This window comes from Anas platyrhynchos, chromosome 1 (genome assembly GCF_047663525.1).
Source record: "Anas platyrhynchos isolate ZD024472 breed Pekin duck chromosome 1, IASCAAS_PekinDuck_T2T, whole genome shotgun sequence".
NCBI classification, from domain to species: Eukaryota; Metazoa; Chordata; class Aves; order Anseriformes; family Anatidae; genus Anas; species Anas platyrhynchos.
The window spans coordinates 75,468,763-75,746,164 of record NC_092587.1 but is presented as its reverse complement, the minus strand read 5'-3'; the positions used below and the strand labels follow the sequence as shown (position 1 = coordinate 75,746,164).

At 42.0% G+C, this 277,402-nt stretch overlaps 1 protein-coding gene and 2 long non-coding RNA genes across 11 annotated transcripts; 2 read left to right on the top strand and 1 right to left on the bottom strand.

Moving 5' to 3' along the window:
- Positions 1-38,727: 38,727 nt before the first annotated feature.
- Positions 38,728-43,361, top strand: LOC140003150 (uncharacterized). Of its 3 annotated transcripts, none has more exons than XR_011811194.1 (2): positions 38,728-42,275; positions 43,105-43,361. It is a non-coding gene; the product is annotated as an uncharacterized lncRNA (long non-coding RNA). The 3 variants fall into 3 exon arrangements; XR_011811192.1 differs by having other exon boundaries at positions 42,997-43,361; XR_011811193.1 differs by having other exon boundaries at positions 42,978-43,361.
- Positions 43,362-46,062: 2,701 nt separating this feature from the next.
- Positions 46,063-263,778, bottom strand: LMNTD1 (lamin tail domain containing 1). 5 transcript variants are annotated; one of them, XM_021274794.4, is made up of 12 exons: positions 263,642-263,778; positions 244,000-244,098; positions 214,186-214,311; positions 103,313-103,425; positions 99,583-99,788; positions 95,211-95,421; positions 89,227-89,413; positions 86,385-86,504; positions 84,949-85,166; positions 83,743-83,915; positions 77,260-77,354; positions 46,063-48,142 (listed from the first exon to the last, which is right to left on the bottom strand). In XM_021274794.4, exons 3-12 carry the CDS (start codon positions 214,294-214,296, stop codon positions 48,026-48,028), a joined length of 1,551 nt encoding a protein of 516 aa, XP_021130469.1. In that variant the 5' UTR covers positions 214,297-214,311; positions 244,000-244,098; positions 263,642-263,778; the 3' UTR covers positions 46,063-48,025. The 5 variants fall into 5 exon arrangements, with proteins under 5 accessions (XP_021130469.1, XP_071898144.1, XP_071898125.1 ...); XM_072042025.1 differs by lacking the exon at positions 46,063-48,142 and adding an exon at positions 59,040-59,266; XM_072042043.1 differs by lacking the exon at positions 86,385-86,504.
- On the top strand, positions 66,849-84,141 carry LOC140003149 (uncharacterized). 3 transcript variants are annotated; one of them, XR_011811191.1, is made up of 4 exons: positions 66,849-68,079; positions 73,613-73,680; positions 74,988-75,062; positions 77,568-81,165. It is a non-coding gene; the product is annotated as an uncharacterized lncRNA (long non-coding RNA). The 3 variants fall into 3 exon arrangements; XR_011811189.1 differs by having other exon boundaries at positions 66,897-68,079; positions 79,850-84,141; XR_011811190.1 differs by lacking the exon at positions 66,849-68,079 and adding an exon at positions 69,177-71,825 and having other exon boundaries at positions 79,850-84,141.
- Positions 263,779-277,402: the final 13,624 nt, after the last annotated feature.

The following is a 277,402-nucleotide window of genomic DNA, read 5'->3' as shown; positions in this document are numbered from 1 at the left end:
GCTTGGGAGGCGGCTGAGTCAGGGACATGAACTAGCCCAGGAGACCAAGTAGCTGGAGAAGCCAGAAAACTTGCACACAGCTGGAGGTCCTGCGGGCCCCTATGGTCTGTGTGTGCAGTTCTGGGATGGGATGGAAGATCTCACTGCTCCACACACCTCTCAGGCAGCAGAAGAGCTCAGAGCCTGAAAAGCCAGGGCACCCAGGCAGGTTTGGAGTCCAAGATGACAGACAGGCAAGGGACAGAAGGTCAGAAAGCTTCACTTGAAATCAGTAGTTCCTCACAGACGGTTCTGGCTGGCAAATCCCTGATTCTCAGTAAGGGCTGCTGTCTGGTTACAGCTGCTTGCCAGCTGAAGCTGGGTCAGCACTGGGCTGGGTCAGCTCCCGCTGGGACATCCCAAATGCAGATGGCAAGGAGCGTGCTGGCCTTGTCTTACACAGCCTCTCCCTGGGAAGAGCCGGTGCTGCCCCTTTGATGAAGAAACATGTGTGTGTTGCTTCATGACATGTCAGTGATTTTCATTCACTGCTGTCCTGACAGGGATATGGTGTGAGAGGGGTGACAGCCAGGTGCCCTGTCACTGCAAGCTCTTCCTCAGCACCGCAGCCAGCTCGAATAAATTATGTATATGTATTGCACAGACACCTGCAAAACAGTTCTTCGATCCCAGTGTAGGCCTTTGGTTGTTATTACAATACAAGCAATATTGCATAAATAAACACAGGGACAAGTAATATGTATCTGCAGCAGCTTGGGTATCTACATGCCCACACTCCAGTGCTAGGACTGTGTTTCCAGGAAAGGTCACCGTCCTGAAGATCACAGGTCCTGCTTTGCTGTACTGTAACTGAGTGTTCACTCCATTTCATTTCAGGAGATTCCACTGTACATTTCTCAGCTCATAGACTCAGAACTGGTTGGGAACAGCTACATTTACTCCAGGCTTGAACTGGAATAAGCAAAATTTGTCTGATGACAGTTAGTGGAGCCCAAAAGCAGTGTACCTAGGAAACCTAGTGTACCTAGGCACAGCAGTGTGCCTAGGAAAGGCACCTATAACCACCACAAGAATGTGAACACGTGCTGAAGGATAGCACATATACTCAGAGATGGCTCTAAAAATAAAGAAAACTTATGTTTAATCACGACTGTGTGATTTTTAGGATCACTTGCTCTTGCAGAGGCAGTTAAATAGATCCTGACATAGAGTACCAAGGAAGGAAATGTACGTGTTTATTTTGGAGTGTTTGGGTCACTGGATAGAAAGCTTATAGGAAAATGGAAAACATGCAGTAGTAATTTATTTCTAAAGGGAAGGGGGAGAAAAGTCAAGGAAATTCCCTTGCAGTCTGTTTGGAGCCAGGTTTTCAGCTGGTGTAAATCTGCATGCTAGGTTAAAATTATTGGAACCATTTCACGTCCTGTATCAAGAGAAAGCAACACCACAGTGCTGAGTTCCATTAGCTGGTGATGTGAGGCCCTAAGGAGGGCCAACATTACCAGCCCTCCACTACAGGCCAGTGTCCTGTGTCAAGAGTAAGACCATGGCATCACCCTAGGGTCGGATCCAGGTCAGATCTGTGGTAGGGCTGTGCAGCCTCCATCACTTGTTACGTGCCAGTGTGAGCCTCATCTTCTCTTCCCACCATTCTGGTAAGTCCCTCCCTGACTGCATTAAAATAAAATTTTAGCTTTTGCTTGGCCTTAAATCCAAACTCTCAACAGCTTTGCAGACAGAAAGTGTATTCTTCATGACCTCCCCAATATGTTTGCATTATCAGCTGTTGAATTTTTTATTACATGTCATAGAATTTGATGCATCAAGACTTTTATGCAGCTTGCTCCTACTCTCTAGGAATTTCACAAATAAATCACTGGCATGCACTGCAAATTGTCAGTCCCAGACACACTACTCAGTAGAAAGGCACTGGATAACCTTTTCCACTAGAATGCTATTTTTAAGTGCTTTAATAAAGAACACTATTGTTTTTTGAAAATATATTGCTATGGTGAAAGGAGTTAATGGCTTGCACACGATGTATCACACCCATGATAAAATTCTTAACAGAAAAGTTAAAAATCCCAAGCAGTAACCACGCACACAAAATTGTTAAGGGTACTCTGTGGGTTGAAGTCTCAGCTTTGTCTGAGCATTTAGACCCTTCTGAGCTTCCTTTGTGTAACGGAGCAGAAGTATAAAAGCCGGGCTTAATGATCCAGGCACTTTTCCACACCACAGGGTCAGAGCCTTGGGCAAAGGCTTTCCCCAGGCAAAGCCAGCGATGGAGGTGAGAAAGGAGTGCTGAATGTGTCTAAATGGTTGCCTCTGGATTTTGTGAGCACCCTGAAAAGAAAGGATACCAAAGCATCTGATATTTGGGGCAAGGCCATGGTGTTTCTACAAAGGGGAATTGACTGTGTGCTGTTTATAACCACTCTTGTGGTAATCAGCAAGTGTCTGTATGTGCTTTAAATAGACACATTACCCTAAGGAAATACCCAAGTCAGCACCTCTGTATCCTGCTCTCGGAGAGGAAACCTGACCTACAAGGCACCAAAATTTGCTGCTGCGTGATGAAGGGGCCAAAATATCTCACACAAGACTTCTGCTTGCTTTTCTTGGAGAGGTAGCTCCATCACGCTTTGTTCAGCTTTTACGTACATCAGTTTTACAGTGGGGTGACTCCAGTTACTTAGAGGAGTTGCTCCACAATTACACGAGTGGTGATGAGAGAAGAACCAAACCTTACAAAACTGCATCCTAAGCAAAGCATGAATGAAGGTTATGATCGAGTAATTGATTAGCAAATACATTCCTCATTTTATCTAATTTCTGTTAAACATTGGAATATATATTTCCAAATATTTATCTAATGAAATTACTGCTCTTTTATCTGATACTTAATTCTTATCATATGAATCATTTAGAACTAGACAAGGCAAACCACCAGAGACCGTGTTAAGCAAAATGAAGATAAAGTTGCAGCTGATCAGAAAACCAGACAAGATAGTCTTTCCCCTTTCTCACTGCCTGCAGAGGACAGTTTTGTGCTGGAGGTTTTAAACTGTAATGGTGTTTGGGACAGTAATTCTAAAAAGAACTTCAGCGAAATACTTCTCTATAAAGAGTTCTTCATAACCAGGTGACACATGAAAATATGTGACTTCCACAATAGTATGTAAGTATACATTTAGAAGAAAGAAAAAAAGTTAAAAGACATTGTGAACTGTAGCATTAGATGCATCTATTAAAATGGAGTCGCTATCTCAGTGCAATCAGAAACTTCACAATTATGATCTGCTGTTTGCAGACAACTTAGAATGCTAGATTTTTCACTATGTATTTTACATCAGAATCTGGTTGTATAAACAAAATTAAGGAGATTGAAATGAATGAAACTACTCAGGAATGACTATTTTAAGTGAGATCAGAACAAAGTGTAAAAATACACTGTTAAAATTTAATTAACACCAGAATAAGTGGAGGAATTGTTTTGTGTTTTTTGTTTTGTTTTGTTTTGTTTTTTTAAATACATTTCCCTTATTACTTGTCAGATTTTGTTCAGATTTCCCTGGAAAAAAAATCTGCCATTTATAGAAATACATATTGTGGAGGAAATGCAATGAATATGCCAATTTAATTTTCCAGGTACACAAATACACTTAGAGTTTTCATAAGACTTAGTCCAGGGGAATTAACTTTACAAATATACACTTCAGCCTGTCAAATGTTAATGTAACAATTTCTTACATTGCTCTCCTGCCATAAGGCCCACCGCTATCCCAAGTCCCCCCTTTGAACTGTTAATTCACATTTTCACTTTTCAAAGGTGTCTTAACTAACTCCTTGTGAACAGCTAACATCTCACTTCATTCATGTAGCCCCATATGAGAGACAACATGCATCGCTGGAGCAGTTCCTTGTCATTGGACCTTCCACGAGTAGGTCCACCATGTATGGTGGTTAAGGAAGAACCGTGAATCACTGCATTTGTCACCCTGTCAACTCTTAAATTGCTGCATTCACACTCATATGTAGCATGAGACTGAGCATGACAAAGCTGTGGCCAAGCCGTCCTTCTGGCCTTGTTTTATGTCTGTCCAGATGGCAGGCATCCCTGCTCCTCACAGAGGCAAGATCTTGCTTCAGTGACAGGCCAGGGCTTCTGACTCATGCAGCTCCCGCTGAGCTCTGAGCACAGCCACAGCCAGGAGGAGTTGCCAGGCACAGAGATGGGAGCATGTGCCAGGGACAGGGGCAGGGACAATGCCTGATAAAGTGACATACCTGTAGTCTGCACCTTGCTTTGCAGGAAGTGTGCACCAAGACCTTACAAGAAGCGGGGAGCAGCAAGGCACCTACCCTCGGGCCACCACTGGCCCTGAGGGAGCTTAGCAGCAGAAGATTGATGCTGTGCACCCCAAGTCCTGACTGTGTCCACAGGCAAGGGCTCAGGGCTGCTGGTGGAGAGATAGGCTGGCTTAGTGAACACCATCACACACAACGTGGGGCTTCCTTCCATGCAGGGGCAGGCAGGGACTGAACTGGAGAACCAAAACACTGTGTAGACGTATCATATGTTTCTGACATGGATTTCACTGTGCAAGCTTCTGCTTTGCTTGGTCTGACTGGAAGATGTAGTCTAGGGCTGCCGATGTTACCTGATGTTTAAGGAGCAGAGACTGCACAATTTTATGGAGGACATAGCTAAAGAGTTAAATCCTCAAAATGTTTTCTTTTGCTTAGTGGAACCACTCCACTCTCAATTGGGATGAGCTTTCTCCTGCTTATTGCAGGCACTGTGTATGTGTTGGAAAGCCTTGTTCACAACAGCTGAGAAGTCACACAGGATGAGTGCTCCTAAGCACACTGTCAGCATGGGACTCTGAGGCTCCCTACAGCCTTATTTCCTTATCTGTTTAAAGAAGAAAGGCAATTTCAGCTGTGCTCTACACATGTGAATTTTGGTGGACAGGGAGCAGCCACTTACATTCAGAGATCAGCCCAAAAGGGATGATCAGGATTCATTTACGCTCTCTGTTCCCGGTAGGTCGTGTGTAGGGGTTAGCAGCCCTCTATAATCAGTAATCCCATAAGCCGTTGATAGGCACAAGCAACATGACCACCACGGCGGGGACTCTGCATTTGCAGCGGGAGGCCAGCCTGACCCCTCGCACAGCGCTGAACAAAGCTTGGCCAGGCATTTCTGCAGTGAGCCCAGAGTTCATCTGGGAAGTTTTACACGCCTGTAAAGCCATCACCCACAAGTGCTACTAAATCTTTCTTTGTGCCATGTACTGACCTAAGCTTTGCGGTGTAAAAGGGTAAATCTGCTGAGGCAAATACATCTCTGTAGCTGATGTTATTTCTTCCATTCTTCCCCCAGCACGCTTGCCAGCGAGGGTGCACCCACCACCACTGCTGCCAATGTGAAGGGCAAGAGGAGAATGATCAGCTTTACCAGGGCACATAGATGGGGCAAGGGGAAGAGAGAAAGTCTGATGAAATGAAAGGCAAGGACAGCAAGGGATCGGTGGAAGCATATGAGCTGACAGGTATATTTTCTATCAGGAAGACAAACACAGAAGCACAGCTTTGCTTTTTGTCAAGAACAGTTCTTCACAAACAAGGAATGTCACTTAATGACTTTTAAAGAATTCCTCTGCAATGCCTATAGAGCATCACTACTGGTAAAGCTTATAAATCTGCATGAGACCCAGGAATGAAAGATGATATAGGACTGCAAAATGTCATTGTTCAAATGGTGTAGTTCACCAAAAATAAGACCTTGGAGACTGTTACTCCTGTTCTTACCCTACAATTATGGGGAGGGAGTGACTGTGGAGCACGGCATTTAGGACACCATGGAATATATTTGGCCTCCAGGCAGTTCTCAGAGCACCTTGACATACATAATTAGTGAGGATGCTGATGTTTATTTAGGGCTTGTGGTTGTGAAAAATACAACAAAGAGATTTTTGGGGGGTGGGCAATAATCAAGGCAGTAAAATCATTTCTTTCCTCTCTTTTGCTTTTTCTTTTATATTTTCTATCTTAGAAACAAATCAAACCCCACCCCTATTCCAGTTAGTTCACTTAACTAACACTCTTGACAGCTAAAACATGTAATGCAAGATTTCTTATATTCCTTTTTGCCATCTACCCTTCCATTCCTTTCTTGCTGTATCATCTTAAAGCTAGAAGATCTTACCATTTCAAACAGCCTCTGAGAGCCTACAGTCAGACTGACAGAAGGCAGCAGGGAATGAGCTTAGCTTGCTATTTTTCTCAATAGCCCTTTTTGAGATGAAAATTCTCCCTTGCCACATAGAGACCTAAATGAAAGAGTAATTTCTGACTTGCTTTCATGAGTCTTTTGATTTTCTTCTTCTTCAGTCTGCATGTATCCTGATATTTTTCCAACTCTTGCTCCTTACAGACCAGCATCATCTTACATCACTCTTACAATTTCATCAAAGCTTTCCTTGTAACAGAGACATGCTCCTTAGAAAAAGCTCATATCTAAATTACCTTGAGCTTTGAGAGTGAAATCAGTCTGAAATTTCATTTTTTTCTGATGCTAAAAGAATTGTTTTTCTGGGACTTTGTTTTGTTTTGTTTTGTTTGTTTGTTAGTTTGTTTTTAGAAAATGTGGTTGTGTTAACATTACTTTTTGAAAATATGCACTCATATTAACAACTGAACTTTGTAGCTTATGCCCATCCATTGCTTTAAACTTTCATTAGGAAAATACCCATTGAAAGAATTCATATCATAGTACAACCAGAAATAGAGGTTGTTTTTATATATATACGATCTAACACTATAGGTAGAGTGCATTACAGAAATCTAACTCAGCTGACTTTATGTGAGTCTTTTCTGTTCTACAGTTTCTTTGTTTTAAGGATCAACAAGATAAAGGCTGACTAGGTGAATAATAAACTTGTATCACATACATTAACATGCAATAATTAGATAGTAAAATCTTATTGAAAAGCCCTATTGTGCAAGACGCTGTACAAAGACAAATATAATTCCTGTGTGGCCACACTTAAATGAAAAAGGGAGGAAAAATCAATTTTTACAGAGGTAAACCTTAACATAAAGCACAGCAAAGTCCGTGCTGCTCTTTCCATCGACTTCCCTTGATTTCAGATCCTATCTGTCCATATACACGTGTGTGCACACACACACAAAAACTTGTTCCACCTATGTTTAGAGATACACATATTTTGCTGAGATGCTGGTCTTGGAGTGATGGTGTATGTCCCCAGCAGTGTACGCCATCATGCTGAAATAAGAATTCAGGCTTTACTTGACAATGAAATCAATTCCTGCTTTTTTTAATTGCTGCCACTCTCCTCCAGTGTGTGTGTAACAGTTGTAGTATGACAGAAGCAGGTATTGAGGGAAGATGTGTCTTGATCAGAAGGAGAGGATTAGATTGTAGAAGTAAAGCATTTTTATAGAGTATAGCAAACATATTTTCATTCAAACAAGTTGCTGTATGAAAAGGAGAAGGAATTTTTGTCACTTGTATTTTCTATACTTAAGTGTAGCTGAGGTACAAAAATCAGACGCTGACTGCGAGCTACAAAGGTTAAACCTAGCAAAGCAGCATGTTAGCAATGTGGGGGCAGGGTAAGAATGTATCTTTTCTTTAGCAGCATTTCAAGAACTATGTCTCACAAATTTTTGACATATTTTGTGTGGCATTTAATGAAGTCACATCACAACTCCCTCCTCAGCCCTTAACAGATGCTATTGTCTTTTTCAAATCTTCTTTGTCAAAGCATACTTCTTCACTGGTGAACTTGTTGTGATGAAAACAAGCATGAAAGACAGCGAAAACTTTAGATTAATTGAACATTCAATTTGTGTAGCAAACATGTCGCTCAAAATCTTTCTGGAAGAAACCAATGTTGCAAAGTCTGGAGGACAGTTTTCAAAATTATGTTCAACAAAGTTTTGGGCCATATTCCCCTACACAAAGGTTGACCAAAAACACTGTGAAATGCTTGTGTCAATGAACTTCCAGGTGCCAAATTTGATGCTTAAATTTAGCTCTCACTTGTGAGTGGTTACTCCCTGTTTGTCCTCTAGCCTGTTACAAGGGAGGCTGGCTCCTACAAAAAAATCGTTGCACCTTTTACCTAAATCCGATTGCCTAGCCTATTCAGAGCCTTTCCTAGCCTAACAGGAGTAGTGTTAATCTCAAAATCCTGCCCAAACATCTGCTAACAAATGCACTCTGCCTACTTAGCTTTCCTAGTTAATTTAAATTATTAAAAAATAAAAGCAAGCACAACTCCACAACAGTTTCTACATTGCAGTATTTTACAGTCTGTAAAACAAAAATGTATAGAGTCTGTTAAAATGTGCTCTACTTCATACACAGCCACAAAAGGGAGTAAAAATTTACTTAGTTCATAGTGTACATTGATGATATTGAAATCCCTTCATGTGAAGAGATTTCTATAAATAACTTCTAAAACTGCTTTTTGTTCATTTTTTCTTTTCATTTACTGTCTTAGCCTAATGTAGGTGGTTATGCCACTATTGTTCATTTACAAATTGGGCTATGAATAAATAACAATTAGTGTGTTTATGCTTTCATTTTCAATTTTTATGTTCTACTTGCACTGAGAAAGTAAAACTTGAAGGTTGAATCCACAACAGAGGAATCACTATAAAGGAAGGATGCACATGGCTAACTGGTCCTGGTCTCAAAACATCTTACTTGCAGATATTTCCTTTTGCAAACTCTAATGGGAGATGAGGCTTGATCCATATTTCAGTTTATCTGAACTACCAAAGTTTACAAAGAAGGAAAAGAGTGGGTGGGAAGAGAGGAAAAGGGAGGGGTGGCTGGGGGAAAAAAAACATTTCAGCTGTTGTCTATCTATGTTCTAAATACAGGATTCTCTGATCTACTGATATGTAATTCATACCAACAATTTGATACCTTGAAAATATTTTTAACAGACCTGATGATGTTACGCTTATTTTTTCTCTACATCCTTTAATAAACAGTGCCATCAGTTGATTTTCCTTTCTTAGCCTGAGTCATTTCCTCTTCCGTTGCTTCAAGCTCTTTTAGCCTACAAGTGACAGTAACCACCTCTCTACCATAGGACTCCTTCAAGTCTCTGTCCTCAGCTGCAGTAAGCTTGCAACAATTACACGTCACTGTTTGGGGAAGCTATTGTGACACTTGCCAGGGTGTGAATTTAGTTACTGTGGTCTAAGTGCCCACGTGGACACTCTTACTCTGTACTAAAAGGGCCTTTCTGTGGTTAAGTTGATCCATTTCCAAAGTGGCCTATGCTAAAACCACATGGACATATCTACATGGAAAAATAGTTTGGAATAGCTGTTCCTTACTACCTGTGTGGAGATAGTTATTCCAGCCCTACACTCTTGAATAAAATCTTGGGTAGTTTTACATCAAAAAAATATTTTCTATTATCTCTTCTATGCTATGAAATGCCAGCAACTTTTTTTTTCACCTAAATAATATGATCTTTAATTTTTAAAACAAGCATTTTAAGCATTTTTAATCTGATTTTTAAACAAGCATTTTAAAACATCTTCTATGAGTGATATCTTATAGACTTTACTGTAATACCACAGATAAAGCACCGCTTTTAAGCAAAATTAATGCTGACAAGATGTTGCTATGGAAATGCTCAAAATATAAACAGCTTTAATCTGCAGTCATTGTGATGGGGGAAGAATTGACAAATACTGTTTTTGCAGCTCCCATAAGCTGCTCCCAACCAACAAACAAGGCTGTTGAAGAGAGCTACCACAGACCCAGTTTTTCCTCTGATGTGTTCTGTTCTTCCAGAGTCCCATCTGGGCACACTTGTAGGAAGTGCAAGCTGAGCCAAGTTTTCTGTAGTTCCCACAAGAGCAGGACTGTGGTTTCTGCATTTATGGCTGGCAGACAGCAGTATGAGAGCAGCAGGTAGGAGGCAAGGAGAACCAATGCATAAGGCAACAGTGTTTCATCAGGCAGAGCTGGAGGAGTCAAACAGGCAGAGGTAGTGCATAGTCAGGGAGAGGAGGGAGCTTCTGGGGTGTACCCAGAGGATGGGGGTTTGAGCTGTGGCAGAAATGGAGCATGTTGGTGGGAAATGAGCTTTGGAGGAAGGACAATCCTGGCAGGAGGGTGGGGGAAGTTGGCACTGTAAGGGCTGAAGGGCTCTGCAGTGGTACAGTGAGGACAGACCTTGCTGTGACAGGCAGCAGTAGCCATACTGAAATAGAAGTGTTGGTGGATGGGAGCTCTGGTTGGGAAGTGCAAAGAGCTCTGAGACAAGATGGACAGATAGCTGGAATGCCTGGGGGTCAGGCAAAGTTGGATTTTCCTGGGATGAACTCACTTCCAGGCGTTCCCAGTTAGGCCTGGGCTCTAGTGGGCGGGCTGCCCATGGTTACTTAATGCTACCACCCCGGCATCTACCTTCAGCTTCTCATCCTCATTTTTAGAGTTAGAAGTATGGTAGCTCAGTTCAGAGCTCTGTGCTTACTGCTGGTGGAGCCTCTCTGAACTCCGGGGAGCTCACCAGTTTCAAAGGAGAAGCAAGCAGCAGGATGCAGGGAGTGGCTGCAGTGGTGCTGGGGCTCCCCAAGCAACAGCCACCAACCCTGCACAAGGCAACTCGCTGACTTCACTGGCCTTTGAATTGAGAGCTGAACAAGAGCTAGGCTGGAACATGAAGGATATGAGGTATGGGAAGGATAGCTTTATGTACTGGCAAACCACCATCATCCAAGGGGGTTCAGACTGTGGCCAGGACCCACCCGAGGAGCACGTTGAGGGCGTGACGTTGATGTTCCTGCCAGGAGTCCCACAGACCTAGAGAGTGAAATCTTGGTCTCTTGGGACTGGAATTTTATTTGCAGTAACTAAAAAGTAACTAAATGGGCTCCTGAACAAGTTAAATGCTGCTTCTGCTGCTATTGCTCAGGAGTCCACTTATTCACTGCTGTATTTGGCAATGTCATGACTTAGTTTTCATTATTTTGTTTAAATCATTGAAGACCTTTGGAGAAAATAACTGAATGATAAGTTGTTTTGAGTTGTTTTTATGTTGTAGAGCTTTATCTTTTAACAACTTGAGTTATGACCTATTTTTAAAAAGCATTTGTTTCTATACCTGGCTTTTATAGACAGCATTTACAAGAGCTGGGAGGGAGAAGGAAAAACAACAGACATTTTATCCTAAAGTATAAAGGAATCATGTGGATCTTGGCTTAGGGATGTTCAAGTTAATTTCTACTTAGATGATAAATCTATTTTTCGTGGATTTGTAACTTGGCTATAAAAGCATGCTTGAAGACTTGAATCTTGGCAGCCAAAGCTTTCAGGTCAGAAGAATATTTTTAGCAATATTTTATTTAAGAAAAAAAAAAAAAAAAAAAAAAAAAAAAGGAAGGAAGAACATAGAAGGTTGTTTTTAAGTTTAGAAAGAGAGAGTTTTTAAAAGCATGGGTTGGGTCATATTTTGTCACCCATGTATTTTTTTTTCCTTCAAAGAAAAACAACAAAATCCCCGTCCAACCTGCTTCCAGTCTGACAGATAATGACAGATATTTCAGATTTATCTTTTCCAATTTGCCCACATCCCTGTTTTGTATTCAAGAGTAAATAATCTATCTCAGCTAATAATCATTAAATACCGAAGACAGAACACTGTTGTTAATATTAATGGTTATGCTTAATGAGCAGATACTCAGCTCATAAAGAAGTCATCGTAAATCCAGGGATGGCAATAGAGCTACACCAATTAGCACTTGCTGACGATGTGGACAGTAACCATACACTACACTATCTCCCTTAAAACACATGACTAATTCAGTAAAACTGAGGCAGTAAAGTAATTAAAATATTTAATACATTAGAAGTGAAGAACCAATGACAGGACACCAATAGGCTCAGCATGCCACGTACAAAAAGCATTAGGACAATTTTGGTCAAGCATACCAGGGCAAGCACTTCACCACAAAATCTTTGGTTTTACAGTTTTGTTCAACCTCAAAATTACAGAGAGGCTGAATCAATCCTGCCAGGATTTGAATTAGTGGTTCCAAGGAGACTAGGAGCTAAGCCTCAGGTATAGCTAAGGACAGGGGCCAGAAAAGGTGTGGAGCAGGCAGAGCAAACAGGACAGTACATTTTTGGTCTTTAACTTACACCCTCTTGTTCGCTTCTGCTGCACAATCTCCTTTCTGTGATTTAGATTCCCTATAACATAGTGGGCCAAAGTCAGTTCTGTCTCCTAGTGCTAACTTCTTTGTGTTGTACCAGCAAGGCAAAGACCTGTCCTAAAACTGTAGTTAGTGTTTTCTTGAAAAGAGAAATCCAGTTGTGGCGTAAAGATGGTTCACACCACCTGCTCTCAATGCAGACCAGGAAACTTTATAGAGCACTGCCTGGTCCAGGCCTGAGGCACCCCTGCAACTGAACCACCTGTACAAGAATATTTTAAAGCAGCTTTTGGATTAACATACCCTGGAGCCAAATTAATCCCAGCCCTGCAAGGTTTTAATGGAAAGGACATACTGATTTTGAAAGATGTACCTCTCACTGCAGGTTCTGCATTCAGTTCATCTCCTTTGTGCCTGAAGACCTAGCCCTACTAAGGTGAGGAAATCAGCAGTTAAATGCAACACTCATCCTCTTGGGCACCTCAGAGGATGACTTTGAGTTTATTTTCATGCATTTAACAGCCAGCAGTGACTTTTGTAGGCCCAATTGTTGCCACTAAATTAAATCTGTCATCACTGAATCATTTATTATCATTGACTAAATTTCACTTACACATTAGCTCTGTAGTAGCTCTGTAGTGTATCTCTTTTCTTCATTCCAATAAGCCCACCAAATACTTGGATCAGATTACTAAAGTCTGTGGAGAGTACTATTTCACATCAAGGCTGCACCAAACCAACAGCCCACAGAGGGAAGTCTTAACTCCTGTCCCTCCTCCCCTGCTCCTTCTACCGTCACCCTTTCTTGCTCTCCCCTTCCTGGCTTTTTCCTCCCATGGCTGTGTTTCCCCCTCTGTGCTGTACACACCCTACTAAATGATTTCTACACATCAAACCTTCCAAGCACACATCCTTCCCACGACGTGTCCCATAACACACCGCCCGTTCTGAACAACAGGCCTTTTCTTTTAGCTTCTTTACAATGAAACATCTTAGTCCCTACACCTAGCCACAGCCCAAAATAGAGTACAGAGAGGAACGACTGGGCAAGGTTTGGGCAATGTTTTAATACACTGGGTTTCATGCACAACAAAGCTGTGGGAGAGCAGTTAGGATATTTGTAGCCTGCTAGAAATTCACAGGGTAGCTATGCTCAAGAAGGTTGATATGTGCGTTCAATTTAAAGCAGAAGGTATGGTTCTGCTAACATCATTTAGACTGACAATTTCACCACTCAGCTATTTCAGTGAGCGTTGCTGTTGGAGTTCCTTCAGACTGAGCCTAGGTATTATATAGTCCCCCTAGCTGTAGTATTGGAGCACCTCCCAAGTATTTAAAAATAGAAGTCACAGTAACAATCTCCCTTTCTTACTTGGCAGCCAGGAGAATAAATAGTTGGCGTAACTTATACATTTGTCTGCATATTTGTGGGTGGGATCAAGTTGTTTGTTGATGTGTATATGGGAAGAATTAAGTTTGCCTCAGTAAATTAAAATTATTTTAGCACAAAAAATGATGACTTCAGTTTTACACGTATGCATTCTGCATCTTAATGAACTGCCTTGTGTCCCTTGGATTCCCTAGGCTTTGCCTAGAGGGCTAAGGTGTGGTCAAGGCCACAACTTGGAGCACGTCATTCTAGTTAATTAGCTGCTGGGATCTCCACAACATGAAGAACTTTCTGTCATCTCATTTCTGCTTCTGGGCAAAGCACACCACTGCTTCTGAAATGCTTCAATCCACTGGAAAGCCTTTTAAAACACTCAAGCAGCCCACCCATGTGGCACAAACACCAACTGTTTATTTGTAGAAGTCTCTGTCTCATAGGAAGATGGGCTTCTTCCCCCCACACCCTTTGTCACCCAGAGTGGCTGACTGCCACAGGGTATAGTGTCCGTCAGGAGCTGGTGCATGGATCCCAGATGTGTGTGCATGAAGTATGGTCTGCAGGTCACACATCTATACATTCAGGGAGGACACACTTCAGACTGAGGTCAGCACATCACTGAGGAGGCAGAGAGCATTTTAAATTTTCATGGGTTACCAATTTATCAGGGATTGAGCCCAGAAGGTGACTAAGCCTGGCTAATCAGTGGGAAATGATTAAATTGCTCTCTGGATAAAATAAAGATCAATATTTAATGGAGATGAGAAGAATAGAGAACAGAAATGGAAGACTTCAATCCTGCCTCCAAATATAAATTGGAGGTAAATATAGGGTACATAAATAAATGTGGGGATAAATATGAAAGCCAGAATACCTTCCCAAACTGAGATTTTCTGATTTTCCTGTCCGAACATAATCTGAAGACATAGGACATACACTAAGACTGAATGTCCAAATGTATTTATTATGAAGTTTTTATGGCTTGTCAGCTAGATGCAGGGAGGGCAGAAAGAGCAAGGGGCTTTTGTTCTCTGGGTGTGCTGTTAAAGAAAGCAGATAACCTTAGATGTATTTCTTTTTTGTTCCCTATTCAAGGAAAAAAATGTTTCTCGCTGTTCTCTTGTTATTAGCTAAGTTCTTTGCATAGCTACAACATTTAACATATACTTCCACTATACTTGCATGTTTTTACTTCTCGAAGCTCCAGATTTTCTGGTGAAGTGTCCCTGGAACAGCACAAAACTTTGGCAAAAGGAGCTTCTCTAAGTGATATTCATTATGGACTCAAAGGGCTGAAAACAGCCAGAGTTGCTCTTTTTTGCCCTGGGAAAGTAATGCAGGTAACATGGAGCCTTGCAGAGCCTTTTGAAAGATGCAAGTTATCACCCTGACAGTTATCACCCTTATAATACAGTCATGTATCTGTCCCCTATGGACAGATGATGCAACAGGTGAGCTGCTGATGATGAGATGCTGGATGCTAATTTGCTTCTGTTGCAACGTGTCCTACTCTGTCTGGCTCCTTGTCCCTGCTCCCACAGTTCCACTCATCTCAAAGCTCTTGTCTGAGGATTCTTGGTGAGTGTCTGCTCTTCTCACCCCTGGTTTAGAATAGTTTAAGCCTCCCATTTTGCCTACTTTGATTCCAGTCCCTTCTGCCACACAACCTGCCAGGTAAGCTAAAGCTGCTTTTGTCTATCCCAAATTGTGGCTGACCAACCAGGAACAAACGTGACCCAACAGTATGGTCATGTGCAATTAGCAACATACTGAGTTAACTCTGGGTTTTCCTCACATCATCCACACCTCTTTAAATGGCTTTGTAAAATTTTTGGAGTCTCATTCATTGACTCCACTCATGTTCCAGCAGGGTACATCATGATTTGTCTAGTTGTGAATCATTTCTCTTTTCACTATCCTCCAGTAGCATTTCCTGGACAAAATCACAGAATACTTATGGTTGGAAAGCCCCTCTGGAATTCATCCACACTCCTGCTCTCAAAGGAGGGTCATCTAGACCAGGTCACTCAGGTCCATTCCAGGTTGGGTTTTGAATATCTCCAACTTCTCTAGTGCAATCTGTTCCAGTGTTTGATCACCCTTAAAGTGAAAAAGCTTTTTCTTTTTTAAGGTGGAAAGTTTGGGCCCATTGCCTCTTGTCCTGTCACTGGGCACTACAGGGAAAAGCCTGCCTCTGTTTTCCTTATATCCTTTTGTCAGATATTTATACACATTGATAAAATCCACTGAGCCTCCTCAGCCCAGCTCAGTCTCTCCTTTTATGACAGGTGTTCTAATTCTTTAATCATCCATCATCCTAGTGGCTTTTTGCTGCACTCACTGTGCTATTTCCATGTGTTGTCTATGCTGAGGATTCCAGTACCTGACCCAGCACTCCAGATGTGTCTCAACAGTGCTGAACAAAAAGGATGGATCAATTTTACCTTCATCCTGCTGGTAATACTCTTCCTAATGCAGTCATGGAGGTTCTTTCCTTCTTTATTTCAAGGATATATTGCAGGCAGATAGTCAGCTTTACTTGCCTAGTTGATAGTCAGTAAAGCTGCAGGTCCTTTTTTTGCAAAGCTACTTTCCAGCTGGTTGGCCCCCAACCTGCAGTGGTGCATAGGGTCATTCCTCCCCAGTTAAAATAGCTTTCATGACACATGGGAGATGCAAGATGATATCTTCTGTTCCTTGAAAAACCAAAACAAACACATCCTAGGATAAGCAGAAGCATACACTCTTTGTTACCTTCCTCTGCAACTGTGCCCTATCTCCCTGGAAGAATGCTGCTTCTTGAAATGTTGTTTTATGCTAGCAAATGTGTATACCCAAATTACACAGGAAAAACAAAACACCTGTAATGTTCCCCGACTGTCGTCAAAATACTACTGCTATCACTGGATTTATCGGGAATAGAATGTGATTCATGCTAACTGTCAAACAAACACATGTCTTACTCAATTCTACCACAATCATAAAATTCTTTCCACAGCTCCGGGCTTCTGGCATTGTTCTGACTATCATGATTAATGCCAGCCACCAGAAAACACTTTTACATGGACTCCTGAATAATGAGATATAAGCAGACCTATGTGGATCACTGGAGATAAGTTGGAGAGCTCTTGGATATCCTGCAGAATGGTTTTGAGCTGTTGGGCACAGTGACAGTATTTTAGTGTCCTGATTTTAAGACTGCCGCTCATGTAAGTAAGGAATATGTTGATGTTAGACCGTTACCTTGCAATTGTCATTAACATAGCAAGGTAAAAGCAAGTAAGAGCATTTATGTAAACCATACAAAATGTGCTGTAAAGGTTTATAAAGGTAGAAGTGTCAAAAGAAGACAGAAAGAGAACCATTTATCCCGAGATCAAATCCTTAAATCTTCCTTCCCTTACCCCCATAAACTGATAAACTGCAGATCCACTCTTAACCCACATGGTTAGGACTCCATCCCTCTGTGCACACCAGCTCTTTAGCTTTGCCTTTGTTTAGGGTTTGTCTGGGGCCAGCTCAGGTTAATGTTTTGCGTTTCTCCCCGTCTTGGTCCTGTTTACAGTCATTACTGATCTCATCTTAAAGAACTGGTCTCAAACTTCACCTCCTCAGACTGTAAAGTTTTTGGAAATGCTAATACACGTGCTTGGCCTGTTGTGTCACAAATGTCCCTGAAAAGGTGTAAAATGCCTTTTCACACCTGACAGGACCAAGTGCAACATTCAGTGAGAAACATTTCCCTACACTTAAATAGACTCGGACTGAGCTGTCATACAACACTAATGACTTACTTCAGGCAATAATACACAGTGGAAAGCTGAGCCACCAAATCTGTGTTTGGTGGGGTATTATTTTCAGGTGTACATCATAAATTTACTAGGGTAAATCAGAGCTAGCTTTATGTACATACATTTAAAGCTTGGTACCTCCTTGTTGACAATTGTAAAGTGATGCCTTGATTCTCCTCCCCTCCACATACCTGCGGTTGTATGGCTCGAAAACATGCAGAACATTTTGCTCACTTGAGTATTTTTTTCCCTTGAGAATAATAGCAATATCAAACACTTAAGTAGCACTTTTCATCCACAAGGTGCCTCACTAGTGTTAATACTAATAGCTAACTTAATTCTCCCTCCTCCTTCCCCTGAAAGTGCATAAAACAGGCAAAAAGATGCCAAAGGAAGTGCTAGAATCACTGGCACCCAGTCTGAATGCCGCTCCCTCTATGAAGCAAGTGATACGAGACATCCCCCACTAAGTTCCATTATTGCAGCTGCAATTTTGTAAGCACCTTTTTATAACAGCTTTTGTTCTTTATCATCCAACGCACTGAGCAAATAGCTTCTGGGAAGGAACACACTCATGTTTACCTTTGCTCTAGGTGCCACCATCAGCGCTATCCGAAACCCAGACAGACATGAAACAGGTGCCAGAGTTGCATATTTGAGTCACCATCAGTAAAGACTGACTCATAATTACAGTGAACACATAGTCTGTTTTCAGGTCTTTGGGTAGAGATGTAAAAACCAAATGTCACATTAAAGAGAGGCTGTCAGCCCTTCAGGTCCCTAAGGAAGCAAGGTTTGGCAGTAAAATGGGTAATGATATTATTTCTGGAACATTCTTGTATTTATTTATTTATTTATTTATTTGTGGGGGGGGGGGGTGTTATGACTCCTAGACTTTACACAAATCAATTAAGCTTCTCTCTGCACCCCCTACATCTGGAAAAAGCAGATTTATGGAGGTGGTCTCACAGTTGTCTCCAGAAAAATAAATAAATAAATAAAATCCATTTATGCAAGAGGAAGTTAAAGTGGAACAAAGACCAACCATGTCAGACTAGACTGAAGAAAGAGATGATCCAAGGCTATATCAGGCATAGGTGGGTCTTCAGTCCAGGAAAGCTGGTTCACATTCAGGCACTTCAGTGCAGTTCAGTTCATTACAGAGGGTGGTCTCTCTCTTTTCCAGGATACCTGCATGTTTAGAAAGGGCTCTTCCTTCCCTTGGGAACAAGGAGGAAAATGAAGTACAGTGGGCTTCTCGGGAGGCAAATGAGCACAGAGCCCTTTAATTTCTCCAGTGCAGATTCTTCCCCACCTTTGGACTAGCACCACTTCTCCCCACCCCCTTCCCTTCTTCATGCAGCTGGCAGCTGGGACCAGCAGCTGGGCTCCAGCTGCAAAGGTCATTCTCACATTAACCCCTGCAGGTCTGCCTTCCTACTCTGCACACCATGAGGATCCCGGACTGGGGAGATCTGACTGCACCCCTGTGAATGACTTGGCCAAAAATGCAGTGGAGTTTATGTCCTGTCACAAGGGAGCACACAAAGTACTTCAAACAGTAATAGCACATTGCCCAAGGACTACTGCTCATTATTTCTGAATAAAGGAAATGCTATTATCCCCATTGTATAGAAATGTAAGGCACAGGAAGCTGTATGTCAATTTCTTAAATGGACATAGAAATCAGTAGCTGAGCTGGAAACAAAATCCAGGTCACCTGCTCTGACCTGCTGTTGCCTCTACAGTCCCTGCTTATCTCTGCTGGGTGTATTACATCAGACATTTCAAAGGTTAGATTTTGTAGAAGTTGCAGGAGAAAGCCCTGATTACTCAAAAGACAGGAGCAAAAATATAGACATGGATGCCATCTTCATTTGTTCATTCCCTCATCAGAAACATAGTTGAAGTGTAATACCTACTCAACACCCAGTTACCTACAAGCTAACTTCCATTCACTTAACCCTTGAATGCTGATCAAAAAGTCCTGCCACTGAGCAGAGCTTCAGCAGAACAATATTGTTTCAGTGAAGCAAGAACCACTTCCATTCACTACAATTATTATACAATCTTATCAAGTGATCGGCTTGATCAAAGAGGTTTCCATTAATGTTCTATATGGTCCTGTCCAGCAAGAATAGGATATTGCCAGCCAACTTCTGGCATGTTTGAAACATTGAGAAATAACAGATTCCAAGAGTAGCAATTCAGAAGAATTTTTGGCAGCTAAGGCACAGATCTTGCAGTCAAAAAGTAAGCAAGTAAACTCCTACACCTACAAGCCATCAGCGACTGAAGATTTGTAGTGACCATAGTTCTAGCCCATGTGTTCTTAGTTGTATGGTGGAGCTGAAGACTGCTCCTCCTAGCCAGGTGCAGGCTAGGAGGAAGCAGAAAGGCTACAGAGGCAGTGCTCACACCATGCACAGGCACTCCAGCTGCATTGCAGTCCCACCTAAGTCTTGTCTGGAAACAGGCCAGCTCTTGGCAGAACAGAAGGCAGATTTCTCATACTTCCTGATAATATCTTCCTCAAGAATGACTCTTCCCTCTTCCTTTTCTTTACTTTCCAAAGTTTTGTGCATTTATCTAATTGTCTCACTGAAACCCCTTGTTGCTAGCTTTCATACAGTCTCCTGCTGCATCTACTGCTTCCAATTCAGAGGCTATCCAAAGACCAAATCAGTCTCCTGCTGTATATCAACATCCTCACCTTCATTAGTACTGCACCAAATAACACCATTAGTACTACACCAAATAACAGTATTTCTCCTGTCATGGAATATCACACAGACACAGAATCCAGTATTTCATCACCTAGGTTTAAACTTATTGTCCTGTTTTGTTCTCTACTTTTTGCCATTGATGGAGATGGGCCGACACCATTGATCACATTAATGCACATTAATCTGAACTCAAAAAAAATGGGGAAGTTTAAATCTAGAACTCCAGCTGAGCTTCTTGCTAACAGGCAACAACAACAGCAAGATCTAGAAAGCAACTAGACTTAATATACATATCCAACAATGTCAACATCCAAAGAACTGGCAGGAGTTTGTCTCAAAGTCAAGGCTACAAAGCTTACCCATTTCACCATTAGTGTTGTCCAAATCTCTGCAGCTTTAGCAGCTACTTTCTAGGACAGGAGAGTCAATGCAGTACGGAGCATCCACTGCAGCTGCACCAGGCTATCTTGCAAACATCAGCAGCTTCAGGTGTTAACCTCTGAGGACTCGGGCACATCCTGTTGAAGTCTCAGTGAAGAGGCTCAGACTCTCATTCCAAAAGAGGAGGAGGGAGAAAATTTACCTTCTGGCACGTCTTTTAAAAAGCATATGCTTATTTACTTTCTTATCCTATACGTGCAATTACACAGGCAATTACCTATGTAAATTGGGCATCAAATAGAACTTTATGGGAGTAAAAGTCATTCTGCACATCATATCTATTTACACTGCTAATTGTGAAAGTGCTAAGTCTTTGCTCTGGTCTGCAATTAAAAATGAAGCCAGTATAGTTACAAGAGAGCAGGAGTTCCACTGTATCCACAGTTCCCATGTGGATACATGGGAATAAATCTCCCATTTCTTTCCAGCACAGCTCTCCCAGAAAAGGCACTTTCAGCTACATCGCCAAAAGGAGAGTCTATCAGTTGTTACAAATGACATAATATATGCTCTCAAAAATATTTCTGTGACCACAAATTGGTTCTGCATTAACTGGGAAACCTAGCTGTACAATATATCTATCCTGACAAGCCTCTTTGGACGGGCAAGTGTCTTTATGTTCTGTGTGGCAGTGGAAACACACACGGTACTCAGTTCTAATGATCCTATGATCATTTTGGTGGAGTAATGTGGTGTAAGTCAAGTTCAGTACTCCCTGAATCAATTTTCCATGGTCTACAATATTTGCTGCAAACAGCCTGCTCTGTAACTAAGAAAGCAGAAAGGGTTTTAATGCCATCAGTTTCACCCTTAATACCTTCATGTTAAGCTCAAAGAGGTGAAAGGATTTCATATGATTTGTTCCAGGCTCGTATCAGACTTCATCAAGGCACCTCCCTTTTTGTAGACCAGAACGGTGCCCTCTAATGTTTGTCTCTTCACTGGACTGGCCCAGTGTTCAGCATAAATTAAAAGAGCAGGAGGATTAAATCCAAAAGAGTAGGCAAACACTCTCCACGTAACCTTTGCCCTGTTCATCTGCTCCATGTTTGGCAGGTTCCCATGTTGGGAGCAAGGCAGAAGGTCTGCAGGCAGCTGGTGACTGCTTTGCTTCTCTCTTGCAACATGGGACTCCAAAGAAAACCATTTCTACCGTGTGATGTCCCCTTTGAACAGCATTGCAGACATAAAGGGGGTCACAGTGCTGGGGAGGGGTGAACTGGTTTCTTTGTTCCTCATTTTTACCCTGGAGTCAAACATTCATTACCTTTTTAGTGATCAAAACTGTAAAAGTCTCCAAAGGCATTTTCCCAATGTTCTCCCCCAAATAAACCACACTCAGGAATGCCACAGGGTGCTAGAAAGACTTTGAAGTCCCTGTGAGAGAACTTTTCTGTGATGCTCTTTCCCTTATCATGTCTAAATTATTCTTTTAAAATTACAACAAAAGTAAGATAGGCCATTACCCTCTATTTATTACTGTCTCCATTTAAAACTGGAACACATGAAAAGCTGCAGATAAGATCTGCAATAAATAAAAGCATAGACTACGCTATCTATATAATGACAAGATAATATGATAAGTAAAAGTATTTAATAAAAGAAAACCATCCCTGCAATAGTCCAAAACCTCAGTGATTCAGTAGGTTTCACCCAACTGAGTTAAAACAGTGGTGTTTTCAGTATCCTAGGAGAACACTCTGAAACAATGACTGCATAAGTAACAATAATTAATCAAAAGCTCCTTCTACTGGTATTTCCCAAAGCCAGGGTGGTAATGTGTCCTGGTGCAGGCCATGTCAAAGCATGTTGTATGACCTCCAGTACATCCACACCAAGCAGACACTGACCACTAACAGCCCAGCAGAAGACGGTTGTGCTGAGTGTCAGAGGAGATTTTGTGACAGAATGGGTCCGCCATTTTTTCATTTCTGTAGAAATTTGGTTTGGAAGGACGTTTGGAAGAAAGAGATTAAGTAAATGGACACTAAAACTACTGAAAAAGAGTTAGACAACAAAAGATGAAAGGCTGAAGAACAGAGAGAGAAACATTCAAAAACAATCTCACTTTTTGACATTTCATATGGTTTTGCTTTATTTTTTAAGACTGCAGTACCAATGTTTGGATTTCAGAAGTCCTCATAAGCATTCAGTGTTTGGATCTCAGGTTCTGGTTTGAATTAACTCTTATTTTCAGACTCTGTTTAGGCATAAGTACATTTTTACTTTATAATGTCTCACAACGATTAGTATGCCTTTTTTGATATTTGTATTTATTGTCTGTATGGATATGAAAAAAAAATCTTTTTCAATTTAGATAAAACAAACTCAAAAAAAACCCTCAGATGGACAGCCTTTTGCTTCCAGAGTCCTAAATCTTGCTATTATGTTATTTCAGTAGTTCCCAAAACAAATAAACAAAAAACAAGTTATTCTTTTTATTGTTTATTATTCAGTTAACTTCACAATTAACTGAAATGGAAAAGAAGGGAAGGGAAGGGAAGGGAAGGGAAAGGAAGGGAAGGGAAGGGAAGGGAAGGGAAGGGAAGGGAAGGGAAGGGAAGGGAAGGGAAGGGAAGGGAAGGGAAGGGAAGGGAAGGGAAGGGAAGGGAAGGGAAGGGAAGGGAAGGGAAGGGAAGGGAAGGGAAGGGAAGGGAAGGGAAGGGAAGGGAAGGGAAGGGAAGGGAAGGGAAGGGAAGGGAAGGGAAGGGAAGGGAAGGGAAGGGAAGGGAAGGGAAAATCTCCACTTATCCTGTGACACAAAGTGAATCAAGAAGACACAACAGAAGTACACAGTGTGCTTTATGCTACAGATGTGCGAGCCTGTGTGCTAATGAACTAGCTGTTAACAGGCATGACTGTACTGATAATGTGGTAGCAGACACGTTTTTGGCAACAACTCGCATGCAACATTCTGTGTTTTACAGAGAATGCCCGGGACCTCGAGCTCACGTCCTGGTACTAAGAAACAAGACTTCTTGTTCATTACAATCTTTTATGTGCAACCTGAAAATAACATTTTGCAATCTTCTAGATGGGCTATTTCAACCAAAACCCTCAATTTGCTTTTGCAAGCTTCTTTCCAAGACCAAATCACCCTTGTGTGGTAGGCGTTGCCTCCATTTTGCAGCAGGGGAAACTGAGGCACCACAGGTTCAAATCACTTGCCCAAGATGACACAGTAAATCTGCAACAGCACAGCAATAAAGCCCAAGAGAGTTACGAGATAATGATAGGAACTGTCAGCATATCATTTTCTCATTACTTCATAGTTTGATGAGGGATAACACATTACAGAACAGCAGCTGTCCATGTGAAATTGCTAGCCTTAACTTCTTGTATGTGTGAACTGTTTACTGAAGCAGACAGTAACTGACTTTGCTCAGTCTTGTGCTTTTGTTTCTGTATTTCTTGTCTGCTCATTTGTCATCCAAGTGCCAGCTACAAGGTATTGTTATAGTAGGGGTTGAGTGCAAAATACAAATACTGTAATATATTCAGTCTTTATGGCTTTTTTTTTTTTTTTTTTTTCAGATTTCTGCAAGCACTTGAGATGCCTGGGTAAAAATATTCAGGCAGTGCACTTCCTCTGCTGTACATTGGCAGAAAATGAATTTCAGATTTGACCGTGCAATAATTCATGCTCAAAGGGTGCACACACAGCCCAGACAGGCAAGTAAAGAGTACCCTATGTATTCAGTCTTGCAAATTAGACACTATTTTAGAAATAACACTTTCTTGCTCTCTAAAAGGTGTTCTTTTTTCTCAGTGTGCCATTCCATGCAGGTAGCTTAATGTGGCTTTTGTCTGCTCTGCAAAAGTACCTTTCCCCTGCCTATTGACAGAAGCTCTCCATACTAATCTAAGGGTTTTTACTGGTGGCATTTTGCTGTCGGTTGTGAGGTTTACTGAGAATACTTGGCCAAATTAATTCCTGGCAAAACTCTGACTTGCTTTGCAATTGAGCAATTACTAAAATAAATAAATAAATAAATAAATAAAAATTAACATTAGTAGCAGTTGTGATACCAGTTTAAGGAATCATGTGTTTGATCATTAATATCCAAAATCAACCCTGTGGCTCCATTTTGGGGTTCTCTGGGAACCACAGGCCACTAATATATTCAGGGCTGTACCAAGGGTGGGGCAGAAAGTCAGCCAGCCCTGGATGTTCCTCCAACAGAGGCACAAAATGGGGAAATGAACAAAACACAGCAGCGCCTTTTGAGTTTGGAGACCATTAGGAGCCCCAGCAGGCAGCCCCCATGGAGCTGGAGGGAGATGGGGCAGCCGCATTACTTTCCTGCTCCAGAAAGGAGCGTGCCTTGCTGCAGTAGCCTGAAAACAGCAGACTGAAATTTCTTGCTTACCTGATCAATAGGAAAATGACGTTAACCTTATCTGATGAAGCAGGAACCTGACTGCATAACACTACAAGCAAGCTATCAGGCTCAGGCTTCAGAGTTGCTGGTTTCCTCTGAGCAACAGTGATTCACCTTTAAGACATCAAATGAAAACGTGCAGAGGTGGGTCCAATGAAAGCCTCAGATACCTCGTCTTCAGGGGCCTGTTTCCTAGAATGGGCTAACAACTGCAATCCGGACAGCTGAGCTACCTACCTGGCTGCAAAAAGGGAACACTGGAAAACCTTTGGAGTAGAAACAAACAAGCCATCAAACTCACCAAAACATTTGAGGGCCTTCAAAATAGGAGGAAATGAGGGCTCTTACTCAGAATACCTGGTATGGTGGTGACATTCCTGGGAAGAGGAGATGTATGGTTTTGAGCCTCCTTTGGCTGAGGGGACTTCAGACCTCCTCACGTCTCCTCTCTGCGCAGCACCCTAAACACTGGGTATGACCTCTGTCCTGCAGAGCTGAAGGAGGTGACTGAGCCACGACCCTCTCACCACATGCTGGCTGGGAGCTGAGGTTGCCTCCCAGCGCAGCCCAGGTGCACTCCAGGTGACAGACATTCTTGTGCCATCACCATGCTCAGCTCTGCCCCCCAAGGGGTCACCCCAGGAATCTATCCTCTGGTTCTCACTCTCAGCCCTTAGCGTAACTCCAAGCCTCCAGCACAAAAGCCCATCAGGGTAACTCAGCACCACCCTCTTCATGCAGGGGGTACAAGCAGGGCGTCCCTTGACGCCGGAGAAAAAGAATAGCTTTGACCCAGACATCTGATAATGCAGTTTTGTACTAATCTATGAGATTCATCAAGCTGAAGAAATTAAAAACTTCTGCCCTCTTGCAGATAACATGCTTGCAGGTAAATGCTGATGCCACTGGCAAAGGAGTGTAAATTACTGCAGTTTGAAGTGTGGTAACCTACACCCTAACTTACCTAACAGGTTTTATTTAACTGTAAAATAAATGAGTCCTAGCTTTAAAAACATATTAAACAACAACACTGCTGTTCATTTACTTGAGAAAGCTTTTGTTTACTGATGGTGAAAGCACGCACAGAAAACTTATTACAACTGCTGAGTAAATGCCACACCACAATCACAGCAAAAAGCTCTCTCTAAATACCATGACTAGTGCTTGCTGCCTATGCTGATCCATATTCTGCTGCTCCAGTGCATGCTTAGAGGTCCTTCAGCCTTTGGAGTTAAAAAAAAAAACTCACCGAAATATTCACGGGCCTTGAACAAAATCTGTGAGCTTTCCCCAGAGTCACGTTAACATCAGATCCCCAATAAGCTACTTAGTCTTAGAAGGAACAAAGAAGAAAGGACAAACAAAGCTGTTTGTAAATAGCACACGTCAATGGGCCGGAATATGTTTACAAATTTCTCACCAGATTTCATGCAAATTTCATCCCAATAAGTATGATCAACTTTATCAATGTGGGATCTCTCACTAAGGGTGTATAAACCCAGCTGTACCACTAATGCAGGAGAGGGCAGAGAATGAGTGCCTTTGAACCATATGCTTGGTTCTGCTGCAGGTTAACTGGGTAATTTTGGGACAGCTCTCAAAAGTGATCTGTAACTCCAACGGCTGCAATTTTGGGGAAACCTGTGTGTTATAACAGCTGCTTTCCTTGCTTAGTGCTGAAAAATGTGAACCACTAGCTTGAGGCCACTTTCAGCCAAACTTCTCAGCTTTCCCATCTATAAAACAGGCACAGAACTACCCTGCATTGGGTTTTATCCTGCAGTCCTTTTTTTAGGGGAAGAAATTAAAATATGCCAGGAGAACTATTTTGAGTCTACGCGAAGGAGAAACGGTTTGCAGAACACGGTTGTGAGATTACTGCATAGCACATGCTATAGACGGAGACGCAATGTTGGAGAAAACTAAATATGAGCTCTTTAATCCCAGGACATTATTTACACAAATGTGTTCTATTTCAAAACTGCCTCTAAATTATTTCAAGAAAGCAGAGAATGCTCATTCCCCAAAGTGTTAAATTATGCACAGGAATTGCAATTCAGTTCCAGTAAAATACTTGTTCTGATGCTAGATTTATTTGTCCCCTCTGATTAATTGCATGTGCTGAAAAGACCACAAAGTCCACAGTAACCTGAGGCCATTTTACTGAATGCTGCAGGGGTCATTTAGGAATGCACCATAATGGATAAGCAAGGCATTTCTTGCATTATAACGTGCCACAAGGCCTGGATGACACACCTTCTGTACATTCTGCTGCCTGGGTTTCTTTCCAGAGCAGAGTGTTTTATGAAGGAGCAATTTCAGTCCACAGACTAATAATGCAAGACAAGTTGCCCAGGTTGGAAACATGGGAGGAGTCACTCAGAAGAATGTTGCTCTCAACACACTGGATTAATAATTAACAACACAGAAAGAAGAAAAGTCTGTACAGAGATACACATTTAGGGCTACCTCCAGAAGACCAATATCCATGTTTTCAATGCTCCTTTGGAGTATACTTTATTCAGATTAAAACAAACAAACAACTGTTTGACTTTCCATTGTAAGTGAAAAATACAACCACCTTCCTCAACCACGCCACTGAGTTTATCTTTCCTCTGGGTCCTTTCTCCTTCACTTCCTTTAGCCTGTTGGGCAGATGGCAAGCCAAACTCACAATTCAAAGTCCTTTTTCTGCACTCTGACTCCTTTTCACAAGCTCAAATGCCCTGACCCATGACTGATAGACATGACTCAAGTTGGTGTAAGGACTGAAACACTGGTGCAACTTAAAGGCTGAAAAAAGTACATTAAAGTAGTCCAAGTGCTACCCGAAAGAAGGCTTAAATACTCCTTTTTGTAAGGGTATGATGTATTTTGGATCTAGAGATGATTTTTTTTGGCTGTGAACACACGTCATCTTCTGAGTCTGGCTGTGCTGGTAAAATCTGTTACCACCCCGAGCCCCTCTGCTGGTTGTTGGCCTCATCTAACTGCCTGTGGAGCAGTTCCAGCGAGCGCTCCTCCTTTCACTTCAGACAAGCTCAGGCCAGTTATTGCTACCATGCAGACCAGCCTGCCTGATTTCTGCCTGGCAAGGAATTAGGACGTGCTCCCACAGACTAAGCAGCTCGATGGGAACAGCAGTCTTCCTCCAGGAGACAATTACAAATGTCCAAAAAGCTGCATGTGGAACGTGACATCTTTCTACAGCCTTACTGAAATAACTACACTGAGACAGCAAATGCAGCAATTCCAGTAGCAAAAATGTCTTAGCTGCACCATCCCACCTCATCCTGCACCCACCTAGCAGCTCGTGGCCTCCAAAAGAGGCACTGCTTCCAGTTCTCCCTCCCTGGGCTGCCCTGCATGGCCCCTTGAGCTCTCTATTGCTCATCGAAACACAAAGGAAATAATTCAGCCCATTCATCTAGGAGAGAACTTGCCACTTTTCTCAATCATTACCACTGGTACTAGTCTTCTGCTGTGTCAGTGAATTGGGCCAGCTTCAAGCAGGAGACAGCAAGAGTCAGGGCCGGAGCAAGGTCCCCCACCATCATGACTGGTAGCAAAGGGCAGCAATGGGTCGGATCCCTCCTGGCGCCAAAAAGCCATTGCAGCCACAGTCCCTGCCACATAGCCACCAACTGCAAAGAGTTGGGTTTATTTTGTGTTGATCTATGAAAGTAACTATGAATAGGAAACACCGGCGTAACAGTAACTGTGCCACAGGCTCCGCACTGCTTTAATCCTGCCAACGAAGCCCAAGACAGACCATTTCCACACTGAGAGAATCCCTAACTCAGGCCTTTGAGAAACATTTGCAAGGAAACAAAACACAAGTAGTTACGAATGCTGTAATTACTTCATTCATGTTCAGTATCTCCATCAAAGAGGTTCATTGGCACAAGTGCCAGTGTGGACACAATTATGGTAACCGGCTGTATTCTGTTCGCAAAGCTCGGGGGGGATTTTGTACCCATGGGGCTGTTGCACGCCTGGTGACAGGACGCTGATAGCCCGAGGCTACATTGATGATACTCAGCTTTCAGGGGTAGTGATAAAAAAAAATTCAAAAAAAATCCCCCAAATTGAATCAGAGCTGATAACTAGATTGAGTCTTCAGTATAACAACAGGCAGACAAATAAACACAGGTAAGTAGGCGTAAGAGAGAGGGATTTCAGCACTGCACCCCAGCTCAGGCTGCTAAGTGACAAGCGTGAGCCCCTGACAGCACACGCTGGGGGTTGCTGGATTGAAATGTACGAACCTTCCAGCAAGGCAGGAACTCTTCACAGGCTACACGGTACAGATGGGGCTTGTTTTCCTCTCCTCTGCCAGCTCACGCCCTGCCTCTCCACCTGATCCTGCCCCTCAGGATGAGCCTTCTGCTCAGTAGCCACAGGGGACTGCTAAGCGCGGCTGTCCCTGCTCCCCAGCCCCATCACGTGAAAGCTTCTGTGCTCACAAAAGCCTCCATCCTCCCACCCACCTCCGGTATCTGATCATTTTAAATCTGGAAGTGGTTTGTTTCTTTGTACGTACAGAGTCGAGGGGTGGGGGCTGAGAATCCTTTGTATTAGTGACCAAGACGTTGACTGCTAGGCAGATGGTGCTTGCCAGTGACACTCCACAAGTTTAACTTTTTGGATCTGGCTGGTTTGCGCTTTCATTTATTGTGAAATGCAATTCAGAGCAGGAAGAAGCCACAGCACTACTGGCTGAGGCAATGTCATACACTGAAACGGTCAAGAAGTTCACTACATAAATTTCTGTAAATTCACTTAAACTGCAGAGTGTATTAAAACCCACAGCTTTAAAACTGAATGTAGACATCACAGTCATTTTCAAGTGGATGCCAACAACAGTGCAAGTAGCAGGGTTAGAATAAACAGAAAAAAGCCACAACCCAAGTGAAACTGCTCGCTTGAAGCACATTCCATCTATGAAATATGTTTCGTCTTCTCTCCCACTGTGGCAGTGATGAGATCCTTAACAAAAAAGGAAATTGGCAGCCTGAGCATTTCAAAAAGCCTTGTAAGACGTACTTACCCACCACAGCATTTTAGCATACAGGTTCTGCAAGGGCCTGACCCAAAGACTGCTAAAATCAGCAAGTCTTTGTGCTGATTGAATGGATTGAATGATTTACTTTTAAGAGCACAAGAATGAGAAATCTGTTGCTCTTTTTACTGATTTACTCACAGCGTCTTTCCCTTTCCCAGATCCACTTACGCTTTATCCTGGAAACTACTGCCATGCGCTGATAAACAGGGGTCAAGTCAATCTGCACACTCACAGTACCATTGAGGTAAATTGTTTGTTGGGAACTAGCAGCACAAATTTCAGGCTATTGGGAGTCCTGCAGTCAGTCAGCTCTACACAGAGGTAGGTTCGGTGTGTGTGTGTGTGTGCTATTTACTTATTTATTTTAATGCTTTTTTGTTTGTTTGTTTGTTTTGTTTCCTTCTTTCTTTCCTGGTTGCTAATAAAAGCCAGAGGGAAACCTATCCGCCTGCCTCTGGTGGGAAGTGTGCCTAACCTTAAGAACTAAAGCATCTCCTCTCAAACCCACTAGCAGTGAGCGTGCTGCCTTGCCAAAAGGCATGTTGCTGAGGCTTTTTTTAAAGCACAAAAAGAGACATTTGCAATTCTTATTACAGTCAGTGCTCAACGGTATCGTGAGGCAAGCAGCCATGTGCGGTGGGTCTGCATGAAGACACGCACAGCTACAGAGGGCTGGGTCTCTGAGCAAAGGGGTAAACGCTACTGATTTCAACAGCGCTGGATGCTGTGAATCCAACACTGCACAAGGGGGAAATTGTACTGGAAAGAGCAGCAACTCGGTGACTCTCAGCAAGCCTGTGCATTCTGACAGGGGACTCCTCGGGTCCCATTTCCTCAGAGAGGACTCGTGTAAGGGCAGGCTTGCGAGACGGGCTCGGAGTCACCGCCGCCTTACCTCACCGCTTATGTCAGCGCGAGGCGGTTACAAAACCCTGCCGCTTCGTTACCGCCTGGAGCAGACGCACGCACCAGCCCCGGGACCTCAGGCACTCCTAAGGCGCCACACCTGGGCGCAAAGTCCCAATAAAACAACAACGAAAAATAGAACGGAAAAGCAACCCGGACCCACAAGCCAGCCCTGACAGAAGCGACTTTATTTTTTGAACTGAGAGCGCCCGGACTGTTTCAGCCTCGGCACCTCGCGCTGCGGGGCGGCCGGGCGCACCTCAACGGCTGTAACGGCCGTAACGGCTCCAACGGCTCGCGGGCAGCCCCCCCGCCCCCTCCCGATCGCACGTGCCCCGCCGCCACCGCCGCCGCCGCCGCCCAGCGCTGTGCGGCACCTCCCAGGGGCTCTTTAAATAGCGTCTATAAATACAACGGCACCAGCCGCCTCCCCATTGGCCGTCGCCGCCCGGCTGATTTGCATATGCAGGAGGCGGGGCCTCCGGGTCACGTGGGGGCGGGGCGCGAGTTGTGCAAGCGCGCCGTGACCCATTTCCCGCCGGGGCGGCGGCGCCTGGCGCTTGGCTCGCTGCACGGCGCGGCACGGCACGGCACTGCACGGCACTGCACTGCACTGCACTGCATCACATTGCATTCTATTGTGCTGCACTGCACTGCCTTGCCGTGCCTTGCTTTGCCCAGCACTGCTCTGTGCAGCTTCATGTTGCATTGTGCTGCCCTGCATGGCTCATTGCATTTTATCGCTTTTGCACGTTACCAGCAAATGCTCAAGCTGTGTCAGTGTGTCTGAGGCTGCTTGAGTCCCTGGCTCCGCGTGGGGTGTGCAGCTGGCCGCGAGAGGAGGCCAGAAAGCACCACCCTGCCTCCTCCAGCAAACAGCGTGCAGAGGGTTCAGAGCCGGGCTGAAAGGAGCACATTTCGCGCTCCCGCTGGCATATTTCTGGAATTAGGTGGGGTGGGAAAGACAAACAAGGCCCTTGAAACTGTGGACGTCAGTAGTGTGTCATGCTAGGGTCAGTGGCTGACAACGAGGGGAGGGAGCGTGGAGCTGGAAGTGCCGGAGGCAGCGGGGCGAGAGGGGGAAGCCCAGGACATCCGTGCAGGATGCTGCCAGCACCCGCTTCCCGCAGCACAGAGCTGCTTCATGTAGCACTGGGTGCTGGGCCTTCACCGGGGCAGCCCCATCACCCCTGACAAAGAAGCCCCACTCTGGAAGCAGTAGCTGTGTGAAAGATCATGAGGGTGCTTTGCAGGAGCAAAATGCGGCCCCTGTGTGAGGAGCGCTGCTCCTGTGAGAAATAATGTGAGAAAACGCTGAGATTCCTTTGCGCAAAGGTCTGGAATCTCGACAACTCCCAGAATTTCCACCGCTGCCCCTGTTTCTCTGCTGGGCACAGGCCCTCCCTCCGTCACCCACTGAAGGAGCACTCCCTGTGCTGCTGAATTCCTCAGGCCAAAGTAGGCGGGGGTGCAGGTGCTTGCCTTTTATTTTCATCTTCTTAGCACTTAGCAAAGTGACTGGGAATTGTCAGAATGTGGGAATTCATCACAGGGCTCAGATATCCAGTGTTTTCCTCAGACTTATGGCACCTACCTCGTGTGCTTGTAAGAGCATCTTGGCTTTCCCTGAAGGTAAGGGGGACACTTCTGGATCTTGTGTCCAGGCAGGAAGACAAACGAGGGCAGCTAAAAGGGAAGAGGGGCAGGGAGAAAACAATAAAATTCTGGTGCAAAACATGCCAGAACGTTGCTGCACAAACAGTGGAGCTCAGGATTTCTGCACTCTCGGTGTCGACAGCATTGCCGCACCAAAGGAGTCAGCACGCTCCCCACCTGCGTGCTGCACTTCCTGGCAATTTCACTCCAGCTGTGCTGACCCAGATCTGCCTGAGGAGCTGATGTGGTTTTGAGCATGATCTTAAATTCACTTTTAATTTTTGAGCAGCTGTAATTAAACACAGCTTTATTTAAACACATCCAGACATGCGCAGCACCGTGCAGCAGCTGAGCGGCTGCTGCCGCCACAACCTGGACACACCGCAGCCAAGCTGGATGGGCCATCGGAGGGCTTGTTCAGTGAGAGAAGGAAGGAAGCAGAGTGAAAAGAAAAAGGAAAGAAAAAGAGAATTGACAACTGCAGGCCACAAGTCGGAGTTGTACTGCTGACTGACATGGTATGGCTCTGAAAAAAGGCAGAAAATGGGTGCACCACTGTGTATGTGCAACTTCTGGCAGCAGCTCGTGTCTTCTGCCTGCACTTTTTTCCCTGCCCTGGCTTTGCCATTTCGGCTGGCAGGGAGAGAAGCCCATACACTGTAGTTCTTGTCTGCCAAAGCAAGCCATTGCTGCATCCTAAAGAAGCAGTTTTGATTCGCAAGAGGCCATCAATGACGGAGGTGACGGTGCATGCAGCACTCAGGGAAGGGCTGTAGCTCCCACCTTGCCCTGCTCTGCCAATGTGCGACAGCCCCAGCAAGGCTGCAGCGTGCCACCGGGGCTGTTTGCAGCACTGCAGCATCGGCTTGGTGGTGTGGCGAGGTGTGTTTGCACAAGTAGTGCAGTCATCACATCTCCAGTTTTCCTCCAGAAGGCAAATATAGCTGGAGCCCGACATTGAGAAAACACAGAACACTAAGGCAGGAAGATTTTGCTGTGATAGTAGATTTAAAGGAACGACAGATAGCATGGCTCTACAGTAATTTATTCTGGTGTAAATTTGCTGCAAATTACTTCTAAATCTGCCTGCTAACACTTAGACCTGTTTTATACTATAATAAATAACTGCACAGGATGCAGATCCATAAAGGTCCAGGCTTGTGATCTGGGAGCAGTCACACCATGAAGCCAGCCAAGTCCTATCAAACCCTATATTACTTCTGGCATTTCTGTACTGCTCTGTGCTCTTGCGGGTGCCAGGTTATCCCGAACTTTATTAAACACCACTTTGCACATTACTTTGAAACAAATCCTGCTGAGACAATAAATAACCAGTCCTACCCAGGTGCACCTCTGGCAAATGAAAACTGCACCAATGCAGAAAACGAGCTGGAGCAGCGGGACGGACAGACAGGCCAGCCAAACACCGAAGCTGGCAGTGGGAAGGACGGGGCTGCCTAAGCAGGGATGCCTGATGCTATTTTGGGCAGGCGTGTGGATCCCTCTCAGCCCTTCCCTGCCAGTCCAGAAGGGCGTGGGTCTCTCATGGGTTGCGTGTCAGACATGCCTGTCTCGTATGGATGTTTTGGGTATTCTAGGATGGGTAAAGCAGCCATTCAGGGGCTGGGCAGGGTAAACTAAGGTGCTTAAAATAGCGCTGCATGACTGCATTTAGGCAAATGAGCATGGCCGTGGCATGTCTGAAACCATGCCCAGTTGTGTCATTTTGATACCTGGCTCACTGCAGAAGGTAGACTTGGATGGCAGAACTACAGATTACTTAAGATGCAGTGCTTAGAAAAAAAATAAGGTCAAAAATTAGTGTTGCTGCCTCTGGAGGTAGGTGGAAACAGAAAGTGTCTTTTCTGGGGGGCTGAGGGTCACAATCTTCAGAGTTCTGGTTCCCTCTCGGTCAAGCCTCAGACAGCTCACACATGAGCAGACCTTGTCCTCAGCCTGACTCCTGCAGCCAAGACTCTGCCTTGTACACTTGGTGCAGACTGAGAGCGCAAACAAGTGCATCAGGCATGCGTGGCTCACTGCTTACTCCGTGGATTGCAAATTGTCTGACTGCATCCTGCAAAGAAAAGGAGAAGTGAGGCTCTTCAGAGGAAGAGCTTGCTGGAGGAACTCGTTGTGAGGCTTCTCCCTGCTCAGTGTCCGCAGCAGCCAGGGAGGGGAAAAGAATTGTCTTTGTATACGGTCTTTATGGACACACAGGATACAACAAGCTTGCATCTGACTCACACCTTTCTTTGTCACCCAAGTGAGGCAGCTCTGTGTGGCCTGCACGCCGTCTGGCTGCGCAGCCGGTAGGATGGCACTGGGACGCAGCTCCACAGGAGGAGCCAGATCCAGACACGCCACGCAGCAAAAACCCTTGTGTCAGTGCAAGCTCATCCCTAAACAGCACTGAACTGTAAGGTTGCCACATTTCATGGGCTTGGAGAGCAGAGCCATGGCCTGTTTGCCACTGTGTGCGTGGTGCACAAAGAAACAGCGAGGTTGGCCCCGGGGGACGTGAGCTGGGCTGTGGGTGCTTGGCCTCAGGGCCTGAGAATGGGCCCAGGGCAATGTGTTTGCTCATACATGTGTTAATCACCGTCAGTGACCTCTTGGACTGTTTTGCTGGGAAGGACGTAAGCGCAAGAATTAATTGTCTGGTGCCACTGTTTTGGCTGCTGATGTGATCTTAGGGGCTGTCACTCAGTTTGGAGGCTTTCTACAGAAAAAAAAAAAAAAAAAAAAAAGAAAGAAACCTCGACCCCTGCCTTGGCAGATGATGTTTGGTGCGGAAACTTCAGTGGAGTACCACCCTGTCCTTCTGAGGTCCTCCTTGCACTATGCTTGCACGTCGGGTTGCTTCTGAGGGTGAGTTACACAGCCAGAAATACCCAGATGATGGAGACAGCTGGTATCCATTGTTTGGCACTGCATGGTCCAGTCCTCTCCTATATCTCACACAACATTTGGGCTCCACTTTTGTCCTCCTCAAGTCCTATTTTAAGGCCCAGGCATGAGTTTCTGTGGGCTGGGAACTTTCCTGCCCCAAACAGTCACCTTTGGAGGTGGGACATGCGGCTCTGACTCCATCTGAGAGGTGTTTACTGCCCCCAGCTGCTCACTGCCAGCGAGCGTCCGTCTGCAGCCCGAGAGCAGGATTCCGCGGCCGCCTGCAACCCGAGCGATCTTGTGTCTCATCCCATTGCAAGCTTGCTTTTTCGCTGGCACTACGGACCTGTGCTTCAGGCCATTTTAAGGCTTTTGGAAGACGCAGACACACAACTACCACGGCTGTGAAAGATCACAGGATGAGTTTGCAAAGAGTTACGCTTGCAGCCGTGAAACAAAAGCAGCAGCCTAAACAGCTATTCAGGGCTCAAGAAGCTACTTGGTATTCAGAAGTCTGCTTCTATCAATGTCACCACCTCCTGTGGAGCCTCATGTCGGTGCTCATGTTCTATGTTGTCATTTTTTCTCCAGCGCAACCCCTGCTTATCAGTGGGGATGTCACAAAATGCTTTCTGGAGGCTGGCAAGAAAGCGAAGAAGGGTGGGGAGCCGGGGAAAGTCACCTGTGACATGTCAACAGCCACCTCCCAGAGCCTTATCATGAGCCTCCCGTGCCCTCAAAGGGTTCTCAAAGCGTCCAGGTGAAAATGAACCCAGCCACACACCTGAGGAGCCAGCATGAGATACAGGGCAAGTGGGAGGAGGGTGTCTGGAGGTCTCTGGGACACTGCACAAGTCTCATCTGTTTTCACCAGAATTCAGATCATTTGTAATGTGCTAGCAATTGTTTTGTGCCTCACCTAACAGGTGGTCTATTACAGTCTCTCAGCTGCAGTTGCAGGATTAACAGGCTTTACAAGCACCATTCGTCTTGGCTGGCAAGGTAATTTGTGTGTGTCTCAAATACTTAAAAATTAGAATGTTCCTCACTGGAACAAAACAGACTTCAGTAACACATGAATACAAAGTGTATTCTGAGGAGAGGAGAGGAGAGGAGAGGAGAGGAGAGGAGAGGAGAGGAGAGGAGAGGAGAGGAGAGGAGAGGAGAGGAGAGGAGAGGAGAGGAGAGGAGAGGAGAGGAGAGGAGAGGAGAGGAGAGGAGAGGAGAGGAGAGGAGAGGAGAGGAGAGGAGAGGAGAGGAGAGGAGAGGAGAGGAGAGGAAAAAAAAAAGAGAGAAGAGAAGAGAAAAGAGAAGAGAAGAGAAGAGAAGAGAAGAGAAGAGAAGAGAAGAGAAGAGAAGAGAAGAGAAGAGAAGAGAAGAGAAGAGAAGAGAAGAGAAGAGAAGAGAAGAGAAGAGAAGAGAAGAGAAGAGAAGAGAAGAGAAGAGAAGAGAAGAGAAGAGAAGAGAAGAGAAGAGAAGAGAAGAGAAGAGAAGAGAAGAGAAGAGAAGAGAAGAAGGAAAAATTGTTTTTCTGCCTCTCCTCACTGTTACTCCGTGTTCCCAGACTGGGAAGTGGGGCCCTGGTCTGCATGCAGGTCGCAGAGCTGCCCCTCCCGGGGAACTGGGAAGTTCAGAGAAAACCAAAGCATTCAGCAGGGAAAGGAGTTCTGTAACATTGGTTTCCCTAATCTGGATGCACTCGCTCGTGCTGCTGCCTCTCCAATAGGTACTCCACCCAGCCCTCAGATAATAATCACAAGCTATTTCGCCGTCTCTGTTTCCTTCCACATTTTTGTTGTTAACTCCATTAGCTGAACCGATAGCATTTGGCTTGGGAGCGTGCGCCTCAGAACAGCTTGGTATTTCACAAAGCAAAAAGCAAACAACAACAACCCTGTGATTTGGGCTCCAGGCTATGAAAATATTGACCCTTGCCTTGCAAAATACACAAGCACATGCTCAACTTTTTTTTCAAGGAGGCTGTGTGTAAGCGTGAAGTTGAGTGCGAGTCTTGAGGAATGAGGGACAAAAATGCACACGGTGCATTGCCAGGGTGAGCCCATCTGACAAATGGATGTGGACATTCGTGGCGTCACGTTCTTAGCAAAATCACTGCCGTACCCTACCGTAGTCCAGGCACTCCCTGGGGGAGGAACAGCTTTGCTGTCAGAAGGCCCAGTACTCCTGTTTTCACTCAGACAAAAATTCCACTGAGAGCACGAGCTGATATGGCCGAGTGGAAATTACAAAACTGGATTCAGATTGGCACACAGAAGACAGTCAGAAATACTCAGTGATAAAGCTTTTTTTTTTTTTTTTTTTTTTTTTAAAGCATATATCAGTTTCTGAAACAGATTTTATTTTTTAGACGTGTTATTTCCTCCCTCAGTTGCTCATAGTTTCCTTCTTACACAGAATTATTTTAGCAGCCCAAAATACATATCTCCCTATGTAAACTTCAGCAGCACATTAAAGAGACGCTGCCCAAAACATTTAAGTCCTCATGAAGTGAAATGCATAGTGCCTGATATGGAAAGTTTGTCTTAGTTTAAGCCTGAATAATTCAATCCTTCTGTCGTGGAGACCTTATAACGTTCCTTTTGCTGGACTGTTTTTCTCTAAGGCTTCCCTTCCTCTGAGTGGGTCCCCAGGATGCCTCTTTGTGGCTTCCCTGCCACATTTGCAGTGTACAAGCAGCATTTGTAGGCAGGACATGGCACTTCCTAGCAAAGCAACCTTCGTAAAACCCATGATGCTTTTCTTCCCCCACCTAGTCATACAATGTGGCTTCAGACCATCATTTCTGGGAGCACCCTGGCACACAACCCTCCTTTTCAGGGACATGTGGAGCTGAAATGAAGAGATGCACTCATTTTTCTAAGGGATAAAAAATTATTCAGCCAGAAAGAAAACAGCTCCAAGAGAATAATAGTGCAGATATACTTGCACAAGCATCTTCCCGCTGTGATGAGGGCTTCTCTCAAAGTCCAGGAATGAGCTTGGTGCCCACCATCACTTGCAATATTTTCTTTGGGGTTGCAGTTGCCCAGGCAGGGCAAAAATGTGCCATGCCCTGGTATAAGTATCCTGCCCAGCTGGCCAACCTGGCTCTGCAGTAGAGACTCTTCCTTTTAAAAGCACCAGTGGCCTTCACTGGCTGGTCCAAATTCTCCATTCATTGATGGCTTTGTCCCTTCCCCAGTGCTCAGTACTGAGGAAAATAATTCAGCCTGGGCAGCAGACATCTCCTCATCCGAGGGCCCTCCAGCTGGATGGAAAGTCATCCACACTTGAGAGCTTTCCATCGGTGTCCCTGTGCCAAGTGCAGGAATTTTCCCCCTCTTCTCTGGAGAGCTGCAGCTCAATGCGGCAGGGAAGGAGGGATGAGGAGGTGAACCAGCCCTCGAGATGAAGCTGTTGTTCTGCCAGAAGCGTGCTGAGAGAGGCCCCAAGACCAAACTGGCTTCAAGGGGGCAAGCTTGCCTATGCAGCCGAAATCTTCACATCAATACCCAGCAAATTAATGCTCATTATGGGCACGATTCAACTCTTCAAAAGCATGTGCTTAATTCGGCATAATTGGAGCAGCATTTCAATACAGCCTTTATATAGACTCTTTAAACCTACAAACTATATTTTAGTAGCGTAAATGTATTCCAGGTGCAAAGAGGAGGAGGAGGCTGACCCTCAGCAGAGTGCAATCGGGGGTGGCAGAACATCTGCCTGCTTGCATTGCTTGGTTAGTCCAGTGCTTTCCAAAAGCTACCCTCAAGACCAGGGTTTCCCAATGGAAAAACCCTGGTTACAATAAAATCAGCAGCATTTTTGCCATTAGTTTCATGGCAGTAGGATTTGACTAGAGTAAATCTATAGAAGTCAGTGAGCATTGTGATTCCGTGAAGAGCACGCAACTGGAAAAACAAAATAAAACAAAACAACAACAAAAAACTTTACTCAAGAAAAATGTATATAAACAAAGGAAGCTTAAAATGTGAAGCCTGAACTAACAGAGAACAGCCCACGTCTGCCACTCTGATTTGTAGGCATGGAGCTCCAAGACAACTGTTGTCTGGACAAGAACCAGAAGTTTGGTCTTCATTTATGAGCTAGATAATCAATATGGGCTGAGGCCAAAACCCGCAATTTTTATAAGGCTGGGCTATTTCTTGCTTCATATTATTAGGCACAAGAGACAGAGCTGACTTAGATTTACAAAATCTTGGCTTGGATGCAAAAAGCTTCAGCATGACTACTGAGGATGAGTGCATTCTCAGTTTAGGGCCCCTCCAAGAATTGGGACATTTTACTGAGCTTTTAAAGCTCAGCTCCAGTGCAGATGCAGGATTAATTTCTAAGACAGCATCACTTGTGTGTTATGTGAAGCAGTATAATATTACAGACAGGGCATTTCTGGGTTTTAGCCTTTTCCTTTTATTCAAACCTAGAGAACAGTGCAATGCAGACAAATCCTGGAACCACTGGCATGCTTTTTCTCAAGTCAGACTTTCAGTCATTGGGAGTTATGTACACAAGCCATAGCGGCTTTCGTCAGGCACCCAAGTTTCTTTGAAAAGTCTCATTCAAAGTGTTTTTCTCTGTGATACACCACTGAAAAGCAGTTGACTGAAGTGGGACAGCACTGTTGGATGCTGTACAGACACGCTGCAGGGCAATTCTGAGTTTGAAGGAAAGAATAATTTTCCTGGCAAAAACTTCAAGGGTAATTGAGACAGAGATTTTGGTGAGAGCAAGAAGAAACATCCTTTTTAATCTGTGAGGTTTGCCCTGTGAGTTTTTCGATGGCATCAGGAAGTCAGCACAGTTTTCCACCTTATCCAAAAGATGGCACTATTAACATTGCAGACGCGCTGCATCCTGCTGCGACACTCCCGCAGCTCTGAAGGCCTTGTGCTGGAACATCCAGCAAGCTCAGCCCTGCTCAGCTCCTGATGCCTCATCTCCCAGCCCACCCAGGTACGGCAGCAGTCATCAAAGGCAAAAGTGAAGCATCTCAGAAGCTCCACTGAAGTCCAGTTTCAAATGTTCTGGAAGAGTTTTGTGTGTTTGAGAGACAGATAGAGGGGAGATGCAGGGGTGAGGGGAAGAGGGGATGAGAAGTTGTGATAAGACAAGGAGCAGATGAGGGGGCTGGGGTAGGAAGCAGGACATGCAGCAGTGGGAAAGGAAAGGAAAAAGGAGCGAGAGAAGAGCAAAGAGATTCACGACCCAAGAAGAAGGAGCAGGGCTAAGATGCTAGGATGGAAAATGCTAAACTTGCTTTGCTCACTTTGCTCATATTTCTCCTCACCCATCCTGCCCAGAACATGCAACTAGTCTGCAGTTCTGAGGAAATGAGAGAAATTTCTAGCAGTACTTTTGAGCAGTGAGAGTCGTGGCCCAGCTGTAGACACTCATTGTAAATAACAAAATGCCTTATCCTGGGCCTTGTGACCACTCTGTGCTGAGTCCCAGGATGCTTTGTGGACCAGAGCCTGTTGTGGAGGGGTGTCACAGAGTAGCGAGGCTTTGCACAGCTGCGGCATGATGGTGGCTAGCAGGGCCCCCCAGCAGCTTGGTGCAGTCCCATTTGGGAAGCAGGGACAGGACATGGAGTACCCTGGTGTGCTCCATGGGACATTCCCATGAGACAGCTCTGAAACAGAGAGGTCTACCTGCAACCTAGAGCAGGAGAGGGACTCTCACTTGGTGAGTCCAGCCTTGTACTCATTATGTTGAAGCCCAGCTAGAGAATACCTTTGTGGATAGAGATGGAAAATATATCAGTTTTTCAGGGGAGCACGGGAACTTTACACAGGAGTGTAGTATAGGCAGTGAGAAATTCCATGTTAGCTTTAAGTTTAATTATACTTCCATCCCTTTCAATCCAATTTTTACTTTAAAGAAGACCCAGGAGGTTGGCAGTTGAGGTTTAATTGACCTATTTGCAATTGAGCCAGCTCATTCCTATGTCTGGGGACTTATTTTCCTAGATTTCAATTCATTGATTCAAGATTTTAAGGCCAAAAGGGACCATTAGATCATTTAGCCTAGTCTCTTGTGTGAAAGACACTTTTCACCTGGACACTTTTCTCCTGAGCTCCACAACATGTACCTGGAGAAAGGCTGTGTCCCACCAAGGTGCTCAGCTTGAAGCTGGTGCTTCCCAGAGGTGGGCAATGAATGCCCTGTTTCCCTTGATTGCTGGCTGCAGCAGATCATCAGTCATCCAGAGATCAAAATGTAAGCATAATCACGATGGTGGTGATCCTGAATACTGCCTGATCCAAAAACATTTAATGAACAGTGCCTGACAGATAGACTGTTAATTTTTTAGATAAAATGCTTAAAATATAAATTGGATTATAAAGTACTTATGAAATGTTAATTTTGCCAAGGGGGCTGATGAGCTCCAGATACAGATAGAGCAGACAAAACAGTGAGAGTCATCATTTGTTCTCTCAACTTTAACTTACATTTTTGTTAAAACTCAAGCCATTTTGGGCGATGGCTTACGTTTGACAGAACTCAGTTTTTAGTTACCCTTTGGAAGCTATGACCGGGAAATGCCCCCATAAGACATTGCAGATGGCTCTTTCCATGTACTGCTTGGCAGATGTGCAGGAAAATTACACTGGAAAGTTGGCTCTCATGTGGGCTTTGTACTGAGGCGCTAATGCATGTGTTGTAATGCTTTGTAACTACATGATTTTTTGGTGCTTCTTTTTTTTTTTTTTTCTTTTTTGAGTTTCTGTGCCAAATTAGAAATCCAGTTGCAAGTGGAAGCGTGAAATCTCACATCTTCACAAGAAGGTAAGCAATGACCTGAATATCTGCAGCCCATCCTGGAGCACCGTACTGCCTGCTGGTGAGGGCCTGGGTGCCAGAGCAATGCTGGAGGCCTCTAGGGACAGGGATGGGGCAGGAACTGGGCACCAGGCTGTCACCTCCCCGCTAGCAGCGCTGCCCAGAGGCCCTCAGCATCACAGGCTCCCTTGCCTTTTCTTTATCAGGTTCTTCCTGTCCATTTATTTCCTCTCCTGCTTTCTGCCCACTTTGCCCTGCCTCACTCTTTTTCCCACTCCTTTCCCCCTTATTTTGTCACCAGAGCTTTAGTGTTGAACAGGGTTGCCTTGCTGGCTCCTGGCTCTTTCTTTCCTTCTCCCATTGTCCTCTTCCCCAGTCCCTTCATGCTCCCTTTATCCTCATGTCTCGTGGTTGCCTTCCCCTGGCCTCCATTCCCCTCCACCTGTCTCCAGACACCTTTGCCTCTCCTGCATTGCCTTTCTCTGCAGCTCAGTGGGACAGCCCCTTCCGTCCTGTAATACACAATAAATGTTTGTTCATTGTCTTTTGTATTATAAAAACAAGGAGTTCTGTTTGAGGAGCGGGAGTTGCAAAAGCTCCCTGCTGAAGTAAGGAGCTGTATAATGCTTGGCTAGACACTATGAAAATTCTTTTGCTTAATGTAACAAAAAAGAGAACCCCCTCCCCTTCTCTCCTTCTGCATCTCAGTTGCCTCTTTTGTTCAAAGACCCTGCTGCAAAGCTCGTGTACCCATCTCCTGATAAGTTGCTAAACTAGTGTATCAACATCCTACCTTCCTGTCTCACGCTGGGCCAACATGACCAAATAAAAAAAGAAGTTGAACCACAACGCTGAGGAAGACTACGGCCTTCATCTTCACGACCACCAGAGGGACAGAGATGACCTCCTAGCAACAGTGCGCACAGTCGTAGAATATACCAGGATGTGCTGCGTAATCCCGGAATTACCAAGATATAAAAAGGGACCCTGGCGGGGGTGAGGTGCGCGCCGTTGGCGGAGCCGAGACTCCCCGGCCGCCCAGCGCTGTTTTGTTTGCTGTTGCTTACTCAATAAATTCCTTTCTATTATTAATGCAATGCTCTCTGAAAATTAATTAAGGGGGCAATTTATAACACCTCCCACCCACTGGCTGAGGAGATGAGTCTTTTTTTCCTCACTAACGCCAGTCCTGGTACCCAACTGTCTGGGGACTAAATAATGTGAAATAACTTTTGATAAGGAAAAGCACCCACCTGTTGATCAGAGTGATGGTGATAGCTGCAGAGGCTCACCAGGGCCAGACATTGGGCTTCCTTCTTCCCTTTGTGGTCCAATTCCCTGCAACAGTATTGCCACCTTCATGTAAAATGTTCTGAGGGCCCAAAGGTTGCCCTGAGAACCGAGGAACTCTCCCTTTCCCAAAACTGAAGCCTGGAGTGAGGTGCTGCCTGCTTCTGGGTTATAGGTCCTGCAGAACCTGCTGCCATGGATGACACCAAGCTAAAACAGCTCTGCAGGAGTCTGAGGCAACTCTGAAGCCTGTCCTGTCCTGCTTTTGTGCTTGAGGAGGATTATTTCCACCCCAGTCCCATTGCTCAGCCCCATGCACAGTAGTTGGCCAGGAAGCCAGGCATGGGGATGTCAGGACAATGCCTGTGCTTAAGGCCTTCACCCTGCAGCCAGCTCAATAAGTTTTGTGTGGTCCCCGCCTCCTCACACCGCATGGGCAGGGTGTAGTGAAGGCCACAGCTGGCCAGGCAAGCCTCTGCTTCGCAGCATATCCTTGGCTCCAGGAGACAAATTTTGAGTTTCTACCTCCCTTGTGTGTCTCACCTGCTCCAGGAGCAGCGCTCCTTGCCCCTGCATCTCCTCGCCCCAGCACCCAGCGGGAATGTCCTGTTCCTGGGGTGGAGATGTGGTACCTGCTCTGTTACCCCCAGAAACACGCTCAAGGGGTACTTGGCAGAGCATTGCAAGGACACGTTGGTGAGAAGCAAGCTTTGTTTTCACTGCAGTTTGTCTGAGCCTCGAAGCCACCATCAACACTTCTCCACAGGCAAGAGGATTCATTTTCATCCTGCTTCTACTCCCCTCCCAGCACTGCAGTGTGCTGCTGCTTTCCAGGGATTTGGGCAATGTGGTGAGCGTTACCTAATGTTTAATGTTATTGATTCTTACTACAGTCGTTTAAAGTACAGGAGTGAGAAACTGGGATCAGAGAAAAATCCGAGGCAAGGCATATCATGCCTGCTGGCAAGAAGACACCAAAATCCTATGAACCCTGATGTGCTGGTCTCAGGGAAATGTAAGGGCTCAACTCTTTGGAGCAGGAATAAGGAACTCCATGACAAAAGCAACTGCAAAGGGAATTTTAAATTAAGTAGGGATTTTAAATTTTAATAGCATTTAAATTTTAAATAGTCTATCTCTCTGTAAAATGAAAGCAATATTTCTGTTCCAATACAAAATGGACCAGATCCTATGCAGCTGTAAGTTGGTGGCCCTCTGTACTGGAATTGAGGGAACTTAATTGATTTGTAGCAGCTGACAATCTGCCAGTTTATGCTCTCTCCTGGAAATACACTCCTCCAATCATCTGTCTGGTAGTGCAGCCTTGATGTTTCATTAATTTGCAAGAAAGCTGCTGCCAGGATTGACACACGCTCTGGCAATGCGGCTGAACAGAAAAAAAAAAAATTGCTCTAAAACTTGTTATCGTCTGTCATGTTATTGAAGCTAATTTAAAAAGCATTTCCCAGGCTCCCAATCTCAAAGGATCACTTAGGGATGTTGTTTTTCTTTCTGTGTGTATGTTAGGAAACCACTGCTAGCATTGTGTTTTCCAGGCTCTGTTTCTTTTAGAAGAGTGAGGGCAAGGAGTCATCGTGGAGGAATGGGAAAGACCCTTCATGCCCTGCCAACACATGACTATCCTCTACACTCAGAGCTTTGTCCTTCACAGTGTGAAATGACTCATTGATAAAGGTTTTCACTACTTCCTTTGGGAGATCATTAAACAGCCTTTCAGGCTTCAATGTTAGGATGTTTTTCTTGATAGTCAGCCTAGACATTGCTCTGCTGTTTCCTCCCATTGCCCCTAGTTACACTTCGTCCCACCCTAAACAACTCCCTTTCCCTCCTTGTGCTGATATGCATATTCTCAGCATATCAGAAAAGGCTGGGGAACCAACACGGAAATAACACATGAGCTGTCTTGTCTGCAGAAAAAACTTGCACTAGAGGTCCTGCCATGATGCTGTAACCAGGAGAGTGAGGAGAAAGGAAGGTATTTGCTGCTATGTTGGCTGTGCCTAACCCAGTGTGATGCCTATGAAAATTAATGGGTTCAAGGGTCCTTGGGAACTTCACAAAGCTCTCTGTTAGGCAACTGGACCTTACAAAGGTGTGCGCTCATGTCCAGCTCCCTTTCACCAAACAGTGCCCTCAACACAGCCAGTGTTTGAGGTAAGGGGATGCAGCAGGTTTAAACGACAAGGCTACTGTGGAATCCACCATCCTTCGGAAAAAGAATGAGCACAGGATTGTAAAATGGCATCAGGGGCTGTCTTGAGGGAGTTAACTGGATCATCTTCCACCACTAGCTTTCCCACTGGAACCTCACAGATCTTGTTTGTCATAGTGATAATGTGGGTTACTGCAAAAATACCAAGTCCAACAGAAGCAAAAAGATCCCTCTGGATGAATCGCTAATATGAAAAAAACAAACAAACAAACAAACAAATAAACCATAATAATTAATGGCAACATTTTGTCATGATCACAAAATGAAAAGTACTTGAAATTTGTGTTTATTGACTTCTACGCAGCAGTAAACAGCCTAGCAAAACAAAAGGGAAGAAAAGCTGACAAATGTGAGGCTACAAATGCAGTGTAAAGGAGAGCACAGAGCAAACAGGCATGGCTTTAGTGGTCAGAGATGCTCTTTGTCTCCCTGTCTTAGTGGGAATTTTGCAGCTCCCTCTCCGCTATTAAGTGCAACAGAAGTCTTTTTGGCTTTGACTGTCTTCCAAATCTGTGCTTTAAATATCTACCTCAGTTTTGGGAAAAAGTTCACTGCTGCCAGATCTTTTCTTTTTCTCAGCTACGCACATATATTAGACGTATGATTTAAAGGCATTTCTCAACATCCAGACAAAAATGTTGACTTTTGTTTTTGTAAATAAACAGCAATGAGATGTTTAGCTCAAAACTGCTGCACTACAATATTAACTGTAGGAAGCATTGTCTCTGCAGAGCTGGAATTAATAGATGTTTGGCAATGAAGAGGGAGCTCATGTAGTGCCTTGGTGTGATCCACACAAGCAGATTCTGGAGGAAAAACTCCAGTATTTTCTACTCACACTTATTTCTCCACATTATGCCTTAAAGAATCAGAGCAGGACACCTGAACAGCACTGCAGGGGTTAATGTTGCAGAAAGATTCAAATGCAAGTGGCCAACAAAACCCCTTAACTTCAGAGACAGGAAATGGGAATTATTTTGCCTCCTCCTATATGACTTCAGCTGACTTTTTCCTCACCTTTTTGGGGTCATCAGTTGAAAGCTTTGAGCTTCTTTGGCTTTGTTGCTGCTATAAGGGTCATTAACTCGAATGTAAAAATCAGTGAGGTCAACAATATGTCTCTAGGGATGCAGACTGGAAGCCCACAAAAACTGTCTTTGTCCTTCACCAGAAGCACAAGCATTTCTGCGGCTGGCAGGAGAAACACACCTCTGTAGTCTCCTGTGGAGTGTTTGCTCGCTGTCATTCAGGTAAGGGGACAATTTCAAAATCCAGAAAAGATGCTCAAAGCTTAGAGACTAGTTTAATAAAGCCTGTGAAAAAACTTCTGTGAAGATCTGCAGAAAGAACAGGAGGGCACTGTTTTTCTTGCTGACAGCAGGACTGAGGCTGAACTGCAGCTTTCCATGTCTGGAAGACGATTAGGAAATTGAGGCTCAGATTTCATAACCTTCTCATAATGAGGAAAATCAAAAGGGCCTTTGGGATATCAACACTCACAGGTTTAAAGGGAAAATGGGACCTAAAAAAATTGCTTCGAAAGCCAAGCTCTAGACAGGACAAACACATTCCTGGGGACCAATCTGATTAGGAGAGTTCCTTTGAAGGGCAGCCATGATATATAGAGCTTTGTTTGGCTGTTATGACTCAACTAATCTGATCATTGCCTCCTCCTGGCCTCCAGGACACCCCGTCTGACCAGCTCTCTGCCTACCCGTTTGAATATATGAGCAGCTTCCACTCCAGCTGATGGTTTGCCAGTAGCTCATAAGGCTAGAGCAGAAAGCAAACAATGACTGCATAAGAAATAGCACACTGCAAACTCTTTTCAACATCCATTTCTTCTTCAGGCAAGAGAAAGTAAAAACATTTATCTATATAGCATGTTTTCTATGTATATGTTTTCTCTTAAACATTATGTACATGCATGTATACATACGAAGTTTATAAACTATACACAGCACACTATGCATCAGTAAGAACATGGAATTACTGTGAAATGCTAATGATAATGATCTTTAAAGTGAATTTTATGGGACATGCCAGGCTGTACAGATAAAGCTGATGATCTCTGGTGTCACCACAAAGCCAGATCTCATTTCTTGAAGCAACAAGAAGCACAATTTTAAATCCTGCAAAGGATTTAAAAATAAATAAATAAACGATAAAATAAAAGATAAAATAAAAAGCTCAGACAATCTCTTCCTGTTGTTGATGGAATTAGTGATGGATGCTAGAGCAAGTGACGTGTTCGTAGCATATAGCTGTAAGATGGAGTGACAAAGTACTTCTGGAGAGCAGTGCCAGCCAGGGGGAGAGACTCTACATATATCACTCCACCAAAATTAGGCTGCAAGAAAGAAACAAGATTTCTCATAAATACTGGCAGTGCAAATAGCATTATATCAATACTTTTAACGATAACCGTGCTGATTTAGTTTAGCTTTTCTTTTCTCCTAGTAATCTTAATGCTCACGAGTGTTTCTGATTATTCATTCAGCAGGTCATGTGACAACAGAAATATTTCTTGTGCCAGTTCTGCTGCCTCAGCCCTGGCACCAAGGGTCCAACAAATATACACTCTGTGTTGGGATCCAGCTCCTGAGACTCCTATGGGGAGGCTATTTGGTGTCAAGGAAGACCATGGTGTTTTTTCCATTTGCATTCTTTCATTACAAGTTGGACTGCAAATGATTTTATATTTAACCCTTCTCTCAGCTGTACATTGATGGTTATTAGTACATCACATTGAAAAAAAGTCCTGTTGAGACCCCAGTAGTACAAAATCCAAGTCTTTCTCACCTCTCTAGCCTATGTTTGCTGTACCTGGCTCCTTTCTTTTGGAGTAGCAGTAAGGAAAAAAAAGAAAAAAGAAAAAAAAAAAAGACAAAAAAAAAAGAGGAATTTCATCCAAGAATATCAAGCAAAAGAAAAATTGAGATTTTCAATTTACTGACCATGGACCATGCAGATGGCATTATACTATTTTAACATGGCCTGGTTCTCAGTAAGTGATAAACTTTCACTTTTGGAAAAATCAATGGTTACTCATGGTGATCACCTAAATACCAAAGTATTGCAGATCGCTGATCTCTTTCCAAACAGAAAGGATCTGAATTGTTGAAAACAATGACACTCAGACAATTTTCTGAACCTCATTAGTCTACGTTTCCACTTTGCAGCAGGAAAAAGGTGTGTCCGAAGTTTAGCCACTGCACCAAGAACTTGTGTCAACAAGTTGATAATTTCATTGCTTTGCAATCTTTAACTATGTTCCTAAGGTCTGGTCAGTCTGCAAACAGCTGAGGAGAACAAGAGGCATTTATAGATGGCTGCATTAAGAAGTACCATGGAAATGAAAAACATAACTCTTGAACCACTGAAATGAGTATGTAATCATTTTAGTGATACTATTACTGCTGTAGCACCCACAAATTGAAGAATTAAAATGTAGAGTTCATCAAGTCCAACAGGAATCTTCCATTGGCTTCTATGGGCTTTGGTACCTTAGCAATAGCTTGTTAAACTATACAGTACTTCTTGAAACTGAAAATGCTGTGTTCTCTTCCTATGTCAGTGGGGTTTCTGTAAGGCTGTTTGTAAGGTTCAGGATGATGTGAAGTCAGTGCCAGTCCCAGCTCTCTCTTCTGTGCTACATTCAGCCCCACTGGAATTGTCCATTTACTTAGAAAATGAAGTGTGAAACACAGGTGAGTTGACACTTTTGTCAAAAAATCCCAGTCACGAGTCACATGCAGAGACTGCAAGATGATTTTTGATGCTTGTTATGACTGCAGTGCCATGACTGGAAATTCACAGAGGAGCAAGCAAGAGATTTTACTGTGGAAGGATGTGGTCTGGTGGCTAAAGAAGCAGTGTAGTTTTCAAGAGAAACTTTGCGAATCATCTCTGCCAGAACTAGCTATTCACACTGTGACCTTCAAAAGGTTATACTAGGTACCATTCTAATAACATCTAGGACACAAGGGTAGTTCAGGGGCTTAACTAATCACAGTCTCAAAGTTTCAAATTCACAGACCTTCTGTGAAGTTAAAAACAGTATCATAATAATTTGAGCCCTCTAGCTGGTTATGTTCAGGATCCTGGAGTGATTTAAGATAAATGCGTTGGCAGGTACCGCCCCTGCAGTTAGTCTCGTACAATTCCCTGTGGAGTGGCAGTATTTTTAGCTGCAAGTGAACCTGCAGTACAAAACAATGTAGCACAAGTATTTCCCAATGTAAGGTATGGGGGGCTTATACTGAATTTAGGAATATTGCAGTAGCAATCCCAGAGTGATTCGTTTAGTTCAATGCCTGGCCTTTGAGAGTGGACACTGTCAAAAGTTCCCAAAGAGGAAGCGAAGGCAAAAGTGGGAACTTAGTGAGTAGCCTCCCCACGGGATGAGTCCTCGGCTCAATTATCCCTTGTAGCAAGATCTTGTCATTAACTGTACACTGTGGAGGAGAGTCCCCTTTGATCTGCTTTAAATGCTCAGTTTAATTAAATTCATTTTATTCATTCTGAGGAGAAAGGATAAGCTGAAGTAAAACAGCTACCCTCTCTCTACTTTTCCTTTTATTCATCTCCAAATGACAGTTCCAATCTTTACAGTTTCTCTCCATGTGAACACTTTTATCCAGTAATTTCAATATCCCATTTGTGACCCTTACTTTTTCTGAAAAAATAATTTTGAGAAAAAAAATCAAGAATTAATATAGTATTTCAGATATACTGATTAGCTTGGTTTATAAAGCAGTGTTAAACTATTTGCAGGGTCTGTTTTCCATCCAGGGCTGTACAGTACTCACACAATTCTCACACAATTTCTTTATCATACCTCTACATTTTAAGTAAAGGTTTTCACTGTCACCAATTATGATCCACTTTTTTTTTTTTTTTTTCCTGAGTAGAGTTAATTTTCAGTTTTTAACAATAGTTGACATTTGTGTTTGTTTTTCTTTTCTTTCCCAAATCTGATTACTTTGTATTTATTCAGAACAGAAAATTCTGCTTGCTCTCACATTTCTATCTTTCCTTGCTTTCATTGACTCTTTTGAAGTTTTTCACAGTCATCCCCAGTGGCCTTCACCCACCTTGTGTCATGTGCAAAATTTCCAACCTCAGTGCTCGCTCTGTTTTCCAGATCATTAAAAAAAAAAGCAAAAAATACACTTGACAGTATGGATTACAACACCTGCTGCTAATCTTTTGCCAATGTGAAAATGTATCATTTATTTCAAATTTTACTTTCTCCATCCCATCGAATCTAATGCTGAGCAGCAATTTAACTGTTGCTTAAGATATTTACAGGTATTGTCAATGTGAGATTAAATAAAAGACACTTTGAATAAGAACTGCCATGTGAAAAGTTGTCCCTGTTTGATGACTCTCATCTTATGTTAATTTTGTCTATTCCCCTTACACTCCTAATGTTAAATTGCATTCGTCCTTAAAATGACAATATCAGGGGAAATATAAAGTCAGACTGCTGGTATTTTAGGATTGCTCTGTGGCAATGCCATGTGGTCATCAGAACTGTTCAGATCTTTTCTCTTGTTAAAATATCAGCCTTAAATACATATCCAGGAAGAATAAATGTTCTTTGATGGAAAACAAATTCCATTATGTGCAACAGGGTAAAGCATGATTACCTTTACCTGTTAAGTCAGGAGATCTATTCTAGGAATTAGTCTGCTGGGACCAATATTTGCAACAGATCAGTCTTATACATACATGAAACCATAATTAAAAAGTGTCTGAAAAAGAAATAAATCTGCTATAGGCTGAGTAAGAGTAAGAGTATAGATTCAAGAGGTTTTGACTATATTGAATCTTTTCCAAATGATCTGAGTAATCATTTCCAAGTGTTGACTTTCCTGGATGAAAGCAGAACTAAACTAATACACACAAGAGGTATGCTCACAAGCTGAAGAAAGAGGGCAGCAAAAGGATACCTCATTCTCATCCACAGGCACCAAGTGAATTTCATCTCAGCGTTATCTGTAATCAGCATAGACTTTTATGATGCAAAGCCTTTCTGTATGGGATACTGACCAAAATAAATCTGTGCTGACATTGCATTCTGGATAAGAGACTGCTTTTGCCCTGTAGTAAGGGATGCATTTCTAAAGTCCAGGTGCTTCCTTTGGGATAAAGTTACCATTTTCAGAGAATTGCATTTTCTTGGGGAAGAAGTCTGATATGGCTAGTAATTAAAACAAAAATGTAGAAATTCTGACCCAACCTTGCATCCCATCTGTGGGTCCCTATCTCTGAGGGGAAAATGGATCCTAGCCCAGGAGCTGGCAGGCTCATTGAGAGGGCATTAAACTAGGTAAGAAGGGGGATGGGGCTGAAACAAGGCTTGTTAGAGCTGTGCCAGGGGGAACAATGGCAAGGCCAGGGGATAAGGCAATGGCCCAGCTGAAGTGCATCTACACTAATGCACGCAGCATGGGTAACAAACAGGAGGAGCTGGAAGCCATCGTGCAGCAGGCAGGCTACGACTTGGTTGCCATCACGGAGACGTGGTGGGACCAGTCTTACGACTGGAGTGCTGCAATGACTGGCTATAGGCTCTTCATAAAGAACAGGCAGAACAGAAGGGGTGGTGGTATGGCTCTCTATATTAGAGAATCTTTTGATGTTGTGGAACTCGAGGCTGGGAATGATAAGGTTGAGTCCCTGTGGGTTAGGATTGGCGGGAAGGCCAACAAGGCTAGCATCCTGGTCAGAGTCTGTTATAGACCGCTGAACCAGGATGAGGAGACGGATGAGGAGTTCTACAGGCAGCTGACAGAAGTTGCAAAATCGTCAGCGCTTGTTCTCGTGGGGGACTTCAACTTCCCAGACATATCCTGGAAACACAACACAGCCCAGAGAAAGCAATCTAAGAGGTTTCTGGAGAGCGTGGAAGATAGCTTCTTGACGCAGCTGGTTAGTGAGCCTACCAGGGGTAGTGCCCCACTAGACCTTCTCTTCACAAACAGAGAAGGACTGGTGGGAGATGTGGTGGTCGGAAGCTGTCTTGGGCAGAGTGACCACGAAATGGTAGAGTTCTCTATTCTTGGCAAGGCCAGGAAGGGGACCAGTAAAACTGCTATATTGGACTTCCGGAGGGCTGACATTGAGCTGCTCAGGACACTGGTCGGCTGAGTCCCTTGGGAGGTGGTTCTGAAGGGCAGAGGAGTCCTGGAAGGCTGGGCACTCTTCAAGAAGGAAATCTTAATGGCACAGGAGCAGTCCATCCCCACGTGCCCAAAGACAAGCCAGCGTGGAAGAAGACTGGCCTGGCTCAACAGAGAATTGTGGCTTGAGCTTAGGAGAAAAAAGAGGGTTTATAATCTTTGGAAAAAAGGGTGGGCCACTGAGGAGGACTATAAGGATGTTGTGAGGCTGTGCAGGGACAAAATTAAAAAGGCCAAAGCTCATCTGGAGCTCAGTCTGGCTACTGCTGTTAAAGACAACAAAAAATCTTTTTACAAATACATCAATGCAAAACGGAGGACTAGGGAGAATCTCCATCCTTTACTGGATGTGGGGGGAAACCTAGTTACAAAAGATGAGGAAAAGGCCGAGGTGGTTAATGCCTTCTTTGCCTCAGTCTTTAGCGGCAAAACCGGTTGTTCTCTGGATACCCAGTACCCTGAGCTGGTGGAAGGGGATGGGAAGCAGAATGTGGCCCTCAGTATCCATGAGGAAATGGTTGGTGACCTGCTACAGCATTTGGATGTGCGTAAGTCGATGGGGCTGGGTGGGATCCACCCAAGGATACTGAGAGAACTGGCAGAGGAGCTGGCCAAGCCGCTTACCATCATTTATCAGCAGTCCTGACTATTGGGGGAGGTCCCAGTTGACTGGTGGCTAGCAAACGTGACCCCCATCTACAAGAAGGGCTGGAGGGCAGACCCGGGGAACTATAGGCCTGTCAGTTTGACCTCAGTGCCAGGGAAGCTCACAGAGCAGATTATCTTGAGTGTCATCACGTGGCACTTGCAGGGCAAGCAGGCAAGCAGGCCCAGTCAGAATGGGTTTATGAAAGGCAGGTCCTGCTTGATGAACCTGATCTCCTTCTATGACAAAGTGACATGCTGGGTGCATGAGGGAAAGGCTGTGGATGTGGTCTACCTTGACTTCTGTAAGGCTTTTGACACTGTTTCCCACAACATTCTCCTCAAGAAACTGGCTGCTTGTGGCTTGGACTGGTGTACGCTTCATTGGGTTAGAAACTGGCTGGATAGCCGGGCACAAAGAGTTGTGGTGAATGGAGTCAAATCCAGTTGGAGGCTGATCACTAGTGGTGTCCCTCAGGGCTCGGTACTGGGGCCAGTCCTCTTTAATATCTTTATCGATGATCTGGATGAGGGGATCGAGTGCACCCTCAGTAAGTTTGCAGATGACACCAAGTTAGATGTCATCGATCTGCTCGAGGGTAGGAAGGCTCTGCAGGAGGATCTGGATAGGCTGCACCGATGGGCTGAGGCCAACTGCATGAAGTTCAACAAGGCCAAGTGCCGGGTCCTGCACCTGGGGCGCAACAACCCCAAGCAGAGCTACAGGCTGGGAGATGAGTGGTTGGAGAGCTGCCAGGCAGAGAAGGACCTGGGAGTACTGGTTGATAGTCGGCTGAATATGAGCCAGCAGTGTGCTCAGGTGGCCAAGAAGGCCAACAGCATCCTGGCTTGTATAAGAAGCAGGGTGGCCAGCAGGGCTAGGGAAGTGATTGTCCCCCTGTACTCAGCTCTGGTGAGGCCACACCTCAAGTACTGTGTTCAGTTTTGGGCTCCTCGCTACCAGAAGGACATGGAGGTGCTCGAGCAAGTCCAGAGAAGGGTGACAACAAAGCTGGTGAGGGGTCTGGAGAACAAGTCCTATGAGGAGTGGCTGAGGGAGCTGGGCTTGTTCAGCCTGGAGGAGAGGAGGCTCAGGGGTGACCTTATCGCTCTCTATAGGTACCTTAAAGGAAGCTGTAGCGAGGTGGGGATTGGTCTGTTCTCCCATGTGCCTGGTGACGGGACAAGGGGGAATGGGCTTAAGTTGCTCCAGGGGAGTTTTAGGTTGGATATTAGGAAGAACTTCTTTACCGAAAGGGTTGTTAAGCATTGGAACGGGCCACCCAGGGAAATGGTTGAGTCACCAACCCTTGAGGTCTTTTTAAGACATTTAGATGTAGAGCTTAGTGATATGGTTTAGTGGAGGACTTGTTAGTGTTAGGTCAGAGGTTGGACTCAATGATCTTGAGGTCTCTTCCAACCTAGATGATTCTGTGGTTCTGTGAAAATGCATCAGACTGTCAATACACTGAGCTCTGCCACTGTTACCTACTGACTGTGGGGATGAGTATCTCCTGCACACTGCTTCACTCCAGCAGCAGCAGCTGCAGCTGACTGTGCTGTTGCAGGCAGGCTCACAGAGCTGCTGAAAAGGAGCTCTGTGAGCAAAACTTTATAAAAAAAAGTATATTTACAACTGAATGTGGAAGACAAAACTTTACAGTTATAATTTGCTTCTCATCTCAGAAGATCCAGTGGGAAACCACATCTTCCAGAGACAAGATCCAAAGTCATGCTACATGGCAGCTCAGATCTCACGAGTACCTTGTGACCAGCACCTTGGGAGCAGAGATGTCCATCCAAGCTAAGGCACTCTTGCTCCCTTCATCCACACATGCATCATCACTCAGCACATGCTTCGTTGTAAGGCCACACCTTTTAGAAGGGGTCTTTTATAAGAGAAAGTTGCATGCCACATTGTGGAAAGAAGTGAATACATATAGGTACATTACACAAACTGCATCTAACTGCCCTGAAGAACAGGCTATGAACACTGCACAACTAGATTTTATCCTTACCTTTCCCATTGCTTATTTTGACCACTCACAATGTAGCTGGTCCCAGGTAGTCTCAGTTCTGCAATTTATAATAGGTGTTTTTTTTTGTTTGTTTGTTTTTTGACACATCACAGAAATCGTATAGTTCAGTTTCATTTTTTGTGAAACACACTCATATTTGTCAAAGGAGAGAGAAATTATACTGTAGTTCATACAGATATCTGTCTTTTCAATTATGCTACAACCTCTTTATAGCTCTAGGTGGGTCCGAAGCCATGAGTGTAATACAGAAGCAGCAAAGAAGGACAGTAAGCAAGTGTTTTTCACTTCATTTCCTTTCTCACAGATCCATCATAAAGGCAGGTATCCTGTCCAAGCTAGTTATGTAGGTTTCCTCTCTAGTCTGTGGATATAGGAAGATACCTCCAGTGGGAAAGTGATCCTGTCAGTCTTAGACACCTATTTTTGGATAGAGTGAATCATCTTCTAGAAGCACGTCTCTAATTGCTGACTACCGATGGAGCCCAGACTGAGACTAGACATCTAATTTTTTGATGTCAAAGGTTAAATGAAGGAAGTCCTACTCTAAATCACAGCATCATTATGTTTCAATCCAAACAATTTGTTGCAGTATCTTCATGGTGTAAAGCCGACACTCTGTCACACAAAGACAATTAGAGATAATGATAATGATTCTGAGAATAAAATGTAAAGCACTATTTATTCTAGAAATGCCAATTTTAAAATAGGACTGATCAAGCTTAGGGAGATCTCAGGAAAACTAGGTGGCAATCTTAAACCTTGGCAAAGAAAACCAGATGCTACCAAGTCATGCTGTGCTTTCACTCTATCCTTGAAAATACAGTAAAAGCTCTGGGTATACTTCATACATTTCTTTGCTATTCCTCGTGCTTGGTGCCCAACACAGTAAATAAAAATTATCTATATATATAAAATTTAAAGCTCTTAACATGCTGCATTTATATAATTTTTTTAGTGCCCCTTCAGTATATTGAGAAGACAAATCAGCCTTAAGAACTGTGTCCCCTCTGAATTGCTTTCTTATGCAAAAAAATATGGTTAACATTGAATTTGAGTGCATCCCAAATGTGTGTACACAGTGAAGTTGACACATGCTGCTTTTATAACAGACCACATCACCAGACAGGAAGCTCTCTGCTTCATGGAAATTAAAGCCAGGAGGACAGATATCATCTGTGTGTATGGGCACAGAGGGTGAGAAAAAAGAAACAGTGTATGAAGATCTAACAGTCTAGGAGTCTAAGAAACTTCCAAAACTGCTACATGCCTCTTGGCAGGAGCCTGCCTTCACATAGCCACTATGCACCTTTTGCCTTGTGGGTGGAGGCTGGTTTTCTGTCTGCAGCATCTGCTGACTCTCCCCACCTCCGCTCCAAAGTGGCTGCTTGAGCTGCCTTAATCTTTGCATCACTTCACAATAATAGTGGTGCCAATGATTAGAAAAACAAAAAAACAAAAGCACATTAATGAAACAAAACATTCGTTTTACAGCCTCCTTCCCCTTCTGTCAGCCAGCTAAAGGCAACTTCAGCGTAGAAGTGTTTTCCTTTCCTCTCAATAAGGTCTTTTCCTGCTGGAGTTCCAGCCAACTCCACCGTTTTTTTCCCCGTCTACCTGAGCTCAAACTAATTAGAAAACAGTCTTTGCAAATGATCTCTGGGGGATCACCAAACTTGAAGTGAGTTTTCAAGAGAAGGAATACAGTCCCAAAATGTATGACTTATATTCCAGTAGCAAATTCTCATGACTTTGGGTCAGATCCTTTGATGGAGTAGTCTGGCAAGGTTCACTTCTGACAGCAGAGGTACGCTGGTTTATACCAGCTCAAAGTTTCATCTTGCCTTTGTTTACCAAATGAATGCTGAACCTCCAAAAAACAGTGAGGTTAACAAGTCATGCAGCTGCAGTCTTCCGTTACTGATAGAGAGGCATAAGGGATGTCAATCTCACTTTCTTCCCTTCCCAGCAGTCCCCTGTCCCACTGGCTGTACATAGATGGGGTTCTTTGGAGAGCCTTCTGCTCTCATTAGCTTCTCCACTGCTGGGGAGTCATTAGATTTAAAGCAAAAATGGGTAGATCTTGTTCACTCAGCAATAATTACAGAAAAATAGAGACCGATAAATTCCTGGAAGATAATTGCTGGTGGTAACAATTGAAACACGAAGTCTGCTGCTCTGAAAAACCACTGTGTGCAAGCTTGTTTCTAGCTAAGAATTTCTTTTTACCAGGATATTCTTGGAATAGGAAGATTTATGTGCTTCACATCTCTTTGTGCAGCCCTACATAGAGGGAGAGAACCTCAGTGTGTGCACACGTGCCTGTGTGTACATGCAATATCTCAGAGGATGCCTTTTCAGAACAACCAAATATATGCTGCAGCATTAGTATAGAGCATATCTTGTTATTCTCGTCACAAATTACGATGGGGACACAGAGCTACTCCAGCTGGGTGTAGCCATTAGTTTACTACCTACTTGGCAGGAGATATATACAGGACTATCTATATGGCACAAGTGGACTATGCACCACGGTGCTCAATTCAGCCATAAAAGTGCTCTAATTTATTGAAATAGTGCGGTTGGATGACACAAAAACTAATCAGGCTAGTGATTCCACTACTATCTGGAACCTGCTTCACCATATCTCTATCTAGCACATTCCTCCATCATTTAGAAACAACCTCAGTGCTATTGAAATGTGCTAGATAAATGGCATTTGAAACTGAAGTTCTCTGTGCTTCCATGGAAAAGACCTAACTAAAAAGTGTCAATGTATTTTCAACCTTGCAATGAGACTTTGTGTTATTCCTGCCAACAGAAACAACATTACAGTTGACTTTCCCTTTCCTCCATACAGCCTATCTGGCACAGACAGGTCATGCCATCAATCTGGAGAAATCCAAGCGGTTTCTGGTTCATTGCAGAGCACAACCTTCATGAATAAAGCTATGCTGAATGAAGTTATACTGCTTCCTCTAGCAGAAACATATGTGTGCCAAGACCTAGCTGATCTGCTAAATCCCAACAAACCTAAGCTGGCTTCACTCGGTCTTGGTGCTGGTGTGGGTGGCTCTATACCATGCACCTGGCTGAAGAGGACAGGGTGCAGATATTGGCATGACTCAGGAAAAAGTGCACCTGAGACCAGCAGAGCTCATGTGCCAATGCCCAGCATCACTCTGGACAGCCTGAGCTAGCTCCCTGCTGCACCACTCAGACATCTTTCCACAACGCTGCCCACCATAACCTACCGTCTGTGTATAACCTTGATTATTTGATCACTTAGATTTTCCTAGACCTTCACTACCACAGATAATGAAGAACCAACTGTCTTTACAAAGTACTGCAATCTAAAAGATTGTCAGTGTTATTTTATAAGGGTGTTCAAGTGCTAGGAAATTCTGGCCATACCCACTGAAAACATGACTTGAAAGTTCTTTTTCCAGCTGCTTGAGCATATGCAACACCCAAAAGGGATGGAAAAACTGGTCAAGGGAAGGCTGTTAGCTCTTGGTGGAGGTGGAGAGGAGTGGAGCAGTGAAGTATCAGCCAGTCTTGCTGTGATCCAATGGCATTCTTCCTCTTGTCTTCCAGAAGAGCCTATAAGAGGGACAGGGTATTTTGATCCCTGGAGCTCTTCAGTCCTATTCCATCCAAATGGTGCCAGCTGTGAGGATGTTTCCTGGCCTTTGCCTCTCCCTGACAACTCATTTCACAGGGTGTTATCTTTATTGCATGCTTCAGCTGTACCAATAAAGGTGGAATAATAGGTAAGGCAACTACTAGGCCTCATTCATTATTAACCACAAGCACATCTAAATCAACTAGCTGGAAGTGCTAGCTGGTTCATGACCTCCACCAAAGCATGTGGCATTTTGGTTTTGGGTACCCAGGAATCCAATGCTACCACTTTGGAGGGCAGGACAGAGTTGCTTAAGTTGCATTTGCAAGGAGGTTTACATTAGACAGAAGCTTTATAGGCATGTGTGTTTAAATGAGTTTGAAAACGAGAGTTTGTAGAAATGTTCTATGGTGTATCCCGTTTAGCATTTCCTTTTGGAGAAACTGGCAGAAAAGCCAAAGGATATGGTTTCGACAAAACCAATGAAATCATGGAAACAATGTCAATTCACTGTGGTTTGTGGTTGTAGTGAGCGATGCCATCATACAATCACAGCAAACCATGGAGCATGTAATTTAGTGAAATGTGGCGTAGTTATATGGCAAAAATATTTGTCACGCAATAGAAATGGTTGAAACAATCAGATGCCTTTTTGTGTGCTGAGGCTTCTTTGCAGCACAGTGCTCTGCTCGCTGAATTAATTAACTCTGTGTCTGCAGGTTCCTGCGGTAAAACCTCGCTTTACAGGATGAACATGACTAGGTGCACCTCAGCCCTGCACATTACTTTTCCATTTGCAGGGTGTTTTTACGGGCCCAGACTTTGCCGAAGACACAGTGTTCTGGCCCCAAAGGACATGTCTTCAAAATACATTTCAAGTGAGACTGCATCTGCTCTTTTGGAGAGACACAAGTCTAATAGGCAATCTGCTTGATTTATGTACCATGAAGTATGATTAGAGTATGGATAAGATCCTCGTTCATTACCTAATTTCTTTGAAATGATGAACCTGGTGTGTTTGTTATGAGATACTAAACCAAGAGTAAAAGGACGTTTTCAAGGCTGGCTCTAAGCCTGTATTTAGCAAATCCTTTCTTGTTTTTGTTCATTGGATCTCTGAGAATGCTGCAGAATGATTTTTCCCCCTTTCTAAACAAATAATATATATATATATATATATGTTAACATTACATAATCACTTTTGCTTCAGGTACTTTAAAATCATGCATCATTTAAACTTCACAAAGGCATTACACCCTGAATTCAAATGAATTCAAATGAATTCAAACTGAGGTAAATGGGAAGCTAAGCAATTTCCTTGAGAGGCTGAGCTGAATGTACAAGTCCAGAGCTTCCATTGTGTTAACTAGCACACTGCAGATCCTTAAGCATTCTCAGTTTTTCTGGAGTGAAAAATCAATGCCATCATCAAAATGCACTATAAGGGAATACAGTATGTTGTTGACAAAGATAAATTGTCCAGAGACTTCAGTTTTATGAAGTTGCACTGAAGAAAGGAAAAGCAATATTTTAAGAGCACAGAGACATAGCTCTCTGACTGGGGAGAACCTTTATGGAAGAGATCTTTAGGAGCTGATCCAAAATCTACTAAAATTTCACACTGGCTTAAATAAAGCTTGAATCAGGACCCAAACTGCTGTATTATGCAGATATTTCTCAAGTTTAGGAAGTGACAGATCATTCTGTGCATATCTTAAATGAAAGAATAGGAGCAGCAAAGGGAAATAATATCTGTAAAAACAGAGCAAGGAAATGGTGGAAGATCATTCATTTGTCACTTTCTCTTTTAAAAGAAGACAGAGGGGAATGAGAAAACAGTAACTGGGAAATGAGGTGCACTCCAGATCTGAAAAGGCAGTGTCCATAAAAAAAGAGAAGTCTAACAGAATATTCATGGAGAATTAATCTCTCTCCCTCTCTCCCCTTCCAGTTCCTCTCTAGGTATATGTAAATCTTTATCTAACGTTAAATATATGTACCTTTAAGCTATTAGAAATCTTAAAGAAAAGTTTGATGGTTTCCATGTGATTTCTATTTGTGTTACTTAAGCTATTTATTAAAAATCTTTTGAATACACTCTACTAGTCTTTATGCCTACTCCTCCACTAAGGCAAAACAGCATTTATCCCCTGAAATCATACCAACATCACAGATTTACAAGAGGGCAAGACCTCAGGATGTTGGGTGTATAATGACTGCCATTTTGCAGTATTCAGAGGTGCTGTAGAGCACAGCACCAGTGCACCACTGTCTGAAATGGGGAGGGACTGCAGCAACTGGAAAACATCACACAGCAAAGGAAAACAGCGTGCTGTAAATCTGTGTTGCCATTGTGGCAATTGCTTGGGACTAGGAGAAGGTGGTAGCAGACTTTCTTAGCTGCATGAAAATTTTGAGCCTCTGCTGCTAAGTTTTACCTAAACTTTTCCCAAAGTTTCAGTAATAAAGCCTAAGATTTTTTTCTTAGAGGCGGTGTGGTTGATAGAAGCATGCCTCAATAAATGATATTGCACACCATGGGGAGTTCTTGTCTCTCCTTTAGCTGATGCTGTGGTCAAGGTCACTGTTTGGTTAGTTGGAGGTTGTTTTTTATATATATTGAATATAACGTAAAATTCACAGAGGACAGAAGCAGCAGCTTTTTACAGATCTGGGCTGGAGCTGCCAAATTCAGAGCCAGACTCTCAGCTGGCATACAACATACACTGAAGTCAGTCAATTTTCAGCCAAGAAACACAGACTTGGGTTTTTGCATCCTTCAGGAAAGAAGAGGGGAGATGATCCAGGTCTTGTTTTTTTTGCTACTACAAACTATTAGTTGTTGAGACTGAATTTAAACTATCCATAGGCTGCATGGTTTTATATGAATTATTAGTGTTAGTTACTCTCTGCTGAGCACTGATACTTACTCAGGGAGACATGGAGGACTATGCTGCCCTAGAAAACAGAATTCCACTCTTTCCCTAGGCTTTGCAGAAAAATCACAGAATTGGTATCAACAGACCTGAGCTCTAGCAAAGGTGATGCTGCACACCTTGTCGGAAGTGTTGCTCCTGCTGTGTTTAACAGAACATTGCCCATTCACCTCAGAGAGTGTGTGAAGAAATTGTTCATGAATGTAGAACACGCCTGGGTTTTTGTATATGATGTGATATATCTGCTGCTGGCTGATTAGCTGGCCTGCTGCAGCCAACTTCAAATATGAGAAGCCAGACCTTGCCTGAACGAGATTTAAGTTAGATGATTTCTGTTGCCTTGTATTATGGCTTTGCTCTGGGTTTCTCTTTATCCTGTTTTGGCAACTCTATCCTCACACTGCAGATGTGGAGAGGGACTCACCACACGTGAATACCCTCAGAAGTGAGGACTTGGAGGAGGTGTGCTGGAGGTACCCCCTTGAGCTCCTCACCACCCTTCAGACCAGAGCTCAGATCGTACCCACCTCACCACCTCTTTTTCCCCAGTCCCCTGCATCAGTCTACAACTTCCTCGTAAGGGGGTGTCGAGAGGCAGGAGACCTTTTCTCCATTAACACCAGCGACAGGACCCGCGGGAACGGGGTTAAGCTGAGGCAGGGGAAATTTAGGCTTGACATCAGGAGGAAGTTCTTCACAGAGAGGGTGGTTGCACACTGGAACAGGCTCCCCAGGGAAGTGGTCACTGCACCGAGCCTGACTGAATTTAAGAAGAGATTGGACTGTGCACTTAGTCACATGGTCTGAACTTTTGGGTAGACCTGTGCGGTGTCAAGAGTTGGACTTGATGATCCTTAAGGGTCCCTTCCAACTCGGGATATTCTATGATTCTATGATTCTATGATTTTATACGGTCACTCCTAGACCGCTGTAACACCTCAATTCAGCACTTCTCAGGGGACTGGAGAGGCCCCAGCCATTATTTACATGGGACTGGGACAAGATGGGGTCAGGGAGCCTGTTTAAATTACCCCAACCTCAAATGTCTGCCCTACAGACTGCAGTATTGTCTAGGCTCCCCAAAGCATAGCGAGCTTCATTGTTGCTCACCACTTTTTATTAAAGGTTCAATCACACCTTGAAACTCATATGAACCATCCGACTCCCTGGAGGATAAAAAATAAAAGGAGAAAGCTCACAGACAATCTATAAATCGTAGCTGGTAATGTACCGGTACATTTGTACCACATGCATTTGTAATATCCTCTTGATAGCATACATTGCAAATTCATCTGTGTAACTGACATATTGGTGAAAATGAGGACTTGTTCTGAAATCACTCAAGGCCAAAGTTTATTGGATAATTCACTCACAACAAATAACTCACTCAGTGTTATGAACATGTGATGTAATGTGCTTATTTGGTGACCTCTGTGAATGATTAGTTGCCCTTAACCCCACTCTTACTGCAGTGTTGTTTACCCTCAATAAAATTACCACACAGCTGGCATTATTTGTTATTGCTTTTGACACTCTCAGTGGAGGCATTTACAAATGAAGCGGTACAGAGACTACAGTATCATGAAGGCTTTTCAGCACTCTAACAAGACAATGAGAGGAAACTTGTCCTGCCATTTCTTGTGCTCCATCTGTTTTGTGGATAAAAGTTATCCACGGCTTGGACCAGCTTGGAAACTCCAAGGAGCCCTGGGTTTTGCACGTACTGAAGCTTAATGAATTTTGCAAACTAGAAAGGAAAATACCACAATTAAAATATTTGATGATGCACCACCAAAATGATGTAGTTCACTCATTTTGAATTGGAAGTTTAGGCTTGTGTATTTGTAATAACACTTCACAGATAGATGGCTATTACATGTTCTGTAGTTGTGCATTGTGAAAACAATGAAGTAAGAGAAGATCTGATGCCTTTCTGGATAGAAATTATTGGGTTTGTAGAATAGCTAGCTGAGAATGATCAAGATTTATTGGGTTTGCAGAATAGCTAACTGAGGACGATCAAGATTTTGCCATGGCCTTTAGCTTTGTTTAGATTGCAAGACTCAGTGTGTGTAAACAATAAAAATAAATAAACAGAGGTGAGAAAATCAAAGAGTATGGAAGAGAAGTGATGACAATAAAAACAAACAAACAACAAAAAAACAAACAAACAAAAAACACATTCTCTTCAAACACAGGTCTCAGGCATGTGCACAGAGCACAATGTATGTCTTTAATGCCTCATGTCGTGAGAGGCTCTCTCCAGTTTGCTGCCTGCACCTCTACCTTTTGTTCCTGCAATTTCACAGACTGAAGAAACAGCTGCTCCCAATTTATTTAATCATCATTAGCCAGCATAATCACCTACCCATGTTCACTGGGCCAGCAATGCAATGTTATGGGCTTATAAAGCACCTTCTGCACCACGTGTCATTTTGAATGTGCACACATGTACTGTTTCCGTACAACTCTGCAAGAACTGGTTCCAAAGCTGAGATAGATGGGACTGACCTTTCCAAAATGTAATTCATAATTAAAGAAAAGAGAGAAGCTACCCTCTGTCTAGTTTCTAGCTTGCAGCTATTTGTTATGCTTATGTTCGACCTACCCTGTGAAATGGTCCAGCACATGGTACAACAGCTGCAAGGAAGGTAAATGACAATAGAGACCCCCTAAAACTAATGTCAGCTAATGAAATAAAGCTATTTACAGAATTTAGTTACCTCCCAGCTGTTTAACAGGCTGCAGTTCAGGTTACTTTGGGATAAATGGAAACCAAAAATAAGGTTATGTTACGATGGAAGAAGACACCAGTGTCATTCTATTGTAAATGACATCTGCTTGAGTGAGAGAAAAGGCTGTATAAAAAGAACAGGAAAACACAAGTCCTATGCTTTGAAAGTCAAAAGAGGCATGTAAAATAATACACCTCCTGTTGCTTAAGTCATACTGATCCCTTTGAAGAAAGTATGGAAAATAAACTCACAAAGCTTTCAGTAATTAACTTATCAAATCATTGTATGTATGGAGTGGATCTATGATTTTGGTGGATTTCCATGTCATTAGCACTAGCCAGCAGTGATCTTGCAGCAGCTGCCAGGCTGGCAATTCAATTTGCATCCTCGCTTCTGTGGGACCACAAAGGATTTGCAACATGCACACAGGCAGTGGCCCTGCACAGCTCTGCAAAAACTGTTGTCAAAGCCAATACCAAAGAGAAATGGGATGTAAAGCAAAACATTTTGAAGGTAGAAAACTACAACAAATAGTTGGAAGAGACTGAAATCCACACACTTAAGGAAGAGACAGTAACTGCCTACAGGAGGGTAGATGGATGAAGTAGCTAGATAATGAAGTGGGAAGAAACAAGGAAGGGGAGCTAACGAGGGAATCTAGGACAGGAGCCAGTCAGTAAAGATAGGAAGTGTCTGGTCAGAAATATCTGAAAACATACCTGGAGGACACCGAGCCTTGCTAGCAGAATTGCCATGCAATGCATTGAGAGAACAAGATGGGATGAAGGTAAAGCTGTAATTCCTCAGGGACGTAAACTGAGGTTGCACAGGAGAGTCTAATTCTGGCATTTCCAGACCTCTGTGCACACAGTTCCTTATTTCTCGTCTTAGTTACATTCCACTTAGCACTGACAGAGACACTTCAAAATGGGCCTTCAGCAGATCAGATAAAGTTGGTACAGCAAAGTGATGATATACTGAGTAACAGAATATATGTACAGACTACTATATAGTCATCCTTTAAGTGTTTATGGCTTGAGATTTGAAACCGTAAAGATGTATCCAATGACAAATTTATTTTGGCTTTAAGTTTTGCTATGAAAGTTTTGCTCAGCATGGTGGGGAAGGAAAGATCTGTCAAAAGTATAGTCCTTCTGTAAGGTTCTGGGAATGCTTTTTCTTTTGGCAAGGTTACAAAGTGGGCTTCTGCAGTGTGCCGAGATTCACCAGAACCTTTCCTGTCTTTCTAAGCTCTGTTATATCTACTACATTGCCAATAACTGTGACATAAATAGCATGGGATTTTACTTTGCTTTTAGAGCTCTATCTAAAGGAAATGTGCAGTGATACGCGGACTTGTACCAACTCTCTGGGTTTATGCTCAGTAATATCAACCTACAGATTGGGCAATACATTTTTAAAGTGCTCTCAAGTCTGTGAGGGAGTTCACTGTGTGTTTTAGAGTCTCCTGAATGGAACATGCAGCAAAACTGAGATTCACCAAGTATTTTGTTTAACAGAAAAAGAATCAGACTAAAAGAAAACAGGGCACTCTATCCACAGTGTATTTCCTGTACAGTCCTGTGATTGTGCAGTTATTGCTGAATCGAGTCAGATTTCCACTTCTATTGTTTGGCACTTGCACCTGAATACTCCCACTGTCAGTCATCACTGTGAAGTGTTTAGGGCCTAAACCCATGAGTGAACAGGGTTGGTGCATGTGATGTAAGATTAGATATAAGAACTGGTACCTGGATGCTGGCAAGGCTCCACATGTGTCTTCTGTTCACACACGTTTCCATGCAAGAATACAATATCACTTAATAAGCGTATTTGCTAGAGATTTTTTAATACGCTCATATTTCAAGCTGTGAGGAATGTTTTAACAATTCGTGTCCATAAAGAACAGTCCTGTCTGCCTCTGGGCCCTGCACTGGCAATTTAATTCTTGAACCACAGATGCAGTGTATCCCAGTCTACCCCTCATTCTAGTCAATTTATCAAGTCCTCAGAAAATACTCCTCAAATTTATGAACCTGTTTGCTTTTGTTATTCCGGACTTCTATTTCTAACAGTTACAGCCTTTTTTTTGTCTTCTTCGAGATTAATTTAACACGGCTATAGGTGTGACTGTCCCTGTGAATGGCTGGTGAAGAATGTTTTAATTACTGGTAAAGTGTCAATAAGAAAGCTATTTGTGTTTGTATGAAGTCTTTGATGTCTGGGGGTTTCAGAACAACTGATAACAACTAGTGACAGTTATGGGATACTATGCAAGCCTCTGATATCTGGCCAGGTGGCCAAGAGATTAAGAAGAAGAAAAAAAGAAGCTGAAGGACGGCTGGGAGACAAGACCTGCAGGGGATGTTCTATAAACTTGATACGGTGCCAAAGGAGTACAAAGGGGAAGGACGAGAAAAAAACTTGGAGAGGAAGACTACAAGCCTTCAGCATGAAAGACCCCTAGAGACCCCCAGAGGGACCACCAGAGATTGATACGCATGCTCCAGTAGGAGGGACTGGACCCCGAAAGCTAATTATAATAACCTGTTTTTTTTTAGAAGTAGTAATGAATATGTATTAGTCTAGGAGCATAAAAATCAGCTACTTGATGTAACTGGTGTGCGTCCTGGTGGAGCGGAGACTCCTGGTGCACCCAGCGCTGTTTGCTTACCTCTATTCTTTTAATAAATCCTATTTTTTTATTTAATCCTATTCTGAAGAATGAGCCATTTCTAACAATTTGGGGGCTTGTCTGGAATGGCTATGGTTCCTGAATTCTGATTTGATCTAGGAGAGGAGCCCCACCATTTGGTGGCTCCTGTTTGAGTCGGATCGGGACTAATGCCATCCTGAACCTGAATAAAGGTAAGCAAAGAATTTGATTTTTTTTTGAGCTCCCTTGCCGGCTGTTTTTTTTTCCCGTAATTCTGTGCGCAAAGATCCGGATGAAGACGACAGGGTCGTTTGGATACCGTTCGGTTGGATGCCGGTGTCCGGGATCGAACCGGACAAAGACAACAGTTGTTTGTGGATACCGTCCGGTTTGATCCCAGACAAAGACAGCAGAGACGCTTGTGGATACTGTCTGGTTGGATCCTGGACGAAGACGACTGAATCGTAAGTGGATACAGTCCGGTTGGGTAAAGGTGCGGTTGCCAGTTTTTATGTGTGTGAGAGCGTAACTGAGACTTCTAAAGTCAGCGTGGAGGTCTTTTTGTTTTCTCACCGGTTCTAATCTCCTGTGAGGGGGTTTGGCCGGTGAAGGGAGTGATTCTATAGAAGTGGTTCCTATAGAATTTGGGGATACGTGGGTGGGTGACAGGTCCTAAACCCCCTGCAAGACACTCTCACTGGGGGCAACCAAGGGCTGTGGGAATTGCCACAAGTAAAATTCCCAGATGGGTCAGATAAAATCGAAGACCAAGGACCAGGAAGAAGGGAGCAAAAAGTCCATTATGAATAATGACTAGAAATTGGAACAATAGGGGCCCCAGAAAATTAAAGAGTAAATTAAAAATGATCCAGTATTATATGATAGAATGACCAAAAGAACCCTTAAGACCCCATGTATTCTGATCCACGGAGGACGGGGTCTGTCAGGCTTTGAACATTAATAGTGGAATACCTGTGGATCCGGAAAAGAGCAAGCTGAAACATTGGAATTAGAAATTAGAGAGCAATTGATTAAGAATGAATATGTGCTACATTTGTGCCTGTGCTGCACTTATACCTCCAGATAACAGGAGCCTCTCGGACCCCGAGAACCAGATCAAAAACAACCTCATGGTTCGGACTTTAATCAAGGGGTCTGAGATAAGGAGGACTGTTCACAAAGGGACAGGTTATGCATATGTATAGGAATGTTCGTGTATATGTAACTCTTTACTAAAGCAAGTTGCCATGTTAGGTGTGCACAAGTTTGGTAGGACTACCCGCCCCATGCTGCATGGCGTGCACAACTTTGGTGGGACTACCCGCCCCGTGCTGCATGGAACTGAGTAAACATACCTACTTTACAATCTTACTGATTGTGGAGTCAGCTTTCTGTGAGACATTTTGGTGAGCCAGGCAGGAGACACTCTGCTCGGCTGCAGGATCGGCTGCAGCGCCGACGCCCCTAGGTGCACCCTGAGTGTTTTGCTCGGCAGGGACTCCACTCGCAGCTGCTCACCGCAGGAGCAAAGATCTCCTGAAACTGCAGACAAATGGTATGTTTTCAGCTGCTGGAGGGATACTAACTGGAGTGTTAATAATTGTATGTGTTTTTATGTATGTATTTTGTGTTGACAGTATTTGTGTAAATGTAAAGGTTTGAAACAAAGTGTTCCAAGTCACTTCACAAAGAACACAGTCAGAGACAATACTTATTTGGTTGGTTATCATTGTAAATTATATTCCTGTAGTATGAATGAGATGTGGTAGAGGCCTCTGTGTGCGATTGTGCTGTGTGAGTGAGATGCAAAGTGAGTGCAGAGTTCCGATCCGTGGGTCTGTACTCTCTGCAAGGGGAGTGGGCAGAGATGAATGAAGTGCGTGACAGACTGAAAAGAAGTGCTGTTTTATCCAAGTTTTGAGTGGTGGTGCCTAATATATGGGCCTAGCGATGTATCTTGTGATTCTATTTTTGCTCTTAAATGCTTTGAGTGTGACAAGAAAAAGGCAGGAGCATGAGCTGACTCTACTGGCGCTTTCGGCCATGCTTCCTGCAACATATGAGACCCGAACAGGCTGAGGCCCGCACAGGCTGAGACCCGGACTCGCTGAGACCTGAATAGGTCGGGAGCCCGGAGCGGCGCCGAGAGATCGAGTTGCTACGGGAGACCAAAGGCGTCAGTGGACACTGGTAGCTGATCCTCACCGTGAGGCGAGTCGGCACAGAACAGAGGGGCGGACATCAGGACCCTGCAGCCTGTCTGACGTGACCAGGGAGGCAGCGGCAGCTGTGCTGAGCTGTGCTGCTTCACTCTAGCATTCTTTTTAGAAGAGGTTTATCTTGCAATGCAAAAAAGACTATTAGTCCCCAGATCGGTGTTATAACTATTACTAATGACGACTTAGCTTTATTGCGGGGCAGGAGTGCAGAGACGCAGATTACACTGCCAAATGACCACCGGCAGGCTTTTTCACAAACCTCTTCTAAGGTTGCAGCTGGCAATGCCTGCAGCTGTATAGCAGACGTTACACTCTCTTTCCTAACTAGTAATCATGTGTCTCATCCATTTGTGGTGAATGGTCAGTGACAAAAAGAAAAGGGGGAGAGTAAGGGGCGACAAAGACAGAAACGGTACCAGGAGGATGCCACTGACACTAACAGCATGGGTAATAGGAGTAGTATAAGTGACACAAGTGACGGTGTGGGGCGGCGGCGGGCACTGCTGCGCTGCAGGGCGCTCTGCCTGCTGCTCGCCCTCACCTGACTGTGCACTGCTGCCGACGGTGCTAGAGCAAAATGAAGACTGCTCAGATGGCAGTGATGAGAGTGCTTGTGTGAAGAAGATGTGTACTGAATCTGACTTTGTGTGCAACAGTGGTCAGTGTGTGCCAAACAGATAGCAGTGTGATGGGGATCCAGACTGTGAAGATGGGTCTGACAAGAGTGCTGAGCTGTGTTATATGAGAACATGTCAGGTAAATGAAATCAGCTGTGGTCCTCAGTCAACCCAGTGTATCCCAGTGTCCTGGAAATGTGATGGTAAAAAAGACTGTGACAGTAGAGAAGATGAAGAGAATTGTGGCAATGTGACTTATAGTGCAGCAGAGTTCACATGCAGTAGTGGGCAATGTATTTCCAAAAGCTTTGTCTGCAGTGGTCAAGGTGACTGCTCCAACCACTCAGATGAATCTTTGGAGCAGTGTGGCCGCCAGCCTGCACCTCCGGTGAAGTGTTCTGTGAGTGAGGTGCAGTGCGGCTCAGGTGAATGTATCTACAAGAAGTGGCGATGTGACAGAGATCCTTATTGCAAGGATGGAAGTGATGAAATTAACTGCCCTTCTTGGACCTGCAGGCCAGACCAATTCAGATGTGAAGATGGGAACTGTGTCCATAGGAGTAGGCAGTGCAGTGGTGTGAGAGACTGTCTGGATGGCACTGATGAAGCAAACTGTAACAATGTTATTCAGTGCTCTGGACCTGGAAAATTTAAGTGCAGAAGTGGAGAATGCATAGATATCAATTAAGTGTGTAACCAGCAGAGAGACTGCAAGGACTGGGGTGATGAGCCCCTGAAGGAATGCAAGATAAATGAATGTGACTGTCGAGAAGAGAAACTGTGGAGATATTGATGAATGCCAAAACCCTGTAGTCAAATCTGTATCAACCTGAAAGGTGGCTACAAATGTGAATGTAGCCATGGCTATCAGATGAATCCTGCTACAGGAACCTGGAAAGGGCCATACAGCAAAGCAAATTACATAACCGTTGCTTAACTTGTCAGAAGATAAAAAAGAAAGTGTTTCAACAAGCAGCTACGGGAGGGAAGAATCACTGAACCCCCGATGTGAGGGACTGTACCTTGTTTTACTGACTACTTTTACTGACAGCTGTGAGAACCGCAGAAACGGACATTTCTAACAAAGCTACTAAAATCCTGTAATGAACAACAGCTTTCTCCTGTCCTACATCTAAACACTCTAATTAGAGCCTGGAATTCACCTTCAGAGGGAATAACTGTATTCTTTTAGCAACTCTTACAAACCACTGAAAAACCACTAGGCTCACCTTCTCCTTATTTCTGTGAAGTCCTGTACACAAGCCAAGGGACCTGTTTACAACTTCTCTGACCTCTCCTGAAGCCAGAGTGCAGTTAGTGCACAAATATCACCTGGGACACCATCAGTTCTGTGCTGCTGTTTCTAACCATCATGTAAGTAGGCTGATGAGTAGCTATGTCATAACTGGTTTGGCTGCACTGCCTATAGATGCAGCTTATACCTAAACATAAGCCTAAGACCAAAATCCAGCCATCCCCGTGCCATCAGCTTGTTTTTCAGAACTACCTTTCTTCTTCTATAACAGTTAAGCTTTTTCTGGAACAGTCTCTTTCATTAAAGAGTACGACAAAATACAGAGTGGTCTTTCCCAACATTACTTAAATAGGATAAAACTGGATAGAGAATTTCCATGCCATGTAAAACATAGTAAATACGTAGGATCAGAAATAAGGTGCAGACTTAATATCCTGGTTTTGGAATACCTTTATTTATCCTACAGTTGGGATTTATCCTATCCCATCCTGTCCTGTCCTGTCCTATCCTGACCTTTAAAACAAGCCTGAGGAGGGGTGTGAAGAACTGAATTGGATAGCATTACACTAAGCCTGTCCTCAGAGATCTTTAGAAATGCCTGGTTTTATTTCGGGGTGCTTGACACTCAGTTCATACAAGAAGCATTACTGCTAGCCTTCGAGACAAAAGTTCTTAAATTCATAAATGTACAATGCAAGGTATGTAGTTGAAAAGAGTACTTTTATGCTACCCATCTAAATTTTCTTAACAGTGTCCCATTTGCGTCCCTTCAAGTGCCCATACAATCAATTCTTTGCTCTTGGGATTGCTACTAACACCCCACAAAGTGGTGTGTTCTCTGCTAGGGACTAAACTGAGACCTATGAACAAGTCCCACATGGGTTGCAGTCTGCTCATGATAACTTGATCGTAACAATCCATGCTGCTGACACACAAGTGAGAGAGCCTTGACAATTAAATCCCAGTCATTAGCATCACCATGGCTGTAGCCACTTAGTCTCAGCACTGGGCATGACTGCAAAGGTATTTGCAGCGTAGTGGAAGTAAATAAATAATAAAAAAAAAGGTACTGTCTGCTCCATCATCTCTCTAACAGTAATCTGGAGTGTCACTTGTTCCCGAACTATTCCAGACAACCTGAAATGCACTGAGGAGGATAACAAGAGTAATTCTGCATGAGTATTGTGATAACGGACTGTGTGCCTGTGCCCAGCTTATTTGGATTGTTTCCATTACATTGCCTCAGAACATAACAATAGGTACTGCAGAAGAACCAAACAGAAAACAGGAGGATTGCTTATGAACCACAGGACCTTGCTGACTTGAACTCTAGATTTAAAATATATATGCACCAGTTCACTAGGACTCCTCATGAGAAAGAATTGTGGGGACTGCAACAGTGGAGAAAGGGCTCCTTCTCCCCCACTCCTGCAAGCACACAGGCTTGCAGATAAGCTAGTCCCTTCTCCCGTCCTCTGGTTTCTGGTAGCTGTCATCTCTACTCTGTTTTTTTTTTACCCACAAAGCAGACAGCTGCACAGGGATGGACAGCTACACTTCTCATCTGGCCCCATCAAGTAATCAAAGGTCACTTCTCAAATATCCTAAGTTTTCCCCATACTTATTGAAATGGAAATAATTACTTGTCTGTTCAGAAAAAAGGCACGTCTTGCCTATTTAGTTCCAAGGGTAAATCCTCTTGATTACTGGAATTGGGATTTCCTTACATGCACTACTGTGAAAAGTCCAATTCAAGAGCAGCAGAAATTACTCAGGAAGTGCTTAGCAGCAAAGGTAAAGGAGAAAGGAACAAGTGTTTTTAAGGATTGTAATGAGTACCAAGCAGCAGACTGATTTCATTTCTCTCTCTCTCTCTTTTTTTTTTTTTTTTTCTTTTTCTGCTTAGGAAACACCTGAACCAGATTGATGCCTCTGCTCCTGTTTCAAGAAGCTGAATGTTTGAGGTCCAGCAAGGTATTCTTTTTTTGAGCCAACAAAATGCCTTACAAGTTGCTGTATCTCCTCTCTCCTAACAGCTGATGGCTGGATACCACACCTCAGAATTCTACTGTTCATTAGGCATGCATTTCCTCCTCCTAGAGAAAAGTAAAAATGTAGCACATATTAAGATGTGAACATCTCTCTGAGATAGGCTGAACTGGGGAGGCAGATGGCATCCTTACAAGTGCAATGTTTTAAGTGAAGTTTTAAAGAGTAGGGTCATTGCAAGCTTCCTCACTCTATCCCAATACAGTACTGCCATCTTGCCTCAAAAGTGCCTCCTCCTGCAGCCAGAGGGACCAGATAGTAGCCCTTTCCCACTTTGATTCCTTTTTTTTTTTTTTCAGGTTGTCTACTATGGTAACAAACCAAGAAAACTCCTTTACTAAGCTGGCAACTATTGTCTATTGAGAACTGGGAGGAGGCTCACAGTTCCCCTCAATATCAGATTTCAGGGGGGAAAACAGAAGTTTCATGTCATTCTTAAGTCTGAGTTCGGTTCACACTCACAGGCATTCCCATACGTTGACTAGATGTCAAAAGACATGTTGTCTATAGGATAGTTTATGAAGGTCTTTATTAAGGTGGTCTGTGTGGAAGAACTTCCTAGTATAGCTGTATGACTGAAGTTATAGTGATTTAGCTACTTCTATAGATATTCACTTCAAAATAAAGATGATTATTTTCTTGTTTAGGTTATGCCATATTGAAAGTGACACAGACAAAAAAAGGACACTCTTGTTGTGAATAAGACTACTCATATAGTAGGCATCCAGTGATTTAATTTTACCTGTTCCCATTTCCAATGTAAAAACTACCTTTTCATGGGATCAAACCTTCTATGTTTCTGAGTCAGTGGTCTCTGGGGTCTTGGAATTTCCTGTCTACTGTATGATTTCATGATTGAGAAGTTAGGACTATATGGGCATTATGATTGTTTCCATAAGAACATAAGACCACAGTAAGTCAAAAGACTTTCCACTCGTATGTCTTAATAATAATTTTTTACAGCACCACAATACATAGTAACATTTGGAAAAAAAAAACAAACAAACAACTGTCTATAACAATCACTAGCAGTACAATATATAAAGTCACTGTTATTCTTTGAGGTAATTAGAACATGGATTTGCATGTGCATGTGAAGCCACACTGCAAAGCTACACTTGAGTCACTGTGTCTTCACAGGTGCTGTATGCACCTCACTTTCAGAAGCACATCCCACAGTCCTGTATGCTGTAGCAAACTTAACTCTTCTGCTATTCTTTCTCCCATGCAAGAGCTTATAGATCTGGAGCTTACAGACCTACTTATCTCTATCTCTACTGGTTCAGATAACTCATCCACGCAAAATGGTAAGTGACCAGCCCAAATGAGAGCTTCCCTTGGGGTTTAAGCTAGTGCTTTTGACAGTCTGGCCTGATTGAAAGCATAACTCTATCATGTAAAAAGATTTTGCATGTGGGTGAATAAGTTTTGATAGGGATACCTGAAGGAAAGCTTGACTCAGCCATGAAGCAAGGGCTTCAAACCAGGGTTTGATGAGCTGCTACAAGTCAGCTAAGCTAGTGACAAGCCAAAATTTTAACATACTGTAATCTGAAGTATTCTCTTCAATCTGTTCAGTTTTGTTTGCTGAAACTAAAGCAAGTGTGTCCTTCATCTTATTTTCATTTGCTCTGACAGAACTGTGTGTGCACAGTCAGTCACTGCTGATAATATTACACGTCCCAAGATGTTTTCTGAGCTGTGAAGCTCTTACAGTGCAAATCAGCATCAAGCCCATAGTACTAAAGGCTTCCTCCTCATAAAGCTCTAAAATGCCACTTAGTTGTCTTTGGCAATTCTAATATTTCCACTAAACCCTGACTATCATGTAGCAAATGTAGAGATCAGAAAGCAAGTTACTTGGTCATAGTTTTCTTGGGTGGTCAACTCACTTTACTTTAGAGAGTTTCTCAGGAACTGTGTTAGTCTTAATCAAAAAGCATTTAATCTAGTGTCACTGAGAAAAACATTAATTCACTGTACTTCTAAAGTACCTCTCATATCAAGATAGAAAAGCCTTTTCACAAGCACTGCTGACTCACAGTGCCCCTAGGAGATATCATAGAATCACAGAATCATAGAATCATAGAATATCCTGAGTTGGAAGGGACCCTCAAGGATCATCAAGTCCAACCCTTGACACTGCACAGGTCCACCCAAAAGTTCAGACCATGTGACTAAGCACACAGTCCAATCTCTTCTTAAATTCAGTCAGGCTCGGTGCAGTGACCACTTCCCTGGGGAGCCTGTTCCAGTGTGCAACCACTCTCTCTGTGAAGAACTTCCTCCTTATGTCAAGCCTAAACTTCCCCTGCTTCAGCTTAACCCCGTTCCCGCGGGTCCTGTCGCTGGTGTTAATGGAGAAAAGGTCTCCTGCCTCTCGACACCCCCTTATGAGGAAGTTGTAGACTGCGATGAGGTCTCCCCTCAGCCTCCTCTTCTCCAGGCTGAACGGGCCCAGTGCCCTCAGCCGTTCCTCATACGTCTTCCCCTCCAGGCCTTTCACCATCTTCGTAGCCCTCCTCTGGACACTCTCCAACAGTTTCATGTCCTTTTTATACTGTGGTGCCCAGAACTGCACACAGTACTCGAGGTGAGGCCGCACCAGCGCAGAGTAGAGCGGGACAATCACCTCCCTCAACCTACTAGCGATGCCGTGCTTATGTGTTATTGCAGTCATTTTACACTTTATGTATACAGTGAGCAGAGAGGCACAAGCAGTAATCATACAGTTTCTTTTCTTCTTTCTACCCGATGTATATAGGCTGGCTATTCTTACTATTATTAATTATACACCATTCTAAATGTAAATAGCACTTTGGAGAACATTAACCATTTTGAGTAATATCAATACATAAAGTATAAATCAGTTATTATGGCCATAATAATAAGTGCATAGCTTAATGGGGAAAAAAATGCACCAATTATTGCAGCTTAAGTAACAGAACCTGAGAAGTAGAGATAGGTAATGTGAATACTTAACATTTCACGAGACATTTCCAACATCTGCATATTTATGGATATTTTGTACAAATAAAAATCCAGAGATAAAAGCAAAACAGCTGACTTCAGGAGATGAGTCTAGAAATCAAGAAGTTTGAGAGAGAAATTCACAACAACTCAAACTAGAGGGTCTACACATTTACAGGTGAGGGCTTCAGAACAGACACTCCAGGCCTTTAGGTAGGGTAGTGCCTTCTGTTTTCTAGATAGAATAGCGTAACTAAATTACAACTTTAAGCAAAAGTAAGATGCAAACATAAACTTCTCTAGACTTCCATGTGTGTAGCTGTGATCAAGTTATATTACCCAAACCCAGATACTTTATATTTGTAGTTCTGGTATAGGTCTTACTCACCAAAAGAAAATTAAAATTATCTCCAACAAAATAGATCAACTCTTCTATTTGGAATTATAGTTTGTTTGTTGGTTTAAAAACTCTACAGTTCTTTTCTTGTTGCTGTTTGTTTCTATTGAAAACTGAGTCGTAGAAACTTTACTCACCCCTGCTGACCAAGTAGGCCTTGTTCTGCATTCCCCCCTCTCACAGCTGGGAACTGAAGGATCTTTCCTCCAGCTACTTCCTGCATACAGAGTGCCTGTAGATGACAACAGTCATTATTTCCACACATTTACTTTAAAAAGAAATTCAGTTCAGGAAACAAGCATGCTAATAACAAAAACCCTGTTTCCTCTGACTTTATGGAACTTTTTAAATAAAAGCCACTCTGGGAAAAATACACAATAACATGCAAGGTCACTAGCTGTCTCTAAGATACCTTTACTTTAAAGGATCAATCTCTCTCTTGCAGGATTTTCAGTTGAACTGGATTTCAGTAAGCATTGGTTAGCCAAAATCACAGTTGGATTGGCTGTCCATGAACAAGAAGTACTTCGCAAAAGCTTTAACAGCCTCTGAACAGAGATCACGTCATTTTTTCTCCTCACTGTCATTTTCCCTCCAGTTGATGCTCTCAGACTATCTATCTTATACCATCTCTGCAAGTCTCACTGGAAAAATCGTCATGTCTTTGGCTCGCTGCTGTCGCTGTCTGCAGTTCTCCATAAATTCCTGGCAGGCAGGGAATAAGAATTTTTACTCCTTGACCCTGAGTTTCTGTCAGTTCCTTGAGCTGTGTTCAAACCTAATTTCAGCCCTGGACATACTTTTACCATAGAATCAGCTTTTAAATGGATCCATGTTTCCCCTGTCATGAACACTACCTTTAAGCAAGTTCACTTGGAGATTTCATAAACACTGGGTATTGTTATTATATCAGAGCAATTTCCAGAAGTGGATCTCTGGACTCTATCACTCCCTTGTATGACTTGGTCACAGACTGAATGCTGTAATGGATGACAAGAAGATAAAGGGCCATCCTTAGTCATGACTTCTTGAAGGTCAGGTTGTTCTGCCAAAATTATCCGGGAGAGAATTGCTTTTACACAAGCCAACTTGCAAACACAGTTTTCCCATAGTGATCAGCTTGCAATAGAAGCAAAGGACAATAAATGTACCTTTCATTCAGACAGATCTGCTGATATTTCCAGGGGACATGTGTGCTTAGAAGTGCTCACATCTCAAAAGCATTGAAGCTCTCCAGATTTTTCTCTCAGTGGCAGCCAGAGTTTGCAAGTGCCAAATGTGTTAGCGCTTCTCAGTGCAGTGACGACATTTGGGCTGCAAAGTGATGCTAATATACATGAAGCAGGTCAGTGTTGCTGACTTTCTGAGGCTGTAGACAGTATACCTGCTACACAACCTATCACCTCTGGACACCTACATCAACAGTGGCAGGGGTATTTTGGTTTCTCACAGTCTTAAGAAAGTCTCTCACCAACCTTTATCTCTCCTCCTTCTCAACAAAACCATGTATAAATCCTTGATTTTCTTTCAGTGTCACTGGAGTACTCATAATGTAGCTCATACTGAAACAGTGAGTTGAAAGAACATTGCTTGCTTATGTTATTCAAAGACATTGTACATAATGTAATTTATTTCATGTTTTCTATATTTGATAACAAAGAATTATTAATCTCTTTGATTTGTCCAAGTTTTTCCCTCCCACAAAATTTTAAGTCAGAATAACTTTTTTTTTTTTTTTTTTTTTTACCCTGGAGCACCAGAGATACACAAATGCACATTACATCAGTGGTTTTTAAGCAGTAAACAACAAATAGATAAGGAAATAATTCAGACAGACTGGCATTCTGCCTGTCGGGTAGGGAAGCATACTGTCAAGTCATAAGATATCATGGCTGAGAAAGCAGCAAAAAAGAAACCAGAATTCCTACGGTTATGACAAAATGATGGTAGAGCATTTGGTACCTAATAAATGATGTCAGGATACTTTCATAGCTTTCTGCTAACAGAATTGTTTTCTTTACTGGATCATCCTCTTCCATAGCTACACTGACCCTTTGAATTCTAGATTAAGTTTCTAACCCAGTGAGAAATTGAAAAGTTTTTTTAAGGTTTTGAAGGCTACAGAAGAACTTAAGCTGGCAGAGGGCACATAAACACACAGGTGCAGACTAGTGGAGCACATGGCTGTCAGCCAGGGTGAATGACATTGTACTGAGCAAGCTGAGATGCTTTCCTTTATGTCTTAGCAATGATAAGCACAATTCATAAATCCGCACTGGTTAGCTGATCTACTGGAGAAAGTAGCTGACTTAATTTCGTACCATAGGATATTGCTGTAATATTGTTTGACCTCTTGGTACTCAAAAAGTGCATCTGCATGTTTGTACATCATTTACACTGGCCAATGTTATTGCTCGGCCTTGTCTGTAATATGTCAGAATCCTGAGAGAAAACAGAGAAATCTGTAAACGTTTCTCATTGTTTACTGGAAATTACATGGGTGGTCCCACAATGTACAAAAGTCCTTGGGCAAGTAAAGAGAATGAATGCTTCATGATATGAGTGCATCTTGTCTCATTTGACTCTTCTTTTCTGAGCAAAAAGCATGAGAACTGCTGAGGAAAAAAAGAATACTAACAGGCTAGCTCCATTTGCTAGAGAAGAAAGTTGTAGGAATTGGCTCATTTTCACTGAAAAATGTATGCTAAATACTTTTCTTGTCTGCAGGTTCAATTTGCCACTGAAAGCTTAATTAACGTTCCCCAGCAACAGGGAAACATTCAGATTCACAAAATACGTTAGTCTTGGCTGAGGCTTCAAAGTGTTCTCTTTACAATATGCTCCATGGCTATTTTTAAACTCCTTGCAAAGTTCACAGCTGAGCATTTTGATTCAGAGTGAAATTCATCAACAACAACAACAAAAATATCATCACAACAATGTGTTTCTGAGGAAAATGGGATGAACCTGAAATGATGAGCCTGAAATGCAAGAAGCTTGGCTTAAACACTGTGACTTATGGCAGGAGCAACTTTTCCCTTTCTATCAGTCTAAGAAAAAGAGGATAATTGGAAACCAAAGAGATAGTTCAAAGAGTTCGGGAGTGTTTTTTTTGTTGTTGTCAGCACCAAAGAAAACTGTGCACAGCCTCAGGAGGGACTCAGAAGCCAAAGTGGAGGAACCATAATGTGCCAGCTGAAATTTCATATTGGTGGATAGATGCTGAGAGGAACAGGCACTATATACCCTACCATCGTCTTATCAACTGCAAGGACTCAAAGTAAAGCTACAAGCGTAACTGGGACAGGATAATGCAACTCCTGTTCTGTAGCAGTTAGAAGGACAAATGCTGAGTTGCAAACGGAGAGGCAAGGCAGACTTCTTTAAACACCATCATGTCACCGAATGTACTTTGTTCTGTACAGATTGCAGATTGATGCAATTAACATACAAAAAAGAGGCCAAAAATATAATGTTTGGGATATGATTGTATACTTCTGGGATATGATCATATACTAAACTGATTTTGAAAAGCATAATTCAGTATCTGAGAGGAAAATGTAAAAATACTTTGAATCACTATTTTGATTCAATAGCATTGACCTAACATTGCTATATTATGGCATTAGGAAAATAAATATCCATACTTAATATTGATTAAAAGTATGTTTGCAGCAGAAAATAAATGTGAAGTTAACAATACTGATTTCTCTAAGTCTCTGATATTAGAAAGCATTTATGAACAAGTCTGAACAGGGAAGCTTTTGTGAATCAAGAACTAAGCAAGACTGTACTTATGCATACTACTGTGGATTGCAGTTGCTCATAGCATTTATAAGCCTGCTAGTTAAAAGTTTTGAAGCAATGAAAGTAAAATCAAAAGAAAAAATAATAAAAAGTAGTCATATATTCAAAAACATCATTCCATCATATATTTGAAAATCATCATTCTGCCACCATCACTAATAATGTCTAAGTACTCATATAAATCTGCCTGAAGATCTTGTAATTTTTGCTTTGTAATAAAATAAGAATGACGCCTACATCTCTCTATATATTTATTTATGGAAAAATCCTGCAGTAATATGTACTACGCATGAATATTTATCAGAGGAAAATAATGGTTGTACCCATATTTAATTTTTAATCTGATATCTTGGATATTATTAACTTTCCTGACAGTATTAAGAGGAATAATTTCATACTTCAGTAGTGAAAAGAACTGCAAATGAACCATAAGTAAATAGAACTGAATTATCTTTTGCAAAGATCTGGGAAAGAGAGACTAAGGGTATGCAAGTTGCATGAGATTACCTACAGAAAATCAGACACATTTAATGCATGGCAGACCACCATGCCTTGAGTTCTGCCTCCAGAGTTCCCACACTTTGGAGATAGGTCTGTGGGCAGGCCCTGTCTCTATGCCTGCAGACTGGGGACATGATTGCATTACACTCTCAAAGGTGTTTTGCTTTGGTTTCATGTTGCTTGCTTTACTGAGAAAAGTTTTAGCCTTAATGATTGCAAGGAAAAAAATAATCTTGAAAACTGAAACCAAATGTAGCCTGTGGCAAGAGCGCTGGCCTCCATCTGCAGGGATGTGAGAAGAGACAGGAATGCAGCAAAGAAGACTGTGTGCAGTTCACCCCAGCTGTGTCATCAAATTCCCTTTGGCTCCCAGGAGAAGCACTGGGGGACATCCTGTGTGTGCATGTTGTGCTCTGGGTCTGAAGAGGACTGTTCCTTTGCAGTGGAGTTGCCACTCTCCCTGCCCATGGCACTCAGGTTTACATCATGGAGCAGTATTGAGTGCATGAGCTGGATTCCTCTTGAATGAAACCAAGCCACAAGATGTTCTCCAAAGCAGCTGCACCTCAAGCACTCTGGCTGCAAATGGGTGTTCAGATGGAAACTACTTTGAGCAGTCCAGTGGTGAGCATGAGTGGGTGTCGCAGCAGCCTGGGAAATTCCATGCCCAAAAAGGACCTGCACTGTGCAGATGTAGGTGCCCCCTCATGGTCTGTTGGACCAGCCTAGAGCTGGGACAAACTAAATCACCCTTAAAATATGTATAGGGTGAAGGCCAGATCCTCAACACCAGGGGTTTTGCTCTACAGACTGTCTCCTCTTTGTCCACAGCATTTGTGTATTGGAACACAACCTGTGATGCTACCAGCAGCCCCAGCTTACAAGTGCTAACTTCTTCCCAGCTTTTCCCTGTCTGAGAAACAAGCAGAGGAGATATGGGAGACCCAGCTCTGCAGAAGATCAGAGCATCACAGAAAGAGCCAAATCAAGTTTTAAGAAATGGGAAAAATCTTTCAAACATATGATCCTACCATTACGACAGAGCAGGAAACAAACCATGAACTCACTCCATCAGGTCTTAATCTGCCTTGCCTGGATTTGGCATTTGAGAAGGATGTTCCTGCATGGTTATTATTCAGATAAAGCTAAGCATAAACACTTTCCTAGCTCAAGCTGAAAGGCTTTTCATAGGCTGGCACTCCTAGAAAAGGGGAAAAATTCCTGAGAACTACATGGTCACTTATCCACACCAGTCACAGACTGACCTCGTTAATACATTCAAAGAATTTGACTGGCCTAGTTCTAAACACTCACTAAATAAAGAACTGTTGCAAAGCTGTCCTCAGGAGCTGGATACCCAGTTCCTTTAAAATTAATTGGAACTGAGCACTTGAAATTTGTAAGTGGTTTAAAATACTAAATGGAGCAATGAGCACAACAGGAAAACTACACTACAGATCATTAAATCTATGTTTTACATACATATGCAACCTAAGCCTCCCTGCTTTTCACTTGTTTCTATTCCCTTCAGCTCTATATTTTGGATTGAAGAGTTTTCCTTCTTGCAGAGGAGATTGGGGTCCCTCTGTATGATGATCACCTTGCTTGTCAAACACACATCTAGGTCTTTTTAATCTTAATGAATCAATCTCCTCAGACACTTATTCACTTTGTCATCCTCCCCTGAACTATTTCCAGTATGTCAACAGCTTTCTGGGTTTGAAGCACCCAAATTAAACACTAGCTTTCTCACCACTGCCTAATTAGCAATTCACTGCCAATGTAAGAGTGTCTTTCTTTTGTTGATTCCTAATATTCTGTCTCACTTTATAAAAGCATTAATATTAGTAGCAATTTCCTCCCTCCATCTTCCCAACATATGCAGTTCTACAGAGCAGTGGTCTTCCAGGGGGTGTGCAAGACAATCCATTGGGGTATGGAAAGAAAATGTTTTTGTACTATTAATAAGTAAAAGAAAATATTTAAAGTATTTAAAATTTTGTTCATCTTTATCTCATCCTTTTTTAATTTCTATTTTTATGTAGTTTTTACAATGTACATATTATTACAGTAGTAAATGTATATAATTTATAAATAAATAAAAATGAATATACTGGGGATGTGTGTTCTATGTTTTTTGACAGGTAGGAGTGTTCAATTAAAACAGTTTGGAGAGCACTGCAGTAGAGTGTGGAGGTACATCCAGGTAGTAAGATATATGCATTTTAAGTACTCAACAGTTCGTGTCAGGAACTCCACCGTATCACCACTGTTCCATCTGCAGCCCATACTGTGTCAGCTCCTGAACTCACCTGGCACAGGGTCAGGCCTTGACGACTGACACCGAGACTGCCTGCACAAGCTGCTGCCGTCATTCCCCAGGGTTAGTGGTCTAACCAGAGAAAAGTGAGGATGGGTGGGAGAGTCTGGACTTTGGCACCAGGCACTCTGATTAGGAAACAGGCATGCAAAGGTCTTTTTTTCCCTGTAAAGAGAAATTCAATTAACTTTACTGTGTATATTTCTCACATTTTGCACATGCATGTATGTGTACAGGATATAAAAAATGCATCCATATTGTATTTATTACTGCATTATTTATTGTATTGCATTATCATATTTATGATTGCATTTTGCATAGATTTACTGTGTTTACTGCACATGTACATCAAATTTATGCTATTTATTTAATAAACAGCACAAATATTTGACATGTTCTGCATTTACTTGTAGGTGGAATAACTGCAACTTCTATATTGTTTGACATATCACATTATAATTTACCATTTGCCATTGCTTATAATTCTGCCAGACTTGAACTCTTTGCACTGAATTCTTACATAATTTCTCCCTGCCTCTGAGTTAGTTTCTTTGGAGAGATTGAGCAAAAGTGATTTAGCCATTTTTAAGAACACAGCTTGTAAAGAACAGCCAGTCCAATTGATGGTGAAAACTGTTCATCTTTCTGAACATCTACAGAAAGAATCTAAAGAAATGTAGAGAAAAGCAATTACTTCAAACATGAGAAGAGACACCAACCTTCTTTTTTTTTTTTTTTTTAAATATATCCAGATCGGCTAATCCTTTATTTTTAGACTACATGTATATCAACTCCTTTGCACATGCTTTTCTGTTGTGGACCTGGCTTTAAAGTTCCTGGTACAAACATTTTGGAGGGGACTTATAAAGAAAATAAAATCTAATATTGTGTTCCTTATTTAAAATAGTCAATGACTCTGCTCAGGGGTGCGTGACTGAGACTCGGATGCTCAACTACATTGTTAAAAATTTAAGCAGAATTTTACTTGAATTTTACTTTTCACTTAGTCTTGACTGACTCCTATCAGGAATTTGGGGCTGGCTGGATACCTGTTTGGAGATTAAGGTTAATTCTTATTTTCAAAATTCCAAACCTTTTAAAAATTGCTTACCAAGATGCTCACTTAAAAGCATCCACTTACAACACTAGTCTGGCACAATACTGTAGTTACAAAGTACACTCAATGAATGTCAGACACCTTTTAATGAAGCTTTGTCCTTTTTTTCTTGTTTGTTCTAAGTCAGCCTTCTTCCACTTTCTATCAGTTACTGTAAATTCCTGTTTCTCTTCCCATTCTTCTTTTTGCTTTGCTGTTGAGAAAGTTGGTACAACAATGTTCTCAAAGTCTTCACTTTCCTCTTTCGCCAGCCATCCTTGTTTTCCGTTCCAGTAGAGAGGAGAGTACCAAGACACAGCCTGAAAAAACATATCACTTCTTATTTGTATTCTTCATTTCTTCATCAAGTTAAGTGTTTATTGTAGATAAACCAGGAAGGGATAGGCACTCCAATATATTTCTAAAATGTCTATAAATAGTAATGGCAAGCATCAAATTCCAGATTTTTTTCTTTGGTCTTTGAAATCAATTTCTAGTCTTTAAATATATCTAGGGTAGAACCATCATGTAAGAGGCTTGAAATTCCACTGCTCCAATTAAGTGAATCAGACAAAGAAGAAGACAGAAGACATGACACCTTGGCAAGTTTGTCAAAGGCTGATAAGAAATCTCTTCTCCATGGCCACAGTGGATAGGACAGGAATGGACTAAAACCAAGACAGAAGATGTTCGGTTTGGGCTCTAAGAAAGGTTTTCTAACCATATGGAGAGCAAGGCACTAAAACAGATTGTCTATTACGGAAGGTCTTCCAGAATTACTTCAACAAACCCCAGCTAGGAACAATCCTGGCAGAGGTGATCATGTATCCCTTTCAGCCTCTGATTTCCTGGCTGTATGGACAATGTAATAGCAAGTATGGACAAACTGAGCTTAAAGAGAAGTAAATATGAAATGGTGATACTAGAAGTCAACATACACTTCCTAGTTTGTAAGATGTAATTTATGCTGCCTTGGGGAAGCCGTACAACTTACACTGTTTATGAAAACCACAGGTCTTTTCCTTCTGGTCACCTCTTCAAGTTTGTATAGATAAAAATGACCAAAATCATAGTTGCTACTGGATAGCTATCAGGTAAAAAAATGGTCTTGGGCTCTTTCTCATTCCCAAGTAAATAGAAGTTTGGCTAAAAAAATTCAACCTAGTTGACAAGCCAATGGCATGGGCAGCCATTGGATGAATAGCCATCGGCACAACTGGATCTTTCATGGCTGAAGTACAGTGGCAGAGGATAGGCTGGCAAATTGCATATTTGTAGCCTTGCCTTTAACTGTTGTAAGGATTTTAGCCCTTCATTCAACAAGTGTGTCATCAATCTACTGCTTTCTTCAGTCCTTCAGATCCTATTATCATCCATACTGAAGAGAAGTTAACAGAAATCACAGCTTTTCTATACTTGGATTGCTTGGACTTGATTCTACCAGGAGTTAAACAAAATCACCCTAAACTTCTGGAAGGAAGTCCAGCAAGAGAGTTGTCTGGATATGGGAACATGGTGGCTTTGCTCGGGGCACTCACTTGACCATTGGGGTCACAGAGAATGGTAGTACAGTTGAGGCTTGTCCCAGATGTCTCCAGGCCATTCCAAAGAAAATCTGAGGGAGGTCTGTGAAGCACTTTAGCATCTGCTGCCCAAACCTGCAAAGATCAAGCAGTCAGCACTTTAAAGTCAAAATGGCTCCTGGATATTTATATAATGCTGGGACTCAGTAAAAACATCAGGTTTTCCTTTTCCTTTTTGATTTCTGTAATGCTGGTCACCATTTGATCTGTGAAATCAAAGCTGAAAGAACTGTATTGCAAGACTTGCAGCTTAGTTATAGCGATTATTTTAAAGTACCTCTCCTGTGGATTAACAGAGATTAGCAAAGGCAGTTTTCAAGGTGTGATAGTAAATCCAGGACTTTTTGGTCTGGCTTGCTGAGGGTAAGATTAAAAATAGGCAGTTTCTTTTATTTGCTAAATTACCAGGGGCATTTGAAGAGATCTGTGATATCAGCTTTAAAATTCCAGTCTCTGCTTGATTCTGGTTTCCCTCTGTTCAGGGAGAAGCAGCCTCAGCTGGGGACTAGAAGTTTTTTGTACTTTTATCCTCATACAAAAGGTTTAATAATGCTGTGCTTTATAAATTGAACACAATTATCTGTGACCTTTATCACAAGCACAGCAGCAAAAGGACCTGTTACGAAAATACTTCTCTTATATAAGACAACCACAACATGCTTTTGCAAGTGTTATTCCTAAAGGATTTGTCATTTGCCATCTGTGAGAAAATGGCTCCAATCTCTTCCTGGGAGCCAAAACAATTCTCGTTCAATTCTAAAGGAAAAATACCTTGGGAAAAAAAAAAAAAAATCTCTTCCAAAAGTGCTCATCATACAGCACTTTGCCAAAGTATATTTGTGGCTTTTTCAGACATACACCAGAAGACAGCAGTGACTGTGGCTCTTCTGAGCTCCTGCCAGCTTGCATTTCCAGCTTTCTTATAGGAGGGCTCATGCAGGGCTGTCCTGAACTTGGTGGTGAACATGGACTTCTCATTGTATTCTGCGAGGTCTTGATTTTCATGTCAAAAAAAGAAAATAAGCACTGGTGGTAAAAGAGGCTTTGGGCTATACTTCAACCATCTACTCTGGCGTCTAATTTGAACATTTTGCCTTGGTTCATCTGTTGCTCTCACAGAGAGCTGGGGCCTGGAAGTCCTGCATAGCTGGCTCTCTGACACAGATGCTATTGTAAATGAATTTTAGATGCAAGAGTTGGCAACTTGAATAGAACCCTTTGAAATTAAAAAACCAGCAGAAAACTTCTGCTTCCATTTGCTGAAACAGCAACTGTGGTGAACCTTCTACCTCAGGCAGTTGTCCACCCAAAAGCCATTTAGTGATGAAGGGAACAGTAACCATGTAAATGACCTTAGTACTGATCACAGCATTTCAGAAAGGACCACTTCTTTTTTGATGGTTGGTGCTTCAAAGCCAGTTAGCTGAAATTTCTGGAGAGCTCTTCAAAGTGTCTTGCAGCCAGACAGGCAGTCAGTTCTAGAAAGACTGTGTCTGCTCTGAGTGTGGGTACAGTACTTGGTATTTTCATCCCTGAGGTTACAGGAGGCTGGCTGCAGATACTGGCAGATACTCCTTAGCTACAGCTACAACTGAGTTTTGGTCAGTTCCAAAACCACCTTTGGTTTTATTCATGTCTGACCCTTTTTCATTACCATGGATCACAGAATTATAGAACTGTAGAATCATCTGAATATTTACTGATTTTTTTAACACATCGTTCTGGCTTGACATCAAAGGAAAGTCACACCATTAGCTTCCTTTTAAAGACCATCTGGTTCCAGCCCCCCTGCCATGGGCAGGGACAGCTCCCAACAGACCAGTTTGCCCAAAGCCCCATCCAGCCTGGCCTTGTACACCTCCAGGGATGGGGCATCCACAGCTTCTCTGGGCAGCCTGCTCCAGTGCCCCACCACACTCATTGTGAAATATTTCTTCCTTGTATCTAATCTAAATCTACCCTCTTTTAGTTTAAAACAATAACCCCTATCACTAAAGACCCTAGTAAAAAGCCTCTCCCCATCTGTCTTATAGATAATCCCCTTTAAGTATTGAAAGGCTGCAAAACAGTCTCAACAGAGCCTTCTCTCCTCCTGGTTGAACAACCCCAACTATTTGACTCTTGGCATCTTAGGTCCTACCTACCTCTCTATCTCTTATTCAGGCTGACAAAAAGCTACATCTAACTCTCGGAGGAGAAGTCTATTTTGAAAAGCAGCAGCCCATGCACTGAATTTTTAACATATAGCTCTGGCATGACATCAAAGGAAAGAACATCATTTTATAGAGTGGCAAACTAAGGCACAGAGTTTCATTGTTTTGCCTGAAGTCACACAAGGCATAGTCAGGAACAAATGCTTTATGGTTTTCTCTGCTGGAAAACAGCTGTCCTCAGATGGTGGGCACAGACTAAAAAGTAATATCACTTCTTTAAAAATTCTCAGTTGAAATCCTACTACAGCAACATCTCAGAGTATGCACAAAACCATAGTAATAGAAACATTACTATGTTCCCGGAAACAGGAACTTATCAAACAAGAACTTTTCAGGATAGCTTTCCATTGCTTGGCGATATAAAATGATGGATACATGATGAAAATGCCAGGCTTGTATTGGTGGTGGACACTAACTGTTCCTTCTGAATTCATCATTATTTATGAGTGTTAGCCCTTCTGAAAATACAAATTTTGTATTTGATTGATTTGATTAAAAGTTTGATTCTGTACTGCTAGACTAAGAGAGAACCCTAGTCTGCAAGGCAGAGACTGAAGAATGACACGCAGGTTCCCCCCACTCACTGTTACAGTGGAGTTGGCTTCCATCCTGGTCTCAGGGGGAAAGCAAAACTCAGCCACTGGTTGACCTTGGATGTCCTGCTTTAAGACATAATTCCCAATGTTTTCCTCTTTTTCAGGGGAAGAGTTCAGGATCTTTATAAAATGACCATCTGGATCAACTTCAGAAATTTTCACATTTCCAATAGCACTGAAAGAAAAGAAATAGATTTGAAAGTGTAAAAGCCATTGCTTAGTTGAAAAAATACATGTTTCCAACAACTAGGCTAGATGTCAGTAATTAATGGTAAGTAAACATACCACAGGCAGAATACTTACAGTACTGCTATCTTATCTTTTATGTCATGCTTTTCAACTGATTAAAAAAAAAAAAGGCACTGAAATTAGCAGCATATTCTATTTATCTTTCACTCTTAGGTAGCATCTGTTACCAACACAAACTAAAAGATTCTCTGGGGGGCAAAAAAGTTATCAGTGTACCATTTGCTTCTTTTATTATTATTTTTTTTTTTTGGTCTAAATCTATGTAGACTACAAGCTCTAAGGCTGTCTTGTGTACTTAGACTATTACGATTACAGGGAGTTGTGTAGCCCTTTGTAAGTTTAGAAAATTCCTCCTGTTCATCAGTATACCTTACTCCTCCTGCCTCTCATTGTTTTTACCTTCCTGGAGAAAGACAGACCTCCATTATTAACTTGTTATTGTAAACTCAGGGAGGCTCTGTGCTACAAGACTGAGATTCCGTCCACCCGTTGTTTCAGAACTGCGGGATCTGTTTTGCATCTCCAGTAAGACTGGGGACTTCTTGCATGAGCAGGGGAACACTCAATCTCCCTTAAGCACTGGAAAACATATTTATTACTTGACTGTTCCTTTTAGTAGTGCACATGTCAAGAAAGTACATTTAAACACTCAGTCCCAGTCTGTAATACTCATCATAGGTCTCATTAGACAGGTTGTGAATGAAGTCTAAGAATTGTTCAGCTTTTCATGCAGCATCCACTGCAATTAATTTGATTACTTAGCATTGGTGCAGTGTCTTTTCTCTGTCTTCTATGTGTGTAATGCTTTTTCCCTTGCCGTATTTGTCTTCTTCCAGTAAGTTTAAGTCACAGATGTCTGTGTGTAGAGTAAAGGTTGACCCAACACCCCAGACAGCTTATGTGCTTGCTTAACATAGCAAAATCCTCACTGACAGTGTGACAAATTCTGCCCACCCACCCCAAATAATTCAGCTGTGCACTGCAGCATTGAGTCACACTTGCTCATGACAGCCAGGCTGCCTCCAGGTTGCTGCTGGCATTGATAGATTTGAGAGTGGAGTCTGATGGGTACCTGCCCCGTCTATGGCTAGAGAGGACACACACAGAGAGCAAAACACTTTGCTGCCTCTTCTCTCCCTGCAAACTTGGGGAACTCCAGAGTGCTCCTCTTCCCACTCAGTCCTGGACTATTAGTGCTTCATGTCAGCAAGGAAAGGCTTGAAGACAGCTTCCCAGAGACACAGAGCCTCAGAGGGGTTTTGGAAGCAAAACCAGGCAGAGGAACTGCTCACATTCAGACCGCACCTGATCCCCCCTCACTTTTATGGCTGCTTGTTTTCATCTGGCCACCAGTTTGGCACACTTCTCCTTTCTCCCTCCTCCTGGAACCACACTCTAAACTGGATCACTGAAATAACCCAGCATAAAAGGTTTTGGGAGACATTATTTTATTCAGAGACTTTTTGGCAGTCTCTGCAAGCCATCGTGTCAGTGCGGCTGAAGAGATGGCCAGCTGTACTCAATAACATTGCTAACTGCTGGTGCAGAGACTGATCCTTCATGATCTGGTTGTAAGTCATCATTTACACATGCACAAAGCAGATGTAAAATGCTATGACTTAAATCCACAGTTGATCCCTACATCATTATAGTCCTAGAACTCCAACAGTGCCTCAGGACAATGTCTATGATGGGCACAGGATAGGAAGGCACCTTTAGAATTTCATTTTTGCACTCTCTCTGTGTGTACCTGTGGCTCTTAGTCCCATGCAAAAGCCCTATATGTAACAAGAAGGAGAGAGACAGTGAGGAAACTGAGATGTTAAGGATTTCTCTAAGGACTTGTACAGCCAGCTATTCCCTGGATGGTAACAGACTTTTGTTAGTTTTACTGAAGGAATTACATCTCTAAGGAGATGTTCACTGAAGACTTTAAAGCTTTTTTTTTAGCAAGCTAGTTTACCTTTCAAAATACTGGACCAACTCCTTGGGGACTGGAGCTAAAATGCTAAAGTGCATGGAGGAGATGTCAGCGTGCATTGATGCTGTACTTACCTCTGCAGTGTGGTAATGTGGTCTGTTGGAACAGAATCCAAAATTTTCTATAATATACACAATGCTGCACATTGCGAAAGGGAAGAAAAAATGTCAGTGCTCTTGGTAGCACAGTGTGCATCAGCCATACACCTGTGACCTGCCATTAGGATGCCAGTTGCACTGGTCCTCTCTTATGTGGTAGAGGCAGCAACAGGACATTTTAAGCCTTGAAATATGCCAAGAATTAAAGTCTTTCTAAGTTCCGAAGTCTTCAAGAAAGTTACAGATTGATCTAATTAGTATGTTGGGAAAAGCTTATCTCCAGAAGTGCAAATACGTTTGTTTGTATGCCAATAGATTTTATACTAGAAGGATATGACTGGAAAAGTCCTGTAAGAAGGCTCAGATCTTTCTTTGCTGCAGGCTGGGAAATGTTGCATACATACTAGCTGTAGGCCTGGAATGCCAGGGCTCAGCTGAGATCCAGAATGCTGTACAGGTGTTCACTGAGCACATCCTCAGTATATAGCACATTCACTTAGTGCAACAGATTGATCATTTTCAATAGCCATGCACAAAATTTCAAGTATCAGCATCCACCTCTATTATTTTCTGCAAAACGGTCAACACCAAAATATACTGGCTTTAACACTGCTCAGGTACGAAGGTCAGGGAGAGGTTAGGGCAACACTGAACAACACACAGTGGCTGTCTCCAAGAATCAGTGCCAAGACCTGTGTGAGAATACTGTCAGTCTCCCTGCACACTGCTGATAGCAGCAAATTTGATGCAGCAAATCCTGATGCAGCTGAAAATCCTGGTTTCTCAGCAACCTTACATTTCTCAGTAAGATATTAGTTAACAATCTAATTAAACATATAATCTTCAAGGTGCTTTCAGCATTTTCAAATAATCTGAAAAGCAAATGAATATAAATTAAACTTGATCGTAAACACTAACACCAAAATATCCTTGTTGGCCCAAACCACATATTTCCACTGAGTTTGTGTATGCTCATACTGTGACTTCATAACAAATCAGATCTAGACATACTATTCATCAACTCTTTATAGAAGTATTACTAAATTATGTATTCACACTGTGTTCATGCTAACAGAAAAGATGTTGCATAATGCAATACCAAATTAAAAGACTGTGTATTGCATGCTACCATGTAATTGTATTTATTGAATGTGTTTTCCAGGAAAAGGTATACTCTAAATACAAAGTGAGCAGAGTTTAAAAAGTGCTAGTGTGCTGGCATGGAGGAATAACGAATCAAATGAGAATTAAAAGAATTGTTTAATTTGTGCATTTAACAAGTTTAACCACACACAAAGTGAACTGTCATTGCTTTTTTACCCTAAACAATTAGCAGAGCTAATGACTTCTCTTGCTTTTTGTATGAGACAAGATGTGATTCAGTCCCCACTGGAAAACAGTTCATGCAATACAAGGAAATGCATAAACAGGAAAGCAATCTCTTTTATCTCTTAATATCTATTTAGAGTTATTCTCCACAAGCACAGTCAAATAGTATGGTATAACTTGGTATTTGGAAACAGCTTTAGAGCTCTGATCACAACTGTGGCTTTCTTTCTGTCTTTCAAAGGTATCTTTTCATGGCTCTCCCTATGTCTTAAGAATTACACAGATCTCTTTATGGAAACATGCATGGAGTAGGTTTACAAAGACTAAGTCAATGAGGAAAATGAATACAACGTCCAGAGAATTTCAAAATGGGTGAGAGCAGGGAGAGCAGCAGGCATCAAAGAGCTGGGACTCAGGAAAGCATTCGATAAAGTGTCTCTCAAATATTATCTCCCACTGGTTTAGATATAAATACTGTCACAGGAACCATCTGAAAGACTGCAAACAAGGAATAATAATAGACAAGCGGGTTGTGTCTCATATGTTCCCTATAGGGATGACAGGTAGTTCTCATTTCATGGAGCATCTCCACTTGTGATGTGGAAGGGGGAATAAAACAGCTGGTTAATAAAATATGTAGATAACATTAAGTTGAGAGGAGAGGGTAGGGGAACACAAATGAGGACAAAAGAAATAATACAAAGAGCCCTGGAGGGCTTAGAAATATGGTTAGGAAATAAGTGAGATGCAGCTCTTGGAAAATGGTGAACTAATTCAGCAGAGAGGAAATAACATTCACCAAGACAGAGACGTATAGAGAGCAATAATGCTGAAGAAAGCTACGAGGAAGCCAATGACGCATTTGTAATCTGACAGAAGAAAAAACGCTATTACAATTTGATGGCACTGTCCATGCAGAGTAGGAAGCACAAAATGGAAGATTCGTTTTGTGCAGCTGTGGAGGAGGCAAAGTAGAAATACTGGTCCTTATGTTCACATGCACCAGTGCAGCTTCATTGACTACAAGAAAATTCCTCCTAACTGCTTCTATCTCGTGTCAGGAGTAAATGCAGGTAGACAGAGTTATCCCACTTCTAAGACAGGCAACACAGAGTTCATCCACCCCTCGTGTCTTGGCCTGAGGCACCATATTTGCAAACTCACCAATGATGCTTTGACTCGTTTTTGAGCATTACTGTGCTAGAATGTTTAGATTTAGGCTGGAATAAGACTGAAATAATATGCATTTGGTTCATTTTAGAACTTCTCATGACCAAAAAAATGTTAATTAAGAAGGAATCATAGAACAGTATAATGGTGAGGGATACTGGGGGTAACTTCAGAAAAGAGCTAAAATGCTTGTATGCAACAGATAATCATGGGGTCATGTGATAAGAATGGGTATGGCATATGGGTGGAAAATACCAAAAAGGCAAAGGCTTTATGTGGCTGAACTATCACCTATGAAATAACATTAGAAAAGGAGAAATATGTGTTGACTATTGTGAAAGCAATCTTAGCAATAAGCAAGTGCAGGCCTATCCACTGAACAATGTGGCAGGAAACATTCTGCAGGAGACAGTGTCTAAATAGGAATTAGCCTTAAAACTGGAGTTGTTAGTTATTGCCACTTCTCTCAGGGAGACGGATCTAAGATAACTGAAACCAGCTGAGAATCTGTTTTATAGGTCTTTCCCAACCCGTAGTATATGTGAAGCCAAGTTAGAGATGGCAAATGCCTTTTTGGGGTAACTATCTTCTCTGGAGACAATACTTTATTTTTAGTGGTTTTTCTAGGTTGATGTAAACTATGTACAGCCCAGTTCATTTCTCTGGCTGCCTGTCACTGCCTCATAGAACTCCACGCAGACCCTCTAAAAACCCCTGCAATATTGGTTCTACTCTTGGATTCAAAACTGGGTGGGATCAGTTGAAGACAAGGCCAAACCACCTATGAGATACAGTATTTCTGCTCCTTTTCTGGGCTGCATTCACAAAGTGTCTTTGCAACCCTAGGCAGAATAAATTAGCAAACATTGAAAGGGATATAGTTAACGATGTGTGATTAATCCTTTTCCGAGGATTAAGTCCAATTTGGGGGCAGTTGTGCCTAAAGCAGTAAGCATGATCCTTACAGTTCAAAGCCTCTGAGGTTTGCCAGTACCCTTCTGGATAATAACTCTTGTTAAAGGGTACTCAGCCTCTTGTCGAGGGTTTGCTTGAGTTTCACAGTCATTCTAAATGAGATACTGCACAAAACACCATCTCTTACCTACAGAAATAAACCAAAGGAAAGGCCTCAACTGTGCCTGTACCTGGATGCAGAGTTCTGGTAGTAGTCCTCATAAGCAGAACAGGTCCTTCCATAAGTCTTTATGCATCTGAGGCTCTGGGCAATCTTCCCTGAGTCAATAAGCAAAGGGCTGAAATAATTCTGGTGCTGTCGTGACACTGTCAATGGAAGGCTAAGGTTTCTTGGTGGAGCAGGCTCCCAGTCTGGTATTTCAGTACCATCTCTGAGCTGAGCTGATGAGCAAGCAAAAGACAAAGATACAGTGTTATGCAATATTAACAAAAAGACAAATTATGAGACTGAATTCTTTTCTTTTTTTTTTTTTTTTTTTTTGGTAACAAGTATGGCACATTTTATTTCCCCTTTGCCTCTAATTGCAAAGTGGTGCTTAGCAAACACTCTTTTCAAATCCTTAAACCTATGGCTATAAAATAGAGCACAGCTGGTAAACTGAGTATTTTGTTACTGACATGTAGATTTATTACCTCATTGGAATTACCTTGAGTAACAAAAACAACAACAACAACAAAAAACACAATTAATTTTGCCATCAGCGATATAATTGTCATCCTTCAATTTCAGTGCTGCAGGATGGCAAAGCATCAGCTGTGAGCGGATAATGAATATTTAGAGGCTCCCTTCAAATTACAAAATGAAAGTGATAACATCCCTTAATCCCCTTTATGTTCCTCTTTTCAAATATAAGTGTCCAAGAGGGACTATGAGGGACTCCCCACCCTGGCAAAGGCAGGGAGAACCAGAGAGGGAGTATGCACAGCAAACCTTTACCAAGAGAATTCCTCTCACATCCCACACCAGTGTCTCCCCAACAAACTAAATGTTTTTCAGTGCCTGTTTCTCTGACTTTGCATTTGAGATTTCTTTCAAGGTTTTATCTTACTGTATCAGAGTCCATCAGGCAACCTAGCTAACAAAATATGGTGGGACAGTGATAGCATTGATTGTCGGGGGAAGAGCAGTCCCTGAGCTCATCTTAGCTCTGAAATGACTGGGGCACAAACCAAGATTGTGGGGCCAAGTGTCTGGGTAAAACAGCATCCCCACAATGCAGATCAGCTTCACCAGCTCACTGTGAGTGTTGTCTCTAACTACACAGACATCATTACTTTTTCCATATGAGTTTTTCTCTATGTTACAAAAAAACAAGGTGTTCGAAATGCTGTAGTCCCTTCTCCCTCTGCATTTCACCATGGTGTGGCAGTGGCACAGCATCGGACACTCTTCCAGTGCCATTTGTAATCCCTTCCTTTGGGACACTCAGGGGAGCACAGCTCCAGCCCTGGGACAGTGGTGCTGGTTGACCTACCTGTGGCAAATGAGCAGTTAGTGGCAGCCAAGCATAACAGCACTGGAGTAATAAGGAGGTGAAATGCTACAGCATTAGCAGTCTAAAGAGAAAGCTACAGCTCGCATACAGTTTAACAGAGTGTGACTTTGGTTGAGGATGAACCGAACTAGGAAACATTAAAGTATAGCATTGGGGCATGTAGTGGCAGGGAAATAGCACACAGGGCAATGAGCTCTTGAAGCTGGGAACTAGAAATGCTGGGCTTTGTTATTTTGGGCTGCAGTCTTTGCTAAATCAAACATTCAGAGTGGTAGCTGAACTGGCAGCCACAAGGGGAGCAGACTGTGTTGAAGCTGCTTTTCACTGATGTGTCAACAAGCCAGTCTGTTCCTGAGATCAGACTGACAGTTGCTTTTGCTGTTGCTAGGATGTGGCACCCTTAAAAGGGGGCTTTTGGGGAGCTGGGGGCAGGGCTGAAACCTTTGAAATTCAGTAGGATCAGTTGACTAAGTGGCTTATGCTCTTTTGGAGACTTCTGTCTAAACTGTGGTAGCAATCAGCACTCAGCAGTGAAAAACATGCTGTAGTGGAAGGTTCCAGGAGAGCCTCTCTTGGGCAAAGTTTGCTCTCCTGTGGCACCTTGAACTTCAGGAAACCCCAGCTCCATCAGTCTTCGAGCTGCCCAAAGTAGCTCACCCTGGGGCACCACCAGCTCTGCCCTGCAGACTAGTGAAGTCCTGACCTCTTCCTCCCTTCCTCCTTTTTTTTTTTTTTTTTTTTTTTTTGTGCCATTGTGCTGTGTCATGCCTGCATTGCTGAGCAGGGGACATCCATGTCCCAGAATTTGCAATGGAGTGGTTAGAAAGGTCTCCTAAGAGAGAGGAGACTCTTAATTCAAACACATTCTATCCAAATCAGGGTAAGGATTTTAACCCCAGTTTTCCACTTAGGGGGTTGAATTAACTTCCTGGCAACAGTGTGGAGGGAGAAGGGGTCTGTCAGCAAACCCCACTGCCTAACATGCATCACTGCTCACTGATACACGAGAATAGGAAGGAAGGATCTGAACCTGGTGGCTAGCTCATGCTGCAAAGGGAGGAACAGCAGAAGCCACCACTTTCCACATACGTACCCTATATTGTCTGTATAAGAGCTTCAGCGAGGGGGACCGAGGGGATGCTTGTTTGAAGTAGATCAGTAAGTTAAGATATAGCTGGGAGGACAGACAAATGCTCACACGCAGGCACACATGGATGGAGGTCACACTAGCCTCTATTCCCTAGAAGACCAGGCTAATAAAACATTTTCGCATCTTTTTTTTTTTTTTCTCCTCTTCTCCCCCCCCATACAGCTGCTTATGGCAGGAGACATACACTCCTTTCAGACAGCAGGCAGGACTCAAACTGGGATCTGTCACTGTATGCTAATATTTGGGGTGAAATCCATCATAATTCATCAATACTTCGGAGACAATCAACATTGCACCTTTTGAAAAGGAATGCCACCTTCTCCCAACCACAGAGCTGACAAGTGCAGTCAGAATGAGCTGCAGCTGCTCCCTCCCAAGCTCTTCATTACAGTGTTTCACCAAAGCTAAGTGTTTTGATTTGGTTCAATAGGCAGGAATGAAACATTTCAACTGAAGAATGTCCAAGCATTTTGTTTAGGTCAAATGAAACATCTCGACCTTTCCGAACATGCTGTTCCCTGAGCAGCTGAATTAATGAAGCCTGGTTTCTAATGACTTTTTCTCTTCATTCGCCTTCCCCATCCCCCTGCCCTGGCATCATGTGGGTTCTCTGATGGCTAATAAATGGGAAGGAGAGGACATCTCAACCTTTTCTTCAGTCTCATGCCTGACTGTCAATTTTAAGAAAACCTACAAGACCTCATCCTTGAGCAGGATTCCCATGCCAACCTGGGAGGGAGAAATTGGTAGCATATATTCCAAAGTTATTAATGTTGTTAGAAAAATGTGTGCATACACACACATACCAGTAACCAGGTATCACAATAATCAAAAATCCTTTTGGTTTTCCTCAAAATGTTTGTTTCTATGTTTATCACTAAAACAAATGCCAAAATATCAGAATTGCCCACTGACTAGAAATGCTAGTCAAAACTGTGTTTAACGAGCTGTGTTACATCCCCCTTTTTGCAGGATGTTGACCAACTCCCCTACTATGACTGGCATCATTGTTCTGGTCTGTGTCAAAGTAACTAGAGAGCATTTTAAAATCTCTGGGGATAAATATGCTCTGCTTTACCACAGACATATGTAACAGAGGTTTTTCCCCCTTCTCTCATGAATGTCCCTTGCACAGAGCAGCACTCACACATATTCCCACCCAGCTGCACAGTTTCTTGTCTGTCTTGCCATGACTTTCTATGAGAGCCAAAAAGAGTCTGCGGCCAGATGCAAAGTCAGGGCCTTTGCCCCATCAACAGCACCTTGCTGCAAGACAGCCTGTGTCACTTAGCTCCCCTCTGTCCCACACGTCAGTGTTGTGGGGAAAATGACATGGAGGGGAAGGCAGAGGGCACAGAACCTCTGCTGGCATCAGGGCTGCTCTCAGCCCTGGTTGTGATTTGGAAACAATCACAACCCCTTTAACAGATTAGAGCTGGATGCTCACTGTTCAGTAGCTTATTCTGGGCCAATCACTGCTCCAAGAACATGTACACACATCTTTCCACAAACTTCTAGGCATCAACAAACTGCTTGGAGCACAGTTACAGATTTTTCTGCAGAAGAAAGCTAAGCCTACTGCAATATAAGGTGAAAACATAAGGTTCTTTTTAAATGTGGGGTCCTTATTGAAGCCATAAACATTGTGAAACACAAGCTCAGATAAAACTGGAATACTCTCTACTGCCTGAGTGCCCTCCTCCCACTTGCATATTTGGAAATATGATCAGTCCCAGCTAGAGGGTGGGATATGAAGTAGGATGTTGGCTGCTCTCTTCCATAAACTGAAGTATCATCAAAGCCTCCTCTCAAGCTAAAGGGTTATATTTCCATAACTGTGTGCATATAATGGACTCTCTTCGCCTGTACATGGCAGACAAACCTTCCAATGCTTACCTATGGTTCTGCTTTGCAAAGTGTGGGCTAGGCCATGAGATTGTGCTGAACTGGATGACTCTATGGTCCCTGTGACAGAGGCAGAATGAGACCAATCCACAAAGGACATGTCTGAAGAATACGTTGACACATCCACTGTTGAGCATGGAGTGATTGAGCTTGTAACTAATACATCAGAGGACAGTTGGAAGGCTGTTGTCTCAGTTCTGTAAGAAAAAAATGACCCTTTAGTAATCTTTCGAGTATATATTGACTTATTTGTCTATTAAATAAATACATAAATGACAGCATGATCTTATATGGGGACAAGTCATATCATTGCCAGAGCAATAACCTCCCAACCTATTCCTCATTTTAAATTAGATACAGTCCTGGGTGAGCAGTACTACATCACGATAGAGCCAACACAGTTATCTTCATCTCTGAGCAATAGGCTTATGCTGTCTAATGTGTTTGCATGTTGAGTTGTCTACATGTATTTGTCACATCCTGCCACCTGGGCAAATCTCTATCAGTGATGAGATCTTTACATACCTTTAGGCTACCAAAGCTGCCAGGCTGTGGCAGCTTTTGGCTGAAATCTATAATTCTAATTCTTTCCTGTATGTCACCACCGACAGGAACAGACAAGAGCTGGGCATGTAGTGCCTGCTCCTTGGGTCAGATGAACCTAAGCCAGTTCCCACCTGGAAGCAACCTTGCCAAGTCAGCACAGCACCATGTCCTAACCAATAAATTTGCTTATCATAACCACAGCTCTGAAGGTTTTGGATCAAAGTTGGCTTATGATCATCCTGCTGGGAGCACAAACAGAAGGATTTGGATTTGTCTGCACTTTTTTGTTGTTGTTGTTTCAATGTGCTGCCTGTGTGTGCTGTTCCTTTAGAAGGATGACCAGACTGGTTTCAGAGGCTCCTGATAATTTGCCAGCATAGTTAGGCCACAGAGCCACACAGTTTGTAAACATCTTCCATCACAATACAATAGGAAATTCTGAGTTCCCCATATTAAGTCCTTCAGTTGAAAGTCTTTGTGCTTCCCTTTAAGTTAAATAATTATGTGGCTCATTACGTAATTGAGAGGATATGGCAGAACTCCTTACTGTGGCACTGAGAGGTGCTGCTGCAGTCAGAACAGTTCAGGGAAGGGAGGAGATGAAGTGTGTTGTTGTCCCTGATCTAGTCTAGGCTTGTGGGACAGGATGTGGGGACTTTTCCAAGAGCCTAAGAAGGGTGTGAACTGCATGTCTTGTGAGGACAGCATGCTGCCCAAGCAAAAGTTACTCTTCTCTGAAGCATAATTTCATAATTTCAATTGCATGCCTGTAAATGCACAGGCAGCCTCTGCACACACAGCAACTGACACTCTCAAGGCTTCACCAGAAGCTTCAACTACGAAACAAGATACCAGGAAAAATGTCACAGTTCATATGACATTGACACATGTGGGGCTTTTTAAATTAGAAAATTCAAAGCTTAGCAGCATCTGTTGTAAACTTCCAAGGAAGAAAAAGTGTGTGTGTGTGTATTCATCCCTGTAAATACTCCCGAAAACACTATTTTTGGTCATGGCAACACAGCTGAGGCTGACCATACAAAAACTTTCTTTCAGGCCACATTGGCAGGAAAAGGGTTTCCTTCCCAAGCATCTGGCTTTCATCTGGGCGGATATGCTTGGTCAGGCCGTTTATTTTATGAACTCCACCTGCATTTACATACATATGCTTCTGTCTGTGAGGGCTGGTAGGGCAGAGAGTTTGCAGTACATTGAAGAATTTCAAAACGAACTTAACTACCCCCTTCTTCCAGCTACGGTGGCACAATTCTAGAGCAACTCCAATAATTTCAGTGAGATGACTCGTAGACTTACACAGGTGTGAGAGCACAGCTGCACACAGATCAAGGCTCTTGTAAGTGCCAGCTCATAGAAAGCATGCACAGAAACTGGCAATCCCTGAGTCTAATAAACCTTTGTTTTGCAATGGGTGCTATCCACAAGCATTAGACATAAAAATATATCATGAAATCTAAAATACAGGTAAATTTGTTGTGCTCTTTGTCCTGGATAGAACAAGAGGATGATAAAATGTCCACCCCACCCTGCTGTTGCTTAGAGTACAAAGCTCAATGCCTGTACTCTGTGTTGCGATTAAACAGAGGAGTGGACTGCAGTCTCCCTGCATTAGAGGAGACAGCTAATGACAGCAGTTGTACTATGGATGACACATCACAATCAAAACCACTTCAATTTGTTTTGCCTGCAATACTCTGCAGTTACCAGTCAGAAAAACAGATGATAAGCCTGTGTTGATTAAAATGTCAGGGGAGCTCTTAAGTTTATCTGCTAGTCAGTGGTTCCAGCAGACATAAAAGAATAATCTTTATATACTACATAAATTATATATTTATAATATGTTCTGTTTTATGTTATGTTATGCTATGTATTTTATGAAATTATCAGTGTGCATATACAGATACCTACATATATAATGTTTGTGAAAAAGTGAGTTCTTAGCAAGATTCAGCAGGCCAGGCATTGCTGCCTGAAATCAGCAAGTTATATCAGGATAAAAAGTGTCATTTGTGAGAGGGGGATTGAATCAGTGAGGCAAGCTTGATTTGAAAACTTGTTCCTTGCTCCTCTAGCCTTTCTAACCAAAAGAGTACAGACAGGATATGATTACTGATCTATGTGCAGCCCCAACATTTTCCTTCAAGTAATCTCTTCCTTTTAGCAATGACTGAAACACGACCTTTAATTTTGTGGAGTTTGGCACCACAGCGAACCCCCTCCCCTCCACTCTAGTGTGCAGATCTCATGCATGTGCAGTTTCAAACTACAGGGAGCAGTAAAAAGAGTGCCACACCAGTGAAACTCATGCCTGCTCCAGTTCTGCTACTGACTGTTAGCTGGAACTGGAGTGCAAAGAAGTCTTGTTAAGTGGATACAGTAAGCAGAAAGCAAATTGGCATGGTAATTTCAGTAATTTCTCTCACCACTGCTTTTCCTCTGCGTTTTCCAGGCACAGCCCTTCCAGCAGGTGCTTGTGGCCTGTCTTACTTTGCTCTAATAAAAGGAAGCAGTTCTCTTTAACATTAAATGTTCAGAGAACAAAATAAAGTGATGTGGAGCTGGGTTAGGAGGCTGGGTATAAACTTCAGCAGTTTCTGGTGAAGGATTTCTGGTAATTCAGCATGCAGAGGAACACAAGCTGGCTTGGAAGAAAACAAAGAGGCTAAAAAGGGCTGGTTTGGGCCTTTTCTCAAAGCCTGAGAAAAATGGGGATCCATTGCAAGCTCTACCATGTAGGCTCATGGGTACTTCTGAAATAAGCACGGACAAAAGATTCAACAGCATGTGAACACAAAGCTGTGCTCTGTGAAGTTAGATGGGGTAGTAACAACAGGTCTCTCCAGAAAGGGAGAACTGGTAGGAACTTGGGAGGCGAAAGTGCATCTTTTGTGGCTTTTCTGTGGCTTTTTGACCAACGTGGCAATGCAACACTCTGTCATCTTATTTAAAAAGAGCCTTTACAAACCTGATATTCTTTTTCCTGAGGTAGAGGACTAATTAGCTGTGAGGGGTGGTGGCAGAGACCTTTCTTTGCCTACTTTAAAACTCAAAAAATCTGGGCCTGACATCTGCATATTCAAACAGTGTTAAAACAGATGTGCAACAAATCAGGAAAAAAGGTGAACAGACACTAATTTTTTTCAGTTAGCTCTCTCACCTGTTTTCTTCTCCAGGCACATTTCTGGGTAACTCAATTTCACTTTCCAGGAAGACAGGCTCCTCTTGAGTCTCCTTCTGTGCTTTCTTCTTGGCAAGAGGATCTCGTGCATCCTAAGAAAGCAATCACAAGAAATCAGGGGGAGAAAGGATTTGAAGCTTGTGATTGTGTCACACCATTTATCCGAACACAGATTTCAGATCTGAAAAAAAAGAAAAGTTCGTTCATATTTTGATTATTGATCAAATGTTTTACAAGTTTGGCTACATATAGCACTGAATTTATGAATGAGATAGGAAGGTGGCCCTATGAACTGTAGTCTTTCAGAAGCTGTCCTCCATTCATTAAATCTTAAAAGTCAGCCATTTGCCATCAGTTCCTTAGGTAAGTATGTACCTTTATATGTCATTTAAGTAATGGTGAGATCATTTATAATCAATAGTCACTATAGTTAATCACAGTGCAGGAAAGATAAACAGAGCTAATGTTTCAGTGCATCACTTGATGTAGAGGGAATGGAAGTTGTCTTGTACCTACATACATAAAGGAAGTTCCTAAAATAACCATACAATAGTGTGTACTTTAAGGAGAAAACAGTAAAATCCCAAATTTGACCAAACTAAACTAACCTCACAGCTCTCAGCCAGGAAAAAGCTGAGAGAAGCGGTGTTTCCTCATACTCAAGGGTTACACTGGTCTGTTGGGAGATGGTCATCACAGGACAGCATGAGCCAGGTAAGCTATGTCATACACACAACAGAACAATTTGCTCATTGACCATCTTGACCTTCTTTAGTTTCTGTATGAAGGTAGTATTCTTGTACTCTGCAAGTGAATTGAGCTACTTCTTAGCTCAAGTAGGACAGGTCACTGCCCCAGTGATGAGCATCACATTTCCAGTGTCACTATTTTTCTTTTACCAAGAGAAACACCTTCAGAATTTTATCACAGTAGCATCTCAAATAATTTGTGAAATCAGTAACATAAACTATGGTTTCAAAGATTAAGAGATTCCATATTAATTACGTACACACAATACATGGCAGTTTAAACATAACTGGAAAACAAATCTTAAATCAGACTTGTTTGTAACAGCCCCTGGAGGTCTCATCCTCCTCCACAATAAATGAGTAGGTCTGCTGACATCTACATGGTCCGATAACTGCCCAATCAGTGTACAGGAGAAGTGAACTTGTGACTGCTACACTACACTAAAGTTGGTAGCATGAGCTTTACAATGTAAATATTTTGAAAAGAAGAGAACAACCAACTCAATGCTAAAATAATATAACTTGTCATGGTCAAGAAACTAACAAAGGAAACTTTGCAACATAAAACCCAACAGTGCCACAATACGCTTATAAACAGAACTAGTTATTCTGCGTTAAAGGACACATCCTAAATGCCAAACACATCATTCTTAACATATAAACAAGGACAAGAAATAAACTTAGGAGTCACGATTTCCACCTCAGGGAAAGACGATTTATCTAGCTAATGTAAAGAAAGTTTTGCCTTTACTCTGATTGGAGTGATGCCATTTATGACCTCATTTAAAAATAAATCTAGGCTATTGTTCATACATTTCTGAATCACAGAAACAGACCAAGCGAAGCTAACTGAGGTAGCCTTTAGGAGAGCCAAACCTGAGCACATCTACAGTTTTTCCTTCCCCAGTTTCCTTTCCTGTTGTTCCTTCCGCAAAATAATGACAGCATGTCTGCAAAGGCCTGCCTGAGCTGCCACTGCCGCCGGCCAAGCTCCTCTCCCTGCTGGCAGAGCAGCTTGAGGCCAGGGCTGGCTGGCTGCTCATGTTCAGATGAGCAAGTCCTGCTGGCGGCCAGCTCTGCTGTGGGGCCCTGGAGGTGCTTCCAGCCCACCTACCCCACCGCCTGCCAACCCTCTGCTTGCACTGCTTACTTGCTTGTTTTACTGCTGATATACATTTCTGTTTTGATATACTCTTCTATTTGGGGTTAAAAGTGCCATAGGGAGGAAGTGTAGGAATTCATTTAAAAGAGTGTGCACTGCCCCATCCATGTGGCTGCTGTGTATTTTGGGAAAGCAATGGCAGAGCTGGAAATCTGGGTGCCCAGCTCCTGCCCCCAAGTGGTCAAAGAAAATGGCAGGTGATGGGTTATTACAGTGAGGGTCACCCTGGTTTTCACACTTACCGTTCAAAACACCTAGGGTATCCAGAGAGAACCCTCAATACCTTTCTCGGGAACGGTGAGATAATGTTGTTGCAGGCTTCTCTTCACAGCATTTATTCTATCAATACAAGAATTAACCTTTTCAGTCTGAATGAAGGGGAAGGTAGGGAACCTGCTGTCTCCATCCTCTGGCTGCAGCTGAATGCCAGAATGGAAATGGAAAGAGACATCTACATTAGCCCAAGCCCCTACCACAGCTTAGCAGAAGGGCTGGCAATATTGCAGCCCCCCCGAGCCATGCCACTCACACAAAAAGCTTCTGAGGATGTCAAGCCAACCACTCCTCCCTCCACAGAGAGATCAGAACCTTTGGCTGTCCCATCACTCCAGTGCCACCACCTGTGCAAGAACTGTCTACAGACTCTGGGGCTGGTGTGGCACCAATGGCTGGGCTGGGGGAGTAGGGAAATCCTGAAGCCCACATACCTTTTCCCTTCTCCTCCACACCTGGGGAGTTCAGGGTGACTGCCGCATTAACAAGAGGCAACTTCAGAATTAAACTCAGAGCTTTTGATTTCTTAGTTCTACATGGCAGACTAGCAAAGGGGACAATAATAATTAACCCTGCCTCCTAAATGTTAATTACAAAGGCATAGGTTTGATATCAGACAGCTCATTTCTAGTGAACTTTAATTAACCTGAAAGTCTAGCCTTATTTTATGCTAAGACTTATTATTAGATAAAAGAAAATATTCTGATGTTTAGATTTGAAACACATGTAATCTATGTTTGCAAGTTGAGGTAGAGGAATTGTTTGTTTGATACAAAAATATTTTTCTTGAATACACAGCTATTTCAGTTTTATTTTGAATTTATGAGTTATTACCATTATTTACTAATTTTGCTAATATTTTAGTATATAGAGCACAGCTTTTGGGAGGCTCATACATGATAAGACTATTGCATATATATTTAAATCTTATGTATATGCCTTCACCTAGGGGCAGCTCAGGTTAATCGAATGCTGATTGAGCATTCAGTTCACCTGAGCACTTCAGATGGGTCTACATTCATCACTTCCAGGGTGAAAATTCATCTTGCTCTCAGGAGTTGTTTCCTAATCAGCTGACAGTTCAATTCAGTTGGTTGTTCCCTCTGACCGTCCTATGGCTGACTGCATTCTTTGCCTCCCAGTCACACTAATTGACCTCTTAGTCAAAAATATGCCAGGTTTTGGTACTCTGCTCACAGCTAATTGCACCCTCATGGACAATTTTGGCTGAGCATTTTCCAGTATAGGCACTGAGAACAGTGTCTTAGGAGGCATTTTAATTAGAGTATAAGTAGAAATAATCTGTATGAAGGCAGTGCATGTTGTCACACAATCACACACTAGCAAGCTAGACAGGCACAGCAATTAACAAATGGGTCTGTGCAAGATTTTGGGGAGGGGATGCAATTTGCTCCTTATAAATAAACACAGTACTTTAAACACCATCTTATCAACCCATTTTTCTGCTGTCCAGTGCCAAACTAGTACCCCTCCAGAAAAAATTATTGACATATTTAGTCATCTCTGTCAGTTGTCATAGTTAGGTTTTGTTAGAAAAAGCCCACTGTGTTGCCTATGGCTGATGGAGAGAGATTCACTCCAGCACCTCAGCTGTCCACTGCTGTGTGACATTCACATGGGGACACACACTCGTCAGAGGTGCCATCCAAAATGAGAGTTATTAGGAACCAGTGAGATCTGGATTAGGCTATGATTTAAAATGAGGGTGTCAAGTAGTTGCCCAGCTGTCATTAAAAATTAAAATAATACTGCATGTCTAATTTGCACCAACAGCAGGGAACAATTTGAATAGCACTCAGAAACTTATCTTTGTCATGAAAAGTGTATGTTGCCAGAAGAGAGGAATTAATTTGGAAAAGTGCATTCTAGTCAAGACGTTGTTTCCATTATGTGTTACTCAGGTAAATTAAACGTTATATAAAATTTATCCAGGATTGTTAAAGGCTTGTTTGCTATCAAGAAATAATTTCTTAAGAATAGACCTGTCTGAAACATTGAGGAAATTCAGCATACAAAAAAAAGCAAGCAGCTTGCTTTCTGAAAATATGTATGGTCCTTTATATTTGGAGATTTATCTAGGTTTTTGTTATAGACCTAGCTTTAAAGGTATATACTTTTGCATATATGATCTTATTCCGGATGACTCTCCAGAAATGTGAAGCACATCAGACAACAAGCTTAGGAAGCACGAAAATTCAAAATCTGAAAAACATTCCTTCTGCCCAGCTTTCCCAAGAGATTTACTTGTACTCATCTGCACCCAGTACAAGCCCTCAAACCCCACCTGCATGCTCACAGGTGGAGCTACCTGAAACCCCTCCTGCAATATAATACCTTTCCTGGGGCAGGCAGCCATGCTGCCAGCCCCATCCAAGAAGACCCAACACCTGCCTGCAAACCTGGGGGACCTGAAAAGGATCTGTACTATGCATGCTTTGGCAAGTGCAAAGATTTAGGCCTTAGGATTTGGAAGATAAGCTTGATATAAACTTCAGAGTGGCTGTGAGGTTCTTTCATTGGTTACAAACAGGGCTCTGTACTTCCTGACAAGTGGGACTTTAAATCCTCAGCAAGGATCCTTTGTTTCTTGAAATGTAATTTTGCAGTAGCTCGAATTGCATTAAAAAAAATGAATCTTTTGATGATTCCTGTATTAGGGCTGAGGTAGAGCTTGGTGGGGCTGCCAGTTTGAAGGGAGATGTGACAGTAGTACTGCACCAGTGTGCATCATCCAGTGCATGCCCTTCTGGGAACCATTTGCAGAGAAAAGCAGAGTCTGATACCTTCATTCCAATTGAGCTATTAAACATCACAGTTCATCAATGAGATTGTTCACATTCTCTAATATCCAGAAATCAAGGTATAAACACAAAGTTGAGATTTGGTTCAGGCTGATTTCTAAAATAAAATAAAATAAATAAATAAATAAGACTACTACTTTGGTTCAGAATATTTCTTCTTTTTTAAAAAAACTTTCCTATAATTATTAAATTAATATCAGTAATAATAATACCAGTAATATTCTGATAACGTCTTTGCTTTGTAGAGTTTGAAGGGACAGCAGAGGGCATATGTGGTCTTACAACAAGAAAAAACCTATTTGAAAGAGAAAGTTTTTGGAAGTATAAACTTTGGTATCTTTTCCTGAGATATGAAGCACTGGGGGAAAAGGGTTATTCTTGTCCAGTTAATTAAATCTCGGCAACAAGAGTGAGGCTGCCTTTAAAGGTGCCATTAGAAACTGAGCAGACAAAACAGCTTTATAAACCACCTGCCAGCAGGAGAACAGAAGCAGTATGTCACTTTGAAGTCTCATCATTATGAGATAGTGTAAAACCCAGCTAACAGCCCTCAGTGACGCCTTGCCTTGTCTTGCTGGAGGCGCCTGCGCAGGCAGGGGGGCACCGTGCTCTGCCCCTGGATGCAGGGCACCTGCCTTGGGGAGCTGGGTGGCTGACGGCTGGTGAAGATTTTGCCTCCTGCAACAGAATTTGGTTCACAAAATGCCTACGTTTAAAGCTTGCCTCTGTTGCTGGTATGTCAGAGAGAAGCTGCAGCATCCCAACATTCCAGGTGTGCCTTGTCCCATTTCCAGACTACCTCTGTTTGGACCCATGAAGTGCTGTAGACTCAGACGTGTTGCTAAACTCAGGACTTGAGCACAAAGGAAAGGGACTGGCCAGACCTGTGTGGGGAAAAGCTTTTGAGGCTGAAAAAACATATGGTATTGTTGCTATCTTTCCCTCAGTCCAATTTTCTCTAAAGTCTCTCATTGGTGAAGTGCTGCTGGAGTATCTTCAGGATCCAGTGTATAGGTGGAAGTGGTGGCAGCTTGGAGAACATGTTTGTCATGCAGTCCTGGCCCATATCCAGCTTTTCTGGGTGGATGTGCAGGTTCTGCTGAGCAGGGTGTTGCTATGACTACTCCCTTAGCACTACCTGAGCCCGCTGTATGCAAAAAGCAGCCTGGCAGATGTTTAGGCAAAGCCCAGTCAGCACAACTAATGCAAGGCAGGCCTGCTCCGAGTCATGATCGGATGGACAGTGACTACAAACATACCACATGAAGGTTGTTACTGGGGACCTGCAGTTATACAGACACCGCCTGGGAGAAGAAGGCTGCAAGATTCAGCTGGTTTCTTCACCAGTTCTGTTTCAGGTGGCACAAAGAGCCAGCTCCTGGCTGCACGCAGCATACTGTGCTGAGGGAGACAATAATTAATGTACCAACAGGATCATTAACACTGCCCAGGGGTACTCCTGCTTCTGTGCATATTTTCTGCTCCTCACAGTCTTTTTTTAACTTGTGTTTTATATAGGTGGCTTAGTATCACCATGCACTGCCTGCCTTGTTTTGTTTTCAGCCATTCACAGGCATTCGAAAATTCAATCAAGAGCTTTAGGTCTCAAACCTAAGAAGCTCAAAGACAGACTGGAAACACCCTTTTCAGGTTGTGAAAGCACTGTTTTCAAGACTTGGGTTGGCAGGAAAAATTTGATCACATGCACGTATCTGAGTAGAAGATATTCACTCGAAATATCTTTGCGTGAAAATTTGGTTTTCTGTTTTTGAGTATTCCACAGCATGAAGGCAATACATAAAACTCAGAGGGCAAAGAAGGGACTTTCATCACAGCAGTAAAATGTGCCTCCAAACTTTAAAACCTCTTCCATGCACCGTTTCTGACTCCCTCGAGCAGAATCTCTCACTGCAACATATTGCAAAAACTTTCACGAAAAAGGGGTAAAAATGGGCTGGGCATCTTGGTGCTTACTTCATGATCCAAACCATTTTCATGCGCCATTTTGCCACAGTGGCAAAACTTTGTGTTGCTCCATGGCTATGAGCATACCATAGCCATGGGCAAGCAAGAACAGCCTCAGAACCTGCACCTTGCAGACTGGGACTGAAGCTGTGACAGTTGATCCTGTTCCAGTTTCCTGCCACAGCATCAGCACAAATTGCCTCATGGCTAAGCACACATCTCAAGAAAGACAGGGAAGTTATTTTTCAGAACAGAAAAACAATTTAAAAATATATTGTTGAAAGATGATGTGCAAATAAAGGCCATTATATAAAGTAGCCACATATATATGTATATATATACACACGTACAAATAAATAAATGGGCAAGTTACCAATTGTGTCATGATTCTGAGTTAGGTCACTGGAGATAGACAAGAAACGGCTCAAGCGCCAATTAAAATTAATATTTATTTATTTATTTTCCTTTGGAAACCAACAAGTGAAGAAATATTATCCTGACCAAAACCATTAACTGGAACTCCCAAACTAACCTTCAGAAACATCTGCTTTCTCCCAAGACCAGCAGGAACTCCTCCAGCAGGTATAACCACACGACAAAAACCCCTCCTTTCCAGAACAGAACAAGATGCCCGGCATTCTCCAAGTACATCCCTACCTCCCGTCCCTGCCTGACTCCCACAATAGTTTCCTTGGATGCGTGAAGATTTAAATGGGCTGCCCTCTCCTAAAATAAATTCTTCCGTGTTACGTTGTTTTTTATATTTTATTTGCTATTTCTCTGGTGGAATAAAAATTCAGATTATGGTGTTGTAGAAAGCTATTACAGTGATAACATCCTCATGCTGTGTTTTGTTACACTGCAGCAAGCATGTTTTAAAAGATGAGAAACTTTCAGAGCATTATTCCTCTGAAGACAGCTGTTATTATTATGTGTTGCATTTATTCCTAGAAGCCCTACTGAGATTGTACTAGGCAGCTTTGAAATCCACAATGAGACTCAGTGGTGCTCAGATGTTTTTGTCATTCTGACACATGGAGCTAACAAAGGCAGAGAGGCAACTTAGGCACAGAGACTCATGCAGCTTGCTCAAGGGTGGCTCCTGTAGGAATAAAAACACATGTCCTGACTCAGGTACAGTCCTCATTCAATAAACTTTGAATCATCTCTGCTTCTACTCTGTAGTTTGAATTACTTCTGATAGCTTGTACTGAGAAAACGTTTATCAGTCCTTTCGGGTTCAATCATACAGGGTACAGATGTGTACCACTGGAATATCATGCTTATGTAGCCTTCAAAGGCTGCAAAAGCTTTCAAAGAGGCTTCAGTTCAGTTGCTAGAGGGGAGATGAAGAGAAATACATGTGCATGAAATGAAGCTGCATGAGGAAGTCTTGTGGGTATTTGCAATTCCATGTGTTTCAGCACTACGTGGTTTGTTCCTCTTTCCAGGTGCAAATGATGTTCTCAGTATTAATGCAAAATGAGGTAGGCAAAGGTTCCCATGCCTGCCAAAAGGCTAGTTTCACAATTTGAACTAAGCCACTTCGGTAATATTCACGATGCAATATTCACCAAAACAGGAAGCTTATTTCAGGAGTAATTTAGGTTCACAGGATCCTAAACTGCTCTGGAAGTCTATGCTCATGATTCAGAGGAACATCAGTTCCTGAGGGACTCTCATGTCCTGTGTCCACATTCCTGCATCTGTAGAAGGACAGTAATGTTTTGTGCATTCTTATAAACCTAACAACCTATAGAAGTATTATCTAAATGCAAGCTCCATGCAGTTTTCAAGCTCACAAGCAGTTTTCAAATGAATGTTTCTATGTCTCTGGTGAGTGTGTGTGCATGTGCACAAGGGCACAAGATGTGTTTCAGCAACCATCTTGGTGCATTCTGATGGGTGGCAAAGGATACTTTCAACTGGCCTTCTATTAAACAGCAAATAATTACATTTGTAGGCATTTTTACTTTACTTATACATATATTTTTCACTTGGTGCATGTGTAAGTTTTATTATTAACCCTGTGGAAACCACTGAGCTGAAAGGAAAGAAAGGTTAGATTGAGAAGTTGATAGGACAGGAAAATGTTTTTCTTCAAAGATTAATCAGATTTTAAATTAGGCGATGAAAGTAAAAAGAGCATGTGGAAAGGATCAGAATTAGTACATTCTTTATCTTCAAAGAACCTCCAAAAAGTAATAAGCAAAGTTCCTGCTCTCCTGGAACTGGAACAAGCTCAAATGTGTATTACAGAAAGAATGGGATTTCCAGAAGTTTTCATGGGTGGCCTAAAGCCTCCTCCACTGAGCACTGACCAGAGCGAGACCAGATGGGGGCCATGTGAACACTGGAAGATCCCACAACAGGCTCTTGTGCTGAGGAGCAGCTGCTAACAGAGGATGGTGAGGGTCCCTGCAGAAGAGTTCCAGCCTAGAAGATCTGTCTGCAAAAATTTACTGCTCCTCAACTCTTTTCCCTGATGGACACATCTCCTTGCACTAGCTCCACAGGTCCTCCCCGCTTTCTGTAGCCAGCGGGGATGGAACAGGTGTACTGCAGAGAGACAGTGTCCTCCTCTGTTCTGCCAGGTTGTTTATCCCCATCCAGCACAGGGAAAATGACTCCCACTGTTATAGCAATCCCTTTCTGTTTAATATTTATAGCAATCTCTTTCTACTTAATTGTAAGTACAGACCCCAAGAACTATCTTTTCTCAAGTGCCTGCACAGCCAGAACCCTTGGGCAGGAATTTTCTCTGGGAGATGATCTCAACCAAAAATACATAAAAAGACACAATTTCTTGTGTGCTGAAAGAGGTCATTATTAGTCCTCTTCAGGAACCAGCACAGGAACTGCTTCTCAGGCTTTGTTCCTTACCCAGTGTATCAGTGCCTCTCTCCCCTCTCTGAAGGGCAATGTACACTACAATGACAAGTACTAAGGCTGAGCATACATTCTCACATGTCCATCACTTAGCACCAAGTGAAAAAAAGTGAAAAAGAAGTATTTATTAAAATTACTAGCACATTTGATGAAATATCTGTATCAATTAATTGCTGATAAGTAGTTCAAAGCTGACTCAGAAATGAATTAATAATTTAACACTAATAAATTATTCAATAAATTTAGCCCCATTTGTCTCTTTCTGAAACGACTTCCCAAGAGTTATCATCTTTTTGTGTCCAGGCAAGGATCTTCAAATCTGTCTTTGAAATTACTTCAGATCTTTCCCTCCCTTGAAATGTTATTACAAGACTGATCTAATACAATTTATTACAAGTATTTCATACTAAAAATTCAAGCACTGTTGAGAATTATGATGGGTGAAATGTATTGCTTTTACCATTCCCTCATTGACTGTCATTCTTTTCACTTTTAAAAATGTTTTAAGAACAACTCTCAAACTGTGTTCTTCAGGGACAGACATCAGGGAGGGCAGAGGGAACAGGTAACTGTCAATTGAAATTTGGGAATATATCACAGTTTTTCTTCTTTGGCTGCAAACAAATGTCTGAAACAGCATCGCACTGGAAAAAACACGTTACTGTGAGATCACTGCATTTGCAAAAAGATACGCATAGCATTTTAGATACCACTTTTTTTTTTTTTCTTTTCCCACTGCAGGAAAATAATGGCACAATCAAAAATACACAGAAATTAATGGAAGCCTTCAAGTCTTTTAGTTGACTTTAGAGGGCTATTTATGATATCTGAGATGCCAACACACAGAATTGTTTGGTAAATATTGACATTTTAAGGACATACTCCATAAATGTTGAGTACTATGTGAACCCAGCTTCACATTGAACAGGGTCACAAAAGAATTCAAAATGTCTTTCCTTCTTAAACTGGTCCTTAGTATTGAACAAGTAGAGCTTGAACAAGTTGAAAAATGGAAGGAGCAAAAGGGGAATTAACCAAAACAGTGATCTTTATGTAGTGTACCCAAAGGACTCCATGACAGATGATCCACGGGCTTTCAGAGAATGAGTCTGTGATCCATGTGGTTTCCATCCAGGCTGAAGTCTTAGTGTTAGCAAACACAGCCACAGGCTACAGACACTGCACTTGCTTCCAAATGAGAAGAAAATAAAATTAAGCAGCAGCCATCACTGCTGGTTCTTAATGCCTGTCTTGTATAAATTTCTCCCCCCTGAAAATGGTTGATCAGCACAATACGTTCTCTAGTTTGCTAGAGATTTAGGGTTTGTATAATACTGCTAGCTTGGGATGATAACTGTGTTTTGATGCTCACTTTGTTAATTATTTCAATGCAACTTGAAATAAAATTTTGCTCATTAAATATTTCTAGAGCTGAGCTTGAGGCATGGCATTTGGAGTTGGTTTTCTCTGAAATTCAGGAGACATTGCATCCAAGGCTTTAATGCCACTAGCTAGGATATAGGACTGAAGAGCAACTGCTAGTACTGCTACTGAACTGCAGTGCCTTAAGAAAATCAATTTATCTTTCTGTACTTTGTCCATTTGAAACTAAACTAGTGCTAGTACTAACTTCCCTTGTAATGCAGTTTGCATAGCTTGAGTTTGGCACCTGCAAATTATTAAATGTTTTTCTTTGGATTTGGCCAGTATTAACTTGCTTAGTTTTGAATGATTTACTCACAGTAAATATCCAGCTCTTCAGATATGTAAGATGCCAACCAACACCATCAAACCTACTGATACAGACCTACATGGAGCAACAATTATAAACTTCATACTGTATAAGTAACTAGCATTACTTCACAAGTAAGTAACTCACAAGCAATAGCACAATGCAAAAAAGGATGTTAACTTCTTTGCCTAAGTGTATTTCACTGCCCAGTTAACAAGAAATCCAAGAAAAATAAAAGAATTTTTCAAAAATTTAGTAGACCAGCATTTAATTATCTAGCTGCATACTAGAGTAAGAAGGAATTCCCTAGAGGCTTGCAGGGAGATGGAGTTAACTGCATTGCAGCTCTAGATCTCAAGCACTGCACAGTTCCTAACTGTCAGCGCAGAAAATACAGGCAAGGGAAGAGGCTGGACTCATGGCCAGTCAACTTTACCTGGGCATGCAGGGGGAAATACATCACCTCTTCCGAACTGCAATGACTAACTTCCATTCACCCTTCTATCCAAAGAGAAGTGGTAGCAGAGCAGTGCTTACAAGAATCTGAGCAGGTCTCCTCTGAGCAGTGCTTTCCCCCAGAGGCTCAGTCAAGCCCAGAACCACTAACAAAATATGATCAGATTATGCTGTGGAGTGATTTATGTTTCTATACATATTGTGGGTGGTTGCAGTCATATAAAAATCTGTTTGATGTCCATTAATCAAACACACCTGTGATGGATTATAAAACGTACTAGTGATTACAGCAACTCTGAAATGAAAGTTTTCAGCTCTTAAAAATGAGCTGAAGACTCACTGCAGTGAAGCAGCTGACTAATTATTTGTATGTCTTTACATAGGGTTTTTGTCAGCACATAAAGACCCAAATTCCCCAGTAACCACAGACTGACTCCAGTGCAAATTGGGCATCAGAATTTCTCTAACGTACCAGGGAACCTAATCTATACAGACAGCAAGCTGAGAAAGGAGTGAGTCAGTAGGCTTTATTATATTTTAATTCATTAATAAATGCCTTGAACAACATCCTGGAAGAAGTGGAGGTTTATATGTGCCTGGGTGGAATACTGTACACTATCCACAAAGCAAAAAAGGAAGGGCTTCTGGATAGGTTCAGAAGCACAAAGTGGCTCAGTGAGGAGGCAAGAATGTGCTCTGCATTGCTTTTGCTTCTGCTCCAGAGGAATCTCTTCCAATGCGGTTTATGAAATGACTGAGTGGGGATGGAGTGCAAAGCGACAGGCGGGAGCCGGTTCCAAAGAACGGTTTGGTCAAAGGACAGTCCTGAGGGCAGCAATTGTGGAAATGCTGCTGTGGTGAAGAGGGTTGGGCATTTCATGAGAGGAAATGGGGAAAAAGAAGACAAAGCAATTGTCTCTCTATTTTCTGGAGCACAAAGGGTTAAAAAAATAAAAAGAGAATAGATGAACTTTTTGAAAAGTCTAGTGGTTTGGATTCTGCTGAGGGCTTGGATCAATCCACTCCTGATGTGAAAAAACAGGACCATAGTGTCCACTTGGCGCAGCTGCAGACTTTATGGATTTTTATTACCAGCGACTGGAGTTCAAGATGAGTGAATTGTAAATAAGGAGAAATGAAACACAATAAAATAGTCTCCAGAGATTTACCTAGAAAACATCTGGAGTTTTGGCACTAATATATAGAAATCTACACCGATGGGAACACAACATATTACTGTGAAATGTAGTAAGAAATAGCACAGATAAATGAGAAGTTAAGGCTTCCTATATATCACAATAAGATATTTCAGCTCCTTTTGGTTGTGTGAGTTTCTACTGCTGTGAAGTCTTGCCAGATATTTCATTGTTACCTTATTAGATGTTCTTGGTTTACTACCTTTTGCTTTGTAAAGCACTGATTTAGTGTCACTTAATTTAATTTTTAAAAACATAACCAGATGTCCTGTTCATTTAGCATATGAGAAAACAATATCAGAAACACGTGTTTTTATGCATTCCAACACAGACACTAAGATTTCATTCTCTTGCTAAAACAATCTTGCTTCTGAAATAAGTTCCCCTTTTATCTTTGACATCAAATGCCACATTGGCACGCAACAGTATTTTTATCTCTATAAGTCTCTTTTAATGCTTGTATTTAGCCAAAAGGCTCTTAATTTGGGGGCCTGTCTCCCAGATTCCCACTGAGCTTTTCATTTCTTTTACAATACTGACACCATTGTTTGCATGTTGGACTGATCTGGCCCACTCAGTTTAATGGGAGAAGGTGGAGGGGGAAGCACTTGAAGCGAGGGGCCCTCCCACTGCTGGAGGTAACCAAGCGTAATGGTATGCTCCACAACCTACCAGCATTGTTTACGTAAAAAGACTTTAAACGCTGGCAGCACAATGACCTGGAGAGCAAAGGTTAAGGAACCTCCCAAATTCAATCTGGGTGGTGCTGGGCTCAGGAGGGACACACATCTCCTCCCAGTCAGTGCTCATCTGGCTCCATTCCTTTTTTGCCTGGGGTGCAATATCATCCTGTTTAAATTTAATAGTGGTGAATGAGCTATTCAGCACGCAATGCAGAGAAAGTGTAAATAAAATTATCTGCGCACTACTGGGACTTTGAAATCTTTGGCTTTCCAATGTGTTATCAAAGAGGACTAACACACATCTGTGATTAGCAACTATTTGGGAACGGCAATGAGCTCGTAGGGTTACTCTGACTTGGGAGTTGGTTTTGTTTGTGGTTATGATCTTTCCATGGCCAGCTGGGGGATTATTTAGATGGTTCACAGCCCTGCAATTTTATTACTTGCCAAAATAATAATTCTATGTTTGGCTAAACCTGTGAGTTTTCTTTTTTAATAACGTAGCCAAGAATGAGTAAGCCTAGATTCTGTCTATTGTGTCAGAAACACAGGCATAGATCAGTCTTTACCGAGAAGCATTGTTTTTGTGGATGATTTACAGTTGCCAGAAGCAAGCTGGGCTCACAAGATACCTTGGTCATGGTCAGACTGCCACCATGCCTAATGTTAGCACCGAGGCACCTTTAGGCCCCTCTCTTCTTTTAAAGCAGTCTTTCCCACTGTAGCCAAGGGTGATACTTAGGACAGCTCTCCTCAAACACCCCTCAAGCCTGAGGAAAAACCCAGAACCCCATATGCCCAGCATTCAGAACCTGGCTGCTTATCCCACAGCAGGGCTGACTGTTTCTGAGAATCTTGCCCTGACTGAAAACTTGAATGCTTTTGCAAAATTTGTCTGTGGTTGCTACAAAACCAAAAAACCCACCTGAGTCAATAGCCCAGACCTTCCCAGTCCCAGTCTCATGTGGGCAGAAATCCAAATCCAGTCCCCTGTGAGCTCAAGCCCTGCCCTCACAAAAGTGAGCTCAGCTAATTCCAGATGTTACTGAGCCAATCCAGAGAATCTTCTCTGCCTCTCTGGACAGCCCTGGAGCTCCTGGTAGCTTTAATTATCCCTCATAAAGTTATCTTACTTTGCCTCTTCTATCAGAATGTTTCTAGCAGTTCACTTTTATTTACTCCCAAGTTTCTCATAAATCACAGGCTGTTACAAGAAGGGCCACTGTATGTATAAACCTTGAAGTGATAGATTGGCACAGAAGAGTCAGTGAGGTTCAGCCACCTCTTTTGGATCAGCTTCCCATACAGGCTACACTTTAACACACAATGGACGTTGAACCTGAACCAATGTGTAGGATGAGTATTACTAGCATTTCTGAAGGCACAAAATTAGCGGTAACATTAATTATGCTATTGTCCTAATAGGCACAGTGGCAGGGTTAAAACTGCTGGCGATCCACCAAGGCCCAACAAGCTCGGTAAGATCACACAGCTTCTTGGCCACTCCTCTGTCCCTGTGGCCTTCTTCAGCTAAGCCCAGAAGCAGAAACTGGCTTCTGAACTGACTACCCATGTTCAACCTGCCAAAACAATCCTGGACTCCTCAGTTTTGGAATTACTGGACAGAGCCATCACTTTCCACCCATTTTCAAACTACCAATTAACTGGAAAATCTGATATGCATTGTAATAAAAAAACCTTTTTCTTTCCAATCATGAAAAAATGAGAGTGTAGACAATGTAATCACATTATAAATGGTGTTAAATTAATAGTTAGCTAAAAAATATTCAAATGATGATTCTGACTGAAAAACTAGCAAATGGTAAGTGGACCAATTAAGCAAATGGACAGGCTAGCAATTGCAAAGCAACAAAGTGAGTCCAATGACAATTCAATACATTAATAGAAAGCTTCTAGGTGGGCTGACACATAAGGAGTGGAGGAAATGGGGAGGTATGTATAACTGACTTGCAGCAATCAAAATACAGCTCTTATAAGACAAAGGAAGGACTTCAGGTGAGCAGAGCCTATGGAAATCAGACATTACCCTTTGACACTCATTGCAGAGCTCTATAGTGACATTTCAATCACTTCACTCTGACCTATGACAGCACCACTCCATCAAGTAGATACCCGCTTTAAATACATACAGAATGCTTTTGCTGTCTGTCATCCTGTTATGCAAAAAATACATATACTGAAACACGAATAAGAATAAAAGCTAGCTAGAGCAACTGACTGGAGTTAAAACTTTTAAGAGAACTCCTTTTAGACTATATGAGAAAATGATCATTTTGCTTTAAAACAAATGACACAGGATAGCAGGGGACTAACTGCATCGCTGAAACAATGTTGTAGTCTCAGTCACTATGCAGCACATTTGGTGCAGAAAGACATAAAGGACATTGTGTCCACGAGTGAGTCATAAAATGATGCCAACATGCTCTATCATGCCAACCTACATCAGTCTCGTAAAGGTTCATTCACGAATTCCACACAAGGTTATCACTCCCTATGTCCTCCCACCAAGAACCTTATCTTGGTGTTTGATCCCAGCCAGATTTTCTTTGTCACCTCTTAAGGAAACGATCTGATATTTCACCCCCAGGCCAAAGTTATAAGCACATGGAAATGGTTGACTGACAATATTCGTCTTGCCTGAAAAACACTTTTGTTAAGTGAGGCCTTGATCTACAAGGCAAACACATAGGTATTAAGGAACAACAACAATGAAAGTGCATTTGCCACAGGTTAACATCCCCCTCAAACACATTTCATTTTTTCCAGTTGTTCATCTTGACCAGAATTACAGCTGCTCTAATACAATTGCTCACCTAAGTGTTCCCCCTATTTAAAAGCATTATGTTATATGACACAGTAACTAAAAATACGCCTCTTTTGCTGCAATAAGATGACTTGAGCTGTTGGGGCAATCCTGCAGAGGGCTATAATACTCTTCAGGGAGAGTCAGGGGAGAGAGGTGACCTGCTCTGGGCTCCAGTATCAGTAACAGAAAGTTCATAGATGGCAGCACAGAACATTGAAACAAGCAAAAAACTCGCAAAACCAGCAAAACAAGAAAGTCAGTTCCTCATATACAGTGGTTTCTTCAGTCTTGCTATTACCTTGTAATATGAGAAATCCTGTTCATTTTGCTGGAGCAGAACAGGCTTTGCACTAAGTGGTCCTTGCAGTAATACAGAACATTTCAGCATTCTGTGGCTTGGAGAAATGGTTCCTTTACTTACAGATACACAGGTTCCTTACAGATTCACAACTCCCTGTCAGCAATTATCCCCAAACTGCAGTTTTCCAGGGCCATCACGCTACATTAAACATTTAGCCCTGCCTGAGGCATGTTAATATGTAAAAAAAAAAAAAAAAAAAAACAAAAAACAAAAAACAAAAACAGATATGCCTCAAAAAAAAAAAAAAAAAAAGGAGATTTTTTGCTTGCTCCCATGAATCCTGATGTCGTAGGTTTTTACAACAGATTTACCTTTCATGCTTCATTTCATTTCTAAGGACATTTTAAAAGGACTTTAAATACTTTGCAGAGGTCATTGCTTACTTAAAGACCACACAATTATTTTTAAGCAATTAGTTTCCAATAAAATTCAATCCTACAAAAACTTTACCATTATTTTTTATTTTTAAGACTAATATGCCAGTGACACTCATGAAGATTTGTATTGGCAAGTTAAAAACAACATCTGGGAGTCCACAACAGAATTTTAGTGCTGAGCGAGACATTCACCAGCTGCCTTAGGCATTCCAGAAACTCAGAATTTTTCCAGAAAAGCCTCTTACCCAGCAATTTCACCAGGCACAAAGAGTGGATCAGACCTCTGTGGGTACTGTTATGCTAAAAAATTGTCTGCTTCTTCAGCACTGCAGTGCCAAAAGCATAAACTTTGCCTCACTTCCTGCCATTTGCTTCATAACATATGCAATTTAAGGTAGCATCACCATAATTGCTTTTAAAGTTAAATGGATTTTCCAGGAGGGTTACGGTTATGATCTAAGACACAGAAATTCCAGGTCTGAGATAGATTTGTATAGTCCTGGGTTTGTTACCAGGGCTAAATTTTGTCCTCTTTTAAGCCAGGTTCTGAGCACTCAGATGTGAACTGGGGCCCCGCATGAGGAAGGAGATATGATTCAAATGCAAACTACTGCGATGGCAGGACAGGAGAAGTTTCAGGGCTCAGGACCATGACTATAAACCAGTTTCTTTTCCTATTAAAAACCACACAGCCACTTCAAAAAGAGGCCTTCTCACAACAGCTCAGCATCTCCTATTTTTACACGCATCTCAAACAAGCAAGTGATAGAGAAATCCCAAACAATGGAAAAAGGCTTAGCAGTGCAGCTCATTTCTAATAATTTCAACTGATAATGCAAAACAAGCCTGCAAAGCATCCTTCTCACTACTCTAGCCAAATGCACCCTACCCATACTTTGAGTATATATATATGACAATGCAGTGAGTATATGACAATGCAGTTTGCAACACAATCAAGAATGCCACCTACCCACTCGACACAGAAGTTTTTGCTGCCCACTCTGTTGAAAACTACAAAACATGTATCAGTCCTCAACAAACAGCGTAGAGCTTTGGGTTCAGTTTCCAATTTCTGGAAAAAGATCTGGAAGAAATTTGCTTTTAGCCTGAACCACCATGTCCTTCCAAAATCTGCCGCTTCTACAACCCCAGCTTTCTAACTTGGCCTACAGAAGTCACGTCAATTCAGCTCATCTCTGGTAAAAATACACTGCCAGTTCTCATGAATTCAAGACCACATAACCAGTTTTTGTGTAAAAGACCAATGATGTGATCTTGTTCTCAGGTATTACACAGATTCTGACCTTGTTGTGTCAAATCTTTTTCAGATGATCCCCTACCCACTACAGATAACTTCCAGGACAATGGTATGTTGTTCTGCTGCTTTATTCCTTGGGCCCTTCTCTTCCCAAACAGCAGCAGATGTTATGACAATCTCAGCTGTAGTTCCTTACCCTATATAACTGTAAAGTCCAAAGCTTGTTCGCTGCTTCTCAGCTCTGCTTCAATAACAGCCACTTCAGCTTCTTCTCCATAAAATATAACTTTGATTTTACACACTTATATTACATATAAAACATTATAGTCACCTCATTGACAGCAGGATCAGGACAGACCTTAGGCCACGTTTGTGCTGTTATGGACCTGGTTCAAGACTGTGATGAGCAGCTCAAGCCACCTACTTGCTGGTGATGAAAATAAGGTCCAGCTGATGTGAATAGGACCTGAGCACATATGTGACGCTAAGAACAGCACTCATGGGTTTACCCAACTGGAGAAGAACACAGTTTGTGTTGGTGGGGACATCTGTGCAATAGAGGAACGACAACATGAGAGCCATTCTCCTGGGCACGATGCCCATCTCCCAGACTGTGTGGCAACACACGGTGTCAGCTCTAACTGGGGCATCACACACCCCAGGATGACTGAGGGATGAGCATGCCACCAGGCATGCTTGTACAGGTACTGTGGGAGGCACTGGCAGAAGCTGGGGACCTGGCTAGGTCCATGACTGCCCTGGAGAGCACTTCTGCAAGCTGCTGTAAGGTACCTGAAACTGACTATAGCCAGAACAGAACTGAGCCTATGACAAATGCAATCAGAAACAGAAATCTTTCCATAGATGTTCTTCCTGCAGAAAAAATTAAATGCTCTGCTATCCCTCTGCCAAATGGAGAACGTGAAAAAATGAGCAAACTGAAACTGGCTCTTTAATACCATCTTCAGAGGTGCTGCTGGCTATGGCCTTCCATAACAAGGTTTTATATCAGTGCTACTGAACAGCCAGGCCTCCACCTCCACAGAACTTAATAAAATAGAATTCTTGCTTATCTCAAGAAGATATTATTGGAAAAGGAGTGGGAATACCTGGGAGCTATATTCAAATTATAGTTGCCAAAGAACCAAAACAGACCCAAATCCTTATTAAATGCAGATGTTTTATTTAACTTCTTCACAACCTGGTATATAAAAATATGCTTATGATGTGCAAGGCATAAAATGTTCAGAAATGTCTCCTTCATTTTTTCAAACTATATGGGGGAGGGGGAGTTATGTTTCTCAATTTAGGTATTATTTCTCAGTAATCAGAAGATGTGCTTGGAAGTTAGCCATCTGAGCTGAAAACTACCTAAATCTTTCCAAAAACACATTTCTAAATTCTGCTAGATAAAACACACGAAACGTATTTTAAGCCTTCATACCAGGACTGGTATTTGTCCTCTGCAGATCTGGATTTTCTGTATCAGATTTACTGTGGAACATGCAGATTAATTTACCAGCAATACCTGACTAGTGTTAAAACAAATAGATGGACTGGAATGTTTTCAGGAAGAGAAAGTAGCTTTTGTTCTCTCATTTCTGTACTTCATTTAAGGCATTCTTTCTTTCTTATCCTTTGCCCGTGAACAACACTGCCAAGATGATGTGTTTCCATGCTTGATGTCTTGTGCACGATGTGATCTCAAAGTGACATGCTGGAAACAGCAGTAATGGATCTATTGCAGTCCCCAAATTTCCATCAACATTCATTTCCTGAAATCCTACATTTAAGAGCAGAGATCACCCTCAGACATTTGGAAACACACAGCATATGATGAGGGAATATTATTACTTAAAGTGTTTCTAAAACGTGCTGGACACACATCTTTGTCCAATATTTCTCATTGTATCTGCTTTAAAAAGCAGTTCTGGGAACACCCTTCCTCATGGGCTGCAGAGCACACAGTTTCACCACCATTCTGCAAGCCAAGACCTGAGGAAATTGCAACAGATAGCACCAGGCCCCCACTGCTGCCATGCACCAGTGAAAACATCACTGGACACATGCAACAGAAACAAACAGGCATCAATCTCTTCTGTTACTCTTCCTTTAGGCACTTGTCCCCCTAATCCTGCCTGCGTGGAGCTGCCTGAGCACCAGCAGGGCTCCAAAGGGGTGTGAGAGCCTGCTTGATAGCATCCTTGATGTGATGACACCCCAGGCTTCCCACCCCATGAGCACACCCCGCCTCGTCACCTTAAAAGCGAATACCAGCAATACTGTCTGCTGGTACGAGTGGTCCTGAGGCCAGGGAGAGGAGGCTAGCCCTTACCAGCCCACCGTGCCAACGCAGCAAAACCTGCAAAAGCCGCTTGTTGCCTTCATATGGGGCTGTGAAAGAAGCATCCACACCATTATGATATGTTGATGCTATGTGTGACAACAGCAACACATATGGCACGTTTTCCACCAGCCCTAACGTAACAGGTCATCATGTTAAAAATAAAACAGCGCAGCGTGGCACCTGATGCCTTTCCAGAAGCTGCTGCGCTCAGGCCATGTCCCAGGCCAGAGTTCAGAATGGCAGTTTCTTTGTCAGTAGCCACAATGCAGACTTGAGGCATTAATTAGCATTTGGGGGAGCCTGTTGCCAGCCGGTTCTGCAACCACAGGCTGTTTTCCACAGGAATACACGTGGGTTGTAAATTGGCTGGCTGCACTCAGGGGACCACTGGAGTCCAGCACTGTAAGTGTTTAATTATTCTCAATGGTTTTAAGGCCTGGGGCAGGCTTGTGGCTAGCCAGGCTGGTGTAGGAGAGTCTGAAAATCTACAGGACACCGCATTTAAATAGAAGGAGCAGTCCTTCCTCTTTTTTTTTTTTTTTAATTTATTTTATTCTTTATTTTTATTTTTTAATTTTTGAGTGAGTATGTCTAATAAACCTTTTCACACATTTCAGACCACATGTTAATTATGGAGTGGTAACTCGTGTCGAGAAAATGGTTGATATTAATAAAGAAGGGGGAGATGTGGGAGTGTGGCCATGGGGGTCGGAAAGCCCCTTGGTTGATGATAACATCAGACTCTTAATGATGAGGCCATCAGGAATGTAAAAGAGTTTAGAGGGAACAAAGAAGGGTGATTCAGGAGACTCCATGCAGTCTCCAGTTTCTTGTTCTCCAGCCACTGAGGCATGGAAGTTTCTGGGTGTTTGCTGTTGCTGTTATTTGCAAAGTTGTTTGACCAATGAAAAGTTGTTTTGAAAAGAACTGCTGTGGGGACACACATATATACACACACACATATATATGCATGTATATGCACATCCCCCCCCTCTCTTTGTACCTCTCAGTAGAAACTTCCCTCTTCTCCTGTCCTCTGAATATGCAATTATATGCAATTAAACCTTTACCTAAATCTAGGAACAAATTTCACTGAGAGTTTCTCAGGAAGTTTAGGATATTATTCCCTAATTCTTCTCTACTGGGACAGTTTGCAAGGCATAAAGAAACAGAGAAACAAAAGAGACTAACTTGGCCAGCCAAGCAACTCCCTTTGCCAGACTGCAGCCGCTCTCTTTAACCTTTTCCTTTCCTTCATTAGCATCTCCCTTTCTTTCTGTAGGATCATCACAAGGTAAACTGTGTTGAGTACACACAGGTAAGTGCTTGAGATATAACTGGTTGAAGAAGTCTTCATGGATATCTGTGAAGGTGGTAATGCTGAAGGTAAATTTCTTCCTTTATTTATTTATTAATTGAAATGGGTTGAAATTGCTCAAAGAGTAAGTTATGTTTTCTCAGTTGAAAGAGTAGGAACATCTGAAACAGCTTGAACTGTACTGCAAGTACTTGTCTGACTGTGCCTGTAAATAAAGTACAGTATTACTACTGTAATTTTTCTTATGGACATAGCCTGTATCACCAGCCAGAGGAGGACGATGGCTCTGAGCAACAGCCTGAGTTTCTATCCATAGGTAGTGAGATGGCAGTGTTCACACCCTGTGGAAGCAAATTCTTTGTAAGAGACCAGATACCAAGAAAGCTCTCTCTCTGAATAAAAATCTCATACTTCAGGCTACATTTCTGCAGTCCTCTTGAGACGCAACAGGCAATGAAGATCCCCAGTAACCTGGGCCACATCCAAGGCCTTGGAAGAATAGTGGATCGTGGAGTTGGTATTCAAGGGTGAAAAAGCACCAAGAGAGAAGCACTGGAGTGCTGCCTGTGTTCAGACACCTCTGTGCGCAACAGCTTGTGCACTGAACCAGCCTGAAGCTGGCAGAGGCAGAAGCATCTCCTCCCTACCAAAGAGTCTGGACAAGACAGAACAGACCTCAGACATGGTTCCTGCAGCTGCAGCATCTCCTGTCCATCTGTGTGTCTGTCCACCAATGGTGTTTGCATCTTGGGAAAAGGTGTGTAACGTTATGTCAAAACTGTTTGTAGCAGCCTCTCAGCAGCTCCCAGCATGGAGAGGAATGAACCACTCGGCCCAGGTTGGTAGCGCAAAGGGGGTTCTTGCTTGATGACAGCTCTGTCAGATCAAACCCATGTCATGGAATAATGTGTCCTTTTCAAAAGGCAGCCTCTGTCAGCACTGCACAGCTGCCACCGCTGATGTGCAAACTGTGATGTGTTGTTTAAGTCCTTGCTTGCTGATACCATATCTGCAAGAGGCACCCTGGATGAGGACAGTTTTACTTATTTTTCTGTTTAAACAATAGCTTTGAAATTTTCACTGAAATATACCATATGGTCACAAGCAACTGCCCTAGCTCTGCTCGTGCCTCTTTATGTCCCCTTCTCTCCTCACTGCTTCCTTACGCACAGGCCTGGGAAACTGCAATCATCATGGTTTATTTTAAGCAGTATTAGAAACACTCAAATGTCATTAAATATCCTTAAGGAACATGTGGAAGACATGAGCAAAGAAAGGGCTGTGTCTCAATGGCTGCTGAGGAATGCATGTTCACTAAAAACACAAAGCCACTGCCCCATGACGGGAAGACTGATCCATATGCTAGCTGATGCAGTTAAATTAGCAAGGTTATTTCCTTGCCAGGGGATATTTTCTGTCATTTGTGGTCAAAAAAAAAAAAAAAAAAAAAAAAAAAAAAAAAAAAAAGATATAAAAAAGAAAGGAAAAAAAAGAGGAAAAAAAGAATAACCAGGATCCATAAATCATCTAAATTTATGTATATGCGTGCTGCCATCTATACATTCAGACACCAAAACCACATTGCACCTAATATGTGCACATACATGGACTGAATTAACTCGATGCAAAAAAAAAAAAACAAACACATATCTTCCCAGTAATCTGTCAATTTCTATAAAAAATTGAGTCCACTATAAATGATGACATTTGAATCCAACAATGGCCAACCTGCATAATTTTCAAGTTGTTTTTGACTGACTCTGTTACACATGTTAATGTCCCATTGTCTATGCTCAAGTCTATGCTCAACTGTCTTATGCACCCTGACAGCTCACCATATATTCTCTCAACAAATATTTTGCTTCAGGATGTTTTAAAGAGGAAGGTTTACTTTAACCTCCCTTCTTTTGTTAGAGAAGATGCAACAGTATGAATAATACCTTCCATGTGTGAAGGCTCACACAAAATTTCTTCACATCAGCAGAGCACTGCAGTCTGAACACTGCTGGCCAGATGTTTCCAGAGCAAATGCCATTTTTTCTAGCCATCTCCGTATGAGCAAGAACCAGGGTTCGGGGAAATAAAATAGCTTCCTGGCATAGCTGCAGATCAATACTCACACTGAAACACAATATTTTCTTCCTTTTCTTTTCCTTTTTCAAAGCCACAGTATGTTATAAAGGGCAAAACTAGGGTACTGAGGCATATCATTGAAGAGCTGTGCAAAGCAGTCCAAATGCAGTATTGAAGCTGAGCATCTTGAGTCCATGGTTGGTCTCTCTATTTCTAAGGTGCTGGTGTCCCCAACATGCCTCCCACACAGTGAGAGCAACAGCTTTGCATTACAGGCAAGTCCAGGCGTTTAAGCACCTAAATCTGGATTTGGAGTCTCAGTCCTCTCCTTAAGAATAGACAAGTATTCTCAGTATTTGTAGTAGAAGGAAAAGCAATTAGGATAAGGATAGGGATACGGCTTTCTAGCCAAAGCTCAGCATAAGACTTATAGGATGGGCAGGATGGAGAGAACAGCAGTGCTTGTAAGGTAAAGCAGAGAAAGGAAATTCAAAACATTCAGTGTTTTGTTGTGTTTGTTGTTGTTGTTGTTTGTTTTTATTACAATATTGTAATTTTGAATGGGGACAAATTAAATGACTGCGGCATGTTACACAGGCCTTTCATCTGTGTCAAAAAGCAGCCACCAGCTACCTTGGTTTCTCCGCTTGGTCTCAGAAACACCCCTTCTACCCTTTCTTCCTTACCTCCAGTCTGGCTTGCTCATACCTTAATATTTGGAAGTTGCATGTTTTCCAGCCCATACTTGTCCAAAGAGTCCATATGTATTTGTGCTGCTGGGGAAAGGCATTGATTTGCTGGCCGAGGTGTGATGGCTTCTCTGTTCTCTTCCAGGCCTGAGGTAAAGAACCAAAGGTCTGGGCATGAGCCCAAAGCCAGGAAGATCTGTCCTGTGGAGCAAAACACCACAGGAGAGCCAGCACCCCTACTAGAGGCTCCTTTTGATCTCTGCAGGACACAGAATTTAGGAGCATCAGGTACCTCCAACTGCTTATCATCCAACAAGGGCAGAACAGCTGGAGAGGTTTGTGCATGCATATTTAATAGATGAATAGTGACTTGTTTTATGGTCCTTATTCATAATTTATTGTTTTAGAGCTCCAAAAGTTGCCAATGTTCTTAATAGTTTTGCATTCAGTATGATTTTACAACATCACAGCAGACAGGAATGGACAAAGAGAGAGGAAAAAAGAAAAGAGGCCACTGATCTTTGGATGGGACAACTGGGGCAGAGGACTGCATCTCTGCTTGGCAAGCTCTGCTTTGGCACTGGACACACACAAGCATAAAGCACACTTCATTTTACAACCATAACTTCTCATTCTTCTTCTCTCTCTCACACCCCCCTCCCCCCCCCATTTATTTTTTTCCTTAAGATTCTTTCCAAGAATGCTGTAAGGACATGAACTGACTTTTCAATCACTTGTTTTGTGCTCTCCTCATTGAGGCAACAGGCTTGTGGAAAAGGCTGCTGACAAATGTTGCATTGTTGAGTCAAACCTATTTATGCCAAGATAGATTTTTTCTTTTTTTCTTCCCCTCCTTCTTGTCCCAATATTTTTCTCCCAGACTTTTAATAAGGCAGTAAGGGAGAAAAGCAATGATGCAAACAAGCAGAGTCTCAGTGTGACCATATGCACATCACCCCCAATTGCTGGATCCTGTCGTGCAGTTGTTAATTTTGTGTGTCATATTTTGTCACACTTATTAGCCTGAAGTGCAGTAATGCACGTTTCCATTCACAAGAGAGCCTATTCTGAATAACAAGGCCATGAATGGATAATAATAAAAGTATATTCCATGTGGCAGGGCCTGCGCTAATTAGGCAACTTGAAAATCTCTGTCAAATACTATAAAATGTTACAGTGCTTATATAAATGTTTAATAATGAAACTGATAGCAAACAGAATGGGGGTGGCTTGGGGAAAACAGTCACTTGAATAGTTTTCTGAGGATGAGGGATGATAAGGTTTCTGCAAAATAAACCATTAGCAAATGTGGCATCAGGTTGACGTGTATTTGATGAAATGTGACCTGTAGTCCATCACACTCCAGCAGGTGTGGCAGAAATAGGGCGAGCTTGGTCCCTTCCTTCTGGTTTTAGCCCCCATCACCCAGGAGGCAGTGGCACAGCAGTGCGCCTCTCCCTGTGCAGCAGAGTGGTTAGCAGCCACTGCCAAGCATCTGAGAATCACAGAATCACAGAATCATCTAGGTTGGAAGAGACCTCCAAGATCACTGAGTCCAACCTCTGACCTAACACTAACAAGTCCTCCACTAAACCATATCACTAAGCTCTACATCTAAACCTCTTTTAAAGACCTCAAGGGTTGGTGACTCAACCACTTCCCTGGGCGGCCCGTTCCAATGCCTAACAACCCTTTCGGTAAAGAAGTTCTTCCTAACATCCAACCTAAAACTCCCCTGGAGCAACTTCAGCCCATTCCCCCTTGTCCCGTCACCAGGCACATGGGAGAACAGACCAATCCCCACCTCACTACAGCCTCCTTTAAGGTACCTGTAGAGAGCGATAAGGTCACCCCTGAGCCTCCTCTTCTCCAGGCTGAACAACCCCAGCTCCCTCAGCCGCTCCTCATAAGACTTGTTCTCCAGACCCCTCACCAGCTTCCTTGCCCTTCTCTGGACTCCCTTGAGCACCTCCATGTCCTTCTTGTAGTGAGGGGCCACAGTACTCAAGGTGAGGCCTCACCAGAGCTGAGTACAGGGGGACAATCACTTCCCTAGCCCTGCTGGCCACCCTGCTTCTTATACAAGCCAGGATGCTGTTGGCCTTCTTGGCCACCTGAGCACACTGCTGGCTTATATTCAGCTGACTATCAACCACTACTCCCAGGTCCTTCTCTGCCAGGCAGCTTTCCAACCACTCATCTCCCAGCCTGTAGCTCTGCTTGGGGTTGTTGCGCCCCAGGTGCAGGACCCGGCACTTGGCCTTGTTGAACTTCATGCAGTTGACCTCAGCCCATCGGTGCAGCCTATCCAGATCCTCCTGCAGAGCCTTCCTACCCTCGAGCAGATCGACACACATCTAACTTGGTGGCGTCTGCAAACTTACTGAGGGTGCACTCGATCCCCTCATCCAGATCATTGATAAAGATATTAAAGAGAACTGGCCCCAGTACTGAGCCCTGAGGGACACCACTAGTGACCAGCCTCCAACTGGATTAAACTCGATTCACCATGACTCTTTGTGCCTGGCTAAACAGCCAGTTTCTAACCCAACGAAGCGTACACCAGTTCAAGCCACGAGCAGCCAGTTTCTTGAGGAGAATGCTGAGGTGTCAAAAGCCTTACAGAAGTCAAGGTAGACCACATCCACAGCCTTTCCCTCATCCACCCAGCATGTCACTTTGTCATAGAAGGAGATCAGGTTCGTCAAGTAGGACCTGCCTTCCATAAACCCATGCTTACTGCTTGCCCTGCAAGTGCTGTGTGATGACACTCAATCTGCTCTGTGAGCTTCCCTGGCACTGAGGTCAAATTAACAGTCCTATAGTTCCCCGGGTCAGCCCTACGGCCCTTCTTGTAGATGGGCGTCACATTTGCTAGCCGCCAGTCAGCTGGGACCTCCCCTGATAGCCAGGACTGCTGATAAATATTGGAAAGCAGCTTGGCCAGCTCCTCCACCAGTTCTCTCAGTATCCTTGGGTGGATCCCATCCGGCCCCAACGACTTGCGTACATCTAAGCTGGCACTTCTTTACGTCATTCCCTGAAGACCTGAATTCAGGCGTTGACATTTATTCCCCGATGCTGTGGGCTAGCTGCCAGCTCTAGGACACCTCTGCAGGGTGAGGTCATGTGACAATTTTCCACACCCTGCACACAGGAAGATTCAGTGCTGCAGCTACATAGCTGCTACATTCAGTCATCAAACTGAATGGGAAAAAAAATATATGCCTCTCACACAGACAATGGCACAGGCAGTCCCCCCTTACCTACAGCCTCAGCCTGCACCAAGCAAGGAGTCAGCAAGCAGCCAAAACTGACTGCAGAGCACATCCCTCCTCCCTGGGCACTGCTCTCAGGGATTAACGGAGAAATGATGAATGAAAATATTTTGATGACTAAAATTAAAACTTCATTCCAGATAAATTAATTGTGCTGCCTGTACATGAGATTAAATCGACAATAAGAATCAGTCATAGGAAACATACTGCTCCCCAGCTCCAAAGATGGTTTTCAGGAACACACAATTGCTTCACATTTTTCAAACAGCGCTTCTGTGGTGACCTCAGTAGCAGAGCTCCACTGACTTCAGTTCTGCTGAGCACCAGGTAGAAGTAATCTAGGCCTAGGCAGGGCTTTTTCATTACTGAAGAATGCTTATAATATTGAACATTTAAAACATTCCAAAATTCTTTTAAAAAACTCTCAAGTAAAAAAAAAAAAAAAGAAAAAGGTAAAAAAAAGTTAAAAAAGTTTGCACTAAACTAAAAATGATTACATTACTCTTATGTATAATTACATTATTATCACATGTAATGAATTCATAGATCCTTGGGCTGGGGGAGGCATAAGTTCTAAAGATAAATGAAAAACAGAAGGATCCCATCTGATACCAGCTGAGCTTGCAAAGTCCAAGATAATGTTAGCAACATCAGCATGGCAGAGAGCAAAGCACGTTCTAGCACCTGTGTTGTGAAAAACTTGCATACCAAATGTCTGCCTGGCAGTATAGCAGGTTGTCCTAATGTTGCTTTCCTGAAGAGTTAAAGAGCTGCCCCAGCTCAGGGGTGAGCTGGCTGTGAGTTTTACCCTGTGACATGTCCAAACTTCCTCTTAGAGCTGACTCCTTTCCTCACAGGCAACTTAAGGGGTAGATTCATGAGAAAACATATGTTCTTAGTTTGCTATTTTAAACACTGAGGCCATGCAGAATTTTCACACAAAATGCAGTTGGATCTGTCCATAGCAGAGTTGAGGCCTGAGAGCCTACCCCATCACCTTGTAGCCCAGGGGACAGACTCAGCACAGGGAACAGCTCAAGTACTGCACACCGTGAAGAGCAATAGGAAATTGTAAGTTACAGAGGCAAATGCCCCACTGCACATCCCAAATCCTGCTCGTTACCAAAATCTGTGAAAACAAGCAAGCTCCATCTTACTGTGGCATGGAAACACTGCTCTCTTGAGGGACACAAGATAAGTCAGGCTGGGGAATTAATGATCAGCCTCACACCCCTTCCCTCCGCTTTTTCACACTTGAATCCTGCACAGGTTTTACTCAGCTTTGGCACATGGCTTATGAATTGCAACCACTGCAGGAGGTGGTGCGGTAGCTAGCCAACCTGTTCACCTTTTGTTCTTCTGCCAGAAATGGAAATAAAATATAAATAGAAATATTTGAAGGACAGACTTTGGACACCCACCCCTCTAGCCCTCCGAGGGTAGGAAAGTAACATTCAGCTCTCCTGGAGTGCATATGTATGGGGCTATTAGGATCAGCTGAATCTGTGGACTAATGATATATTATGTCTGAGTTTTCTTGCAAATCAGGCTGCACTTGGAAAATGGCATTCTGAATCCTGACTGTCTCACTGAGATCATTTAAAGTGAGCTCTCTGGTGCAGAACTGATAGGAAACAGGGTATGAGCTGGAAGAAAATAATAAGAAGAACTGTCCTTCAACTTGGCCCCCTTCATGAGAATTGCAGGTTGCTTCATTTTGGTTCTTAGGCCAAATTTATCGTCCTGTTTGTAGCTTTTTATTTAGGCTTGGACGGGCTTAACATCTCTGAGTCATTACAAAGCCAAATGACCATAAATGTTGGTATTTTTCCTCACCATCTAAGATGTTCTGCAGTGTCCATGTCTCTGACTCAGTAGCTGATAATTTCAGCTAATCTGCAGCTTTTGTTCAAACATTTATTGTGAATTATTTGGGGAAAATATTATTTTTCTCTCTAACATAAGAAAAGAAACATTTAAAAATGAACAAATATTACCATAAAGCTCGAATATTTTTTCTTAGTTTGGTATTTGCTTCCTTGGGTCATCATTATATAACTTCTGTTAATTTCATTTAATATTTTTCCTTGATTTTTCTTGCTTTATTTCATGGTACTTTGAGAAAGATACTAACATGATGATTTTCATTCTCCACTTCCTTCCTTGAGCACAAAATTGTTGCATACAGATTTCTCAGCAGTTCAAAAGCATGCTTCACTTATTAATTCCTGGTTTGCACCAAAATAGTTCTTTAGTTTTATCCATAACAACTGTTTATTATTTCTACTGCCTCTGATACCACTGTACAGCGATGAAAAAGGGCTTACTCATTGTAGTAGTAATAAAAAGGGGCTCTTAAAGTGGTCCTGCAGCATAATAATCTCTGTTATGTAAGTTTAATAACTCCTTTTAAAGGCACATCTAAATTTTAATTTATAAATCACCTGTCAAGTTCTTTATAATATCCTAAGGATAGAGAGAAGATCTGAATGAATAAGCTTTAGGAGTCAGGATCTGTAAATCTGAAGGAGGAGAAGGAAAGAAAAAGATCCATCCTTAGCATTGTACAGTGAAGATATTCCATAGGGCTATCTAAAACCTGCATCAGAATTAATAATACTACTCATAGATGTACTTAACAAGCATTTTGAAAGTACTTTGAAGTATTCAGAGTGCAAATGAACTTAAACGAAAGACAGTAAATGAAGCAAAGCAAAATATTCCAAAAGTCAAACCATATATCATGATGAAAAGAACCAAAGAATAGCAGCCACTAAAAATACTGAGGAAAGTATCACAAAAAACAAATATGGATATGGATCTTTAGTCCAGACACAGTAACTTATACTGTCCAGATGCATTAGATCACAAAACCTCTTAAAAAAAGAGAATCTATTTTTACTTTCCTTCTACTTTCTTTTACCCATGTCTTAAGAACATGCCAGCAAACATAGCTGTGTACTCTGTGTTATCAAGATCTACTCCACTAGCAATTAAATCAGCCTATGCACCCTTCTTAAATGAAATCACTTGCAGGGTTACAGTGTGTGCTGGCAACACGAAGAAGGAGCAGTGCTAAAAGTCCAGTTGGATCCATGTCACCTCAAAGTACTCATTGAACGTGACAGAGCACGAACTGCCAGCTATGGACTTGTCCCAGAAGCGGCCAGGGCCTCCTGGTGGTACTGTAACGCAAATAATTAAATGACAGCAATACTAAAGGCCACATATTTTTCTCAAGTGGGACAGGACCTGCTTCATGGTCTCAGTCTGCTGCCTTTTGTGTTATGATGAACAGCCTGACCAGGCACGGAAATAACCTTCAGCTCCTCTTGTTTTCCCACACCCCCCATAAGGCAGTTTCTCAGATCCTCTTGCAGCTTCTATGGCCTCTGTTGTGCGTGTGGACAATGGACACATTGAGAGAGCTGGGCGGGCTCAGGCAAGGCTATGGGACTCACATGGTGACAGGGAGCATGGCTCAGTGTAGCTGCAGGTCCACCAAATTGTTCTGGGACATGGGCAGGACAAGAAATGATGTAGACAGAAAACAGCTTCAAAAACTGCTCCCTTTCTTCCCCTAAGGGGAAAGAAATGCCTTGTGCTGACAACAGGCCTGAAGCTTTCATCACGAAGGAGCACTAAATAAGAGGTTTTCTGATGCCAAGCTGTTTGCAGAGGTGATCACAAACCACAAAGCCGAAAGCCAAAAGTTGAAAACCATCTGTCTCCTGAGTCTAAGAGTGCCTGAACCTAGTATTTGCTCACTCCGGTCTCTATTTAAATGTCACAACAGCTTCTTTCTGCATCTTAACATTATTTTGCCATGAGCTGGAAAGAAACGCACTGGAAAGCTGATCATGGAGGCCTAGGGCAAAACTCAGCTTCTCCCTGGGAATGCAGAGGTACCAAGAGACATGTGGAAGATGCAAGAAAAAGGAAGGTCAGGGCAGACCAAGACAGGTCACAAGAAAGAATTCCCACCTTGTTGAAAGAGGACACGTGTTGTGACTGCAAAAGGCCACAACCTTCAAGAAAGAGGCTGTAATTAGCTCAGAAACTGACAACTATCATAGATAAGCATGAAAAGAAACTAGGAACATAAAGCACTTCGCTACTGAGAAAGGCTACACTCATAACTCACATGGTGTGCAGGTATTTGGGTCCTTGGCCAGAATTCAACCCATGAAGTTAACTTACTGCCAACCTCCCGTCAATCTCAATTGTGTCGCTGCCCCTTGAGGGGTGCCAGCTGGAACCTGAAACGTATTTTTGCAGATAATGTTGTTTGGTCGTCACCAAACTCCAGTTGCTATTATATACATTTACTCACTTTATTCAAGGTTAAACCAGTTAATTCCAGGCCAAAGCTTTGCACCAATTGCTTGCTGCATTTCAGACTGATAGCAGATAACTGGATGGATGAAAATGCAATCAGTCTTAATTTTAACATTACACTAGCAGATGACAGCCACAGCTGTTCTGGGCAGGACAGACTGCGCTGTGCACATAATGCAGCCCACTGCAGGAAAAGACAGACCCAAATGAGAGCTTCAGAGACTCTATTTTCTTCTTGCTTCCCTGTTTGGAGGGTGGGAGATCTTCAGTGAAAACCCAGATCTGCACCTGCAATTTGGATCAAGTTCAGTTAGATGGAAACAAATATTTTTAACAATATTTCAGTGTGGAAAGGGCAGGTAACGTCACGAGATCAATTTCTCTCTCAGCATCCTTTTTCTATTTTTAGCTGACCACATGAGTACAAATATATGAAGGTTCAGCAATATCATAACTGAATCTACTTCTTAATCCTGGCTCTGTGATGCAGATGAATTTTTAACATTATTTCCCCATCTAAACACCTTATCCAAGAGGCTACCCTCAGAAGCTTCACTCTTTTCTGAAGGCTACACCTACCCTGGGTACAGGTGGGGAACACGAATGGGGACAGAAAAATGGGAAAAAATTCTCATCATTTGAAGTTGGTCAATGAGTTAATTTTCATCTGGTTTATACTACTGAAAATCTGGAGTAGCTCCATTTCAATCAGTGGAAGAGTAACAGAACAAGCAGCAAGAAAGAGTGATCTGATGGAAGTTAAAATCAAGTGTCCTTAATGCAATGTCATCTCTGCTTTTTCTTTTAAGACAAACTCTCACTATTAAAATTCCATTAATTTCTAAATTGCTTAGATATGGGGATAGCAGGAAACCTTGAGCTGTCCTAGTGTGGCATTGGTGATGCACACAGAAATAGTGACTGATTTCTTTTAACAGATGGGAGCTAGTCTAACATGCTTTTCTGGTTGAACACTCCCCTGCTGAAACATCTGTCTAGGACATTCGCAGTCAGAAAGACCCTGCTTGTTGTGTACCTATTTCATCAAGCTGGAATCGCCAAGATTATTTTAAAGAGTTTCCTCACTGAATATGGAGGACCAGTTCGGTTTCCAGTGTTGCAGTGACCTCTCTAACTTGCTTTACATAACTCCTCTTTACTTTGGGAAAATAGTTGGTGAGAACAGCAGCAACATGATGAATAGTGGCCACGACAGACCATGGACTTACTTCAAGAAATAACACATCCATCTTGCTTGATATAGAAAAGCATGAATTGCTGCAGTATTTTCAATTATGAACTGGGAAATTTAATCAGTTTTCTTCCATAACAATTCTTTTTTGCCATGAAACATCACAAATAAGAAAGGGTACAGTGAAGTCAGTGTGCTGGATTAAGAAGGGAGGCCTTTTAGTGTGACAGTTTGGACTGTGGAGCAGCAAACCAAGCTGTCCCACAGCCAACCTTGGTTTAGAATAAACAAATGCTGAAGAACAATTTATTTTTTTTTCTTTAATGTACAACTCAAAGCAAATGTGTGGAAGAGATGGCATTAGGCTAGAAGTGAACGAAGGCTACTGTTTTGTGGGTGAATTACACTGAGAGAAAGTAAAAAGTAAAAAGAGAAAAGACAAGACTCAGGCTAAATTTTTAATAAAGAAGCATTCAGAAGCACCTAGTTTCTTCTGCAAAGCCAGTGAATCTTTAATGCAAAAATTGCTTCGAAAAGGCAATTATCCCCAAAAGAAATTGCTCTGCAGCAGGACAAAATTTAATAATTAAAGTGCACACTAAGAGATTTTACTGCTATTTTAAGTACTTTCTAGTGCAGCCTCATCTGTGAAGATTCAGCTGTTGCCTCTGTTACGTAAGACCAGTGAGCAGTTCAAGCTAAAATGCCAGCAAACCAGGCTGTTCTAGAAATGAGGTTGCCTTTAACAATCTCACACAAACACAGATTCTCCAGGAAGACCAGAGGTATTGTTCTGGGGGTGAGTAAAATGCAAAGACAGAACCTAAAAAAAAAAAAATTTTTTTAAATGAAGGCTTGAGCACAATGTACAGTTCAGTTACCCTGCATTTCCTGACTTCTTTTCAGGGCTTGACTTTTCATCTTTCAGGGGGAAGAAGGCCAGGCTACTAACACATCAAGCTTTTTCTGTGGTGATGTATTTTAATACTGCAGTATCTGGGAAGGGGCATGAGTTCATTTGCAATCTCCATGAACCAGCAATGAAGCAACCAAGCCTTCTCCACAGTAGAAACACAGAATCATTTAGTTTGGAAAAGACCTGTAAGATCATCAAGTCCAACTGTTAACCTAGCACTTCCCAGTCTACCACTAAACCATGTCCCTAAGCACCACATCCACACATCTTTTAAAGACCTCCAGGGATGGTGTCTCAGCCACTTTCCCAGGCAGCCTGTTCCAATGCCTCATAACCCTTTCGGTGAAGACATTTTTCCTAATATCCAACCTAAACCTCCCTTGGCACAACTTAAGGCCATTTCCTCTTGTCCAAACACTTGTTGCTTGGGAGAAGAGACCAACCAACAACCATCCTCTTTTGAGACAGCTGTAGAGAGTGATAAGGTCTCCCCTGAGCCCCCTTTTCTCCAGGCTGAACAATCCCAGCTCCCTCAGCTGCTCCTCGTAAGTCATGTTCTCTAGACACCTCACCAGCTTTGTAGTCCTTTTCTGCACACGCTCCAGCACCTCAATGACCTTCTTGTAGTGAGAGGCCCAAAACTGAACACAGTGTTAGAGGTGCAGTTTTGCCAGAGCCAAGTACGGGGAGATGATCTCTTCCCTAGTCCCACTGGCCATGCTGTTTCTGATACAATCCAGGATGCTGTTGGCCTTCTTGGCCACCTGAGCACACTGCTGGCTCATATTCAGCCAGCTATCCACCAATACCCCCAGGTCCCTTTCCACCAGGCAGCTTTCCAGCCATTCTTCCCTCAAAGTAATTTATCTTCACCCCAGGTAATTTCTTATTTCTTTTATCTCTCTCTCCTGAAGGGGTTAACAGACTATAAACATGCCCATTTTAGATCCCTTTCTTCTTCATTTTGTACAAACTTATTAAATTACCTGAGGTAGGATGCCATGGTAACATGCTAGAAAGGGAACTGACATTCATGCATGACAGAAGGATCCAGCACCAGCTTTCCTCAGCCAGGAGCAGTGTTATGCAGACAGGTGGTGCAAAACAAGCCACAACCAAACAAACGTAAGTCAGAAATCACAGGGCTTTCTCAACATGCCCTAATTTCTACTTGTCCCTCTGTGGAACAGACCAGGTGAAATGCTGCTTCAGCTCTCCATGCTCTGCCCTAAGGGATGAAAAACAAATCACATTGCAGCAAACGTTTCTGACAGGTGTGGAAAGCACAGAGTGCATTTCAGATGGGGCATTTTAAATGTAGCACGTCTGAAAATAGGAAAAACGAGGGGCACAGAGCACCTATATTCACTACTGCACATTGCTTCCAGGGCAGCAGCAGTTTCCAGGTTGTGCTGGGTAGTATCTGGACCCCCAGGATGTGGGTGAAGGAATTTGGATCCGTATGCTTCTGTACATGTAGACAGGGCCAGAATGACTTTGCAGACGAGGACAGGACAGGTCCTCTAAGGGCATGAGCTCAATAAATAATAATAATAATAATAATAATAATAATAATAATAATAATAATAATAATAATAATAATAATAATAATAATAATAATAATAATAATAATAATTTAAAAAAAAAAAAAACACTGACACAAGGTAAGTAACCTTTATTTTTCCTCCCTGACTTCTGCAAGATACGTTATGCTTCCAAAATTACAGTAAAATTACAGTAGAAATAACTTCAGTTATATGGTCCAAGCCTTGATTTTTAATGAAATAATGGAGAAAGTGGGATCTTGCAAATGTATACCCAGCTGACCAAACTGAGAACTACTGCTCACATGCGGGCACCTCTCCTCTCCCTCCTTCCTGTCTTCTCCCTCTCCCTTCCCTTCACTAATGTGCCCTACACAAATATCTATTCACAAATGCATGAAAAATCAGGGAGGTTTTTGACTTGATCAGGAAAGAGAATGTGCTTTTTCATTACTGTGTTCTGAAAGGATGTTTTTGTGGTGATCTATTTTATTTCTGATGTTTGTTTTTTCCATAGCTGTTCAGGAAATTCTTGATCTCTGTGTTTGTCAGTGGCTGACCATTAAAACATTGGACACCATGCTCAAGAGAGACTTAGCCAGCTGCAGTGATGATCTCTAACGTTTTTTCAAAAAATTTCATAAAGATCATTTGGAGGCTTCAAGCAGAATTCCATTGTTCTCTTTAGACCCCTTTATGAAACTTTGTTATCTTACAACTGTTTGAAACACAAGTCAGTGTTTTCAGAAACCAAGGTAGCTTTTCTATTCTGTAATCTTCTCAGCACAGTTCAGGTTGAGTGGAAAAGGCTGAGGAGGAAGGAAATATATTTATTTTTAGCTTCATGTGACTGAGATGGTACTGCAGCAGAAATCAGAAAGGCACAGCATGCAACAAGCAGAGGAGCGTATTAGAAAGTTGTATATCTTACACATGGTGATTAAACCTAAAAAAGCAGGCTTTTTTTCCACAAGAGGAGGTGTGGAAGAAGAAGAAGAAAATCAAGAAAGAGTAAGAAGGGGATGGATCAGAGCAATTTGAACAGTGGGAGGAAATTTTAAAACTGCCACTGAAGAATGGGAGGGAACTAAAAGGAGAGACAGACACCTGCAGCTTCAAAGAGACCACAGACAAAGAGGATGGAGCCTAAACAGAGAGGCTTTGCCCCTAAACATTCAAAGGGCCACAAGAGCATGCAAGCAGCACACACAGCCAGTGGGGTTATCTGCAGGAGTGGAGGCCTGGCAGAGTGGGAGCCCCAGTCAGAAAAGATTGCCTGAGCCTGGCTGGATTCTGAGGAAGAGGAGGGATCAGGGTTAGGATGGCTCCAGAGGAGGATCTGGGGTGATGTAGAGATTGCCAGTGCAAGAGTGACAGGGGAGGATGCTCCTAGGACACACAGCAGTTGCAGCATTGGAGGCACTTTTTTTCCCTGGCATTTGATTTTCAAATGAAAAGCATATGGTCTTCCATCAAAACTTTGGAAACAAATGCAGAATAGAGTGTTAACAGACAGGGAACTAAAAGCAAACACTGAAGTAAAGCTCTAGTTAGAAGAGGAAAAAATACTGAAGGGTGTAAGAGTTCAAGAGCATTAACAAAAGACAGAAGCTCTTTGCCCAGCAATCACATAGTTACGTACTATATTCTCACACACATCTCTTCAGGTAAATTGCATTTGGCTTTCCTTTGTTCTGTGTTTTGAATTTATTCCAATCTCCCAAAATATTTACATCTTATTTTTTGAATAAATCCACAACTCCAAACAATGGAGAAACTGAGCAGACCATTGGTTAAAACTCAAGGTGTGTACGTGGGACCAGAAGGTGCCCAAAGGCACAACTCAAGCAGAGGACAGTCTGTAGCAGGAGGCCAGGAAACACTGTGATTCAGTCACTCTGACTCACTGTGCCTCCCTGGCTCCCTCCTGTTCTCTAGAGCGAGGGGCTGGGGGCTGGAACTGGGGTTCAGGCTGTGCTTTTGCCAGTGGAAAATGACTGTCTGCACTGCAAGGAGCAAGCTGATCCATCTGGGCAGGGTAGAGAAAGCTTCTCCTGTCCCCATTCAGTTCCCCTGGAACTCCCATGATGCAGGAAAAGATATTCCTGGAGACAATACCTTCATTTCCACACGACTGAGCACCAACAGTCATCCACGGCATCAGGCACCTTCTTCTTCAGCCTTGCACAGAAACATGGGCTGAGTCACAGTTCAGCCATAAGCTGCCCACAGTTCATACACTGAAAAATCAGTTGGTCTAGGTTTCAGGTAGCATAAGCAGCATGGGCAGCTGAGAAGCAAGCTTAGATTGAAGCTATCTAGGCAAAGCAAGAGCAGAGGTCAGCTGACGTCATTTTGGATAATAGGTATAACACTAAGCGCTTTGAAGACAATGGCTCAACCTCCTGATGTTTACAGCAGGGTCAGGATTTCACAAGTTTTCCTGCCAGGAAGGGTCTGGGAGACACACAGCCATGGAAATAAATGCCTGCTGGTGGAGCTCTGGCAAGACCCACCCCAAACCATAACCCATCAGATGTAACTCAGGTGGTAGAAAAGCCTGGTAGCACTGGCTGAAAAGGATACCCAGCACCCAGATTTGAGTGCTGTCTCCGTCCCTGCTCTCTCCGGAAGCCAGATCAGCTACTGCAAGGCCAGAGGTGGAGTCAGGTGGAGCCGAGCCTTCAGGAGAGCCAAGGCAAGTTGAGGCTGGCCATCACACAGGGCTGACAGGCCCTGGGAGCTTACTCAGGGAGGAGAATGGGCCTGAGGTGGCCTTCAACCATGACAGCCAGGAAGCAGCATCAGGACTTGCCGCTGTTTGTCCTTCCAACCCGCACCTCAGAGCACCCCTGGCATGGGTCCTGCGGCACCTGCTGCACCCACAGCAGCTCCAGGCAGGTGCAGGGAGCCCTGCGGGGCTGGCCCTGGTGCAGGTCCTTCACAGATCCTGCTGGCCCCTGGGGAAGGGGTGGTGCCCCCATCCTCCTGGGGATGAGCCCACAAAGCAGGACTGATAAACGTGAGATGTTAAATTACTCCCAGAGCCAGGACTGCATTTTTTCCCTAGTGCTCTGGATATTGTTTGGCAGCCATGGGATAATTGAGCGCGAAGGCTAAGATAACATAATTAGCGTAACAACTAACAAAGCACATGACAATTATTTCTGAGTGTTTTATCTGTCCTCCCCACCTCACACGGTAAATGCGAATGCTTCCCCGTTACAGAAATCGCTAGGCACATAACAGCACACCAGAAGCGTATGCTTTTCATTTTGGATTCTCCTTCCCTCACTTAATGATCTCTTGACACAGCTCCCTTTCCTTCTGCTAGAACTGATCGCCAGCTGCACCTCCACACAGGGCCCATTTGCCCCTCTCCCACTTCCATTCAGCACCTGCCATATACCAGTCTGTGGGGCTGATATGGCAATTTTGCATAGGAGCTCCCTGCAGGAAAGGGAGAGGAGAAAGATCAAGAAAGGGGAGCTGCCGCTCTCACCTCATCCCCTGAGGGCTGACGGGAAGGGCACAGCTGGCTTGAGGATTTACAGAAGGGTAGAGAGCAACACAATCTGTTGCCCCGGGGATGAGGACGCTCATGGAAGCTCCAATCTCATGCCTTCATTACCAACCCTTCAGCTCCTGGGTTAAATATATCCTTTGTTGAAGCATCTGCACACTTCTGCAAAGATAGCAGTCCCTATCCTGAAAAGAAGCTGTGACTTATAGCTGCCCTCTTGAATTTTTCACCAAATTTAAATTGAGCTCCGTGTGATTAAATCCTTGCCCACAGAGATGTCTCAAAAGTATGCAACAAGATAGCAAGCAAGACATAGATATTTATTTATAATGGCTTCATATTTTCACCTGTGGATTTCTGGGCTGTCTGGCTAAATGAGAATTTCAATGGCTGGACAAAGGATTATCAGGAAGTTTAGTGTTTATATTTTTCAGTATAGAGACATCTGCCTGTTTTTAGCTGACCTGTTTAAGTCAGTCAAACGGCAGAAGGAAAATTTGAATATGGGAACCACCAGAATAGGACTCTAATCTCCTGCCTGACTAGAGGCAGAACCAGCAGCAGGTCATGTCCAACACCAAGGTAGTGTCGCCACCACAAATGCTGCTGTAAAACAGGAAGGGAAACCACTGTAGGCAGGGCTGAACTTGCCAAAAAGCTGGGAGACTTTGCAGGTACAATCACAGGAAAGGCACATAGAAGAACAGGTCAGTATATTTTTAAATAGCTTTTTTTTTTTTTTTTTTTTTTTCCTTGGGAAATTGGCCTATGGGCCAATTCAGCAGCACAACAAGTAATTAAATCCAGCTTGCTAAAGGCCCTGAGTAGTCCCTGGGACACACTTTCCCATAGTTTGGTGATGCTGAATTGGTGGAACCCATCTTTCCTCTGAAAGACAATTTTCTGCTACAGGCTTTAAAACCCCTTTACAAGTGTTTCCCCAGAACCAAGAGATAATGTGGTAGGTGGTTATATCTGAAGGCAAAGACTGAGAATAATACATGCTACAATAAGCAAGCAAGGTTAGGTTCATTTGTTCAGACACACACATGCACACACCCCCACAAACATACCAAAATCAGCTCCACGTTCTCCTCTAGAAATATTTGTATGAATGGAGAGAAAGCTGTGACTGGAAACTGTAAGCACAGCTTGATGCAGAACATTTTTTCATGCGGACTGCAAAATCAGCACACCACAAAAACTTTCACATATGGAAAAAGACTTATCTGTAAGATCAATGGAGGTGGCAGTCACACTTGTCCTGAGGAAGGGAGTTACCTTGGGTAGGTATCAGTTGGTTGGGAGACAGTTTGACCAAAAAAAAAAAATGAATCTGGAAAGCTAGGGATCAGAACAGAAAACTTCTGGTTTACAGAGAGTTTTCAGGTACTACTAGCTTATAGCACATTGCATAGTAATAAATCATGTCTTCCACATGCAGGTATTGAGTGTGATAAATGCTCTCAAGACCTCTAAAGCACCTGAACACATTGGTCTTGCTGAACTGTGCTGGAACAATCAGGGAAACCTTGTACCCATTACAGACTGACCCATTACCTCTGCAGTACATTTCAAAAACAAGCAAAAAAATGTAGTCCTTAAAAAGCACTGTATCTTAACACATTTACATTTTTTAATGTGAAACAAAATGCACCAATCTACAATTTTAAGACAGCTCAGGCCCTCAGAAGAAGCAATCTTCCTAGGCTTCCATTGCTGGTATTACCAGCATTTCCACCAGTCTTTCTGTCTCTCCATACACCCAGCTTCTGAAGATAAGTCCTAGTTACACATGGCGTGCAGCGCAGCAAGGATGTACATTTAAGAAGGTTCAAAGGAAAGTGAAAGTGCTCCCAACACCAAAGAGAAAGACTACACAATGGATAATAAATGTATAAAAAGCTGGTGAACTGCATAAGCTGATGAAAATGATAATGAAATGCATAAAAAGCTGATGCATAAAAAGCTGATGAGATCATTGGTTTCATTAAAAGATAAACATTCCTGTCCTGTAAAGACGTTACTGGTGATATTACTCCATCAATACCATCCAGTTTATCATAACCCCCTTATATGAGTGCAGAGTCATGTCCCACTTTCCAAAACAGTGCCTGCTTTACGCCTGCCTGGAAGAAAGATCAAAGGATCTTATTCCTGACCTGAGACTTCAGCCGTCAGCATGGCCTATAAGTGACAGACAGCTGCTCTCAAAGTTATCAGGAAAAAAGAAATGATAACAGGAAGAACAATAGGTATTATTCCCTCAAAGCCCTGCAAGAAAAACAAGACAGCACTAACAGATAGCATTTTGTTCCAAAGGAAACTGACCTTGTTATGATCTTAACTGACAGTCCCAATTGAAAATTCACAGCAAGCTTTCACTGCACCCTAGACTGACAGCTGCTGAGATGATGGGCAGGAGAGCACCAAGTCTTAATTTAAATGATGCAAAACCAGATAAATAAATAGATAATATAGATAAATAACTCATGCTAGAAAGTCAAGATTTGCTGCCATGTTTTGGGATGAATATGTTAGTGCAATGAGAATGTAATAAGAGCATGGCCACATTATCATCAAGTAATAACTTGATCAACACATGAGGTAATCTAAACCCTAACTTAGCTCTAGCCACAGTCTTATGCTGTATATCCTGTCTAAACATTGCAGTGTGTCCCCAGCTTCCGAATGATTATATTAGCACCAGCAATGGCATATTTGCAAAAATACCTTAGTTGATTTTCAGAAGCATCCCACAGCTCTGGTTCTTGCAGCAGTCCAGCACTTTGCTGCAAGATGACAGGAAATCTGGTGCATTCTAAGCCTTGTTGTTTTTGAAATGATCTGGATGTCCTGAGATTTGCACCAGTGCAGTCCTCATTGACCAAAAGCAGCTCCCGCAGCCCTCGTGGGTCTTTCCTGGCTGCTGCATAATTAAAACAACCCACCTGCTCCAAAGCCACTTCCTCAGCTGTGAGGCGGTACAGGCACAGATGTGATACCCTGCCATTATAGCCCCCTGTTCAGGGATGGCTTGGAGGCTGTCATGCTCACTGCAGTCATTCTGCCCGTAAAGTTCACTGAAAAACATTAGGCACCAAAACACTTCAGTGATTCTCTCCCTCAAGTTACAATAAACTTGTTTCTAATTTGGTGCCCGTCCATTGCTAATGTTACCATTTTACGCATGGTAATGACACACATGCTGGTCACATGAACTTACCCCTTTCCTCTGGGGTCTTATGAATATATATCATGCATAATTAAGGAATGCCTGTTTTGGCATACAAATTCATTAGTGTTTTAATATAAAAATGCACAAAAGGGGAATGAATGTTTCATGGCAACTCAAATAACCCTTACTGCTAGAAAAATGTGACCACACTGAAACTATCTATATATGTTTTTGTTTTCTAATGAAGTCAGCATTCAAAAATCTCTGGAGCATACTGCTAAAGACTGGCCAAGTATTTAGAAAATGGTAATGTACAGTTTTTAGCAGATTTCATTCAGATCTCATAATGTTTCCTAATGCTGTTTTATGACTGACATGAGTTTCTCCTATTAGAACAGAATTTCTCCCCCTCCAACAGCTTCCTATCGACATCTGAAATGGAACCTGCACCTTCAGTTTCAATTCCACATCAAACAAGCTGATGACACTATCATTTTTTATTTTTAAGGTATAATTCAAGTGCAGCCTTATATCACTGTAGTAAGGATCTCTTTCCACAGCATCTAAGAAATGAGATGTTGATTTGGGCTTCTCACATTTTTAGGAGGTAAAATAGGAAAGTGAGAAGTCTGGAAAGTTGTTATTTAAAGAGTAGATAGGGTCTATGCTTTTTAACCCTTTAATGCTTACGAGGATCTCTTTATGCTACATTAAAATATAGTACCCCATACTAGAGTATACACATGTCCAACAACAACACTGTTAGCATTCCAGCAACCTAGCACTCAGTAAACTTCATAACCATTTTGGATATGACAAATGCCAAAGCAATGGCTCAGAATGCCCAAAACTCAGCCTGACTCAAGACTGAAAATGACAATGATTCACATACTTTCTGTGAAAATCAAGGCTAAAATCTATTGCCTGCTTTGTCAGTATATTTTATTTTATTTTATTTTATTTTATTTTATTTTATTTTATTTTATTTTATTTTATTTTATTCTATTTTAATTTTTTGTACACTTGGAGTGGAACACCGATCTGCATCTTTTCCAGGCTTGACTTCTAGGTTTTTCACATTTTCATAGAAGCACAGAATTATTCAGACTGGAAAGTACCATGGGAGTCCAGGCTCTGCCCAAAGCATCTTCAACAGTGAATTAAGACCAAGTTGCTCTGTGTCTTCCATTTGGGACTGGGAGATCTTACAACATTCACAACATCTCTGGAAAACCTGTTCTTGTCTTCACAGTGTTTTTCCCCTTATCTTGTGACAGAACCTTCTCTCTTGTCAAGTTATGGTTATTGTTTCCTGTTCTCCTGCTAGACACTTCCATAAGAGCCTGGCTCCATCTTCTCCATAACCTCTCCTTGGGGCCGAGCAGGATGTTCCCTTTTAGTTCCCCCTGAAGCCATCTCTTCTCCAGGCTGAAGCATCCCAGGTCCCTCAGCCTTTCCAAACAGGGCAAGAGCTCCAGCTCCCAACCATCCTCGTGGTCCTCCACTGAACTCGCTCTGGCTTACCGATATCTTTCATTTTATTATTATTTTTTTCCTGCAACCATTAAGAAATAGTTTCTGAAGTATTAAAAAATGCAATTAAATTCTGTGGGCTTAAGCTCCTCAGTTCCCAAGAAGACTCTGGGTCAAGTGCTTTCTGAAGGACACCTCCAGATATCTGTCTCACAGGAGATTACTGTTCTCATTGATCCCCTCCTAGGGTGTTACATGATAAAGCAGCAAGCAATCAAAGCAGAATCTGCCCAGTCAGAAGCACAGGAGTTCGGAAAAATGTGAAGACGAAGCTGACTAAGCTGGTAATAATAATAACAATAACAATAATAATAATAATAATAATAATAATAAGGCTGTATATTTCCAGTGCCTTGTTTCTGTACCTTTGCCAGTTCCAATCAGCTATAAGGCTCCATACTGCTTCAGGACACTACTTTTGAAAGCTTAAATTTTTGTTGTTGTTGTTGTTTTTAATATAAGTTTATGAAGACATACACTATTTTAAAAGCTCTCATAATAGTTTATCTCAAAGTCTGAATGCCTTTTCACTCTGCAGTGAGAACATGAAATTTGAGAAGTTGTGTTAAAAGTGTGCAAGATATGTCCTTTGGTACCCCTGTAAAAAATACTACTGACTGCCTTCAAGCCTCACTCAACAAAAGGCTCAGCACCTGTGGGGCCGGCAGCTAGATGTTCCCTTGGCTCCCTGTGCATTGATCGTACTCAGCTCACAGGTGCAGAGACTGAGCAGGACTCACTCTCGTGCCCCCTTGTCTCTTGTGGCAGTGAAGAGAACTGCTAGATACAAGATCATCCCTCCCGTGCTGCTGTGCTATTTGTGTGGTGTAGGGGCTGGAAGAAGCAGGTTTCCTGGGAAGGATGAAAGACAAAACTTTGGAGGACGGAAGAAGTGGCAATAGAGGAAGGAATTTAGGACAGAGCCTAGGAACACTGTGCTTTCAGATGGCGATAAGAGGTATTTGGGTGTGGAGGTTGGAAGTGGGATCAAACAGTGGAAGAAAACAGCAGACAATAGAAACAGTGACTGATGTGTATTGACAGGATAGGAGCCAAGACAGGAATGCAGGACTTTTTTTTTTTTTTTCAGCCTTGTCCACATCCTCATGGTTGTTTAGTCTGAAAAGGTGTTTCTGCTCCATGTATTTCCACTTACCCAGACCACAGAACTCCCCAGATCCTGAGAAAGGCTGGGAACAAATGATCATGGATGTGAAGGTTCAGATGGGTAAAAACTGTAACTGGGTCACTATCAGAAAGGAGCTGCACTATCAGAAAAATAGGCTTGTACACGCAGATACTGTAGAGGCTGAGGAGATACAGCTTCCACTGAAGGCTCTTTTGTCTGGAATAGAAACCAGGATCCCAGAGCTGAAAAACGAACTAGCTAGCAGCACCTACCTCTGACGCTCAGTGCCAGCCTGTTCCTCTCCCAGCACCTGCTCACAATTTAGATGACAGTCTAATAATGCTGCTTCTTATTTACTTATCCAAGCAGTATAGTCCATACTGTGGATCCAAAGATTCAGCCCTGCTGCTAAGAGAGGTAATGCAATAGCATGCATAGATTTTTCCCCTGCTAATGTTTTTAAGAATGTTAAAAAATAAAAAGGTGAAAAGTTGAAGAATGCATGATGAAATGCCTATTTTGATGCAATTAGGGTGTTGAATAGGTGAAGTTATATCACTTTTTTTTTTTTTTTTTGGTTGAGAAAGGAGTAAATAAAAAGTACAAAACCTAAATGCATCAGTAGTAATATAAAGGAGTAGGAATTCTCTTAAAGGAGCCACTTTGCGTGACATCTACTTTGCCAAGCATGGATGAAAAGAGACACGGAGTGCTCTAAGCAAATTCATCACACATCTCCCAGTAGGAGAAATCCAGAAAAAACATTAGTGCTTCTGTCAGTAAACTTCTAATATCTGGAAGAAAAATTATGTATGTAACACTGTATGCAGTACACCAAGTTCCTCCCACCTTAACTTTAGTTAACTATACTAAAAGAAGCTGTTCAGATTTCCCTTCACGTGCAATGGAGAAAAATTTTGCCTAATCTCAATCCTTCTATTTAATAAATAAATAAATAAAATTATGAAATTAATCAGTCCTTAAATTGGCTCATTAATTGTAAGGGAAATGAGGATGAATAAATAAAATGTAGTGTCTAGACTAGGTGAGAAATATTTTACCACTAAACAGTTCTGGAACCACTCTAAATTTTCAGTTCTTCTGTTTTACTATGTGATTTCTCATCAAGATCACAACATGAAGCTTGAAAATGTACTTTAAAATGATTGCAGCATTTATTGTAAATCATGCATTCACCAGTGACTTGTAAGATAAGCTGTGAGCAGAAGAGATGGTAAGAATCCTGTTGGATATCTGTGAACCACAAAAATTAAGTTGAAAAACAGAAACAGCAGGAAGAAGTGGTTCATGCAGCAACATCAAAATGTTCAGAGAAAAATTCTGCAACTCATAGTAAGAACCAATATTATTTGAAAGTGCATGATGCCATCCCTTCATCAGATGGGCAGAGCATCTGTAAGGTAAAGAGGGGCTGTGAAAATAGAGATGCTCTTGTGAAAGTAAAATCCAGTGACATACATAACAAAACACACCAACCACTCTATGAAATAAATGCAGTAAGTGAAAAAAGAATTGTTATACGTCTTTATCAGAGTATTTTACTCCTCTGCAAGTTTTTGAATTTAACTCTGGCCTCTCAACAGGTGCAAAGGAAGACAAAAAGAGCAAGACAGAGTAAGGTATCCAGAGGAAGACAACTTCTAGATTCTTGCAGTGCTAATAATGGGAGTGAAAATCAGCTACCAAATAGGGTTTGTGTCACAGAGGATGTGAATCCAATATCAGAAATGTTTGTCCTTGGAAAGGAAATTGTGTTGATCCTATAAATGCAGAAACTGTTGATGAGCCTGAGCTGACGTTCATATAGCATATAGCAGCAGAAAGCCACAAATGCCAAAATGAGACCAGGGAAGCTGAATAAAAGAAAAATTCAAGGTCATCCAAGTAGCAAAGCAGAAACAGTGAGGCTAAAACTCCCTGTCCATTGACAATCACAGCCACATTGACAAGCTCAACCACAGGGTTTACTTAACTGATAAACACTTAAAAACTATGATATACACTTTAATGGACTGACTTGTGAGTTAATGAACCAGCACATTCCTCTAGATAGAATCAGAATAGCTTGGCTGAGATTCCTAAGCCATAATGCTTTTCCTCAACTCTTGTGCCAGATGCCTTTAACTTCCCACCAGGTATTCTTGCTGTTTCTCAACTTTTAAAAGTCCCTGGTCTTATGCACAGTGACAACTTGAAATTTCCAGGAATGGACTTTTTTTTTTTTTCTTTCTGATTTCTGATGTGCTCTTATGATAAAAAGTATACTTTCAGCTCTGCTTTGCCTCATTACCTTATGGCCTTGCTCTGCTCAGAGTTTTTTTCTCTAATAAAAATGCATCTTTTATTAAGAACATAGCCCTTGGTGCACTTACGTAGAGTGATATTTTACTGCAGTTTGTCTTTCAGACTGCAGTGCAATGTTTTTACAGGTTTCTCAGAAGGCCTTACCCCTTATGGATTTTAATTCAGCAACAAACTTCTGCTCAGAGTGACTTGACTGAAGAAACAACTTTTGGCGGACACAGATACACTGTGCTCAAATGTTGCTCAGAAGTAGGGCTCATCCTGTGAGCCTTGGGAAATAAAAGTTTCCTAAGTTTCCCAGCCTGTCCTCTGCATCTGGTGGCCTTTTTCACAGTACAGTTCCTAAGAGTCCTAAATGCTAGAATGATGATTATGGCAGCCTCAGCAACCTACCACTACTCTCAAGATTGTTTGGCTTCCTTTCCAACTTCCTCCAGAGTGTCCTGAATTTAAATGGGAATATACAGTCTTGCCCAGAATGCTCCAAGGAGGAGTGACAGCAATGTCCAGGCTGCATCCCCCAGTCACAGATGCAGCTTTGTGGAGACCTTCAGAGGCTCTCCCTATTCACACGAATACACACCTGCTACAGGCAGGAAGGACATCAAACAAATAGTAAAAAGGGGAAAGGCAAATGTCTTTCCATAACCTTAGAGATGTTACCCTTATTGCAACTTCAGTGTTCATGCAGGAACACCCAAATGCCAGCTTATTCCTGTACCAGATGTAGAAAGTCTCTCGGGCTTTCTCCTCAATTTGCAGAGTGCTAGCACCAGCCAGAAGACAGTGCCAGATGCAGAAAGTTTTAAAGCAAACTAATGGTGTTGGATACTCTCCTGCTCTAATCTCAATTTAAATTAGTAACTAGAGGCAACACACTGGGAGCTTTTCTAGTCTACTTCCTCAAGAAGTAAATCAAATCTCATATAAAATATTCAACATATGTCGGCTGAGCACAGAGTGCTACAAGTCTGAACACAGCCCTTAGTGTGCACTGAGGAAGCACTTTTCCTAAGATGCTAGAAATGCAGGCAGCTCAGTTTGACACTGCATCCAGTTTTATTTGTTTTAGAATATATGTTTCTCTGGAGGCATGCAAAATGATCCAGGGTGCTGTGGGGGATTTCACTGCTACCTCACTTTGCCCTTGTACTTCTCTTCTTTTTGATCTATTGCTCCCTACTGCCTAGGGCTTACTTCATATGCTCTGCAAGCCACTATCTGATCCATCCTCACCTTTCCTGTTGGCCACAGCCAGCCCATCCCACTACACCCAAACTGCCAACACATGACAGGCCCTAAATCAACACTTCCATGAGCCAGTAGCTTTTATCAGAAGGAGATAGGAACCCCAGCACTGGCAGCAGTGCCAGCCCTGGCCAACAAAGATGTTTTTAGAATTATATCCTTGGCACCTTGCAGCATCTTTAACAAAGCTGGCAGTGACAACTGAAAAGCTGCCAGGTAGATTTGCCCAGAAGGAAATGGGATGGGGTAGGGTGTGGTGGTGAAGAGAAAAAATTATTTCAGGACATATTTGCAATTTCTCACACATTTTTCTCACCCCTTCTTAACGTTTGAGAAGGGAGGGACATTACAGTGAGGGTCATGCCCCATTCAAACAAACATAGTGGTAATAGACCGGCATTGTAAAAAATATCACTCCCAGTCTGACCTGACAGATTAGTGTAATACACAAATCCTGCCTAAATAAGTACTCTGGTAAGCTCATAGGCAAGATCAAAATGAATAGTGTGCAAATTAAGGTTCAGACATAAGATTTGGGTTTCATATCAAGGTCTTTTATTCACCAGCTGCACAGCTTCTGATACATACTTGTAATGCTTTTGTGCAAGTAAAGCCTGAAGAATGCATACGTATGAAATTAAAGTCCTATTATACCTAAAAAACACACATTCAGCTCTAGTGACCAAAGACCCTCACACTGCAGCTACTTGCTGAAACTCTGAGATGCTCTGATAAAAATATATTTAGTCTTAAGGGGACGTATCCATAAAGCCAACAATTTCAGCTCCTGCTTTCCATAAAGTGTGGAGAACAATTGCTTTTCTCTCCTGAGTACTATGAAGTGTAGTGTTTTAACCTTTGTAAAGTACTTTGTGATCCTTATGCAGGAAGTTCCACAGAAGTCCAAAGGACTGCTTTAGGTGCTGTGTTATACTACCAGTCAAAATAGTAGGCTCTCTCTGACAGTGTGGTTAAACTTCTCAAGGGTAAGTGAAAACAATCATGTAAACTGACAGAGCCTTATTTCAAATGGGAAAACAAATACAACTTCATGAGAAAGATCAAAAACACTTTCTGAAAAAAAAAAAAAAAGGCAAACAAAAATTAAAACCCTCTTCCCACTTTAACATTCCCCTGCATTCCCTGGATGCACCTGATAGATTTACTGCAATATAAGACAAAACTGCTATTCCAGTGTTGTTGACTGGACAAGACAAAGGGAATAGGGGTGGAATCACAAAACAGCTTTTTTTTTATATATTCGCCATACCAAGAAGACATTCAAAGAGGTTTTCATCAAGAAAGCCATTCACATTCTTATATTGACATTTACCACCACAGGGAAACTGGAATTGGAATAGTTTTGACTATAGATTTAATTCCTGTAAATCCCATGAAGCCTGTAGAGTCTTGGAGTGAAAAACCAGGCTTCAGTTTTTTACTTTTCTTCCTTGTGTCTAGCGATGCCATCTCTCTTGCAGAAAAAAAAAAAAAAACAGCCCTGAACCAGTTACAACGTGCTTCTCCCTGACATTGATTCAGCAGAACTTTCTTCCATAAAGTAAAGGAAAACTAAACATTTTATGGTGTTGCTTTTGGAAAGCACTTCCTCATGTACCACTTACTTTTTAAGCCAAAGACAATAGCATGAACTGATGGCATGTTTGAGCACGTTTGTGTCTTCTACAAAGCACACCTGTTTTCTCTAGCCACTGGGGCCAGGACCAAAGGACACAGTTATTCACACAACAGCATCTTCTACTGCTTCTGGTAGACACAGTCACATTGGAGAAATGTTAAGGACCCCCTGACTTCTCATCCAAGATTTGGACACAATGAGCCTAGCACAGGCAAGGATCGCCACATTAGACATACTTTTTTTCTGTATTGGCTACTGTGAGAAAGGTACACAAGAGCAGAATTTGGTTATTCTGTTTCAGCAGACACTTTCACCTAACTGCATGTATCTTCATATGAAGACCTTCAAAAACCTCTGAGGGAGACTCCAGGATACAGAATAGAGCCCATAAAGGACAAACAAGATAACTTCATGGTCTCTGACTAAAAAGACACCTGCATTTCATCGTGGCAACAACAGTGTTGGCTGTAAACACTTTGTCTCTATGCCTGACTTGCACCTCATCATACATCACACAACAAATAGGTACATCCAAAGGCCCTCAACACCAGCTACTGCATTTTCAGGTAAGGCAACCAAACATTTTTGAATCGTTTATTTCACACGCATTGGTAAAACTCCTGGGAAGTATCCATGCGTGTCTGGGACAGAAACTACAGAGGGGTGACTGACCTCTTGCCCATCTGCCACATGCTGCCTTCACCTTGCTGGCTCTGGCTGCTGCCTCACAGGGTACGCACTGTGACTGGCCTCTGTCAAGAGGAGCTGAGCAAGGAAAAAGACTCTGTGAGAGGGAAAATACCCAACAAAAGAGGATGAAATGGAGTAATTAGCATCTTCCTATGTAATTTCCAGCACACTGCCAAACCTTCTTGCTGCAGCACTACAGGCAAACAATTACCTTTTTCAGCTGCAACTTGCTTCTCTGCCCAGGCCAGCAACTGCAGCTATCTCCTAGCTGCCTTTTAGGGACTTGCATGCATGTGCTGATCTATTTGGAGGCCAAGGGAAAAACAGATTTAGTACTTATCAGAAGTACAGATACAAAATACTCATTGTATTTGCTGGCGCTCAGCAAATGGTTAGCCTGATTTATTTCTGTTCAAACAGAAGCTAGTGTTTCTTCACGCTGAGTACTGCCATGGTAAAAATAAGGGGAAATCTGTGTCCTGGAGAGCTTAATTCAGCGATAAAGATGACATTTTATCCCTGTCCTTTTCTGTCATTTCTGGATGCAAGTATTTAAAAAAAAAAAGGAAGCCAAAGAACTGTATATTATAACTCACGTTTCATTTCCAAGGAACGAAGTGGTGAGTGTTACTTATGCAGCATTAAAATGAGAGCTGACTTGCAGTAACAGACTGTCCATTTTTGTGTTCACACTGCTCAGGAAAAAAACATTAGAAATGATTTGCCCAGCAGTGAGACATTTCTCCTGCAGGACGGCTGGAACATTATGTTTCTATTCAGTCCACATGCGTGTCTGTATTTCTCACAGTCATTCAGGGGAGCTATGGTTTTCAACTACATGCAGAGGCAGCAAGGGGAAATTACCATAAAATTAACATACCATGCTTCAGATTGTAATTCACATGAGGAGAACAACAAACCCACACTCTCTTTCCAGACCCTCATAGATTCCCCAAGCCCAACTTCTTTAACTGCAAGCAGGAATGCCATGAGAGAAGCAAGCCTGTGATGAGAGCCAAGGCATAGAGCTCCGGCCCCAGCCACAAGACCCAGTCACACTGGCAGTGAGCTGCGATAGCATCAGCTGCCTGTGTACACAGCTCAGGTGAGCAGACCTGCACCATCCCCAGGCCAGGCAATGGGGATGAGGCAGCCTTCTCCCAAGGCAACCTCCATCTTAGGGCTCCATTCCCTTGGGCACCCGCTGCAACAAACCTGCTGCAACAAACCTGCTGCCTCGAGTGGCCGCTGTATTAAAGTGACAGCTTTCACCTGGGTGGAAAGACTGCATGATAATTAATAGGGACATTGTTTGAAGCAGCACTTGCCAAGATATGGGCCAAATGATAAGGCATAGCTGCATGTACCCCTGTAGTTGAAAACCCACAACATTACTCTGCGTCCTGCCCCAAAGAGTCGCCACACAATGCAAAACTGTTGTATCATGCCCTTATGGAGATGGAGCTTTCCCAATATATACATGTCAATGCCTGAGACCAATTGGGATGTAAGGTTTTAGAGAAATAGTGGTTATTAATAACAATGGAATGATATGTAAAAGCCAGTGACTCATTCACAGGATGTGTCTCACAACACCAGTTAAGTTGCAAAATTTAAATGCAATTACATGCTAGCTGAATATATTTGCCTTATTTTGCAATGTAGTTTATATTAAACCTTCCCTTTCATGTTTGCATAATAAATTTGAATAGAGCTTTTTATTGCATTCACACTTGGATGATGGCTTTTAGTTATTTTATAGCACATGCTTTGTAGAGGGGGAGGGAGGAAATTTAAGCTTTTATTACAAAATTGTAAAACAAAATTTAATGACAATACTTGCCTGCTGTAGAAAGGTGATTAATGTACTTCATGTTAACTCACAGGTGGCACTTTTTATCACTGCCCTGTAACTGCTGATATTATTATTATTACTACTATTATTGTGTATTTTAGTACCAAAACATGAAACAAAGTAGGTATCCACAGTTTCATGCTTCTGGAGGTGCATATGCTATAGGGCTGCAGCCAGCCACCAGTGTCCCCCATGACAAGTCAAGAGAATTTGCGAAAGGAGATACTGAGGGTGAAGCTCTCCCATTGACAGAAGGACATCACGGAGCCTGAGCAGCACATCAGCCTCTCAGCAGTTTTACAAGAGAACATCACTGGAACTTACATGGACTTAATTGTGGTGGCGGCTTGCAGGAGGGTTGAATTCCCACCTTCTTATTTCTATTCCCAGATTTCCCAAGCTTTGAGATACAGTTCCAGATACAGCTGACTCAGCTGCCAAAATGCCACACAAACAGTGAACAAGAAAACTAAACCTGTCTTTGCGTTACCAAAGGCTTAATTTCTTCAGAAAGCCTTGAAACTACAGGTAGCTGAAAGCAAGGAATTTGTAACCAGGGAGGTAAATCTTTGTAATATACTCTGGGTTTATATTGTTTTTCTAATTAACTACCTCTGACACCGGGCTGGAGGGGTCCTTGGTCCTTGGCCTTTCCCAGCACTCCCAGATTTACATGGGAATAAGACTGTCTTTAATAAAGCACATATAAAAGAAGCATCACAGAGCTCATTATGAAATGAGCTAGTGGATTATAGCTAGGTCTTGCCATCTATTGTCCACGTTCCAATTTCCATGCACATATAAGTATTAGAGTACCAAGACAATTCACTTTGAATCTGTAAAATGTAGGCTCATCGCCATTCAGAAATGTACCTTTTGTTAGTTAGATACTATGTTATCTGACAAACATCATTTATTTGCTCATCAGCCCATTATGATTTATGCAAACCCAGTAGAAACTATCATGCCATTGTTTCCAAAATGGCCCTAATCTCAGTATGCAGTTCTTGGTTTTATACAGATGCTAATTATTATAACTGCAGGGCAAATCAGCACAACACGACCAAAGAAATAAATGTTGCTAGGTACATAAAAACCCCACACCCTGGTTGTTTTTCCAGAATCACAGTTGCACAACGTTAATACTGTACTCATGATCTTAATAGAAAATAATCCCTTGAAAATTAATTGCCACTAGACATTAATAAGCACTTTGTTAATTAAGCCAGTAAGCCAATTAGGCCCAAGGTGAACTTGAGGGCAATCAACTCCAAAAACAGTGCAAGCTAAATCTTAGAAGTACACTTTAAATTTCAAAAAGCCTGGTTTTGGAGACTGGATGGCTTGTGGGATTGTTCATTACAGAACAAAGCAACAGCCCAAATTGAGCCCAGGTCAGCAGCAGCCAAGAGCCATTATCAGCAGGCAGCTTATCTGTGTCTGCGGAGCAGCTGGTCAAGACCTCATTTGAGACCTTACCAACTTGTAATTAATAGCTAGCTTCTCTAAGTAAACTAAATCAGAAAAGCCAGCAAAAAGTAATTCAAAACTGCCTCCCAGCAAAGAGCCTTCTTAAGCTATAAACCAGAGCATGGTGTAGAAAAAGCAATTTACAGCTGACGCCCTTTTACTCCGGGTAAGCATCAGGCAGCTCACTATGCACCTTCCACCAGTCTTTTGCAGACCACAGGCAGAACTTGCAGGAGCAAACAGAAATGGCGCAAGCCTTTCTGATGAGATACAAATGATCAGCAGCTCTTTCATCTCCAAAGTCCATTGTGGTAGCCTTCCTTATTCACTAACCACAAATGGAGATGGCCAAAGTAGACATGCAGATATGCCAGAAACCACCATTTCTGCCTTTCCTTTGGCGCTGAAAGGAACAGAATCACAGAATTGTATGGGTTGGAAGGGACCTCAAGAGATCATCAAGTCCAACCCCCCTGCCAAAGCAAATTCCCTACAGCAGGTTGCCCAGGTAGGCATCCAGACGGGCCTTGAATATCTCCAGAGAAGGAGACTCAACAACCAACCTGGGCATCCTGTTCAGTGCTCTGTCACCTTCACCATGAAGAAGTTCTTTCACATGTTGGTGTGGAACTTCCTGTGCTCCATTTTGTAGCCATTGCCCCTTATCCTGTCCCCACAAACCACTGAAGAGAGGTTGGTCAAATCCCTCTATCTCCCACACTTCAGGTATTTGTAAACATTAATAAGATCTTCTCTGTCTTCTTTTCTCCAGGCTGAACAGACCCAGGTCTGTTCTTCATAGAGAAGATGCTCCAGGCCCCGTATCATCTTTGTGGCCCTCCACTGGACTTTTTCCAGGAGATCCCCATCTTTCTTGTACTGGGGAGCCCAGAACTGGACACAGTACTCCAGGTGAGGCCTGACCGGGGCAGAGTAGAGGGGGAAGATCACCTCCCTTGACCTGCTGGCCACGCTTCTTTTAATGCATGCCAGGATCCCGTTGGCCTTCTTGACCATCAGGGGACACTGCAACCTGTTGTCCACCATGACCCCCAGGTCCTTCTCCTCAGAGCTCTTCTCCAGCAGGTCATCCCCCAGCCTGTACTGATACATGAGGTTGTTCCTTCTCAGGTGCAGGACTCTACACTTGCTCTTGTTAAACCTCATTTGGTTTCTTCCTACCCTGCTCTCCAGCCTGTCCAGGTCTCGCTGAATGGCAGCACAGCCTTCTGGTGTGTTGTCCACTCCTTCCAGCTTTGTATCATTGGTGTACTTGCTGAGGGTGGACACTATTCCCTCATCAAGGTCATTGATGAAGATGTTGAACAAGACCAGACCCAGCAGTGACCCCTGGGGAATACCACTAGTCACAGGTCTCCAGCCGGACTCTGCGCCGCCCATCACCACCCTCTGAGCTCAGCCAGTCAGCCGAGTTCTCAACCCACCTTCCTGTCCACTCCTCTATCCCACACTTTCTCAGCTTTGCTAGCAGGATTTTGTGGGAGACAGTATCGAAAGCCTTGCTAAAGTCAAGGTAGATGACATCCACTGCTCTCCCCCCACCTACCCAGCTGGTGATGCCATCATAAAAGGCAACGAGGTTGGTCAAGCATGGTGAATCCATGCTGACTTCTCATAACCTTCCTCTCTTCTAGTTGCTTGGAGATGGCATCCAGAACAAGCTGTTCCAACACCTTTCCAGGGACAGAGGTGAGACCGACTGGCCTGTAGTTTCCCAAATCCTCCTTCTTACCCTTCTTGAAGACCGGAGTGACATTGGCTATCCTCCAGTCTTCAGGCACCTCTCCTGTTCTTCAGGACCTTTCAAAAATGAAAGAGTGCAGTTCGGCAAACACCTCTGCTAACTCCCTCAGCACACGTGCATGCATCTCATCAGGACACGTAGATTTGTGCACATTGATCCCACCCAGATATTCCTGAGCCACTCCCTCCTCAACCAGAGGGGAGACTTTAATTTCCCAGACTCTTTCTCCTCCCTCCAGGGTCCAGGAGTCCACGGGGAGGGGGGAGAGAGGGAGGGGAGTCTCTGAAGTAAAGAAGGCACTAGTACCTCCATCTTCTCAGTGTCCCCCATTACAAGGACACCCCCCTCATTCAGCAGGGGACCCACATTATTTCTAGTCTTCCTTTTACTGTATACATATTAAAATAACAAAACAAAACAAAAACCTTCTTATTATCCTTTATCTTCCTTGCAAGCTTCATCTCCAGGTGCGCTTTAGCCTTCCTCATCGCGTCCCTGCAGGCCCTGAAAAAACTCCTATACTCCTCCAAAGGGAACAGGCCCTTTTTCCATATTTCATAGACCTTCCTCTTCCTTTTGATCTTGTTGATGAGCTCCTTGCTCATCCACACAGGTCTCCTGCCCCCTTTCCCCGATTTCCTACTCTTAGGGATGCACCGATCCTGAGCTTGGAAGAAGTGCTGTTTAAATGTTGCTCTCACAAGCACCCTTTCCTTCTAGCAGCCAAGCCCATGAGATACCCCTAAGTAGGTCCCAGAAGAGGTCAAAGTTAGCTCTCTGAAAGTCCAGGGTAGCAATTCTACTTACTTCCACCAAGTTCTATCTTGAACTCCACCATCTCATGATTGCTGCATCCCAAGCTGCCCCCAACCTTCACATCCCTAACAAGCCCGTCCCTGTTGGTAAGAACAAGGTCCAGAAGCACCCCCTGCCTCGTCAGGTCCTCCACCACCTGCGTCAGAAAGTTGTCTTCAACTCATTGTAGGAACCATTTGGACTGCGCTTGCCTGGTTGAGTTGCTTACCCAACAGATGTCTGGATAACTAGAGCCCCCCATGAGAACCAGCACCCAGGATTGCGAGGCTACTTCCAGCTGCTTGTAGAAGGCCTCATTGACCTCCTCCTCCTGATTTGGTGACCTGTAGTATAACCCCACAACGTCACCCATACCAGCCTGCCCCTTAATTCTCACTTCTCACCCACAAGCTCTCCACTACTTCTTCACCCTCCCCATGGTGGAGTTGGGTATGTTTATATGCTCTCACAAAGAGGGTAACTCCTCCCCCTCACTTCCCCAGCCTGTCTTTCCTAAAGAGGACATAGCCCTCCATGACAGCATTTCAGTAATGCAACCTGTCCCACCACATCTCTGATCCATTCCTGGGTTTCCATCCTAGTGGGACACATTCTTTTCGAGAAACCTGGTCTTCACACATAGCAAACAGGAAGGAGATGCAGAGCACCCGGCTAAAATGGCTCCTCTGTGGGCATGGCTGAAGATTTTACTCCCCCTCAAACTTCTCCTATTGTGGTTTTATTTTATGGCTCTTGGCAGGTCTCAGCAAGCTCAAATACTTCAAGCCCAAAGCATCAAACTTTCCCTTTTTCTGAGCTGAGATGAAGGGGTTTTGTCCCTGCAGTTAATTTGGAATGGGTTTTCTGTAAATTTCTCCAACAGCATTTGAAAAGTACACAATTAATACTTGCAAGTTTGCTGACTGATAAATCGGACCAACGTTTTGAATGTGTGTCATGACTTACAGGCTGCAAACGCTCAGCTTCACCACCACATACTTTTTTGTTTCTTCCATCAGCGGTATGTTTCTGAGTTTGAATTATCACAGCACTCCTGACAGCAATGGGGTGATCCATTGGCTGTGTTTGGGTCCCTTTTACATTTGAATCAAAATGAAGAGGACTAGAGTTGTGGCTGTAGGATGCACAGTTTCACACATGGATGTTTCCAGGGGATTGGGTGCAGAATTTGGGAAGAACAATGAACTCCTTAAGTAGTTTATGTATGCCAGAGGAAAGGTCCCATGTCTTATGCTTTTCCTGGGGCTAACCACACCAGCATTACTGCACCTTTCCCATCAGAAGCATAAACCACAAAACAACGCATAAAAGAAAGTAATACCTATGTAGTTAAAAGACCTTGAACTTCACAGGATGTAAATGAACAGCCAATTATTCTGTGAATAATGATTAGCTGCTAAGTTGGAACATGTTCAGGGATGTGTGTAAGTCTCTCTAATCGTTTTTATTAATTTTGAAGAATGCCGGATCATCTTGTCTAAAGCCAAAAATGTTAATACTGACATTAATTAGTGTTCATAATACAGTATGTCTTTTGAGTTTTACTGCAGTCACTTGAATCTGTGCTTACAATGACTTTTGAAAAAAAAGATCACATTGATGAAGGTGTTTTAGGCTTGTTTTCAGCCTGGTGAAAAATATTTTTCTAGAAGTGTCATCTAATTTTGTCTTTTTTTTTTTTTTTGGTCTTTCTTTTCTGAGTGTATTTCTTTTTCTCTTTCTGCCTTAGCAGAAAATGGGAATAATGATGTAGGCTTGACTATGCATATAAATTGAATAATTTGCAATAATGCTCTAAAATGCCACTGGGATGGAATTCAAAGGGCTGTTTGCAAAAACAATTGCTTAAAAAAAAATCTGAAAAATAAATGCAGAAAGTGGCTAGATGGCTTAGGGGACTGAAAATGGCAGAGAGACTTTCATCTCCTGGTCACTGCTTCAGATCATATTTAGGTTGAAGGGCAACTGGAAACTATTACTGTGAGAACGATATTTTGGATCTCTGCAAGTTTTAACATAATAATCTGTGATGATGTTATGAATAAGGCTGGAGTTCACTGAGAAGAGTAACAAAGGTTCAATTTTACTACATGTTTTGGAAGGCTTTTTTTTTTTCCATTCCACTGATGAAATATAAATCTTTCTATCTTTGTTTTTAAATAGCAATCATTTAATCATGGGCACTGTGAAGCAAAACTGCATTCATATCCTTAACTGTAACAGCAGCTGACTACCCTTTCTCAGACCTATGTACATTTTTGCTGGTGTTACCAGTGCTGCTGATGTACTTGCATGAAAGTAATCGCATGTAGATCAAGCTGGTCCTGTAATAGGAGAAGCTAAAAGATATTTAAGCCACTTCAGAGTCACTTCAAAGCCACTTCAATTCAGAGTAGATGAAAAAGAAATTATGTTTTCAGGATGGATTCAATGATATTAAGAATTCAGTCAGTTTAAGATAAATGCACAATTAATGAACACTCATCTATTTGTAAAAAGATGTCAACACCCTTTCCCTACATAAGATTGCAATAATTGCAATATTTTGATACCTATTTCTGTCTGCTGATTTTTAGTTGTTGTGGTTTATGCCTGAGTTTGACAACAGAACCCTGTGCTGATTTCCAAAGCTTCCTTTGAACAAAAACATTTACAGAAGCATGCACAAACCTCACTAAGGTGCACAGTAAACAGCTTAAGAATGTGCTAATTCATTTCTGGTAATATCTACAACATCTTAAGAGATTTCTAAACAAAAAAGGAGAAACAAATTGCAACCTCAGCAACAGACTGAAGGCTTAAAGGATATGATGCTTGAGTGTTTAAGAGCAGCCAACAGCAGCTTTCTAGGAATGAAGACATGGTGAGTGGCTACAGTAATGCTGACACAGAAGATGGTCGTGTTGGTAATTTTGTTTTATGCTTGGATTTACCTGCTCTAAAATATCCTCCAAACTGTGAATATCTACTCATTTCATACAGAGATGACCCTGCAGAGATGTATCTTCAGGGCAGCAATGAGAAGGTAGCAGGATCACACACAAAGGGAGCATGAATGTCATCAACATGAAAACACAGGAAATGGGCTGGCTTCCTAGAAAGAGCTGAGATGGTTGGGTTGACCTTGAATTAAATGAGATCCAGATCTGAGCAGAGCCAGCATATTCCCAGACTTTGCTCTGCAGTTGCTGCTGGGGGAAAGAAGAGGAAGGGGAAAGCTGTTGTCACCTCTTTATAGGGAGAACGTGAGGCTCTGCTACTTCTGAAGAGGTGAGAGTCCTTTACATGAGTTTAATGAATGACTTGGAAAGCAAGCTCCTGAACCATGGCTCCTGGCTGCTGAGGACAACAGCTACTTCAGCTCTCACTGGAGCTGATCTTTTTCTGTGAGAACAGCAACAAGACATGAAGTGCTTCTGCATGGCCATGACTACTCTCTGACCTCCCCTGGGTAGAGCGATGCTCTCCTACAAAGGTGATGCAGCAAGCACAGAGGGAAACATAACCACTCAGACAGGTAGGAACAAAAAGCTCAGTTAACTTTCCTGAATGCCCTTCAAGATCAGGCAGTGAGACTGGCACTGCATGTTTAACCATGTTGAAGGATAATCAAGATCAGAGAACCAGGGAGGCAGCTCAACTAACTCCAGGCATGCTCTGTTAAATACTGTATGATGTAAAAATGGTTTATAGCCCATGCAGCATACTTGGATAATGTGAGAAACACTCCGTAGCCAATAACTTAGGCTCAGGTGAGGATCTCAGTGAAGTAGTAATTTATTCGCGATTGCAATGGCGGGCGCCCCACAAGCAGGAGAGAGTGCATCTACTAGTTCCAAAACACAGTTTATATACCTTTTGATGGCAGGACCCTCCCCTGTTTCCCCACTGAGTGGGTAATCCAGGTTCACAATCTATCTGATGCTTCACAAACAATGCATAGTCTTCAGTTGCCGGCCTGTTAAATTTCAAATTTCTTTTGACATTTTTACTGCTTGAAGTGGTAATGTTTCTTCACTTATCTGACTTGACTTGACACCGTGATTTTCACCTAATTGTCCTAAGGAGACTGGTTGTCTGCATTTTACTAGGTCGCCTGCTAAACTTTCTTATCACTGTAAGCATATCTCAGTACCACATTCCCTCCTTCTAAACAATGTAACTCTGCAAAAACAACATTTCTATTCCCACAATTCCCCCCTTTTCTTTTTTTATAAACTGTTGATTGTTGCAAAACCTTTCTCTAAGGTGCAATTTGATAGACTTCTTCTTCTTTGCTTTCTTTGCTTTCTCCTCATTATCTCCTTATCTGAGTAAGGTGGTAGCTCCATGGTCATTTGTTTCAATAGTGCGGTTTCAGTTAACCACTGTACTAGTCCTCTTACACAGAGGATAATGCAGCAACCAATGGCTGTCAAAACTCCTACAACTACGATCAATGTTGCAAATATGCCTATCTTTTTTTATTTTTTTCTGCCAATTCACTGGCAAGGGTGGTAAGCCCTTGCAATGCTCTTGTTACCGAGCCATCTGGGACACTATTGCTGGGTATAAGAGTGCAACAATGGTTGCTCAGTATTACACACACACACACCTCCTTCCTCTGCGAGCATCATATCTAATGCTATCCTGTTTTCCCAAGCCATTTTGCTGATGGCATCTAGTTGTTCAGCGATTCCTCTCATCGCATCCTTGGTATAATTGATGAATCTCTGCTGATTATAATAGAAATAATTAATCCAATCCACATTTTTATTGATTGTTACCCACCAGAACAGTGACTCAAACCCTGCAGCAATTTGATTTCTGGCTTTATGTTCATCTGGAACTCCTCTAGGTACCCCAATAGAATCTATATATACTCTATCATCAAATGATATTCCTAAGCCTCTTTTACTTCTTCTGGGTATTTGTGATGTTTCTCTTTCAAATGCCAGGGTGAAGGGTATAGCTAATTGAACAAGTGCACAAGTGCCTTCCCAATTAGATGGTAGGGTGGACCGTAAGATCTTCCCTCCACCGTACCACCAGAGATCTGCCCTGGGGATCTCTAGTCTTGAGCAGTTTCCCATCAAGTCCTTGGTAGCACAAGGCAAATTCTCCCAGATGCCAGGTAGCACTCACACCCTGCCGTGAGAGGCAAGCTGTATGGTTACCTATAGCTGTGGAGAATACAGGGGGAACCGTGATATTGTTATCATGCAAGAAACAGCAAAGAGAGACTTACAGGCCTCGTTTCCCCAGGCAGTCTTTTCTTGGTACAATGCAATCATATATCGCATCCCTTGGGAGTCTTTGGTCCACCACCATGGGAAGGGCACTATCTGGGCAATCAGTCATCCCGAGGCACAAGCATAGCAGTAGCTACGGTTGAGACTCTGGACAGTATATTTGACCCATTCTATCCAGGCATTCACATCCCCATACCCTGTTTGAATCTCAAATGTTTGAACTGCCACATTTCAGAGGGCCTCCTGTTTTCTCTCCTGTTTTCTCCTTGAGTTTCTCCCTTTCTCTGATGGCAATAGAGGATTGTTTCCATACAGCTATTCTCAATCTGGCTGTTGGGTCTCTCTCAGTTATTTGTTCTCTCTGCTCAATTGTCGTTGGGCATTTAAATCTCCACAAGCTAACACCTCACAAACATCAAACGTGACAGAATGTGGTACATAACCCTCTGTCACAGTCACCCATATTTTGACGGGGTATCCCGTTTTTGCTATTATCTGGTCATGCCTTTTCCAAGTTGCCAATTGACCGAGGCCTTCTCTGAGGCCTAGAATCACTAAAAACAAAATTAGTAATCGATTTTTCCCTGTCATTATTTTTAAACCTTAGGTTTCCAAATAATTATCGATACAAAAAAAAATAAGATGTACACTACTACTATAACAACCCCCCCTTGGGAGCACTGCAATTCGCTATAGGTCTGTTCTTTCTCTCAATCACAAGTCACAGTCGTTAGTTACCTGTGAAAATAAAAGGTTAGTTTACAATTGTAAGCTCTTATCCTGCTCAGAGTCCACTATGAGATTTTTCTCTTCAATTTCAACTTCCAACAAGTCTTTTGTAGGAACAGCATCCCAGGTACTAGCGTCGACGGATGCCTTCACTCGAGTATAGTGAGTCCAACCTTTTTCCGCAGTTCTTACGGCTGTTTCAGTGGTTAGTAATTGTCCTTCCCATTCAGGCCGGAGTTGACTCTTTCCAGGTCCAAATCAGGACCCGGTTTCCTGGGTGATGGTGGTGAATGGGAAATTCCAAAGGTGGGGTTTGAGCCCACAACCCACAGGTCCTGAGAAATGACAAAGAACAGAACAACCCCAGAATACAGTTCTTAAGAAAACTCTCTTGTTTTGAATTGTGGTATCTCATCCCTTCTGCCCAGATAGGGCAATCTGAACAGCATCTCATATGGTGAAATTCCTATATCCTTTCTTGGTGCTGTTTAAACCTGTAGGAGTAAGCATTTTACCCAAGGAAGCTGGGTTTCTAACACTAGTTTAGTTAATTGCTTCTTTAATGTCTGATTCATTCGCTCCACCTTCCCAGAAGAGGAGGGGTGCCAGGGGCTGTGAAAATCCCACTCAATCGCTAAGGCCTGCTTTAACCCTTGCAGTAAAGCTTTACACCCATCCAGTCATGTGGTCAATTAGGACAAACAAGTAACTCAGTAAAATCTACCCGTATACTTTGGAAAGGTCAAATCCCTGGCTCCCGTCCCCCTCTAGATGGGTTACAGAAGACCTTTTTATTTACCTTTTGACATATAGTACATCCTCTGCATATGTGCTTCGCTAAAGTGTATATTCCTATACAGACATACTTTTTTAGCACAACATCACACGTTGCTTGCACCTCCCAATGACTCTTTTGATGTAAAACAGTTAATATTTGCCTCATTATCACTTTATTCAGCATTTCTCTCCCATCAGGGAGTATCCATTTTCCTTCAGACTTCATGGCTCCTGATTCCTTAAAAAAAAATCTTTCTTTTAAAACTTTTTAGTTCTTTCTTAATTTTCAACAATTCCCTGAATCCTCTCTGCATTTATTCTTTGTTTTCCTTCAGACGTTAGATGCCTTAAATAACTGACTTCTCTTTCTCCATATTGTAATTTATTTATTTATTTTTTTTAATACTCCCAAGCCCTGCTTTCCCAGAAAGTTGAATAGCTTGTTAGTAGCTTTCTTCACAACTCTTTTCTCCTGTCCTGACAATAGAAAACGATCCACATATTTGTTAACATTAATGCCTCCTTGGGAGGTTGTAATTGCTCCAAAATCTTTTTTTTTTTTTTTTTTTAGAACTTACCCAAATAGATAGGTGGCCCTGTATAGCCCTGAGGTAAAATTGTCCACCTATATTGTTGCTTCCGCCCCCATTTCAGGGCCTTTCCAGTCAGAGGTGAATACACATGTATGTTTGCTCTCAGGGCCTGAGAGCACTCCATTAATAACACTGTTATTCCAGTCTAACAATTTACTATTTGAATGCCCAATTTAATCATCAAATCCCTTTTCAACAAGTTAGTCCCTGCCTTGGGTACATACAATAATTACCCAGTGATCATTTTATCCCCTGGTCTCAGCTTGGTATCCCCCAAAAGTGGCACTGTTATCCCAGTCCCTTCTGCCCCCATCACTTTTTAGGGTTTCATTAGTTAATTTAATCCCTGATACTTTACAAGTCAGTAATGACCTAGCTGTTCCCCAGTGTATTGGTTTTGATGGCAAGGTTCGGGGGGTGTGAGAGGTGTGGGGGTGGGAAACTGCAGTGGCAGCCCCCGTGAGAAAAACCCAGAAGCCTCCCCGTGGCAGGTAAGGGACAATTTCATCTGGCCCCTAAGGGGCCCACTGCTGCCCAGAGCCAAGCCATGAGCAATACAGTCCGTGCCTCTGTGAGAGCACATCCACGAAAACAAACAAACAAAGAAACAAACAAAAACCTGCTGCTCAACAGCAGTTGGGAGAGCGAGAAACCCCCCCCGCAGACACCTAAGTCAGTGCAGAAGGAGGGGGAGGAGGCGCTCCAGGCGCTGGAGCCGAAGCCCCCCTGTGGCCGCTGGAGAGGCCCCTGGTGGAGCAGGCTGTTCCCCCCTCCCCGATGCTTAGGAAACTGACCAAACACCACAGCAAATATGCAAATATACCAAAACTTCTAGACTGTTACTTAGATAATGCCTACATCCCCCTTCCTTGCTCATTCAACTTCAAACAGCTCTGTCAAATATTACATGCCACACCTTTAACCCCTTCAGCAACCCTTTTAACACTTCCTTTATCTTTCTCCAGCCTGTACTTTTCTAATACCAGCACCAAAGGCTCAGTCAGGGTCCAACTTAATTCCATACCTTTTCCCTCCAAGATAAACAACATATCAATATAGCATATTTCATCCCATTTTCCTTCTTTCCTCCTTCTTCCACTCCAGATATTCCTATTCGAAGTGGCCAGCCTGGCCACACTTAAAACATCTTATCAAAGCCTGTCCCTGATAGGACTCAGGCCACAACACAGGCAGCCTTCTTTGCCTGCCATTCCTTCATCTCTCTTCCTCTCCTTTTCATCCCGGCCCTGACTCCCTGACTCCCCCTGAAGATTTTCTTCCTCTTTCTCCAACCCTCTGCCTCACTACCCGCTGCACTGTCAATACCATTAGTTTCACTCTTTTTTTTTTTTTTTTTTTTTTTTTTTTTTCCTTCTTATCTCCCCTCCGGACACACACCTCCAGGGCCTTCCGCAGGAGGGTCCCCCAGTGACTGTTCACTACATCCCCCCACCTTCTGAAGCATTTTCTGCGTATTTTGCCAGGCTTTAATCACACAATGAACTTTCAAGAGCCCTTGGGATACTGGGTCCTCAGGTCTCATCCCTGAGTACTTTCTCATTCTGACCCCAAGTCTCTCATATGATTTCTGTGTTGCACACTATTATTATTCCAGCCAGGATTGGCAAGTGGGTATTTCTGCCCTGCTGGTATTACCCCTGGTCCTGGAGGATGAGCTCTTTCCCATTCTTGTATAGCAGCTCTCCTCCTGATCATTCCCATTTCTTTCCCTGTAAACAACATACTTACAGACATAATTCCCTCCCCCAAGAGTATAAATCAGGTCGTAGGAACTGGTCTAATTGTTCAACTAGGCTGTTGGGGTCCTCGAATAAAGACTTCCTCTCCTTCTTAAAAGTCCTAACCTCTCTGCTGGTAAGGAGGAGGGGGTAGTTCACCTAAGAGGATACACTGTTAGTGTTAGTACTGTTAGTATCAGGGAAGGCAAAATTCTCAATATCTCTTCTACCTTGTTCTAATTCTTGCCAGAGCCTAGAGTACGATCCTTCTTTAGGGACAGTGTTAATTACAGTCCCTGTCTCCCTTCCCGGAGTGACTGCTGCTGCCACCAGTTCAATATTAAGATTATAGGGAGCATAACTTGGCTCCTTCTCCAAAAAAAGGAATCTTCTTGTTTACACATAAATTTAAAGCCTGAATTTTCATCAGACCCGTATTTTGGCCAAAATAATGCTGTTTCCTTAATTGGTTCTTTTGTCCAGACTGATACACAATATTTAACCTTTTTAAAATTATTTTTCTTTTACAATCCCTCTAATTTTTGGGATTATGTTTCCAATTTCTTATCATTCTTCAGGAAGAACTATTAGTAGGCACTCCCCCAGGGATATCTCCCTGTCCCCTGGAACTCATATTTTCCCATTTTTCCTAACCCTCGCCAGTATGTGCTACAGAAATTTCCCTTCTGCAGTGTACCACACACCAACGTACTGAAAGATGGGGGTGTACCGCCAAGCACTTCCCCGTGCCAGCGTTACCGCACACCCGAGTTTACCAGATTCCCTGGTGTACTTCCAAGCACTTCCCCGTGCAAGGATTACCGTACACCAGATTCCCCTGGTGTAGTGCCAGCACTTCCCCGTGCAAGGGCTTACCATACACCAGATACCCGACCCCCAAGGCAATACTTAATATTTCTTACCTTGGTCTGTGCACAGAGTTACCGGATCGATTCTTAAAAACCCGGAGTGCCTACCTTCTTCCTTTCCCCACTACTTCACGGATCCTGCCTCTTTAACCAGTCTCGGGCCCTCTGTCAGCTTTCCGCAGAACCGCCACCGTTGATGCACAGGACCGCTGAAATCAGCGGGGCATGCCTTCCTGCTGCTGCGGCGGTGGGGCTCCCCAGTAGGTGACTGGATCCCGGACGAGCCCCCAAATTGTGAGAAACACTCCGTAGCCAATAACTTAGGCTCAGGCGAGGATCTCAGTGAAGTAGTAATTTATTCGCGATTACAATGGCGGGCGCCCCACAAGCAGGAGAGAGCGCATCTACTAGTTCCAAAACACAGTTTATATACCCTTTGATGGCAGGACCCTCCCCTGTTTCCCCACTGAGTGGGTAATCCAGGTTCACAATCTATCTGATGCTTCACAAACAATGCATAGTCTTCAGTTGCCGGCCTGTTAAATTTCAAATTTCTTTTGACATTTTTACTGCTTGAAGTGGTAATGTTTCTTCACTTATCTGACTTGACTTGACACCGTGATTTTCACCTAATTGTCCTAAGGAGACTGGTTGTCTGCATTTTACTAGGTCGCCTGCTAAACTTTCTTATCACTGTAAGCATATCTCAGTACCACATTCCCTCCTTCTAAACAATGTAACTCTGCAAAAACAACATTTCTATTCCCACAATAAGGACCATCACACACTGAAATTAAAAGTAATTAGTATCCCTTAAGGGTTTAGAGAGAATTGTTTTTATAAAGCATTTCCTTTAATCTTTGTGTTTAGCCAAAAAAATACAAAGGCATTTTTATGCAGAGTAGCATTTGTTTACATTTAGCACCTTAAGAGATTAGATTTGACTTTCAGAGCAGTTGTTAGGGCTACAAAAAAGTTGCTGTTAAACTCCCTAAATGATACTGGTGGTATTGATAGATCCACAATGCGTGAATGCAAAACACACTGCAGTCTGCTGGGCCCAGAGAGGTTTCAAATCAGAGGCTGGGGCTTGCACCAGAGACTCAACCTCTGCACCCACACAGTGAGCACACATAACCTTTCCCTCAGCAGCCCAATGCCATTCAGGCATGGGAGACAGCACAGCTGGATGACTGTGGGTTACGGCCTGCCTGTCCAGATCAGCAAGTGGGAAACATGGTGCCTACCCTGGTAGTTACCAGTGGCTGGAAAAACACAAGCCAAGCCTTCGTGCAACATGGAAGTGCTGCAGCCCTTGAGAGACATGAACCTTGGAGGAGGAAGGGAATACCCAATGGGATGTACCTGAGGGTTGGAAGGTGATGCTTTACACAAGCAAGAGCTGCCCCTTATTGCCCTCCTTCCACCTCTCCTTATCAGAGGCTGGAGCAGATGGAGGATTTCCCATACTTGCCCTCCAGGGATGGTGGAATTGCAGGGGAATTTCCAACCCCTTTCTCAAGATTACTCCAAATCACAGAAAGAAAAAAGCAAATATTAATGTCACCAACAATTTGAAGTGAGTTAAATTTCACTGCAGTTTCAAACCACTACACTACGTCCATATGTGCAGTGTTGTTGTGTTGTTTTGTTTTGTTTTTTAAATTGAAGCACTCAGGAATTTCATGTTGACTATTAACGAATTCTTTCCCCCAAAGAATTTGATTCAGCCACCTGAAACCAGTATTTCATCCCATGCTTTATCTGGTGACTAATCAGTAGAAATGATTTCTACACTACTGTTTACATGAGCAGCTTGATGCTGAGAGCACAATGGCCTACATTTTGCAAGTAAAAGAATGGTTGCTGTGCTTTATTTATGAGCTGTTAGTTTAGCCACTTATAAAAATATCCATCAAAAGCCAGAGGTTAACAACATTAAGAAATGAAGTGCAACTTAATAAAAACAAAAGCATTGATAGATTCCCACCCATCATTAAACCTCACATCACCCCTATAAACTGTGTCTTCAGAAAAAGATGAAGAGTTTGAAAAGGTACTGGAACTTCTTTGCCCTCTTTTGATGCTTTATTAGTTTAGATTCTACCACAAATTACAAGATTTAGAAACAAAGGCGCCAGTGCTTTCTAATAGCATGATGTTTTCCAATGCTTCACTCTCAGAGAAACAATTTTCTCATTGCCATGCAGTATATACTGCAACAGTGCTATGATGAATTGAGTTGGACCTCATCTTGCAAGGCTTTCCTACAATTGCAATAGCATTTATTGACCTTTAAAATCACTCAACACCCAAGATCTTCTCCAAGGTCAAACCCAAGGAGCTAGCCATTGAATAATAGGAGTTAGTGTTTCTATAAAAGGCATTAGATTTGCCAGCGTGGGAAATCATACCTAATCAGAAAATATCTCAAGGGCAACAGCAATGACGTTTGCTTCACAGTATTGCATAAACGTGCTTCAACTTCATCTGATAATTCAGCTTGCAAGCCTATTTGCTCCTTGAGCCTGCTATTGAGAAAGGCCGTATAGCTGCCAAATGTGATGAGGTTTTTGAAGAAAGAGACATGCAGCCATAACACTGGAAAGGAGTTTACATCCCTTGCCATTGCTCTCCAGGACATGACCAGCTGCACCTGAGCCGCTATCTCTGTGCCTGCCACATTGCCCCTTAACATGCACCCACAGTAGAGACTGTGGGTGCACGTTAAGTATCTCCCCTTGAACATCTGCTTAACAATGCATAACCATCATTACCATTTCAAATCTTTTCATCCAATGCCTAACTTTAATCTTCCTTTCTGCAATTTTAGTCTATTACCTCTTTGTCTTACCAACAGTCCACGTGGAGAAATAAATGGGGGTGTGTTTCTTTAGAATTACCTTTGGGCAGAAAGAGCAATCTCAGGGCTTTGAGAGTATAATAATATTTTACCTTCCAAACACTCTTACACTTCCCTCATGTTGTTATGATGGAGGAGAACCCATTAGCTGACCGTCCACATATGCATGCACACAGGGAGAAGGAAGAATTATATGCATGATACTCAACAGCATATGGTAAACCCATTTATGTCTGTCTTTCCATGGCAGGTCAGGCACTGAATAGGACTCATTTCCCAGAGTCATTCTTGGCAGTAAAGAGCCTTCATTGGTGGATAGCAGCTGAAATAGCAAGTGCTGTGTGACTAATTGCATATTTGATATTCATGAGATAAATTAATTAGCTGCTTATTCCCAGTGAATAGCCTGGATTCAAATAAAGCTGTCAGATGTGAGGTATGGTAGATGTACACATGTTAAAAATAGTTCCTAAGGTATATATATCAGACTGCTACTACTAAATTTAATTTAGCTTTGTCCTCAGCCAGGAGTTGCTTGGAGACTGGCTAAAGCAAATGAACTCAAGATATTTTTTTCTTAATTCCTTTTCTTTTTTTTTGAATAGGTATATATTATCCCCTCAGACACAATACAAAATAACTATAAAAGCTGTTTGGCATGGCCTTCACTTATGCAAAACCTAACCTAAATAATGGATAGCCAAAAAAAAAAAAAAAAAGTAATGCTGAGGCTATTACTTAAACTAGGAACAGGTTTAGTCCCACACTAAGTCCCACTGATGGGATTCAGGACAGGGACCAACACCCAGGTTGCTTTTTGCAGCAGTGTCCATCTGAAGCAGCTTCAACTGTCCAAGGCTCCAGGAATCCAGGCAGCTGCCCTCAGCCTGTCAAAAGCTTCTTCCTCTTATGCAGGTTAGTCACTGCCCCCATGGCAGGGGCAAGCTGCCACGCATAGCTCCCCAGCCAGGGGAAAGGAATGAGCACATTTGGTTTGCTGGGGTTTGCCTGTCAATCTGAAGCCCCACAGAGAAACAAGGTTTGTCCAGTCTCTCTCCCTGCAGGCTCGATCCCTTGTCCAGCAACTTTTAAGGCTTTTGCTCAGTTCCAGTGAAATCCGACAGAAAAGTCTCAAAGGTAGAATTAGGTTCCTACCATTTTCCCAAAAATAAGTGGCAAGGCAAAAGCTAGTAATCTTATTAATATTCTCACTCGTGGGAAAAAAAAAAAAAAAAAAAGTTGCATTAGCTTGTTCCTATATGGGAAAATACACATGGGAGATAGGTGGGTCAGTCCCTGACAACTGTACTGGGTCTGTCTGGGATGGACTTAACTTTCCCTGCAGCAGCCCATGCTGTGCTGTGCTCTGCACATGTAGCTAGAACAGCAATGGTATCACACCAGTGCTGTGTCTGCTGCTGAATGGTGCTGGCACAGCATCAGGACTCCCTCTAACAACCCCAGAGTCAGCAGGCTGGGGGTGGGCAAAAAGTGATGAAGGAACATCACCACGGCAGCGGACCTAAACCAATCAAAGGGATATTCCGTACCATGTGGTGTCACACTCAGCAATAAAAGGTGGGGAAGGGGAAGGAGAGGAAAGGGGTGGGCTCTCATTGCGAAAAAGTCTGTCCTCCCAAACACTGGCTACATGCATTGAGGCCCTTCTTCCAGGACATGGTCAAGTATTGCTCATTTGTGGGAAGAGCTGCAATTCTCCCGGGCTGAAGCATACACAGGGGTACATCGCCGTACACTTGCCCCATTCCACTTCAGGCCATGTTTTCTGTCCAATTAACAAGAAAAGTACCCCATCCACACAGCTCCTGGCCAACGAGGTTTAGATGTTTCTAATCTCATTGATGTTGTGCATGATGCAGCCAGTCTGGAAAAGGCCAAAAAAAATAAACTTCCGTCTTACTGTCGAGCATAATCAATGCATCAGTCTTGGCCATGTTGCCATCAAGTAGCATCAGAACAGCCTGCTCAGTCCAATGTTTGTTAGCCTTGGAATCAAAAAACATACTGCTGTTCTGCCTCCTTCACAGCCGGCAGCAAGAGGGAACAGGCTAATAGCGTGGAGACCAAGCTTGCTCCTGGGTATGCAAACAATTTCCACAGGGTCTGGAGCCTCTTGAAAAGAGGATGCCTGCTCTTCTTAGGGCTGTGGATGCTTCCCAGGACGGATGCTTGGTTAGAAGACCCTTCAGTCAAGCCCAGCACAGCCACTCATGCTATCTGTCTGCAAAGACAGCTTTCAGTTACAGCATCACCACTCGAGGACATTGCCACCCGCGACCACTCGGCATTATGCCACACAGCTCCCCGCACCTACAGCCACGCCATCCCTACCCTTCTGAGGATCCCAACAAGAGCAGAGCTGAGCTACCATCACGTCCAGCTGAGAGTAATTTCTTTCCTGTCCACTTCCACACAGCCTTTGCTTTTTTTGTGTGTGTGTGTGTGTTTTCCTCCCTTTTCCCCTTTCCCCCTTTAGTTAAATTGTTTAATTAATATTTTTTCCTTAATAGGATAATTTAATTAAAGAAAAAGTAATTATCTCAACCAATGAATCGTTTCTTTCCTTTTCTTCTTCCCCTCCTCTTCTGAGGAGGGGAAGCAAGAGAGCGTCATGTCATCCTTATTTCTGTTACAGGATCTGGAGTTCATGCCCAAGCCCAAGACCTCAGGGTTTGAGACTAGAGGTAGATGAGGATGGACGCTGCACCCAGGAAGTTTTTGAGATGTTAAATACCAGAGTTTGTTTCAATTGAAGAGGGAAAAATCTGTAATTCAAGAAAAAAAAGTCACTCAGTGAATCAAAGCTTGAAGATTATAGAACAAAATTGTTTCAAAACATTTTACTTGAGAGCATATTGAAGATATGAATAGAATACATGAGCAGAGGATGAGTATGAGATTTTTCCTCTATAACAGCATTTCTGCACTGTTGGCAGCATTTCACAAAACATTTAAAGTTCAACTACCCTTCTTTTTCCAACCAAAAGTGTTTCTGGAATGTTTTTCCCACACCCCTGCCTGCCTGTGTAGCTGATGTGCTCTGTAGTTCCTCAGGGGGCTTCACTTGGCTCCTGCAAAGAAGAAAAGTCCTGAATGGGGCAGCACACCTGGATTTTAGCTATGTTTCTTTGTGCTCAGCCATGAGGATCTGAAAACAGATGGAAGTGGTCACAATACTTAAAAATACCTCAGAATTCCAGTGGTTTCTGGAATCTTTGGAATTCTGGAGACAGAAAAAAAAAAAAAAAAAAAAAAAAAAAACAAGCTGCCAGTCTCCATTTCCCTGTCACCAACACTTTACGTCAGTCTTTCCAAATCTAGTTTGCTGCAAATCCAGCAAACTTCTGCATGCATGCCAGAACAAATGCTACCGTAACACACAGCAATGGGATGTGCTCAGACCAGGTGACACAGGAAGAACAGAAACTGCTGCCAGGACCCCCACACTGTATGTGGGTGGCAAGACCTCCTGCAGCTGCACCCTGAAGAAGTCTCCATTCAGCTGGGGAAGCTGAGAAGTAGGTAGGTGTTGCAACAAACTAAAGTACAGCATCACAAAATAATGTCTTCACTAAAAGCTATTACCAGTCATTAAGGACTACAGTGAACATAATTAAGTGAAATAAAGATCATTGCCACCACTGAGAATGGAAATCCTCAATTTTATATTCCACTTGGAAGCTAACCTCCAGGACATAAGGATATGATACGACTCATATCAAAGCAAAACCAATCATATAGCTGTTCTTAGAATAATACAATCGTTTCAGTTAGAAAAAGCTCTCTAAGATCATCCAGTCCAACCTTTAACCTAGTACTGACAAGTCCACCACTAAACCATGCTACGAAGTTCTATATCTACATGTTTCTTGAAGATCTCCAGGGATACTGACTCAACCACTTCCCTGGGCAGCCTGTCCAATGCTGCACAACCCTTTCAGTAAAGAAATTTCTCCTAACATCCAACCTCTTCTGAGAATAATCAAAACATAAGAGGAGGAGGAATGCAAACCCCAACCAGGTGCTTTCAACTATGAGAGAGGAACTGTAACAGGCTTTGGAGTTGTTCTTTTTTTTGCTAAGTTTCATTTATTTAAAAAAAAAAAAAAACACTAATGAGCTTAACTAAATTCTAAATTACATAGATTAATTATTTTCTAAGGTAAGCTCAAAATTATAAACAAATAGCTTTTTGATTATACTTTTATCTGGTTATAACTGCAGTAATTACATACCTTGCACTTCAGAAAATAGTTCCCCTTAAGCTGATTATATCTTAAACAGCTTTATCTGTGAAATTCACAGCTGCATATACATTCACCTGCAGCATTTTCCAGGTGCAGCCAAAGAAAAGAAGGAAGTATTGGCTTCTCCCAGTTCACCATTATAAAAAAAAATAAAATAAAAAAATCTGTAAACAAAAATCAACTTAATCTTCAAAGGAAAGAAAAAACTAACCCAAACCCAAGGCTTTACTTCCTAATTGTCTAATCTACCAGTTGCTAAAAATCAAAGTATTCTTCTGTGCTGAGATATATTCATTATTACCTTCACCTTTTAATTTACTTTATTTTATTGATCACTTACTTTTATTGATCAGAATCAAGATGCATAATATCCTTGTATATCCAGTGAGTTTATAAAGCAATAAAAAAGCCATAAAACCTTGCTCAGAACATTAAGCAAAACAATAGCAGAAAATGCTATAGTTAAATTTGTGCTCATATTTCACCTGTGACTTCTTCAGTGCAAGGTATAGGATAATGTTATAATCTGATTTGGCACATAAGGACTGCTCAGTGCCCAGTTTTAGTACTTTACAAATGAGATATTTAAACTCTGTTTGTGGATACCTAATAGGAAAAGGTTTTGTGTGTGTGTGTGTTTTTGTTTGTTTGTTTGTTTTAATGTCCTGGTCCTCACAAACATAACTGCATGCTATTCTTCAAAACACAGGTGTTCACCTCATAAATCTGGCAGGCAGCTGATTACATTGAGGTCATTTCGTGTAGTATTTTTATACTGTTTCCAAGCAAAGTACCGTTTCAGTTGCTTTCTCTCCTAGCACACGGCCTATAAATACCTCCATACACAGCAGATGTTCTGTACACGGGGAGAGTCCAACCCTGAAATACACATGGACCAGGTCAGCAGTGACACAAGGGCTGGCAGGTCTCCATGGAGATGCCTGGGCCAGGAAGTCTTACAAAATTCTGTTTTATGAGCACCAAACTTGCAGATAGAACAAAAGTAAAGCCAACTCACCTCCAGGGACCTGAAATGTCTGATAAATGGTCGACTTGGAGCTTTGCATTTCCTTAAAAAGCTAATAATGATATCAGAAAGTTTTAAGAAGTATTTGAGAGATTTGACAGAGGTTTCTTAGAAAATAAGTTGCTTTTCCCTCCAAGGATAATACACTATTCCTGTGGTATGTACTTGTGGAACCTAAAGCCAAAAAAGGACTTCAGTGTCTTCTACAAAATAATCTTCCATTGACAGCATTGCTGTTGCTGGTACTTGCTCTTTCAGATGCTTTCTGTGAATCAAAACAGATGAAACATCTCAGCTCAGTAGAGTCCCAAGAATGGACTTGAGGTTTTCATTATGCAGCTACAGTTTGGGCAGCAAGGTCCGTGAGGGAGAGTGGGTCACACAAGGCTTTACAGAGACCCTGGAACATCATATTCTGTTCCAGGGCCACCAAATTTCCTGTGCAGCCACACTTGTACCATTGTCTACTGCCTTCATCTTTATGAATAAACTCATTATGTTACACTATTGCTTACATACTTTTCCTGACTGACAGCAAATCAGTAGGATTGTGGGGGAATGGTTTTGTACCCAACATCTCTGATGGATGCTGACCCAAGAGCAGAGCAAATGCAGAGCCCAGATTAGAGGATTTTTTTTCTCCCACAAGCTTTTTCTGAAACAGCTCTGCTGAAGCCATACCTCATTATTTGCTGCCTGCAGCTGAACTAAATTCAGAGATAGCATCAGTGCGAACTACATCTGAGAACTACAGGATGTATACAAAATCAACTGTCGTACAGGATGTTTTTACAATGCTGTTCTCTTTTCATATCACAAACATAAAGTTCTTTTCTATTGAACTTAAATTTATCAATCCGTACTATTATTTGAACTATTGCTAAAATGAGGAGATCCTTGAGGCACAGACCAGACTTGATTTTGATGTTGTCCAGCTTCAGATGTCAGCTATAGAGTCAGCTTCCAAGATAGTCTCACAATACAAGCATACAAGTCATAGTATTTTCTCCTTTTTTTCATGCAGAAAACAGTTTTGCAAGCAACTGAAATCATTCTTCCACTGAACCAAGTATGCAGTAATGCAGAAGGAAGAATAATCGATGGCCCAACCAATGAGTAGTTTAGTTATATGGTGGATTTACTGCTCAGCCTATTCTTTCCAATGATGTGAAGGAAAGCACATTTTCCCTAAGGGATAGTCAGGTATTTTACACACATTGTGTATTTAGATTCACGTATATGCACAAAAATAAAGCTTATAGATAAAACGCCTGTTGGGTTTAACAAAGAAGCTGACAATTGCCACAGACTTTCTGCTTCTCCTCCTGTTTCTCTCCGTGTAGGAGCACCCAGGGTGCTCCTACACAGACAGAAACAATGCTCGGCACAACTGGGACAATGCTGTCCCTGTTGTCAATAGTACCATGGAGCAAAACTCTAACCCTGGTATGAAAAATGTGTCAGAGCCGAAATATGCTGCAACCAATGCAACCTCCATTGAATTCCATTGGACTTCAGATGGAACCAGATGGTGTTCATGCTGAATCTTTTCTACAGTACTTTAATGCTAATTAATTACTAACTCAACAAAATCTGATCCAGTTTATATGCCCAGCTCAAGTACATGTTTCAAAACATAGGATTCCTTTATAACTCCCTCCCACAATATCCTGAGAAGAGGCAGAAGAGAAAGTCCAGCAACACAGAAGCTGGGATGTGAGCATCCTACCTGTCTATGAACAACTGTACAAAATCCTGAAGAAACTTTTGTAGGAAGATGTGGGGTATATTACAGATCTTTTCCTGAGGCCTCACTTTAAAAGTGTTGCACATAAATTCAACCCACTTTCATAGCCTCACTGGGACCTACTCAACTGAGTATGAGTCATTTATTTCCAGAAATGCTTTGCAGTGTATCAGCACGAACAGGCTTAAAAAACTGAGTCATGACTGACTAATGGCTTACAACAGGTCAGGGAAATGGCTTGACATGGCAAGGAACCTTCCCAGAAAGCAATTATTAACAAGCAGCCAGTCACACTTTTTATCTGAGCAACTATATCAGAAAAAAAATAGGGGCTAGTTTAATGAAATTTGTGTGTAACTAAAGAAGGGTTAAAGGTGCATGTAAGGGGACACTAATATGCACTACCCTAAACCTGATCACACAGCCTACCTAGGCTTTGTCACTCTAATCAGACTACTTCACAAGAAGTAATCTGCAGTACCTAGACTGCCAGCTTTGATGCCTCATCTACCTGTGTTGTCACCCCCCGCCAAACCCATATAAACTGGCGAAATGCCTATGTTAAATAACAGCCTATACACTGTTACTGCCTGGATGCAATTTTATGAGTGTGCCTGAACTACTTTCTAGTCTTTGATGACATTTTAAAAACATCAGTACATGAGTCCACACTAGAAATACAAAATCTAGCACTCAAGCATAAAAACCTGGCCCGGGAGCCTGACAGACCCCATATATCTGTTGCTGAAATTGCTACGTAGCAATGCTTACTGTTACAGAAGACAGCTTTTCTCTTCATCCCGTCACCACAGAGCTACGTCCTGGATAACCCAGCCTTTTTCCTGTCCCTTACAACAAGAAAACAACTAACAAACTGGGAAAACCCATCTTTGTAAGCAACTGCACAAACGGTACCCTCTGTAAATGCATTAAGTGTCCCTTCTACTTACAGGTTCATTGATGCAAGCAACTGTAAGTTAAACACAAATTCAGCTTGAAGAAGCCAGCATTTCAAATGGGACCAACCGTTCCACACAAACCTATTTTTCTTGGCCCTATGTGTGCCATTAAATATTAGTAACCAAGTACACAGCATGGAAAAAGTCTAATAAAATAAAATTAATCGTTAATTTCACTAATTTAGGACATTGAACAACCCATGCTAGTCCACTTATATTCTGCTCTTTTTGTTAATTACCTTTTCCTTTTTCAGTCAATCTAAAGTTTTTTGTTTGTTTGTTTTTTGTTGTGTTTTATTTTTTTTCCCCTGATAGGGGAAAAAACATCAATCCGATCGAAACAACAAAAAATTGGAGATTTTTTCCAGGAGCTTGACCGATCTAACCTGATTGATGGCTCTGATAAAGTGCTACATGCAACAAGCAGTGCATGCTAAGATGTTAGCTTCTATTAGTTTCACCTGAGTTTTTGTTTTGTTTTTTAAATTTTTAAATAGTCTCTTATCCTTTATCAGTATTTTTTTCTATATAGAATCTCTGCAAGGTTTTAAACCTTGAGCTATCCACACAAAATTGAAAGACACAAGACAATATGGAACAGTATGTGGAAAATACCAGTGCTGCTGTCCTTGGGGTAAAAAGAAAAGAGCAGCAGTAAAACTCCCTCTTTTGGAAGCTCAATGGAAAACCAAAAGAATTGCCTCTATGTACATATACGTATACACCCACCCCCCCACACCCCATATAAATTTCTAATCACTGCATCTCACTTTAAAGGACACTAAATGAATGAAAAATGCTGTTATCTTCCTAGCACAGCAAACTGAAAAACTGGAAAAAAAAAAAAGAAAAAAAAAAAACACAAAATTATCACCCAGATGACCAGCTAGAAATGTTGCCTGAATAGCAACAAGTAAATTTGCCAATAGCTGTAATTTTTCTTTTTACTTGAATGAATGTAATCATAAATTTTAATGTTTTGATCTGAAATTATTTATCCATTTTTAGTTCTCATATGTATCAGACTATGCATAGTTTTAAACAGTATGCTATGAGAGGTTGTTTTGCAGAACTAGGATGGTGCTATTTGTGGTGCAATTGTTTAAACTGTCAGATACGTTGACTTTTGTTCCTTAACTGGAAAACATCAGAACATTTGGAGAACACAAAAGGTAACGGTCAGAAATGCATAAGTGAAAGTAATTCATTTTTTTGCCAATGTATGTGAAGACTGCACAGATTCTGCTTTTAAATTTGTTTTATGTAATCACACCCATTGGCAAAAGTTGATAAAAGTGTGAGAGGAGGGTGAAAGCATAAAACTGTCAGCAGCACGTGCTGTTGGGAACTTGAGTTCAGCACTGCTGGAACCTGGATCAGACTCCTAAATGTGCATGCAGGTCCCTCTGTCAACTTCAGTAAGTCTGAGGTGGGATCCTTCTGGAATACAGGCAGAGATTAGCCAATTAAATACAAATAATCTTCCTCTGGGCAGCTCCACAAGTCTGTTATTTACATAATATGGTAAATGTTGAGCTAGCATGCTTATCTATATCAGCAGATTGTCCTTTCCTCCTTATGGAGAGTTTGGCTGATGCACCATCATGCTAAATAAAAGCCAGTCAAACCCATTTATGTTTTCAAGAAGATAACTGGCTCAGGAACAGTAGAAGCTGAAGAAACACTCCCCAAAAGCTAGAATTAGTTGGGAAGGTAACTGTACACTTATGAGAAGTCTGGTTAAATCCACCTGGCCGCTTGCATCAGCATTTGGAGACTCAAGAGTTCTGCTGGCCTCTGCCTTTCTGATTACTGTGCATTAAAACTGGAACACTGGATACACAAATTAAAGAAATCTAATATTAAAAAATAAATCTAATGTATAAAGGTAAATTAAATATATGTTGTGCCAACCCACTCTGGCCTCTAACGTAATTCCATTCAATGGAAGTTTAGGAGACATGCACCTAGGGCTCTTGAAAAAGCAAAGATATGCAGACTTCCTATGTGCGCTTCCTGCACAGCCTCTGTTACAAAGGCATATTGGTCTACTACCAAGACAAGGTGTTAGCACAATACAAATTATTATCCTTACTACAGCTAATTCTATTTCAAAAATATAATATAAACTACAATAACAAATAGAAAGGACACCTTTCAGCTTTTAAGTGCCTCTGAAAATAAAAACCATTCACAGCAACTTCCTACAGTGGTTCAGCCTGCAGCCTCATCCTACAGATTCCTGTGCAATTTCCTGATGTTGTGACTTGCATTGGAAGGAGATGTGTTCAGTAGTGTCTGTTGTGATAATAGATGACAATATAATCAACATGGCTCTTCTCCATTAGACAGCTAATATGCAACAGTAGCATACCCTGATGACTAAGAGAAAAGTAAAGAAAGATTTTCATCTTAGGATCATATTACTTTCCTATTAAAAGACCATTTCTTCTTGTATTACCTCACATATAAAGTAGTATATAGGAACCCTATATTTTTATCAAAGATTTTAAATCAAGTGTTAAGAAGAGAAGATTTGCTATGTTAATCAAAGTATTGTTGTTAAGTTGTTAGAGGGCATCAAGTTTTTTTTGTTTGTTTGTTTGTTTTTGTTTTGTTTTGTTTTTTAAATCTAGACATCATTGGCTGGACATCAGTCTTGACTCAGCTTAAAAACCATAGCAGAACACAAAGTTATGACCCATTCATATAGTGCAGTTGTCGACATCAAAAGTTTCTTCAGTTCCACAAACAGGTCCCCCTGCCAGCACAGAGAGCATTTACATAAACTGAGAAAGTCTTAGCAGTATTCTTTCCAAACCAAAAATGAGACCCATTTGCATCATTCGGTGGAAAAAGTTTGCTTCACAGCACCAGACCTACAGCTGCTCTACAGAGTATGTAAAAATCAGCCCTAAAGCTCCAAGCTCACCTTCTGTTCCCAGGACACAAGACAAAGGGAACTGTAGGGTTTAGTGGAGAAATGCACTGGCAAACAATAGGCTCAGTTCTCTTCTATGTTCTCTTCTATGTTCTCTGCTCAAGAAAAAAGTGTAAAAAATACATGCATCTCAGAGTGAGAAGTTACTTCCCTAACACAACATACCCTTAAAACACAGGGAAACATTTTTCAGTGATAATTCAGAAAAGAAAAATACATCATCTGGCTAAGGGACAAATGAAGTTGAAGGCCATATCTTCTTCAACCCAACATATATATATGTACATATATGCTTGTATATACATCCATTTCAATATCCTTGCAATATCCTTGCAATATAAATAAAATGGCATGTACCAGTTTATCTCACCACTTTGAATATGTATTCCCACACTTTTCTATAGGAACAAATTATAGGAACTATTATATCTTACTTCCAACATGCAAGCACACTCTCTACAGCTGCAACCCAAGTGTACATAAAACAAAACAAAACTATTAATTCCATGGCTGTTCCCCTTTGCTGTTGTAACAACATTTATGAAACTTTCAAGACCAACAAATCCTGGGTGCTCTCTATGTAAAGGGGATGAGATATTGAGAAACATGCTGGCTTCGTTATTAAAACCCCTGTTCACAAGTTTTAAGACAGTGGTTTGACTCTGCAAGAATTCACATACTCTTTGAAGTAGGTTCTTAAGAGCAAGCACGAGCTTAACTTTTGTGCACACTATGCAGCCTTCCCATAGTCACGTCTGGACAGGAAAAGACTTTACCTCCTTCCAGGGTACTTTGATATTGAAGGCTATTGATGCCTGAAGTCATCCTTGAGAGCACAGTTTGCCCTCTACCACAATGGTTAGTGTAACCATCTCCCAACACTCACAGTGCACTCATAACCATGTCCTTAATAAAGCTTCAGCCAGAATGACACATCTTCTGGAACAAACCTAGTTCAAATTTGTTATTTATGAGGACGAGCTGGCAGCCTGAATCACACACAAACTTGTTCCTCAGACCCCAGTTAACCTCCCTGTCCTCATATCCAGACCCATCTTGACCATGTGGTTCCAACTCCAGCTTCTCATTAATCTCTGCCCAGAAGCACCACATGGCAAAAGGAGATTTACTGTCACCTCGACCTGCAGCAAACGATGGTGAGATACGCAGCAGGAAAGCTGGAGATCAGATAGCAGCCTGTACAACATCTTTATGTGCCACGCTGACAACAGCATCAATATTACTATGCTGGGGTTTTCTTTGCATGGTATCTAGAAAGAAGAAGGTGGATTTACTTTCTTCTTTTTAAATCAGAAGCAGAACTGAGACACTGCTGGTTTAGCAGCATCTGGAAGCATGCACACCACAACACGTCTGAGAGCAGAAAACCAGAGGCTAAAAGACTGATACAACCATCATTGCTAGGCCAATTGTTGGCCATCATTTCCCTGGGCCAGGGAATTGCACACTACGACAATCTACATACAAGTCTTTGGGTGATAAGTTTTTTTTGGATTAAGACAACATTTGACACCACATTAACTCCCTCAAATACAGCAGCTTGGAACTTCATTCTTTCTGAGTAACATGCACACCAATGTATTGCACAACCCATGCAATTCATTAAAAAATTAAATATTATCCAGACTAGCACATTAAAAGCACAGTAGGGATGCAGTTTGATAGTAAGCAAAAAAAGTTACTGTAAATGCAAACTTGCACAAAACCTCTCCATGAGGGTAAAGGGAAAGAGGGAAAGCAGGCAAATCAGCCCAACCACAGAGCTAGTTGTCAAAATCCAACTACTTGTTCTTCCACAGGAACATGTATTTGAGTGGAGGTAGCATAAATTTATACTTTCCAGCCCAGGAGGTATTTTGCAATCCAGCCAGACACAGAATCAGAGGTGCCTGATCAGTGCAGGACACAGTAGCACTACCAAGAGTTGTGAAGGAGAGTCTTTGGGTATTGGCTTCAGCTCTGAGGCTGAAAGCAGATACCTCAACCTGACTAACCACAGGAAAAATCTTCTTGCCCCCTCCCCCCCCGCTTTTTTTTCTTTTTTTTTTCTTTTTTTAAAAAAAAAAAAAGTGCTTATGCCCCAGACAGCTTTTACTTAGATTTCCTCACACCAGCTTTCTTAAGACAGATCTTAAAAAGGCAAATTAGTGTCACTTCTCCTACTATTGTGGGTTTTATTGTATTTACATTAAAAAATAAAGTAGAGTCTTAGCCAAATGCCCTGGCTAGTTTCTTGCGGCACTGCATTTTCTAGACTAGTTTCGATTGTGTGAACCAAATATTGATAAAAACAGACATCCACCTGAAATGAAAACATACAGGTAAATATACACACATGTACCAACATGTACTGCATACAAGTGACTGAGCAGGTTTGGTTTCAGGATGGTGATTGCAGGTAAGCAGTAGTGATGCACAGGCTGGATAGTTCAGCAGTGGTACATCAACACATAGGAATCCTGTAACCTAGACTGTTACCTACTTCTGTTAAGGACAGTCTACAGGAACACCTAGACCAGAACCCATTGTAAAAATAAGCCTATGAATTAACTTACAACCTCTCCTATGTTGGAAAGCATGGTACAAAGGTCTTTGAGGACAGCTTAGGTTGAGAAGAGGTTGGGCTAAAACCAAACAGAAGTACAAAAATGACTGAAATATAAGTGTAGCCTGGGATGCAAAGAGACAGCTGTAGGGACTGAAAACTATTAAAATCTCCTTTCAGGTTGCACTAGTCCTCAAACATGGATTTATTTTGCCTGGAAACTTTAAAGTGTATGCAACTGGTTATATGATCAAGGCCTTTGATAAACAAGACAAAAGAACTGATCTAACTCCTGATGTAGTGAGTAATGACCATAGTGCCATCATGTTGGTGCATTGTGTTATGTTATTGTTCAATGAATCAGATCCTAACTTCACATATAATCATATTTGATCAGTGAGAGAGTTTAAGTTGAAAACAAGTAATTACATCTTCTGCTATCAGTCAACTCATAAATTACCACAGTTATTGGATTAAGTTTGTCCATGGCTCTGAGCCCCTATAAATATTTTTTTACTTCCTACAGGAAGTAGGAAGAGGATGAACAAGTGGAAAAGAAGAAAAAGGAGTTATTAAACCCTACTCGAGTCACAGATCAGTGACTATGAGCAGACCTATGGATATCTGGATATGATTTGACTCACTCTGGAAATAGAATGCAGCCTGAAAAGGCTAGGACATGCAGGCAGCCCTCCTTCTGCCATTTCATATATTATCTGGAGTGCTTGACATTGGAAACCTTTAATGCTCACTTTGAGGTCCTTGAGGTATAGTAGACATTTTTTAAAATTGCCAACAGAAGTGAAAAATACAGAACTGAGTGAGGCCATTTTGCTTGAAATGCTTTCAAAACCTACAGCATTGTAATAGTATTAACACTTACTGACTACTGACTTAAAGCATGCTGCAATGACCAAAGCTAGCTAGGCACAGAAATTTGTAGTGGGGGTAGAGTACAATTGGGTAGGGAATGCTCTCCCTGCACTGACTGAGCACGTGTGCATCTCAGCACATAGCCAACAGTCAGGCTTAGAAATATCTTATGCTTCACCTGCCCACTGCATCACTTCACAGCATGTAAATGCACAGTCTTACACTGAGAGAAGACAAATCACGAAATAATTATATGCAGTAAAAAGGCTTTAATGAATCATTGAGATCCAGTCATAAAGAAGTTATTATAACATAGGTATAAAGGCAGCTGAATTAACTAAAAAAGTGGGGAATGGCAGTTTTGAACATTTAACCTGATAAATTGGATGTTCTCTTAGAGCCTATATGTAGCACAAAGCATTTCAGCTTCTAAATAACAGTGGTTAAGTTACACAACTCAGCAGAGCTACCTTTCTGGAACAAACAGAAGGTGAATTTTGTGCATATATTTGGGGGAAGAAATATAGCAGTGCTAGCCCATTGCTAAGCTCTTTAGAAAAGCCAAGTCAAGAAGCAATACAGGATTCATTTAGCATGACATTTAGCACAAGGCTAAGCTACGGATCCAGTCAAGGATCATCTAAAGGCCCATCTATAGGACTATTTTTAACAGTCCAGTTGCCCTGATACTCTGAATAGCTTTTTCAAGAGGTTAATTGCTCTCTAGTTTTGGTAAACCATGTGTAAGATTATAGACTTCCTGGCATATCTGAAGATCAGGCCCAGTAGAATAGATATTACTCCAAAAAAAAGAGAGCTTATTTAATTAGAAACATAAACAAAGATGTGGGCAATCACTGAGTTTATGTAAAGAGAGAATAAAAGGAGAAAGTTCCTGGCAATAGGAACTATGATAGCTTAACTAGCAAACTGTATGCTCTGAGAGATTAGCATGAACAGAAAAAAAAAATCAGGAACTGCTTATAATGGATGCTTTGCATGCCTAGTCATACCTCTAGTACACGAGCATACATCTATACATATTAAAGATGCAAACAGGATCAAGTAGGGATGCCAAAAGCTGAGGGGGGTTGTTAGAAGCAACTCTTGCAGGCTTTTCTGGCTCATGGTGTTTGTTACATGCTCCGGCCAAATGAAAGTTCTCTGGGAAGAAATGGTGAGGCCTGGATGATACATGTCAATATCTAATTAGGATATCCTCATAAACATATTTGTAGTGAAAGCCTTAGTTGCAGAAAAATGTCCCGGTCCAGGTCAGGTCATAATACCTACTTCCCAAAGCTTTACTTTTTCCCTCTGAGTTGATGAAAAAAAGAAAGTGAGACCATTGGAGACTTCATGTCCCAAGTAAATGCACTTGCTAGTGGAACAAAGATTTATATCTGTTCAAAAAAAAAAAAAAAAGCCCCATGCCCCCAGCTTACAAGACATCTAGTAGTTTTCCACAAGAGATTCAGTAACCTCCTGCTTTGAAGTAGGTAATAACAGTGAGACCATTGCCAACCATGCAGTGCTAGGGCACGCTGGCCTGGGTGAAAGGCAGCCACATGCTCTGGCAGGTTCAAGGTCTGAGGCTGGACTCAGAGGAAGAATTCAATGCAGAAGCTGACTGTTAGCCCAATACTTTATTCACGTAAGTCAGTTCTTACTGGGAAGAACGCTGAGGGGGCAAAGCTGCATGAGCTGCATGAACTGCATTATGTGCAAGGCCAGGCCAGTGAGGATGTACAAGACACCAGCTGTCCCCATGCATGATAGCCACCAGCAAGTTTTTTCCTTAAGCACCAAGTGGGCACCCTTTTAGTCCCCAACCAGTAGGGATGCTCCTGCTAGAAGTTTCCTTGGAGCTCTGTAGGACTATGCACAAAAAGGGTAACTATTTATGGACAACAGTAACAGATTAAGCTGTATTTTAAAGGGTAGTTAGTATAACAAGAGATATAGAGTATGAATTTCACAGTTTCAACAATGCAGAGACTGACAAAGGAGAGAAAATGTATGGAAAAAACTTTTGATTTTATCAGACAGTAAATATATTAGTGCTTCTAATTATAATTTCATATAAAACAAATGTCTCTGGGGAAAAGTCCATTACTTTCACCGCTTTTCTATCTGCACAGGAAGAGATCAATCTCAGGACTGCAGGGAGGACATAGCATTGCCTTCTTGGGCTGGGCGGCACAGGACTCCACAGGAAGGTGCTGCTTCCCACCAAGCTGCCAAGTGAAGATGAATGAGGCCGGCAGTGCTGGGGAAGACCCCAGGACAGGGCTGGAAAGCCAAAGTCATGCCAGTCTCTCAGTATTCATTACAATTTCCCAGTATTAATTAAAATTTACTGCAAAGGCACACAGGAAGAAAGGATGAGACCTCTCAATATCAGCTTTAGGGGAACAGAGTAAGAACTGTCCTTTACCTTACTCCTCCTAAGGGGAAAACAGTGCAGAGAACACATGCTTATCAATGCAGGTCTTTTTCTCATGATTTGTTTGTGAAATAAGGCATAAAGAAGGAGTTTAAGGAAACAGGAGGAACATGGAAACAGCTTTTGCTTGAAAGAAGTGGAAAAGAATGGAAGGGGAAAAGGAGTCAAGACAGCTGCAGGTAGCAAGTAACAATAGCAGGAGAAAGCAGAAAACAAGGAAGCTACAGCAAAGACATGGTTTAAATTGCAGCACCATGGAGTCTAGCACCAGCATACTGCATGGAAATGCAGGTGTTTCATATGCACATCAGGGAGTATGGCTGTGCAGAGGTGATGTAGACTAGACTGTCTAGCCTCCAGAGGGAGGGGGAGGCAGAGAGATTCAGGGGGTTCTGAGGTTTGATGGAAGCTGCAGAGCCGGATCTGCTTTCAGATTGCATGGCCTGGCTTGGCTGTTTGGATGCACTGATGTTTTAAATAGTACATGCTTCGCCAGAGGCATGTTATAGTTAAATATTCTCCTTTTCTTCTCCTCCCTTCTTGCACAAAACCTCCCCTCCTAACTTTGAAGCAGGAGGGAGGAGAGGATAAAGAAAGTGAGCCCCCTCAACTGAGGTAACCACAGCAGAGTTTAAGATTTCACATGAAATAGACTTTTTGACTTTTTAATAATTGTAGCTGTAACACATTCACACATTCTCCACTTTAGTAAAGTCTAAACAACAGCTTGATGCAGCTCAGGAGAGCAGAGAAAGGGACATACTTCAGAGCCATTTGGTGAGCATTTGCTTTGCCTTGTCATAATTATACAGAGACATAAGTTGTTTTGTGCACACCTGACTTTTCTTTAAATGCAAAGTCCAACAATCTTCTTTCTTTCTAACCAATTCAACACATACACAAATAGCCTATTGAAACTTGAAGGGAAGGTAATGTCATATTTGCTACAGTACAATGATTTTCTGTATACTTTTTCTGGGCAATGATAATAAACTCAGTTTAAAAACAAGGAAACCATGGTTGACAGCTGAAGGTGCTACTAAGAGCATTAGTCCAAATCCCTCTCTTTAACCTCTTCTCGGCTCAGTCTTCACATTAGTAGAGTAATGCAGGTCTTTCTCTTTACAGTTCTTTGCAAACTATACTGGGTAAGCACTTTTTAAAAAGTTCATTATTTTGCTTCCTTGTTATTGAATACAGATATATATCTAAGGCTGTATACAGTTATGAGACATTTTATACTGTTATGAATCATTTTTGAGCCAGTCATTTGACCCAGTCCAAGACATTTCTTGCATTTGGTCTATCACTTGTATTACTATGGACAGAATGAAAAAACTGGAGAGTAAAATGCTACCATTTCTATTCACTTTAACTGAGATGCAAGAGACATCACATGTTCTAATATGTCAAGGGAATAGTCTTCAACTCAAATTTAAGATAAATTTAGTAGGCTGTTTTTTTTTTTTGTTTTGTTTTGTTTTTTAAAAAAAAGCTACAATATTATAGTTATGTCATCCCTGAGGGAATGCGAAAATGGTACTACAATTTTAATTTAGCATCTCAGTTTCAGTCTTAATCTTCAGAGGGCCTTTAAAGTCAGGATTATGGTTCTACTCTATCGGTAGAAATGCAAACTTTCATTAAACATATTCTTGAAATATAGCAGATAAGCTATAAACCAAACCCACTCAGGAAACACCAATGCAGGCCTACAGCCCTGCACAGCCACCTCTTGTAGCTAGGGAAATAAGTGCCTGTTTTCTGGAGGACCTCCTGCAACTCTTGCCCATTATGCCTGTGAAGATGAGGACAAGGCCAGAACAGCACAAAAGGGGGGAAGCTAATCTGAAAGTGCAGCTCCCTCCTTTCTGGGACCTGCCCAGCCACGTGCCTTTTGCAAATGGTTCTGCTCAATCACCATTATTTTTCTAAAGCTGCCACCTTTGCGGGGTGTGCAGTCCTTTGTCCTCCCAGCTGGGCAGCAGCCTTTCCAAACACAGCCCTATTATTTCATGGGGTAGGTGGAATAACTCATCTTATTTTCCAACAGGGATGAAAATTAAAGGCTGCCGCTTATGTGCCACACTTACTAGACCTTACAAAACTGACAAAGACTGCCCTGGCTCTGGCTGAAAGGAAGCTGGGAGACATCATCTGGATAGCAGGAATTATCTATTATAAATAAACCACATGCATGCACACAAAGAGCAATTTTCACCAGACTAAACACTTTACTCCAAGCGAGGTGTCTGTTTTGTGCTCCATGAACAGGAAAAATCACATGTCCTGCATTCTAGATAGAAGTGCTCTGCAGTAAAGGAGACAGGATAATCACTTACTCCAACTACCACAGTGAAAGCCTTGAAAATTAGCCCAATGGCTATATTCATCTGTATTTCTGGGGGGTCTAATGCCTGCACACTTACAAACAGGATGGCATTTTGTAAAGCACCTTTTATACTGCCTGTGCTTAATTTTAAAAAGCTCATTCACTATGAATTACCTCACCACCGTTCTGGAAATTGTTGCACGTTGGTTTCTGCTGTCATCACTTCCCTCCCTCCAAGGAGGCGAGGGCCTCATCCAGCAGCCATCTGCACATGTACCCCACCACGCACCAACAAGTGAGCGCTCCTCCCCAGTGAGCTACAGTGTTCCTGAGCAGTGACCCCCTGACCATTTGTCTGTACATGAACTGCACATGGGATTAAACTCTCCATTCAGTGTAACTGCTTACGATTTTACTGATACAGCACTGTTTTGACACAAGCATTAGCAAGTATGAAACACAGCCGTCAATACAAGTTTGTACTTGCCCACACCACAACTGTGACACCAGGCTTCAGTAATTTACTCCCTCCACAAGGGTTTCCTACAAGTTCAGCTTCTGATGCTAGCAAAACATGTAATAATTCCCACATCAGAAAGTGGTGCTTTTCTGAGCAGATCAGGCATAGTAGCATTATTCCCAATTCCCCAAACCAATTCACTTCTCTAGCACTTGCTCTCTTCGTGACCTTGGGCACATCACCTTGGCTGTATCTGAACAGCAGAATGACAGCCTAGGTCATTCCCTGCATACTCCAACTCCCCAGCATAACTGTAGTAGTGACAGCAGCTGGTACAGACTGAACTACACAGCTGGCATGGCTGCCAACACACACCATCCTCCCAGGGTCCACACAGGACCTGTGCACTGCTTGCCAGCAACAGCTATTCTTACCCTCATTATCATGATGCAATTAACACCGCAGCACATCATATCTTCATTCCACAGCACAGCCAGGTCTCAACCTCATCTATAAAGTAAGAGCAACTGTACTTCCTGCTCCAGAGGGACACTGTGGTGATAAGCATTCAGAGCTGTGCAAGGCTCAGATAATATGGTAACATGGATCACTGGGCTACCTAAAGAGGCCGGACACTGGGAACAATCTACTTCATGAACACACAGAGCTACTGTATAAGAGCAACTACAAAACAGTCTGGCAATGGCCATGTTGCTGCTATTTAAACTGAGTGTTATTAAATAAAGTAATGTCTTTAAGAAAGAACTGCTGACTGCTACAAAATGTGCTTCTGGTGTAGTTCCATGAATTCCACCAGCATTTCAATTTTTGTAGCTCAAGGAATGGATTGTATTAGAGATAATGGCCTTAAATAGGAGTCCATAGGAGAACTCACTGTATGAGGACAAGGAGTTACCAGTACACACACTACATCTGCCATGAGCCTTCATCTCCTCTGGGCACTTCTAAGCAAGACTTGCAAGCACAGAGAAGAAAAACTAACTTCTCCTCGTGACTGCATCAACCCATGAAAAATGAGGACTTTCTTTGCCAATGTTATCATCTATACAAACATTTCCCAGAAATTGGCCACAACAGCAGTATCACTGGAACTGTAATGCCAGGCCTGTGCTGAGCAATGCTGAAGTCAATGCCAGTTCTTCTTTTAGTCAGGAGCCTTCTGCAGTGATGCCTCCAGGGAGGAAAGCTCTAAGGCAGGCGAAGGTAGGTGAAGAGACACCTTAAATAAACTCAGACACTTTAACTATGCTTAAGCTAACTCAGGCACAATACTGAGTTTTACCATGGTTGCTACTGCTCTAGCTTTGCTAACAAAATACACGTTACACTGTTACTAAGAGCATGAGTGATTATCACTACAGTTTTGTCTCTGTATTTCTTAAAAAACCCATAGCAAAATGAACAACCACCCAAGGAGGAAGAATGTAAAAACACATTCCCCAGGCAACAGATGCCTCTTACATGGAAAGTAAAATCAAATCTCCTAGGTTTAATCTATCACATCCCCTGAAACACTGCCTTTTGGCAAGTGGCAAGGAGAACACTGCTTCTCTCTCAAGATAAACATTAAGATAAACATTACCATTGAGGATTTTGCTCTCTGCATATCCTTGGAGTGTTGTTCTTTTGAGATCTCTATAGTCTGTCTTTTTTTTTTTTTTCTTGGGGGGGGGGGGGGGGGGGGGGGGAAGGAGGGGACAGGGTAGGTAAGACAAGCAGCCTAGATGCAGCTCCTCATTGACGTTTAACTTGCTATTCAAGCCAGTTGCATGGACCAGAGCAACTGGAATGCACTGGCTGGTCTGCATCATCTAAATGGTGTAAAACAGATAAAAGCGTATAAATGAGTCTGTCCTACTGAGTTACAATGAGCATCAAGAAATAATCCCAGTCAGCTTTATGGCCACCTTGCATCAAGGGAGAAGCTAATTTAGAGTAGAGATATGCAAAGGAAAGGATACAAGGAAAGAGTGGCTCAATGGCAGAATTGAACAGGAAGCCTATCATAGATTGAAGATATTTTCAGTCCAAAACCCAAAGTTGCATATAACTTGTATTCTCCAAATGATTTTGCCCAAATTTGTACAAAGACAGTCTGTATGTGAATAGAAAGTTCCAAAAACTTCTAAATAAAACATTTTGGCTTTTTAAACAATTTTTCCCTCTCAGCCTAGAAAGCTTAGGTCCTCATACTACTCACAGCCTAGGACCTAATAACAGTATTTACGGAGTAACAATGCAACAGCCCATTGCAAATAGTTAACCCTCCCATGGAAAACACCACATAAGATATCAATCATGGATTTGAATTTTAGGACTAGAAGATCATAGATCATGAAATCTCTTTGCATTTTTCAAAACTCCTGTCCTCTGAAAGAAAAACACTGGGGCATACACCCAGAAATCAGAGATCTTCCCACCTTCCCAATGGTACCTCAGAAGTGTTGTGGCAGCAAAGCTTTTGCTGCAACATAAGCAAAATTTTCTCCCTATTCCCAGCTTCATATTCAGGCTGCTCTCCTGGTACAACTGAAGTGCTGTTTCATTACCTGGTGGCTGTAGTGGACTAGAAGATCAAGAGGAGCCCACAAGAATAACCCATGCTGAGCACAGGGCCCTTGCTTGGCCATGCTGCACAACACTGGCCCCAGCGTGCCACTGCTTGCAGGGGCTGTCCAGCCCCAAAACAATGCACACACCAAATGGGAATCTCTCACCTTGCTGCTGCCCCTTCCCCAAGGGGGGTATTTGCCCCAGAAAGCTAATGAGAACCCACCTGCACTAATTCCTCCAAACTTAAGGAAGTGTACCCCTTCCTCCACAAGGCAGTGCCAGCCAGCACCACCACTCCTCCGGGGGGCTTCAGAAACTGGTCACAGCTGGTCCAGACTTCACATGTATCTCTACTACAAGGCCAATCTTCCTGCATGTGTATGGAGCACAATACAGGATTTAGCCTAGGGTGACATTCATAAGCCAAACATCTCCATTGGTTCATCAGCTAAACTAAAACCCACTACTACTACAGAACAAACTGGAAGAATATCAGTTGCACTGGACTCCAGTGATGTTATGCTCACTCACGCACCAGAGTACAGTTCACAGTTCAGAACCAAAACTACCAGTAAGGAAAGAAGATTAAGTATTTGAATTAAATGCAAATAGTCCATGTAATACAGATAATTCAGATAATTCCTTGGCTGCTATTTGATACAATGCAGCTATATTTTCTAATGCTAATATTATTTTATTAATTTTCTTTTTCTAAAGCAATATGTTCCCATTTAACAAATTGTCAGATACTTTTCTGTCCACCATGTGAAGAAATTACATTTAAGACTTCCTTATCAGATTGGCAATATCTGAGGAGATATGATGCCCCTGGCAGTATAAAATATTCAACATTGTTAATAAAGTTCTTGATAAAAGAGCAGCAGAAAGTAGCATTTTATTAAAGTAGTACATTTAAAGCACACATAAATTATTTAATTAAAAATTAAATTGCATTTGAATCATTTGATTACTGTTTAATAACAATGCATAATTTATATCTAAAGTGACTGCTGTAAAAATCTGATTTCACTATGCCAGTAAAAAAGGTCATGAATTAGAAATTTTCTCCTTAAACCCGTCAATCTTAATACTGTCTCCTCATTCTGGAAAGCTCCTCCTTGGGATAATATATTTAAAAAAAAAAAAAAAAGGAATTTTGCAGCTCCAAAAGGAAGTCATAAATGGCCTTGTGACTGACCTTCTGCCATGTAGAGCTCAGCTTTGCATCCACACTGGGTGATGCTCTTCTGTGGCCTGTGACCAGCACTGGTGGATCTGCAGCTGTGACGGGCACTGGGAGAGTCCCAGCTTCGTTCTGTCAAAGAACGATGGGGAACACACCAACACCTCTGGTGTTTTGCAGCTGTCAGATAATATGCACACAGGACCACGCTGCATTTTGTGGCTGTTGGAGAGAACAGACACTTTCCAAGAACAAGCATCTTTCATGTTAAAAAGTCTTCCTTACCTGAGCTGCAGGAGCCTGAGATTTTACGTCTAGGACAGAAGCCCACCTGCCAGTCTCGTGCAGGGTGGGAGTTAGATGTCCCAAGCAGAAGAGGACAATGATGTCTGCACTGATACATCATCACAAATAATCTTAGCTTAATTGCTCCAAATTTCAACAAGGAGCAAGAGAGCCCTGGGTAGCCAGAAAGAACCCGAAAAATAAAAATGCACTATAAGAATGACATCCTTTCTTTTAAAGTAAACCACGCTCATCTGAGAGTGACATATGAGAGATTAACCTATACTGAAATTACTCCTTATTTTCTTCATCATGTGACAAATAGAAGAGACCTGGGGCTCAAACAAGGAAAGAAATTCCTCGCTTGGCATTTATTTCACAGAGGCTGTAAACTGTGAGTTGCTTTACAAAAGCCACCACAAGATTTCTGTTACAAATTTTCAAAGTACCATTTTTATTAATAGAGAATATTTAAAACCAAAGCAAAGAACTGCATGAAAAATTATTCATAAAATTTCATATAAAGCCTTGAAATATTAACAACTCAAAACAGAAAAAGCAACTGTTTTTGTTCTTTCTCCCCCTACCTTACAAAATTATTTTCCTCCATTGCCAAAAAAAAAATGTAGTGGAGAAAAACTTGAGAAAATAGTAAATTTAGATGTGTGGAAGGAAGAAGAAACTGAATTTTTGACTGGTCGATCTGCCTGCTAATGAAAAGGAATATAAAAGAAATCTGAAAGTACTTTCACTGGGCTGGGGGCGTGGGGGGTGGGGTGGAGGAGGACAATGATTTAATCCTAGAATACAGGCTATTTGGGGGTAAATTAGACTGTTTCCTTCCTGACAAATATCAGCATCTTAATCTTGCTGCTCTCCAGTTTAAACCATAGTAATCTGTTTGAGGCATGCTGCTCTAGAATATACCTTCATGGCTTTTCTTTCTCCCCTCTCCAAAGGAAACAATAACTCCAAGTCACATAATGCAGAAACAGCCATGCCTCCAGGCACTCTGCAGTAAGTAAGCATTGTTAAATATTAGCCAGCCAGGGTTACATAAAACTTCATTCTTTCCCACCCCCAACCAAACCATATGTAATTCTGTAACTGGAAGTACAACTTCTCCTTCAGATTAACTAAAAGCATTGATCTATAATCAGACCAGCTGTCTCACAATTTAATCTGTCCAAAAAAAGTCAGTGTATAAACCTGTGGGGAAAAAGCTGTCCCACAAAATAAAAACACATGCAAAGAGCATTACTCAGCAGACTGCCAAGCAACAGCACATGCTTGGGAAGGATTTTAGTTTAATCCACTTCTCATAAATATGCAGGCAATGAAAGCATTGTAAACTCAAAGTATGGTGTTTCAAGTGAACCTTTGAGCGAAGGAGCTTCTGACCACTGAGGCTATTTGAAGACCAAGGCCATTCACTCTGGTTAGCTTTTGGAGTTAGCTGGTCCAGCAAATCCCATGTGTTTTACAGTCACATCTTTCATAGAAGCTCAGAAACACTAAATGGGGATATTGACTATATATTACAGATCCTGTTTTTCCCCTGCATGGAAGACAATGCCTTGCTTTCAGTACATGTGGGCTGATTTTTGCCAATAAGGACCCAAGCTCTTTCTGCTGTGTTTTCTTTACATTCTTTACTTGAAGTGTTTTTGGTTTGTTTTTAAATAAAGCACCACATTGCATTGCTCCCTGATTTTAATTCTACTGTTTAAGTATCAGATAATCTCATAAAACAATACTATCTATAAGAGGATTCTCTTCTTCCTTAGTTTTTCATGCTCAAAAAGTGCAGTTTTCAAAGCAACCAATTAAAATAAATAAATAAATAAATAAATAAATAAATACAATGAATGCCCTTTCAGAACAACTTAAGTTGCTTTTAGTTTAGCTTAAGACAGCGAGGGGGGAAAACTATTTTTTAAGCTGGAAATCAAGGAGTTACAAAACTGAAAGTAGATACCATAGCAGAATAGCAGACATTGTTCTGCTTGTTTAGAGCTGGGAGAAAGAGTTGCCAAGACATGACATTTACATTACAAAGCAAACTAAAAGATTACTGAGAATGCAATAAGCAAAGGCAGGCGTAGATGCGTAGGAGCCACATGAAGAATCAGGTAGAACAGTGATAAGCTACTATTTTGATATTTTTGTTATTTCCTCAGGCAAGCACAAACCAAGCAGCACGATGAAGGAGTTCTTTGAAGGTCCACTAAGAATGGGCTATGTAGAAGAATATTGTACCCACTTGAATTTCTGCAAATTAGTCCTGGTAATCAAAGGTAATTGCAAGAGGTCGAAACACGACTAGATCTGGCTTTATAAAGACTTTTAAAAGTCTTAGTTATGACCACCGCTCAGCTCATTTGTTATTATATTCTAATTCAAAAACAAAATAAAAGTTTGCAGCAGCTGGAAAGTTTTTCTTGGTTGCAATACAGAACTGTGGCCAAGTCAAGCACTTTTAAGTTTGGTATGTGGTTCACAAACTTTCTTTGACCTTCAGTTTACTGAAATGCAATTTAGAGAAACTGATACCCAACAGGTATCAGAGCTTTGGCCGAGGTTTATACTAATGAGATACAAACAAATCTTATTTTGCATTACATGGTTACAGATGTTAGTAGCAAGCATTAAGTTATCCTTCTCTAATTAAGCAATTATTTTAATTGTGGTATAAATGTCAATTCTTGGTGTTCATTAATATTTACTCATAAATAAGCATCATTAATGAAAAACAGGATTCAGTGGGGGCACAGAAGTCATTAAAAGCATTTTCTAAATATAGGCACAACAGTCACTTAAGCAGCCAAATTCTTGCATTAGTTTCATCAGCATGATCCAGTACAGACCTGAAAGCCAAGTAGAGAATCTATGAAAACCACAGGACAGGAATGAGAAAGCTTCAACATAAGGGGAAAAGCAACACAGCTACCTTTGAAGTGTTCAGCTCTTTCGTATTTCATTGAATTTCAGTAGTGTGTCAGGGAGAACATATGTGCAATGCAATCTTAAAAGCCACATACTCAAGGAAGCCACACTATCACAATACACACACATATATAATGCACACACAAACAAGCAGAATATCACTTCATTTTTTGTTCCTCTCAAAGCCAAAGAACGATACATAAAATCCCCAGAAAGTGACCAGACATACAACCATACAGGGGAGGCTCTTCTCCACTAGCATTTCCAGTATCATTGGACTTGGAACCAGGTCAGCTACCTGGTAGTTCAGGTTCATTACAGTGGAGCGAGTAGTTTAACTGGCAATGACTGTTAGTAACGGGAGCTACAGAAGCCTAGGAGAGTGGTATTTCACCATCATTCTCTCCTACCCATCCTCAACTGCAGCAGACAGGTTTTTTCCCTTCAACATGAGGTTTCTGCTATGGCAGGGTTGCATTAATGTAAGTCCAGAAGGATTTCAAAAGCCTGTGCATCAAGTCTTAATAGAAACAGAATAGTTCCACATGTGATCACAAACAGCCTTGTCTCAAAGAGCTGGCACATATCTGAAGTGGAATAATCAATCCCCACATAACTTTTACTCATTCATCCAATGAATAAAGAACCATCTTAACTGAAGTTGCACTGATACATGCAGTGCTGTAGTCAGTTTCAGGGAAGCTGAGGAGATCACATTCATCGCAGTTGTGTTCAGGAGTCCATTCATGGCTCATTATTCTCCAGGTAATGTCCAGGTAATAGTACTAGGAGACAGATGTTTGACTGACTTGCTTTAAATTATTATTTATATCTGATAATTTTAGATCTTATTTGTTCATCTGATTAATTTTTACTAACAACTTTTTAATTAAATATTCTTCCTTTAGCTTCCAGCAGATCTCCTCTCTTCTCCCAGCATGCAACATCCCAGGTGATAAGATGGGTGTACATTTAACAGCAAGGTGCCAACACACTAGACTGAAAAGGAAGACGAGTCTCCTTTGATTCATGCCTTCTACACCTGGCCCAATGTGCCAGATAGAGTTGGTGAGGATAAAGATCAAGCAAAGCCATTGCACAGGGTAGATATGGCTTACAGAGGGGGCAAACAGCTCCACAAGTGTACTGGGCACAGGCCCACCTTTGAAGGAGCACAATGCAAGAGCCAACAGCATAGGTCCACTTCAATACCTTCCCAAAAGGTCAGGGTTTTGCAGATAAACACAGTTTTCTGTTATGCTCTCCTAGCAAGACTCAGTATGAACACTACAGAAACAGGGACAGAGATCTAGAAGCAGAACTAGAAGCAGCAGGTAAAAAAAAAACAACTCATGACTTCAGAGCCCCTGAGCTGCTCTGTGCTCAACAGACACCTCCATCGTGCTATACAAACACAAAACTATGCAGAAAGTAGTGTGGCTATTAATAACAGCAGTCCTGTAGTAGCAACAAAATATCACTGGCATTAGCATAACAAATCACAGCAAAAAAAAGCAAGCTCATCTTCCTATCAGACTGGTGCTGCTATTTTGGATAACATCTGACAATAGCAGTTTCAGAAAACAAAAGGGGATGACCACTTTTGGTGTAATGTTGACTTACTTCCTCAGCCTAGCATCTGGCCACAGCAAAAGAAGTCAGCAAGTTCAGGCATGCAATCTGCTTTGTTACCAATGCTTTTTGTGCATATTATCCAGTCAGACCAACTTAATGAGCTCTACAGGCTCAAAGAGAAACCTTCCAAAACAGCCATTAAGTTTTTTGCACTCTCCTTGGCAGCTGTGCAATAACTTTCATCTTCCTTTGAGCCAAGGTGTCAATCACCTCATTGACCTCATTGACTAGATAACTTGATAGTTACCACCTCCTCTGTCTAGGAGCTTCCTAACCCTCAATTAAGGGCATACCTGTAATACTAAACATGCATCCAGGTGTCAACTTGTCTGTAGAAAAAAGCCAGAGCGTTTGCATTAGTAGTTCAGTTGGCATCTAACCAAACTTCAAGCAACATCTAACACTATTTTCCTGTTATGAAGCACTTCTTATCTGTACGTGCCAAAGGGCACAAAAAGGAGACTCTTCCTTCCCATGTAATGAACTCCCAGAACCAGTTGCTGAGCCACAGTGAGGCACAGGCCAGTAGAACTGATATTTTACCTCAGATATTCCACTCCTCTTCCAACAGCTGGCCATCACTGTCCTCTTCCCCTCTCACTTCGAAAAAGTAGGCTCAGACATGTATTTATTGGTATTGATAGAGGCTCTGCCACATGAAAAAAAAAAAAGAGGTACTTTCTTGGTGGCTCTGTATTTTACCAAAATATGTCTCTTTTTAACCTCTGATCTAAAGATGCTCAGGAAAGTCAGGAAAAAAAAGCTCACATAAGAGCTGCCTCCTAATTCATCCTTAACTGTTGAGGCACATGACAGACTTGCAGTCTGTAAAGGAAACTGTGCTGAGGAAGTGGGGCTTTTGTCCACAGAAGGGGAAAACTACTCTGAATTTTAATTACAGGTTCAGCATCTGCTTTATGGGACAGGAAGAGTTTTTGTTGTTGTTGTTTTGTTTTGAGTGTTACTATTATCCCTGGAGGTATTCAAAAGACATGCAGATGTGGTGCTTAGGAACATGATTTAGAGGTAGAGTTGACAGTCTTAGGTTAATAGTTGGACTTGATCTTAGGGGTCTTTTCCACCCTAAGTGATTCTATGACTCTACCCTCAAGTAGATGAAGCTTTTATCACTTGCTCCTATAACATTGGCTTTTGTATTCCCTTTAGGGGCCTTTAAAACAGGCAAACCAATTTAGATATATTAAACTATAGAAGTAGAAAGAGCAAAAGTAAACCAAACATATGAAGGACAACTTCCAAAACTCCCTGCTGCTGGAACTATAGATTCTTTCTGTAGGATGAGAAATCTGCCTGCATATTTTCCTGCAGTGGTTATGCCAGTTCTCTAGCTTACAGGAGTCAGTACAGTGTATAAAAGGGAATACTGAAATAAAGCCAAAAATGCCCCAGTCTATTGGTACCCTAGTTTTTGTTTGCAGGCAAAACAACTTGCAGGCAGTGCTAGAAGGCAGCAGGCTTGGACTGACATAGCACTCCCATAGTGCTTATCAGGATACTGAATATTAGTAACATGCTCTTTGCATCACTCCAGGGTTGTGAGCAGTTTAGGAGCAATGGGATGCCCCAGCACAATATTCCTTGGATTTAAAGCACCTCCAGGAATCTAGTTCTGTGCTATGTGAACACAGACTTCTATTGCTTCCTCTAGCATTTAAGTGCTGAAGCAATCTTTAGCAAATGTCTGTTTTCTGACTCCATAAGTAGTAGGAAGAAAGAAAAAGGTTAGACTTTCCTGGGGAAAAAGGTCATGTCTCATCAAATTTTATCCCTTAATAGCATGCCTGGTACCCTCAGGGAAATGTCTAATTTTTCCTTGATAATTTCATTCTTTTGCCTGACTAACATTGCTGAGCGTTTATGCCATAGTTTTAGTTAGCTACTTCAGAAAATAGTTACTCCCTTAGTTTGCTATGAACTAATGCAGAGAGTAATCCAACTATAAACAGACACCTAACGTGTAAGACTTACCATTGAAATTACCTTTGCACGAAGTACTGTAGGTAGTATAGATAGAGCGATATGCTATAACATATGATGCATCTCAGCGTGGGGAAAGGTACAGGTGATATTAGCTAACAAAACCCATCATGTTTCTCCACAAAGACTATTTTTCTCGAAGTGTCATAACAAGTCCATTTCATTTATTGGGCCTCATGCTCCATAATTTATCTGCTCCCTTACACATCACCATCTGCATTCATCTGCTCTACTAACCCTAGTTCTCACGTGGCTTTCTGCAGCCAGAGACAAGAAAGAGATGCTTACTCATTAGCTGAATACCACTGGCTAGTGCACCCTTCTGCTCTTTCTTTCTAGAACAGAAGAATTTGGGCATATTACACTCCATCTGCTGGGATATGCAAAGTCTTACCTCAATAAAAAGCCCAGTACTCACTATAACATGATAAGCATTTGCCTGATTCCACAAACAGCCACTCAACTATGTGTTCTGCTTCAATGCAACACCATAGGTTGTGTTAAACAGTAAGATGACTCAAGCAGCTGGGTGAACTCTATGAATAAGTGTCTACAGGACATCACCTGAGACCATGGGCAAAGTATATTTAGTATTTCACAGGCACTATGTCATGGAAATGTCTTTAACATTAGGAAAAGATTTGTTTAGAAACTTAGACACCATTAAGTTCAGAACTACCAAGGGAAGATAATACTTTAATTTTACCACAATGAGGCTCACATGGCCAGTTATCACAAAGGATTAATTTAAAAGAAAGACACATAACCCACAAGATAGTTGGTTCATTTTTACCTAGTGTTCATTTTTAGTTATAGGACAGCCTAAAGACTAACCATGTAATCCATTCCTCAGTGTTATAGGTGGAATAGTCACATGGTTCTGCCTCTCCAGCAGTGTGGACTGGATGCCACCTTGAACACCTCTTTGCTACACACACTTTGCATGCACATTTCATTGCTGTGGCTAACAGAGCTATAAATACAATGAGCATATAAAGGATAAAGTGCATGCCTGCTGAACTTTTGTGCATTTCTCTGCCAAGAGAAGGACAGCAGGCTGGACACGGCTATCACATGGCTTGCATCTGCAGAAATACAGCTATGCTTGATCTTTAGGAAAGCTCGCCAGGCTGAACAGATCCTGCCCAGCTCCCATTTGGCCTGTAAGAGATTAAGTAGTCCATCTAAAGCCAGAGCCAGGGCTGCAACCAGCATCTGCATCAACCAGCTCCCCAGTACCTAAGCTCATACTTCAAGAAGTTATCCTTGCAATTGAAAGATTTTACATTTATACTGAACATATCCTTGACTATAACTATATCCATAACCGTAAACATTTTCTAATAGGGAAATTTTATTTTCATCCATCTGGCTGATTTGGCTTTGTTTCAATTCAGCACCCTCCTGTCTTCAGCCCTTTTGCCCTGAAAGCCCACTCTATCTGTGCATAGAAAAATGTATACATTAGAAGTAGTTTAAATGTCAGTGCTTATCTTTTGCAAGGACTTTCAGGCAAGTCTATGATTAAAACTGGATATTCAAGCAGAATATATATGTCCTCAGGCTCCTTAAGTCATGATACATATTTATAATGTAAGACTAAGGCCTCTGTTGAATAATTATATCTTTTGCCTGACTGTTCTTCTCCCCCACACCCATACATATACACATCCTTTAAAGTGAGCAGTTCACCCCAAAGACAGAACAGCTTCTGTAAGTATATGCATGTTGGAGAGAATTTAGTTCTGTAATTATCATGCAAGTCTTGCAGTAGCCAATTTAGCTCAGACTGAGACACATTCCTTACACAGTAAGGAAAAAAAAAGGGGAGGGGCGGGGGGAAAGCATGTTCCAGGTGGGCTAGAGCACTCAGGAGTTAAAGCCAAGCCCTACGGAAAGGAATTTGGTAGCCAGCTTCATTCTGAATCCAGGTGAATGCTTTCCTTCCAAAATGTCATCTCTGATTGAAAAAGTGAGGTCCTACTTTGTCTGCACTTCAGAGAAAGTGCTTCTTCATGAATGAAAGCTACTTTTAAATATTTGGAAGCTACTGAATTCAAAAGTCATACTAAAATACAACAGGATCTCAAGCATTACTTTTCAACTAACCTCATCTACTCTCAATGAATCTCATCTTTCTCAGTAGTAATCAGTGCCACTGGGTGCCAAAATCACACTGCAAAAATCAATTTACCTTTCAAGTCATACTTCTGATTAGAAGTAACATTGACCAGGATCCTACAAGCTTAAACCTGTAGTTCTTCATGCACCCTGCTCAGAGATACAGATTTCTTTACAGAAGAACCAGTATCACTATGAAGGATTTCACGCAATGAAAAAAAGGATAGATAAGCACTGCATTCCTTACATCTGGTTGGCAAGTGCAAGTTTCATGCACACATACATGCATGTACACACTTCCAGTTCATCGGAAAGTTTTTTAAGTTAAAAGTTCTCCGCCTTTAGTAATCCTGTCCTGGAAGTAGGAATGCTGTCAGCTACAGCAAAATAATATGCTGTGAATAAAAATATTTCTTGACAGAACCTTGTGTTTTGCCAAAAATCTTTATTAAAAAATTCCTAGCAGCTCTCATCACTCTTTTCACCTTTCCTAAAGTTTGCCTTACAATATGCAAAGTGAAAAGAAAGCACTGTGAGCCTGCATATTCTCTCATGCTCTCCGGTTACGCAAGAGTGACTGACTTCTGCAGCAAGTTGGTCACTGTAGACCTGGTCTCAGAAAACCAAATGGTCAACACAACATTTGTGGCTGAGATGCCTCTGAAAAGATTTTAAAATCCAAATCCCTTTGGCAGGCAGAAATATAAATCAGTGTCACTGATCCACTCAAAAAGTCACAGCTGCAACAATAGCTGCGGATGTCAGAGCCAGAAAGGACCATCCATGGAAGAGTCATTCATCTGAGAATTAAGCTCTCCAGTACCAAGCAGGTCACTGAGACACTGCTTAGAGAGTGGAAACATAGGAAATGCATGTGGTATTGTGTTGAAAGAAGGGGACAGCATCATGGAAGAAGCTACTGTCTTCTCGCTTTACTCCTATGATTGCTTAAAAAGACATGTGAAGACTCTTGGCTTCTCCCTATTTTCTGACTTGTATCAAAGTGATTTGTCTTTTCATGTTTTTAGCATTCACCTCCCACGTTACTTATCGTTGTAACAGGCTAGCCTGGAATTTTACTGTACATCCTGATCAAAGGGCAGGATGTAACCAAGCTACCCCTAAGCTGTTCTCCCATCTTTCCTGTCAATAGAAAGAATAACAAAGGTGCTCCTCAGTCCTAACCGGCAACAAGTTACCTCAGCTCAGTGCTGTAGCAGATAAAGGAAGTCAGGGCTACATCTACAGCCTGTACCAGGAGAAAGGGGAGTTAAAGAAAAAGTATTCCTGTGACTTGCAGTCTGACTTCTCCATGCAAGAGCTTGTTAATTCAAGGAAGCTCTGATTTTTCTATCCAATTATTTGTCTGCCAATAGGGCTTACAAGCCACAGAGAGGGTGTGCTGTTGTTTTTTCACTGAGTAAATTTTCAATGAGTCAAGTCAGGCCCCTAGAATATTTACTTCCTCACCAGACGGATCTATATATAGATAAGATGGATGCATTGTCTTCCACTGAGATCCAAACAATAGTGTGAGGTCTACCCTGCACCACATAGCACTCTGCAGTATTTCACTGTATGTATTTTGTATTTCCACCACTCACTGTGATTGCAGACAGGAATTCATTTTTCTAACAACAACTTATACAAATATAATTTTAGTAATGAGTAGACACTTCTAACTGAGATGCGGTACAAATAAGAATTTAGGCTAGATTCCTGGAATATTTTAATACATTCCGCTACTGGAAAAAAAATCCTCAACAAAATGCAGTCACTGCATTTCTGTGACATGCATCTTCTTTAGTTCTAAAGATGATTGTGTTTGTCATCTCATGACACATAGGACGAGCTATGCATTTCACTTGCTCTGCCTCCTTAATTTTACGTTGCAGGTTTCCTCCCTGCTGCATGTGTCTAGTTCTTAAAGACTAGGTTTAAATGATGCTCTATCTGGTGTGGCAGGAACAGAATACAATCCAGCTAAGATAAAGGAGAGCATCTGCATCAGAGTTGTTTCTGGTTTGTCATTATGAATATATAATACCACAGTCCTGGAAAGTAAGAAAGCAGTAGTTCATAAGTGTTTCAAAGGACAGAAAAATCTTAAGATTAATTTTAACATGAAGAAGGTGATATATTTACAACATACTAGTATTAATTTTTTGAGAGTTTAGGATTCACAGAAGTCAGACAGCACAGGGTAGAAGTTCACCTTGCCAAGCCAAGAAGCTCAAACTGGTGACAGCTATATTAGTGTACTAAATTGAACACAACATTTGCAAATCACCTCTAATTTAATTGCATCTAAGCTAACGTCACAAAGAAACACTTGCCAGAACTGCAGTCTCATTGCCAGATGGCTGGTCTATACATTACACCAAATCTCACTGCTCGCAAACCAACCTCATGTTGACTTAACCAGTCAGGAGCAGCTTGACTGACTGAGGTCTCCAGGTATGTCCTCAAAGCAGAAAGGGATTTATTCAGCCATTCAGTTCTCTCCCTTGAGAAAACCTCGAGTTCCCTTAGAAAGTAGCTTCTTAAGGAGTGTTACTGCTTTTGTTATCTACTGCCTTGAACCCCAGTAATGCCAAGGACCAGGCCTTGCTCCTGCAGCCTCCTCCTTGTACTATCAGGTCTATTCACCTGAAGTGCAACCCTGGGGGCTGAATGTGCCATAGGCAGAGCCTCTCAGGGGCTGGGAAGATTTGCAGAACCAGTCTGTTGCCTCACAAAACAGGCATATGCTTTACAAGAACATACAAATACATACCCAGAAACATATGCTACAGAAGAACAGTAGAAGGAAAGCTTGCAAAGATAATGCACTTCATTACTGAATATTCATATGTATGTAAGGAGCTACTGTTTGATAAAGCTGTGTCAGAGCACGAAATGTTTGTGGCTGTTTTACCTCCCACTAAATTTAGCCCTAACTGAGGAACACGGAGACACGTTCATCTCTTCACACACCTACACCAGGCGTAATAGATAACATTAAAACTGCAGTGAAAAAAAATCCACCAAGCTTCACTATCTCAAAAGAAAGTTTATGATGGTCTTAGGGACTCTTCAGCTTCAGACCTCAAAACATAAGTTTAAATGCAAATAAGTCTTTAAATACCTCAAATACACACGTTTTCAACAGCAGTACCTATACTAGATTAGCCTTTAGTAAAGGTAAAATAGCTCAATCACAACAGAAACAAAGCTCCACTCCAAAACCAACTTGGATTTAAACCTTTAAAAAGAGGGAAGGGAGTTGAATTCACTTGACCCAAATCGTCCATCCTGCTCTGGCTGAGCACAGAAACAGAATACTCTGAGAAAGACTGTATGTGTTTCCTGGACTTCAGCAAGACAAAATCTTACAAGGAGTCTTACTGAAGTTTCATGCTCATTCCCTAAATGAGGGAAAGGAACTTCAGAAAACTCTTCATCTACAACATGCTGGTGATTATTTCAATACTTAAACCTATGCAGACTGTATGCAGCTTTAGAAAATCTTACGCTTTTGCCAGGATTGTATAAAGTTCTTACCATATCAATTTTTCCAGAGGCACCACTTTGAGGAAGGGACAAATCCAGCTGAAGACTTAAAGGGTTCTCTTGCCATAAGTCAATGTGTATGCAGTAACTGATTTTCTGTGATGTCTACACAATGTTTTCAGCAGAAAACTGTCCCAAGTGATGTAGCATACTGTGACATCACATTCACTGACATCAGAACACACCAACACCTTTGCCAATACAAGTTATTTTGCCATGCACTGCACAGTTTCCTAACCTAGTACAGTCTTTCACCTGCATGAGAATATTCTTCAAAGCTCAAAGTAATTTAACTTCTGATGTGTGGACTTAAAGTGTACTTCCCTTTGATTTAACACATTGCTAGGTTGTTTGGGTAATGCTGCTTTAAATACTTCCTTAAAGTGAAATATATTTAACTGAGTCAGTAAATTTAATAAAATAAACTCACATATATTTTAGTAATCTTTTACTTTTCAATTTAAAACATTTTAAAATACTCTGAACCACAGTGTTAGACTATACACTGACTTACATGTTAAGATGCAATCAAAAGAATAATAATATTTAACCTTTGAGAGTACCTGTACAAATCCTACATTCATCTTTTATGAGTTAATTCTTCACAACATTATTTCACTAAAGCCCCTCTATCAGAAAACTTCTTAAGAGTTTATCAAGCTTGATACAACTCTAATTTATTTTGCTTCAGACATTATCATCTGAGTCAGCACCCCTGAAGCTCTTCTCCACACAAACTGTGGAGACCTTCTTACAGCTGTTTGCAAACACTCATGTTTCAGCATTCATAAACATACACCAGGGAGCTGTTCCTTGTGGTTATAAACCAGAACTCATTAATTCCCATAGGGGCAGGATCAAGGCCAAGATGGATTTCTCAGTACCTGACTCCTCACCTTGCTGCTTATTTCCCAGGAAAGAGAGATTTGCAGACTTGCACGGCAAGAACAGGGTTCTCCAATTTCTCTGAAGAGGTAAAAGGAAGGTTGCCACTCTCTTACAATAAACCTTCAGTTGGAAGAGATGTTTTTGTTAATACCACATTTACTGTGGAATTTCTTATAAGGGCTAAAGTTTGAGATCTTTGACAAGGAGGTCTTATTTTCCTTCTGCATACAACTGCTTCTGCATCTATTCTATGTAGGCATTGCACAGCCTGGCAAAAGACTTGTTCCACAGTAGTGCAAACATTGCTTAAGACAGCTGCACCTAAGCCACAGACTTATCGTCACAGGCTATGGCAAGATAAAAAGGTTCTGTGTCTGGTACATTGCATTTCAGCAACCAAAGCTGGAAAGGAAGGACAGTTTACATACTTCAGTGTGAGCAACATATACAGGCAGCTTCAGCACAGGGGAATAGCCCTCCCTCTTGCCTCAGGCTGCCTGTGCAGGTCTGGGTTCTGTGACACAGAGGCTAGGGACAGACCTCACAGAAGAGGTGAGGAGTACATCAGTACACAGCAAGCAAAAGATTGTCCTTCTGCATCAAGCATTGACCAGGTCCCAAATTGAGTACCGTTCAACCTACAGGAGAAATGTGTGGGAGAAGGGATTCTGTAGCAGAGAATGAGCAAAGCTATCTTAAAACCTTAAAACGTACTATGAACATTAATTTGCAAGTGCTCCTGACAGTGGTTCCTTTAATAGTTGATTCCTTTAAAGCAGGCACTACAGAGAAAACTAGTAGAAGTTACTACTTTTCCTTCATGTTTTTTCCAATAGCCTCTGCATCAACCTTTGATAAGCAAATCAATTTTTTCAAAAACTACTATGTTGCCTCAGCAGAGCAGCCCAGATATCTGTCTTCCATTGCTTGCAATTGCCACTAGAAACTCAGGAAGGACACAAATGCCTCAGCAGCGTCCTGGAGGGAGCTCAGCTTGTTCTCCTGCACTCTGGTCTCCCCTGCCTGGAACACCTAAATATTTTATCAGCAAAAGCCAAACATAATATAAGAAGTCTCACTTCTTGGCTGTGCAACAAGCATAGAACAGTAGACTTGATGGACATCTGGACACAGCTTCTAACAAACCATGAGCACAAGCTGGAGGTGCAGTTGCTGACAATGCTGCATGACCATACTTGGAAACAAATAGATTACAAAACAATTCACTTAGCAAACTTCATATTTAGGCCCAGAATATCACTTTTTTTCAAAGCAGTGCTAGAAATACTTAAAATATTTCAAGAGAGAGTTTTTATTTATTAACAAATAGTTGCAAAATGTTTGGCAAAAGGACTTCTGGAATCTTCTCATTTATAGGATTACATTGTTAAAGTTTTCCAGATGTAGCTTGGTTTAAAATAGACACATTTAAAGAATACCTTTTTGTTGTTGTTGTTGTTTCTACTTAACCTACAGAAATCCAGTGTGTGCAGCATGGCAATATTCATCTTGGATTCAATACCTTGAGTATAACTTTACAAATAGCAAAGGGAGAAAGCTTCAGTCCAATAAAATCAAAAGCTTCCAGTTGCATTATTACTTCTAAAGAGACAAACAGCACTTCACTTGTTTCACAGACACTAATGTAATTTCAGTATGTCTTTGATCTTGTCCAGACCAAGATAAAAGGCATCTTTAAAGTATTTTAATCCACTTTTAAGCAAAAAGGCATTTTTGTGCAACCTAGCTTTAAGTATCCAAGATAGCTGGCTAAGTAGGAGGAAAAGATCCTTCACTACCACCTCTGGAAGCTATCCTTACTGGGCTCAGAAGACAAAATATTTGTCTCCTCACTTAACTTGAACCCCCTCACTCCAACCCAGTCATAAAAGTATCCTGTGCAGTTAGGAGGGAAGTCCATTCAGAGAATGATTCCTCTTGTATTACGGACAGTACCCTTGAAATGATTTGCCATATCTACCCTTCAAATGACTAGTGAGGGGACAGAGCTCTAGGCAGCTTAAAGTAGGAGAGATTAATCCCACTGCATTGATTACACAGCAAGGATGAACAACCACCTAAAAAAAATACTTGGTTCTTAACTTTTTGGCAAGCAAATTCAATTCAGAATTAAGCAGCAGCCTTCAGTTAGATGCCTGACAAAAGTTGACTCCCCTCCAGCAGTTAACACTTGGCCAACAGGCATTTCAGGAGTTAGGCATTATGCCATGCCTTAGACAAGAAAACACAAGAGAAAAAGTAGCAGTAGTAGTAGCAGAGTCCAGTGTTCCAGTTCCTGGTAGAAGAATGCAGCTTTGAAAGAGCTATGGCGTAACCAAGTTCAGCTGTACTTCATCATGTGCAGTCAGATTTCCTAGTGGCACCTACACCTTCCATCACAACATGCAAGCATAACTTCTGAAAAGCCTTGAGAATACAGCCATTTGTTTTTGGAGTTAACAGGCATTTGACTCAAGCCAAACAAGCTGCAGGAGTTTCAAGAGTCTAGATCACCAAGCAGATGAAGAACAGCCTTCATCTATTCCACTATACACAAAAAAAATAAAAGCACTGTCCAGAGACAAAGCAAAACAGAATCCGAAATCTCTTGCTCTGTGTCCTCACCCAGAAAAATCTGGGCACCTGCATTTTAAGCAAATAGCATAGAACAGCTCATCCCAAAAGGCCCAACAGCAGTTTGGCACACTCTTGGGAATGGGAGTTAATATTCCTCCACCAAGAGGTAAGGTGACTTCATCCAAACACGCTAGGTGAATGCTGCAGGTCTCTTGGATAAAAGAGGGAATGACACTGCTTCCTCCTCTACTCCCCATTTCATAAGCCTAACCTTAGAGCTGTATTTCTTTTCCAGGATGACATTTCATCCTTATTACTATTCTATTGTTAAAGGAATTCATTCTGAAAATACTCTACCCATGCAGTAACCTGACTGAGAACAGTCACATCTTCTGGAGATGGAAGAGGAAGAACTGCTGTCCCTTAATGCAACATAATCAGATCATTTTGTAGTTCATATTTATGTCAAGAGATAAGAAAAGTTATTCTCACCCAAAAGCACTTACTGAAAATTTAGCCACACATAGGCTTATGTGGTACCAAACAAATGTAATACAAAGTTCCTATGTCAAATCTGCCAGAATGCAGTTTATCACAATAGCAGAAGCTATCTTATTGCCTACAGCAAAAGCCTTTCCTCTCTTCCAGCCATGAAAACATCAAGTGCCTCCCCCTATTTTAAACTGTGTAAAAATCTCTCTCCTCAAAGATGAAGCCATATCAGGCTTCAACATCTTTTACGAGGGTTTAGGAGGGAAAAACCCACTCCACATTACATTTCCAACTTTCCTCTGAATTATTCTAGGTATAGCACTACATGACAGTTATGGCAATATTGCATTTGGAAGCTTTCCAGAAATATGTACGAATACCAGGCTCTTTTCATAATGCATTCAAGTAAATAACATTATGTTAGTCACACAATGAATTATGTTCTGAAGCATGCAGAAGAAAACATGCCCATACAACACCTCAACTGTATAAAATCAAACGGTGCTTTAACCTGCTTCCAAGCCTCAAAAATTCAGACAGCCTATTATTCTTATATTGATCTCACCGTTTTCCGCACTGCCATAAACGCAGCTGTGAGACTAGTAATTTGCTGATTCAGGCACTGGTTCTCCCATTGTACTTGTTCCAGCATGACTTGGTCAGCATGTAATCTCATTTGTAGCTTCTGAAACTGCAATAAATAACAAACATATATACATATGTGAGGGACTTGTCAAGCAATGTAAGCTGTATAATTATCAAAGTGGAAATAAAACACCATCATTGATTATATGATGAACTACACCTCAGCTGGCAAATTCCAAACACACAGCATGATGGGAGAGAAGTAGCAGTTCCAAATTTCTCTGTATTAGCAATGACTGTGGGAGACAAAATACTCATTAAGAACAAGCCTGGGAAGCATTTAGGGAGTAATACATGAGCATGCATATTTGTTTGGATTTACCTTAACACTGTAGAGCATTTAATCAGAAATGCGTTCTTCCACCAATTTGATTCTCCTAAAAGATCTTTTAACCACACAGCATTAGTACTATTCCATTTATAATAAGTAAGGCTTTTACCCATGTAACATTTATTTTCATTTCATTTCTTTCAATGTTTTCCCATAAACACAAGATTTAAACTGATTAGTGAGCTGTACAATTAGTAAAGCAACAATGAGTATCAATTATGATGGGTTTAATTTTCCACTGTATACAAAGAGTAACTACATCTGCAAGTCTCAAGGAGTTATTCTCATCAGCTATTTTTGCTTCCATTTTCTTTGATGTTGTCCTTAAAATAGAATAAAGTAAGCAAGATATGAAACAAATCCCTGAGCTGATATGGAGCATAAGTACAAAAGCCATCCAAGGAATGGATGCAGAGGTCGACTGAAAAAGTAAGTGCCAGGTGAAAGAGAAACAGTCCACAGCAAATCCTTCAGAGGTAAATGGGAACCCAAGCAGAATTCAATTTTCAGTTCAAGTCAGCAGTACTGCTGGGGAATGGCCTGGGATAGTTGTCTGCTACCCATATTTGAGACTGTAAGGATTAATTGTAAGGCTTTTTTTCCAGCTATAAGTGTATGGCTACATAAACAATTTGGAAAAAGCACAAATAGGACTAACCAAAACCATGATAGCCAATACACCACTCTATACATTAAAAAATTTGCTCAATTCAGTATTGCTAACTTATGTAGGTATATAAGAAAAATGATATTTCAGTAATATGCTGCTTTAATGTATTTTAGTTTTTTTGTTTGTTTTAAATCAGTCATCATTACACAATTTGAATAAAGTCTATTTTGGACTTAAGAACAGTATACTAAGGAAGCACAGTAGGCCAGCCTTTACCTATTGCTCTTAATTGGTTAGGCATTACACCCCAGAAACCTTGAAGTCTGAACAAACGTCTATGCTACTTTTAGATTTATAAAACATCCAGACCTTAAAAACCTGAGTTTAGCTCACAGCTCAGAAGCTGAGATACTGTACTGGACCTCTCCCCTGCCTTGAATTTCAAACCTTGTTTGCATTTCTGCTAGCATGCTCAACTATTATGTTGAGTGTCTTATTTCTCAGGTAATGAATGAGCCTAAAGTGACAGGAACACAACTGATTGGGAGGTCTTGAAGCTCTACCTGAAAGGAAGCAGGACCTGCAAAGCCCTTCCTTGATCAGTGATGTGCAGGATATCACAAGGTGCAGGCACTCAAGATGGATTCAAGAATTCAGAGAACACATTCAAAAAGTTTTAGCAATTTCAGCTGCCCCACTGTCAAACTTTATCCAGAATAAAAACTTTCTTGTTAAGTCTCTAGTTTCCCTAACCCTCCTCAGTTCATTTTACAATATTCCATAGTTTGATTAGGTTTTGAAATCATTTCAGCAGGAGAGAAATAAGATGAACACTATCCATTAGCTTGTTTTATGACAACATAGCTGCCTGGCTATAGCAGTTTTGTCACCGTGTTGCTTACTCTAGTTGGACACTGTCCCAAGAAATAGTGGACTGAGTGTTAGTGTTGTCAATAAAAGTACAAGTGTTGGTTTTGTCTTCATATGAAAACATTTGACTTCAAAAATCAAAGCATCAGCTGACAAAGCCAGGCGGCAGTAAACTTCAGGTGTTTAATTCTTCAAATTTAAGTTCTCAGATCTGAAGTTTCAGACAATCGGAAGTGCCATTGTGAACTCCAAAAACTTAGGTTTTGCTCCAATCTGTAGGAGAAAAAACATTGTATGGAAAATAGGGTATGGAAAACAGGTGTGCCACCACAGTGCTAGAGCCACAGCACCTTTTAAATGCTTGAGGAACATCAGTCCAACAGCTCCAAAAGCATTCAGGATCAAATTATGTCCAGCTTCTCTCTAGAAGGTACCTCTTCTGGAGGTATGGATAATACCAGGCCCAATTCTCAACTAATCTATAATCCCAACAAAATTTTTTGCTCCTTTCTACCCACAAGAAAACAGATGATGTGGAAAAAGGGTGCCAAGGGGACAAGCAGAGCACTATAGCTCAATATATAGCATAGTGATTTACTTCCAAAGACCCACAGGCACAGAAGGAAGAGTAATCAGCTTTGAAAGTACTCTTTGATATGCTACAAACCATCCAGGATCATGACTGTCTCCAGATACAGGGAGAAAAGTCAGCTTGACACCACATTTTGTCCTCTCAGCTCTCACTTCCCATTTTGTGACAGGAAATAAATAACTGAAATTAGGACCAGAGCCTCCAGAAGGACAAAAAATATGCAGTCTTCATATGAACAGCAAGTACACTGGAAATGTCCACTACCAATGAGCTGTTGATCCCAGTAAGACCTAGACTTGTATTAAAACAATACACAAGCACTTAATGAATTAAAGAATAGTAAGGGATTTAGTCAGAGCAGCATTTGTCAGGACCCTAAAGTGTGCACACAAAAAATATCAACAGGGCTGACTTCAAATCAAATGCAGTATACTTTAGAGGGAGCATAAGAGGCCTGGAGATTACAGCAGTGAGTGAACAGCCTGACTTGAAGCCCTCACACCCACTGTCCTTGTCAGTTCAAGCCACTCCAGGCTGCATGTGCCAGCAGCACCATAGGATCACTAGAGCATGCAATAGGCTATGCCTTGGTTTAGCCATTTGAACAGCAGGAACATTGTTAACTCTCTCAGAGAGGTTGGCCACGGCAACTACAGTGCTTGCACACCACCTTCATCCTTTGATTGAAAAATACAGGGAAAAGTATGACTATTCTTCAGTGTTGCATCCAATCAAGTATTGCAAAGCTTAAAGTTAAGATATTTTAAAAAAAGGCATCTACAGAACAATTTTCTCTCCATGAAAAATAAAATATCATTTCTCACTGATTTTAATTTACTAAAGTCTTTTCAAGTCATGCATCCTGGTCAAAATTTAAGATTCTTTCTGTCTAAAAGACGTCATTTACTGAACTTTATATGAGCAGAAGAATGCTGTTACTGACTGATTCAGAAGACTGTTTATTAGTGTCTAAAATGTTAGTATCCTGAATTTATTGTGGTATTTTTTGCCATCTAGGACAAAAATGCTAATTTATAACAACAGGACAGTCTTACACTACTGCTTAAAAAAAATATATTATTCCTCCAGTGGGGGAATCATTTACAAGATGCACAGTGCCATTGATGTTAGACTCTAGTCTCCCTACATTTTAACTGCCTCAGCCATGCCATGACCTGTTATTGTGTTACCTTTGGCTGCACTGTGTGATGTAAACCCTTTGTATGTGAGGAACGTCACTAACAGTAACAAAACAATCCACTAAAAAAAAATATATAGCTAAAAGCAGAAGTTTGAAAACAGAGCAAAAGCAAGCTAGAATGCATCGGGTTTTTGTTGTTGTTGTTCTTGTTGTTTGTTTGTTTTCATATATTACTGACTTTTCTCAATCCTGCAAGTCAAATTTAATCCTATTCACCAGAGTTGCACTCAGACTTAGCACACACTATCAAACTTAATATATACATACAACTTGAGGACTGAGAAGGCTAATTCTTTCAAACCCGAGGTGATCCCCAGTTGTTACTTATTATAATTTAAAATGGGATCCCACAGATTCCACTTGAGAAAATGTCCCAATTCTTTATATCAGCCAAGGAACATTCAATAGAAGACCAATCAAGACATGAGCTCTATTTATGTAAGGCTTTCGATTACGGAATCTAGCTGAGCTCTATTTTGGTCCCCATTAGTAGTTAGGGCAACTGACAGGCCCCAAACATCCCTGAAGGTGCTAAAAAACCCAAGAAGCAGATGCTAATGCTACAGCTTTCACTGGGTGCATCCCTGATGACAGTCTAAAAAAGTGAATGGTATGAGAGTTACAATAGTACCCTTACCAGAATAAAGATCTTCCAATTCTAGGAGATACCCTCCAGTGATTACTTGTACCTCTGTAAAGCTATTTTGAACTTCCAGAGTGCTTAAAAACAGCTTTAATATACTGGTGAATCAGACCAAGAAGCTATTTAGCTGCAGGGACTACTGGAAAGCACATATAAATGATCTTTTCCCAGGGAAACACACTCTCAGATTCTCCATTTTCCCCACACACAGGGGGATGTTTTCAATAGTCTCTTGGTGGTTATTACATGAAAAGCTCCTGAGCACTGTCAGGCACTGTTTGAAACAAGCATAAAGGAAGTAAGACAGATTGCTATACAAAGTACTAATCTGTAGTAAGACCTGTGGCTGAGCTACAAGCTATAGCCAAGACCACTATACTATGTTTCAATCCAGTCCCATTACAGCATAGGAGCTGGAGAGAAATGGCAGAGCTGCTGACCCAGTCTTGGGTTAGAGACCCCACAGTTGTTCCTACTCCACTTGTTCCTAAAGCAAAGCCAATTTCATGTTGACAACATTAGCTTGCTGCTATGGAAGCAACACAACTCCACAACTGACGATATGCAGAGAACATCAAGCACTTCGAAGAGTGACCCTTACTAAGGGTTTATAGACTGAAGAGCTCACACCCTGGGAACCTTCCCCATGTCCCCAAAAATACTCAGCCATCCTTAACTCATGGTAAGTTACTTGGAGGGCTAGTTAACTGATTTCAGGAATACTGTGGTACTTGGCACCACAGTAGAGAGGGGCTCAGTGGAATGGGGAGCAATACATGTACTGTAGAGGCATTCACGGCATCCCCAGAAGTGAAGCTGGGCCTGACAGCTCTGAATCCTTGACAAAGCCTAAATCAGAGGAAAAACAGTTTGACTTTCAACACCCATGGAGAATCTATGGAGTCAGCAGTTAGGGAAAAACATCCCTGCTGGTACGTAAAACAATTCTGTTCTGAAAGTCCCTTAAAGTCAATAGACACAGCATCCTGGTATGCTATTTTCTGAAGAGCTTCTCTTCAGGGAAGAAGGGAAGTGACTCATGAGCTCTGAACAAGGGGCCAAGCACAAAGAGAGGTTTCAGAGAGAGCAGGCACCAGCAGCTAACCAGCCTGTTGCTCGCATGTTCTCATTAGGAACACAGCTTTTAACAGCTGAGGTCTCAGTGCTGTATCTTTCTTCATGTTATTAACATTACTCATGCTGACTGCATGTTAGCTATGCTGCAGGAATTTGTGTGACTCTGCTATTCACCTAACAGTTCCTTTATATCAGATCTGTTTCATATAACTCTGTATTTGGACCTCAAGTCCAGGAAACACTGGTACAGAAACACTCAGTAAAGGCAGGGAACATAACAGATCACATATGGGGTGTGTTAGGACAGTGTGACCAGGGTCAGAAACAGAGCAATCTCCCCTTAGATCTGGTCAAAAAAGTAGTTTAAAAACAATAAAACACCTTTTCTTGTACACGAGATTATATATCACATAAGCAACTATTTTCTATCTAGCTGCAGGAGACCCACAACTAAATATACAGTTCTGCTTACACAGTATTTTTGACCCCCTGCCAGCATAAAGAAAATATTCCCCATGAGGATCAGCCCCATATAGGCACACATACGCTGTGTAATGCAGTAGTGGGCAGAGGGCCCTAAGCCACTCTAAGATATCTGGTTCTACCTTGCTACCCACAGTGCTAACATGCAGAACATCTCACATGGAAGTGGTTATGGCTTTCATGGTTATATAGGGGGAACACACTTAGCCAGCACAGCCAGAGCACCTGGGGACACAGCTCACAAGCTTCTGGTGTCTAAGCTGCATTGCTCAGCCCTAGCTCAAATGCCTCTGCCCCAGAGAAGCCCACAAAGCAAGGCAGAGCAAAAATTCAGAGGTCCTAAGCATTAAATTAAGTGTACACACATTGGCAAGGGGGATTTTTTCTCCAAAAGAAAATGACTCATCAACAACCTTCCCTCAGCCCCATTCCTACTAGTATAAAATCAAGGCAAAAACTTTTCAGTGTGAGCAGCCGGCAGTCTGTTCTTCCTTAGTCTATGCATTGTTTGCCATTCAAGGGCTTCCCCACTCCTCCCCATCCCAGCCTCAAATATCTATTTCTTCGTATACTTCTTGGACATAGATGGGCTCCAGTAACTTATTAACTAGATACAAGATATGCCGTGTACATAAAGAGTCACTTTGCCTGGGGCCCAGGGTACCATTGTAAAAGGTAGGGAGAGCCTGGAGAAAAGTTCAGAGGCATAGGATCAGAAGTATAGGATCAGAATAAGATCACAGAATGTAGGGTAGCAAGAAAAGGGAGTTGCTGAGCTGCAGTAAGAAACCCATTAGAATGCAAAACAGACTCTCAGAGGAAGTCATAGGTAGTTGATGAGAGGTAGGAATATTTTTTCCCCCTTACACATCACTGAAAATTGATTTGGACAAAGTGAAGAGAAAGACAAGGCCAGATTCTCCCCCATGCGATACTTCTAAAGAAATGCATTGAGGAGTCCTGGACAGAGCTGAGTCAAAGATACAGCTGCTGGAGGCAAGTACTTGAAACGTTTAAGAACATGAAGTCTAAGCAAGATTCAGCTTATACATCTGGGAACACACAAGTGCAAGTACACAGCATTAAGTGCTTTTCTTGAAGACATCCCTTTGGGTAGCACTTGAGGTAGCATGTTGCTACAAACATATCCCTCACTCACTTCAGATTTGGTGGATAAAAACAATACAGTGCCTCTGACTCAGCAAATTAAGTATATCCCAAATGCTGAGCATGCAGGTAACTTTGTTAAAGGCATCTGGGATTATCCTCTAGCTCTAAGTAGTATAGGGCTTCAGTCCAAATCAGCATTATTTCTATAGAATCATTAAAATGGGTTATTAAACATATTCTCATATTTAAGAAAGTTTGAACAAGTTGAGAAAGGATCAGTGCATCAATGGCTATTGAACAGTGACCCAGATACAACAACCTCTGCCCTAGGAAGCCCTGAAGCAACAGCTTGCTAGGAAGAAGGAAGGTAATACAAGGGAAAGAATGGCACTCTCTTGCTTTAGCCTTTGCTAAGCAGCTGCTACTCAGCAACACCAGAAGAAGGCTCTGCACACAATTTCATCTAAATCATTAAGCACTCCTCTAGCACCTGTAAAGAAATGTATAGTCTATGTATTCTCCCTCTCTCTCCTGATGAGGGAAATCCTTACAAAGACACCACTAAACAAAGAATATGTTTCAGCAAACAGGTATTTTTCCCAACAAAAATACCTGCTGCATGTATGCTTACCTGTTCTGGCAGAGAACAAGAATTACATCTCATTTTACCTTAGTCACCCCAAGCTGACACTGGCAGGTGCCTCACAATGAATGGCAGAGGCAAACAATAATAATCAGCAGGTAAAGACAAGCAACAGCTGCATTTTTAAATTCTTGTGACTAACAGGCACAAAGAGTGGTGAGCTGCTGTCAAAATTCAGTCTTCAGCCACGTGCCTGGATAACAGAATGAGAACGTGACTTTGCTACTTTCTTCATTATTGCCTAGAGATAGTGGAAGCATAGCAGGTAGAAGACTCAAAAGAAAACATGCAGTTTCTTTCTTTAATGCCCATGCGTTGATTCCAAGCTCTAACAAATAATTACTTAGTTCTGTCTTGGCTTCAGGGCAAAAATAAAAAAATAAAAAAATCTCACTTATTATTCCTTGGTGAAGTGCTTTTCAATTATTTCTACACTTCTTTCTTTACTTGACCTCTGTTAAATGATGTGGATGCAAAGAAAGAATATTGTTTAATACAGAGTAAATTGACGACAGAAAAGAGAACTGCTTGAGCATTAAAGTCTTTTCATCTTGCACCTAAGACCTCCATAAAAGTATTATGACAGTCAAAGTCAAACTTAATTTCTTCTCTCCCCCCACCATCCCTCAAACCCTTTAGACTTACTCCATTCAAAGTTCCAGTTATTTTATTCCAAATTTCTGCTCTCTCACCATCTCTGATGGACATCTAAAATCTGCATACCTTTCCCTTCAGACAGCAGCAAGCCTGACTGACCCCTACACTATCAGAGCAGAGTGCAGGTCTCAAACCCAACAGCCACATCCAGTGAAAAAAATCCAAAATATTTTTATGCTTAAAGCAGGTCTGGTGTTTACAGGTACTAGCACAGGATTCAGAAATCTGTGGGTTTCAGGAACTGTATCACTTTTGAAAGCAGTGCTGTGCATTATTTGTTGCTGCCAAGAATGCTACTAGGACGGAAAACAAATCCAATCCAGACTGAAAGCCACTTGGGGAAAAATCCCAGAAAATTAGTGCTGCTGGACTAATGAGTATTTCATTGTCCTAGAAGAAGGAAAGGAAGAGAGCCGCAATGCTGTTTAAAACAATTTTAAGGATTGATTTCTTCAACCTCAGTCTGTTTCATATTTTAGTACTCCGACATTCCCCTCCCCCTCTCCCCTTCCTAGTTCAAATGCTTTCCTTACTTCAGACACCTAGCTGAAACACTTCACATGCATCTCTCCCACCAACTCTTCTCTGGCATTGCTGCCCCTACATCTTTCAAGTCTTGAGAGAGAGCCTGAAGACAGCTTCAAAGCTGCATCAGCTGTGGATATGTAGTAGAGCTTCTCTTCTTAGTTAGAGTCTCTTCAGAGAGCTGCAAAGAACTCAGTTTCCTCTTGCATTTTTGCTTCAATTACTTGGTTCTCTTGCTGTGGACCAACTTTCAGGGGGTTGGCAGTGAGAACTTCCACTATGAAGCACAGACACAGCTCAGCAGCAACAGCAGATCCTTCTCACCACTAGCTGCACTGGAGCTGGTAGTCAGACTAGTTGATAACATATCAGGGTGAGCCTTTACAAGTGGTACTGATTAGTGGACTTGCTACTGGCCCCAGCAAGGCCAAGGATTCAGTGAGAATCTGCAGCAGCCTGGCCCCACAGGAGGCCACCACCCCACAGGTGAGAAATGAGCTGGACCTGCAAGGAGGCCTCTGATACTTGCATCCGCCTGTACATTTAGCAGATCTCCAAAGCTGTCAGCAGACTACCTTTCACCAGCACTGAAATCACATATATGCCAGTTTACTGCAGCAATTGGGAGTATGAAATGAAGAGGTCAATAAGGACTCTAAGGGGAATTCCTGACCAACAGTATTTCTTGTGTGGGCTAAAAACTGATCTGAAAATCTTTGTCACAAGGAAAAACAGCCTCAGGGCTGCTTTAAGTTGCATAAACTACCACACCAGCAAACAGTACGAGTGCGGTGGTGTTTGGATTCACCTTCTCCTGTCACTCCTTTCACTCAGACCTATTTTGGGAGATTTCCATAGAGGTGAGTTAAAATGCATGAGTGGAAGGAGATTCTCAAAGCAGGCCTCAGTGGCCATATGGTATTTACTGTTTAATCACAGACGAGACTGTTTGCCAGCCTGTAGCTTTCAAAATGCATTACAAGTGTGCCAGAAAATGTTTCTGCAGCAAGGCAAAGCATCACGTTGCTTTGATAGCTCTCCTTTCCACTTTACTGAAGGGTTAGTCAAGGGTTGCACCTCCATGCCACCGATATAAAATAGGATTAGCTACTCTGAAGTCTTTACTGTAAATATACAACCCAGTATACACCACCCCAAAAATTCTATAGACCTAGATCTATAGCCTGGTTACCTTCACATTAATAAAGGTAATTTGTAAGGAAATGAAGTAGCCTCCTTATAAAGTAATTGCAGAGAGGAGTAGAATCATCTTTTCCTTTCGCTCTATAGTATTGGTTTTAGAAACATACCTTTTAGGGTATTAACTATTCTTAACCACTGAATTAACCAATTTATAGAAATATGAATATCTATTAAAAAGTCTAACGGGTCAGTAGTTCGTCTACTGGTAACATCCTTCAAAAAAACCTGCATTGCATAATAATCTTTTAAAGACCTTAACACACAGCATGCCTGCACTACTTTACACATGTAATTACTACATTACCAAGTTCTTAGAAAGCTCCCCCTTTTCTCTGGAGAGAGATTTAATCATTCGGTGATTTCCTTTCACTCAAACACACAAGTATCCTGGGAAGCATTCTTATCTTCTTACACTACTTGATATGGTTTATAATTTCCCACTTTATCTAGCTGAGTAATCTTTCCATGAGCTATTAGTTTCTCATTAAGTCTGTTTCCAAAAAACAAGAGCCTGTTCCCACCTGCTGGATCAAGCAAGCAAGGATTGTTGCCCATCATTTCTCAGGCTTTTAGACACAGCAGCCCACCTGGGCCTCAGCAACTCTCACCCTCCCCTGTCTGGGCAGCAGTCCAGCCTCTGGGTGGGATGGGGAGAGGAGACCTAGTCAAAAACATTGAAAGCAGACACTGACCCTCACTCCCCAACCCCATAGGTGCTGGGATCCTACCAACAATAAGGATGGTGTTTTCCCCTTCTTCTACCCCACAAACACACACTGTTCCAGCTACTTACCCATATGCTATTTACCACTTCCATAATGGTGACAAATAACCCACAAAGTCTGGGCCAAAAATAAGCCCAAAACTCTTTAAATCCCTACAGTATCACAACCTGTTGCAATCTAGGAAAAAAAAAAAAGTCAGTAACTTGTCACATAGGGACAGGAACACTCCAAACCCACTACAGCTGGTGCTGTACCTGCACCCACACACCCTGGGACATTTCTGAATCATTACAGGACACAGCAGAGGTCAAGACCCCCCACTTGGGATGTGCTAGCTTGGCTCTAACAGCTGTTGAGGCCACCCTCCTTCCTTGCCCCCTCTCCTCCCAGTCACACACTTATCAATGCACCCAAGGTCCAGACAAGTTTATGTTTGACCTGTGCGTATCTGCATGAAGGGTCAAAGCCTACTGGTTGCATAATACCCCACGATCAAACCAAACAGCACACTGCAGTGTTCTGGGAAGCTCAAAACACCCCAGCAGCTGCTCACTGAATGCTTCTGCATTTCCAAGATGCATGGACACATGCATTTTAACTGGTGCTCATTGTTTTCTCCCCACTTAGGCAGCAGATATCAGTTGGTGGCTTTCCATCTCCACAGTTGCTCATGACATGCATTCAGTAAGCACACTCCCTGTTCCTGTAGGAATATACAAATTTGCTGCTAGCCTGAAACTTGGTGAAACACCATTTGCTTGCAATTAATCCCCACTGCAGTATTAAAATAGCTGATTGCTGCTATGGGGGAGCTGCTATTTACTTGGGAGCTTAATTCACGCTACAGTGAGGTCACAGGGAAAATTTTTATCAGTTTAAATTGGCTTTGGATCAGGCCACTTGCTCTCTACTGTAAGGGCACTCATTTCCATAGTGAGCTCTTGTTACCACCGCAAAGACACCCATGTCATTAACTAGGCTTGAGAGTCAAACTGTATCTGCTGAACTTCAAAGACACAGGAATTTGGATGTTACAAAACTTATGGTCAATAGCCCTGGCAGAGTTGCTATTGCAACTTGGCTTCATCAATGATGTCACTCTCAGCGCAAAGATAATAACACAGAAAGGATATTTCAAATTTTTCCTCCCAAGCAGATGAGCAGACAGAGCTGCAGAAAGCACTGAGAAGTCTTTCCTTGTTATCCCTGAGGCATGAGAGAGAACAGTCAAAGTAGAATATCCTTCACTGCCACGAGGAGACAACTGTGCTCCAACAGACCTCATGCTTGTTTTAAGTCTTCGGGCTGCAATTCAGTCTTACAACAGAGCATTTAAAGCTCAGACCTCCTTTGGTTACTAGAAACAGACTATCCTCTTTGAAGAATTTGGGGAAAGGGGGAAAAGCGGCACATGTATTCACCACAGTTGATCAATTTTAGGTTTTAGGAAAGTGATCACATCATAAAAGTATCAGTAAATATTTAAATAAGGGTTTCTTTACACTGAAAAAAAAAACTTTTTTTTTTTTTTTTTAAGCTACAGAGTAATGTTTGAAGTGTTCTGATCTTACCAGGGAAACTGTTGACTTTGGGAGTTAATAGCCAATATAATATTAAGTACACATTTACAGCTCATCAGGAGGAGCACACCTGCTGATCAGAAATATGATGTAAAAGAAGAGTTGTTCATGAATTGTGGTCATTTGCCTCCTCAAATTTCCCTATTGACGCACAAGATCAGAGTCCCTGCAAAGAGAGCCAAGCCTGCTTTCCCTGAATCAAACAGCAAAGTCGGTTTTATTTGAGAAAGCCAACCAGTTTGGGAGCATAAGTCTTGCAAATTATCTTCCCCAGCACGGAATTCATTTTACCCCTGCCAGAGCTGCATAGTTAAGTGAGAATTAAGTCTATAGCATGCAGTTCATCTCACCTGAATGTACATGACAACTGATCAAATTAACTTCATGTTTGACCATTTCAAAGGTGTCACAAGGACCAATCAAATGGTAACAAATAATGGGAAGAGAAACTGGACTAAAGCTTGTTGAGAAAACTATGTTTGGTACTATCCAGTCCATTGAATTTTACATAGCTGCAGTGGCTAGAAGTAAAACACAGTCTTTGGCCATGTTCTGTACTTAGGGCACACCTATAAATAGCAAGTCAATGGACCACAGCAATAATTAACTGATGCAGGCATGTCTCAAATATACAGAGCGTGTAGAGCTGGCCTGAGGACAGCTTTTAAGGTTTTGCTATCTATTGTGGTTGCATGTTGGATACCAAGCAAGAGCTTTAGATAAACTATTTCAATAAAAGCATTTCAAATAGCCATTAATGACGGATGGGTTGATTCTTTACCATTCAGGTCATTCACATAAGTGATGAGTACATCTTCTGTAACTCAAGAGCCTAGAAGCAGTAGAAGTTTGCCTCTTTAGTGGAAATAAGCATTATAGAAGCTATCATCTCATCCATAACGCATTACTAGAAAAGGTAGAAGCATTGATCTTGCTCTTGGAAAAGCTAATTATTGAGAGAAAATCTTCTCTCAAGCTATTTATAAGCACACTAAATATATCTTTCACCTACATATGCATTCATACATGAATAAGCAAAAAAGTTTAGGTGATCCCAATTCTACTGGCAAAAAAAATACACAATTATAGCAAGTTTCCAAACAACATTAGTCTGCATGATGGTAAATTTGGACATTATATCAGAGCCTGTAATGAGACCAGGTTAATATAGTCATTGCAGTTCTCAGTCTTGCATTGCACTGAGATATTAGGATAATCCATTGTCAAAAAGAAACATCTGACTAGATGAAAGCTTAGAGCAGGCACACAAATCATGAGCTGACATGGCATATAACAGGTCCAGTGCTATTGACAAAAGATTCTGATCTATTCCCTCCCATCCATCCTATAATAAGCAATCCTTCATATCACAAGGATTTATTTGTCTATGAAAAGGCCATATACCATTATGCATTTATGGCATGTCATTTACTAATAGATGGCAATCTGGGAGGCAAGCATCATAGACTGCTTAATTTATCATTCACTATCTCCTACTGTTTCAAGAAAGTTTTGGTTTTATTTCTTGAGTTGTTAGCTTTGTTTCCTAAGGAAATAAAACTTAAGCTACTTATTAACAGATGCACACATGTATGGATAGATATGCACGCATATAGCCCCCCCTCACCTCCAGTAGCTTTTGAACTTACTAATTCCAAACAAGTTTTTACAGAACAGCAGAATTATTAAACTCAGTGCTCATACAGAAGCATTGAAAAAAGCAAAACTAGTGCCTGAGGGAAGGGCTACAATTATTAGTCACCACAGAATCAGCTCAGGCTGCGTGACAAAGCAAGACTAAGTTCTACTGCTGTTTCCCATATTTAAGTTACAACTGAGAAGATAAACTTGAGACATGATGAGTTCCTAAAAATAACTCTGGGATTGCTTATAGAGAAATCACTTGAGTTTTTTGTTTTTTGTTTTTTGTTTTTTTTTTTTTTTTCTACTTGCAGATTCTTGTATTCTTTTTCAGGGGAAGTGTAAATCTGTTTAGGGCATTTAAGTGTGTTGATGATCATCTTTTATGGCCTCTCAGATAAAGCTCATGGATCCACTAAGACTGATGTACTGCGACTTGTAAAATAACTTACCTCATGCAGACTTCTTTTATCTGCAGTGTGAGGCTAGAAGTTTCAGGAAGGAAAGAAAGGAGAGTTGCACTATTTCCTACAACGGTTGAATTAGAAATATGACTGAGCAACCTCTTCAGTAGTGTTTCAGCATTTCTTGTTGTTAATTTTATTGTTTCAGTTGTGATCAGAAGCAACCTTAGCTTTGATTCATACCCTCTTTTTAACAAGTATTTTTAATAACCGCCCTTTCATATCTTGACCAGACATCTCTAATGTTTTGTTGTGGAATAGGTTACAGAAAGGGCTTTGATCATAGCAACCTCTTCCCCTCCTCCCTACCCCAAAAAGGTCTGGTAAGCCTGGCCTCAAGACTAAGTTGTTGTCCAATTCCAGGCAGCAGTACACTGCTTCATAAACAGAGCACCCTAATCAGGTTTGCTCCCTTAAAAGCAATTTAAGTAGGATTGTTACCTTTTATTTTTGCTATGTTAGAACAGGTAGATTCTTCTTGGCAACATTTCAAAAAAACATTATTTGTCAGATACTTTCAAATAAGTTTCCTTACTGATGTTCTATTGAAGAGAAATAACCTTTCAAATGGACATCTATTAACTTTCAGAGACATTATTTATCTGATAACAGAATTGATGCTTTGCTAATTGACTGCTAGCATAATGGATTCAAGAGAAAACCATTGAAGCATGACAAGAACAAGGGACACATGGCTTCATAATAATAAAACATCATTCTTGGACCTTTTCAGACTTACCCAAACTTGTATATTTCAGAATAGCAAGACATTTAAAACTTGTTAGCAAGATTCACTGGGCCACAAGACTTCTCATAAGTTTTCATGAGGAACATTTTGTCCTCCTATAAAAAGAGGAGCCAAAACCTTATTGGCCTTCTGTTTGGCCTTTTTCCCCTACATAACAATGAAATGTGAATGGTAATTTTCAACACTTTGTTTAATACTTCTGTGTCGGTTTTCAAAAAAACAGGTTGTTGATTTGGAAAAACTAATTCTATTCTCTTAAAAACAGGGAGCTACAAAGTACTCTTTTCACACCTTTTTTTTTTTTTTTTTTTTTTTTTGGAAAGGCAGCCCCACAAGTCTGCCAGGTATTAATGTGACTGTGTTAGGGTCTTCAGGGCACCTGTGGCCTTCATGGCCCTTGCTGGCCTCACCTGGACCCCGCATACTCACTCACTGTCTGTGGGGCCCCATCCATGGCAGCTCAGCCCTGGAGCTTCAGTCCTCGCTGAAGCTGTGGTGCCAGCACAACTGTGCCCAGCCCCATTCCAATATACTGACTGGGCTTACCCCCCCACCCCCCCCCAAAAAAAAAACAAAAAAAAAACAGACCTACATGGTAGCCTTATTTCCAGTCTCACTTCTGACCCTGTTGGCCCGATAATCTTTGTACCTCCATTTTAAGTAGCCCCAGCTCCAGCCTGCTGTTCCTGACAAGACTCTCCTTGGACAGCCCCCACACCTGACTCATCAGCTCCCCTTGTTTGGGACCATTAGTGTCACTAAACTTGGGACTAGCCTACTATTGTCACCATTCTCCAGAGCACAGTCCTGCATTACGAGGCTCTTGTACAGCCTGTGCCAAAGTCACCCTCAGTCTCAGCCCACCTTCCCTGCATGGAGTAGCCTGTCAGGCTGCTCTGTGACATCAAGTTGAGACTAAAATACAGGAATTTGTATTCTGACCTGAACAAGATCATATTAAACATCCAGAGAGAAACACCTTTCCCCTTGGATTTACTCCCATGCTGCAGACAGCCCACCTGCCTGGCCACAGCTAGTCAGTGCTGTAGCAAGACTTGCTTTAGAGCAATTAAATGCTGCTTTTGAAGGCCTAAAGTCAGTAAACACTGCATGCAGAGAGGCAGAAAGTACACAGGCTTTGGAAGTTCAGACCAGCATTGCACCCACTGTCTGATATCACCACTTATGAATAAATGAACTGGACAACTTGAGAGACACAGGAAGCCTACTTGAAAGTACTTGGGACTAAGGAAACAGCAAGGTATAAGAATGGAAGCAAAAAGAGCTGATTTCTCAAAATATCATGAGTCAATTATTTATATGCGTTAATGGAGAGGGCAAACAGCAATATTTCCATTTCAGCATCAGCACACACTTGAGGTGCTGTGAAAAACCACCAGAGGTGTGAAACAGCTGTCAGACATGTTGTGAAAGACCAGGATTAAATACCCTTCTTCACCAACAGCCTTAGACCGAGCATAACAATCATCAATCAGTCATGCAAAACCCACAGACAGTTTATTCCAGGAAAGAGTCCTTAAAGATGCCAGGATTGCTTGGCAATGCATACAAACAAAATCACATGGATGATCTGCCCTCAAAGGAATATTAATGTTATAAATGAGGTCTCAACTCAATCTGAATTTTGTAATATTTATAAAAGAAATATTTCTAAAAGGTATAAAAGGCAAGTAAACAGCGCTGGGTGTGCGGGGAGTCTACGCTCCACCAACACGCACACACAAACATCAAACATTCTAAATATACAGAACATTGCTTGACATACTAAACCCGAGTATGCCTATACATATGTACAATCAGGAAAGGCAACAAACAATCCTTTAAGTTCCATGGCTTAACAGTCTCCATTTTTCATTCCTTTTCTTGATTACTAACAAGTCTCCATTTTCCATTCCTTTTGAACAATATGTCTCGCTTTAAGTTGTCACGCAACTTGGTCTTCAGGCCTTATGTATCCCGTTCTTCCCGGATCGAAGAAAAGCACATCCATCTCCTTTTCAAGGCCAATAGGCCTGAGTCAAAAGGCACGTTCAGGTCACCCGGGGGCAGAACAGCAAAAGCCTTCGATGGCTGTAGCAGCAGAGGGGCCCATGGCGTAGCAATCGGATCAGCAAAGGAGTCCGCAGCTCCCTCACTAACTGGCAAACCACACGTGTCTGACTGTGGCCCCACATGGCTCTTTAAGGCCTCAGAGACTGCTCGCCAGGTGCCTAGCAATCCCACTGCAACCTTGTCGTTTTTAGTTGCAGAGTCCCACACCTGGGGCCGGTCCTCTTCAACATCTTCATCAATGATCTGGATGAGGGCATTGAGTGCACCCTCAGTAAGTTTGCAGATGACACCAAGTTAGGTGCGTGTGTCGATCTGCTCGAGGGTAGGAAGGCTCTGCAGGAGGATCTGGATAGGCTGCACCGATGGGCTGAGGTCAACTGCATGAAGTTTAACAAGGCCAAGTGCCGGGTCCTGCACCTGGGGCGCAATAACCCCAAGCACAGCTACAGGCTGGGAGATGAGTGGTTGGAGAGCTGCCAGGCAGAGAAGGACCTGGGAGTGATGGTGGACAGTCGGCTGAATATGAGCCAGCAGTGTGCTCAGGTGGCCAAGAAGGCCAACGGCATCCTGGCTTGTATCAGAAACAGTGTGACCAGCAGGGCTAGGGAGGTGATCGTCCCCCTGTACTCGGCTCTGGTGAGGCCGCACCTCGAGTACTGTGTTCAGTTTTGGGCCCCTCGCTACAAGAAGGACATCGAGGTGCTTGAGCGGGTCCAAAGAAGGGCGACAAAGCTGGTGAGGGGCCTGGAGAACAAGTCCTACGAGGAGCGGCTGAGGGAGCTGGGCTTGTTCAGCCTGGAGAAGAGGAGGCTCAGGGGCGACCTTATCACTCTCTACAGATACCTTAAAGGAGGCTGTAGAGAGGTGGGGGTTGGCCTGTTCTCCCACGTGCCTGGTGACAGGACGAGGGGGAACGGGCTAAAGTTGCGCCAGGGGAGTTTTAGGTTAGATGTTAGGAAGAGCTTCTTTACTGAAAGGGTTGTGAGGCATTGGAACAGGCTGCCCAGGGAGGTGGTGGAGTCACCATCCCTGGAAGTCTTCAAAAGACGTTTAGATGTAGAGCTTAGGGATATGGTTTAGTGGGGACTGTTCGTGTTAGGTTAGAGGTTGGACTCGATGATCTTGAGGTCTCTTCCAACCTAGAAATTCTGTGATTCTGTGAATTCAGTTTGGTTCCATATTTCAAACTCATAAACTGTCCAACTGTTAAGAAGGAGAATAAGCTGTAAGGTTACCGGGACAGTCTTTGTTCCTAAGGACGTATGATTCCCCATAATGTGCAACTGCTTACCAGAGAGAGGCAGTTGTGTGCTCAGGTCCGCTTCTCTCAGCTCGAGCTTCTCTCCAGCTCCAGTGCGCCTGTTTCCAGCGACTTTCAGTACGAGCTTCTCTGAGCAGTTTGCTGAGTTTGGCCGAAGCTATCTTCATGAGGCGATCAAAGTGCCTGTTCCCGTCCTGGTCCCCGTTCTGCCAGCCAGTGAATTGATACGTAACTTCATCGTGTTGCCTTTTTTTCTTTTTTCTTTTTCTTCCGAGGGCAGTTCCCGCTCTTATACCCTTCTCTCCACAGCAGTTCTTTTCAAAACAGCTTTTCATTGGCCAAACAGCTTTGAATGTAACAACAGCAGCAAACTCCCAGAAACATCCATGCCTTAACGGCTGGAGAACAAGAGAACCATCTGGAGAACAAGAAACCGGAGGCTGCATGGGGTCTCCTGAATCACCCTTCTTTGTTCCCTCTAAACTCTTTTATATTCCTGATGGCCTCGTCGTTAAGAGTCTAATGTTATCTCAACCATGGGGCTTTCCAACCCCCATGGCCACATTCCCAAATCTCCCCCTTCTTTATTAATATCAACCATTTTCTCCACATGAATTACCACTCCATATATAACAGTGGCTTCTGCAAGAAATCAAGCTCTTGGAAAGCCACACAGGTCTGAATCCTTGCCTTTGTATGCTGTTTTTTAAACACTGCTGACATGTCCAGAACTGCTATGCCTCTATGGCTGTGCTGTACTCTTGTACCTACATGTCTGGCTGCTAGTCTGTGCCAGGCAGATAAGCTGTGAATGCTTGTGTCCTCTACTTAATATGTTCCCTGTCTGAAAGTGAGATACTCCCTGCCTTAGGTGCTTGTTGGCTAAACATCATAAGGTGCTTGAATTCTCTGCTAATGTCTGCTAGTGAAGGCAATGAGTAGCACCTGCTAATTTTAATGCCTTGAAGAAATACCAGTGGTACTAAGGGTTCATAGAAGGAAGAAGCCAACAGAAGACTGCTGGGGTCTTCCTGTGGACAGTACTGTGGTTTGTATGTAACTTTGAATAGCCCTGCATACTTCATGGGGAAATCAGTGCTCATATGAATGCAGTATGTGTTCCTTCTTTCATATCCTCTATGGCAAAAATCAGTGCTCCTCAATAACTGTTTTGATTCCAGCTATAATCAGGAATAAACATTGCAACATGGCTGTGACTTCAGTCTGTGTGCAAAGAAATGTAGATGTCTAAAAGTAGTTGATTCTTAACTAATGATCCATGTTGTGAGTCAACAGGTCAAATGTGACTGGTTCCTAGCAGTTCTCCATGTCTGTCTGCTTCCAGAGGGAAGTGGGATGTTGAAAAGCGTTGTTTGATGTATTTTGGTTTGTCCCCTCTCCTTCTTTTGTGTGATGAGAGAGCTTCCTGCATCACTAGAATAGGCCTGTTACCATATGATGTTCTGTCTGTGCTCATTTCATCTTCTTCTCTCTCCTGGTTATAGTTTCTATAGTACAACACAAGCAGAAGCGAAACTTGTTTCCCTGGAGCCTCTGTGTGTAGAGAGGTTTAGTTATCAATGGACAAGGTTTATTACTTAGGCCCAGTTCGGGTGTTTTGGTATTTCCAAGAGGATGTATTCAAGGCTGTGCACTGCCTGAGGGAGAAACAAAACTTTCCCAGTGAAAGAAACAAAATCACTTGAGGGATGTATTCATGGATAAACTACAACTTTGCTGCCCCTTCTGTGATGTTTAGGGCATCATGTGGATTGCATGGGCTCACGGGTGTGATGGAAGTATGTGGAAAGCTTGTTGTCACCTCCACCAGCAGTTGGGGCAGAGGGACAGCCTGGCTGTCCTCCTGTACTGCCCACCTAGCCTCCTGATCACCTCTGTTGCAGTCCTGGTGCAAGAAGTTTCTATTTCTGCTGCTTGTATAGTACTTGTTAGCAGCAAGCCCAGTGGACCCTAAGCAAAGCAAAGAGCAGGGCATGGCTTTTCTAACCATCCACAGTGTTCTGCTGCCCAAGGCAAAGTCCAGCTTTCCCTCTGCCTAGGGGCAGCCCTGGGGAGGAGCAAAAACCCTGGGTGTCTGCTAGTGGGAAGTTTTGGCACCTGCACCAGATTGACACAAAGTCCTGGCCAGTATGCAGCTGGCCGAAGGATATGTTTTGTAGGGGGTTACTAAGGCAGGGTGCAATTTGCTTATTTTGTCTTTTTATTAGTTGGTTTTCTTGGCTGTTCCTATGCATACGTAAACACTTCCTCCCTGTGTTCCCGTGCCTCTGTTGTTTCCCCAGTGAACTGAAGTTGCTGTTACTAAATTCCTTTTTCCCATCTTCATTTTCAAGCATGAAGGGAGGTGATTAATGTGTGGGAAGAGGAGTTGAGTGGCAGAGAAGTGCTGAAGGCAAGAAGTGTTTCCTGTGGCATGAAGGGAAAGGTTTCTGCTGATCTTGCTGAAGTCCTATACTGCTGGTTGGGACTGTCCTTGTACTGAGGAAGAATGGACCCAGACCAAAGCATGTCTGGCTTCTTATGTAATGGAGATGGTCAGATGAGAAGCTGGATTTTTTTCTCCCTTGTTGGCCCGTTGTTCTGTAATGGCAGTAGCCGAGGCTCTAGATCTTGGTGCTGGGAGTAAGTGTTTTGCACCTAGATCAGACCTCTTTGGCTGCAGCACTGAGATCACTCTGAGGAATCTGCTTGTTCCACCACCTCTTTTCCCCCACACTGATGCATTAAGCAGACTGCTTAAACTAGAATGTGTGTGATGTAACTACCCAACACATGTGTTAAAGAGCTCTGAATCTCATCAGATAGGAAGTCTGAGCATGCCCCCTTTCTAATGCTGACTGCTGTTTCTACATTGTTCCTTCCTCGCAGAGATGGGATTAGTTTATGACACTGGACAGAGCACTCAGGCTCTCTGAGTCTCTGCTAGTACTTCTTACTCCAGAAGAATGATTCCACCTGAAGCATAAACTATTATCTACAGTTTAGCCCAACTAAAGCTTTGAGGCAGTTAGAGCAATAATTCACTTGAACCATCTACTCAATATAATTCAGGTTGTATGTTGTGTGAAATAGTAATTGCTTTTCAGTGGAGTAGAATTTCAACTGTTCAGCAACAATAAACATTGTGTAGAGTTTTTCCATGTCAAGCAAATAGGTTGTTCTTAAAAAAATAACTTTTGGAGCAGTAATATTTGGTATCATTGCATAAAAGAAGCTTTTATGTGAATTGAAAGTAATCTAGGAACTTGCAATGTTTTTCATTTTTCAATTCAGTCCCAATCTCTTTTTTTGTAGTACCTTTCCCCTTACTCCCTTCCCTCCCTCCCCACTCTGTTATCACAATGTATTGTGGAAAGACCACCATGGACTTTCCCTGTAACTTGCAGCTCATCTTCAAGATGGTGTGATATGAAATACCTTTCTATTTTCAGAACATTAAGTTATCAAAGCTAATATGGCCTGGCATGTGTGGTGACAAGCCATTCTGTACTCTGAAAAGTAAGGGATACTGTGCAGGACAGGGCTGTTGGGAAGCTGGCCACAATGTCAGAAGCATTTTTAAGGCATGTCTTCATCTGATGTATTTAAAACCTACTGTTGATTCCTATAGGTGATTAGCTGAAGTATATGGTTTGAACAGATTTGTTTCTTTTACGTAATTATTTAGTCCTTGGGAGGTAGTAGTTTGCAGTTGAGATTTTTCTTCAGTTAACTTCTTTTTTTTTTTTTTTAAAAAAAAAAAAAAAAAAAAGCACAGTCTTTAATATACTTGCTGCTGGATTTCTTTTTCCTTCTGCTTTCTGCCACAGCAGTATATAATTGAGTCTGACAAGGAGTATAGGCTTGTTATAGGTTACTCCCTTAAAACTATGCTTGGCAATCAGCTAACTGGCTTCTTTCAGCAGATGCATAGCTATGGAACCTAAATGAGGTTTTTGTTTGTTTGTTTGTTTGTTTGTTTGTTTGTTTGTTTTTACAACCTGTCCCTTAATACAGTCTCAATTTATCTCTCATCTCATAAAATAGTAGTGTTCGTAGCAGATGAGAGCAGGGCTTGTGTGGTCAGCTCTCTTCCTCCAGCTAGAAGACCTTCAGAAACTGAGTGATATGGACCCACGTTTTCTGTCTAACGTTCAGAAGTCTTGCGAAGCCAATGAAGCAGGAGTGAAATGAATTCAAATGTAGGCTGCAGCAGCAAAATTTTGGCCTGTAATATATAACATGTGTTTGTTCTTTCATTTGTCTACTTTACAAGAGTTAATGTGCAGTATTTTCAGGGTTCATAAGGGGGCTTTTCTCCCTCTAGACTATTAGCTACAGTAACGGCTTATTAAGAGTCAGGTTTTCTTACAGCTAGGGGAAAAGTGGCCCTAAAGGAGAGGGGGAAGAAGATGTTTAAACAAAATGTTCAGTTTTCTCAGCTTAACAATACAATGCCAGAGGAAATGAATCAGATGAGTGATTTCTGTGAGTGTATGTTTTGCTTTAAGAAAACAAAGTTTAAATCTTGGCCTCCCAAGATTTAACTTAGAAAGGCAATGTGGGTTCTTGGTTCAGTTGCTAGGGGTGGAGGAAGGTTATTTCCAGAAGAATAAATGTTAGTTAGGTTCCTATGTTGCATAAAAAACTCAGAGATACTTTCCAGGATTACATTCTGGAGAAGAAAAAAAATAACCTCCTTCTTCCTTACCTCACCCCTGGGGAAGAAAAAAAAATTAAACTATAATGCCCTGTCCTACAGAAATGGAGATCATCTGCACCTGATGCAGTGTTGTGACATCTTCTTGCTGGGACATGGCACAGCTTCCCAATTTCTGCCTGCTGTGGGGTCAGACCTGCTCTGAGAAGCCTGCTCAGACTTGAGAAGACTGTAAATAAACAGTCTATTTTTTTTTTTTTTTTTTTTTTTTTTTGGACTTGCCTGTTGTGATAACCTATAGGGAGGTTTCCTTCTTCTTCATTTCCTTCATTAGTGAAACCCTCAGTTCTTCATTTGGAGAAGGTGTAACAGGCAGATGTGATCCTGTCCCTCACCCAGTGTGGCTTAGAGCAGTCTGTTTGTATATGTGTAGTCTGTAGATTATTAATGTTATATATGGAGTGGTAATTCATGTGGAGAAAATGGTTGATATTAATAAAGAAGGGGGAGATTTGGGAATGTGGCCATGGGGGTTGGAAAGCCCCATGGTTGAGATAACATTAGACTCTTAACGACGAGGCCATCAGGAATATAAAAGAGTTTAGAGGGAACAAAGAAGGGTGATTCAGGAGACCCCATGCAGCCTCCGGTTTCTTGTTCTCCAGATGGTTCTCTTGTTCTCCAGCCGTTAAGGCATGGATGTTTCTGGGAGTTTGCTGCTGTTGTTACATTCAAAGCTGTTTGGCCAATGAAAAGCTGTTTTGAAAAGAACTGCTGTGGAGAGAAGGGTATAAGAGCGGGAACTGCCCTCGGAAGAAAAAGAAAAAAGAAAAAAAGGCAACACGATGAAGTTACGTATCAATTCACTGGCTGGCAGAACGGGGACCAGGACGGGAACAGGCACTTTGATCGCCTCATGAAGATAGCTTCGGCCAAACTCAGCAAACTGCTCAGAGAAGCTCGTACTGAAAGTCGCTGGAAACAGGCGCACTGGAGCTGGAGAGAAGCTCGAGCTGAGAGAAGCGGACCTGAGCACACAACTGCCTCTCTCTGGTAAGCAGTTGCACATTATGGGGAATCATACGTCCTTAGGAACAAAGACTGTCCCGGTAACCTTACAGCTTATTCTCCTTCTTAACAGTTGGACAGTTTATGAGTTTGAAATATGGAACCAAACTGAATTCACAGAATCACAGAATTTCTAGGTTGGAAGAGACCTCAAGATCATCGAGTCCAACCTCTAACCTAACACGAACAGTCCCCACTAAACCATATCCCTAAGCTCTACATCTAAACGTCTTTTGAAGACTTCCAGGGATGGTGACTCCACCACCTCCCTGGGCAGCCTGTTCCAATGCCTCACAACCCTTTCAGTAAAGAAGCTCTTCCTAACATCTAACCTAAAACTCCCCTGGCGCAACTTTAGCCCGTTCCCCCTCGTCCTGTCACCAGGCACGTGGGAGAACAGGCCAACCCCCACCTCTCTACAGCCTCCTTTAAGGTATCTGTAGAGAGTGATAAGGTCGCCCCTGAGCCTCCTCTTCTCCAGGCTGAACAAGCCCAGCTCCCTCAGCCGCTCCTCGTAGGACTTGTTCTCCAGGCCCCTCACCAGCTTTGTCGCCCTTCTTTGGACCCGCTCAAGCACCTCGATGTCCTTCTTGTAGCGAGGGGCCCAAAACTGAACACAGTACTCGAGGTGCGGCCTCACCAGAGCCGAGTACAGGGGGACGATCACCTCCCTAGCCCTGCTGGTCACACTGTTTCTGATACAAGCCAGGATGCCGTTGGCCTTCTTGGCCACCTGAGCACACTGCTGGCTCATATTCAGCCGACTGTCCACCATCACTCCCAGGTCCTTCTCTGCCTGGCAGCTCTCCAACCACTCATCTCCCAGCCTGTAGCTGTGCTTGGGGTTATTGCGCCCCAGGTGCAGGACCCGGCACTTGGCCTTGTTAAACTTCATGCAGTTGACCTCAGCCCATCGGTGCAGCCTATCCAGATCCTCCTGCAGAGCCTTCCTACCCTCGAGCAGATCGACACACGCACCTAACTTGGTGTCATCTGCAAACTTACTGAGGGTGCACTCAATGCCCTCATCCAGATCATTGATGAAGATGTTGAAGAGGACCGGCCCCAGGTGTGGGACTCTGCAACTAAAAACGACAAGGTTGCAGTGGGATTGCTAGGCACCTGGCGAGCAGTCTCTGAGGCCTTAAAGAGCCATGTGGGGCCACAGTCAGACACGTGTGGTTTGCCAGTTAGTGAGGGAGCTGCGGACTCCTTTGCTGATCCGATTGCTACGCCATGGGCCCCTCTGCTGCTACAGCCATCGAAGGCTTTTGCTGTTCTGCCCCCGGGTGACCTGAACGTGCCTTTTGACTCAGGCCTATTGGCCTTGAAAAGGAGATGGATGTGCTTTTCTTCGATCCGGGAAGAACGGGATACATAAGGCCTGAAGACCAAGTTGCGTGACAACTTAAAGCGAGACATATTGTTCAAAAGGAATGGAAAATGGAGACTTGTTAGTAATCAAGAAAAGGAATGAAAAATGGAGACTGTTAAGCCATGGAACTTAAAGGATTGTTTGTTGCCTTTCCTGATTGTACATATGTATAGGCATACTCGGGTTTAGTATGTCAAGCAATGTTCTGTATATTTAGAATGTTTGATGTTTGTGTGTGCGTGTTGGTGGAGCGTAGACTCCCCGCACACCCAGCGCTGTTTACTTGCCTTTTATACCTTTTAGAAATATTTCTTTTATAAATATTACAAAATTCAGATTGAGTTGAGACCTCATTTATAACATTAATATTCCTTTGAGGGCAGATCATCCATGTGATTTTGTTTGTATGCATTGCCAAGCAATCCTGGCATCTTTAAGGACTCTTTCCTGGAATAAACTGTCTGTGGGTTTTGCATGACTGATTGATGATTGTTATGCTCGGTCTAAGGCTGTTGGTGAAGAAGGGTATTTAATCCTGGTCTTTCACAACATGTCTGACAGCTGTTTCACACCTCTGGTGGTTTTTCACAGCACCTCAAGTGTGTGCTGATGCTGAAATGGAAATATTGCTGTTTGCCCTCTCCATTAACGCATATAAATAATTGACTCATGATATTTTGAGAAATCAGCTCTTTTTGCTTCCATTCTTATACCTTGCTGTTTCCTTAGTCCCAAGTACTTTCAAGTAGGCTTCCTGTGTCTCTCAAGTTGTCCAGTTCATTTATTCATAAGTGGTGATATCAGACAGTGGGTGCAATGCTGGTCTGAACTTCCAAAGCCTGTGTACTTTCTGCCTCTCTGCATGCAGTGTTTACTGACTTTAGGCCTTCAAAAGCAGCATTTAATTGCTCTAAAGCAAGTCTTGCTACAGCACTGACTAGCTGTGGCCAGGCAGGTGGGCTGTCTGCAGCATGGGAGTAAATCCAAGGGGAAAGGTGTTTCTCTCTGGATGTTTAATATGATCTTGTTCAGGTCAGAATACAAATTCCTGTATTTTAGTCTCAACTTGATGTCACAGAGCAGCCTGACAGGCTACTCCATGCAGGGAAGGTGGGCTGAGACTGAGGGTGACTTTGGCACAGGCTGTACAAGAGCCTCGTAATGCAGGACTGTGCTCTGGAGAATGGTGACAATAGTAGGCTAGTCCCAAGTTTAGTGACACTAATGGTCCCAAACAAGGGGAGCTGATGAGTCAGGTGTGGGGGCTGTCCAAGGAGAGTCTTGTCAGGAACAGCAGGCTGGAGCTGGGGCTACTTAAAATGGAGGTACAAAGATTATCGGGCCAACAGGGTCAGAAGTGAGACTGGAAATAAGGCTACCATGTAGGTCTGTTTTTTTTTTGTTTTTTTTGTTTTTTTTTTGGGGGGGGGTGGGGGGGTAAGCCCAGTCAGTATATTGGAATGGGGCTGGGCACAGTTGTGCTGGCACCACAGCTTCAGCGAGGACTGAAGCTCCAGGGCTGAGCTGCCATGGATGGGGCCCCACAGACAGTGAGTGAGTATGCGGGGTCCAGGTGAGGCCAGCAAGGGCCATGAAGGCCACAGGTGCCCTGAAGACCCTAACACAGTCACATTAATACCTGGCAGACTTGTGGGGCTGCCTTTCCAAAAAAAAAAAAAAAAAAAAAAAAGGTGTGAAAAGAGTACTTTGTAGCTCCCTGTTTTTAAGAGAGCTACAAAGCCACACAAAGAGCTTTGTCTTGTGACTTTGACTCCATTTTCCGAAGTACCTCTTCAACACAAATGCTAATTAATGCTTTGCTTGTTCTTTTTAAAGTTCACTTACAGGAAAAATTTCTATTGTCAAACTGTTATTTTAATAGTTTAACCAGAAAACAAATGTAGGTCAAACAGGAAAATTAACCTTGTTTCAGGAAGAAACCCTGAAATCCTGAAGGTGACAATACCAATTACAATTAATCTAATTTATAGAAAGATTTTTTTAAACACACTATCTGCAGCTTGAGTTACTTACATTCAGGGATCTTTTTCATTTCCTTTTGACCTCAGGTTTTCTTCTCTGGGTATATTTTCTTTAAAAACAAAAAACAATCCTAAGTGATCTCAACTCTTTTCTACCCTCTTCCATTGTGTGTCCCCCACCAGCTTTTTCACTTTAGCTGTAGTAAATTAACAAACCACAACGAAAATCATCATCTCAGCAGGGAAAAAGATATGCTTGTTTATATGAGTGATAGAGGCAACTCCAGAACTAACAAGAACTTAAACACTCCTCAGTCTTGGTGGGGTGGGAAGCCATCATTCCAGATGGAAATATTCCCAAGATGCTCAATAAGAAATAAGATTTAAAACAGATTTTAATAATCTAAGTGCTGACAGATCCTTTAATGAAACAGCTCTAGTACTCAGTTTATAGCAGGGTAGTTTGAAGTTAAATAATAATCTAGTCCTAAAGTTTACAGCATAAGGTCATTAGCAATCTCTACATCCTTCAACTTCTTCACAGTTTTAAAACACTTAGCAAACAATGAATTAAGCATCACATCACATTTCAAATGAAATGAAAGAAATCACCATGATAATGTACTGGATCTTCCTGCCTGCCTTTCAGGCTGCTCAAACAATCCACTTTCTCATCATCCTCCCAGATACAATACCCCCCTCCTCCCTTATCAACCACTCCCATTGAACCCACTGTAGACACAGAGGCATGCAGACATTTCAAATCAATGAGTTTTTAAAAAGGGATTTTTTTCACATTCTAAGCACCCTGCCATTGCAGAGTCTGGCATTATTTTCCTCACCATCAGCAGTTGTGCTCCAGGGAAGTAACACTTCATGCTGACCATAAAGGGGGATCAATATCAGATGTTATTAGAACAGGAGCCATGCTCCAAAAACCATCTTTTCCATTACTCCCACTCACTGTGCTTTGGTTCATAACACAGAGAGGCTGATAGCCCACAGAGCAGACTTCTTTCAAATAAAGCTTAACAGAGTGATCAGCTCCATTTGCTAATGGACACTCAGCTTGCTGAATGAGGTTAGGAGTAACCCCAAAATATATGTACGCTGTAGATAGCAGGAGCTAAGCAATAGTTACTCCTTTCTACAGGCCAGTTCCTATGGAGCTACACTATTTTTTAATACAGACTTAGCCACAAAGGATGTGCTCCAGAGATGTGGTAATGCTCTTTAACTTAGCATGTTAGCAGAGCAGAAAAGCTAAAGCACCGGAATGAAGGTTTCAGTTTATTCCTTTTACATAGTACTTCTTAGAGTAAAAACAAAAACAAAACAAACAAAGTTTGTTTGTTTTGGGATGCAGGTGTTCCTGTGAAAGGAGCACCTGCACCCCAAGTGAACTTGAATCCTACATACAATGCTAAGAAATCTTGAGCACTCTCTACTCAGAAGAGATACTATTCCTCCTGTAGAAAACATATGTCAGGTAACCCACAAACAAAAATAAGAAATGAAGTGATGTTGAGCTGGCACATGACTACGCAATGCTCAGCAATGTGCAGCTAGGCGATGCCCAGCATCTGTTTACCAGACAGACACACCTCTGCGGGTGACTACATGAAGTACCAAGTAAGAACAACTTCACAGTCAGACAGAAATCTTCCTGGGCCTTATACCACAAGAGTCACTTAAAACATATAACTTACTTAATACCAAGAAGACCTCAGAAGAGGTAAACTAGTATCACAGCACTCGCGGTTCCTAGCAGACTACAAGACCAAATGCAGAACCTCAGCTTTCTAGCCCTTCTAAATAGACAATGCCTCCTAACTATGGAGGAGGGGAAAACATACCTACCAAAGGCATCAAGAGCTGTGATTGATAAGGCAATGATGCACAAGGGCTTAAGTAGGGCCAATTAGCACCAAAGGTAGGTTATAGAGTTCTAGTAATCCATCTGATAAAAAATTATAAAAAAGCTTAGAGCTTGAGAAAGATTCTGCCCTTTTGTGAAGTTTTTGGATTTCAGCATTACAATAAAGAGCAGGGCTGTTTAAAGCTCTCCAGCATCACTGCTGCAGTTCAGCTGCAATATAGGCCAGTCTGTGCTAATCTGCTTTTGAAGGAAAGGCAGCTCTGCTGGAATAACAACATAATTATGAAGCACTGAAGATGCATGTCGTATCAAAACCAAGGTTATTTTTCTTACCTGTAAGCAATTTTGTCTTTGAACTTCCAGCTGGAGTTGGAGTTGCAGTACCTGGTCCAGTAATTTCAGCTGCAGGGAAGACTCTTCTTTTTTTTGTGCCTAATGTTTTGGGGGATAAGGAAAAATAAACTGTTTTGTTTGATTGATTTTGTTTTTACAATGAATCAAACCCTTTTAGTACTGTTTTGAAACACAAGTCACCAGTATTGGGAGGTGAGGATAGAGAAGGAATTGAAATTTTGTCTGACCAGTGTTGCTTGGTCTTTCAGATACCTCAGTTTGGGTGTGTTGATTAGTAGCCAGTCATGGCAAAGGGGCAGACTCATCAGGGCAAACACTTTGTCTGGTAAACCTTCCTGCACCCCTGCCTCTCCTAGTGCCTTTTACAGTATATGACACTGAGCCTTGTCTCAGCAAGGCTTCCAGGAGACGTTTCTTTGAGCCTTTAGGGGGTCAGCATACGTAGTGAAAGTCTGCTAGCCTGGAGGTTGGTTTTGATGATTTATAGACGTGACAGAAAAAGAAGCAATTTTCGGTGTTCTTTTTAAAATGTGGTGACTTCATTAGTATTGTTGGAAGCTTTTTGACCATGCAAAGAGACAAAGAAAAAACAAGCAGGTGCTCAGAGACTTACTTAGATCCTCCCTTCTTCGTTTCGTAACAAGTCTGTTGGAAATGCTCACTTGGCTAAGAGGAAAATAATTATTTAAGTTTGGACCCTCTTAGTCACCACTTCTGTCTGAATAGATCATGAGCCATTGTTTTCTTCCTCTCTGATACTTGTGCTGGGGGCAAGTTTTCCTAAAGTTACTGACTAGAACAGGCTTTTGATTTTCTGGCTCAGCTTTTGGCAAGGAAATGACTTGCTGCAGGATAGCTGCCCCAGGTAGATACCAGTGTAAACTTCATGTAGATAAGAAATGTAGTTACACTCAACACTAATTCAGCAAGAGCTTACAGAGTCTTACTAGGTTCAAGATCTTCTTTCTGGGAGTAGAATAGAGACAGTCAGAGGGTAAACAAGTCATACATCGTCACTGAAGAAGATTAAAAACTGCTGTTTGTTTATTTTTAATTTTAATGTGTGGAAACATTAAAAAAATAAATTAAAAAAAAAAAAAAGCTATGTTAAACATTAGCCTGGGGATCACAGAACTTGGCACAAGATCTTTCCCAGTTTCACTGGCATGTTTAAATACACACTACAAAAAGACAACTGTGTCATATAATGTAGCCCCATTACTATATATCATACCTAAGCAACGGAGTAGTTAAGATGCTCAAAGCACCGCAGAGGCAACTAAAGTTCATTAGGTAGAACTTGTTCACATCCTTACTACGCTTCTTTTTGAAGGAAAATAAGTGTTTTCAAATAAGGAAATATTTTTCTCAGAAAGTATCTGGTTTCCTCAAATGTGTTTGGAAAAAAAATCTCTGCTTGGTAATAATAATTATTTTTCCACTGAGCTATGTTATCAGAGAACTTATTTCTAGCCTTGTTCTTGAATTGGTGTTTGAATTGACCTTGGACAGGGCTTGTTAACTTTGCTTTTTTCTGAGGTTCACTGGACTGTGGATGGGACCTGTTGCTACCACTACCCCTGCTCTGCTCACCCAGCTCAAATCCTGTGGGTCTGTGGGACCCTGCCAAACCCTTCCTGGGTTGCTCCCTGATGTTGTTCAGCTTACTGCCTTGCTCTCTTCTGGGACAAGGAGTTTTCATGCTATTGCTTGTTTATTTTATGACAAAGATGTTCTGCAGGAGATTTTCCACTGACGATGTTAAGGAGTAATACTTAGCAGAGGGATGGTCATCTCCAGATATTAGAGCAAAGAATTCATAGTTCTTGATTTCTGTTATTCACAACACTGTATTTCTATCAAGCTATTTATTTTATTTTTTTTTTCATTTTCTTGGTACCTTGTTCTCACTGTCTTTTGGTAGAAGTAACACTGCTGATCTACTAGTTGACTTGTCACATATGTTAAATAGATTTTATATTCTTTCAAGGTTTTCAGATGAAATTTAGCATTGACATTCTGAAAATAATTATTTAAACTTGCCACAGTGCCCTCACACAGTCAAACTGCTGTTACTATACACAAACACCAGGATGTATTCACTTCTGCTGTCTACAGAGAGTGGAAGATGTGTAGAAATGCCTGGGGTTATGCTGACACTCTGGATAGTTCAACACCCTGCTCAACATTCTCAAAGTCCCAGGACATTCAGCATTGCAGTGATACCTGGAGGCAACTCTTAATGGTTTGCTGGCAAGGAAGTTTATGAGCTTTTGTTCTTTTTTTTTTTTTTTTTTTAAATAAGTACAGAAGAAACAAAAAGCCAAGCTGAAAGAATTTTATGTTTACCTAGAAACGTACAATAGCAACAAGGCAACTCCAACCCAAGACTGCTGCTGCCCCGATCAGTTGATGGCCAGTCTTGGATGGGTAGCATTCTCTACCACACTAGTGCTGTTGACTGAACAGGAGCTAAGGAGTCTTAAAGTCAAATACTAAATTCTTAAATCCTAAACTCAGGCTAAGTTCCTAAGTTCCCCTTGGCTCCTGAGCAAAACTTGCTTTATCAAGACCTGAAGGATGCAGACCTGAAGTATACAGTTCACCTCTACTGCCAATTAATTGAGAATATCATCCACATCACTGAATGGAAACCATTTCCACTTTATCATTATTAACCTTTACAGTTTTTGCCAGTGTCCAGAAGGCTTAAAAGAGTTTGAAGAAACAATTTGCTAGGCACACTCTCAGTAAAGAAGAGACACCATCTGTCTCCAGGAGTCAAAGGGCAACACCTCTAGGAACAGGGCATTTTGCTGTATCCATCAGAAGTCTTTATTCTCCCCCTAAGGCAAATGAAAAAAACAATCTGACTGGCTTTTCCGCCCTCTGCTAAATGTGGTAACTACTAAGGTCATGAAGTCCAGCCTGCTACAATCACAGAATATACTTTCTAGTTAAGCCAGTTGTACAACAAATGCAATATGCAAAAATGCATCTCAGCATTCCAGCATGAAAAAGGCAAAACATCACAAATAGAAGAAGTAAAGTGTAGTAATTTGCTACATTTCTAAAACTTAATTTTTAAGTTTTTGCTTCCTGCCCTGGAGAGCTGCCAGGCTGCTTTACAATGCAGTGTTTTCCTCAGTGTTTTGTTTCCCTGTTACCAGGTGCTAAACTGGCTAGGCTTCATGCTTGCCTCTCACACAACAGTTTTGGATCTTTGAAGTAATAATACATGCATTCAGATGTTGCACAAATAACCATGTCATGTTTGCCAATTTTACTGTGCTTGTCTGTGGTTAACAAACCATGCAATTTCTAGTTTCCTGCAATAAATTCTAGCATAATTATCTTGTAATCTTACAGGTATAAATATAATTAAACCAGGGAAACATAATAATAATTACCAGGTAGATAACAAAGACACTATGTTGGTCCTAAGTGCTTGTGTGTGAGGATAATCACGTCACATGGTATTTGTATTTCTTTGATACTTTCCTTAATATCATTGAGAACAACCATGTGAAACTGATTATCTTGTACATTATTAACTGGAGCCTTCAATTTAAATTGACTTTCCAGCTTGCAAGGCAATCACAGATTTTACACAGGACAGAGATGTGACAATTTTGTTCTTTGATAAAATGCAAATGTGAGACTAAACTATGAATAACAATTGTAGCAACCTACAGCAAAGTAGCTACATGGTAAATTGCATTGATTGTTGAGTTTTTAAGAGACAGCAGAAATTCCTATGCCCTGCAACAGCTTTCTGACAGGAAATGTCATCTACCAAACTTCCTGCCTGCCACAGCAGGGAAGGAGAAGGCAATAAACTTTCTTTACCATGGCCATGGTCACAGGACATCAGGGGAACTGCTCCCAGCTGGGCAGGAAGAACAGTGAACAAACAGGGACAAGGGACGAGAAGAAGCAAGTACAGCATGGAGGACAAGTACAAAACACATGGGATGTCTGAAAATAATTCACTTGGACGCCCTTTCATTTTCTAACATAGTATGAGGCTTAGACCCGGATGTCTTTGTGGATATCCCTGTCAGAACGCTTAAACAAATCATATTTTTTAAAGCCCACAGAAGTACTCATGTTTTACATGGAAAAATACAGACTTCTTGAGCATATCCTAAGGTAGAGTAGTAAAATGTCTTTGTAATAGTCAAAGCTGAAAGGTCAGAATTGGTCACGTGCATCTTTTTATAGAGGAAGGACAGAAAGTGAATACCCACTGCATCAAAAAGTTGTTGCTCATGCAAATGCAGGCATAAAAGTAGAAGTTTTGCCTAACTGTTAACAGAAGCTATGCTGGCTTTTCATCTCCCTGGGGCTCATTCCCACATCAACTGCTAATATAGCAAGTGATATTGAATTGATTCTCGTCAAAGCTTGCTGATCAGGATCCAGACTTTCAAGCTGGCAGCAAGCCTTGAGTATGGATTTGTCATAATCATGAGCAAGGCTGGGGTATTTTGAATAAACATGGGCTCCCTTGGTGCAGTGCCAATTTGTCATCTGAATGTGAGAAGTATATTTATGAGTAGTAAATGCCAAAACACTAAAAGCTTGGAGACTCTGGAGAACCCCATCATGAGTCAGCTCCCCTATCTTGTGTGCCTAAGGAAAGCAAAACAGTGAAAAGCCCAAGCCTGTATTTGCGTTTCAAAAGCATTTACATTTAATTTTATAATATTTGTAGTACATTCGGTGAATAAGCTTCAGTGTATTTCAACAAAATCTTTAATACCTAAGCAAGCCTGAACTAAAGGACTGCTGACATGAGTTAAAGGCCCCAGCAAAGCAGATACTAACATGCGGTAGCAGACTGCTGGGTGCAACACCACAATTATACTGCCTACCACCTGCAACACCAGGCTGGTGTGGGCCGCAGCCCCCAGTGAAAGAGGGCTCCAAGTGTATAAGGTAGCTGTAACTGCTGTCTGGGAACAGTATAAGAATTCCCTCTTCAAGGGAAGCAGACATCCTCTCAAGCTCACAAGGAGAGAAGGAAAAGCAAGCCCAGCTTTCAGAGACTTTGCATCCCCAACGCTCCATCCCCCTCGGCAGCTTTGTTCATCCCTCTCCCACAGTGTGGCCTCTCACCAGTGGGGCATCAGAAGTCACTTTTACATGTTTTGCTGGAGCTGACTCTTTTCCTTAGGAAAAGTAACTTCTCCTCTGTCAAATAGGATGAGGTCTCTGTGAAGGTCAAATGCTCTCACATCAACACAGGTGCTGTTTGCACAGCAATGCAAATAAGATTGCCACTATATAGCCAGTGAGGAGTGCAATAGGCTAAGGCTGGGGTTGCTCTGGGCCTCTGTTGGCAGTCAGCCAGTCAGAAAGGTGATTTTAACAGCAAGAAATGCCGTGGCAGTGGGGCTGACACAGGGGCAAGGACAGAAGTGGGGCTCTGTGTTTCTTCCCCCCTTTTGGTGCTAATGAGCCAGTGTCTCAGAATCACATTCTGTTTCTCCCGCAGGCACCAGCTGCAGAAAAATGTCTCTGTGTGCCCATAGGAACAACTCTCACCCACAGCCAGGGATGTGGCTGGGCACTGACCAACCTCCCAGCCCAAGGGGGGCAAGCCAAAAGGCTTCATGCCAAAGGCTGTATCAGACCTGCGATGTGCTAAGCACACACAGGAGGAAGCTGTACATCCAGCACTTCATGGCATGTTGCTCATTAGCACAAGATCAGAGGTGACAGCTTTTTGTAAACACCCCAGAAATAGTCAGATGTGAGAAAACTCTGTACTGTTCCCTGAAAACACAGTTTTGCTCCTTACCTTCCCTGGGACATCATGATGTGTGTCTTTAGCTGCGTAATATCATTCCTGGCAAGATGCAGCTGCATGCATAGAAGTGATACAGGTGCTTTGCTACTTCGTTCCTTCCTTGCCACAGTCACAGCACTCCTCTGCTCTGTGTATACACCAAACAAACAAACAAACAAACAAAAAAAACCCTCTGAAAGCTGCATTTTACCTGGCACACTCAACCCAGGGCTGACTGAAGCCATCTTGTAGCCACATCGCACTGCATTAAGACTACAGCAGGACCCAAGCCTAGTGTCTTTGCTCCACAAATGGACCCGTCTTATCCTGCTGTGCCCCGGGCTGCCCTTTGCCTCAAGGGCCATGAGCCTGGAATGGGCTCATCCCCCAGCCCAGCTCCAGGCAAAACCAGGGCTGCCTACAGCAAGGAAAGTTTCTTCTGGCAGATCAGTGCTTCTTGGAGTGTGTCACATCTGTATGTTCCCTTGAGACAGCCTCCAAAATGAATCAGGTATTGAACGAGACCATTCCTGAACCCTGACCTCATGAACCTGGGCCAGAGAAGCATGAAGCACCTCTCAGCTTGGCTGCCAGCACAGCCCCACAGAGTTTCTGTCCCCACCTTTGTGTGTGTCAACCATGCATGTCAGGAGGAGCGTTGCCCTAATGGCTCAGCACAGCTGCAGCTGAGGAAGAAAAAGATAGGATTTGAGGACTACATGTCCTTACAAAGCCTACCTTGCTCCTGTTGCTTTCAGGGGAGGAGGATCTATTTCATATTTCATGTCTGTCAGGTACACACTATTGTTCTACTTACCTAAGAAAAGTGACTGTTCGGGGGTGTGGAGATGGAGGGGGGAAGAGGAGGAGGAGGAGGAAATGTGGCTTTCCTTAGGAAAAGTGACTTTTCCTCTGTCAAAGACAGCAGAGAAAGAACTTTTTGCGTTATGTGATTTCCTCTGGGGTTTTTCTGTTGCTGCTAACCGCTCTTCTTGTCTTGCTGCTGCTGCCCTTCTCCAGCAGTTCCTGAGGTGCAGATAGCTACCTTTTGTCAGGAATGGCAACTGTCTGATTTTCTAACTGGTGAGCACTGGATGAAGGATTCATCTATCAGGAGAAAGTTAGGATATGTGACCATTCATCCACCCTAGGGGATAACCTCATGAAGCTCAGCTGCAGAGCTGTCAGCTGTGGCTTTCCCAGTCTGTCAGGCCTGGCCCTGCAATAGCCAAAGTTTTATCTTCCCTTGCATCACATTGCTGCAGCTTTCATATGGTTGGCCCAAAATATGCCACTTGATATAAGACTTCAGACTGGTTTGAGGCACTGGGCCTGTTCAGCCTGGAGAAGAGGAGGCTGAGGGGAGACCTCATCGCAGTCTACAACTTCCTCGTAAGGGGGTGTCGAGAGGCAGGAGACCTTTTCTCCATTAACATCAGCGACAGGACCCGCGGGAACGGGGTTAAGCTGAGGCAGGGGAAATTTAGGCTTGACATCAGGAGGGGGTTCTTCACAGAGAGGGTGGTTGCACACTGGAACAGGCTCCCCAGGGAAGTGGTCACTGCACTGAGGCTGTCTGAATTTAAGAAGAGATTGGACTGTGTACTTAGTCACATGGTCTGAACTTTTGGGTAGACCTGTGCGGTGTCAAGAGTTGGACTTCATGATCCTTAAGGGTCCCTTCCAACTCAGGATATTCTATGATTCTATGATTCTATGATTTGTTGCCCAGATTCAGGACAATAGACTGCTTAACCGAGTGCACAGACACTTTCATAGCACCACTGAAACGAGCTGCTCTTGCTCTTTCTTCACATGTGGGGAAAGGTGCACTCTCTCCAGCACTTCAAAACCTCATTTTTAACCTCATTCATCAAGCTCATTGAATAAGCACAGCACAAAGCCGGCAATATGAACTTTCACTAACATAGTGCAATTGTTTCTAGCAGTAATTAGCCATACCTAAAGCACATCATGTTTCCCCCAATCATCAAGCAAGTACAGCTCTCTGCTGCGGGGTAGAATCTTGTTTCACTTTGAACAAAATCCTACCTCACTTCTAATATGAGACTCTCTAGAGGAGGGTAGGCAGAACTTGATGTAGAACAGCTGCTTCAGTTCACTGATTCATGTGGGACACACAGAAATCTACACAATGGTGCTTTGTTAAAGATGCTGTAACACTGACTGTTAAAAGCAGTCACAACACTATGTTAGCACCTTAAAGCTTCTACCAGGAACCATAGCAGTGTATTAAGCAGCCTGGTAAAACACAGCTCTTCCCTGAATGAATGACAAACTGATCATGCGAGGCAGACAATAAATATGTGGAGTTGTTTTGGTGTTTTACTGGAGGACAACTGAGGTAGAGTGAAAAAGCATTTTCCACAGGAATACGCATAATGAGTTTTGTTGCACATACCTGGGTCTTTCATTAATATACACTCATGCAGCTGTTGTGAATTTGATGCAAAATGGAAGCCTACTTTTACCTGAAAAAAAAAGGAAAAAAAAAAAAAAAAAAGAAAAGCCATACCCTGTATCTTCAAGCAATGTGAATGTGACTGAGTGTTGCTTCCCCTAATTCAGCTCTACAGCAAGCATGTGAGATGCACAGAAAACTGATGTTGCTGCCTCATATATATGCAAAGAGAGTGAAATTCACCCATAATCAGAATGTCTGGGTATTGCATCTCACTTAAGCCTTCAAAAGAGACTGTGAATGATATATAGACATCACGAAGGGATTGCACCCATAGACAATGGTGTATCAGTAACAAAATCTTGATCTTATTTCCTTTCTTCAAAGGAACCCAAAACATAGGAAGTCAAGAGGCAGCTCTTATTCTTGGCTAGGGGTATCTATAAGCATTAGAACATGATGACAAATCTAAATCCTGATGAAAAATTGCCAGAGACCCATAAAGCTGCCAAAGTACAGTAGGCACGTTTTCACATAATTGCAACTCGTTCTTTCTCAAATGCTCAACCTGATTGACCAATTAAAGTGTTTAATTCTCTGAGAAAGAGTCTATCATTAACTGTAATTTGTTCTAGTCTCACCGGTTCTTTCATGGCTGCCTCTGGTGAAAGGACCATTATATATAACCCTCTCAATCTCCATATTACAGTGTGAAATTTTTGATAGTTTGCTATAAATAGGAATTGATTCATAAGAAGAATAATGAATTCATTGCCAGTCCTTTACCCACTACTTAATGACTGTCAAGATACATTAAACATCCTTAGCTCTACAATGAGGCCTGAGCTTCTTCTTGGCTAACATATCGGTCTGTATTAAGAAGCCTGCACTCAGTGCATTAATTCTAAGTAAAAAACAGTCTAAGTGACTATGAACAAATTTTAGAGTGTTTTATTTCCTCATAAATATTGACACTGATCATTATAAATGCCTTCCAAAAGAGGTGATTGGATTGACTAGATAATCTATCATCATTAAATATAAAAAGAAGAAAAAGAAAAAGAGAGAAAAAACAACAACAACAAAAAAACACACAGTAGTCCAACATATCCTCACCAAGCTCTCCTTGTTATTCTCACCTAAAAGAGCTTGTCACCATGGTTAAAGGCAGCTTTGAAGCTGTATTTTATTTGGGCGAGGTGGTTAGTGAGATAGTATAAAGCCATTTATATCTCTACTTTTCTCAAATCTCATTTTCATGCTGTTTCCATGTGTCAGTGTAATTACCAAAGTGTGTTGACCACCACACCTAACTTCAGAACCAGCAAGTCTTGCTCAAGTATGGTAGAGCATATGCCCTGCTCTTGCCCAGCCTCTCCTTGCAGAACCTGCTGCAAAGATTGAGCCTGGATGCTCAGTACTAAGAGGATGCACAGGATCCTGTGATATTCTGTGCTATCCAGGAGCTCCTTTATGATAGGCTCATGGGTCCTCAGGGATGCAGAGATGTCCAAACAAAGCCTAAGATCAAGCCCATGGGACAGAGAGAGCCTAGGGGACAGGAAAAATGTTGTTGAAGCTTGTAAGTCGCTTACACCGGTGTTTATTGCCAGCCCTTGCATTTACAAGGCCCAAGGAGGAGTATCTGTTATGCTACAAGAACATAAATCCATAGCATGTATTTTTAAAGAAAACTGACTAGATCTAGGCGATATGGTCTATGTATGGTCTATGGGGAAGATTTGTGATGTACAGTTACACTACACAACTTTAGACAGCGTAATGTGTATCAGTACTGGAAACAACCTGGAGGCATCTCTGTGATTGGTTATGAATTCAGCATGAGACTTCATTATTTGTTATATGCACTGTGTACATTGAATGTGTTAATTCAGTAGCATATTGCCAGGGAGCACATGGAAAATGGATGACTACAGTCTAGGTTACAGTATCTCAATACACCTCCAGTCTTACTGGGTTGCTGCTTGTCCTTCTTCCTATCTCCAAACACTTTAAACAGGCTTAGAAAGCACAGAAAGGCGATGAAGCTTTGGGATCCCTTCAAAGGCATTTTCTAAGAGAAAAATGAACAAACAGACTTTTGAGTCCAGACCAAATGGAAAGTTAGAGCTAGCTACAGAAGACATCCTTCAAAAGCAGACAACAGCAACAATTTTCTGAAGGAGCTAATGGACTTAGACACATGTTCCTGACAACAGCTTGGTCTGGTCTGGTAGAAATGATTGCTGTAGCTAGCAAATTGCTCCAGGAAAATTTGCTTGTACCATTTCCATCTTATCCTGCAATGCCAGATCCACGAGGCCTGCCTACTACCTGCCCATGCTCAGACAGGGCATCCTGAACCCACCTCTGACTTGAGTCATCTTTGCTGGGAGCCAACCAGTTGCCTGTCTTGTGACAGCACACGGTGGAACCCAATTCCTCAGATTTCTTCAGAGGTCCCAGCTCATCAGGTAACAACAGCATCAGACCCACACAAAGAAAAACATTTGTTTGTGATTTCCATATACTCATGCTAACACTTGCAATACGTTTTCTGCTATTGTACTAGTCTCCCACTGATCTGATCGATCTCAAATTAAACTCATCCTTGCAATTGTTAATTAAATTAATCCGTGACATTTGAACATGGTGCAAACACTTAAAGCTTTACTTAGCTTAGTTCTTAAATAAATCATAAAGAAAAGGAAATGACAAGACTTGTAGCCTGGGGAAAATATATATACTGATTTTCAGTCAAAGAGAAAGGAAAGTGTTTAGTAAATATTCCTGAAGCAAATACATTAAAAATATATATTACCTACTTGTATATGATAAGGAGCTGACACAGCTTGTTGACAAGGAACACTGAAAACATATACGTTAAGAACTGCCATCTCAGTTTATACAAGCATTTACCTTTCCTGGGATGCATTCGCTCATCATTGACAGTCCAAGAAATATAATCGTAGTTAATTAGCATTATTAGCTAAATTGGAGAGTATCACATTCAAAATATATTATTTTCTGGCTATAACAGGTCCCACATCCTATAAAAGCTTCTTGAACATAACAGGAGTACAAATGGGAAGAAAACACTGGAAAACCAATTATCTAAAACCAAATTTGAATGAGGCTGAGGAAGCCACAGTAATAAATCTTCTCAAAGAACAAAAACCAATTTTATGGAAAACCTAGAGTAGTATGTAAAAAAGCAGCAGGTAGTGTGAAAAAGTACCCTTCCTGTTGCCCTCAAAGCAGAAACATATACAATAGACAGATAAGGTCTAGTATTTACATAGGTACCAAAGAATCATGTATTCAAATTAAGCCCAACCACTGTTTAAAATGTCCTGTGACTGTTAATGAAGCAAAGACTCTGATTGCTAATTGCCATTTTATCTGACAGGGGATATGTTGGCTTCCGTGCCGTCATTTACATTTTTTTTCTCCTTTGTATCCTTTGTTAAAGGAAGTGCTCAGTAGACAGTAGCAGAAGAAAAATTTATGATGCTAAATAATATTCCTTACAGTTGCAAGTGCCTCTGTCTGCAGCAGAATCTTTCCAGCAGATGTTTAAATCCACATAATGTCAGCATTTATCAGCAGATATACTGTTATCAGGCCAGTTCTCTATTCTGAGAACAAAGACGGTTTGCAGTATTACAGCTGTTCTGGGAGCACTGACCAAAGTCTTTCTTCTTGCAGGGTGGTATGAATGGAGAACAGGCCCTGGCATAAGAGTGGATGCCACAGAAACATGACTCTTCTGGGCTCTGCCACCAGCCTACTGGGGCACCTAGGGCAAATTGCTTCATTTGTCAGTCTCTCGGGTGCCTTAACTATATGTCAGGGTTACGGACGAGAGCTAACTGAAAGTTTATGAAGCCAAAAAGAAGCCTTGAGTAGAACAGATACTGTTTGCAAGACAATTTCTATTTTTGTATAAATGCTTTGGCTGTTAGTAATAAAAAATCATACAAGTCAGTTTCTTTGTTTTGTTTTGTTCTGTTTTTCATTTTTGGCAACAAAAATACAAAGCTTTTCCATGAAGTCCAAGGGGGAAAAAATCTTTTATTTTTTTTCCATAAAACCTTATTTTAGTTCTGTGAAAAAATGATAATCGTAATCAAGTAAATCTTTGGCTAGCTCTAATGAATCTTACTCATCATAGAAAACAAAACAAAACAAAACAAAACACTCTTTGGCTGAAAGACTTTACAAAAGAGCCAAATACTGTTAAAAAACAACTCTCTCTTGATAGTAGAGTTATGCTCAAGTTGTATTTCAACTGCTCAAGCTGACAGCATCCTGACTTTCACAGGTCAGGCTGGTCACACAGGTGGAGACAAGGTCAAGTTGTGTTGAAAGCACATTAAAGCACATTTAAGTCCCATGCTGAACCACTTTGCTCCCATTTACAGAGACAAAATTAAACTGATCCATACCAAGGTTAAATCAATATTTTGTCTGAGCCAGTGACTCAGACATTAAATAAAATTGAGTGTTGATGGGACCTAAAACCTCTCGTCCATGATGGTCAAAGAAACCATGCTAGACCCCTGCTTATTAAACCCTTGTTTAAACACAGTCACTCTGTTTTCTATGTTTCCAGCATAGAAAAGTAACCTTACTGAAGAAAACTTCATAGCAAAGGCTATGACTACACAATGTTAAGAACATACAGAGTTTACATGCTTGGACACCCAGAAGCACTGAAAACCTATTTACAGCATTGGGAAGTCTCCTTCCCAAAGAGATCATCAGAACACTAACACTTTTATTTCATAGCACTTTACCAAAATAGTTTTAGAGGATGTGGAGGTTAGATATTCTTTCCTCCAGGGATTTCATTTGGATTGCCCAGGGTAAATGATTCTGATAATGTTGCCTCTGCTTTCTGCTGTCTGTAATAGGGCTATTATTTCCAAATGGACTTTCAAAATAACAGTGGAGATGAGAGCCCATCAAACAACCATCTGCTGCAAGCCTTGGGATGCTAACTGGAAAGAGCATCACAGGCGTTGTTTGAATAGGCAGTCAAGAAAACACCAATTTTGATGAATGTGTACAAGCATCAGTCTCAATCATCATTTCCTACCAAAACAAAGACACTGGAAATAAAGCACTTGAACCCAGCTGTGTACACTGTTTTGGATGTATTCATAATATCTCTTTCAAAACTGATCTTGTTGGGCTACTTTCCTTGACCTGCCAGAAAAATAGACAATAATCTGAAATATCCTAAGTACAGCTAATTGCTCTAAACTGTGTCTAGGCACATAACAGAAATAAAAGGTATTTTTCTTTCCCAGTAGAAATCAGCTACAGGGATTATTCATGGGAGGAGGGGAAAGAGTGTTGGTCATTTAACATAAATCAGTTCCCTTTGATGCTTGCAGAACACAGCAAGATCATAACATTTGAGCAGACTGAAATTACAGCTGAATAAATGTATAGACTTGTTTTCATTCATTTTTAAATGAGGTTGTAATATTTAAAAGCAATCAACCGATGGTTTTGGTCTAATTTTGTCTAATCACTGATTCAATTGATGCATCTCCTTAAAATACTTGAAATTGAAACTATCAGATGTTAACAATATCTCTTCTTCTGCCATTAGATAATATCCAATCAATGATTATGGACAGCAATGATGCTTCTTAATTCAATGATTATGTACCACCTATCTTTCCCATTTTGCTGACTGAAGTTCCAGCTGTTTCTGGTTCATGTCAATGCACTTCAAACATTGGCAAGTATAGCTAGAAAACCAAAAATAGGAACATTCTGGATCCCACATCAGTCACCGTTTTGTAGTACAAGAATTTCAGAGAGTTCTTGAATAGGACTGAAAGGCAGAATGGGATTTATTTCTAATAAGCAGTAGACATTCCCACTGGAAATCACTGTTGCAAATTTTCTCCAAGTAACAAAAAATGGCACTCCATTTGTGGATGAGTTCCCTCTTGGGCATAGAATCATCTTATACAGAGGACAACCTTTTATCTTACTGCATCAGTCTTCAAGCCAATGCCTGCCTGCAAAGTGGCTTAGGATTTTAGCCATGGAGATGAACAGTCAAGCTGTTTCTCATTCCTCTGTATCATGAGGCTATATTCACTGTAAAAGTTTAAGCTAATAAAGTACATGGGAAACTCCAGTCAGAGACAGTAGTTTCACTTTGATTGATACTGGGACTTGTGCCTGTCTTGATGTGAAAGGTGGTGGCATTTAGGCCACATAAAAGCTCAGGCAGTCAATTCTGTAACCAAGGAATGTTCCCACTCTGCAGGTCTCACTGGTGGGACTGGATAAAGATGAGTTAGTAAATGGAGGTGTCAAAATGACTGTACAACAAAATCAACTTGCAATTAAGTAGGCCTGCTTTGAGGATAAAGCATGTTATTAACTTTAAAATGTTCTAAAGAAGTTTCTGAGCACTGACTTCCAAGAGCTGAGAGCTGTTTTAACCATGGCGTGTGCGTGACAACTCAGGACACCATGTTAACTCAAGGCGGTTTGTTTTACTCACTGCTATTTTTAGGTGTCTGCAAATAGCAACACTTGAAGCAGTGACCATGACTACTTTATGCATTTATTCAGGGTTTATGCACAATGCTGAGCTCAATTACCATGCCTGCTCCTAAATCACTGATGCTTGTCCACGAATATCCACCATAGAATCTCTGTGCTGGTACATAATTTCACCTACAATGAACACAAACCTGAAGGCCTACTGAAATCAATTCCTGCCAGCACCTTAGGGGTACCACCAGCCCTGGTTGTCCCTGCTCAACCTCCCCTGGTGCTCTCTCCACAGTGCCACAGCCCAGAACCCATTTCAGGTTAATCCCCTGATGGGCTGTGTTGATGCTGATCAAGGGAGGACAAAACATAAGTTGGGCAGTGCTCTACACCATGCTCCTCGAACTAGGAACCACCGGTGCAGTGTGGGAGAGGGCAAGGGCAGTATTGACCACCTTTTCCACTCTTCAAAGTAGAGCTGCTCCTGCAGATCTGTCCATGCATCCAAGAAGCTGCTGTGATTTCTGGCACATCCATCTGGCTGCTGTCTGCTTTTCTGGGGTACAGGCTTCCAGTCTGTTGTGTGCCCAGGTCATTCTCTCTCATTCCCAGCCCTCCCATGCTGCAGATGGGATGAGGAAGTAGTGTGGAAAGCCTGTGATATGCTTTCTGGTGGGGAACATTCCCCCATGACCTCCCAGCCTCCTTTCTGCTATGAACAGAGACCAGAGGGCTGCAGTCTAGCCTAAGGTATTTTATCTGACTCGTCTCTAATAAATACCACAGTCCAAGGAACAAATGCTTGCAGAAAACTATGGTCATTTCACAGCCTGAAGAACAAATTTCATTAAAAAATTAAAATACTTCTGAATTGCAAAGCTGAAGAAATTGTGTTCTGCTTTCAGAGAGACCACAGGAAAAAAAAAAAAAAAAAGGTGGGATGTGGGCTGCCTTCATTGCATGGCCTTTACTTGCAAAGTCTTGCAAGGAGGGAAAAGCAAGAGCAACACCAGTATTGCCCCTAGAGATCTGCTATGGGATCTGGCAGGGCAGCGGAGGCCATAGGGACCCTGAGCCTGCCCAGGAGCATCAAGCTTCCCAGAAGTTGCTTCTGCCTAGGCTGGCTTCAATCACTTCTCTGACTGTTCTCTGTCTCTTGTGGCTGGTTTTCGTTCTTGCATCCCTGCTGGGTGTGGATTTATGACTACCATCCGCAAAAGCACTGAGCTAGGAATGGAGCCAAGCATTTTATTGTGTTGTGTATGTCTGTGCACACAGATGCATGTCAGCCTGATCCCCTTTTATTTTCATCAGTGTCCCACCATGGGAACTCAGGATATGATTTGAGTGGAGCTACCAAATATATACTTGCATTTCCTGGATGTGGCCAGATTTTCTAGACAGAAATTTTACCTTGGAGGTTAAAAGGGGAATTCAGACATATTCCTAGGATCTCTTTACATCTCTGGCAACTGAGTCAGAACAGCATTTCTGTCCAGACAGTTTAACATTTGACAATGTTGCATAGATAGTCACTATGCACATATAGATGCTACATACAACTTATCCCGAGTGGGTCCCACACATCTTGATTGTATCAGAAGTACTGCACACATAAGCCCTCTGTACAATAACAGAGTGCATTCAGCATCTCCACAACATGCTGGACCCTCTACAAGTGTGTAGTCCAGCACAAAAGCTTATTAATGCATACTTACTTAGAAAATAACACAAAATAAGCCTCAAAATAAAGGAAAAATATTTCAAAATATAGCTAAACCTAGCTGAATGCAAGATGCAGGTGAGTTTAAGTTTTCACTTTTAAGTTTAACTTTTTTTTTGGTACATTTGTGTAGCACATTGGTACTCAGGGCTAATAGAACCTGCTTAGGAGTCTCTAACCTGTGACATGCAGAAATATGGGATAAACCAACACAGAAACTGGGCTGTCCAAAACACAGCAGCTTCAATTCACAGAGATTTGTGGGCCCTCTTCCCTTTTGGCTCAAATATATGGCAAGAACAGAGCTGAGACAACCAAATTTCCCTAGTTTCCATGGTATGTCCAGAGCTCTATCCCTATGGATAGGTTATATTGCAGGGAGGAGGTTTTCCCACATGAAGTAAAGGCGTATTTAATTCTGATGGAAACAGAGTTCTCAGTAGTAGGGGAACCAAATGTGAATTTTGTATTTCCAGAATTGGATAGAAGGGTTAGAGATCCTTTAGTTCTGCTTGCTTCCTTGCACACCTTTTGCCTCAACAGAGTCCCTCAATCCAAGCCTGTCAGTCTTTCCCTGGGGTCACAACACCCATCAATCCAAGTCTACCTGCTAGATGTATGACATAGATCTGCTAGACACAAATGATTTTCTCCATTCCAGCTGTATTTGAAGCTTTTACCTGGAACCATATGAAACCTTATGTGCTCATACTTCATGCCTTTGCTCAAATGAGATCTTCCTCAATTATTGAATGTGCTTCCCTTTTCCCCTCCCTCTTTGACTCTTTACAATCCTTACACTCGAGGGAGATTTTCGGAGATCTTGTGTGGGGATTACAAAGGAAATAAGCAGATTATGGAAAAGTAGCTTTTCGATGTACCCAGCATAATACAAATTAGGATTGTTTATATCTTCATACCCTTATCTGTTATTACTGCATGTATGCTGAGGTCTTTAAATAAAGTAAGAGGGGTGAAAGTGACTGAGTTATTTTAATTGGCACATTGAGGAATACACTTGCCAAAGAACAGATCGTGTGTACAATACTGCTAGTAAGCTAGTTTGCCCTGTTATTAAAAGAATCTCTGGAAAAAAAAAAAAAAAAAAAAAGGCAATCTTGTTGAGAAGGACACAGAGCATCTTCAGGTCTATTTTCTCTGTAAAAAGAGGACTGTTCCTAATTTTGACAATTCCCTGGTCTCTTCAGATTTTAAGCTCTTCAAGGCAGGGAATGCCTTCTCACCTAGATCAGCACAGGGAGATATTCTGATCTTGATGGAGACCTCAAAATGTTCACCTAGTTTTAATTATTAATAACAATATTATTTAATATCATAAGGATAAGGGGTGTTTAAGGAAAGGTTGGATGTGGTACCTGGGGACATGATTTAGTGGGTAATATTGGTGGTAGGGAGACAGTTGGACCAGATTATCTTGGAGGTCTTTTCCAGTCTGAAAGATTCTATGATTATTTAACATTTCTCCCTTTATCTTCTGGAAAATCTACTGTATGGTCTTTTTTAGGCTTTTCTGCTTCCACTTTTGTCTCTGCAGCACCTCCTAGGTTCAGGAAAGATGCTGGTGCCCTACCAAAAGGTAAGACAGATCCTCATATAACAGGATCTACTCAGTTCCTCTGGCCTCAGTCATTCCTGTATCTTTCAGAAATGTATGAAAGGAGAAAAAAAAAAAAGCTAAAAATTAATTGCTCTGTCAATTGAATGAATATATCCTCTGGTATTTTACTGCCTGGCAGAAGCGGTCAGGCAGCTATTCTGCAGCAGTGTTTATATTGCTAAGAATGTCAATAACAAGGTGCAGTGTACTGCAATGTGTTTTCGCTAATGAATTGATGAGAGAATTATTTTTAGATTGTGAATAAGTGTGAGAGAGTGAGCTCTAAACTCTTCAGGGGAAAAAAATCCACTGTTTTCACATTTACCAGCAGTGAATGCCATTCTCCTATTTCCTGATAAAAACAAGTGTAAATGTCAACCCAAGCCAGTTATGACCTCCGACATCTTTGAAAATGCCATGATTCTTTCAAAAGAGCACTTGAAGAACAGGCTGAATGACTAACTGGCAGGCTGTACCCTCTGGAAAATCCCAAAGACAATGTTGAAATTGCTGAACTTCCCCAAAGGCAGGATGACTTGTCCTGAACAGAGATGCTGGTCTCAGCATCTCTGTTCAGGACTCTAACAGTCTCTAACAACAGCTCTGCCTCCTTCCACCACACCCCACATCTGATGCTCGGGGGAGGAAAGGAATGAGGACAAATCATCCTCTTAGGCTTCTTGCCCCTTGAAACCTGAACTGACTTTGAAGTGTATCCCCATGTTTTCCCTTCTTTTCCCCTCTGCCTCCCACTCCCAAAGACATAGGTGGGCAGCTGCTGAGACCCACACTGAACTGACCTAGGAAAACATTCTGTGTTGGGAGGGTCAGAATCCATAATCCCTCTACTGACAGTCAGCCTCAGAGACTGCTGCACTCTTTTTAGACTCTCTCTATGGGAGGTAGCTACTGGTCCACAGATAAAGGCTTGTGAATGAAATGTAATTCTGTGAGCATTCCTGGGCTTCATAGCCTTGTAGCTGTGCTGTCTCATTTTACTGCAGTGTGAAGGGGCAAAAAGTGTTCCTGCATATGACTGGAGACAGTACTGCATGCACATGAAGGACTACCTGGTACAGCAGGTCAGATAGTTTCTCAATACATATATACATATATCTAACACACACATCTATATATGTATCATATAAATATACACATGTATTATATAGCCTTGTCAGCATATTTAAGGTTTTATATAACAGGTCAGCAATAACAATAGGTAAATGCATTAAAATATGACAATTAATTCAGGCTATTAAAAAGGCGGACTGACATTTCCACTCCTGCAGATATTCAACTAAAGAGACCTTGCCACAGACTGCAAAAGAAGCTGAACATTTTTAGCATGCCTTTCCCCCTTCAACTGAGAGAAACACCTCAAATGAGGAACCCCCTGGGCACCATTTTCCAGACTGGCTTAGGGTCTCTTCCTGGTGGAAACAGCAGTGCAACCACACCGGTGGAGCTTTCTATCATACCCTGGCAGTGGCTATTCGCTCTTAGTTACCCTACAGACATAATTTATAACTTACTTACTCTCTGGAAGTTCCTGCAGGTTGGATGTTCCTGATGCCAGGAATTCTCAACTGAACATGAATGTTAAAATAACCACATACTCTAAATCCCTGTGGCCAACGTGGGCAGATTTGTTGTTGGTTGCTAAAGGCAACTAGTTCTGATTGATGGTTTCCATGAACTTTCCACCAGCAGGGTGGGGTCTGGGCTATCCTGTTTGCAGGGCTCTGCAGACCAGGAGAGGCTGCAAGAGAAAAATAGACAAACTGGAACACTATGGAGGTACCTGCCTCCTAATAAAACAAAACAACAAAAGTTTGTAATGTTCTCTCTAATGGAGGAATATAAAACCCCTACTCTTTTCACTTTTCACTTTCTCATACTAATGTCATCCTGGTAAGACAATCTCTTTTAAAATATTTATCAGAGGAAAAGCAAAACATTATGAAAGAGATTTGCACAGAACTTGTTATCAGTCTTGGGTGTGTGAGTCTGTCTATCTATCACCCTTTCCCGTGACATTCGGTGTAGTTTTCTCTGTCTAGTTCATGCATTTCAGATGGTATGAAAAGATTTCAATGTTCACTTCGAACATTTTTCTTCAGATTTATTCTACCAGCATTTTTCTTTAGCATGTTTATTTGTCTCTTTTAAGGTCTGCTTTACATTAAATAGTCTCTTTGTATTCTGCACAGATGAAAAGCACATGCGTTTCCACTCCTCCCTCATTATAATGCTACTTTTTGAAGAAAAGCATCTTGGGTGCTCTAAAAAAATGTTATTATTACAAAGTTTTCAAAAACCTGTTGATGACTCATTGGGAAAGAGTGAACAACATCATTTTCCCAGCTTTGCCTTATACCCATTCTTTCTGCCTAACGGGTGCAAACCACTTCTAGTAGGTGGGGCTGGCAGCTCTATTGTTAAGATCCTTTAAGAACATTTACCAAACGTTAGGTATTTTAGCCAAAATTTCCATGTTGAATATCTACCTAAACCTGAATCGCGTGAGAAACTCTTAGTCAGAATTTTCTCTTCTAAGACCATAACCAGGGTAATATTTTGCCTTGTCAATATATCCTGGTAATCTCAGAGAGGCATTAATGCCCTTGCCCTTTGAAAAAGGAACTCGAAATTTGCCTTTGTGAGAGCCTACCACAATTTGACCACGTTATGAGGCTTGGAAAAAGTGCAAGCAGCACCATCTGACAAGAACTGTGGACCACAGCTCTCTAACAGCTGAGTTTGTCTATGGGCTCTGGGCAAACAGAAGAGGGGGGAACAACCTGCTCTGCTCCCTCTCTTAGCCAGGTTGCCTCAGCACCCTCAATGTGTCATTTCTAATGTTCATCAGGCCCCTCCATGGGCTCCCCTAATTCAGCTCACTAATCCTACAGAAGGTGACTGGATTAGCTTTTTGACAATGATCGGTTGTACATATGCCTGCACTGACTATATGGTGGGGAAAGATGGCTGGCTGACTGAGGAGGACAGGAATGCATGTATATATGTAACACACATACTCTTTCTATTGCCTTCCTGCAGATATACCAGGCCTACCTTAAATCTAGGTGCTAAGTGTAGCTGGGGACCCTGGGAATCCAACATAGGTTGCAAAACTCACCTGATTGGTGTGTGAGTACATAGTTAGCACCTTGCTGAGTAGCATCCTAAGAATGGCAAGGAAAGTCAGAAAGGACCGTGCTTCAAAGAGACAGGCAGAAGACTATGCCTACTAAAGCGCACCAGTGTCTGGAGCCTGTAGAGAAGATTGGGAATCCTGCACTTCACTTTTTTTCTGCTGTCAGTAAATGCCTGCAAATCCCATCCCCAAAGAGTGTATCATGCCTCCCCAGTGGCAAGTTTATAGTCAAGTCTTGGCATTCCTTATGCCCAAGTAGCAGAAATGCTCAAGCAAAAGAAAAGGTCCCTGTCCTGCTGCTGAATGCTTTGGACAGCCATATGATGCTCTATTAACAAGGTTCAGAGGGGCAGGGGAAATACTAATACAGTGTAAAAATTGGTACTTGAAACTCAGAAAGCTCCTGTTCTCTCTATATAATCTTATTGTATATTCTTTATGTATCTTGTGATATTCAGTAATCTTTTTTTTTTTTTCTTTTCTTTTTCTGTCCTTGTGACCCTTATTACACAGAGAATAGGTGCACAATAGGGACTGGTTCAAACAGGTTTGTATAGTGGAAACATTGCTTTTGTACAGAAAAAAGGATGAGGTTATGGAAGTAAAGATGTGTTCAGAGTGGCTGTGAACGAGAGACCAGATAAAGGTTTCAGTGACCACGTAACTGTGGCCTTTCCTAGAACTCAAGCTGCTCTTTCAGAGCAGAACCAATCTTTTAATGGTTTGTTTAATGTGTGTGTTCACACAAGTCACATTGTTACACCACACTGCCATACAACTAATCCCCAAATGTTTAAAAGCAAATGTGACCCCAAAACTGCCATGTTGGCTTAAAGTTCATAAGATCTCCCTTAACTTACCGACCATGAAATGCTATTTGAACTAAGCCATGGGACTAACCACTGAAACAAATGAACAGATGAAACAAATGCTCATATGACCAGCAGTTCTGCTTATATTGTCACATTTCAGCTATGAATGTCTCATTGCTATGGACTAGATTAATTCAACTACTGACCAAATTGGTGAAAATCCAAGGGCAGATATGATCTGGGGATGCTACATCAACTGCATGTAGGTTAACAAGCACTTTCCAAGTAAAAACTTGTTGATTATTTCTCATTTGATGTTAAGTTTAATCTGTGATTCAGAATTGAAAGTCTATGTTTTGTAATATTAACAGCCTCAGATATTTATCCTTGGAGAAATCTGTTTTTACAGACTGCAACAATTAACGATTTCTTTCCAACATCAAAATATACGTAGGATGGTCTTTCTGCCCACCAAATCTTGATAAGGATTATTGCAGCCACTCTAATGAATAATGGCTTTATTTAGAGGAACCAAACCAAAAGGAACAGAGTAAGCCAAACCGTTAGACAAACAGCCAGGTCAGGCTCTTCAGATCAGGCATTACCACTCTTTGATGAGTTTGGTACTGAGCGAGAAAGCTGTTGCAGTACACCGAAGAACCCTCAGTTCTTTTGAGTACTCTCTCCAGGCTGGACATAGTTCAAATCAAACACGTAAATCATGCCCTCTGAGCCCTGAAGTGCCATCCTGTTTCAGAGAGGGCCCTGTTGCTTTCCCAAATCCCTGAAATTATGTTGCTGTCTAGATATGCTGTGTTACTACAGTCTGTAGGGATGGTGACAGTAGCCCTGTTGTGGTCATACTGTCTGCAGTGGAGAGACAATTGTTGTGATTTTCAGTTCCAGCTGTGGGATATATTGCAATATTGAAGATATTTTTGTGTTGTTCTGTCTCTTTGCATCAGTCAGGTTGTGATCACTTTCATCTGCTGCTCTTTATGGCCCAACAAATTATTTCTCTTAGAACAATATTGAGCACCGATTTCTACCTTTCACCATTCCCTGACAGGCCTGACATCCAAGGCCCCTCAGCCATAGACTGCGGTACCTCTCAGGCCTCACTGAGGCCTATGCCTTCAGCCTTTGCCCTGGACTGCATCCCTTCATTGAATATCTCACCAAATACTTCCTTCCTGTTTTTCTGAGCAGCTTGTTGACTGCTCACTGTGCCGTCCAAAGCCTTTTCCGTGTTGTGTTTTATTGGCTAATATATCATGCTGTAGCTATAATATGCGGAGTAGCATTTCACTGCATAATTTCAAGACTGGCTGCATTCATCTTTCTCCAGTTATAGGCCAGAAAGCTCCTCAGAATGGTTGATTAGTGAGTCAAGTAGTTTATTATAAGACAAACAACATACCAAGGTAAAAACTATAAACACAAAGCAAATTGCTTATTGCCATTTTTTTTCCCTGGTACCAAGAGTAATACAACCTTTAAAACTGTGTTTGATGGCCATATCCTGCCTCTCTCTTGTTCTCCTCACCTTGTCATTCTTGCAGGTTTTAACAGAGAGGAGAGAGAAAATCAAATTTGATAGAACAGAGTATATCCCAGAAGCAATCTGCATCTGAAGTTTGCATGTTTCATTGTTTAGTTTTATAATATTTTGATGGTCCTGGACATACTGCTTCCTCAGGATTTCTAAGGTACCCAGCAGGAAGCCAGGTGGGGGGAAAATCAAATGAATTGTCAGTGTGATAAGATATTTTTTAATATGTGGTTTATAATGCATAGATGACCAATATAAGGTGTATGTTATCAGCAAAAAAAAGTCAGGAATGCATTATTACCAAAATCAAATGTTTGAAAATTATAAGCTAGAGTTTAACAATCTTGAAATTGACTTTCAAATACAGTTTTTAAATACTAAACATTTAAAGCTTATGTTTTCAGCTTTTTTCTGAAACTCTAGAGAAACCAATAAATATTGTAAGCTACATTAAAGTTACATTTTCTAATCTGCAATATGTATGTACAGAGTCTATTTAAGGGGTCTGTAGAGGGTAACTAAGAAAAGCAAACCTATTTTCTGTAGTATTGAATCACTATACAGGAACTGACACTTCCACTGGAAAAAGTTTTAAGGTGCTGCAAATTGTAAAAGGTTGAAAAACGTGTTTCTGGAGGTTCTGAGTTGAACTTTCAATTATTTAAGTGATGTGAGGGCCCCAGTTCTGTTGAGGTTAACTGGGATTTTGTTTAAGTCCCACGGGTACTTTGGAAAGTTCAAACCAAAATTTCTGGATGAGTGGTTCCAACTGCATACAATGTGCAGGGCTCTTTTTTTTTTAATTTATTTTTTATTTTATTTTTTATTCTAGTGGAGGTGTAAATCCCTGCATGTAGAATTTAAGCCTATGCACAGCAAGATAGTATTTTTTGATTACCTTCTGCAGACCCCTTACTAATATTCCATGAGCCTTGGCACTTGTAATTATAGAGGCTTCCCGAGCCTTTAGTGACTTGCTCTTGTCCTTCAGCTAATATTTCTGAAAGGGATTTTAGTGATCTTTTTGGCTTGGGAGTAGTTAGTTAAACTGTCAAGTAAATGATGAATGTAATCTGCACCCATGTGTTACCACAAAGATGCCTTGCAGACATTTCCTCAGATTTTAAGGCATCTGGAGAGAACTTTCTTACGTCATGAAATACAATAGAAGAATAGTAATGACTAGCAGTTGTATAACAGTATACTTCTTCAAGGCCTTTTTGCTTGGATGTTTTTAAACCTCTGCTGGAAGAAAAACAGTAATTCACAGATGGGAAAACTAGGGAATAGGTGAAGTTGAAGTTGCTTGTTTAAGCCACAAATTCATCTCAAGTCAGAGCCTGATTCAAATTCTATGCTAAAATCAAAACTTCACAATGAAGATTTTTTTTTTAATAGGAAAGATATTTGAGCCTCAAAATCCCCAAGGTTTCTTCACAATAACACTGAAAAACTTTCGGTTCCTCTGAAAATTATCTTACAAGTCAGAAACTATGAGTATTAACTTTCTCCTGCATCTTTCTCACATTAAATATTGCTAAATACCAGATGGGCACGTAAAAAAAAATTAGGCTCATACTTTAAATATATATATGTGTGTGTGTGTGTATGTAAATATATATATGTATATATATATATATAGTGCAAAAAGAAAACAAGTAATTCCCAAATACAAATGATTATGATTTCTTGATTTTCCTCTTCATCTTCTGTGCTTAAGGCCAAGTCAGTCCTTTCAAGGAAACATCCACAGGAAGGACAATGTTGCTCAAGCTCTGAGTCAAGATGTGTCCCTGGATTGCTGCTGGCTAACTGCCCAAATCCTGTCTCCCTGCTCCAAGGCTGTGTTGCAAAGTCTGTTGTTACTCATGGTATGGGCTGATAGAGCCTAGAGTTTATCTTGCAGAAGAATACCTTTGCTCTTGGCCCCTGGGATGTGCCTTTCCCATTCTGTGGCAATTTGTGCATTGATACCTCCTTATGAGTTCAGGAGAAGCAGGTAGCATTGGAGCTTCACAGACCATCTCAGGGGGCTAGGAAAAGAGAAAGTTTGCGGAAAAGGTTTGTGCTGGTGTTGCCTGTTAGAAGCTAAAGATCTGGAAATGATATGTGGTCTCAAAAGAGTGGGCATCAGGTTATTAGTGTTTAACTTCACGGGTGTTATTTTAAAATGCTTAGAAGTAGCTCAAAACTGCAGTAAGTATCTAAATAATTTCAGCCTAAAGCATGTTTTCTTCATACGCCTTATATCAGCCCTTTCTCTTTAGCCTACTTTGACATTCACACAAAAGACATTGTACAGATTATCTATCTGTAAGGAAAACGAGCCTTTACCGTGATGCCATCCCAGCCTGCCACCAGCACGCAGCCCCAGTGCCAGCAGGAGAGGCTGGCAGGAACATCCCTGCTCACACAGCCTAGCTGGCACAGCTGCCAAGAGCAAGCCCCAGCCAAATTCCAGAGCCTGTCACGCTGCCGCCTGATATCACCAGCCTTTGCTCTTTCCTCCTCACTCTTAGCCATAGATTTTCTGTCATTGTTTTCTCTAACCAGGTCCTTCACATCTTGCTGCAGCAACCTCTGCAATTCTGCATTGATTCGAACACAGATTTTTTTTTTTTTTTCTCCTTTGCAGCAGTGGAGCTGAGGCCATCTTTCGTGTCTGGTTTTCCCACCCAGAGTTTCTCAGCTGAAGCTGTAGACCTGCAGGGATGACCCCAGTACACTGTACCAAGTTGAGGGAGCAGCTCTCCTCCAGTTCGCCCCTGGCACCCTGCTGCTTTGCTGACATGGCTGCTTTCTGGTGTGTTGTTCTTCCAGGGCTTATTACACTGAAGCGGCTCACTCCCCAGCCAAGTTATTAGCCTCAGTGACTCTCCCCCTTGCTGGTGGAGTTCTTGTAGCCTTCACGTTTGACTGCTGAAATTGCTGGTTGCGTGTTTTCTATGCTGATGTCATGTGGAGCAGGGACACTGCCACGCTCCCTCCACCTCAGGGACAATCTCTGAGTTACTGTGATCTAGGCAAGCTAGTATTCCCACAGGGTCATTCTAACTGCAAAGATCTATCAAGAGATAACTTAGGAAAGAGTTATTTGCACTGCAAGCCTTCCTTAAATCTCTAGACTGGTATTTACCTGATGGGGCATCCACACTGCTTTTTGCACCTTGTGATTGTGAAAGCTCTTCTGTATGGGAGCTTCTTATTTGCACATGGCTGGACAATATTTGTCACATGCTTAGTGAATTTTACATGCGCCTCTGTGATGTGTTGCAAATCTAATCAGTAAATAAGGTTTTATGTGTTTCATTTTTATGAGTAGACTCCACGGCTGCATCTTTCCACGCTGCTTTCCCAAATGATTATTGCCGCCGCATGGCACCCCTGTTCTTGGTGGACAGGCAGCTCTGTTAATGCAGCTGTCTTAATGTATTCCTTTATCAGCTTGACTCATCACAGCAAGACCTGGAATTTCTAAAGCCTCCCTGGAATTTCTGGCAGATGTTATCTCTTCTTAGATATAATACATTACCTGTTAATAAATCAGTATGTGCCTAACCTTAATGACCCAGGAAAATGTAATGTTTAAATTAATGGTATCCTTTTTAAAGAATTTAACCCAAGATATGTCTTATGTAAATCACAGAGTGTATTATAGTAATATCCTTCTTGAAATGACTGAATGCACTGCCCTCAGCTTATAGGAGACTTACTTCTTGTAAAGGTGCAGTATACAAAACAAGAGTTCCAACTTTCCCCTTTCATTGCTTCATACATAAGAAAGGGTGTTAGAGTTCACAGCCCCTCTCTGGGCTGTTTTGCTGCTATGCAGTTTAAAAAAAAATGCAATTTTTGGATTATGCACTGTAAACTCACTTAGCTATTCCTACTGCTACACAAACAGGGCTGCCTGTTGAAGGGCCATAAAACTGCCCTCGGTCGCAGCATGGGACTTACGTGAGGCCTGTTTCTGGCAGAATTTGGCCATGAGTGTGTTATGGGTTGCAGGAAACTCATAACAGATTCCATTACATGTATCAATGTAAATTTGTCAACCAGTAACTGGTACTGGTATAATGACATTTGAGGGACATACTGTTCATTTGTTAGGAGATCTGTTTGATTTAGTGGAGTCTATGAAGGAGTTTAATTTTTCATACGCTTCATTAAAAGGGACCACAGGGAGGAGAAATCATGAGTAAGCAGAGCCATAAATATACTACAGATGTGTAGAGGTTTCTTTGGGGACTGTAGTCAGAAATCATTTGCCCAGAGCTGTCTGACACTGTGTTGTATTTCTTTCAGCTTCCTGTGTTGTATTTATTTCACAGAGGGATTTCTCTAAGTTACGTGGAAGTAAGGTTGCAGAAGGTGCACACACAAGGCAGATATAAAGTGTACCCGATGATACCAGCAGACTCTGCCACTATCAGAAGAAAACATGCACTTTCTCAGTAAGGCTTTGGAAACTAATGCTGGTCTGGGGAGGTGTGGGGGTATAGTTCTATGTCTACATGAATTAGAAAGATGCAAACATATACATTTACTCAGCAGAAAACACAGGGGTTTTCTCACACTGTAGAAGTTTTCATGACACTGAGTGAAAAACCTCTCCTTGACATCACAGATAATGCCCTATATTAGCCTGCCATCTAACCTAAACATACACATCTAAAACATACCATTGCACACTGAAGCTATAGTCAAACCCTGAAGAAAAAGTAGCGAAGGTGAAATTTGCCCCTTCATTTCCTGAAGGCCAACATAATAAGCATGCACTGTCTTAGCCCTCAGGTAAAGATGACTATCGAATCTCCCATGCTCACATGGGATTCACAGGACTGGCCACTACTTGAAGTCCCTTGGCTCGGCTCGGCTCCCACACACTTACACCATAGCTTCTTGGCCTCTCTCATGCTTTGAGACCCCCCAGGCCACGCCAGGCAAAGTTGTTCATCCTGAAGTATAATCTCAGTATAGGCTGGCTGCAGCAGGTCCAAGGGACCATGAATCAAAGGAAAGCCTTGGGCAGTGAAGAGCAGGGCACCTACTAAGGCTTCATAGGGTCACCTACCCTGCTCTAAGACATGCTTGTTGGTTGTAGCTGGTCTGTACAGGCCTCTCCCAGGGGATGACCAATAGCAGCACACTGTCACCCACTTGGAAAGAAAATACTGACTGTGAGAAAACAAATTAAAAGGAATACTTGGGCAAATATGCAACCTGCCCTCTTTGTCAGTGGAGGCATGTAGTGAAGTGAGGCTCTTCTGAGAACTCTTTACAACCACTTTTTCATGGAAGAGATGCCAGGCCAGTCCTGAGGACACTGGGGCTTTTGAGTATCTACAAATTACTTGTGCAGGAAAAAAAAAAAAAATAGGGAGGGAAAAATATCACCAATGTTTCACTGTGAGATTTCCAAAATAAAGCATTGATTTTTTGAAGCAATGTTTTGTAAATTCTTTCAAGGTTATTACTACTTAGAAGTTCACAAGCACTGAACACTGGAGGAGAGAAAACCACCTGTCTTTTGTCCCAAAATTATTTAGATCCTTATTGTTTTCATGGTGAATCTCTTTGGCACTGCTTGAGAAAGATGAAATATTCACATGACACTAGACATGGTGTATGCATGGTGTATGTAGACATGGTAGCATAGGTGTATGACTTTGCCAAACTTCCCCAAAACGTTTGGTGTGAAACAGGCTTGGGAACATTGTTTTAGGAAGATTTCTTTTGGATGGAAGAAAAAAAAAAAAAAAAAAACAATAAAAAAAATACTTTCACAGCAGAGTATAACTAACAAATAACGAACAAGATCTTCTTCGTAACCCTCTCAATACTAAGAAACTAAACTGCATCTAAACCAACTTTCTTTATAGGCAGCTCATCCCTCTATATGTGTGGGAAGTAACAAGGCCCTATTATTCTTGTTTCCTTTTATAACCTACAGAAACTATTCCTGCTTGCCCAAAGTGCCTCTAATTTCAATGTCAGCCTGTGGAAGGGAAACTGAGATGGAGCAGATCTCCAGCTCCTGTAATGAGAGACAGCCAAGAAGGTATTGAATGACAGGAAACACTGGGGTGGGGGTGGAGGGGTGGGGGTTGTTGTCAGAAAATATCTATTAGTGAATCTAAAAATGTGCATGCTTTGACACAACTTCTGTTAGCATTGCTCCTCTGGTGTGGCATATTTAGAATCAGAGAACTCCAAAGAGTGAGATGCTGGTGGGGATTTAGAAGACTGTCCTCAAGCGTTAGGAACTTAAAGGAGCATCGGTTCCTTGCTCACCACGTGTCCCACTCAGCGAGGTGGGCCAGCCAGCTTGGCAGGGACATGAAGGGAGAGGACATGAAGGCTGAGGGGAGAGGGAATTAACTGCACCCCTGCAGAGGACAGGCAGAAGCAAAAACGCACAGGCTGACATCTTTGCTCTGAAACAAGGGGATTTGTATTTCTCTCACCCTTTCCTGAGGTTCAGGGATGCACACTCTACTATTCAAATGTTATATGTTTCACTAGACTGTATAAGACATTTGTTGACATTTCTCAAATATTCACTGGACCATCTGGAAAACAATTTCCCACCTGAATCTGTGTAAGAACCTCTTTTGAAACTCAGGAGATCCGTATTGCATCTGAGAGAGATGCTTGCATGAACCGTGAAGTGCAAAGGGTTTATCATTACTTTACAAGCAGTGTTTGTACAGCACAGATAAACAGAACGATTATCTTACAACAGATTGACTCTTCGTTTCTTTCTTTGGTTGAAAGGACAGCTAATTAGTTGAGAAACCCTTTTCTGCTACAATACCTAAAAATAAGTCAGTCTTATTCAAGACCTTCTATTTTTCAGCTTTCCTTAGAATTAGAATCCTTATAACTCTACTGCCTGTAAGTGCAGCTTGTAGAAAACAAATTAAAAGTGACCAAGCACAAAAGATCATTCCATCTTTTTATTTAAGCATTACACAAACTGAGTGACATGAAAAAGCAAACAAACAGCAGAAGAAGTCAGGGATGGGTCAGAAAAACAGAGAGCTTAGAGGTTACTTGCTATTCCTTGAAAGAATAAAAATCAGCCTAAATCAATTTAATGTGTGCTTACTGTCTTCCTGCCTGACACACAGTTTGCCTTTACTTACTGACCAGATATTTGAAAGCAGCTTTGAGCTGTGATTTTACAGAAAAGAAGAATACATGCACTATTATTCTAGTCAATGTCACAGGGCTGACTACTTACACCTCCCGTGCTTGTATTTCATTACAACATTTCAGTGCACAAATGATATGATGTCTTTGTGCTAGAAATTTCTACACAGGATTTCTACCACGTCACATAACAGATTGCTTTTACAGCCGAGTTATTTAGAAAAACAACAATAACAACTATTATTCCTTTTTTTGACCTCCTATACTTAATACTAATTTTCTTTCTTCTGTTTAGCATTATGACTCTTTTTCTGCTTTTACATCCCTTTCATTCTTTCTTGAACTACACTGGTGAGCTGTCTGATATAAAAGATAAAATAAAAGAAGGTACATCAATTAGCAGATTTCAATGAAATTCAGTTAGATAGCAGACTGCCAGGCTAATGTAAGTACTTAAAAAACAAACAGAGCCATTATCTCTGAAGCTATTACTTTTTCTCTTCCTCTGCTTTCTCTAATAAGAAATTAAAATCTGTCATGTTCAGGACATTGGAATATTCATCATTCTGTCTACTGGAGGGTTGCACTTAAGGCTATAAGGAACTCTGGAGGAAAAGCAAAATCAGAAGCAGTGCTCAATTTTACTCAGTATAGAAAATTAAAAATGGAATCCTCATTTGATATAAATAGCTACAGGTCTTTCTGGAGCAATGCTGATTTGTACCTGCTAAGAATTATGGTCATGGACCCAAAATTAAAATTACCCTTCTCCAGGAGTTACAGTTATATGTATGAACATGATCATCAAAGTGTTTGTAATTACATTTTCATAAAGGAGCATGATATTTTCTCTTGGGGAAAAACAATGTAGATCTGAGCTCTCTTGCAGTTTTATAGCCAGGAGATGACATGTATCTTCATGTTAAATCACCAGCAGACTGTTTCAGGACAGAGACTTCTCCTTCAAGGACTCCATTCTTCCTTACCTTAGGACATTCCCCAGATCTGCACAGTCTGTAAGACAGAGTCCTAACTCTGGGTACACAGCTCTTACTGCAGAGGGACTCCAGGTGGGCATTTTAGATGACCACCACCATGACAGAATACAAGTAGCAACAACCCCCTTTGTAATATCCCTGTGCAGCTCACATATCCTTCACAGTTACAAAATAATGTGGCTTTGTGGAGCCACAAAAGGGGAACTGGCTAGACCAGAATGGGCTTGCTATTCAGAAACAGAGCTTCAGTTTTAAATAACTACTTTGAAATACTTCCCTAGTACAGAAGGAAGTACGTTGTGTTCAGCTTATTTCTCAGAAAGGTGAATTTGCTTGCCCTGATCTCAGGCAAGACCTGACCTGACAACGCCACCGTTAACTGTGACAGCTTTTATGTAATGGCTTGAGTAGCTCCCGACTTCACTTCAGTCCCTTGGGTGAGCACAGCATAGTTGTACCCTAACCTTTCACTAGCCCAGGGGAGGCTTTCATCCTAGTTTCAGGATGCCAGAAGATGTAGCATTCTCATGCTCCCACGAGTGCTGGCTGTAGAGAAAACAGCCTGTGGGAAGAGGTGTCCAACTGCTTCTTGAGAGGTACCTCTTTGCAGTAGAGCACAGCTTCATCTGGCATTAGCCTTGGGCTGTGTCTAGACCTGGAGCTTTGGTTGTAGAGTTACTCTGATTATTTAGCAGTCTAGTGCTGTCCAGCAGTGAGAGCATGCAACTTCAGAGCCTGAAGCTTGGCTTCCCAACTCTTCCCAACTCTGCCACTGATGAGCTAAGCAATTTTTAACCAGTCCAAGGATGTTTTCAAACACTTGCTCCTAGAGAAATCTGGATCTGTGCCCTTTTCTTAAAACTGGCCTAACAGTTTTAAGAAAGCTCCTGGGTATAGTTCTCACCCATCCATAAAACTATTATGAACCTCAAAGCAGTTTGAAGGCTTTATTTCATCTATAGTCTCCAAGATCATCAGATTTACTCAAGTGAATGTTGTTAAAACTATTTAGGCTTCTTTATCCTCAATAGTCCTTTTGATAGCTATCAACAGATCTTTCTACTCTTTCCTGTGCCAGGAAACTTGAGCCCTGACATGGGTTATGTACAAGGTACAAGGAGGTGGCTGGGTCAGGACACCCAGTCAGCCTCTGCAAGGGAGGCTCCCATTGGGACACCTCCACATGGAGCCCCCCAGAGACCCTGCAGGGCAGCACCCAGACCCAGCACAGCCTCTCCTAAGTTGGGGATCCACTGGCTACTGAGCTGTTCAGACTCATCTCTGCTCCCAGCATACAGTGCCCCAAGGAGGATGAGGAATTATGGTGCTGCACTACAAGTCTGAGATTCATGAGCTGGAAAACACAAGGCATGAACTAGTGGGAAGTTTTATTAAATGGGTGTTAAATGTAACACCAGTAAAGTAGGTACTTCCAATAAATGTAAGAAGCCAATATACGTGCTCTTAAAAGTTTAACACAAAAAACCCTAATCCAGTGAGGATGCACACAGGTCTGTATATACATGCCGGCTTGTAGATGGAGCCTCACACAGGCATACAACTCTTTTGAAGATTTTGGACTTAAAAAGATGCCATGCCATATAAAAGGAAGAGGAGAAGGGA

Coding starts and splice junctions, on each gene's coding strand:
- LMNTD1 (XM_021274794.4), bottom strand. CDS start 214,296: ATGAGATTACATGCTGACCAAGTCATGCTGGAACAAGTACAATGGGAG. Junction 95,422..99,582: donor TTTGCAAAGCAGAACCATAG/GTAAGCATTGGA, acceptor CTTGCTCATCAG/CTCAGCTCAGAGATGGTACT. Junction 85,167..86,384: donor TCTGTGACCCCAATGGTCAA/GTGAGTGCCCCG, acceptor ATGTTTTTTCAG/GCTGTGTCTTGGTACTCTCC.